The sequence below is a fragment of the Ascaphus truei genome, chromosome 7 (assembly GCF_040206685.1).
Source record: "Ascaphus truei isolate aAscTru1 chromosome 7, aAscTru1.hap1, whole genome shotgun sequence".
NCBI classification, from domain to species: Eukaryota; Metazoa; Chordata; class Amphibia; order Anura; family Ascaphidae; genus Ascaphus; species Ascaphus truei.
In genome coordinates, this window is record NC_134489.1 from 108,164,028 (window position 1) to 108,433,897 (window position 269,870).

The 269,870-nt window shown below is 46.5% G+C and overlaps 7 protein-coding genes and 1 long non-coding RNA gene across 39 annotated transcripts in view; 4 read left to right on the forward strand and 4 right to left on the reverse strand.

Moving 5' to 3' along the window:
- LOC142499858 (uncharacterized) overlaps nt 1–143 on the forward strand; it is a 40,001-nt gene extending 39,858 nt beyond the window's left edge. Inside the window, exon 4 of the long non-coding RNA XR_012802763.1 lies at nt 59–143. This is a non-coding gene — a long non-coding RNA (uncharacterized LOC142499858). The remainder of the gene's footprint in view (nt 1–58) is intronic.
- LOC142499853 (CLIP-associating protein 1-A) overlaps nt 1–9,870 on the reverse strand; it is a 209,151-nt gene extending 199,281 nt beyond the window's left edge. For 18 of the 30 annotated variants that reach the window (XM_075609814.1, XM_075609813.1, XM_075609811.1 and 15 more), the window contains exons 1-2: nt 9,701–9,870; nt 1,692–2,169 (exon numbers count right to left, since the gene is read on the reverse strand). In XM_075609814.1, the coding sequence (XP_075465929.1) occupies nt 1,692–1,886 (195 nt within the window). In that variant the 5' untranslated portion in view covers nt 1,887–2,169; nt 9,701–9,870. The remainder of the gene's footprint in view (nt 1–1,691; nt 2,170–9,700) is intronic. The other 12 variants (XM_075609834.1, XM_075609828.1, XM_075609821.1 and 9 more) reach the window with 1 other exon arrangement.
- Nucleotides 9,871–29,858: 19,988 nt separating this feature from the next.
- Nucleotides 29,859–34,986, reverse strand: NIFK (nucleolar protein interacting with the FHA domain of MKI67). Its single transcript, XM_075609869.1, has 6 exons — nt 34,821–34,986; nt 33,595–33,723; nt 32,974–33,082; nt 32,205–32,416; nt 30,807–30,869; nt 29,859–30,691 (listed from the first exon to the last, which is right to left on the reverse strand). The coding sequence occupies exons 1-6, from the start codon at nt 34,935–34,937 to the stop codon at nt 30,500–30,502; spliced, it is 822 nt and encodes a 273-aa protein (XP_075465984.1). The 5' UTR covers nt 34,938–34,986; the 3' UTR covers nt 29,859–30,499.
- A 7,608-nt stretch (nt 34,987–42,594) lies between these two features.
- TSN (translin) lies at nt 42,595–49,269 on the forward strand. Of its 2 annotated transcripts, XM_075609874.1 has the most exons (6): nt 42,598–42,809; nt 44,970–45,063; nt 45,827–45,923; nt 46,947–47,062; nt 47,564–47,643; nt 48,200–49,269. In XM_075609874.1, exons 1-6 carry the CDS (start codon nt 42,744–42,746, stop codon nt 48,431–48,433), a joined length of 687 nt encoding a protein of 228 aa, XP_075465989.1. In that variant the 5' UTR covers nt 42,598–42,743; the 3' UTR covers nt 48,434–49,269. The 2 variants fall into 2 exon arrangements, with proteins under 2 accessions (XP_075465990.1, XP_075465989.1); XM_075609875.1 differs by lacking the exon at nt 47,564–47,643 and having other exon boundaries at nt 42,595–42,809.
- Nucleotides 49,270–52,284: 3,015 nt separating this feature from the next.
- On the reverse strand, nt 52,285–111,472 carry LOC142499860 (uncharacterized). Of its 2 annotated transcripts, XM_075609871.1 has the most exons (9): nt 110,599–111,472; nt 70,811–70,907; nt 67,090–68,400; nt 66,618–66,705; nt 64,459–64,633; nt 58,633–58,837; nt 56,978–57,597; nt 56,179–56,324; nt 52,285–55,211 (listed from the first exon to the last, which is right to left on the reverse strand). In XM_075609871.1, the coding sequence occupies exons 3-9, from the start codon at nt 68,285–68,287 to the stop codon at nt 54,410–54,412; spliced, it is 3,234 nt and encodes a 1,077-aa protein (XP_075465986.1). In that variant the 5' UTR covers nt 68,288–68,400; nt 70,811–70,907; nt 110,599–111,472; the 3' UTR covers nt 52,285–54,409. The 2 variants fall into 2 exon arrangements, with proteins under 2 accessions (XP_075465986.1, XP_075465985.1); XM_075609870.1 differs by having other exon boundaries at nt 52,286–55,211; nt 66,618–68,400.
- Nucleotides 111,473–123,218: 11,746 nt separating this feature from the next.
- Nucleotides 123,219–159,943, reverse strand: IQCB1 (IQ motif containing B1). Its single transcript, XM_075609876.1, has 14 exons — nt 159,775–159,943; nt 150,297–150,416; nt 150,035–150,197; nt 148,502–148,631; nt 147,379–147,472; nt 147,200–147,299; nt 139,808–139,980; nt 139,339–139,448; nt 128,493–128,602; nt 127,682–127,824; nt 127,169–127,317; nt 126,094–126,225; nt 125,055–125,211; nt 123,219–124,197 (listed from the first exon to the last, which is right to left on the reverse strand). Exons 2-14 carry the CDS (start codon nt 150,403–150,405, stop codon nt 123,968–123,970), a joined length of 1,800 nt encoding a protein of 599 aa, XP_075465991.1. The 5' UTR covers nt 150,406–150,416; nt 159,775–159,943; the 3' UTR covers nt 123,219–123,967.
- Nucleotides 159,944–160,075: 132 nt separating this feature from the next.
- EAF2 (ELL associated factor 2) lies at nt 160,076–172,549 on the forward strand. The gene is made up of 6 exons (XM_075609877.1): nt 160,076–160,310; nt 164,688–164,782; nt 165,166–165,302; nt 167,698–167,864; nt 169,478–169,717; nt 170,536–172,549. The coding sequence occupies exons 1-6, from the start codon at nt 160,208–160,210 to the stop codon at nt 170,580–170,582; spliced, it is 789 nt and encodes a 262-aa protein (XP_075465992.1). The 5' UTR covers nt 160,076–160,207; the 3' UTR covers nt 170,583–172,549.
- An 86,888-nt stretch (nt 172,550–259,437) lies between these two features.
- SLC15A2 (solute carrier family 15 member 2) overlaps nt 259,438–269,870 on the forward strand; it is a 72,121-nt gene continuing 61,688 nt past the window's right edge. The window contains exon 1 of the mRNA XM_075609878.1: nt 259,438–259,700. Within this exon, the coding sequence (XP_075465993.1) occupies nt 259,679–259,700 (22 nt within the window). The 5' untranslated portion in view covers nt 259,438–259,678. The remainder of the gene's footprint in view (nt 259,701–269,870) is intronic.

Genomic DNA, 269,870 nt, shown 5'->3' on the forward strand with positions numbered 1-269,870 from the left:
AGCTGAAGTACATTAAAAAAAAAATAATCTTGGAGGACACTTGGTAAATCTTTTGCAGATTGTGGTCAAACTTTTCTGTGGGAACGATGCATCGTAACAGGACCAGCAAACATGGCAACGATACATCGTAACAGGACCAGCAAACATGGCAACGATACATCGTAACAGGACCAGCAAACATGGCAACGATACATCGTAACAGGACCAGCAAACATGGCAACGATACATCGTAACAGGACCAGCAAACATGGCAACGATACATCGTAACAGGACCAGCAAACATGGCAACGATACATCGTAACAGGACCAGCAAACATGGCAACGATACATCGTAACAGGACCAGCAAACATGGCAACGATACATCGTAACAGGACCAGCAAACATGGCAACGATACATCGTAACAGGACCAGCAAACATGGCAACGATACATCGTAACAGGACCAGCAAACATGGCAACGATACATCGTAACAGGACCAGCAAACATGGCAACGATACATCGTAACAGGACCAGCAAACATTGCAAGGAGGCCAGTATGTTCTGGCTTTAAAATGGCACAGAATATTTGGCGTGAAAATCATGCTTAGAGCAACGCAACTAGGGAGAGGCCATTTTTATTTAATCATTTTAGAATTGCAACCATATAAAACTGCATTATGCAAGACACACACACACACACACACACACACACACACGGCAGCGCCAGTATAACCAGCCTCGCACTGAAGAGACCCAAAAGGTGGAAACAGCTGTCTGTGAATGGGTTGTACTGGCTGTGCTGAAAAGCTTTGTAACGAAGCAGGCATAAGCTTATAGGGGTCCATGATTTGAAGTAAAACGTGACACACTCTGCTCATTTGCATGTAATTTCCCAGAATCCCTGGCTGCAGTGTTAGCATTGTATGCTAAAAGATAATTGTAAAAAGCCGAGTTGCAGACCTGTCTGACACATGTGAACCTGCTCAAGCTATATTTTTATTTACATTTCAATAACAAATCTCAGAATTTGATGTGGGTATTTTGTATCTGTCTTTCAGAATCAAGAATGCATTCTTCTCCAACTATAACAAATGAGTAATATAGAACATTTGTGTTTATTACACTTATTCTATGAACCCAACCCCACAAACAGAAACGACATGTGTAAAAATAAAGCAGCACTTCGTAGCTACACAATGTCTACTATTGGAAAACGTTGCGAAATGTAAAACCTAAAAACAATTATTGAAACACCTACCCTCCCCTCCCCCCCATAAAATTGGGGTTTATGAAATCCCCATTGTCAAATGATCCAGCAATAGAGAGATATCAAGACAGGAAGCTTAACAGTACACGTGGAAACTAAACAATCACATTTACTTTAAAAATAATCTTGAAAAGAAATCATGGTGATTTGAGAGATCCTGTATTTTAATTGACATTGATATCCAACCATGGCGTGTGTACTGTAGAACAGGGGCGGCCAACTCCAGTCAAAGGCCACAAACCGGTCAGGTTTTCAAGTTATCCCTGCTTCAGCGCAGGTGGCTCAGTCAATGACAGCCACCTGTGCCGACGCAGGGGTATCGTGAAAACCTGACCGGGAGTTGGTCGCCCCTGATGTGGAATGACCACAATTCGCCCTCCCATTATCTTCCGAACGTGAAATCATTTGACGTTTGGCTAGTAACGATAAGATGCTCGGTCATACCTTGTAATGGCTAGAATTCACCCAGGATGTGGCAATCCCATCAACCATCCTATCAAGCTGAGTCTGGTCCTGCTCAAGGTCTACAGACTTCTGCTTATCCGACAGGTAATCTATCATGTCTGGTCCCGCCTGAAGTCTCTTCCCAACATCCTTCTGTTGTATCACAGTTAACCAGTAATCCATTCCTTGCTCCATGGCTAGGGGGTGGACCAGCACCAACTAGGAGAGGAGCAAATCTAGAGGGCGATAGGTCACAAATTCCTTCGGTGAATTTATCCTTGTGGTCTTCTCTTGTTGGAGAAAAGCTGGAGAGGGCTTGGCCTTCAAAGATGCAATCTTGAGAATGACAGCAATTTACCATGTGTCTGATGAGCAGCTGGTGGGATATTAAAAGTCTAATTTAAATACACAGCAAATAGGCGGGAGGCCTTGTAATGTTAAGCCACTGGTCCAGGGGTACATCGTTCTGCAGAGCGCCCTAAAGGGAAAGAAACATCATTATTAAAGGGTTTAAACTTTTTCACTGCTTGTGTCCCTCTGGCAGCCACAGGGTTAAACCACCCCCATATTGGAAGAGCCAGAATCATAATCCACAACTGGTCATTCAGCATAAGAGGTTAACTTGCAAGCAAAGTTTAAAGGGGCAATCCCTGCTAAAACCAAAGTGACCTAGCTCCAGTGACAGGTTTCTGTGGTCTCACCTGGGTGCTTGATCACCTTTTTACCCAAATCTGACACCTACAAGTATTTGTATTTATTTTGTTAAAGTGACACGTGGGAGGGGTTTGATTTCCTCTGGCGCCTCCCTTTTGTGTGATCAGCAACTACAGCCAGTCCCCTCTCCCCTTATCTTTATCAGTTCTCTGATAAGGACAGGGATGGGATAAGGGGAAAGAAAACACTTGATTGATAAACACTTCCAAATTCAGAGGCCTCCTAAGAATTTCAACTGGCCGAGCACTGTATGCGAGACTGCACCCTTTAAGGAGCAATCCCCCCCTGACTGATCTCTCCCCCCTTTCCCCTCTTGTTTGTACAGGATTGCAACTGAGGCGTCCTGATGAACTGAAAACCACTATTATCAACACTCCTGGTTTCCGAGATACCAGAACTACTTTCCGTTTTTTAAAGGCAAATTAAATGGAGGTACAACAGAAAGCTGCAATGGATGACGTGGCAGCCATTTTGTTTCCCCTGGAGGGAGATTTCAACCAGGTAAGTATTTTGGGAGCTACATATACACGTATGTGTGTATGTGTGTATGTGTGTATGTGTGTGTGTGTGTGTGTGTGTGTGTGTGTGTGTGTGTGTGTGTTATAAATAAATAAGTTAATAAATTATTTATTAATTGTATACACACACACACACACACACTTCAGCGGCGCAAATTCATTATTTTCCTCATCTTCCCACCTGTCGGCCGGTTCCACGCACACTGCAAGCGGTCCTATTATAGAATGGCTGACTAACCTCAGCAAACAATACCTGCCACACGCGCTCACCGCGCAGCAAGCGCACGCATTATAGAACAGCCCTTAGGGAATGGCACAAACAAGCCGAGATCTTCCCAACCTGATATTGTGTTTCACGCGGAACACTACCAATCCAATAGAACAAATATTATTCATGAGAAGAGACATTTCCTTGTATTAAAAAGCACAATATATAGAAACAGAATGGTACGGCAGATGAGAACCACTCTGCCTATCGTCCGCTCTACTGTAAACCCTCAGACCCCATCTGATCCCCAGCTTTCTTTTATATTTAGGAGCGCCTTATGTATACCCCAAACATGTTTGAATTCCAATACTGTACTAGCCCCTGCCACCTAAAAAAGTTAACACATAACAGACTTTGTAGATAAATGGTACAAATGATATCTTATTAGAACAAATGTTAACCTGATGATGCCCTTTCACCCTATTGCAATCCAAAAACACATTCAAAGCTAAAAGGCTTATACATAGCCCAATTATTTCATGCAAATATTTCGTATTTTGCCTGCAAGTTTAACGTCTCTGCCATGATTACAACACGTGCAATGCTTACTGGGACTGACCAATATAAATGGCATTAAGAACATGTTCATCCACAGAAAGAATACATATAAATATATAAAATTAAGCAGGAAGAAATTCTCCCTGCCTATTTATTACTTGCAATTCATTTGTTTTAGTTCATAATACTATTTTGAAACGAAACAGGATATTTAGATAGATAAATACCTTCACCTAACTGACACTTGCAGTGAGCTACAAAAGCTACAAAAACCTGCCCAGAGTCCCCACATTTGAAATGCGGCATGAGCTTTGTTGCCAAAACTGAAAGGCATGTGAGGGGTACAGGTTATTTAAAGCAGGGGTGGCCAACAAGTCATATTTTCAGGATAGCCCTGCTTCAGCAGAGAAGGGTATCCTGAAAACCTGACCTGTTGGTGGCCCTTGAGGACTAGAGGTGGTCACTCCTGATTTAAAGGGTCTTGTTAACCTCTTCAGTACCAGTGGGGAGTGCAACGCATTGCAAAGCAGGGTGTTAGAGCCGCGCCTCAGGCAGTGCCAGTGTTGATAAACCACCCAATCTGCATGATGCACCAATGATTGCTGCGACTGTGGTAGGCCTCTCTCTGGTGCTGCACATTCAAGCCATATTACCAGCAGGACTCAGTCACAAAAAGCTGCTTATTGGTTTAATAAGAGATTAACCCAGGAAGTGGTTTCACAGGGTTAGGAAGCAGGATAAGATAAAGTCAATATTTCCAACATTGATCTTTTCTTCTGACTGGATTATTTTGTGAAAAAATACAACTGAATTGGACTAGAAAAGCCCAGCAAGCACTAAAATGAGGGATGTTTTACTGTCATTGTGAATTGTTTGCTTTCTTTCCTGTAATATGTTTATTAAATGATTAATAAGCTGAAAACTTGTTTTCAGGAAATGAATGAAAAAAAAAAACACAATATAAAGATGTTTGAAATATAACTGGAGGGTCTTTTTACCATTTGCATTGTACAGAACACTCCTGTTTCATACATTTAAAGAATGTGTTTCTGGTTTAAAAGAAAGGAAATCAAGAGGAGTACATCCTCTGAATGGCTGATCAGAAACCCAACTGGTGAAGCTTTCAGATACCGGGCCTGGAGGCTTTGTATCAGGGGGAGACTAGGTGAAGTCATCTTCTCACAGGGCGGATCCACACAGCTAAATTTGTTTATAAAAGAACAAAGGCAGTAAAAGCATTTCTCAATGAAATGCATGCAAACTGTTTCTGGACAAGGACTCGTAATTACATCATTTATTTACATGTGAATGATCAATTACTTTCACTGGGCCATGCAGATATTAATGATAAATAATCTGATGTAGCCATCAGTGAAGATGTCACGTGACACTCAACAAGATCACCAAACCACGCTTAACCATCCACAACAAATGTGCACACACTTAATAAAAGATTGAACGTTCTAATTATTGAGGAATAATTGGGAGATAGTGTGATTGCCACATCACTGCAACAAAAGGGTGATGTGAAGCCATGATACTTTTGATGTTATACAAATGGAAACATTTATGAACCCTTATGCTACTGGTGGAGCTGGAAATGCCATGGTAAGAAAAACTGAGCAGGTAGCGCTGACTAGATAAATAAACAAAAACACAATGTAAAACCTTAAATGGGGATATTGTCCACATGAAAGGGGCTGCCTGAAATACAACAACTGACCCCCTGGTCAGGATGATAGCAAAAAAACAGGAATGCGTATTTATAAGGCGCCTTGATGGTAAAAGGACATATATCTCAAACCAGTTGGATTGCCAGGGATAGGCAGTTGGGATAGGATTGCCAGGGATAGGCAGTTGGGATAGGATTGCAAGGGATAGGCAGTTGCCTATGGAAATGCCATGGTGCTACATCTTCTCCCTCATCTGAATTCCTGGTCTATTAGATTAGCCAAAGTGATGCCAATATCTAACCTCAGGCAGATTTTTAGAATCTTGTTTTGCAAACATCTTAAACTTCCATCCGCATAATGAATCTTTACTGGTGAATCATCTTTGCAGTATGTGGGCTTTACACTAACCTATGAAAACGTAGCCAGGAAAATGCAATGAAGCCACAGTAGTGTCCATGCCAGGGTATACAGCAGCACACTTACTGACAGGCAGAAGCACATCTCCCTATTCCAGGCGTTCCTTAAAGAATAGCAAAGCCATTTTCTCTTTCTACATAGTATAATACAGTTGTTTTAAGTAGAAATCAAAGAAAGCAATGTATAAAAAAATGGAAACATGAATATATTGGTCAATAAAGGCTTTCACAAAATACTAAATACGTGTAGTTCATCGCATTGCAAGCCCAGGTAACCCCGGAACTCTGCTTCCTTCCCCTGGGGTCACTGTGCAAAACAAAACATACTTCCTAAATAGGGAAAATATCTGTTCCTGCAGCGACATTTTATAAGTTACACGAGTGCCACTTTCAGCATTTTACTTCTGACATGGCTTAAAGCCCAAATTAAGTCACATACTGCTGAAGTAAACACCCAGCAAGTTTACCTGGCGTATGGGAAAAGTTCCAAGACGGAAAATACTGATCAACGTATTTAGTTCCTGTTAAAGGCTTCAACCTAAGCATTGAAAGCAGCTACGCTGAACGCCAACCTTTCCCAACGCTCAGTAAATGCATCCGCTTTCTGTCACTGATGTTGACACGGAGTACGGAGTCTTTACACACGGCTTTCACTGTTTATTACTAGCAAATAAACATCCCAACTTATTTTGATGAAGTATTTTCTAGGCGTACCAGAATAATAGGAAATGTAAAATGTCAGAAGAGCAACATGCAGCCTAAAGGAGACGATGGTAAGGTACTATGAAGTAACATGCTACATTATTACAGATCAATCAGCTTTACATGTAAACTTCTTCCATGGCACCCAAATTACTTTGGTGTTACAAAAAGTGAAGAAGTATTGTGTGTGGTGCACAACTACAAGGACAGGTCGGATGGCAATAAAAATAATGTTTAATCAAGCTGCATTAAAAAACGGGGAGGAGTACAACCCTCCTACGCGTTTCGTGCTGTTCGCACTTTATCAAGGACCTGCATGGTTACCTCTGTATATATGAATGGATATAAAGTGACACAGCATTTGAGCTCCTACAACACCCCATATATAGTGTTACAAAAAGGTTAAGCTCCTGCCTAGACTGCAGCCTCAGGATACACACTTTATTATCTTGTCAAACGTTTCTGGCAGGTGAGAATCGTCTGGAAGAGAGGAATTTATCAACAATCCAGCATTTCTGTGCAACATGACTTTTTTGGCTTGACAATGATAGAGAGTTTAACGTAATGTATAAGCATCATAATATATGGGTCAGAATCTGAGATCCTGTGTTATGTTATGGCTGGCATGGAAGGCTACATGAAGCAGCATGTGAGAAGTTCACTGTAACCTCCTCCCCATTTTTTCCCCCTTCTTCTTAGGCTAAGGCCTACAGCCTTCGCGGAGGCGAGCTAAGGCTGTGACATCACCCGCGTGAAGCGGGTGCATTTTCTGTCCATGGTAGATGCGCCGTGGGAGGCGTGCCTAGGAGCATCACGGAGCTGGTTCACCCTCATTGGGCGAACCACTCACGTGGCCTGCCCGTCACGCTGAGAAATCAGTTTCAAATGATTTCTTGAGCAACGCCTGTCCCCTCCTGCTGCCGCATCCACCCACGCGGTCTATGGGCGCGATCAATGCCTTTAGGCAATGTGATTGCGCTCCGCGCGGTCTGCAACACCATGGATTTATTTGTATATGTAACGCATGTAGTAATATATAACTACAGTAAAAAACGGCAAATCTGTCAAAAATTTGATTGTGTGCCTACCTACATGGCGTTCTCCAACTCTGTGCTGCAGCCAGTGACATGCTGCAGCCAGTGACATGCTGCAGCCGATATGTAACATTATATTACTAAGCATATCCCATTATTGCTACAGATTACAGAGTAGACAGTCTGCTGTTTGTAACACAGCAACAACTCTATTTGTGATACTTTGTTGTCAAAGGGCAGAGCTCAAAAAAGGTGTGCGAGAGCCTGTTTCAAAAGAGGAAGTTTATATGACTTTCTAAATAGTTCCTGTAGCAACCAAAGAATGATTACCACATTAAAAAAAATGCAGAACGAATTATCCAATACTACAGAACTGATTTATTTTAAAATCTATAGGGTTTTTCATGTTTTGCAGCTTTAAATCCCTTAGCTGCCATTTAGGAGGCTGAGCTAAGTTTGGTTTACAACACTTCTCTGAATATTATCTCCTTAAGAATTGTACAGTGAAGTATGGTACTAGAATGAAAAACACATTCAATAAAGGAAATGTATTAAGAAATGTTTTTTTAACCTGCACCAATGACACTAATCAGTCAGTTATGTTCCTACTGAGCTACAAATTTTTCAACGGCATAGTGTGAAAATGTCCACACCCAAAAATCTGAAACATGTATTAAGCCCTGGTACAATGACAATGCTCCTCTTTGTGACAAGAGGTGTAGCAATAAAGTGATCTGCACACACTGCACCGCAGATCTATACATTTCCATTCCTCATTCATGAGACAAAAATGCTTTCATGTTCTCATGACAATTTTGGATAGTTTATCACATTATAATGTTACAGCAGCTATCTTTGCTTACTGATGTGTTTATTGCAGAGTACATATGTTGTTCATTTTAAATTCTGCACTTGCACACTGAAGTTACTTTTCCCTAAATATCTTATGGACAGGGAGTTTAAAATGGCTGTTGCCATTCACACAAAATAAGCAAAAATGATTTTCATGATAACCTCTGCTGAAAGCTCAATCAAAAACAGGCCAGAACACCAATAGTGCAGTGTTAGAAAGGGAGGAATCACACGCTATCAGGGTATTTCACATCTATTGAAATGATAGCATAATAACCCATGACATCATGCTATTTAATCTATAATAACCTCTTGGCAGGCAACAGCAGGATTGCATTTAGTTTAACAAAATAGACCTTAATATTTCTCTCTACTAATCTGAAGACTCCAGTTTCCCCTTCATTGCTCAGCTGTAAGACTTCACATCTGCCCTGAGCTGCAGAACCACCCTGTCTCATTCGCAATGTGCCCCAAAGCAACTATAAATTTAAATACACAAATTATGTGCCACAATAATGTCACTGGTAAACGGTGTGACCTAACAAATAAGCACCATGCAGTTTGAGAGAGAAATCAGCGGTCTGTTTCAATTCTCTTACTAGTAAGGATGGATTTCCCCTTCTTAATGCAGAGCTATGACTTCAAATGAAAATGTAGCCAAACCCAGCAACAAAAATCACATTCAACTGCTTTGATCCACATACATTTTCCTAAAAAAAATATCTTCAAGGCATTAACATTTATGCATACATATTTATTTCTATATGTACACTGCACACGTTTATGAGAATATATATATATATATATATATATATATATATATATATATATATATATATACACACACACACACACACACACGTGTGTATTGTTTAAACAATACAAAACTCTGATAATATTAAAGGTGTAAGTCACTATGTGGGTGCAGTTGCATGTGGGCTTGCCAGGCATCCATGGGTTCAGCTAAACACACAGGTACAATATAAATCATACCCATGGAGAAATGAACCTGCAGGTCTGCCCGGCAGTGCAATTGATTTGGTATTGATTTGGTATTGGATAAACGTGTGTTCACAGCTTTAAAATATCTGTATTAATTAACCCTATCAATGGGTGGGCCTGTCATAATAAATAGCAGCCTCTGCTCTGGCTCACACAGGCGCAGACAGGGTCCCCTGTGCATGCACACCGGCCCCACACAGACCCGCCTCTATGCTGTTGTATAATGACAGTGCAGGCCCCCGTGGGGTGGGGAGGCCCCCGTGGGATGGCCCCGCGGGGTGGGGAGGACCCCGAGTCTGCACTGAAGGCTCAGGCCCGGCAGGATGCCTTACCTAGGAGAGGCCGCTGGGCCCGTGAGGAGGTAGGCCGCACCCCGGATTACCGCTGCCGGCTGCTCTCCTGCTCCTGCAGCAGCGGCCGCCGCATCGCCCTGTCCGGCTGTGTGTCCGGCGGTGTGTCCGTCTCCTCCTCCTGCAGCTGCTGAATGGAGCTGGCAATGCGCATGCGCCAAAATCTCACCATAGAGGGCACGAAGCCAGACAGGGCGGTCACCAGGGAAACCGGCGCCATCTTTTGCAGGCGGAAGCGCCTGGGGCGGCCATCTTTGATGAGGGCAAAATATCCATATTATACAAGGAAACAAAAGGATGCTGAGGGTGCTGTGAGGGCAGGGAAGGGACAGCACACATTCAGTGCTCCCTAATGTTCAGAACTGGTTCACGTTGATATTTATTACACAAATGTATCGTTTTTGTCATTACAAACACATTTTATTGTATTGTAAACCGTTAAACTGCTGCTAGAGAGAGAGAGAGAAAAATAAATATTGGGAAGGGAATGGGGCACGCACTAGGCTGCAGGAATGGGGCACGCACTAGGCTGCAGGAATGGGGCACAGCACTAGGCTGCAGGAATGGGGCACAGCACTAGGCTGCAGGAATGGGGCACAGCACTAGGCTGCAGGAATGGGGCACAGCACTAGGCAGCAGGAATGGGGCACAGCACTAGGCTGCAGGAATGGGGCACGCACTAGGCTGCAGGAATGGGGCACAGCACTAGGCAGCAGGAATGGGGCACAGCACTAGGCTGCAGGAATGGGGCACAGCACTAGGCTGCAGGAATGGGGCACGCACTAGGCTGCAGGAATGGGGCACGCACTAGGCTGCAGGAATGGGGCACGCACTAGGCTGCAGGAATGGGGCACGCACTAGGCTGCGGCCACGCTGCCGCTGAGCTCGCTCATGCTTGGAGAGCGGTGACGTCACCAGCTCTCCAAGCATGAGCGATGGATCGCTGTCCTGCAACATTTTTAGAGCGGGGGGCGTGGCTATTACGGGAGGGGTGTGGCTATTACGGAGGGGGCGTGTCATTGGCTGGTGTGTGTGTGTGTGTGTGTGTGTCACTCTTTGTGTGTCTCTCTTTGTGTGTCTCTCTTTGTGTTTCTCTCTTTGTGTGTCTCTCTGTGTCAGTCTCCATTCTCTCTACCCCCTCCCCTCCCCCCCTATTGCTCTCTCTGTCACACACCCCCGTTGCTCTCTCCCTCCCCCCTTCCCCCTCTCTCCCCCCCTTCCCTCCTCTTTCTCCCCTTCCCTCCTCTTTCTCCCCCTTCCCTCATCTCTCCCCCCACCCGCCTCTCTTCCCTCTCTCTCTCCCCACCCGCTCTCTTCCCCCCTTCCCTCCTCTCTCTCCCCACCCGCTCTCTTCCCCCCTTTCCTCCTCTCTCTCCCCCCTTCCCTCCTCTCTCTCCCCGCTTCCCTCCTCTCTCTCCCCCACCCTCCCTTCTCTCTCTCCCCCTTCTCTCCTTTCTCTCCTCCCTTCCCCCCTCCACCTAAGTGTTCCCCCCCTCTCTCCCTTCTCTCTCTCTCCCCCCATCTCTCTCACTCTCCCCCCCATCTCTCTCTCTCCCCCACTCTCTCTCCCCCCCCCCCCCCCACATCTCACTCTCACTCCCCATCTCACTCTCTCTCTCTCTCCCCCCCCATCTCTCACTCACTCCCCCCCCCCCATCTCACTCCCCCCCCCCCCCACCCTCTCTCTCTCCACCCCCCCCCCATCACACACTCACTCCCCCCCCCCCACTCTCTCACAACCCCCCCCCCCAACACACTCACACCCCCCCCCCACTCTCTCTCTCTCCCCCCCCATCTCTCCTCTCTCCTCCCCCCCATCTCTCTCTCTCTTCCCCCCCATTCTCTCTCTCCCCCCCCATCTCTCTCCCCCCCCATCTCTCTCTCACCCCCCATCTCTCTCTCTCCCCCCATCTCTCTCTCTCCCCCCCCATCTCCCCCCCATCTCTCTCCCCCCATCATGTCTCCTCTCTCCCATCTCTCTCTCTCCCCCCCATCTCTCTCACTCCCCCCCATCTCTCTCTCTCCCCCCATCTCTCTCTCTCTCCCCCCATCTCTCTCTCTCTCCCCCCCATCTCTCTCTCTCTCCCCCCCCATCTCTCTCTCTCCCCCCCCATCTCTCTCTCTCTCTCCCCCCCATCACTCCCCCCCCCATCTCTCCCCCCATCTCCTCTCTCCCCCCATCTCTCTCTCTCCCCATATCTCTCTCTCTCTCACCCATCTCTCTCTCTCTCTCTCCCCCATATCTCTCTCTCTCCACAAATCTCACTCTCCCCCCATACTCTCTCCCCCCATATCTCTCTCTCCCCCCATATCTCTCTCTCCCCCCATATCTCTCTCTCTCTCCCCCCATAACACTCTCTCCCCCATATCTCTCTCTCTCCCCCCATATCTCTCTCTCTCTCTCCCCCCATATCTCTCTCTCTCTCCCCCCATATCTCTCTCTCTCCCCCCATAACTCCTCTCTCTCTCCCCCCATATCTCTCTCCCCCCATATCTCTCTCTCTCTCTCCCCCCATATCTCTCTCTCTCTCTCCCCCCATATCTCTCTCTCTCCCCATATCTCTCTCTCTCTCTCTCTCTCTCTCCCCATATCTCTCTCTCTCTCCCCATATCTCTCTCTCTCTCTCCCCATATCTCTCTCTCTCTCTCTCTCCCCATATCTCTCTCTCTCTCTCTCTCCCCATATCTCTCTCTCTCTCTCTCCCCATATCTCTCTCTCTCTCTCTCCCCATATCTCTCTCTCCCATATCTCTCTCTCTCTCTCCCCCATATCTCTCTCTCTCTCTCCCCCCATATCTCTCTCTCTCTCCCCCCATATCTCTCTCTCTCTCTCCCCCCATATCTCTCTCTCTCCCCCCCATATCTCTCTCTCTCCCCCCATATCTCTCTCTCTCTCCCCCCATATCTCTCTCTCTCTCCCCCCATATCTCTCTCTCTCTCCCCCCATATCTCTCTCTCTCTCCCCCCATATCTCTCTCTCTCTCCCCCCATATCTCTCTCTCTCTCCCCCCATATCTCTCTCTCTCTCCCCCCATATCTCTCTCTCTCTCTCCCCCCATATCTCTCTCTCTCTCTCCCCCCATATCTCTCTCTCTCTCTCCCCCCATATCTCTCTCTCTCTCCCCCCATATCTCTCTCTCTCCCCCCATATCTCTCTCTCTCTCTCCCCCCATATCTCTCTCTCTCTCCCCCCATATCTCTCTCTCTCTCTCCCCCCATATCTCTCTCTCTCTCTCCCCCCATATCTCTCTCTCTCTCCCCCCATATCTCTCTCTCTCTCTCCCCCCATATCTCTCTCTCTCTCTCCCCCCATATCTCTCTCTCTCTCTCCCCCCATATCTCTCTCTCTCTCTCTCCCCCCATATCTCTCTCTCTCTCTCCCCCCATATCTCTCTCTCTCTCTCTCCCCCCATATCTCTCTCTCTCTCTCCCCCCATATCTCTCTCTCTCTCTCCCCCATATCTCTCTCTCTCTCTCCCCCATATCTCTCTCTCTCCCCCCATATCTCTCTCTCTCTCTCCCCATATCTCTCTCTCTCTCTCCCCCCATATCTCTCTCTCTCTCTCTCCCCCCATATCTCTCTCTCTCTCTCTCTCCCCATATCTCTCTCTCTCTCTCTCTCTCTCCCCATATCTCTCTCTCTCTCTCTCTCTCTCCCCATATCTCTCTCTCTCTCTCTCTCTCCCCATATCTCTCTCTCTCTCTCTCTCCCCATATCTCTCTCTCTCTCTCCCCCATCCACCCCTCCCCCCATCTCTCTTTCCATCTCTCCACGCTCCCCCCCTTCCACCTCTCTCCGCTAAATTCTCCGTGACAGCACATTAAAAACGCCCTCCCTTTCCCCATTGGTCAGTGCAGGGTCATGTGACCCTGCTCAGCGCACAAAAGTATACCTCCCTTGTCTCCCCAAGCACAACACTTGGGAACGCGCGTTAGTGAAGTGAAAAGATGTTATTAAATCGGCGCATAAAACTAATAGTGAATTATTTAAATAATTATTCAATTCATAGGTGCAACAATGTGCAAAATAGTGTGGGGAAAAAACATGTACAATACTACCTAAAATGCAGCTTCAACCCTCCATAGAATTGCTTCTCCAATCCTCAAAAGATATGTTGTCCAGTCGGTGGGGAGCGCAGATATGTGAATAAACGTGAAAAACACAAAATAGTGCAATATGCCTATTAAAGATTCATATTATTTCAGCTGTGTAACCTATAGACGGCGTACTCACAATCTATCTGTTCTATTAAGCATTTTCATATTCCCGAGGTGGTAATACAGCCAGTACTTCTCCGTGTATGGAAACCTTTCAAAATTTAAAAACGACAGACCCTATACACGGAGAAGTACTGGCTGTATTACCACCTCGGGAATATGAAAATGCTTAATAGAACAGATAGATTGTGAGTACGCCGTCTATAGGTTACACAGCTGAAATAATACGAATCTTTAATAGGCATATTGCACTATTTTGTGTTTTTCACGTTTATTCACATATCTGCGCTCCCCACCGACTGGACAACATATCTTTTGGGAGAGCGTGTGTGCTCGCGCATGAGCGCGCCCGCACCGCGTGAGCGTGGATGTGACGATCCACATTGATTAAGGTAAGCGCGCAAAGCACCAGCAGGGGGCTAAGCCTTAAATAGTTTACACCAGAGTAGTGGGAGGGAGCTGCTATCAGATTACCTAGAAGTAGTGGCGGATTTCCCGTTAGGACAGCGAAATTTTGGGACGGCAAAAATGTCCGCCCCCATGTCCGCTCTTAGACCTATCGGCCTGACGGGAAAGCCCTTACATGTGGCAGCAGCCTCCTTGCTGCCGCCCTCCTGCCGAATCGCAGCGTCACATGACATGATGTCGCGTTACCATGGCAATGCTACGCTGTGAAATGTCGCATTGGGCAGCAGCAAGGAGGCGTCCGCCAGACCGCCACATGTAAGTGCGCATTCACTGCGGATCATGAAATCCGCCGCTGCCTATAATACTGAACAAAAGTATCAAAGCGACGGGCACACCAAAAACATGCAAAACAGCGGCTTTTATTGGCCCAGCGAAAGTCTCCAGAGGGAAGCCGATAAATTGGGTCAATAAAATACATTATTGCACATTTTTGGTGTGCCTATCCCTTTGTTATTTTGATATATTTATCTATCAAATATTATACAATGTTTGTTAGCAGATTATTTTGATTATTTTGTGAGTGTAATAATGTGAGTTATTTATGCAGGAATGTTCATTGTATATAAACTCATCTCACATATGACTCCTGTGCTGTCCGTGGGGTTTTGCTTTACTGGCTCCCCTGACAAAAAAGGTTAAGATTAAAAATCCAGGATTTTTTGAAGTGAAACTTCTTTGCTGGCACCTACCAAATGTAAATCACCTTCATGGTGACGGAAGTGCAGCCGCGGAAGTGACGTCACTGCTGGCAGAAGAGGCCGTCCGTGTTGCCGAGCATGCACAGCAGCCGACAGCTGGGCACGCCTTTGCAGTTGGCGCCAGCTCCGGCCAGGTGCACCTGCGCAGTAGGCGCCGGCTCCGACTGGGTGCGCCTGCGCAGTAGGCGCCGGCTGCGGCTCAGCGCGCCTGAGCATAAGGCACCAGCACTAGGACACGGAGACCACACACACACTGATACACACTGACTTACTGACACAGACACACACACAGACACACACACAGACACACACACAGACACACACACAGACACACACAGACACACACAGACACACACACAGTGACACACACTGACACACACACACACACACAGACACACACACAGTGACACACACTGACACACACAGTGCAAATAGCTCGGCACACACATTTTTTTTTATATATACACATTTACATAGATATATTAATGAATATGGTTATATTACTATTGTGTGATACTTTCCACCAGTGCTGCGCAGCGGTGTGCGTCCCACTGACAGTGCAGGAGAGTAAAGAGGTCGGCACTCAAGTGATCTTGGTAAAAAAAAAAGTGTGTGTGTGCGCTGAGCGTCAGTCAGTGTGTGTGTGTGCATTGAGCGTCAGTCAGTGTATGTGTGTGCGTTGAGCGTCAGTCAGTGTGTGTGTGCGCTGAGCGTCAGTCAGTGTGTGTGTGCGCTGAGCGTCAGTCAGTGTGTGTGTGCGCTGAGCGTCAGTCAGTGTGTGTGCGCTGAGCGTCAGTCAGTGTGTGTGCGCTGAGCGTCAGTCAGTGTGTGTGTGCGCTGAGCGTCAGTCAGTGTGTGTGTGCGCTGAGCGTCAGTCAGTGTGTGTGCGCGCGCTGAGCGTCAGTCAGTGTGTGTGCGCTGAGCGTCAGTCAGTGTGTGTGTGCTGAGCAGTGTGAGCGTCAGTCAGTGTGTGTGCGCTGAGCGTCAGTCAGTGTGTGTGTGTGTGTGTGTGTGTGTGTGTGTGTGTGAGCGTCAGTCAGCGTGTGTGAGCGAGCGGTGTGAGCGTCAGTCAGTGTGTGTGTGTGTGTGTGAGCGGTGTGAGCGTCAGTCAATGTGTGTGTGTTAGTGTGTGTGAGCGGTGTGAGCATCAGTCAGTGTGTGTGTGTCTGTGTGTGGGTGTGAGCGTCAGTCAGTGTGTGTGTGTGTGTGTGTGTGTGTGTGAGCGATGTGAGCATCAGTCAGTGTGTGTGTGTGTGTTAGTGTGTGAGCGGTGTGAGCGTCAGTCAGTGTGTGTGTGAGCGGTGTGTGTGAGCGTCAGTGTGTGTGTGTGTCTGTGTGTGTGTGCGTCAGTCAGTGTGTGTATGTGTGTATGTGTGTTAGTGTGTGTGAGCGGTGTGAGCGTCAGTGTGTGTGTGAGCGTCAGTCAGTGTGTGTGTTAGTGTGTGTGTGTTAGTGTGTGTGAGCGTCAGTCAGTGTGTGTGTGTGTGTGTGTGTTGGTGTGTGTGTGAGCGTCAGTGTGTGTGTGTGTGTGTGTGTGTGTGTGTGTGTGTGTGTGTGTGAGCGGTGTGAGCGTCATTCAGTGTGTGTGTGTGTGTGTGTGTGTGTGTGTGTGGGTGTGAGTGTCAGTCAGTGTGTGTGTGTGTCTTAGTGTGTGTGTGTGTGTGAGCGGCAGTCAGTCTGTGTGAGCGATGTGAGCATCAGTCAGTGTGTGTGTGTGAGTGTCAGTCAGTGTGTGTGTGTGTGGTCTCCATGTCCTGCTGCTGATGCGTCGGTGCCTTCTGCGCAGGCGTGCCCATCCGGAGCCTATTGCGCTGGCAAGCCCATGTGACATCAACGGCTCCTGCGCATGCCCGCCGAACGCGGAAGGCCTCCACATACCTGCCGAGATGGCAAAACGGACGGCCTCTTCTGCCAGCAGTGACGTCACTTCCGTCACCATGAAGGTGATTTACTCCAAGGCAAATCTTCATTTGGTAGGTGCCAGCAAAGACGTTTCACTTCCATACATCTTGCTGATACTTGTTTTTTAACAAGACCACTCGTTTGCCGACCTCGTTACTCTTCTGGTTATATTACGGACATAGTTATAGATGACATTACATCGCCCAAGCCAAACAGTCTGATCGCACCATTGTGCTGGGTGAATTGGCTACATTTGGTGTCGGTAAATAAGATTCTCTTTTATAATATAAATTATATAAAACATGTGCATATATTGTGTATATATATATATATATTTATATATATTAGATTTAATGTGTGTTGTTAACAATGATGTCATACAGACCAAAGAGAGGGGTGGGGGCAGAGTTATGAATACCAGGCCAGGGCCCATCATTTAATTTTCCGGCTTTTGATGGTTTGATTGCTCATCCATCTGCAATAAATCTACTAACTATACACCACGCCTGCTGTCAAATCTTTTACAGCACAAAACATTGTCACGTTTAGTGCACTCCCTCCCGAAACACGTAGGGAGAAAAGGCTGAATCATCAGCTTCAAATCTATTGTTCTCCCAACATGGATAATAGAATGAATTTCATATGTGCTCACATCGAACTCCGGGATCACCCCTCCTAAAAGAGAATTAAGGTCGCCTGATGACTCTAAGGGTTTCACGTGAATTTCCTTTGCCAATAATTTGGGTAGAAATTATATTTTTGGGGTCAGTCTCACTGGTTGCCGACAGAAACCTTTCTATTGATGACCCTTCTGACATATTTGTAGTTTTTATTTATTTATAAAATATTTTACCAGGAAGTAATACATTTAATTACCTCTCGTTTTCAATGGTCCTGGGCACAGAGTTATGACAAATACATAGTTACATTAAGTGAGCAGGGTTATACATTATATACAAGACATTGCATGCAGTTAAAGATTATATATTATAAGCGTATGTAACAGTTACAGACCAGGTCAAAATGTGAGGCAGCTTTAGTTATGAAAGAACTTGGTGGCTGGTGGCGGCTGTGAGAGTCTCCGGTAGACTGTTCCAGTTTTGGGGTGCACGGTAGTGTTTTGCATTCGTCAGAAACCGGCACGAAAGCTTAAATCCCCGGCTCAGGTAACAAAAATAAATGAATAAATATGCTCATTTGAGTATGTATATTTCTATTTATATAGCGTTATACAGCGCCATCCATGTGCACAGCGCTTTGCCGCAGTAATACACGGGACAAAATAGGAATAAATGCTTCAGACATAAAACATTAGGAAAAGGAGTCCCTGCCCCGAAGAGCTTACAATCTAAATGGTAAGTGGGGAAAACGTACGGACAGTAGGAGGGCGTTCTGTTACGTGTCAGCAAGGGGTCAAGTTCAGTGCATATGAGATGTATAGTTTCAGTCAGCGGAGCTGCCCAAATGCTTACTTACAGAGGTGGGTTTTAAGAAAGGTCCTAAAGGTGGATAGAGAGGGTGCCATTCGGGTACTGAGGGGAAGGGCATTCCAGAGGTGCGGGGCAGTCAGTAAGAAGGGTTTTAGGCGGGAGAGGGCTTTAGATACAAAGGGGGTAGAAAGAAGACATCCTTGAGCAGAACGCAGGTTTGTAGTGAGAAATTAGGGCTGAGATGTAAGGAGGGGCAGAAGAGTATATTTGCCTTAAAAGAGCAGAGAATTTTCTAAGTAATACAGGATTTAATAGGAAGCCAGGAGAGGGATTTCAGGAGGGGAGGCGCCGAGACCGATTTAGGAAAGAGTAGAGTGATTCTGGCAGCAGTGTTTAGGATAGATTGTAGGGGAGACAGGTGAGAGGCAGGAAGGCCGGACAGCAGGAGGTTACAGTAGGTGAGATGGGAGAGAATGAGGGCCTGAGTCAGAGTTTTAGCAGTAGAGCGTATATTTGCAAGGTTGTGGAGGAAAAATCGTCAGGTTATAGCAATATTGTGAATGTGAGGGAGGAATCGCATGTGACACGGGCTAGGTCCCCGCTGCAGCGCGCTATTGCGTGCGCTGCAGGGTCAAGAGACGCCTCCAAATGGGGCCGAGTCCGCTTCCTGCCTTGGTTGCCGCCCGGCCAGATTTTTCTGAAGACAGGAAAACTGTGTTCAGGACTTGCGACGGAGCGTTGGCCACGCCCCCAGCGGCTCAGCCAATGAGGGCGAAGATGCTGGGTAACGTCATGGCCACACCCCCCTCGCCCCCCCCGGTCTTTCCCTCTGCACAGACCGGGGAACAGAGCTGCACACGCCGGCAGCCACCCGTGCAGCGCAGACACCGGGGCCTTAGCCTTAGGCCGTGCGTATAGTCCCCGCAACGGGCGATAGCGACATCACCCAAAAACAAATGCATTGCCACCGCCGCGTGCGCTTATAGTAAGCGCGACGGCGGCAATGTGACGGAGCGACATCACGTCGCGAATTTTGGAAGCTGGGAATATTTGATTTTTCAAGGGCTGTCGCCTCATGTGACAGCCCCTGAACCAATCAAATGCCAGTAAGCCCGCGCCGCCGCCGCAAAGCGAAATATAACTTTCGCTAGCGGCGACTGGTGATGTCACCTGTCCTATCGTGTCGCGGGCACTACACACACGGCCTTAGGCAGCGTGCTTGTGATTCTGGCTGTTTGAACGAGTTTCTTCCACATTCCTGATGTATGTATATCTTCATTTAGTGTACTCGCCGATTCACATAGAATACAGTACAGTAATTATAATACCTTTTGCATCAATTGTGTGACAAAGATGAGATATTAGGGGGTCTGGCATAACAACATAACAGCATTTAGGATGAAGCCATTTTGTGTGAATATTTCAATCCGCCATCTTGTCTTGTCTTTGTGAGTCTAATTTCTGTGTTTCATTTCTGTATAAACAAATGTGTGAAGCACAGGAATGGAATTTTTGCTCCTAGCTAAATTTATTGACTCTTCCTCATCCAATCAGCTTCAAATTGAAAGTGTAAACAGGCTAAAAGTTATGAGAACCCATGAGATAAGTTTAGATTCTTGCAGTAGAACCAATTCTCATAACATATTGCTAGGTAACAGAATAGGCACATCCCATTTAACCCCAGAATGGTTTCTAGCTGACAGGTAGTTATACAATATTGTTATGTATTACAAAATGACATCAACTTTAATATTGTTATGTATTACAAAATGAGGTAATGTTTAGTGACGTGCAAGCCCCCCCATAAAGGGGTGGAGCTTTAGGATTTAGGGTATAAATATATGGCATATCGTGTTATTATTGAGAGAGCTTTTGTTTTGAAGCTGTCTCCGTTGTGCACTTGACTTGAATAAATTCACGTGTTATTCTGTTTCAAAATAACCTCAGACTGTGTTTTTTTATTTACGCTTTCCACAGATGGCGCAATCCGAAGTAGGGACTCAATATCATCGGAATCGAGCACCCGGATGAAACACTCCTCCATCACTCAAACCTGAGCTCACATATGAATCAAGGTAAGGCTACCTGCATTTTTTAGACAAACAGCCTGATTAAATAGTTTTGAGTGGTGCGGGGAGCTGATTTTTGAACGGTGTCTTATCTGATGTGACGAGTAAGAATCCCTAGCAGTTTCACGTGAATTTATTATTCTCTGTTCCTGTATTCATTTTAAAGTGTAAGAGTTGTTAAGAGTTGTTAGGGGCTAAGGTAAGAGTCCCGTTAAAAGTTTTGGTGTTTTGGTGATGAAGGTGAGTGTTTTTGTGCTTAAAGGGATTGTTTTCAGACCGTCCTGGGTTGTGATAAATATTTTTGTTGTCTGAGCAGGATGGGTCCCTGATTGTACATTTGCTCTGTTTTGTCATTTACATACCAAGTGAGTTCATGGATATCTGGTTAGAAGGTCTTATCTGTATCCATGTTATAAAAGTATAAGGTTTATCAGGACTGGGTTGGACCCGCTGAAGTGATTCAAGTTTTTCTTTGGTATAGTTATAATGAGAAAATGTGATTGGGGAACAGTCTCGTGACAGGTCCTTATCTGCATATTTACACTATTCAGAACAATAACATGCCAAAAGAGTTGTACGTAATCAGCTTGCGCTGATTATTGTAACGCTAAATTGTACAGGTCAATTAACAGTTGATTGCTGTAGCCGAAGTATTGTACAGGTCAATTAAATTTGATTTCTGTAACCGAAGAAGTATTGTACAGGTCAATTAAATTTGATTTCTGTAACAGGGGAATAATGGGAAACCAAAAATTCTCAAAGGATTGTGTGTCTGCAGACGAAAATAATAAAGAATGAATACAGAGAACGAAAAGAGACAATATAAATATTTTGTTGGCCAGTGAATGGCACTGTTTGTACTATTATCAACTAATTGCGCAGATGTTTAAATGAAAGAGGGGTCTTTTTCTGTGGGATTGATAAGCTCAGGGAGCGCCGTCTCGTGTGTTTTTGAATCCCACAGGGAAACATACCTTATGTTAATATGGGTCAAAAGAATTATGTTGAGGGACAGAAGGGTCCCGCTGCATTCATTTTTACCATTGCCAGGACAGAAGTTAATATAATAACAAGTGAAAAAGAAAGTGAATAGGAAAGAAATAGCAAGTGAATTTGCCGATAGATAATTAAGGCATATGTGGTGTTGAGGAAGTAGAGGGTTATTTTTATGAAAGGTTTATATGCAAAAATTGGGATAAAATTAGAGACTGTGTGTATATTGTTTGGAAGGGACATAAAGTGTTTGGAAGGGACAGAAAAGTGTTATAAGTGTAAAAAGGTAGGACATGTTGCCAGTAATTGCAGAGCAGCCCTAAGAGAGAGAGTAGAAGAAAAAGAATGGAATTGAAAAGATTTGTTCGTACTGGCCACACGAATAGGTCTTTTGAACCAGAAAATATTCTTTTTCCTTCTGTTCTAATGGCAACTAGAAAGAGAATAAAAGCAGGTTATTTATATGAGAAGCTGATTCGCTGTGTAGGAGAGAAGTTTGTGTCTATGTTCTTTGGGTGTCTGTATTGTGTGTGTTCTGTATTGTGTGTAACCAGTAAAAACACATGGAATATTTTGTGTTTAAAAATATGGGTAAAAGCTCATAAGCATTGTTTGAAGTATATATTGTATTGTATGTTTTCATGTATAGAACGCCATTAATAGGCTCAGCGCTTCACAGGAGTGGTGCATGTCGTAATCATATAGTTATCAAATGGTAAAGGTAAGAGGTCATAGAATAAGTGATCCAGACATAAAAGTAAAAGTTGAGCAAAGAGAAGTCACTGCTCTGAGGAGTTTACAATCTACTTGGTAGGTAGGGAGAGCATACAGAAACAGTAGGACTTGATTAGAAGCCAGGAGAGGAATTTCAGGAGGGGAAACGCAGAATCAGAGTTTAAAGAGTAGAGTGATACTCGCAGCAGCGTTTGGGATAGATAGTAGGGAAGACAGGTGAAAGTCAGGAAGCTGGGATAGCAGGGGATTACAGTAATCAAGAGGGGAGATAATGAGGGTCTGAATCAGAGTTTTTAATAGTTGAGCAACAGAGGAACAGGTGTATCTTTGTGATATTGTGGAGGAAAAAGCGACAGTTATAGAAATGTTTTGAATGAAAGAGGAGAATATGAGAGAGGAGTTGGGAGTAACCCCTAAGCAGCGTGCTTGAGCTACTGGATGGAAGATTCAAGAGTAATGTGGAAGGAGATAATAGGGTCAGGTTTGGGAGGAAGTATGAGGAACTCTGTTTTTGCCATGTTAAATTTAAGGAGAAAGAGGGTCTTCCAGGATGAGATAACAGAGAGACATTCAGAAACGTAGGTTTGTATGGCAGGTGTAAGGTCAGGGATTGAAAAGTAAATGGTGGTGTTGTCAGCATAGAGGTGATATTTAAACCTAAGAGATGTTATTAGGTCACCTAGAGAGAGTGTGTACAGAGAAAAGAGAAGAGTGTGGTCCACAGAGGCAAATGCTTCAGAGAGGTGGAGTAATAGGAGCAGAGTGTGATGACCTCTGTCTTGGGCAGCATGTAGTTCATGAGTTATTTTAGTGAGAATTGTCTCCGTGGAGGGAGCAGTGCAGAAGTCAGATTGTAGAGGGTTAAGGAGAGAATGGGTGTGAGAAAATGGAGCAAGCAGGAGAATGCAAGACAAGTTCAGTAGTTAGAAAGAGAGGTAGGGTCAAGCTTGCTATTTTTGAGTCATGGTATAACTATTACATGTTTGAAGGAGAATGGAAATGTAGCAGATTAGAGGGAGAAGAGGAGATCAACAGTGATGGTGACACTCTTTTGAGACAGTGGAAAAAGAGTTAAGGAAAGCAGGTAGAGAGTTGGAAGCAAAGTAGGATAGGAGGAAGAAGAGGGAATGTTCTGGTGTATGGATTCAACCGCTTTCTTAAAAATAGTCAGCAAAAGTCCTGAGGTGAGATGAAGGAAGAATTTGTGTGGGGTAGACTTATGAGTGTTGATTAATGGAAAGAAATAGGTTTGTGTAGCTTGAGATAGGACAGAATTGCAACAAGATAGCATAAATTTGTAGTGAATTAAATCAGTGAAACTATGAAAGTTCATACAGAAGGCATTAAAGAGAACTGAGTGGAGGGAGATAGCATGAGCGTGTGGCGTTATTTGTGTGTTAAGAAGTTATATGAACCTCAGCTATATAAAAGCCCGTGGGTTAATTTTTGAAAGGTCATAAAAAATATAGTTCTTAGGGCTCTGGATAAAGCTCCATGTATTTAAACTTTAAGCAAAAGTTCCAATCCAATAATAATTATTTTTCAGGAGGAAGCTGTGGTGTATCGTTATCTTATCTTTTCAGGGTCAATTGGCGAAACGCCCAGAAACAAAATGGCTCTTTGCCCGGAAACAAGTCTTAGAGAAAATATTTTTTCTTTAGTCAGATGAATATGCAGAGTGTCTTTAAAATGATAAAACTGACCGTGTGCTCAGCACTGTGCAAAGAGATTATATAAAGCAAGACATTAGTGTGAAGTCTTATACAAAATCATTTGTCTATTAACTGAATATGTGATATATTTTATAACTTTTAACCATTTATTTTTCCATAGGTGTACAATTTTATTATAAGCAGTAGTTATTGTTAAAATATTTGTAGAATGTTTTGCCAAAGTGGTGCATTGGGAGTCACCTCTCATTTTTGGATATGTTCTAGGTATAGAGTTAAAGGACAGGTGATATATAGTGGCAAAATACAGTTACATAAGTGAGCAGGGTATATATTATATGCAAGGCATTTCACATTTTAGCAGAATAGTTACAATGCAGTGTTTGGGGTGGAGGCCTGACTGGAATTGGCATGGGGCATTTGTCTTAGTATAGTAATTGTTTAATTGGGAGTGAACACATTTTTGTCCATGACTTTGGATAGTAGTGTATTGCAATGTATGACTTATATATATAGCGTCAATAATGTTCTCAGCACTTCATAAAGAATACAGTAGAGGGAATTATGATAGAATAGTAAGTGCAGCAAAATCAGACAATAGGAAAGGAAATCCCTGCCCTTAAGAGCTTACAATCTAAGGTTTAAGGGAAATTTACAGAGATAGCAGGTGAGGGAATAAGTGCTGTAGATGGCAGTGCTTGGCCACAATGGGTGTGGTAGGAGTGACTGTGTGTGAAATAATAGCCATGAGTGCAGGCTATTGGGATGTTTAATTTGTGGGGCAAGTTTTAAGGTTAGTTAGTATTTTATGAAAAGGTTGATACCATTTGCATCGGAGGAGATGATAGTGAGGCATGAATAAGAGCAAGTGTGTATTGGGAGAAGAGATATTGGTCTGTAGTTTGAGACAGTGTTTTTGTCCCCACTTTTGAAGATTGGGACAGCTCTGGTAGTTTTCCAGGTCTTAGGGATATGGCCTGTAGACAGGATAGAGTTGATTATGGAAGCAATTGGTTTGACAATGACTGAGGCCCAAAACCTTAGGAACTTAGATTGTAGTACAGTAAAGTCCACATTAGCTGCTTAGTTTTAAATATGAGGAGCATTAATAGGAGATACCTCTGTCTATATGCGGATGTTAAGACAGTAGTAAACACATTGATACAAGAATTTGTTCTTAGGTATAAATTATCTCCCTATGAGACACTTATGGGATGACTTATGACTATCAGTAGTTCAAAGGAACAAATTAAGGACCATCTATTGGTAATAAAACAATTAATAAGTATTGTATGCCACTAATATATTTTTTGAGTCTCTCTAGGCATAAGGTATGATAAAAGTGCACCTACACGAGACGGAGTTAAAGGTCAAGTAGTTCCTAAACAAGCATGCTCTTCATCCCAGATGAAAGGGCCCGTACTAACCACCAATACAGTAATTAAAGTGGCAGAGTTCTTTCCCTGGACCCAAAGTACAGTAAAGCTCATTCCAGCTCCACTAAAGACCAAAGTTATCTAAAGCACAGCCGCATCAAGTTAACGTTTTGACGAGACAAACTTTGACCGTTAACCAACGAGGAAAATAAGATACCAGGCAGAGGCCTGGTCTTATCAGAACATTTCATTTTTTCAAAGACTCAAAACATTCTATTTTTTCAGAGACTCAATATTCCTGATTTCTATCAGAACATTTTATTTTTCAGAGACTCAATATTTTTTATTCTTTAGAGTGTGTTTAAGTTAGAAATTTAAGGTGTATGTACAATTGAGCCTTGATGGGAGGATTGGTTTCCTGGAAGCGTGGCTTGTGAAAGCTCTTGTATGTGTTTTGGCAGTACTCATCACTCTCTATGTATGTTTCATATGCAGCAAAACTTTGATCCAGAAGTGTGTTGCACCTCCAACGAGAGGAGGGGGTCACCCAGGGTGTGTGTCAGCCACAAGGAAAGGATCATAAGTCAGCCATGTTGACCATCGCAGACATTGTCTGTTCTGATATTCTGAGTGAATGATGTATACAATGCGTGCAGGGGTGAGGATCATGCATTTCGCTTCCACAGATACCAAACCCCTTCAATTCTCAGTAATAGCTGAAAGTATATGATGATAGAGATAGATGCAATTTCCTTTATCTAGCAACTGCATATCCAAAGAAAGGTTGCTTGCATAAAATAAGGTTTTTAGTATTATGTGTATAATTTCTGTATTTTTCCAATTTTTTAAGGGAACCTCTTTAAAGGGTGTATCACACACTAGGAACAAGAATCAATTTATGGGTCAAGTGTCTCCACCAACCAATGAAACCTGTGTAAAAATGTATGTTCAGTCAGATAACAATTTACAGGAAGGATGTGGCCTTAATTTTGCAGTTTTTAATTTCATCATTAAACCAAGAACAGGTTCAGATCAGGCTTATGGCCTTACAAAACAGAATGGCTTTAGATTACATTTTAGCATCAAAAGGAGGTGTATGTGCCCTAATTAAAGAACAATGTTGTATTTTCATCCAAGATCAGAGTGGCAAGGTACAACATGAGTTAGATAAGATAGGAGAAATTCAAGAAAGACTTAGGAAGGAAGGTGACACAGACTGGGACCCTTTGGGGCTGACTGGATTGGTAGGATCACTAGGAGCGAAATTTTTGAATGCAGTAATGTGTGTGATTGTGATACTCGCTGTCATCTATGTTTGTGTTACGTTTGTCAAAGGCATGATCCACAAATATGCAACCCCATCTGCAGACATAATGCCATTGTTTGCAGAACCAATCTACAGAGGTCCCTTGAAGAAAGAAGATGCCAAGTACAATGTTCTAACTCTGGAAAAGAATTTGGCTATAACGCCATACGAGACTATGACTACATTTGGCAGGCACCCTCGTGCACTGTCCTACACCCTCAAGCAGCATTATGAGCTGATGGAGCACCCTTGTGCCTCCCAACGTGTTTCTGGACTAACATCATACCAATAATTCTAAAAAAACAATGTTTTAAAGAATCAGAGGAGGGACTGACAAAGATGAGATATTAGGGGGTCTGGCATAACAACATAACAGCATTTAGGATGAAGCCATTTTGTGTGAATATTTCAATCCGCCATCTTGTCTTGTCTTTGTGAGTCTAATTTCTGTGTTTCATTTCTGTATAAACAAATGTGTGAAGCACAGGAATGGAATTTTTGCTCCTAGCTAAATTTATTGACTCTTCCTCATCCAATCAGCTTCAAATTGAAAGTGTAAACAGGCTAAAAGTTATGAGAACCCATGAGATAAGTTTAGATTCTTGCAGTAGAACCAATTCTCATAACATATTGCTAGGTAACAGAATAGGCACATCCCATTTAACCCCAGAATGGTTTCTAGCTGACAGGTAAGTTATACAATATTGTTATGTATTACAAAATGACATCAACTTTAATATTGTTATGTATTACAAAATGAGGTAATGTTTAGTGACGTGCAAGCCCCCCCATAAAGGGGTGGAGCTTTAGGATTTAGGGTATAAATATATGGCATATCGTGTTATTATTGAGAGAGCTTTTGTTTTGAAGCTGTCTCCGTTGTGCACTTGACTTGAATAAATTCACGTGTTATTCTGTTTCAAAATAACCTCAGACTGTGTTTTTTTATTTACGCTTTCCACAAGTGATACACTTTCTTGCATTTCTTTTAAGAATGTATCCTGTCCCTATGAAATGCAGCCAGATCCAAACAGGACAATATACAGATCTGTGGCTTACACATGTGATCTGATCATGCAATACTCAAAATAACTGCAGGACATGGGACACTGGCCATTTGTACTGAAAGGGTTAAGAATGAAACAGAAACAATGTTCTATATTATAAAACAAAGTACGGATTACAAAATTCAGTGTAGAACTGTCAGAGTATAACATCGTACAGAGACCAGACTTGTATTTCATTTACGTGTTAAAATGTAAAAATAATTTAGGATTTGAGCAAGGAAATAGGGAAAATGGGGAGAAATGTGAATAATCGTGTTTGATGCAAGATTATGGCTCAGAATCTGATGTTCCTTCTGTTAGATATTCTTCCCATGCTGCACTGCACCTCCCGCTCGTACCATGGACAAAACACATTTACATGTACTAGCAATGACTACGTTACCAGCTTCATATAACACACTTTGGGCAGAATAACACCACCGTTGCTCTCCGCAGACACGCCTGTTGCTTGTTTGCACTTGCTTTTCATTTTCGGATGCTATGGTACTTGCGACATCTGCTGGCACTTCTTAAGATTTTATTGTTCAATGTATGAAAGAGCGGCTTTATCCCAACAGGAAGTCATCATTTTGCTGGGTAAATTTATATAATCCTGCACATCTGAGACAAGAGAGGTAGAACACCTCAAAACACTAATTCTACAGGAAATAAGATTAATTCAGCGACTTCTTTGCCTAAGAAAATATATTGACGGTTTTTAGGCATCCGAATAGTTCTATTTTATCGCAGTGCGAGATTGCCAGTCTTTCCCTGAGCTTTCCATGCTGGGTGTACAGGACATCGTGTGTGTGACACAGGCGGCCACTCACCGTTTAGGGGGCCAAAACTGTGCATCTTGGATTGTCCGGCAGCAGCAGGAGGTTTCTAACAAATACACACGACAACCATTTGCAATATACAAAGTATGTTTGGTTCATAAACTATTCAATCTTCTCACGCATATACACTGCTGTGTGTACAGTATATACACATTATATAAACATGATGCAATTTGTTGCAGGCGTCTGAGGTATAAAAATGGGTTTAGTCAGTTACTACTAAGGACTGTAACAGGGTTGGAAACTCCAGTCCTCAAGGGGCACCAGCAGGTCAGGTTAAGGATATCCCTACTTCAGCACAGATATGTCACTTGGCTGAAGCAGAGATATCCTTAAAAGTTGTACTGTTGGTGCCCCTTGAGGACAGGAATTGCCCACCCCTAGACTAGAAGCAACTTTCCTTTGAAAAATGTAACCGTATTAGGAAGAAGCATTACATACAATCCATTCACGTCGCTTGTATGTTCAACATCACAAAGATCACGTCTTCCACCCACGTGACGTCAAAACGTTGGGAAGTTTCTACGCTACAAGCTTTTATCTCCAACCTTCTCACTGTATTACTATGTGGTGCCACAACCCCAGGGAAGCTGGGCTTCGGACCGGAGCAGGATCCTGGGTGACGTTTTATGAAAGCGGAGGTACGTGTCGTCGTAATTGTCAGGCCGAGATCCTGCAGCACAGAGCATGCGCTCACTTCATAAATCTTCCCCTTCAAGGCCTTAAACCCCAGCAATGACAGCACAGGCATTTGTTTGGGTTTCTATTTTTGGAGGGTATCAGATGCCAGTTTCTCTTTACGTAGATAAAACACTTAACCCTTAATCAGCCAGACAAGGCCCAGTAACACATTGCAGATGGACTGTCCAGTCTCAAACTTAAGACACATAACTCCTTCAGTGCCAAAGAGGCAGCCAAAGCAGAGGTGGGATAGTTGCTACAATACATTATTTTCTCAAATGAACTTAGGGGCTAAAAAAAGTGATGGTAAAAATATTTTATTTTTTTTGTAGGGCACAAGAAAGCTGAAACTTTTCTGCTAGAGGGGCCAGCAATATATTATCATGCACTGTACTGCCTGCTCCTGGCACAAAGGGATTCATATATGTGCTCACTGGCATACGACAAAGAAAGCACTCATGGTTAAAGATGACCGCTGCCACGGGCGTAGTCTGGGGGGTTAGATGCAGTCAGCACTCGAGGACTTTGCATTACTGGAATGAAGGGAATCAACATGTCAGTCCCTCACAAGGACCCTTTCTAATATTTATGAGAAGACGAAACGTCAATTCACTTGAATAAAGTATTGATAACATTAACTCGAGCGGCAACTGCATCTTCCTCGGATAGACCCAGCAAGGGATTTTACAGAGCAGCTCGGAGAACTCGCTGAATGTTTTCCTGATTTATTGAATCAATGGGCATGTTTCAGATAAAACATTAGATGATTTCACAACAAAACAATGGACAGAATAATGCAGAAATACATTGGGGGGGGCGGGGGGGGAAATGTGCATATATAATAAATGATACATATAGATATATTTGGACCCAGCAAATTACCTCCACGTTACCTGAACCTGTGGAAGTATTAACGTATCCCTTGCAGTTTTCCCCCAAACTTTGGGGGGCTCAGAGTGATAGGAGGGACCGACAGACATATGTGGCAAAGGGGAGGGGGGGGGGGGAAATCAGAGACAGAGAAAAAAAGGCAGTTCCCTCCATCAGTAACACAATATGCTCTGCTAAGTGAAATCTGTAATGGTTTAAATGAAATATTTTGAGTTGGAAACCCAAATCCTGAGCATCTTGCTTTGTGTAACAAACACAGAATGAGGGGGGGCCCAGTTAAAAAATATTGGGAGGCACAGTTTGTGAACAAACAGATCCTGCACACTCACTGCGGAGGAAGGCACGGTTACACCGGCAGAGAAAGGACGAAGCCACGGTTACACCGGCAGAGAAATTTTTACGGTCTTGTCCAGTTATATGTCCTCCAACATTAAACAAAAGTTCCCGTTCTTTACAGATTTAGTTTGTTTGTAATTTCCGCTTCTTTATCTTCATTCTCTTCTGAGCCTTGGGTGTTTTCTGTCTTTTTTTGGGAGGTGTGCAGATTTCAGGCAGTTTCAGCACAACTTCCTCATCATCATCGTCATCGTCGTCGAGCCGGGTCGATTTCCTTCTCTCCAGCACAGAAGGGGTGCACACTGGCGTTGGCACCTAAATGTAAGGAGACGGATCATTCACCCAAAATCTACTTAATTGGACATTGTGGGGGGAGGTTGGTCCCTCTACCTTACACGGCCATTTTAAATGCTGCCGTATTTAATCTCACCTGGCTGTTTATAGAGGTGTCGACTTCTGAAGTGGGCCCTTCTATCCCCTTTCGCTGTGCGGCCTTAAAAAAAGTAATTGACATATTAATGTAACATATTTCTAATCCTCTGAAGCTTTTTACTTTAGTTCCTAGCAAAAAAAAAAAAGGACGTTTTATTTTCCCCGGTGGGATAATACACAGATACTGATCTCTCCCTATAAAAGCAGCTGTGTGCGCCAGACACAGACATGGAATACAGAATAAAGGTCTTGGAACTGGTGCATGTATCTTGGATCTGATTTTGTATCAGGTAGGGAAATCTGCTGAGATATAGATACATATATACAGGAACAAATCCCTGAAGTGAGCCAATGTACCAGCACAACATGCAACTTTAGAAAAGGTGATTTATTGGTCCGTGATGCAGACAAAGCCCGACGTGTCGGTCTCTAGGGGGACCTTTCTCCCCGAGGAAGGAAACATTTGGCTTTTTGTCTGCATCATGGACAAATAAATCACCTTTTCTTCAGTTGCATGTTGTGCTGGTACATTGGATCAGTTCAGTGATTTGTACATGTGCGTGCATGTGCATGCATACATACACATTACCAACAGCCAAGGTGGCAAAGAGGCGACAGCACACAGGTATCCAACAACAACAATTGTATTGAAAATATAGCACATAGAACCAACGCTTAGATCCCCACAGGGGGATCTTCCTCAGGTGGCGTGCAGCGAACAGGTGACAGTAGGTGACTAAGGCCGAGTCCCCGCTAGTGCTGAGCGCGCGGCATTTGCCACGGTTACTTATATATATAGATACAAGTCCCTGCTCACGCGGTTCGCGCTCGATGCTTATGTAAACAAAAAAAAAACTGACTTTCTAGCGCTAAACTACCCGCAGTGCCCCCCTGCGCAAATGCCAGCACACCCGGCGCTCATGCTTGGAGCACTCTCCAAGCATGAGCGCTCCAAGCATGAGCGCGCTCAGCACCAGCGGGGACTCAGCCTAATATACCCACCCCCCTAGTGCCTCAAAACACACCCACCAATTAAAAATCAAGCAAACCGCGCGAAAATGCAGGCGAGTAGCCCAATTAATACAAAATAGCATCAGATGTGTATAAGTCCTGCAACTGGTCTCGGTCCGCTCACGTAACCGACAGCAGAGCGTCCTGAGTCATTATAGTAACTAAATAGCGCATGCGCACGAATGTTAGAGACAGTCCCTGCCCAGATGAGTTTACAATCTATGATTTTGGTGCTTGAGGCACAGGGAGATAAAGTGAAGTGCCCAAGGTCACACACAGCGCTGACACAGGGAATTAAACCAGGTTCCCCCTTATTCTTTATCAGTCAGTGTCATTACTCGCTGAGCCGCACCGGATATATTTAAGAAAAAAAGGCATAACTCACAAATCCCGGGAAGTCGTAGTCGATCCCCTTCTCCGCGAGCCGCCTGCGCAGTCTTCTCTCCTTCCCCAGCAGCCTGTCCGTCATCTTCACCTGCTGCTCAGGTGTCCGGAGCTTGTTGTAGCGTTTCACGGCAGGGAGCGCTGGCTTCTTAAACATGGACTCGCTGCCCTTAAAAAGCCTGGGGTGGACTTTATCCGCGGGGATGAATTCACCTGGACGGACATGAATCACAAAATGTGGGTGTAAGGAAGAGTAGAAGCCGCAATTTAAAAGCCCAGACCCAGACATGAAAATTCTCTTAGATAAAATATTTAAATGTTCAAAATGTCGTTAGAAATAAGCAATGAGTCTGGAAACAGATACATGCGGTATCTTTTAATTAACACATTTGAGGCCCTCTCAGAAAATCAGCAGGGCGCATTATACACACTTGCCGAGTATCAACCTCTGCACCCCATCTTTCTAAAAGCAGGCACATTCTGGCGCTGTCTGAAACGCCGTAATGGTTTCTCCCACAGCCTGTAATAACTAACAGGACAGTCCATCGTAGAAGGGGGTTTCCTGTTAATGATTGTAACACAGTGTTTATGTTTTATTATATCCCTGTGGTGGAAGCTTAGACCTGTAAGACGTGCGCGGTTATGTTTAACCGTCTCCTGCTGCAGCACATTAATCTGACTTCGCAGGTTATTCAGATAGCGGCGTTCGCTTTGTGGGTCTGCGTGGATATGCAGTAAAAGCTCAACAGTATTCACACGACAGCACTTACACTTTAACAGTCTTTCGCAGAAGAGGTAGTTGTTCATCGTATCTGCAACGATTTTAGCGACGTCATCGCATTCATATTCCACATACGCATATCCCTTACTGGCGCCGGTCTGTAAACACAACAATATATGGGGGAGGCATCAGAAACCCAGCATCGTAAATACTTTAAGACGTGATTTTATTCATCTCTAGCCTGAGGTTACGGAAGCCTTTAGACTACAATGATCTCTGGTGAGAACTTCATTTAAACCCCTCCGACACGCAATATTAACGCTCATCTCTCCTGCAAGGAGCATCATATTTATAAATATTTAAAAAAAAAAAAAAAAAAAAAAAAAGCTTTGGAAAGGGCAGGACAAAATAAAATACAAAAAAAGGCACAGTACAGACAGCAGCTTTAATTATGTCCCACGTCACGTCCCTGAACCCCCCCCCCCCGTGATCCCACCTCCCTCAGCCACACCACCCATGTTCCCAATGCCAGCCACACCGCCCACTGCCAAACACGATTTCCATGTCACTGAAGCAGATCGGGGGTCTCCTTAATGCAGCTCTTTTCTTATAACCCGATCAGGGTTTGGAGTACTTTCCGGTTACATTCCGACAAACGAGGAACATTTACCTTCTTACTCCGTGAAAGACGCAGCCTGCTGACCGTCCCAAACTGGTTGAAATATTCCTTGAGATGGGGCTCATACAGACCCCTGGGAATATGTCCGATATAAATCACACCCGGGGTCAGCGTCTCAGCCTGAGAGTAAAAGGACAACAGGTAACAACTTATGTGTAACAGCCATATATAACAATGTGATCCAAAGAAGCTGTATTTGCCACCCACACAACACAAGTAAAGTGTGTACAAAAATACATCTACACAGCACACACTATATATGTACACATACATACACAAACCATATAGACACAGATACACAAATCTCAATACTCATCTTGGAATATAATTTTTTTTTCTATCAAACTGTTAAATCTGAAATTATAGCTATATAGAACGGAGACAAGTAAATACACATAATCACAATCACATATACCTTTACATAATACTCACAGACACACACATAGACACAGACAGACACAGACACAGACAGACACAGACACAGACAGACACAGACACAGACAGACACAGACAGACACAGACAGACACAGACAGACACAGACAGAGACACAGAGACACATAGAAACAGACAGACACAGAGACAGACACAGACACACATAGAAACAGACAGACACAGACACAGACACAGACACACATAGAAACAGACAGACACAGACACAGACACACATAGAAACAGACAGATACAGACACAGACACAGACACACAGACACACACACACACAGACACACAGAAACAAACAGACACAGACACACACACAGACACACACACAGACACAGAGACAGAGACAGACACACACACAGACAGAGACAGAGACAGAGACAGAGACAGAGACAGACACAGAGACAGACACACAGACACAGACAGAGACAGACACACACACACACACACACACACACACACACACACACACACAGACACACACACAGACACACACACAGACACAGAGACAGACACACAGAGACAGACACACAGAGACACACAGAGACACACACACACACACACACACACACACACACACACACAGACACACACACACACACAGACACACTGAGACACACACACAGACACACACACACACACACACACACACTGAGACACACACACACACACACACAGACAGACACACACACACACACAGACACACACAGACACTCACTCACGCACGCACTCACTCACACACTCTGCCTATATATTTTTCACTTGTATCTCTCCGGTACCTTAGGCCTCCCCCGGAGTGTCTGCACCTTGCTCTGGAAATGTTTCTGCCGCTCCGGGTCCAGGGAGAGCAGCGGGGCGGGGGCCGCAGTGAGCTCCGAACTCTGCGCCATCCTCATCCCAACTGAGCAGCAACGTGTCCGGGAGAGCACGTGGGGGGGGGGCGCGGGGAGACACCGCCACCTGCCGGCCGGAGGGGAGAGTGTACACAGCACAGCGCTATCTGACGGCCGGAGGGCAAAGTACACACAACACAGCGCCACCTGCCTGCCGGAGGGCAAAGTACACACAACACAGCGCCAACTGCCGGCGGGAGGGCAAAGTACACACAACACAGCGCCAACTGCCGGCGGGAGGGCAAAGTACACACAAAACAGCGCCACCTTCCGGCCGGAGGGGAGAGTGTACATAGAACAGCGCCATCTGTTGGCTGGAGAGCAAAGTACATATACATGCTGGCGGGTAAACAATACACACAGCACAGCGCCACCTGCTGGCAGAGGAGAGAATACACAGCACAGCGTCACCAGCTGGCGGAGAGAATAAACACAGCACAGCGCCACCTGCTGGCAGAAGAGAGAATACACAGCACAGCGTCACCGGTTGGCAGAGAGAATACACACAGCACTGCGCCACCTGCTGGCAGAAGAAAGAATACACATGGCATAACGCCACCTGCTGGCAGATGAGAGAATATACACAGCGTCATCTGCTTGCAGATGAGAGAAACACACAGAACAGCGCCACCTGTTGGCGGAAGAGAGAATAAACACTGCACAGCACCACCTGCTGGCGTAGGAGAGAATACAGACGGCACCGCGCCACCTGCTGGCAGATGAGAGAATATACACAGCGTCATCTGCTGGCAGATGAGAGAAACACACAGAACAGCGCCACCTGTTGGCGGAAGAGAGAATAAACACTGCACAGCACCACCTGCTGGCGTAGGAGAGAATACAGATGGCACCGCGCCACCTGCTGGCAGATGAGAGAATATACACAGCGCCACCTGCTTGCAGATGAGAGAAACACACATTCCCAGCTCGCTCAAACTCCCACACCCACCACATGATGAATATATATTTATGTCAACCAGAGAGCTACTGAGCGTGGCAATTGTATACAACAAGAGACAGGGGGTGCCCAATGCTACATCCCATTGACAAAACATATATGATGAAAAGTATAAAGTAAAATACTTCAATAATAATAATATTAAATACTTGGTTATTTAGTTAACCCTTTGGCCAAAGCATCATAATCCTGCATACCAACGCCAAGGTATAACCAAATTAATGCAGGTCCTACACTACACTGTGAACCCTTCCTTTTTGTCAATGTTTTGTCAATGGGATGTAGCATTGGGCACCCCCTGTCTCTTGTTGTATACAATTGCCACGCTCAGTAGCTCTCTGGTTGACATAAATATATATTCATCATGTGGTGGGTGTGGGAGTTTGAGCGAGCTGGGACTGTGTGTTAATCAATGTCTGACTGGTAACAGTCATTTGGAGGCTGGTGGCACCTCCCCCCAGAGCTCACTCCTCCTCCTCACCTTTGTAACTTGGGAGGTCATTTGCTGCAGGAACAGGACCTATAATGGTTCTTCCCCTCTTGCAGGTAAAAGGAAGGGTTCACAGTGTAGTGTAGGACCTGCATTATTTTGGTTATACCTTGACGTTGGTACGCAGGCTTATGACGCCTTTGGCCAAAGGGTTAACTAAATAACCAAGTATTTAATATTATTATTATTATTATTGAAGTATTTTACTTTATACTTTTCATCATATATGTTTTGTCAATTGGATGTAGCATTGGGCACCCCCTGTCTCTTGTTGCAGATGAGAGAATACACACAGCACAGCGCCACCTGTTGGCGGAAGAGAGAATAAACACTGCACAGCACCACCTGCTGGCGTAGGAGAGAATACAGACGGCACCGCGCCACCTGCGGGTGAAGGAGAGAATACTTACAAACAGCACAGCGCCACCTTCTGGCAGATGAGAAAATACACACAGCACAGCGCCACCTGCTGGCAGAAGAGAGAATACACATGGCATAGCGCCACCTGCTGTCAGAGGAGAGAATACACACAGCACCACCTGCTGGTGAAGGAGAGAATACACACAGCACAGCACACCCTGCTGTCAGATGAGAGAATACACACAGCACAGCTCCATCTGCTGTCACATGAGAGAATACATATGGAACTGCACCACCTGCTGGCAGATGAGAGAATATACACAGCGCCACCTGCTGTCAGATGAGAGAATACACATGGCACAGCGCCACCTGCTGGCAGATGAGAGAATATACACAGCGTCATCTGCTGGCAGATTAAAGAATACACACAGCACAGCGCCACCTGGTGGCAGATGAGAGAATACACACAGAACAGCGCCATCTGTTGGCGGAAGAGGGAATAAATACTGCACAGCACCACCTGCTGGCGTAGGAGAGAATACAGACGGCACCGCGCCACCTGCGGGTGAAGGAGAGAATACTTACAAACAGCACAGCGCCACCTTCTGGCAGATGAGAGAATACACACGGCACAGCGCCACCTGCTGGCAGATGAGAGAATACACACGGCACAGCGCAACCGACTGACAGAGGAATACACACTGATATATTGTATATTATGTTACTAAAAAACAGCACAATAATAGAAGTAATAATATATGCTGCAGTTAACGTGCAATTTTACGGGAGCATAACCAAAACTGCACGCCCGCTGGTGCCTACATATTTATTAAAACTGCAAATCTTACGTGACAATAAGAATAAATACAGTGTAACATACACAGATCAAATTGCTCCTATATACAAAGCATCCAAATGGTAACAGTATTGCCAGCGTAGAAACAGGACAGACGATACTCCCAGCAACCGCAGCCAGTTTGAGATGTCAGGCGCAGAACTGGCAGTGAAAGTGGCGCTGGCTATGCCGGACTTTTGTCGGTGTCAGGACCTGTGAAGCCTCCTGAGTGTGTGGTGTAGACAAGAGGTAGCAGGCCGTGTAAATCTAAGCCCACTCCAACCTCATAAACATAGGGGAATCTGCCATCAATCATATACAGAAACAGTAACTTTTAATCACGTAGCGAGGCGCAATGGGCCCCGCGTTCCCTACCCCGGACACGGAGTGTGTATCTTCCACCGTGAGTACATTAAAAGGTCAAACTGTTAGCATGTTTCACATGGCGACTCCGCCTGATCCCGACGCCCATTACTATATAAATAAAGACATACAATACAATTACAATATATTCTTGCTGCTAATATATATTTAGGATATGAAACTGATGGTTTCAATGTTAACTGCATTACTGTATGCACCGTGTGATGACATCATGAATATGCTAATCCCTCATGACATCATGAATACATTCGTTTGGGCGTGCTGTGTGGCGGGTGGGATTTCACTGGTAGGGTCATTTTATTTAAGGACACTGTTTGTTCATGGTCTCTCTTCTTCCTTCACCTGTTGAAGGCGACTAACCCCGACACGTTGTGCTTATTTATTCTGTATTTAGTTTATTGACTGTTGCAGAGCCCCCTTGTTTCCTGATTGATAAAATAAACCACGGTTTCTTTCAACAGAAAGTGTAATGGAAAGTTTGTCATTGAATAAAGTAGTGGTAATTTGTATCCGTTCGAACCATCCCATTTCCACCACTGCTTTCCTGTGTCAGTTTGTCTTTTTGGAAGCATTGCAGTTTTAGATATAAGTGGTCTGACAGGACAAAGGGCATTGACATGGTTCCAAAATACTCATTATACACAATATAATTATACTCACATAATACTCCAAATACACGGTTACAAAACACAATACCCACATTCTCAGATTGCACCTGGTAATGGAAGGCTGACGAGTGCTAGTTGATTCACATCATGTGGTCGGTGAATCCTTTATTGTTACCAGAAAGCCAATTCACACCTCTGCAATGTCCCCTCTCACATTCACCCAGCAGGAGTCGGACCGCGAGCTTCTCAAACTGTACGACAGGAGAGGGAACATGGCGCATATCTCCCCCAAACTCACACTCCCCGGACACGCAGTACGTTCTGGAGTGTGTCCTTTTAGTTAACTCGTTCAGTCATGTCCCCTATATGACAGGTGCTGCCCCTATATGTCAGGGGACAAGTCCTGTCCCCTATATGAGCGGTGCTGCCCACAGTGTGCCCTCCCTTTCTTGGAGTGCCAGGATTCAAGTGCAGGTGTTATATCCTCTGTACAGAGGGGGGATAACTCCCCCTAAATCCGAGACAAGATATGCTTAGGCTCCTCACTATATATAGTATATTCTAAAGTGGATATGTTTTTTCATGCCTTTTTGGAAGAGGCTGTTTTCTCCCCATCACTCGGCCATGCGAGAAATCCGCCCCACAGAGAAGATCCCTGTAAGATATCGTGTCTTAGTAAAGATTTCAGGGCAGGTTCTGCGTCTCTGGATTATTTTTGTTACGGGTACAGATGTATTATTGACAACGTCTCTCCCGCTCCCTTCTTCTGTGCAGGTTTCCAGCCTAGAAAAGACGCGTTTGAAGCTGGAGACGCAGCGTGTGCTGCTCGTGAAGCTGGAGACGCAGCGTGTGCTGCTCGTGAAGCTGGAGACGCAGCGTGTGCTGCTCGTGAAGCTGGAGACGCAGCGTGTGCTGCTCGTGAAGCGTGTGCTGCTCGTGAAGCTGGAGACGCAGCGTGTGCTGCTCGTGAAGCTGGAGACGCAGCGTGTGCTGCTCGTGAAGCGTGTGCTGCTCGTGAAGCCGGAGACGCAGCGTGTGCTGCTCGTGAAGCCGGAGACGCAGCGTGTGCTGCTCGTGTGCTGCTCCTCACAGGCTGGACACAGAGATGTTATCCCTCCTACAGGGACCCTCACAGGTAGGACACAGAGATGATATCCCTCCTACAGGGACCCTCACAGGCAGGACACAGAGATGTTATCCCTCCTATAGGGACCCTGTGTCACAGGCTGGACACAGAGATGACATCCCTCCTGCAGGGACCCTCACAGGTAGGACACAGAGATGTTACCCATCCTAGGGACCCTGTGTCACAGGTAGGACACAGAGATGATATCCCTCCTACAGAGACCCTCACAGGCTGGACACAGAGATGTTATCCCTCCTATAGGGACCCTGTGTCACAGGTAGGACACAGAGATTATATCCCTCCTACAGGGACCCTCAAAGGCAGGACACAGAGATGTTACCCATCCTAGGGACCCTGTGTCACAGGTAGGACACAGAGATGATATCCCTCCTACAGAGACCCTCACAGGCTGGACACAGAGATGATATCCCTCCTGCAGGGACCCTGTGTCACAGGCATTGCACTGAGTTTGCAGCAGGGGAACCTGGTTCAATTCCCGGTGTCAGCTCCTTGCGACCTTGGACAAGTCACTTTATCTCCCGGTGCCTCAGGCACCAACAACATAGATTGTAAGCTCCACGGGGCAGGGACTGTGCCTGCAAAATGTCTCTATAAAGCGCTACGTATAACTAGCAGTGCTATACAAGAACATGCTATTGTTATCTGAGGTTGTGTATCACTCATCAAATGCCTGGGTAAAGAGACAAGTCTAAATCAGGGGCCCCTCGGACCGTACATGGCAGAGACTTCATAAGAGTGGGTACAGCGTGGCCACAAGCTCGGGCCCCAAAGGAATTAAGGGAGATTCTGGGAATTTTTACAAACCCTTCACCTGCGGATCTGAGTGAGTGAGGGGAACTAGGACTCTTTCAGGTAGCTGGACCATCATTATGTAACGGTTTTACGGACCCCACCCAATCTCACATTGGCCCCTGTGGTCTAATAGCCCCATTACATGTCTGTGTGATGTGTGGTGCACCTGCTGGCAACAGGACTCCTGAGTCTCCCGCTTGGTTGATTGGCCATTTCGATGCAATAAAGAATGCCATGGTGCACCACCTACATGTATCTAATGTACGTATGACTCATGTTGCACTACCCCAGGCTAGGCTCACTCTTTCAGTGTATGCTGTGTCCACCTTCCTCCAGTATGTGCTCTGCGGTAAGTGTCCTGGCTCCTGGCTAGAGTACTCTGGCGTCTCCCATGCAGTACTAGGGCGTCAACCTCTCTTGGCTACCTCTAGTGCAGGTCCTCTCCAGAATTCCTGACCCGAGTTATCCAGGCTATTCCTTCAGGCATCCCACAACTAGCTGCCTCGCGGTGACTAGAACAGCTATAGCCCTGTCTCCAGACCCACTTACTCCTCTCAGGATCCTAGGCTGTCCTAGACAAGTATATTACCATACTCTGACTACCCATAGGCTCCGTCCCATACACAGCACTGACTGGCAGCATACACTCTCCCTGTTTCCTAGTGTGCCCAGCAAAAGCCTGTCCTGTTGATACAGTATCTCAGCAGCGCCTCCAAAAATGTAACGGTTTTACGGACCCCCACCCAATCTCACATTGGCCCCTGTGGTCTAATAGCCCCATTACATGTCTGTGTGATGTGTGGTGCACCTGCTGGCAACAGGACTCCTGAGTCTCCCGCTTGGTTGGTATGGGGAATATCACCATGACAGGCGTCTGAGGTAGTGTGCTCGGAGTCCTACTCACATTCGGTTACAGCGCCTCCACCCCATCGGGATCTCTGCGGCTGCAGGGGAAGTATCTGATGGGGAACTCCTTCTTGGTGCATCCTTCTGTGGAATAACTTCACTCTCACACAGAAGGGATCTTTTGAACCAGGGCATCTTTAATGTCATCTCCATAGGCAGACTGCCCCTCATAGCGGTCGTGCTTAGCCGCTCATCTTGTTGAGGTACCCCCCTTCAGAAGGTTCCTCCTCTCTTAATAGAGTTGGTTCACCTCTCCCCTAAGGGAGATCACCATCTGTGCCAGGTCCCTGGACACAGTATGTAGTTAGCTTGCACTTGACTCTGACAGCCTTGAACTGCTGCAGACACTCTGGTAGACTAATCCAGAACTCCTTGTTAACACCACTAGAACTAGACCAACTAACTTTAGGCAGTACTGTGTCATATAGCCTCCAGAAACAGACCCACCTCTGTGTCACTAACAGTGGACACAAAGCATGTTGTCACTTCCTTTGTTACATATGACATCTCACCAGGGTTTGAGGGCAAACCTCCATGATTGTTGCTGGCAACCCTGCATACTTACCAGGCTTACTGCCAGCATGAGAAAGAGATGTACACCATTTTTACACATGGCTACAATTATATATACCAAGTACAGAACCGGTCTTTTATACAGCACTGTAGAAAGACTCAGAATGTCCATTTTTAGCCTATTTGTTCTGTGCTGTACCCGCTCTTGCACCTATTCCCACCTCTGTGTGAGTGCCAGGGAGTGCAGCCCTACATGCGTCTCATTGGTTGGAGCTCGAAACCGTCAGCGAATCACATCAGCACTGGTTTCACACATATATATCAGTACTAAGTACATCCAGATGTACACGCGTGTTATTGGCATGGTGACCCCTGCATGTAATAAACGGCGTATGTTGTGGGACCTGCATGGCTTTGCTCACTGCTGGTAAGCTCCTGTATCCCTCACTGACAGGGAGAATAATTTGGCCTATTATCATGTGCCCAAGAGTGACAGGCCCTGCACACGTGACTGTGCCACAGCGCTTGCAATCTAATGCTTGGTATGAGGAACAGGTGATATCGGCCAATGCCCCAAGTGACGTTTTGATGATGTCATCAATATGCTAATTCCTTAGTGACACACAGCACATGGAACTGCCTTCCAGCACAAAGTGATGACATCACCGGAAGTGACGCAAGTTCAGCATCCGGGTGTTCTCAGGCATATTCGCGGGCAGCTCCAGAGCGCAAGGACCCAGCGGGGGAGACAGGTTTTAAGGGACCCGGGTTCGACCAATCAGTCATTCCCGGAAGTGCTTGCGTTGAGAAGGCAGCATGTCTGTGACCGAGATGTTTGTGGCGCTGCAGGGCGGCCTGAGCGGGGACCAGGATAGCCGAGAGGTGAGGGGGACCGGGATATCCGGGAGGGGGGACCGGGATATCAGGGAGGGGGGACCGGGATATCAGGGAGGGGGGACCGGGATATCAGGGAGGGGGGACCGGGATATCAGGGAGGGGGGACCGGGATATCCGGGAGGGGGGACCGGGATATCCGGGAGGGGGGACCGGGATATCCGGGAGGGGAGACGGAGACCGGGAGGTGAGGGGGGGGGGGACCGGGATATCCGGGAGGGGAGATCGTGAGGGGAGACGGAGACCGGGAGGTGAGGGGGGGGGGCTGGGATATCCGGGAGGGGAGACGGAGACCGGGAGGTGAGGGGGGGGGGACTGGGATATCCGGGAGGGGAGACGGAGACCGGGAGGTGAGGGGGGACCGGGATATCCGGGAGGGGAGAAGGAGACCGGGAGGTGAGGGGGAACCGGGATATCCGGGAGGGGAGAAGGAGACCGTGAGGTGAGGGGGGACCGGGATATCCAGGAGGGGAGACGGAGACCGGGAGGTGAGACGGGGGACCGGGATATCCGGGAGGGGAGACGGAGACCGGGAGGTGAGACGGGGGACCGGGATATCCGGGAGGGGAGATGGAGACCGGGAGGTGAGGGGGGGGACTGGGATATCCGGGAGGGGAGACGGAGACCGGGAGGTGAGGGCGGACCGGGATATCCGGGAGGGGAGAAAGAGACCGGGAGGTGAGACGGGGGACCGGGATATCCGGGTGGGGAGACGGAGGCCGGGAGGTGAGACGGGGGGGGACCGGGATATCCGGGTGGGGAGACGGAGACCGGGAGGTGAGACGGGGGGGGACCGGGATATCCGGGTGGGGAGACGGAGACCGGGAGGTGAGACGGGGGGGGACCGGGATATCCGGGTGGGGAGACGGAGACCGGGAGGTGAGACGGGGGGGGGACCGGGATATCCGGGTGGGGAGACGGAGACCGGGAGGTGAGACGGGGGGGGACCGGGATATCCGGGTGGGGAGACTGAGACGGGGGGGGGGACCGGGATATCCGGGTGGGGAGACGGAGACCGGGAGGTGAGACGGGGGGGGGACCGGGATATCCGGGTGGGGAGACTGAGACGGGGGGGGGGACCGGGATATCCGGGTGGGGAGACGGAGACCGGGAGGTGAGACGGGGGGGGGACCGGGATATCCGGGTGGGGAGACGGAGACCGGGAGGTGAGACGGGGGGGGGGCCGGGATATCCGGGTGGGGAGACGGAGACCGGGAGGTGAGACGGGGGGGGGGGACCGGGATATCCGGGTGGGGAGACGGAGACCGGGAGGTGAGACGGGGGGGGGACCGGGATATCCGGGTGGGGAGACGGAGACCGGGAGGTGAGACGGGGGGGGGGACCGGGATATCCGGGTGGGGAGACGGAGACCGGGAGGTGAGACGGGGGGGGGACCGGGATATCCGGGTGGGGAGACGGAGACCGGGAGGTGAGACGGGGGGGGGACCGGGATATCCGGGTGGGGAGACGGAGACCGGGAGGTGAGACGGGGGACCGGGATATCCGGGTGGACCGGGAAGGTATGTGGTGGGACCGGGAGGTGAGGGGGGAACCGGGTCTGTACAGCATTGTATAGTGAGGTGAAGGGGACCGGGGTGGAGGGACCAGCGAGACCGAGGAGGGAAGGAGTGAGCCGGCCCTAATAAGCCAGGCCCATGCCGCTAGGATGACACAAGCGGCTGTCAGGAGTTGGTTAGCGGTGCTGCTGTCACCCCAATGGGCTGCGATGTCAGGCGCTTCCTGTGACTCCCTGGGGGGGCTGAGAACATACCTGCTGGTTAGAGGGCACTTGACACGACTACGTGCGTCTCCCTGTGCACATGATGAGCTTTGCATATAAATGATAGCACATGCTGTGAGGCCTCCTGAGCACGTGCCAATTGTTTTGGATGCTTTATTTCCTTATGTAGTAAAGTATCAACCTACTGGCTCTGTAACCGGGAGCAGCACCGGGAGCATAGTGCAGACCAGGGTGACTGGGACTCAGTGTCGCCTGTCACCGGTTTTTGGTTAATCCAACTCCTGACTGCTTGTATGGCGGTATAATAGTTATTGCATATCTGGTCCTGTTTGTGTGTGGGTTTTTGTTTTGTTTTCTCGCAATGGACCGTTCTAGGATTTATTTTTATATTCTCGTCCCGTTTTCAGGAAATCAGGAAAGTGGTTCAGACCTTGGAGCAAACTGCTCGAGAGATTCTCACCCTTCTGCAAGGCGTCCATCAAGGATCTGGGTTCAAAGACAGTGAGTATGCTTTAATGTTGCTTAAATTAGTTCTGCATATACAAAAGGCCATGTTAATATATTATTCTTAAGGAGTTGGAGAAGCCTTGTGCAGCACTCTGCTCCACTCGTAAACCCATTTTGTATATCATCAAATCTGTTACAATGATCAAGGAACATACTTGTCACAAGGTGTCATAGCACAAATTTCTTTGGATTGGACCCTACAAGGTTAATTATTCATTCCGATTTAACCAAACCGATTACATATTACCACTGAACATTTGAATTTAAAAGTGTGAAGCCTTGTACTTAACCTGGAAGACGAGACGCCACTCTCCTGCAGCTAAGAGACTCATTTTGTTAGGTATAAAGATGGGTGATTAAGATTCCCTATAGCCATGTTTAAATTGAAATCTGCCCAACATACACTTATTCAATAAGTTAGGGTGCAGAATTTAATGAGGTGAGTGTAGCGAATCTGGTATTATGGTATTAGAAACATTTTGTCCATTTCTATTAACCACTTTCTGCTTAAACTGAGCAAATCACTTTGTGCTTCAGCTTAAATACCTATATTTGCTATAGTACAATTTAATTTATCTGCAGACCAGAGCATTGGAAATGTGCTCCATGGATTACATTGGAGATGGATACATGTCTGTCTTTATGAAAATCCCATTTTATTTAAGCTTCTCTAAGCATTGGACACATCGGCACTTCTGTTGCGTACTATTGGCTGAGCTTTGTGCGCCTCTTGTTTTTTTTTTTTTTTTTTTCTTAGTACCTGAAAAATCTTTGAAAGCTCGTGAACACTTCAGCACTGTAACGTCCCAGCTTGCCTCTCTAAAGATCAAGTTCCCTGCTGATCAGTACTACAGGTATACAAGACCAGGAGTTTACGCTATGTCGGGCTTTAGAATTGGCCAATTTAATTTTCAGAATCCAGCAAGATTAATTTTTAAATGAAATACAAATTAGTGTACTACACAAGTCCTAATAATGATTGATGGGGTGGGGGTATTAGGTTTCTCTGTTCCCAATAATAGTAATACACAGTTCCAGTAGGGTACGTAATCCTTGTCTGACGCTTCGGAATTGCACTGATCCTCCCAGGATACCATATGAAAAATAGTGCAAAAGACACATTGTGCAAAGCATTTATACAAATTGTAGTCTTCAGTAATGCAATCGCATTATATAAAGTGTGGCCCAGACCCTCCCTGTAGTCCTGCAGCCAGCATTCCTCCCTCAGCTGGCGTCTGAGGTGCTGGCTCCCACCGGTGACTTCAATATCTGTGCAATGCTATTGTAGTCTACACTGCGTTGTGTTCTGGTGCCGGAGGTGTTTGATGGCTGTCGGGGGATACAGTACAACCCACTGCCCCCTTCCCATTCAGAAAGATAATGGGTAGGTGTATTTTCTGCTTCCTCGTTTCCCTGCTGACGCGAGAGGGTTGTACTGCGTCTGCTGTCAGACGACAGCCGCCTCCGCACAGATAGGCAATTGGTAGCCGCTGGTACTTCTGATGCCAGTGGATGGATGGATGCATGCTGGTTGGATGGCTGCAGTTGGCTCTAGGTCACACTTTGTTCATGCTAACTGCCCTTATAATTTTATTAAGTGTGAGTGCATTATGTTTTGCAAAATAAGTTGCCGGTTTATTTCTCAGAATACAAAACACAACGCAGGAAACTTCCACCCCCGTCAGTGAAATTACTGGGTTACTGGACCTCATTGCTTTCGCTGCCTCTTTAAGCTAGCTGCTTGTTGTAACAACGCAGGCGTTAAACCTAGTGCCGTTCGTATGAGCCGCCTTTCTGAATGTCTAGTTGTAGTGTAGTCGGAATATTTGTGTAATTATTGGTGTAATGCAGTCTGTCCGTGTCACGTCTGTCCGCAGGTTTCATGAGCACTGGCGGTTTGTGTTACAGCGTCTTGTGTTCCTGGCTGCGTTCCTTGTGTATCTGGAGAGTGAAACATTGGTAACTCGGGAAACTATCGCACAGATTTTGGGAAGTAAGTTCAGAATGTGACAGTTTTTTGTCCTCAGTTTGAGTAACATTTTGTTGCTGTGTTTGGGACCTTCTTACACTTCTGCATGGGAGCGTTTTGCAATGCATTAATTTGTTCTAACGCAGCGTTCTCATTTTATCTATTCTGCAATGTATTCAATGGTTTTGTGTTTTATGAAAAATTGGCTTATTCTTGTACTTTTGCAGCATTATTATTTATTACAAATTTTTCTCCCCGTGCTCACCCCTGCCTGCTCGGCGTCAAATGATGGGCGGGGTCATGTGACGTCACGTGGCCCCGAGGCATCATTTGATGCCGTGTTACCAGTACGACATGTCGCGGGACGGTAAGTGTGTTATAGAGGCCTCGTGTGGTCCCTGGCATTTAATTTAAATGCCTGGTGGGGGTGGGGGGATGGAGGGGAGAGCACGGGACCTCTATAACTGCTGCGCCCCCCTTTTTTGCGCACCGCTGGTCTAACTTCACCTCCCATTTTTATTTCAGTTGAAGTTGAGCGAGAGAAAGGGTTTCATCTGGATATTGAGGATTATCTGTCTGGTGTGTTGAGCCTCGCCAGTGAGTTGGTAAGTGATAGTCCGCTGCTTGCCTTCAGAGTGTTACATGCAGATTTGCATACAGGATATCTAGTGTGTACTCTCACTAAACACACCTTAGCACATGCCTTCTCCTATTGTCTCATCCAGTAAGGATTCTCTCCGCACATAAGGCAATATTATATTCAAGAAGATGTTGAGGAAGTAAAAATGTAACACTTTCTTGGCCTCAGAATACGAACCCCATGCCCACTGTTTGCACAGTTATGGCGCTGTTTCATTCATGTTGAGAAGCAGAGAAAACTATTTACTTTCCCCCTTAATGAGTGTGAGGCTTGGGGTGTATGATGGCGTTGATCAGAACTCCAGGAGCTTCCAGCTTTTAGGCTTCTGAAGCTGCAAACTCTTGCCACCTTATACAGGAATTGATATAAATCATGGAGCCCTTCAGCTGTCCTCCCTGAGATTATTCCTCTTACTGGTCACTCTATTTGCACGTTACTGTATTTGGAAAGCCTAATGATTGGTTAACCGGTAAACCTTGCTGAAATGGTAACTCGTGCCCCCTCTCCACCCCTCCCCACAGTCCAGGTTGGCTGTAAACAGTGTCACTGCTGGAGATTACTCCCGACCCCTGCGCATTTCCACCTTCATCAACGAGCTGGATTCCGGTTTCCGGTTGCTCAACCTGAAAAACGACTCTCTGCGAAAACGTTACGATGGCCTGAAGTACGACGTGAAGAAGATAGAGGAGGTGGTTTACGATTTGTCCATCAGAGGACTCAACAAGGATCCGTGTGCCACTAGTGTGGAGAAGTAATGGGCTTGTGTACCTGTGGCTTGGACGACCTCTGCTACCTGTCAGGGGTGTTGTGAGTAACGGTTTCTGGTGGCTATTCCAGTTCTGCCTGTAGGAGACGGAAATTAAAGAACTATACTTGTGGTTATTTTTTTTATTTAGTGGGTCCAGTTTAGTCTCTGTCCTGTTACAGGTTTTTCATTGTGAAAGCTAATCTGCTCAGATTTCATTTTCATTATAGGCAGCAGTAAAATGGGGGGGGGGGGGAAGCCCTAGTTTCAAAGTCATTGTGTCTGTTAAATGGTAACCCGTACCTTGGTCTTTGCTACAGTACGCATCCTCAATCATGGCTTAGATGCCATCACCCTGAAGCAATGGGAATCTTATTTCCATTAAAGCTGCATTTTGTAGACGGGCAGTTTTTACCCATAAAGCTAAAAAGAAAAATAAGTATTGGAGGTGTGCGCAGCTGATAAATCCCGTGTGTGGGCTACTGCCACCATGCTCCCCTGCAAAATATAAACTACAAGTCTGTCTTGCAATGTGCTGTATACGCCTAAAGCCGTGTCATTGTTGGCATTGATTCTGTTTGGTGCATGGGTGCTGCCCGACTCCGTCTGTATTGAAACTTGTACCATCTATTCCATTTTGCTTAAACAGAAATAACCCTGCTCCTGTCCCACGTGTGGAAGTTTAAATGTTACCCATCCCTTGTGCAGGATGGTACCATCATGCAGAGTGACCACAGCTGAGCGTTGATGTTCAAGCAGTGTTTTACTTTCCCGTTCTCTTAATGTCCATGTTTGTTTAACGTGTGTTGTCAAAACATTTCCAATTAAAGATTCTTTGCCGTATAACGGTTTGACAAGCTCTCCTTTTCTTTAACATAAGTCTGTTACTTTTATTTTGGGAAGACCTCAGTGTTGCTTTCTGAAGGGGTTTCCAAGATCCCTTTTCCTAGCACATGGAATAGGAATCTCAGAAGATGTATTCAGGGTGCGTTGCGTATATTGGTCTGAGTTAGATCAGCGCTGCGCAAACTTTTTCAGCTGCAACCCCCTTCCTGTGTGCGCCGCAGCCTTCGTGCCTCCCCTCCCCCGAAGGCACGGCTTCAAATGACTTTGCGGGTCACGTGACCCAACGTGTCATTTGACATGCGTTGCCATGGTGACGTGTCGCCGAAGACAGGGCTGCCAGTAGTGAGGTTACACAGGCCTCAGGCCTCACGCCTCCCCCGGCATTAAATGCCTGGGGTACGTGCGTGGGGCCTCTAACAGCCTGCGCACCCCCGCCGCCCCCCCTGTTTGCACACCGCTGAGTTAGATACGTCAATGTGTTACTTGTGCATTAAGCATTTCATTGTAACATCACTCCTTTTTTGAGATGTATGTTTTCAAACGCTTATCAGGCAGTGACACTTGTTGAGTAAATACTATGCTCTTACTCTTCCCAGTCAATTAACCTAATTCTACAAATGCCTCCCCTGGAAGAGGTAGTTGCGTCCGTAGCTCTTGCCACCAACTTGCTGCAAAGTTACTAACCATTGTAGGACGTCTGTTACCAGACAGTGTTTAAATGGGTGCTCTTTAATGACAGAGGCCCCTCTTCAAGATGCGGTAACGGTGTCTACACATATCCATTTTATATGAGCGGCGTGGGACTAATATATCCAGCATAAGACCATTTCACAGCATATTAATTGGTAGCCAATATCTACCGTAGGTGACTGATTCCAGGAGAACCTTCGTGGTAATGTCGGGCTTTAGAGAATAAACCGGATTTAAAATCCGTGTCTGATTTGTAACCTTGGGCATGTCTTCTCTGCTAGGGGGAATAGTTTATTGTCCATGTGAATATCTGAGCATCGCTTCATCCCGTCGGGGTGCAATGCTGGATAATTGGGATAAAAAGGAACTTTGTGCTACCAGTGAACCAGAAGCTGATGTATTTGATGTACTAAACTGCAATATAGAAGATGGGATGTCAAAGCATTAACCAGTAAACTATCCCTCAGCACCCAAATTAACTTTTTTTTTTTTTTCTTTTTCTCAATTTAAGAAATGTGCTCACTTGGTGCTTTTTTTTTTTTTTTTAATATGTCACAGATTTTGTTTCCCGAGTCTGAAACCAGCAGCAAGCATGATGAAGGCAGACACATACTCGCTACTTGGCAGCACTGTTGGGGATTCCCAGGCCTTTAAGACAAACCTTTTTTTGTGTTGTATACCCCGGCTGATGTCCGATACCCATTGCCAGTTTGACATGAGGTAGTTTTATAATCACAAAAAGGCTCAACTGACAGTGCAAGTTCTGGGTGTTGTAGTAACCGCTACACTGCCATATTGTCCCGTGATGTGCACTGCTGCTGGCACTGACATCGAAGTATCTGGTGACCTGGAGGAGGGGGGAGAGACTTCATTGCAAAAATAAAAAATTGGTTATAAAATATGTCATAATACTATTCAAACTGGGGGAAAATATTTTAAACAAGGGTGCATTAACGTAAAATATAATTACAGGGCTCAGTTTGTGCTTGAAACTTTTTCTTCTTGCTTGTAGCTTGTCACTGTGCGCCTCGTACAGCGCCGTGACCTTGTTTCTCCCTAAAATAATTCCACTGCTCATTTGTGAGCTGTTCTTTGATGCCGTACTTGCATATGAACAGCAGCATTCCCCAAACAGCAGTTACTGGCCTGGGTGCATTATATTGAATGATTATTAATCTAAAGTCCATTATAGTGGATACAATAGATTAGAGATTAAGCTGCAACGAGCAGGGCCCTGATTACCGCTCTGTACCTGATGGTGCAGATATTGCCAATGCTAGAGAATCATACATATTGGGGGGTGTTTTGGGAACAGAGAATGTAAAATCACTTTATTGTTAAAGGCGCGTTTCTGTTTAATGCATGTTGGGTCTGCCCAGCACGGTACTGGATACAGCGGCCCGTACTGGGTACACCGTGCTGGGTAATGGGTACAGCGGGCCGTAAACTGTCAAAAGTACTGGGGTTTTTTTTTTTTTAATTGGCATGGGAAATGCAGGGGAATATTCTGCGGCCCGCGCCTGTTCTGTGTTAATCGAACATATTGAACGTGGCTGCCAGAAACCGTTTCAATGCAAAGTGGTTCTTATGTCCTTCACAAAGTCTCGCCACTTTTCAGGTCGCTGCCATTTGTAAATGTTCTTTTATGCTGTAAATTTAAGGCCAGGGCAAACCTTTTGGGAATTCATAGCTCTCGGTTATGCATAAAGTAGGTCTCCTTTTTTGTGCACTTTCATGTTTTTGAGTTATTAACGCAATAGCTGATTTATTGCACAGCTTTGAAACACAATGTTTTTGTTCTTGATGTTTTGTTATTGTTACTTAGACAGGAGGAAAAATACCACAGGTGCCTCTTGTCTCAACAGGACAGGCTGATTTAGAGCATCACCACGCAGTGTATAATGGATAATCTGTGGCTACAAGGTGGACGGACAGGTTTATTTTAATCTCCTTTCCTCACTAGTAAAAACTGATCCAGGTGATCAGAGGATAAAATAGGACTCGGCTTAAAGCCATACAACCACCCTAATTACAATCATGTATTGGTCTCTGCATAGCTGTGTCCATCAGATAATGGGCCATATTTACTAAATGGTGCTTAGCCTTAAGGCACTTTATGGCCTATAAAGGAGAGCGCAATTGGCTACCTAAAGGCCTAGCAGTATTCAGTAAATATGGTGAAATATATTTTCAAATACTGGACTTTATCTTCTGACTCAAAGCCACAAAACCGCCCTTCTTATGACCCTCTCCCTCCCCCCCTCTCCCTCCTCCCCCCTGCCCCCCACCATAAAACGTATTTTCTGCAGAGGGGAGGAAAATTAATCAAGCGTGTGCCTGTAATGAATAAGATTACACTGCCCGCTAGTTTTGTAACATAGGCTGGACCTTTTAATTGACCAAAGCAGAGACCCACTTAATACAGCCGAGACGCACCTAACAATGCAGTTATTATGCCGTGGGCAAACCGGGAGCTTCCAGGTCATCGCTCTGGGGTCCTGGAGGTAACACACGTTCTAAACCTCTTGTCTGTTATCCAGCTCATGTCAAACCGGGAGACCTCGCTGCATATATCTCCGTACAATGTTGCCGAATATAAATTGTGGCGTTGGTAATCACTGGGTGAAGCAAAGTGCCCCCTTTGGGAGTTTGTCCCCAGTGCAATGCTGGGAATAAGCAGGAAACACGTGTAGAATTGTTTAGGGCTCTGAATTACTTCGTGTTTGGGATATTTGTCTCTACAGGACTGGGGTTTGTTTTTTTTATACTTGGGAAAAAGAAAGAAGTGCTGAAATACGAACCAAAGCGAAACACGTCATTTATACTCAAGTACAATAAAGGATTCTGGTTTAAAGAAGGAGATGCAGCCTAATTAGCCAATCACGTTTCTAATTGCTGTTTGAAGTTTCATTTTTATTTAATACATGAAAACACTATTTTGAATTCTTGATTTTTAATCACACCAGCACTAGAGGGGCTACATACATTTGCAATGTGTCGTTGACCTCTACAGCACTGAAGTGATTAATTTAGGAGTGTATGCCTCTTACCAATCAATTAAAGATTAGGCAAACTACACATGTTATACTTCTGTAGACAGCTCAATAAATAAGTCTTGTGTGCTTCAGGAGTTCATATTATAGTTAAAGCAGCATTTCATATTGGGGCTCAAATTATATATATATATATATATATATATATATATATATTTATATTTCACCTTCCCAGAAGATTAGTAGGTTGTTTGTCATAATGGTATTGAATGTTTTTTTAATTGACAAACTCCAAAAAATAATTAGGAGGAAATGTAGATGAAAACATTCCCATATGGAGCTTGTCCAGGTCTTCCACCTTGATTGCGTGAGATGATCACGCCTGCTGCCTTCTAGTAAACCGAAGAGACCTCTACAGCGTGACGTTGAGAAAATACCATTTTTACAATAATGTTTTGGCTCAAAATAGAACTCACTAAATATCTGGGAGGTTATATCCATACTCCTTACAGCTGTATACTACGGCATTATTTCCAGTGACCTTTGCAACATGACCACCTGTTACGGGTATTAAACCCTTGGAAAGCAGAGGGACCCTCCCCACGTCCCTGCTCGATGGCTTGCTGGCCCCACTAGCGGTTTAACCCAGATTTACAACGTGTTCCAGGATTAACAAATGATCGAGTCATTAATCGGTTTTCAAATGCAAAAAAAAAATCCAGCAGATCATTTATTTTTGTGTGAAATCCCGGCGCTGTTTTTCTGCGCCAGTTTTGCCCCAGGGAGTCTGTAGATAAATGACCCGTGTGTACGACTTTGCTTTCACCTGCGAATTGTTACATTTTGTGCTGTTTTTCCCCACGGCGGAATAGAACCGCTTCAATAAATAACATGTCTGGGGAGGAGTCTATTAAAGTGTCCTTGCTGCAAAACCAGCGCAAAAGTGGGGCCCAAAAAACCGCGCCAGATTTGACGGTGAAAACAGTCTTCTGAAATGAATAATCTCCTTGAAATCTGAAAGTAAACTTAAAGAAAAGATCTGTAAGGTCTTGAAAACTCTGTACCCTGGAGGGGCTTATTTATTAAAGTCTTCCAGCTGCAAAACTGGAACACAACAATTGCAAGGGTTTTGCACCACATTTACCCAAGGAAGATCTCCAATTTCTTTCAGTGGCTCTTGGATTTTTTTGCACTGCCTCGGCCCCAGTTTTTCAGCTGGAGACTTTAGTGAATTGACTCCTATGATTTCGTTTATGAACAACTCTCTGGTTGGTCCCAGAAAATGTATCAAAATCTACAACTAATCTACGAGACCAATACAGCCGGTGGGACTTATGAACTGCATTGAAATCCGTGAGATTTTGTGCTTTGATCGCTCTGGCGCCGTTTCCTTGCGTCACATGTGACGTGGTGTTGCAGTCGGGAGAGTTTCATACATACCCCTCCCCCTCTGAGGTTCAGGACCTGCTTTGTATTGTGCTTATCATGATGTTGGGGAGAGCATTGCGACGCTTCTTCCAGGAGCCCAGCTCCCGGGAGTACGTTTTGATCTGTCTGAACCAGTGGTGCGTCCGGGAGCTATCTCCATCCCTGAAAACAAACCCCTCCCGCCTGATCTCCAGGAGTTCAAAGGTGCCCTCACAGTCCGGGTCTGTGGACACAACACAGTGGCCGAGTTTTAGGGGCTCTCTGAGCATCCCAAACTTCCCATTGTTTTTGTCCTTAATGAGCACCAGTGCTGCATCCCTCACTCGTGAGCTTTCTGCAGAACTGCCCTCCAGGCTGGATTCGGACGCCCTTCTCACATTCACCATCAGCAGTGCCTGCACGTTCTGAAACCTCAGGGCCTTGCACCCCTTCTTGACCCACTGCCCATCCGTAGGCTGCGCCATCTGCAGAAGACCCTCCATGATAAAGCGCGTCTCCTCTCTGGCCCAGCCCAACTGCTTGATCGCCGTCTCTCTCATCTCGATGTTGGTGACTTCCCTGTTCTTCCTGCTCTCTCTGCGGAAGGTGCGTAGTGTCCATGGGTTCCCTTCCTGCTTGGTCTTCATGTTGATGTGCTCCAGGTGTGACTCAATGCGGCTCTTGGCTTCCCACAGGCTGCTGTGGTCCAGGTGGAACTCTGTGGTGCTTTTCAGAATCCGGCTCAGCAGGAGAGGGTATTTAGTGACCCTCTGCAGAGGGGCTATCAGGAAGGACCTGAGGTTCATGCGTCGCAGGGCTGTGTTATCATTCTGAGACACATCCAGAAATATCCTAATGTGGGGAATAAAAAGGGGAAGAGTAGCCCAATGTTACAGACGCGGCCACTAAAATGTCCCTTCATTTCCTCTCCCAGTGCCTCAGACACCAACATGAGGTAATAGGCTCTTCGGGGCAGAAATGTACAGCGCTGCATAAACTGGCAGCGCCGTGTAAGAAACAACTATTATATTACATCATTTAGTGTGGGAATTTTAGCAAAACAACTGAATTGATAATTGCAATATTCAGATACAAATGTTTCCAGGACATTTATTTGACTTGTTTTTGACTAAGCACCATATTTATTAAAAATATTAAAGTCAATGGAAACCGGAAAATGGTAACCCCTTCAGTGCCAGATCAAAGTAATGCACTGCAGATCCCTCTGGCGCTTCATGTGGAAAGCCCCCATATCTTAATATTAAATTTTTTATATTAACTGGCTCTGCCAGACCCCCCAGTGGCCAAATATGGCCTCCTGTGGTGACCTGTGACCTGTGGTAGCTGTGACATCATCTGAGTTTGAATTAAGGGAACCTGGTTCAATTCCCGGTGTCCCCTCCTTATGAACTTGGGCAGTCACTTTATCTCCCTGTGCCTCAGGCACATAAACATAGAGTGTAAGCTCCATGGGGCAGGGGCCATCTCTGTAACATTCCTATGTGCTGCGTACCGCGCGCTGTACTGTAATTGTGACGCGCTTTGTGTCCCATTGGGAGAAAAAGCGCTATATGAAATAAAGTTATCTCCTGATGGGAAACTACAATTATACAAACTACAATTATACTTTTGTTTTAGAAGGAAAGGGGATTCATTTTTACAAAGGCTAATTTCTGTTCTTATAGCATTAATATTTTCTTAAAATATAGTGTAATGAGCTATGCCCCAAAATATGTCCCCAATCTGGCACAGTACCACTGCTTTTCTTAATGTACTTCCACCATAGGTGGTAATGTCAGGCATTGCATTGTCTTCTCACCTCAGCAGTTCCTTCTCTTTCTCGAGAGCATTGAGCATTGTTACGGACGCTGACTGCTGGAGGCAATATGTCTGAAATGCAGGTAGCATGTTCACGAACTCCAGGAATATTTCCCCAATGCAAACGGTCATCAAGTCATCGTCACCCTGCGGACAACAGAACGCACATTAAAAACCCAGTCTGCATTACAGTAAACACGACAGAACATTTTGGGGGCAGTGGGAGGTTTCAGGTTTCAGAGGGTTAGTGCAGTAAATTCTGTTGGCAAGTCCGAAACATCCAAAAGTTCCTGAACCTCTGAAAAGGACCTTATGGAGAAGCAGTGGCTCAGTGAGTAAAGACGCCGACTGATAACAACGACACTAAGTGTGAATCAGGGGAGTCTGGTTCAATTCCCAGTGTCCTTGGGCAAGTCACTTTATCGTCCTGTGCCACAGGCACCAAAACATAGAGTGTAAGCTCCACGGGGCAGGGACTGTGTCTGAAAAAAATCCTATGTGCTGCGTACCGCGCGCTGTACTGTAATTGTGACGCGCCTTGAGTCCCATCGGGAGAAAGCGCTATATCAAATAAAGTTGTTGTTATTATTATATGTTTGGTAATCACTTATGAATAAGCAAATCTTTCAGAATTATGTATCAAAGTCTCCTGGCTGCAGAAAAACTTTATCAAGATAAAATAACATGTTATCAGGGCTTACAATGGGATTCTTGTCACTTCTGCACACCAGTGACATTTATATACAGCCCTATTATATTGTGTCAGCCCATTACAACGACTCCATCTCTGCCATCTTTACCTGATCCAATGATTGGTCAATTTCTTCTTGTAGGACCTCAAGAAACTTCTCACTTAGGTCAATGAGCTCCTGTATGTTACTGAACACGACCTGCAGCTGCTCCTGTGCCAGAAGCCCTGCAGTCTGCATGGGGAGGTAGAATTCCTCCTTGATGATTCTCAGGTCCTCCCCGTAGCTCGCCTCTGTGTTTACGAACTCCAGCACAGCCTCCTTGCGCTCTGTCCTGCGCGTGACGCATTTCACGCACAATGTCTCCCTCCTCTTTCCCCTGCTCTCCGTGTCCTGTGCCGAGTCTCTCTCCCCGCAGTCGAGGCAGGGCCGGTGGGCCTCCCATGCTTCTAAGGAGGCCGTGGCCTCGGATACTCTGGCCCGCCACTTCCTGGAGAGCGCGTCCCCTATTCCGCTGTCCGCCCTCTCTACCTCCCCGGGTTTCGCGGCTTCCGTCCCGCTGGCTTCGGATTCGTCTCTCTCGTCGTTCATGCCAACGACCCCGCTGTCTGTGCTCAGGCTGCTCATGTTGCTCCAGCGATGCCGGGACCTCTGAGAGTGCCCAGGGGTATAACCACCCTCCTTCCCAGACCTGCAAGAGGTGGTGGTGATGGCTTTCGTCAGCACTGGGCCTACAGGAGCAAAAGAGGTTGCTTACAATCAAGTCAGGTAAGTATATTTTACTTGCTGCATCACTTTGCAGCTGGAGGATTTCCTGTTGATTCCTTTAAACCCTTAATGAATCCATTTGTAGGGCTGAAGGAGCGGCTCAGTGAGTAAAGACACTGACTGGCACTGAGAGTGAAGCAGGGGAACCTGGGAGAAGGAGCGGCTCAGTGAGTAAAGACACTGACTGGCACTGAGTGTGAAGCCGGGGAACCTGGTTCAATTCCCAGTGTCGGCTCCTTGTGACCTTGACTTTATCTCTCACCATCACCAACCGCCCCCCCTCCCCCATAGATTGTAAGCTCCACAGGGCAGGGACTGTGTCTGCCAAATGTCTCTGTAAAGCGCTATGTAAAAATTAGCAGCGCAATACAAGAACATGCTATTATTATTATTATTATTAGTTGCAATTATTTGCAGCACATTGCTTTGCAAGGACATTACTGGCAGAGGCTGGGAGACTAAGCTACATCATGATACGTGTGGAGGTAAACACACCTCATCTCCCCCTCTGCGCCTTTACTGCGAACACATTAGTTGATATCGGGTGTTGTTTTAATGAAAAATGTGTATTTTCACAGTAGAACACAATCAGACATACCACACGTTGTCCATATAACTGCTTACCCCAGAAAATGTCATCACTTGTAATGTGCAGGTTTTACTTTGTATACTGTGTCTGAAATTAATGTTTTTCTCTTTACAAATCACTGTAATTCACGGGGTTGTCCAACATCCTTAACTTCAAATAATGAGGGGGTCATACTTTGCCTAGTACCAAACGGTCACGGAAGCTTCATTTTTAAATGTCCATAAAAAATGTTTTACAGCCATTTAAGTAAATAGGCTGCAGTGTATGTTACCGCATAGCACTGGTTAGCAAACATGGCCCACCAATTTTACCCAAGTCCGTTTTCTGACATAAATATTTGGACTTCCCTGTTGGGGTCTGCAGTGGGGTAAAGCCGCTCTATTACTGCGGAGGTAGAAATGAAACTCACCGTTTCCCTTGTCCTGACGCCTCCTCTGAGCGTGATGCCGGGCCGCTGCGGCTATCTTCAGCTCCAGCTGCTTCCTTTTTACCGCGTCGGTGGGCATGGGGTCACTGAAATGAGGGCGCAGGCGACACCCGCGCTGGGTCTTTCCTGTGTCCACAGCTTCGTGAGTCATGTCCGAGCTGGATCTCCGACATCCAGGACTGCAGGGCTGAGATACAATGAGACTATTAACCATCGTGCCCATGTAATAGAACAACATGTTGCAGGAGGGCAGGAGTGGCCAACGCCAGCCCTCAAGGGCCACCAACAGGTCTGTGTTTCAGGATATCCCTGCTTCAGCACAGGTGGCTCAATCTGATTGAGCTACCTGTGCTGAAGCAGGGATATCCTTAAAACCGGACCTGTTGGTGACCCTTGAGGGCTGGCGTTGGCCACTCCTGCAGTGAGGTCTGCTTAATTTTTAGCAACGCAGTGATACTTGGTTTGGGTTTCCTCGGCTTTCCACCCATTGCTTCGCGTCTTTGCAAGATCTCCCACTTTTCCAAGGATCTTACTGTTTTAAACTATTTGGCAACTGGCATATGTGAGATTACGCTCCTGTAGAAGTCCAATGATGCAACTGTTATAAGGGGGTGACAAACTGTTACTGGGGGGGGGGGGGGCAGAAACATGCTGCTGTGCATTGCATTGGGGGCCTCCATGATGGTGAAAAAGTGAAGGGTTTGAATTCTATAAAGGCAGCTAATATGTTTAAGTGTAACTGAACACGGCTGATGTGTGCAATAAGTGATCCTGTGTGCAATAAGTGATCCTGTGTGCAATAAGTGATCCTGTGTGCAATAAGTGATCCTGTGTGCAATAGGCGATCCTGTGTGCAATAAGTGATCCTGTGTGCAATAAGTGATCCTGTGTGCAATAAGTGATCCTGTGTGCAATAAGTGATCCTGTGTGCAATAGGCGATCCTGTGTGCAATAGGCGATCCTGTGTGCAATAAGCGATCCTGTGTGCAATAGGCGATCCTGTGTGCAATAAGTGATCCTGTGTGCAATAGGCGATCCTGTGTGCAATAAGTGATCCTGTGTGCAATAGGCGATCCTGTGTGCAATAAGTGATCCTGTGTGCAATAAGTGATCCTGTGTGCAATAAGTGATCCTGTGTGCAATAGGCGATCCTGTGTGCAATAAGTGATCCTGTGTGCAATAAGCGATCCTGTGTGCAATAGGCGATCCTGTGTGCAATAAGTGATCCTGTGTGCAATAAGCGATCCTGTGTGCAATAGGCGATCCTGTGTGCAATAAGTGATCCTGTGTGCAATAGGCGAACCTGTGTGCAATAGGCGATCCTGTGTGCAATAGGCGATCCTGTGTGCAATAGGCGATCCTGTGTGCAATAGGCGATCCTGTGTGCAATAGGCGATCCTGTGTGCAATAGGCGATCCTGTGTGCAATAGGCGATCCTGTGTGCAATAAGTGATCCTGTGTGCAATAAGTGATCCTGTGTGCAATAGGCGATCCTGTGTGCAATAAGTGATCCTGTGTGCAATAAGTGATCCTGTGTGCAATAAGTGATCCTGTGTGCAATAAGCGATCCTGTGTGCAATAGGCGATCCTGTGTGCAATAAGTGATCCTGTGTGCAATAGGCGATCCTGTGTGCAATAGGCGATCCTGTGTGCAATAAGTGATCCTGTGTGCAATAGGCGATCCTGTGTGCAATAGGCGATCCTGTGTGCAATAGGCGATCCTGTTTGCAATAGGCGATCCTGTGTGCAATAAGTGAATCCTGTGTGCAATAAGTGATCCTGTGTGCAATAGGTGATCCTGTGTGCAATAAGTGATCCTGTGTGCAATAAGTGATCCTGTGTGCAATAAGTGATCCTGTGTGCAATAAGTGATCCTGTGTGCAATAAGTGATCCTGTGTGCAATAGGCGATCCTGTGTGCAATAAGTGATCCTGTGTGCAATAAGTGATCCTGTGTGCAATAGGCGATCCTGTGTGCAATAGGTGATCCTGTGTGCAATAAGTGATCCTGTGTGCAATAAGCGATCCTGTGTGCAATAGGTGATCCTGTGTGCAATAGGCGATCCTGTTTGCAATAGGTGATCCTGTGTGCAATAAGTGATCCTGTGTGCAATAAGCGATCCTGTGTGCAATAGGTGATCCTGTGTGCAATAAGTGATCCTGTGTGCAATAAGTGATCCTGTGTGCAATAAGTGATCCTGTGTGCAATAAGTGATCCTGTGTGCAATAAGTGATCCTGTGTGCAATAGGCGATCCTGTGTGCAATAAGTGATCCTGTGTGCAATAGGCGATCCTGTGTGCAATAAGTGATCCTGTGTGCAATAAGCGATCCTGTGTGCAATAGGCGATCCTGTGTGCAAGCAGCTCTGGTGTGTGAAACGGTGATACTTTTGAAGTCTGCAGGGCTGGTGGAGTTATTATAAAACCGATTCACGGTTCTATAAGATTGACGGGAACTTAGCTGACCTACGTGAAGCCCTAAGAAGTGTGAGAATCATTTGTTCCTAAATGATGAAGGCGGTGGTTGCACATGTTCAAGCTCTGCTAACAGAACCTCAGATCCCTGAAAGGCCAGGTCAGTCTGCTCTTCATCTCTCCACTTACTGCGTGTAGAATAGTAATGAGCTGTGAAAGGTTTTACTAAAACAAAACTAAGCAGAAAGCGTTATTCAGAGAGAGCACTCCCGTCTCTGAGTGCAAATGAGAAGTTACGATGAGCCAGTTACAAGGTTCTAAGGAGGCGATGTAACAATGTAAAACAAAATGCAAAAAGATCTTTATTTTGATCTTTTGCTCTATTTCTTGCTTGTGTTTGTGTTAAATGTTACAGAGTTTCCATAGTGTGATGCAAATTGTTAACCTTTAATCTTTAAGCATCTTCAAGATCTGGTGATTTTTTTTTTTGTCTTGTTTCTTTTAGTGTTTAATGCAAACAATATAAAAACTCGTCCTTCTATTCACACTCCCTAAATCGTAAGCTGGCACACACGAGACAAATGGTGCAGCAAAGATCGTCATACATTGATGCAAGAAGGAAACGATGCAATTTGCATACATTTTACTCCAAATATCCAAAGGAGTCCTAGAGAAAATGGGGGATGATTTATCAATTCCTCTCGGCAGCAATGCCGGATTAAAATACAGCCCACATTGATTGCTTTTAATGGAACGGTTTACTTTAATAGGGAAAGGATACCTTTTTGCAGATGACACAAAGATCTGCAATAGGATTAGAGGATTGGTCAAGAGTTCGGCAACTACAATTTAATGGCAAAAAGTGCAAAATAATGCACTTAATCACAAAAATCCAAAGGCAGAATACACGATTAATGGCGCTATAATGTCACTAACTACAGCGGAAAGGGACCTGGGATTCATCACTTACAAGTAGGTGAGCAATGTATCAAAGCTATGCAGAAAATCAGCGGGGTGTTAGGGTGTATTATCAGCAGGGTGTTAGGGTGTATAGGGAGAGGTATTAGTAGCGGGATGTTAGGGTGTATAGGGAGAGGTATTATCAGCGGGGTGTTAGGGTGTATAGGGAGAGGTATTAGCAGTGGGATGTTAGGGTGTATAGGGAGAGGTATTAGCAGCAGGATGTTAGGGTGTATAGGGAGAGGTATTAGCAGCGGGATGTTAGGGTATATAGGGAGAGGTATTAGCAGCAGGATGTTAGGGTGTATAGGGAGAGGTATTAGCAGCGGGATGTTAGGGTATATAGGGAGAGGTATTAGCAGCGGAGTGTTAGGGTGTATAGGGAGAGGTATTAGCAGCGGGATGTTAGGGTGTATAGGGAGAGGTATTAGCAGCGGGATGTTAGGGTGTATAGGGAGAGGTATTAGCAGCAGGGTGTTAGGGTGTATAGGGAGGGGTATTAGCAGCGGGAGGTTAGGGTGTATAGGGAGAGGTATTAGCAGCAGGGTGTTAGGATGTATAAGGAGAGGTATTAGCAGCGGGATGTTAGGGTGTATAGGGAGAGGGAGAGGTATTAGCAGCGGGATGTTAGGGTGTATAGGGAGAAGTATTAGCAGCGGGATGTTAGGGTGTATAGGGAGAGGTATTAGCAGCGGGATGTTGGGGTGTATAGGGAGAGGTATTAGCAGCAGGGTGTTAGGGTGTATAGGGAAAGGTATTAGCAGCGGGGTGTTAGGGTGTATAGGGAGAGGTATTAGCAGCAGGGTGTTAGGGTGTATAGGGAGAGGTATTAGCAGCGGGGTGTTAGGGTGTATAGGGAGAGGTATTAGCAGCGGGGTGTTAGGGTGTACAGGGAGAGGTATTAGCAGCAGGGTGTTAGGGTATCTAGGGAGAGGTATTAGCAGCAGGGTGTACAGAGAGAGGTATTAGCAGCAGAAGGAGAGATGGGGGGTGGGGGGGGGGGGGGTTGATGTCACTCTATAGATCATTGGGAAGACCTCACCTAGAGTTCTGTACTCAATTCTGGAGACCATATCTTCAAAATGACATTTTATACATTGGAGATTGTGCAAAAAGTGCAACTAAGATGATGCCTGATCTACTTTAGGGGTGTGCAATCTTTTCCCCCTGTGTCCCCCCGCCTGTTCTCCTCCCCTGTTTGCGTGCACCCCCCCCCCCCCCCCCCCCCCACTCCTGCTCTGGCGTAAAATGACGCAGCGGGGTCATGTGTCGTCATGTTGCCATGGCACCGTGACGTTATTTGATGCCGGGCTATCATGATGACGCGTCTCTGGAAGCCAGGGTACGTTAGTTACAGAGGCCTCGTGCGGTCCCCCGGCATTTAATTTAAATGCCTTGGGGGAGAGCGCGAGACCTCTGTAACCATCGCACCCCAAGCAAATCTCGCGTGTCCCCCAGTTTGCGCCCCTCCTGATCTACAGGATAAGTTTTATTAGTAAAGAGTGAAGATCCTTAAAATGTACAGCTTGGAGGAGAGAAGGAAGAGGGGATATGAATTAAACTTTCATGCAAAAAAAAAATGTTTAAACAAAGTGCAGAAGGGAAGCATATTTCAGGGAAAGAGGAGTGTTAGAACAGGAGGTCGTTCTCTGGGGCGGGAGGGTGGGAGCCTCAGGGGGAATGTGAGGAAGGCTGGTAGATTTGTGGAATAGGCTCCCAGCTGACGTTGTAGGGGCTAATGCAGTAAGGGAATTCAGACATGCTTGGGATATCCTAAATAAACTGCTCATATTTTGTATTTATTCTTCAAGAACCAATTCTTTTTTTTTTTTTTAAGAAGTGAAAACTAAGGTTTTTAAACGCAAAATAAATTGAACAATTATCTTAAAACCGCATATAGAAAAGGTTGACATCATATTTATGCGATGTGCACAGAACGAGAGACCTATTGGTAAAGGTTATCTTTTTGTGTAACCCATTCACTGCCAAGGGGACCTGTTCAGGTTTAGAAATGAAATGTCAGTGGCCACTAGTACACCCTATGTTGGATCAGACTGCAACCACTAGCACAGGATTGGCAAACTCCAGTCCTCAAGGGCCACCAAACAGGTCAGGTTTTAAGGATATTACAGCTTCAGTACAGGTGGCTCAATCAGACTGAGCCAACTGTGCTGGAGCAGGGATATCCTTAAAACCTGGCCTGTTACTGACCCTTGAGGACTGGATTTAGCCACTCCATTATAACATGACATTAAATAACAAGAACAATACTAATAGTTAATATACCTAAACTATTATCCAATCGCTTCTAAAGTGTCCGAAACAGCATCGCTCTGAAAGACACAGCTCCCTCCAGTGGGAAATAGATTTTAGCCAGTGGTACCAATGCTATGCCCGTACCCGCCACGCTGATCGCCATCGTGCGTATACTTACACTTCCAGTGGGTTTGGTGTCAGTGAGGTCCTCGGTATTTGGCGTGGCCTGTCTGCTCTGTGTTGCCATGGAGACGGCAGGAGATTGATTGTTTTCCTCGGGGGATGTGGTATCGGTTTTCGGAAGGTCATATGATACCCTGGCTGGTGGCTCAGCGGCGGTTTCAGCACTACAGCTGGGAGGACAGCAACATAACCCAATTACAAGGCGGGGGTGAAAGGAGGGGCCTCCTGCTCACAGCAGCCACTGACCTGGCCCATAATATGGGCTAATTATCATTCATTTAGAGCACATACAACATGGACACTTCTGTATTTACAGAGGCAGTTCCACTTCGCTCACAAAAACATACGGCAAACAACTTTCTTAACCCCTTCCCTGCCTCTGGCAGTAAAGGTACGAAACAAACTAAAAATGTTACTTCTTTAGGATTTTTTTTAGTATTTTGTTTTACTTAATTAGGATTGTGGGTGTTTTGGGAATGGAACAATTTGGAGAACAACCTGACAGCAGTATTTGCGTTTTTAGTCAGGAGGAAGGAAAGAACACTGAGGAGACACATTACTGCCGTTCTCACATCAAGGGATTTAAATTAAAGACCATGTTCTATTTATTTAACTAATGGGAATTATTTTAAAAACAACACCCCCCCCCCCCCCCCCCACCCATTATCTCTGTACAGGTGTATTTATGCAGGACCTGAAGACCACATCATTCCTTTACAGGGGAACCCCCAATGTGAGACCTATTGTCCCCGTGCCATTTTCAGGCTTACAGGCGAAGATGCTTTTCTGACTTAAAATCTGATGAATGATTTTCTGACTGCAAAACTGGTGCAAAAAACAACACAGAATTTATGGCAAAATATCAAGATAGTCTTTGGTAAATCAGGTGCATGCTTGATGCAGAACGTTAAATAGAATGAGCATTAAGTGTATGAACATTGGGGACCTAGATCAGGGGTGCTCAACGCTAACCCTCAAGAGCCCCCCAACAGGTCAGGTTTTCAGGATATCCCTGCTTCAGCACAGTTGGCTCAATCAGTCCCTACTCAATCAGTGGCTCAGGTTCAGCACAGGTGGCTCAATCAGTGGCTCCGTCTTTGACGGAGCCACTGATTGAGCCACCTGTGCTGAAGCAGGGATATCGTTAAAACCTGACCTGTTGGGGGGGAGGGGGGGGTTTGAGGACTGGAGTTGAGCCCCCCTTATCTAGAATAGTGTGTGTTTTACTTGTGCTGTTATAGACAAGGTCACAGCCCAACAGCACCACAGACACAGAAACAATGAATTCTACTTTATTCTAGTTCTTTTATTCTACTTTCTTAAATCACTTTATTTTATTTTTTTTAAAGGACAGAAAATAACAAATGACAGACCGGATCCTTCATGTAAAACTAATAAATGACAGACCGGATCCTTCATGTAAAACTAATAAATGACAGACCGGATCCTTCATGTAAAACTAATAAATGACAGACCGGATCCTTCATGTAAAACTAATAAATGACAGACCGGATCCTTCATGTAAAACTAATAAATGACAGACCGGATCCTTCATGTAAAACTAATAAATGACAGACCGGATCCTTCATGTAAAACTAATAAATGACAGACCGGATCCTTCATGTAAAACTAATAAATGACAGACCGGATCCTTCATGTAAAACTAATAAATGACAGACCGGATCCTTCATGTAAAACTAATAAATGACAGACCGGATCCTTCATGTAAAACTAATAAATGACAGACCGGATCCTTCATGTAAAACTAATAAATGACAGACCGGATCCTTCATGTAAAACTAACAAATGACAGACCGGATCCTTCATGTAAAACTAATAAATGACAGACCGGATCCTTCATGTAAAACTAACAAATGACAGACCGGATCCTTCATGTAAAACTAATAAATGACAGACCGGATCCTTCATGTAAAACTAACAAATGACAGACCGGATCCTTCATGTAAAACTAATAAATGACAGACCGGATCCTTCATGTAAAACTAATAAATGACAGACCGGATCCTTCATGTAAAACTAATAAATGACAGACCGGATCCTTCATGTAAAACTAATAAATGACAGACCGGATCCTTCATGTAAAACTAATAAATGACAGACCGGATCCTTCATGTAAAACTAATAAATGATTACCTTTTCTTGATCAGATCCAAAGCTGAACCTATGAGCCCATCCTTCATTTTTTGCAGCTTGGCACCGTAGCCGGACAGATCAGTTGCTTCTAAAAGCAAAGATGGACAGCAAGAAGAATGGGCTTCAGAAGTCAGACACTGTTCAGCAATGTTGGGGAATCCACTAGACCTATTTGCAATAGACAAATTAGGCTCACACACCACATACTCTTCCTTCTCACGGTGGATGGTTACTGTCTGCAATGGGAACCTTGGAACAGGGCTGGAGCAAATGGGTGCTGGGAATGTAGAGCAGTATGAAGCTGAATGACTTCTGCTCTCTAATGAACCATGCTGCGCAATGAACGGCACTCTGCTACAAGTAACACTGTCACGCAAAGACAGCTTGCTTTGGGAAGGGCCGGGGTCCACCAAGTCACCTGCTCCATAGGATTCATCACTAGATCCTTGCACTAAGACACTTGTCTCATTACCTAGTGTGTGGTTCTGGATTTCCATGGTCATAGGCAGGTGAGTATTTGTATTCCATTCTGGTTCAGGTATCTTACTGGCCGTGGATTCCATATTGTCCAAGCAGACGTCGCTTTTTGACAAATAACCCTTTTCCCTGTTACGCATTCTCTTAAATTCTTCAAAAGTCGGTATGTACAATCTACCCTTACTGCATAGTTTCCTTCTGGTGTCTGCTGCCCATACTCGGCCAGAACAGTGTCTCTGCTCATTGAAGGACTCCGTAGTCTTTGATTTCACCATTCCCCTGGTTTCCTTCTCTGCGTGATGAACAGTTAGGTTGGGAGAACTATTTTGCCTTCTGAGCTGCAACCTTCTTATGGCCTCCCGTTTAATTTGCTCCGGGCTGGTCCTGTTGTATAAGATACTTGTACATTGTCTTGTCACTGGCATTATGCTCTTAGCAAGAGCCGGTGCAGAACTGCAGGGAACTCGACAGACACATTTGCAATGTTGGCATGTTTTGTTTTTTGCACTTTCCTTTGCCACGCAGTTGGGTAAGAATGTCGGTGGGCGCACAGGCCTGTTGGGTTCTACCACCTTGGAACTGTGAATTCGAAGCTTCTCCTTTAGTTCTCGCTTGGCATCCCCGTGAAGGAGCTTGTCATCCGCTGTAGGAAAGAGCCAATGGTGACCTTTGGCAATAGGAGGTACAGGCAGGTCTTTGTGCACAGCTATCCGCTCTCCAGCATGTCCACAGGTCTCTGCCATGCTATGGACCGGAGCTCTCGCTGCAGAACCTTCTGACATGTGTCTGGTGCTTCTGCAATGCAGAGTAAAGTCACTATCCACACTTCTATAATGAGTGTAAACAGCTGAATCGGACACCGCCGCCCAGTGTAGATTCTCCAGGCTACGATACAGCCTGTTCTCTGCAGTACTGATAGATGCCGTGTTACCCGCATGGTGACAATCGCTCCCCACAGCATGGGAATCTATGCTCTTTAATGGATGCATGCTGCCGAGTGCCATATCCTTTAAGCCATGTTTTGCGCACAGCTCATTATTCTGGGAGCTTGAAATGACTCTGGAATGTTCATGTGTTTCGTCAGCACTGATGTATGTCATAGCAGATGGACATGGGGCGTTGGAAACGGGATGTTGGGGGGGAAAAGAGATGCCTTGGGGGGCTGTATTGATAATGCTCAATGTCCATACCATGGATAGCAGCCCAGTCTGCTGATGGGTACTCACATTACACAGCTTCTAAAGTGCACTTTGTAAGTACACCATTTTAGGGCCGTGCTGAATTAATCCAATAGTGCAATAAATCCCTTTAAAAAAAGAAAACAGGAGTTAGTCAAGAACAGATGCAATCCCTCTTATTTCATCCAATAACAATGGGGTTCTCAACTCCAGTCCTCAAAACCCGCCAACATATCAGGTTTTAAGGTTATCCCTGCTTCAGCACAGGTGGCTCAACAAGTTCCTGCTTCGGCACAGGTGACTCAGTCAGTCACTGCTTCAGTACCTTTTAGTCTTCAGTCTTTGACTGAGCCACTGATTGAGCCACCTGTGCTGAAGCAGGGATATCCTGAAAACCTGACCTATTGGGGGGTTTTAAGGACTGGAGTTGAGAAACCCTGCAATAACACATTTCCTATAACAAATGTCGTTACATTTATTTCAATATATAAAGTGTGTGTGTGTGTGTGTGTGTGTGTGTGTGTGTGTGTGTATATATATATATATATATATATACACACACACATATATACACACACACACACACAGTATTGTACTGTCTATTAGGTATGAGCCCCTAACTAAAGCATGGTGTATTCACTACTATCTGTTGATCAGAGATACATGGGTTAATGCCTTCCGTTCACTGTAGTGCCAATATCATTTCCTTCTCTGCAACATATTGCTCTGCCTGCATTGCAGGTGTCTCAGGCAGACAGCATTACTCCTGGAAGAGTCAGAGAAGTCTGCAGCGTGAAACTTTGTAATGCCCACCACCGGTCTGTATCCAGCCGTAGAGCTGATCAACACCACCCTGTATGTTTTGTTGTTATGGTTTTTTAACATCATTGTTCAGGCAACACAACAAAAAGCAGCGGTCATTAAACCAGCATAATGATCATTAGTGGGAAAGACGCACGCAGCTTGTACCGAGCAGAGGTAATGGTCTGAAGTCTCACAAAAGGATTTGCTTGTTTTGTTCAAGCTCCTGTGAACGAAGACGTGGAAACTGATCTCACCAACACCGTTATATTAATAGGAAAAGCATAATTACCAAGCATCTGCCTTAAAAAGGAAAGTTTGTGCATGATTAGGATACGGTGTGCATTGGGGGTTATGTGTTAAGTGACAGTCGTGCAATTCTAGAGCAAAACGTTTGCTCAAAAATTTTTCATTAAAAAAATCCAATTAAGTGCAATAGGATTTTTTTATTTGATAGAATTTTATTGCCCCCGATTTGCCCCACTTTTGCCTTTATACAAATGCCCCATGTGCCATTGTTTTGGAAGCGTTAAAGAATATGATAGGCCATAAGCAAATGTAGTGATTGTACGTTGTTTTGATGTATTTATCCCAGAGGACGTTTCAATATCTTTATCCCATCATTAATATGGGCGTGTTTATATAAATAAATGTAAAGGGGGTTATTTAATAAACTCTCCTGTGTACAAAACTGGAGCACAAGAGTTGTACCACATTTATTCAAAGGAAAAACTACAAATCCTTGTGGGATTCCCGTTCTTTGATTTAATTTGGTGCTGTTTTTTGCACTGGTTTTGTCCCCGTTTTGCAGCTGAAATAAATAGACCTCAAGGTTTAACCCTTTGGGTGCTGGAGAGGCCACGAAACCAGAGTACCACGGCCACTCCGGCACTCGCGATTAGGGGACGGTCGCGTGATTACCCCATCACTGAAGATCGAACGGAAGGTGTGGCGTCCTCCTCCCGTTCTACTTCCTTGTAGATTGCGTTCTGCGCAACGCAATCTCCCCTAGAAAAACGAGCGGGTATTTTAGGATGTAGCTATTGCCCTATTATGGGGCCCTGGGGGGCCAGACCGCATGATGTAGTAGCTACGCCACAGGACCCCCAAAGTGTTAAAGTCCCAAAATGAATATCAGAAAGGGATTGTTGACCAAAGAAATCTAATGTTCCCAGCATACAAAACACATGTTTTGATTTGTGTTTTTTGCACATTAAATACTTTTTTGACATATTCTCTCATTTTTGACATTGTGTGCTGGGAACATTAGATTTATTTGGACTACTGTGTGGGAGGAAATGGGGTCCTCTCAGTTCCACGTTGCACCACTCCCATCTGCTTCAATATATGCTTTTTGTGTGCTGTCTATTTGAATTTTTTAATTTTTAATTTTTGTTTGGGAATGTTGACCAAGAGTTACAGGTCTACAGTCCTAGTTCAATATGCTGTAAAACCATCTCCCCCTTGCTCAGACAGATGCACAGATGTAGCCAACGTTACTATAACCAGTGACGTGCTCTCGCGGGTGAAATGCTGCGATAGCTCCGCCCCTTCTCGCACACGTGTCTGATGAACAACAATGGACGCGTCCCTCGTGGTGCGTTGTGTATGTCCAGCTGTCCATAACTATGGGAGTGCTGGGACCGAGTGAGGCTGCGTGCCAATTACTCTGACGTTAGCTGCCAACATTCAGCCAATTTATACTGACAAATGAAAAAATGCTTAAGAACAACTTACCCTGCAAACAGCTGATGTTGCAGCGATGTAATGTCCGAAGTTACATCGTCCCGGGAAATGGAATGCACAGCAGGTCCGGGAGATCGGCCTCCTTAACCTGAAACCAACCAATCGTTTTACATTACTTGCAGGAGCAGTGGGGAACTGGGCAGACTGCGGGTCTGTATAAGAGAAACATTTCTTATGGCTCATTCAGCTACCTGTGCTGAAGCAGGGATATCCTGAAAACCAAACCTGTTGGTGGCCTTTGTGGATTGGAGTTGCCACCCCATAACTAGCTAATCACTCAGACCCCCAATTTATGCTGTATCCCCCTTTTTTTGTGAACATTTCCTCATCATTCAAATGAATGGAACTTAACCTGACCTGTTGATGACCCTTGAGGACTGGAGTCGGCCACTCCTGTTCAAGAGTGTGGAGCTGGAATACTGCAGGGAGCATTTGACAGTAAGAAATGAGTACTGACAAGTATTTATAAAGAAAGTGTAAGTGAATTCACTGCACAGCTGCTGAGGTCAGAGATTAGTGGTAGAATTGACACAGGTTTGAGGTTGTAGGAAGGTAAAGGAACTCTCCCAGGTCATCCCAAGCCGCCTGTGAGCGATGACAAGCCGGCTCCCTATAACCTCTTCATTTCTAATGCGCTTTTACTTGAGCAGCAGCGCCCGGTGAATCATTTCCTGGTCACAGCTCACTCGTACTGTCGGCTCCAGTCTGCTCCAATTACAGCCCAGCAATGCATAGTGATACTGGGTGCCCATTGCTGTCCTCAGATAAACAGCAGCGGTAAATACACAGCCCCCCTACGTAACCTTACAGACATAGCGCAGAGGAGACATGGCGCAAAGGAATCTTGGCGCATTGGAAGCATTCCGCCTCCTCACCAGGCTGCGTTCTCCTGTGAAGCGGTTACATTATAATACGTGCTTTATATAAGTATTTTTATGGCAAGCATCTAGCAGAGGGGTTGCCAACAGGTCAGGTTTTCAGGATAACCCTGCTTCAGCACAGGTGGCTCAATCAGTGGCTCAGTCACAGACTGTGCTGAAGCAGGGATATCCTGAAAACCTGACCTGTTGGTGGCCCTTGAGGACCAGACTTGGCCGCCCCTGCTCTAGCAATATGGATTTTAAAAGATATTTTATTTTTATATGAATGAAGAATTCCGTCCCATGCAGCAGGTCCAACTTGTTAGAGAATAACCCGTGCAGACAGCTCCCGTGGAAGGATTGAATCCCTCTCACAGTAAATATTACTTCTGCATCCTGTTACAATGAGGAGGTTTTTCTTTTTCTCCAGGTCCCCTGAGTTCCATCACATGAGCGACTGACTAACTAATGCTGGCTGCATAATCACTATACCAACAATAAACAAAACAAAGACACAGCGCACCTCCACTTTTGAGGGGGGAACAATTATTAGGTACAGATTGTTACCCTCCGAAGCTTTTATTTGCCATGGAAATTCTATACCAAAAAAATGTATATTTGTCTGATTTGTTTCAAACGGTGCACATCAGCTCCATTTAACCTATTAAATATTCACTGTGCTTAGTTCACTATCGGCATAGCAGGGACTGGCCTATTAATTATATAAAAAGACCCCTATGGTAGCAAAGGGGTTAATCTATTCTGAAGAAGTTTGAACAATTAAATGAAACAGGTTAAACAGCAGCACATTACTCCCAATAATGGATTGTATCCATGTACAATGATGTCTGTTTGTTCTCTGAGCTGCCCGTGGGGAGCAATGATATGATAATCAGAGAATCATTAAACGTGGTTATTACAGCCACCACGGTCTGCTCCTACCAAGCAGAGCTCCGGTGTCCCTGCAAAGCTTCATGTTCACTCTCCACCTGTGGACTGGCTCAGCTGCTAAGTCACTCATTCAAAGCAACATCTCTTTCTAGCTGCCGCAACTGAAACAAAATACTTCAAAAATAAAGTCATATGGGGTATAACTGGGGACTCGCCATATGGGGTATAACTGGGGACTCGCCATATGGGGTATAACTGGGAACTCGTCATATGGGGTACAACTGGGAACTCGTCATATGGGGTATACCTGGGAACTCGCCATATGGGGTATAACTGGGGACTCGCCATATGGGGTATAACTGGGGACTCGCCATATGGGGTATAACTGGGAACTCGCCATATGGGGTATAACTGGGGACTCGCCATATGGGGTATAACTGGGAACTCGCCATATGGGGTATAACTGGGAACTCGTGATATGGGGTATAACAGGGGACTCGCCATATGGGGTATAACTGGGAACTCGCCATATGGGGTATAACTGGGGACTCGCCATATGGGGTATAACTGGGAACTCGCCATATGGGGTATAACTGGGAACTCGCCATATGGGGTATAACTGGGGACTCGCCATATGGGGTATAACTGGGAACTCGCCATATGGTGTATAACTGGGAACTCGTCATATGGGGTATAACTGGGAACTCGCCATATGGGGTATACCTGGGAACTCGCCATATGAGGTATAACTGGGAACTCGCCATATGGGGTATAACTGGGAACTCGTCATATGGTGTATAACTGGGAACTCGCCATATGGGGTATAACTGGGAACTCGTCATATGGGGTATAACTGGGGACTCGCCATATAGGGTATAACTGGGGACTCGCCATATGGGGTATAACTGGGGACTCGCCATATGAGGTATAACTAGGAACTCGCCATATGGGGTATACCTGGGAACTCGCCATATGGGGTATAACTGGGAACTCGCCATATGGGGTATACCTGGGAACTCGCCATATGGGGTATAACTGGGAACTCGCCATATGGGGTATAACTGGGAACTCGCCATATGGGGTATAACTGGGGACTCGCCATATGGGGTATACCTGGGAACTCGCCATATGGGGTATAACTGGGAACTCGCCATATAGGGTATACCTGGGAACTCGCCATATGGGGAAATGGGAAATATATATATCTTCAGCCCTTGCCTCCCCACTGCTGGATGAAGCTTCCCCAATAATCTTCCAGGTACTTCGGTTACAGCCTCTCTTCTCCACGCTGCTCCAGCGCATGTTCTGATTTCATCCTCCCATCTTGTCCATACCCCCACGCTTCTCCATAACCCGCGTAATTCTCCATACCGCCATACCCCCATACCCCTCCATACTCCCACACTTCTCCATACTTCTCCATACCCCCATACTTCTCCATACCACCACACTTCTCCATACCCCCGAACTTCTCTATACCCCCGTACTTCTCCATACTTCTCCATACCCCCGAACTTCTCCATACCCCCGAACTTCTCCATACCCCCGAACTTCTCCATACCCCCGAACTTCTCCATACCCCCGAACTTCTCCATACCCCCGAACTTCTCCATACCCCCGAACTTCTCTATACCCCCATACCTCTCCATACTTCTCCATACCCCCGTACTTCTCCATACTTCTCCATACCCCCGTACTTCTCCATACCCCATACTTCTCCATACCCCCATACTTCTCCATACTTTGCCATACCCCCGTACTTCTCCATACCCCCATACTTCTCCATACTTTGCCATACCCCCATACAGTACTTCTCCATACTTCTCCATACCCCCGTACTTCTCCATACTTCTCCATACCCCCGTACTTCTCCATACTTCTCCATACCCCTGTACTTCTCCGTACTTCTCCATACCCCCATACGTCTCCATACCCCCATACTTCTCCATACCCCCATACGTCTCCATACCCCCATACTTCTCCATACCTCTGTACTTCTCCATACCCCCCCACTTCTCCATAGCCCAATATCCCTCCATACCCCCACACTTCTCCATACCCCCATACTTCGCCATACCCCCACACTTCTCCATACCTCCACACTTCTCCATACCCACATACCCCCACACTTCTCCATACCTCCATACCCCCACACTTCTCCATAGCCCAATATCCCTCCATACCCCCACACTTCTCCATACCCCCATACTTCGCCATACCCCCACACTTCTCCATACCTCCATACCCCCACTCTTCTCCATACCCACATACCCCCACACTTCTCCATACCCACATACCCCCACACTTCTCCATACCTCCATACCCCCACACTTCTCCATACCCCCACACTTCTCCATACCCCCATACCCCCACACTTCTCCATACCCCCATACCCCCACACTTCTCCATACCCCCATACCCCCACACTTCTCCATACCCCCATACCCCCACACCTTCATACTTATCCATACTTCTTGGAGTTGTCTGACGCTTCTGCATTGTCTTTACAGTTAGGGTCCACGTCTCACATCCATATGTGAGCACAGACAGGATACACTGGCCTATATACATGGATATATACGAGGCCTGGCTAAACTCTCCCACCTGTACCGTGAGATGGTTAAAACCCTTACACAAGCTGATGAATTTGGCAGATTTAGGGCTTTTGCATCTAGCAAAACATGTCTAAAACGTCACCCAAAAAGGCAACGGTGAATATCTTAGTTACGCCGCGATTCACCATACACCTGTGCGGCCCCGCAGAGATCGCAGGGCGATACTCCATCACTACTTACTGATTCTTCCCTGCAGGTCTCTATTTAATACGCTGCAATGCTGTCTGGGGGAGATTTAAGTCCCATTAGTTTGGATAGAACTGAATTCTTCTCTAGCGTGGGGAAGACGGCAACACAGCAATACTCTATATTCACCAAGCACCTTCCCTTTCCACATTCACCGCCCAGCATCCACCTCTTACAGGAAGCGTCTTATTAAACCTTCTGCCCCTTTACCACAAACTCCAGATGCACTGACCTCCCTGCACTGCACTGACCTCCCTGCACTGCACGTACCTGCACTGCACTGACCTCCCTGCACTGCACGTACCTGCACTTCCCTGCACTGACCTCCCTACACTGCGCTTACCTGCACTGCACTGACCTCCCTGCACTGCACGTACCTGCACTTCCCTGCACTGCACTGACCTCCCTGCACTGCACTTCCCTGCACTGACCTCCCTACACTGCGCTTACCTGCACTGCACTGACCTCCCTGCACTGCACGTACCTGCACTTCCCTGCACTGCACTGACCTCCCTGCACTGCACTTCCCTGCACTGACCTCCCTACACTGCGCTTACCTGCACTGCACTGACCTCCCTGCACTGCACGTACCTGCACTTCCCTGCACTGCACTGACCTCCCTGCAGTGCACTTCCCTGCACTGCACTGACCTCCCTGCACTGCACTTCCCTGCACTGCACTGACCTCCCTGCACTGCACGTACCTGCACTTCCCTGCACTGACCTCCCTACACTGCACTTACCTGCACTGCACTGACCTCCCTGCACTGCACGTACCTGCACTTCCCTGCACTGCACTGACTTCCCTGCACGTACCTCCCTGCACTGCACGTACCTGCACTTCCCTGCACTGACCTCCCTGCAGTGCACTTCCCTGCACTGCACTGACCTCCCTGCACTGACCTCCCTGCACTGCACTTCCCTGCACTGACCTCCCTGCAGTGCACTTCCCTGCACTGACCTCCCTGCACTGCACTTCCCTGCACTGACCTCCCTGCACTGCACTTACCTGCACTGACCTCCCTGCACTGCTCTTCCCTGCACTGACCTCCCTGCACTGCACTTCCCTGCACTGACCTCCCTGCACTGCACTTCCCTGCACTGACCTCCCTGCACTGCACTTACCTGCACTGACCTCCCTGCACTGCACTTCTAATAATGCAGTTTTACTCCTCCTGGGTCTGTAAGCCTCCCAACATAACACTTAGAGTGTAAGCTCTTCGGGGCAGGGTCTCCTGTTGCCTTATGTTATTTACTTATTGCACTTATCCGTACTGTTTGTAATTTAGTTACCTTGTATTGCAATGTTGTACAGCGCTGCGTACATTGTTGCTGCTATATAAATACGGGGCCAAAAGAACACCAACTATCGCACAAATTTCATGAGAAATGCAAACCCTCCAATATTGGGCAAATGAAAATAGGTACACTTTCGTTATTCTGCCATTGTTGGATCAGGGCGCTTACAAGCAAGCAGATCCTATGAAGACTCCGTAAGACACGCGATTTATCGTATGCAAAGATCATTGTACCCACAGAACCCGTGTATTTCTGGGTTTATTTATATACACAAATATATACAACAGAAGTCGTGATAATCTACCCATAAAAGCGCTGATCACTTATCAAATCAGCCTTCCGTCTCCAAGCTGCTGAAGGTTTCTGAGCTTCGACCAATGGGAGACACGCAACGTGGCTCTATCCGGCTCTCACACAGGCGGAAAAAGGTACCGTAGTCACCGCTGGTTTTACCCAGAACCATGTGGAAGAGGCACCCTCGCTACCTAGTATTCTGTCACCCATGGGTGTTATCCACAGCAGGGTGAATTCCAGTTATACGTACGGGAGAATATTAGAAAGTACTCACGCGAACTTGTTAAATCGATATTTTTATGTCGTGTGAATTTGTCGACGTTTCGTTCCTAATCTCGCTCCAGGATTTGGACCAAAACGTCGACCAATTCACAATAAATTAAAATACTGCACAATAAATTAAAATAGAGAGGGATAGCTGAGGGGGAGGGAGAGAGGGAGGGAGAGCTGAGGGGGAGAGAGGGGTAGGGGGGGAGAGAGGGATAGCAGAGAGAGGGGGAGAGAGAGCTGAGGGGGAGAGAGAGAGAGAGATAGCTGAGGGGGGAGGGAGAGAGGGGAGAGAGAGAGAGAGAGAGCTGAGGGGGAGAGGGAGGGAGCTGAAGAGGGGGAGGGGGAGAGATGATTATAGAGAGGATGGGGGAAGGAGAAAAAAAATTACAGTCCGTATTAATATTAATGGGGCCCTGAAAAATGTTTTGCCCGGGGCCTGTCCATGTCTAGCTACGCCACTGCTTCTTATGCTCTGCTGTTCCCCCTGGCAACGAAGGGGTTAAAATCCGCAAATCCACAAAAAAAATATTTTTTTATTTTATTTTTCATTTGGTAAACATGAGGGTTTCTGCTTTCAGACATGCATTAGTTTTCATGCTTGCGATTTTCAGTAACAAATGTGGCATCGCTACTTATGATGATTCATATTGTTCTCCTTATTTATATCAAATATTTGCAAGAATATATATAGCAAATGGAAATAGGCACTGTGTGCTCATTTGCATGTCATTCCCCAGAATCCCTTGCTGCAGTGGAAGCGCTGTGTGCTGGGTGATAATGGTGAAAGGCGGGGTTGCAGACCTGTCTACGACATGCAAGTGAGCACACAGTAATATTTCCATTTGCTATATGCTTTACTGTGGAGGGTTTTTGTCACTTTTTTACCCACCATAACCTAAATAATGTGTCAAGAATATATATATACATTAATATATATACACAAACCTGCGAAAATGAAAATATCCCTTATTCCCATAGTGCAAGCCCAGTGATACATCACGGCCAGGGTCCAACACACAGCCTATTCTGCAGGGAGCTGTGATGGTCACTGCCCAATATTCTGTTGGTCAGGAGCATCAGAGACAAGTGCGGGCATTTCATTAGCCAAACATTAGTGCCGGCGGATGAGCAGATGTGTGAAAGCTTGCCAGCCACATACATCGCCCAGTCGCTCTGTGACGGAGTGGCACACACCGATCCACTTCACCCTGCAGGTGCCCGGGCAACCGCCACACGCAGGCATTTTCAAATGAGTTCATCAGCTGGTGGTGATGGCAAAAGGCCGCGTCTCCATAATTTAGGGCTTGGTGCTGCATTGTAACTGTAAGCCAGGGTTGCCAGCCAGAGCTGCCTGTGAGTTATGGCTGGGTGTGTGTCATTTAATGGAGATCACTGAAGGAGAGGGATATGGAAAGGTTACTGAAGGCTGCTCATTTCCCCTTACACATGAGGGTTTTATAATAAGGACGACCTTTTAGGCAGTGAACTGTAGCAGCTAAATGAGAGAGTCCTTTCCTACTGCCGCTCTCTGCGAGGGTCCCTTGATTTATAGTTGTCAGTTTGGCTTCTTATTTCCTTTGATCAGTGGAAGATACAGCACTTCCTATCAAAGCTGAAACATGGACACAGCGTTTCATCTCCATAAATCCGCTGTCATGAAACTGATGCTAAGGAAGACATTGTGAACACACACCAATGTGTCACGTTGTGTCCTGCGCCTCCTGCACTAGCTTGTGACATGGAGAGGTTAATAGGAGGCGTTAGCTGATGCTGCACACATTATAATACACTGTGTCACATCCATCATACTGTAGGACACGTGTTTCTGTTCCCATGATGTAGAGCGGTATAAACTCCTCTTACTACAGGTCTGCATCAAATACACAACACGGAGTATCACATTTCTGACAACCATGCAAGCAAAAAAAAGTCGGTTTTTTGCTGTGCCTATAAATGCACTAATTTTCCTTTTTTTTTTTTTTACGTTTCAAATATAGTTTATTTAATCCCCTTGCAGATAAATGGGCATGAAATGCATTGCCCCATCGTTTGTTGCTATACCTTCAATACCACAGAAATAAAACTACTGCTATATAATTGAAACGTGCAGCCTGGCGACACTGTCTCTCAATGGCATTTCTTGGTAATGTTCTTTTTCAAAAGAAGCCTTTTTAGGCTGTGCGTTGTGATTCGCACCTTTTTTTTTTTGCTTATGTAGCCGGGACCCCCTCCCTTCTCGCCCTTGTTGTTGTTGGGGGCGGGTACGTTGCAGTGGGGAGCGCTCCGATACGGAGGCTCCGCGTCGTGCAGGACGCCATGTTGTGGTTGGCAACAGTGCAGACTTAACCTAGCCAGAGGTTGCGCAGGCGCAGGCAGGAGTACGCAAAGCCCGTGAAGGAGGAGAGTTCCGATTGGAGGGAGGTAGCGAGACACGTGTCCCATCAACCCCCGCGGGTCCCCGTGATAGGGCTGAGCCAATGGGCTGCGAGGGTAAGGAGGAAAAGGAGGTGGTTGCGCGCACGTTGCTCAGAGCTGGCTGGAGAGGAGACGAGACGGAGCATCGGTGTGGGGAGGCCAACCGCCCCCCACGTAGGCCGCATGCCCCAGGCCCAGTTAGGCCCTGAGTCCCAGTAGAGACAAGCGGAGCTAGGGACTTGCCATAGTGAGGTTCCGGTTCCCTTTATTACCGCACTACTATCACCAGGGCAGTTGTAAGTGGCGGGAGGTCTGGGCTCAGACCCCGCTAGCAAACCGCAGCGTGTCCGGGTGGGATCGCCCTGGACACCCACGGCTGACGACATCTGTACCTCGCTGACCCTTTGCGAAGATTGTAGCAGCACCGGGTACTGGAGTGCCCGGCAGGTAATTCTCCAAGTGCACCAACGGTACCATCGTTCATTCGGGACAGCGTGGCTGCGCAGTCACACTCATATATATATATATATATAGATATCTGACTCACTTGAGGGTGGGGAGGACTATTCCCAAGGGAACAGGACACGGGGTGGGATCACCCGGTGGAGGGAGACGGGAGGGTCGGCGTTCACCGTGACGCTGATTAGAGTGTCTCCTCTAGAGAGGGACACCTGTGGATATATATGTGTGAGAATATTGCAAGTAAAGTTGATTGGTTTACGATACACTGGTGTGTGTGTGTTTAAGGTTTATAAGTCCTGCGAAGACCCACTTCCCCTCTGGTGGAAGCTGTCGCAGGTGGAGGCGCTGCACCAAGTTATAAGTAGTGTGTGTACCCCAGGCTCTCCGTGGCAGAGGCTCAGACCCTGTGAGCCTACAGGTAATACAGCATATGATAGTGCCCTGCGTTCAGTAGGAAGCAGGGCTACACTTAGTACTGAGATCTCTGCTTCTAGTCTTTAGGGGATTTTTGGCACACGTTAGAAAAATAATGTGTACACCACTTTCAAACTGATTCTAGTTAGGAGACTTTGATAAGTAACTCTCATTATTTGTTACTTTGAAGAATTTCCGTGTCTGACCTCCATTGACCCGTCTGTAATTGCCTCAAACCATAAAAACCACCAAAGGGTTTTAAGTAAAAAGAGGGAAAAGGAACAACCCTAAAAAAGATGAATGAAAACAGTTCAGATGTGAAGGAAGTGTAATAGGAGAAGGGGTGTGTGTGAGCTTTAAAATGCAGATAAACACATCACAGTGTAGAAAATCTCCTTTCTCTAGCCTAGGTAAATGATCTATTCCTTTCATTATATTTCAGTTTGACATCAAGAAAGACAAAGGGGTCCAGCCCCATTACTCATCCTGAGAAGAAATATTCTGTAATGTTCTATTCTCATAGGACAAAGCATTAAATCACTGTAATTGCTAATTTCCTCAATCTCTGATCTATCAATCACAACACTTCCCTTTGCGGGATCATCTTTAATATAATAATAAAAAATATTGTAGCACTGACATTCATAGGGACACGTGCCAGTCATATTGAATATTCATGTGGGGAATCCTGATCACATGTGAAGATTAATTTGTGTCCCAAATGTGTTGCATCTGGAGCGTTTTGTCTCTTGGGGAAGGGGGGCTAATTACTTAGAGGGAGTTTTAGCGTTCATACATTTAGCCATGGCATGTTTTGCAGTAGAAAGTCACTGTGCTTGTATCAAATGTACAAATAGTCTGGTAAATGCAGACGTAACTGTATTTTGTGACACAATGATAATGACTGTAGTGAGAGCACAAAGCATAGTGTGCAATAGGCTGTGTTGTCTGTCAGTAAATGACACAGAATATCTATAGAGTGCGGGTTTGTGTGTATGTGTGTGTGTGCGTGCGTGTGTGTGTGATTGCGGGTTTGTGTGTATGTGTGTGTGTGCGTGTGTGATTGCAGGTTTGTGTGTATGTGTGTGTGCGTGCGTGTGTGATTGGGGGTTTGTGTGTATGTGTGTGTGCGTGCGTGTGTGTGTGTAATTGCGGGTTTGTGTGTATGTGTGTGCGTGCGTGTGTGATTGTGGATTTGTGTGTTCTTTTCTTTACCATCCTCAACATTTTATAAACTCTGTGTGAACATTTCTTTATAGCTCACTCGTTTAGTATTAATACCACAAATAGTAAGGGATTAGTAATAGTGTACACGGGGGGACAGCCAGGTCTCCTGTCCCCGGCCCGGTGAGTAAAGGGGCCCGGGCCCCTGCCAGCAAACCTAGCAGACGGAACCTCCTGGAAGGTGCTGCAGAGGGGGCCTGCTGGAGGTTGTCTTTGGAGGTGCCTGTCTGAGGCAGCATGCTGTAGGCCGGTAGAGGAGAGGCTCCCCTGACAGACACCCCTTCCCTCTCTCTTTTTCCTCCCCTCTTTCCCCCTCCCTCTCCCCCTCTTGTTCCTCCCCTTAATCCTCTCTCTCTCCCTCCCCGCTATCCCTCTCTCCCTCCCCGCTATCCCTCTCTGATCCGCAAGTCCTGTTTTAAAAGAATTACCCTCCCGGCTTGTACTATTGATCTCTCTTGGTATGTTTTTATATCAAAAGGTGTTTTTTTTCCCCCTCTTAACTGTGTGTTGCTAATTGACCAACTGGAACAAGCTGATTTATTGGGGCGGGGGGAGGGTCATGTGACTGCTTTAGATGTATAAAACAAATATCCTCCCTGCATTGGCAGGGTAGAATTGGCATCTTAAGAGTGATGCATTTAAAGTGACAATATATAGTTAGACTATAGTTTGACTAGAGGTGACAGGGGACTGCATCTTTCTGCAAACTCTTTTACTCAAGGCAACAAACGGTAAGCTTATATGACCACACTTTGATCCCATGCTTGTTAGCCTGCATATTTTAACCCCCCCACCCCTTTACAATTTATTTCACTGCAGCCTCTCCCAAAGCTGACTGCACAGAATACCTCCCACACCCACTCAGCCCACTGAAACCCTGAAGTGACTCTAGCATTGCAATGCAGCAAAACATTTGACAAGGGAAAGGCAGTTTAGTCTGCACACACTCACTTTGCTCACAACAGCTCCATGCAGCACTGCCTACCTCTGGTATCTTAACTTTTTTCTTTCTCCTGGCCTCATGCAGATGTTACTCCCTCTATACACTACAAACTCCTCCATCCTGGCCCACACCCAACATCACCATACACCCTGGACTACTCAAAAGCCTTGCACTATCTACTGAATGTTGGTGGAGAACTCTAAAAACCAGCACACCAACCACTTCTCACTCTAATGGCAAACACCACAAATTTACAACTTGCAAACAACTACCCAAATTTCTACTCATACCATTACTCTCTTTAGCAGGTGATATTGAACCTAACCCAGGTCCTCCCATTTCAACTCTCTCATGCCCCTGAGAATTCCACCTTTAAATTCCAAAAAGGGCTATCTGTCGCCCATATAAATATCCGGAGCCTGCTGCCCAAACTGGACGAACTAAGGGCATGGTGCCTTATGCATAAACCCAAAGCCATCATTCTTACAGAAACATGGCTAACCCCTAAAACCCCTGATGCAAATATCGCCATTCAGGGATACTCCATTTTTAGGAGAGATAGGTCAAAGAGAGGAGGAGGGGTGTTATTTTATATTGCAGACACCTTACAATGTACACTGTTACATTGCCCCCCAAGCCCATCCTCTTTTGAAATTCTAGTTGGCAAAACTGCCTCTGCTTTTCTAAGCCCATCTTGCTCGCTGGCATCTACCGCCCCCCTAAAGCCCCTCTACAATCCCTGACTGATATCACCCAGTTTCTTAGCTCCATTTCCTCTCTGAATGAGAAGAGTGAGCTGCTAGTTCTTGGGGATTTCAACTTCAACTGGCTTGACCCTAAAAACCACAAAATCCAGATACAACTCATGTCACTTAACCTATCACAACTCATTTCCCAACCCACATGGACAAACCTGAAATCGCATAACCATTCCTTGCTAGACTGGATTCTTTCCTCAAACCCCAGCAGAATCCAATCCTCTGGCATCCTTCCTGATATTTTCAGTGACCATGCAATAGTATACTGTGTAAGGAAAATTAAACCGCCCCATTCAAGCCCTAAAGTTCTCCTCACTAGAACATTTAAAAACTTTAACCCACAACAGTTTCTGGATGACCTTACCAACTGCCCATGGCACAGAATCGATTTAATTCCCGACCCTGATTCTGCGCTCGACTATTTCCAATCCGAGTTCTTAAAACTCTGCGATACCCATGCTCCACTATGCAAAATAAGGGTGCGGGAGGCCCACCTTCCATGGGTTACAACTGACCTTATTGCACTCTACCAGCTGAGGGATACCTTGTGGAAAAGCTACAAAGTAACTGGCACTACCAAGGATCTCAATCACTACAGATGCCTGCGGAACATGTGCACAAGGCAAACAAGGCATGCAAAAGCACAATATTACTCTGACAATCTCCTCCAGAATACATCAAACCCAGCTAACTTCTGGAAGGTTATCAACAGTATATTCCAGCCTCCTAACCATCAACAACCAAGTAATATCACTAAGGGGGATATTACTCTGACAAACCCCACTGACATTGCAAATGCATTCAATGATTACTTTGTGGGGTGTGCCACTAACTTATTAGCGAAACGCAGCCCAAACCACAAACCTGAATCTCATCCTGGGAGTACCCACATAGCTCCACCCCCTCCCAACACTTCCCACAATTTTCAATTTGGCCCAGAATCTGAAGAGGAGATTACACAAGCGCTCCTCAAACTAAAACTAAGCAGCCAATGTGGAACTGACTTACTACAATCTAAGTTCCTACGACTTGGTGCCCCAGCTATTGCCAAACCAATTGCAGCCATAGTCAACTCTATCCTGTCTGCAGGCCATATCCCTAAGACCTGGAAAACTGCCAGTGTTGTCCCAATCTTCAAAAGTGGGGACAAAAACACTGTCTCAAACTACAGGCCAATCTCAGTTCTCCCAATTCTATCCAAAGTCATGGAAAAATGTGTCCACTCCCAATTAAGTGATTACTATACCAAGACAAATTTCCCTAGCCAATTCCAATCTGGCTTTCGTCCCAAACACTCCACCGTAACTACCCTGCTAAAAGTTTGCAATGAAATCCAGTGTGGAATGGAACGGGGACAACTAAGTGGTGCAGTATTCCTAGATTTTGCAAAGGCTTTTGATACAGTTGATCAGGCTATCCTGCTTAACAAACTCCAAAGCTCTGGAATAGGGAAGCATACTTTAAATTGGTTTCAGTCCTACCTATCAGGAAGATCCCAACATGTGTCCATCTCAGGCTCTAACTCCAACCCCCTGGATATCACCTATGGTATCCCGCAAGGCTCTGTTCTGGGGCCCCTACTCTACTCAGTGTTCATTAATGATCTTCCCACAGCTTGTAAGGAAGCCTCAATACACATTTATGCAGATGACACAATCCTATATGCACACAGCCATAGCCTCTCTGACCTTCAACACATACTTCAGTCTGACTTTTTGAGACTCGAAAACTGGATTTCCCAAAACAAACTGTTTTTAAACACTGACAAGACTGTAACAATGGTATTTGGGACCAAGACTAAATTTTTAAAGCTTCCAGCGACTGAGCTCCTGATTAGAACCAACGCTAACACCACCCTAACCCCTGTCACTAGTTTTAAATACCTGGGCTTATGGTTTGACTCCCACTTAACATTCGGAATGCACATTGATACCCTAACAACCAAGACCTATGCCAAACTAGGGGTACTTTACAGGAAAACATCCTCCCCAAGTCTCCTGGTCAGAAAGCGTATCGCACAGCAGATGCTAATGCCAATTATTGACTATGGAGACATAGTATATGGCTCGGCACCTCAAACCCACCTTAGCAAACTTGACACCCTCTACAATTCAATTTGTCATTTTGTTCTCCAATGCAACTACAACACACATCACTTTGAAATGCTCAAAGAACTAGATTGGCCATCACTTGAGTCTAGGCGCAAAGTTCACCTTTCCTGTCTTGCCTTTAAATTCTTTATGGGCAAGCTACCCAGCTATCTGAACAAGCTCCTCACCCCTACCACATGCAGCACTTATCACCTGAGATCAGACTCCAAAAGACTGTTCATGGTCCCAAGGCTCAACAAAGTATCCGGCCGTTCCTCCTTCTCTTACCGTGCACCCCAAAACAGGAACAACCTACCAGAGACTCTCACATCCACCACCAGTTTAAGTTCTTTCAAATCTAAGGCTGTCTCACACTTTAATCTGGTCTGTAACTGTTTCATACGCCCATAATATATATTTTCTTTAACTGTGCATGCAATGTCTTGTATATAATGTATACCCTGTTCATTTATGTAACTGTATTTGTAACCATGTATTATTTGTCTTAACTCTGTTCCCAGGACATACTTGAAAACGAGAGGTAACTCTCAATGTATTACTTCCTGGTAAAATATTTTATAAATAAATGATATATTTTAACAGTAACAATACATTTCGGTTAATACATGCTCTAAACGGTTATATCCGGTGAAAACGTATCTGTCGGCCTTAATGAGAGGCTGCATGTGCCAAACAATCAGGAACAGAAGTAAGAAGCAAGTCGAAAAAAAGGGGAAAGTGCCAAAGAATCCACTCAACTATTTCAATATACATGGTATTGGGGGGCTACATTTTGGGCTCTAAGGCCCTTCTCCAAGCCCATTCCCACAACTTGAAAAATATGTAATGCAGTACAGGAAGTCCTCGCTATCCAACAAATAGCATATCCAACGCTTTACAATGCAACCCTATGGGCCGTTTTCCGACGCCTGAATGCGTTATCCGACACCTGAATGCGTTATCCAACGCTCACCGCCACTGATTAACATGGGACTCACTTTACTACGGTTTCACTACCCAACGCTGCTTCCAGAACGGGTTCCGTTGGATAACTGAGGACTGCCTGTACTTCTCTCTGTTCATTCATCTGGCCCATACTAGTAAGGAAACCCTAATACTATGTTTCTCTGTGTGCACACTATAAATATATCAGGCTGACCATTTTTCCTGTTAAAAACCGGGACAATTTTCGCGCGTGCGCCGACCGAGTATGAGCGAGCGGCCAGAGCCGACCACGCATACGCGAATGACCCACACTGATCGCGCATGCGCGGCTGACAGGAGCCAATTGCGCATGCGCTGGATTGGCTCTTGACGGACGCGCATGCACAATCGGCTCTTATCAGCCGCGCATGCGCGATCGGCATGAAAAACCGGGACATTTTGGGACTTTTGAAAAGTTGTCGGGACACAAGCCTAAAAACTGGGGTGTCTGGTAACCTTAATATATATGTTATGGGTCAATAAACACCCTCTATTTTGCATTCACGTAGTCTGGTGCAGATAGACTATTCTGGTCTTTTCTTCAAGTTGGATATTCTTTTCTATCTAGCACAGACCCCCTCAGTAGGATACGTAATACTGAGTGTGCAGCCAGCTCCTAAATGCAATATATATATATATATATATATATATATATATATATATATATATATATATATACAGTGTTCGACAAACCTATACATTTGCACGCCCCGGGCGAGTGGATTTAACATCGTGGCGAGCACCTATTGGTCCAAGCAGCACACGTGTGGTACTAGGTGGCGAGTAGATTTTTTGGTGATTTGTCGACCACTGTGTATATATATATATATATATATATATACATACACACACACACATATATATATATATATAGTTTTCAAGGATTGTGATAGATTTAGCTGCGACTTGTGCAAATCCATGTGGCCGATCGGAGTGGCATGTTTTGCTATTCTGTAAGCACTTCTCACATGTCCAGACCGTGAGGAAAAGGCTTTTATAGAAGCGGTTTCATTCCGGCTGTGCCAATCCGGGCGGAATCACCATGAAGGCTGAAACTCCCATTTTTGGATAACTAGCTGAAATCTAGCAGCTCCGTTAGGTGCAAAATGCAGCAAGGCTTCTAATAACTTACATTTTATTTCTCGTTCTCTTCCAGGCGAGATTAGTATTGTGAGTTCCATCCAGAGCCTGAAATATGGGTTTTGGTGAGAGAGAGAGAACCCATAAATCAGACAGGGATGGAGCACCACCGCTTCAAACGCAAGTACATTCCGGGCGTTGTGGCTGTTAAACCGCCCGGATTGTCACTTTTTATAGACGCTGTTTAAATGATGCGGTTTGCAATACAGAATACTGATTTTTTGGCTAGTTTGAATCCGCTGTTTATGACCAGGGACAAACTCACAGCTACTAGAATATCCACTAAAGAGCTGGAAAGGGGAAGAGGGACACAGCCGTATGAGAAGAGAGAAAGAGTTGGTGTTCTGAGCATCTATGATAAGGAACGTCCTATTACTTAAAGCCTTTAGATAAAGGTTGTAAAAACATTTGAAAAATTAGCTATACAGTCAGATTTTTATTTATTTTTAAATAGTGATAAATCAGATGCATATTTAATAGGGTTGCCAAGTGTCCAGTATTGATTCGGACTGTCCTGTATTTGGACACTATCCAGTAAGAAATGAGAGGTAAAACTAGACATGTGTGTGTATACCGGTATTACTTCTCTGGGCGTGTATGTGTCCCGTATTACCTCTCAGGGCGGGGGGGGGGCAAAGGGCAGGGAGGCAAAGGGCAGGGAGGGGCGGGGAGGGCAAAGGGCAGGGAGGGGCGGGGGGGCAAAGGGCATTGGGAGGGGCGGGGGGGGAAAAGGGAAGGGCGGGGCAAAGGGAAGGGAGGGGCGGGGCAAAGGGCAGGGAGGGGCAGGGGGGGCAAAGGGCAGGGAGGGGCAGGGGGGCAAAGGGCAGGGAGGGGCGGGGGGGGGCAAAGGGCAGGGAGGGGCGGGGGGGGGCAAAGGGCAGGGAGGGGCGGGGGGGCAAAGGGCAGGGAGGGGCGGGGGGGCTCAAAGGGCAGGGAGGGGCGGGGGGGCTCAAAGGGCAGGGAGGGGCGGGGGGGCTCAAAGGGCAGGGAGGGGCGGGGGGGCTCAAAGGGCAGGGAGGGGCGGGGGGGGGGGCAAAGGGCAGGGAGGGGTGGGGGGGGCAAAGGGCAGGGAGGGGTGGGGGGGGGCAAAGGGCAGGGGGGGGCAAGGGGCAGTGGGAGGGAGGGCAGGGGGGGCAAAGGGCATTGGGAGGGAGGGCAGGGGGGCAAAGGGCATTGGGAGGGAGGGCAGGGGGGGCAAAGGGCATTGGGAGGGAGGGCAAAGGGCATTGGGAGGGAGGGCAGGGGGGGCAAAGGGCATTGGGAGGGAGGGCAGGGGGGGCAAACGGCATTGGGAGGGAGGGCAGGGGGGGCAAAGGGCATTGGGAGGGAGGGCAGGGGGGGCAAAGGGCATTGGGAGGGAGGGCCAGGGGGGCAAAGGGGGTGGTGGGAAGGGGGGGGAGAAGGTGGGAAGGTGGGAAGGGAGGTGGGAGGTGGTGGGAGGTTCTAAGGGGGGAGTGAAGGGAAGGTGAAGGGGGAGGTGGGGGTGGGGGTGAAGGTGGGGGTGGAGGGGGCGGTGAAGGTGGGGGTGGGGGTGGAGGGGGGGTGAAGGTGGGGGGGCGGAGGGGAGGTGAAGGTGGGGGTGGAGGGGAGGTGAAGGTGGGGGTGGAGGGGAGGTGAAGCGGGGGTGGAGGGGAGGTGAAGCGGGGGTGGAGGGGAGGTGAAAGGGGGGTGGAGGGGAGGTGAAGCGGGGGTGGAGGGAAGGTGAAGGGGGAGGTGGGGGTGAAGGTGGGGGTGGAGGGGGCGGTGAAGGTGGGGGTGGGGTGAAGGTGGGGGGGCGGAGGGGAGGTGAAGGTGGGGGTGGAGGGGAGGTGAAGGTGGGGGTGGAGGGGAGGTGAAGCGGGGGTGGAGGGGAGGTGAAGCGGGGGTGGAGGGGAGGTGAAAGGGGGGTGGAGGGGAGGTGAAGCGGGGGTGGAGGGGAGGTGAAGCGGGGGTGGAGGGGTGGTGGGAAGGGGGGGAGGTGGTGGGAAGGTGGGAGGTGGTGGGAGGTTGTAAGGGGGGAGTGAAGGGAAGGTGAAGGGGGGTGAAGGTGGGGGTGAAGGTGGGGGTGGAGGGGGCGGTGAAGGTGGGGGTGGAGGGGAGGTGAAGCGGGGGTGGAGGGGAGGTGAAGGGGGGGTGGAGGGGAGGTGAAGGGGGGGTGGAGGGGAGGTGAAGGGGGGGTGGAGGGGAGGTGAAGGGGGGTTGGAGGGGAGGTGAAGCGGGGTGGAGGGGGGGTTGGAGGGGAGGTGAAGGGGGGGTGGAGGGGAGGTGAAGGGGGGTGGAGGGGAGGGTGGAGGGGAGGTGATGGGAGGGTGGAGGGGAGGTGATGGGGGGGTGGAGGGGAGGTGAAGGGGGGGGTGGAGGGGGGGTGGAGGGGAGGTGAAGGGGGGGTGGAGGGGAGGTGAAGGGGGTGGGGTGGAGGGGGGGAGGGGAGATGAAGGGGGGGGGGGTGGAGGGGAGGTGAAGGGGAGGAGGGGAGGTTAAGGGGGGGTGGGGTGGAGGGGGGGAGGGGAGGTGAAGGGGGGGGTGGAGGGGAGGTTAAGGGGGGGGGGTGGAGGGGAGGTTAAGGGGGGGGTGGAGGGGAGGTTAAGGGGGGGTGGTGGAGGGGAGGTGAAGTGGAGGGGGGGGAGGGGAGGTGAAGGAGGGGTGGAGGGGAGGTGAGGGGGGGGTGGAGGGGAGGTGAGGGGGGGGTGGAGGGGAGGTTAAGGGGGGGTGGAGGGGAGGTTAAGGGGGGGGGTGGAGGGGAGGTTAAGGGGGGGGGGTGGAGGGGAGGTGAAGTGGGGGGGGAGGTGGAGGGGGGGAGGGGAGGTGGAGGGGGGGAGGGGAGGTGGAGGGGGGAGGGGAGGTGGAGGGGGGAGGTGGAGGGGGGAGGTGGAGGGGGGGGAGGTGAGGTGGAGGGGGGGGAGGGGAGGTGGAGGGGGGGGAGGGGAGGTGGAGGGGGGGAGGGGAGGTGGAGGGGGTGGAGGGGGGGATTGGGGAGGTGGAGGGGAGGTGGAAGGGAGGGGAAGTGTAGTGAGGGGAGGGTAAACGGGGGTGAGGGGTGGGTGAGGGGAGGTGAAGGCCGCTCACTCACCCGTCCGGCAGCTCCCACGTGGATCTGAGGCGGGAGGCAGCGTGTTGTGGCCGCTCCCCCGCTGTGTCCCGGGCGCGCGCTCGCTCACTCCGCTCCCCCGCTGTGTCCCGGGCGCGCGCTCGCTCACTCCGCTCCCCCGCTGACTGTAGCGGCGCCGGGGGGGGGGTGGAGGGGAGGTGAAGGCCGCTCACTCACCCGTCAGGCAGCTCCCTCACCCGTCCGGCAGCTCCCTCACCCGTCAGGCAGCTCCCTCACCCGTCCGGCAGCTCCCTCACCCGTCCGGCAGCTCCCACGTGGAGGGGGGGGGGGGTGAAAGCGCGGGAGACACGGGGAGAGGCGGAGCCTCCGGGACCGGCGGGTAAGAGAGCGGGAGATGTGCTGCTAGCACTGTGAGCCCCGCTAATGTATGTAACTCCCCCCCGTGTGTGTGTGTGTGTGTGTGTGTGTGTGTGTGTGTGTGTGTGTGTGTGTGTGTGTGTGTGTGTGTGTGTGTGTGTGTGTGGCCAATGAGAGGTGTGCGGGGGCGGGCGGCCTGGCCCAAGGTCCAATGAGATTGCCGCTAGGGACACGGGGAGGGGCACAGGGAGAGACACATACAGACCCGGACACATAGAACACTTTCAGAAATATATAGTAGAAGTAGATATATATATATATACTTTAGGCTACGCTGCCATTTTTTGTATAGTATAAATGTGCAGGTATAGCGAATTCTTCCCTTGAAAGGGATAGCGATCAGATTAAACTAGAGACACATGGTGACGAAGTAACTTCAGAGGGTGAAGAGGAACTGGATCTTCAATGGTGGCATCCCACTTCAGAGGCCGGTGCATTAACCCTATGGTTACTCCTGCGTCACTGTATTGAATGCCATTGCCCACCATAATGACAAAAATCCCCCTGTCTCACTTAATCCGTCACTTACCTTACCCCTCCACCCCTTTGTTCGTAATATCATGCATAGGGAGTTTACCGCCAGTATGGAGATTCTGTATACGCTGAGCAGCACAGTAAGGGAGAAATTCAATACGCCCCAAAGCGAAGTCGCATTGAATTGACTTGGAATTTCCAGCCCACTGCGGTTTGATCGGTCACTTCGGAGTATATAGAATTAACCCGTGTGTCGCTTTTAGTGTTGCTAAAGCCTTTGACCAATTCCATGGCTCATTTTGTACAGAAAATCCTGAATTACAGAAGTACAGAGCTGGCAATCCATTGAAAGACATCTGGTTTGCCCTTCCTGACTCCTTAACTTGAATGTGGGTTATTTAAAAATAAGCCTCTGTGTCTCTAGCGGCAAATCTACAAATACAGGGTTACTTATATGGACATGTTGCCAAGCAAATAAATAGCACAGGTCTTCTCCTGACTTAGTGACCTACCAAATATACACCGGTTTCCCTATAAGACATTACATGAGGAACTCATAGGATATTGATAACTGATGTGGCAGGAACAAAGTGTAAGATTAATTACTGAATATTCTGTCAGTGGTAGCCAGGATGTGGCAGATACGTTAATTAAAGCTTGACATGTACATTAATATTTCACTCTGCTGGAGTCCAACTTTCCATTTTGGAAACATGTATCCAAATTCCAATTAACAGGAGGAACAGACCCAATGAACGGTCCACATCCATAACCCTCAGTCCTCTCCGAAATGTCAGCACAAACAAAATGCCAAAGAGAGACCTGTTTTAAGTGAATACCAATGCCCAATTTCTTTGGAATTCAAGCTTAAATTAAGCATATACTAAAATGGGAAAAATACCTATTGTGTGGGAAAGGTTATGTGGGATGAGTCAGCTAGTTATGCGTATCTCTTACGTTGTGCAGGGAACACATGCAGACTCATACAAAGACCGGAAAACAAAGAGGTTGAATAAAGGTAAGACTTTAAAATCAGCAAGGCACGGTTTCATCCTGGGAGATGGTGTCAAAAGCATATGGTTTGCAGAACAGACATTAAAATACAGGGAGCTCTAATACAATCATAGCATCAAGCAGACAGGTGCGCATTCGAAAGCGGATTCCCTGCACCAAAGAGCTTACGATCTAAGCTGAGACACGTACAGACACAGTGGGAGGCGGTATAAATTCAGTGGTTGGCCATGAGGGCTGATAAGTGCAAACTCGGCTCAGCAGAGTAATTATGAGTCCTGGATATTGAAATGCCTCATTAAGATTTGTTGGGTGTATGTATGTATGTATGTATGTATGTATGTATGTATGTATGTATGTGTGTGTGTATGTATGTATGTCTTTATATAGTGCCATTAATGTACATAGCGATTCACAGCAGTAATACACGTGACAATCATATAGATAACAAATATAAATAACACATAGTGGGAAGAAGTGCTTCAGACATAACAGTAACATGTTGGAAAAGGAGTCCCTGCTCCGAAGAGCTTACAATCTAATTGGTTGGTAGGAAGGACATACAGAGACAGAAGGAGGGCGTTCTGGTAAGTGTGTCTGCAGGGGGCCAAGGTCTATGCATATGGTGTAAAACTATCACTCATAGAGCTACTCATATGCTTCCTTACGCAGGTGTGTTTTGAGTTGGGTCTTAAAGGTGGATAGAGAGGGTGCTAGTCGGGTATTGAGGGGAAGGGCATTGCAGAGGTGTGGGGCAGTCAGTGAGAAGGGTTTAAGGCAGGATGTTTACCTGTTCTTTCATGTGGGACGTGATGGGATGGTATATATTAGTGCTAAGGCAGTGCCGGAGGTATATATTAGTGCTAAGGCAGTGCCGGAGGTATATATTAGTGCTGAGGCAGTGCCGGAGGTATATATTAGTGCTAAGGCAGTGCCGGAGGTATATATTAGTGCTGAGGCAGTGCCGGAGGTATATATTAGTGCTAAGGCAGTGCCGGAGGTATATATTAGTGCTGAGGCAGTGCCGGAGGTATATATTAGTGCTAAGGCAGTGCCGGAGGTATATATTAGTGCTGAGGCAGTGCCGGAGGTATATATTAGTGCTAAGGCAGTGCCGGAGGTATATATTAGTGCTGAGGCAGTGTCGGAGGTATATATTAGTGCTGAGGCAGTGTCGGAGGTATATATTAGTGCTGAGGCAGTGCCGGAGGTATATATTAGTGCTAAGGCAGTGCCGGAGGTATATATTAGTGCTGAGGCAGTGCCGGAGGTATATATTAGTGCTGAGGCAGTGCCGGAGGTATATATTAGTGCTAAGGCAGTGCCGGAGGTATATATTAGTGCTAAGGCAGTGCCGGAGGTATATATTAGTGCTGAGGCAGTGCCGGAGGTATATATTAGTGCTGAGGCAGTGCCGGAGGTATATATTAGTGCTAAGGGATGTGCCGGAGGTATATATTAGTGCTGAGGCAGTGCCGGAGGTATATATTAGTGCTGAGGCAGTGCCGGAGGTATATATTAGTGCTGAGGCAGTGCCGGAGGTATATATTAGTGCTGAGGCAGTGCCGGAGGTATATATTAGTGCTGAGGCAGTGCCGGAGGTATATATTAGTGCTGAGGCAGTGCCGGAGGTATATATTAGTGCTGAGGCAGTGCCGGAGGTATATATTAGTGCTGAGGCAGTGCCGGAGGTATATATTAGTGCTGAGGCAGTGCCGGAGGTATATATTAGTGCTGAGGCAGTGCCGGAGGTATATATTAGTGCTGAGGCAGTGCCGGAGGTATATATTAGTGCTGAGGCAGTGCCGGAGGTATATATTAGTGCTGAGGCAGTGCCGGAGGTATATATTAGTGCTGAGGCAGTGCCGGAGGTATATATTAGTGCTGAGGCAGTGCCAGAGGTATATATTAGTGCTAAGGCAGTGCCGGAGGTATATATTAGTGCTAAGGCAGTGCCGGAGGTATATATTAGTGCTAAGGCAGTGCCGGAGGTATATATTAGTGCTGAGGCAGTGCCGGAGGTATATATTAGTGCTGAGGCAGTGCCGGAGGTATATATTAGTGCTGAGGCAGTGCCGGAGGTATATATTAGTGCTAAGGCAGTGCCGGAGGTATATATTAGTGCTAAGGCAGTGCCGGAGGTATATATTAGTGCTAAGGCAGTGCCGGAGGTATATATTAGTGCTGAGGCAGTGCCGGAGGTATATATTAGTGCTGAGGCAGTGCCGGAGGTATATATTAGTGCTGAGGCAGTGCCGGAGGTATATATTAGTGCTGAGGCAGTGCCGGAGGTATATATTAGTGCTGAGGCAGTGCCGGAGGTATATATTAGTGCTGAGGCAGTGCCGGAGGTATATATTAGTGCTGAGGCAGTGCCGGAGGTATATATTAGTGCTGAGGCAGTGCCGGAGGTATATATTAGTGCTAAGGGATGTGCCGGAGGTATATATTAGTGCTGAGGCAGTGCCGGAGGTATATATTAGTGCTGAGGCAGTGCCGGAGGTATATATTAGTGCTGAGGCAGTGCCGGAGGTATATATTAGTGCTGAGGCAGTGCCGGAGGTATATATTAGTGCTAAGGCAGTGCCGGAGGTATATATTAGTGCTGAGGCAGTGCCGGAGGTATATATTAGTGCTAAGGGATGTGGAGGAAAACAGATTGCACCTTTTTATACTTCACCAGTTTACAAATGATCTTAATACTGTAAAGCAATGATTCCTAACCTGTAATAAGCTGGTGAAACACAGACATAACCGTGCTGGGCGCTCTGAATGCTACGTTAGTATGGGAGGGAGCTCAATGTTCACGTTAACTTTACAGGTTAATTGCAATGATTTACTAAAACTAAAGGAGTGTATACATGTAGGTACAATAATACATAGGTATAAACACTAAGAACACAGGTTAAAGACACCTAATAACATTCTGTATGTCACAAGCACTTTATCCCAGATTTACTAGCAGTGCTAAGATATACAGTAGCACGCCCTAACTCTTCTTCCTTTACATGGGAGTTAAGGCGTTCTAAAGCTTAGCACCGTCTAGAGCCTTTTGAATGGCTCGTTAATAGTTTGTGGCATAGAAGTACAAGAAAAGCTGGTCACAGCTGTCGTACAGCAATAAGCCTGTTCTACAACAAATATGTTTGATACACGAATATAAAGGTAACATGGTAAACAGAAGTAATAAAGCTTGAAAGTGTATTCAAAGCTTGAAAGAATGAAGTGTATTCAATGCTACATACACAAAAACATTATATATTACATACCATGTATTCTTACATATGCAGAACTGGAAACAGCATCCGCAAGGTCCCTGCTGCAGGCAACACGCTCTCCAAGTACTGTACATTCAACATTGGGTTTATATGCAATATTGTAGCCGTACATGAGTAGGTGGGGTAGCATGAAAGCTGAGCGAGCGGATGAAGTATTTTAGGTGAGTAACATGACCTACATGTAAGTATTTGCTCCACACTGTGTTGCTGCCCCATTTAGCAACAAAAGTGTTAAACGCCATCTCCTCCTGATATCAATGAGCCAGCAAAGCAAAACCTTGGAGGACAGTCAAGGAAAAAGAAATCAATAACACATCTTATTGATTTCACCTCATTCACACAGCAGGGGCAGACATTAGGCGTCACAGCCTCCTCCTCTTCTCCACAGTCTTATTTACACAATGTAACCCAGATTAGTTTTAAATAGCATACAGTGACATTTGGGTACTGTATCCATCCAATCAGAAAGCAGGTTGCTCTTTCCGGAAACAGATAAATACCTAGAAATAATGAGTTCACTGGCTGTGGTCATCTAATTGCTCTAGTTAACTGGCACTGTGCCGCAGAAAGCTGAAGGGTGAGAAAGAATGATGTTTTTCAGTATTTAAATAACTCTCTGGATATCAGCTGTTAAAGTATAATCATCTTAAGAGTTGACTCCATAAAAGTCTCCCATCGCTCAACTGTCGCAAATGCGTTAGGATGGAGTAAATAGCTGGAACATTTTGCATTCATGTTGTATTTATAAAGAATCTATCAGTTCAAAATAGTTTGGAGAATAATGCTGTAGGGGCATTCATGCTGCCCCCCTCTGACCATCTAGGTTACACAGTTACTTCCAAATAAAAGAGAGAGGTGCTGTGCAGAGATATTATAATGGCCTAAATATAAGGGAAGAAAGCTGGGGCAGGGGGAATAAACCGATGTGCACAACAACCCACAGAATTACTGTCCTCAAGCACAGATGGCTCACACAGTCCCTGCTTCAGCACAGGTCACAATCAATTGAGCCACCTGTGCTGAAGCTGGGATATCCTTAAAACCTGACTTGTTGGGGGTCTTGAGGACATGAGTTGAGCCCCTCCTGCTGTAAGCGGCTGAAATCAACCTAATAAACTCTCCTGGGTGCTAAACTAGAGCAAGAAATATCCGAGACAAATACTCTTTGCTTTAAATTGCCATTTTTTGCACTACTTTTATCAGAATTATTTTTCTTTATTTGGTGATTTGAACGTGCTCTTCTTTGACCTCCAGAGCCTCAGCCTTCTTATTTCTAGCTTCTATATATAGTTCAGACACAGACAACGGGTATAAATCTCAGGGATACTTCTACAAAGCGGCTTATTACAAATCATATAACACGTGGGATCCCTTTCTGTTGGAAAGGACATCCATGTCTCAGGCACACATTCCCCAGCATCAGCCTGCAGCAGAATGGGAACGCATGCGGGTTGTATACTGTATTAAGAGCAAAATGACTCATTCGTGGATGTCAGTGTATGGAGCTCTGAGCTGCCACACGAGCTCACTTCATGTTATCCTGCTAAGTAATTACACACTGACTCACTGCATCACAATACACTAAAGACCTAAACATCTACACAAAATATATCAATTCTGTAGTATTGGTCTGTGGTTTCTTTTTTCAACTCCTAATGCCATTTTTAACGATTTGTGTAATGTACTGATCATCCTTTGGTTGCTACAGCAACCATTTAGAAAGTCAAATCCACTTCCTCTTTTGAAACATACTCTCATGCACACCTTTTTGTGCTTTACCCTTTGGCACCAAAGTATCACAAACAGATCTGTTGCTGTGTTCTAAGCAGTAGACTGTCTATTACTCTGTAAGCTGTAACAATAGTGTTACACTTAGCAAATATAATGTTACATATCAGCTGCAGCATTTCACAGACAGCTGCACAAAGTTAGAAGGCGGCCATTTCGTTAGGGCCACAACCAGGACTTGTACAGATTTATAACAGGAGCATCAAGCGATTGCTAGTTTAGGTTACAATGTAGGTTATACATTGTCACACACTTTACATATAAAAAAAAAGAAAGAAGGGGAGGTGTAGTATTGCTGCTTTAACATTACAGGACTTGGATATGTCCATATAAATGCACTAATGCATCAATAATCCCACACTCGGGTTTAAGAGCACTTTGTTATTAATGTAACTTTCACAGGCGGGTTTATGTTCAGGGAAATGATGTCTCCGTTCTGTTCTTCACTGTAGCATGTTCCTACTGGAGATTGCCCACAGCCAGGGCACCAGGGCGGCTGCTGAATTTGCCTTATCTTTATGGTTTATACTTCATTTAATTGAGCGCTCTGCTTACTTATATAACAGAGAATACCGGAGACGCCTTCCGCACCCCGCCGCCACCCGGAGATTGACAACGGCAACCCGTAGCCCGGAGCTAAGTGCCCGAAACCCGGAGTCTCCGGGTCAAACCCTGATTACATGTTGTTCATGGATTAGACAAGGAGTGACCAACTCCAGTCCTCAGGGCCACCAACAGGTCAGGTTTTCAGGATATCCCAGATTCAGCACAAGTGGCTCAATCAATGGCTCAGTCAACGACTGCACCGCCGGTGCTGAAGCAGGGATATCCTGAAAACCTGCCCTGTTGGTGGCCCGTGAGGACTAGAGTTGGCCGCCCTTGGGTTAGACATACGCAGTCTTAGCAAGCTGAAAACCCAAACCCACTGAATGATATATGTGTTAGTGTCAATTAGAGTGCTAGAGTGAGTGACCTAATGTGTGCGCCAATAGACAGAGAATCCCCAATACGACGTCAATTTAAATCATTAGGTCCTGGAACATACATGAATGAGGAGTTTATTAAGTGATGTCTTCCCCCAGAAGGAGATAACCTTGATAACCTCTGGTGCTGCCACAAACTGGGAAGTGGACATCTCATTTCTCTGGCACTTTATTTTTTAGAATACTTTTTTCACACAATAATTATTAGGGCACTTGTGGTTTTCAACCAGTTTTACCTGCACATACAGTGCTTCTTCATTGTACCCATTTAGGCACCGTATAGATCCCAAGCTGCTGCCTATAGTATGGTTTTGATTCCGCTTCTCTCTATGCAGTGTCAGAGATACAGGGGCCAGTGTGGAATAGGTAGGGTGGGACCTGCTGAGGGGGTCATATCCTGACATGGCTGCAGGATTGAAATGTTTTGGCCAAAGGATTTAACTAAATGACCCCATACTGACGAGAGGAACAAACAGAGAAAAAACAGACCGTAATTATGTAAACCTGACCTGTTGGTGGCCCTTGAGGACTGGAGTTGGCCACTCCTGGTATAAAATGACTGTAAAACCAGAGCTAGAAATTACATCAAAATTAATTAAGGAAAAACTTTCACTTGAAATCGATGAGATTTGTTTCTTAAATAAATGGTGCAGTATTTAGCACTAGTTTTGCCCCAGAAGACTTTGATAAATGACCCTTTTGGATGACAGGTAAAAGCACTAACCGTCTTGTCGATTAAAAAAAAAAAAACTTGTCACGTTTTCTGAAGAGTATTTTACCGAAAAACAAATGAATTCAGAACTGTAAAAGTGCATCTGCAGCACATGACTACGTGAATGGTTCCCCGACCTCAGCAGGTCCAGGGGGCTTGTAATTCACTGCTTAACGAGAACGCCACACTACACTTTCCATATGCAGAAAGATTATAGTCCGGTTTTTAAAATCCTCTTTCAAAGCAGGCCTGAAATTCACAGAACGAGGCCTTCTGCCCATTGACCCGTAACCGTAATAGTTCAGTCAGGGTAGTGAGATGAAAGTCACAAAGTAACAGACATAAGTCTGATTTATTCAGACAGAAGGAAATTTCAGCCAAGAGAGAGAGAGAGAGCGATAGAGCAAGGCCTTAAATATGAGATAAGAGAAGCAGAGAGGGAGACATGAATGATAGGAATCGCAGAAGCACCACTATGACAGCAGAAATTGTAAGGAACAGGAGCCAAGCTTGTGCTGTAACTGCTGTGATTTCACCCGTTATTTTCATGTTTAGCATAACACCAGCATAAGAGTGAGGGCTTGTGTGATCAGGAACCTCCTTACCTATTGTACCATTGTGATAACTTGTATCACATTATTACATCTCCCTCTCACCCATCGGAAGTTTGCATCTATGGCCCATATTCACCAACAGGTGCTAAGCTTTAGGCTACGTCCCTGCTAGCGCTGATCGGGCTGAGCGGGAGGAGACTTACATATATATATATATATGTAAGTCCCCGCTCACGCGGTGCGCTCGGCGCTCGTGCACACACGCTCAGCCGCGATCGGCGCTTAGCAAAACATTTATACTTACCGCGCGCTCAGCTGGCCCGCAATGCCCCCCTCAATGCCCCCCGCGCCCGCGTACAACAGGACACCCGGCGCTCATGCTTGGAGCGCTCTCGAAGCATGAGCGCGCTCAGCGCCAGCGGGGACTTAGTCTTAGCATGTCTAAACTCCTGTTTATTTGAAGTGTTAGCACTTAGTGCATATGAGCTGAAGTATGTTGGCTCAATATAAGTAAACAATATTAGTAATAAGCCTCACATTTATACTGTCAGCAGCCTCCGGCTCACAGCTCCTGCTCAAATGCTGGAGATATTATTAGTATACCGTGCCTAACAAACACGCAACACGTCAGCCTGCATGCATGTAATACGCTGCTAATGGCAATGTTTCTGGGACTCAGCGGTGAGCTGAATACAATAGATTAGGGGGGGGTTAACTCCACTCCTCAAGGGCCACCAACAGGTCAGGTTTTCAGGATATCTCTGCCTCAACACAAGTGGCTCAATCAGTGGCTCAGTCGAAGAACCACCTGTGCTGAAGCAGGGATATCCTGAAAATTTGACCAAGTGGTGGCCCTTGAGGACTGGTGTTAGCAACCCCTGGAATCGATGTGACACCCTCTGCTACACGACATGTGAATATCAGCACTTCCTCTCATCAGCCGACAGCCTGTGCATTGTGAATACATTTCTCAATGAGTCTGTTTCTGACAGGCGTCTCTTCTCTGGTCTGTAATTTGCACAGACTCCTTCATACAACCAGCAGAGAACCTGCTATTAAATGTAAGGGGAGGCGCGCATGCAAAATATATATACGCCATGCCGTTAACCGCTTCACTGCCAGAGAGGCCTGTGATGCATTACAGCAGGGGTCTCAGGCTCAGTCAAAGACTCACTCATAGACTGAGCCACTGATTGATCCACCTGTGCTGAAGCAGGGATGTCCATAAAAGCTGGCCTGTTGGTGACGCTTGAGGACTGAGTTTGAGACCCCCTGCCTTATTCCTGCGACAGCGATGGGGATTGTAGAGCAGACATGAGAAAATGACAAGAAGCAGGGAAAGTGCGGTGATGGGAACAGAGCAGGGAGCTGACGTCAGCAGCCGCCTGACTCCAAATATTAACATTACAGCGGGGCTGTTTTGGTCTTGTTAATTAAATGGACAGCCGAAGCACATCGGAGGATGGTTAAATTATGCATTCTTTGTCTCCTCTCATCTGTCTCATTGACAACTAATCGTTTACAGGCTTAGTATCAAAATGTAAGCGTTTTTGCCTACTAATTGTAGTGTAGATAATTTTGCACAGAGGAGAGGATTGGGAATAGGGTTATATGTGGCATTAGGAGAAGTTAGGGAGGAATTATAGTGAGTAGGTATATAGAGCAGCTCCATGATACTGACTGTGTATGTATGTATACTGTATATCTATACACACACACATACAAATATATATATAAAAAAGATGTTATATTTTCTATTATAACTTGTCAAAACATTGACTGTCGTTATCCAATTTGTTATCTCTATGGGACGATAATTATATGGGCTATTTATTAAAATCCCCCAAAGAAAAAATAGTCTGAAACTGGTGCAAAGCAGAATGAAAGAAACAACTCCCATTAACAGCAATAGTGAAATACGACTGATGCAAAGATAATCATTTCTCTCCTGGACTTAGTATCACTGTATAAAGATACGGTGCTCCCCTTCTGTGAGGATCAGTCCATGAGTTGGGTTACCTGACACGCATTGTGTCTACAGTTAAGTCAGAGCTGATATAAACTTCTCTAGCAAGCAGATTGTATGAAATGTAGGAAAATCTTTATTACATTTCCCATGCAGAAAATGATGCAGAGCTCACAACTCCGCAGCCTGTACACTAAGTGCTGAAAACAGCTTCTTTTAGTTCAAAATTGCTTCATATCAAAATCAATTTTAATTGCGCTTGTGCGTGGCTTTGTACTAACCTCAAATTGCCCTATTTGCGCTCCCAAAACATATTTTTTCTTATGTTTTGACACACAGAAATGGCCGGCGCTTGGAGTACACATGTAAACGGTAAGTACGAAAATGAAAATGTTTCTCTGCGCCAAAAAAAGAGAAAGTGCGTCAAAATCGTCCAACAAATTGAACATGGCGTACACCCTAAAAAGACTTAATAGCGTCGGCGCAGATTGAAGTATAAACCCACAAATGTGTTTGCCGCAGCAGGGATGTTTATACAGGTGAACAAAATGTATTAATTTCACAGTAGGCCTGTGGCTATTATCAATAATATTACACTAATAATTGGTTTTTACTAACACTAGTTATAACTAAAAATAAAATAAACATAATTCTATTTTAATGGAACTGTATCAATCAGGTATGGGTATCAACATGAGGGATACATAAAAAATAATTTCAAACAAGAATCGATGTGTTATTCATGTGAAGTCTTCCTACATACGACACATTTGTAAGGTTTGTATTCCTTTTTAGCTCTAAGATTTTACGACCCCTCTGAGTATTTACCTCTGTGTTAGCCTCAGACATCCCCCTGCAGTATTTCTTCTCTTTTATTTATAATTCTGATGCTGTTTTCCTGCTCCATCTTTGCCAGGTTTTATACCTGGGACACAGGTAAATAATCCTAACACCTTTTTGTTGGGTACGTTGGAGTAGTGCTAAGCTTTGAGTGCGCCATTACTCAGTGAAGTTAAAAGATGCGCATTCATTTCTCAGTGAGCTGCTTCATCTCAGCTGCAGAAAAGCCAGTGGGGCCGTCCTGATTGTTGGATGTTACCCAAAGTCTGGCCTCTTATTAATGTCAGGAGATACCTTCAAGCTATTTACCATGCCCGTTCATCCATCTCCTAGTTAATATCCCAATGCACATATCATCTCAGGAGGCGAGCAGTGGGCATCCGAGGGCACAAGTAGCCATGTGATTTCTTTTTTGAACGTTTGCCCTGTAGCCAAGAGTGGCAGAAAGCAATAAATCATTTCCAGTGCAATACAACGGGACTTCGACCAAAGCATGAGCAGATGTTCTCATGATATTAACAAATTAATTCTCTCTTACATTGTTCTTGCTCCATCTCCATTATCAACATCCAGCAGGCCTGCCCAAGCTTCTCACATCACACAGGAAATCACAGACACTTCAAACATACAATACTCTGTTTTATTCAATTGTTTCCAGCTCTCACTAGATTGGTGTGTGTGTTTGTGATACTGCCGCTTGTAATGGAGAGTTCTTCATACTATTATAGAGTACAGGGCTTTGCCAAGTTCACTGGTTTCATTGCACACATAAAGAAGATGCCTGTGAAGTGTCCAAGGCTCTGTACACTATAATTTCACCTAAGAAGAACTCTCTGTTTGGTCCAGGAAATGGTATCACAACCTAGGAGAATCTACACTTCTCCAGGATCAATACTGGATCAATTCAGCCATCACAGCTTTGAACTACAATTATGACTAGAAATGATAAATTAAGCCCCCAATAACACAGGCCTCATTCATATTGACCCGGTAAGAAAAGGGCTCTATACCAATTCAGCTTCCAGGTGCTCCTGAGCCAGGCTCTCTATTCGTTATCCTCGTTCTTTATTCCATCTTCTCACAAGTGTACTTATTTTGCGGGTTCGTGGAGAGAGCCCCAGGCACCCACACCCTCTTTAGTAAGAAGCATCCCTGTGAGTAGCACCAACCTGTTCATATTTCTCTGGACATAAAGGATATTTAGCAAAGCCTTCCAACTGTAACATAAAATCCAAACACATACACAAAAAAATACACATACACAAAAAAATACACATACACAAAAAAATACACATACACAAAAAAATTAAATCAAAACATTTTTGTTTCATCTGCATTTTCTCTTTTTTTAAGCTAATTTTTAGCTGGGAGATGAGGAGCAATAATTACTAAGCTGCTTCTGTCACCTTTCAGCGCTGGGAAAGACCTTACAAAACATTGGGGCACATGCATCAACCCCCGGTACTGGTTATCGCCCAGTCAAGTCACTGGGAGTTAATGCCGGGACTGGTACGATAACACATACTAGCACATGATTTATGTCTTCAATTAGCTTTAATGGGATGTATGGCCTATTCCAGTGTCAGAAGGCTGCTTAGTAAATATGGCCCATTGAGCTTGCTCTCTTTGTCCGGGTGTCACATGGGTTTACTACCAGCTCTCCCATATAACTCACCCATCACACCGGATATGCTTCTAACAGCTCATCAAGTACAACTCAAGGGAGCAGTGCACCTGTGCAAATGCTTAGCACTGTGCTACGATGTTACAAAATAACATGACATGGGAGACTGCGAGAGTGCTCCCCTCCCCCAAATACCCGGGACCCCACATAATAACATTACTTGTACAAGTCAATTCTATAAAAAAACTCTCATAATCTCTTAAGGATGAAAAATATTATAAAGTGAAGTTAGAGTCAATCATGTAAAACCTTCTTTATTCTGTAGGATAATAATAGTCCTACATGTATACTATTCAATGATAAATACCATGAGCATACAATGCAGGCTATCGTCTCCCGGCAATTTATCATCACTCGTTCCTATCAGAGGAAAGAATGCTGCAGTCACCCGGGCCAAAGGATTAACATCTTCTTAGAGAATGTACAATGGCGGCCATATTTATAGAGGTCCCAAATATATTTCAAATCAATAATTCTCTAAAATAAGAAAGCCGAGGAGGTGAGTAATAGAAGGGGGGGGGGGGGAGGGGGACGACGACAGACACAATAAAAACAGCATGTACAACAACAAAGGGCTGACACGGCTCCATTAACCCCTTAATGCTGGAGAAGGCTGAAGCTGCCCCTAGCAAGTGAAGGGTCAGCAGTAGTAAAAAACACGAATTGCAAGCAGTTTCTGCTGGACAGGTGGACTGCTTTGCATTACGATTCCCCGAGAACTATTACAGGGGCAGTTTTTGCAGTGGGGAGCCCTGATTATGGTGTATAAAACAGTGCCAGTTCTATTGATGGCAATGCCTGCTACACTATCAGGGAAAGGATAGAAGGATCCGTGCTTTTAATATCAACACATCAGGCCTAAGTGATGGGAAAAAACGCTGTGAATATCCGGCAAGGGGGAAATATCCAATCCAGGCTCATTACACCAATATATATCACTAAAAAGGTCAGTCTCACCTGCTGTAGGATCACGGTTAATACACATGTAGATACAATAGCTAAAAAATATTTTCACGCAATTCCAGAGAAAGATAGACCCTTATTCAACATGCTGTGAAGCCGTCTTCCCTGTACTGGAGAATATGTTAGTCCCATTAAGCCCTTCAGTACCGGATGGGCCACCCACCCTTGCCACGACCCTACTTGTGTGAAGGCACTGACGGGGTTAATTTGAATGGAGCTGATCTCTTCTCCAGCACAGGGAAGAGGCCTCACTGCCTGCTAGATAGTTTTTTTTTTTTAAATAAGGATACAGTATAACATCCTTTGCCCAAAGTGACGTGGGGGAAGGAGGGAAAGAAATGTGGGCTTTTTACTGGGGGGAAAGATAAGAATCTCTTTAATCGGATGGATTTTATTTGACGGTGGTGGGGCTACAAATGTAATCACGTGACTGAGAAAAGATTCCCGAGGTGTTCAGTTTGGCTTGGAGAAGAACAGATGTGTCCCCAAACATGGATCGTCAGTTCTGCGTATTACTGTAATTGCCCAAGCAAGAGACGCATGACATTGTATTTTAATGTTTGCCGATAGAATGTCATTCACATGAAAAAAGGAAAAATAAAAACGCTTTGACTAAAAACAAATTGTCATACTTTTACAGATTATTATAGTCACGAAGCAGCCAGCTCGCCTCCTGGCCATCGCGCGTCAGAGAACAGAACTAAAACCGCGCTTCAAGTTTAAGAAAGCATGACTCCAGTTGGCAGACACTTTGCACGGTGCGATTCCACCAGATTCCCAGTAAGAAAACCAGCGCGGAGTCCGGAGCGGATCTCTCTGGGGGCGTGTTTGTAGAAATAAAGGCCTGTACTCACTAAGCATCTCTCTTCTATACAACACCATCGCCATCAGGTACCTGAAGACACCCCGCAGCTCATACAATTGCATGGGCCTTAAGCTGTGTTTCCATCGCTGAGGTCAGAGGAGAACAACATCTGTGTAGTTAATAGGGTTGCCAGGTTGTTTCTCAAAAAATACTGGACACAATGGTGGAAGGTGCGCTGCGCTCGCACACACACACACACCTCTCTGCTCCATGCTGTTTCCTCCTCTCCTTGACCCCACCCTCAGGTTCCTCTCACCTCCTCCTGATTGGCTGCTGCTGGGTAATGCAGCCAATCAGGATGGAGGAAGCTGCCAAGCCCCCTAGCAACAACCCTGCTCCCTCCCTGGTATGGAAAATCCCACAGCCCCCCAAGCCGGTCAGGTCACTGTGTCCAGAGAAGTGATACTGGTCTACACACACATGTCCAGTATTACCTCTAATTTTTTACTGGACAGAGTGTCCAAATACAGGCCAGTCCGGTTCAATACTGGACACCTGGCAACCCTAGACGTTACCTGTTCTGAGGATTTAAGAATGATCCGTTCTTCTGTATGTTAAAATGTATGTATTTCAGAAATAGAAGGTTAGAGATACCTGTAAAGTGCATTTACTGTTATTTCTCTGTTCTAGCAGGACAACAGAGTGCTGTATAGGTGTGGCTGCAATGTATTACTACCCCCTGGCTGTGAAGCTGTAGCTATTGGGTCTGAGGGAGTTAAAAGGTGTTCGCTGAGCTTTAAGTTGCCTGGAAGGGGAGCTACAAAGTACAATATAAGATAACTGATTGGTACATGTACTGGCCTTTGATGTGGGAGAAACTGGTTCATGAGTACACCAACTCATTGTGACTCTGGCCACGTCACTCACTACATGGCATAGTTTGTACGATCTTTGGCTTTGTTGTGTTTGTAAAGTCTATGCTGCAGAAAAGAAACCGCATCATGTTTGCCACATGCACGGCGCTGCCTCCAGCCAGCTCCGAACGGCCGCCGGGGTGCTGCAGAACCCGCATTCTAAACAGTGTAACATTAGGCATTGTTTCCATGTAACCTGAAGACTAGTGCAGACAGGGACAGGCAGTATCAATATCTTGCACACAATGCCTGCAGCAACGTAAAGGTGCAGCCCTGCTTACAACCTGCTAACATCCCTTCTCTCTCACGTGGGATGGGAGCACGTCTATCTGATTATCTCATCAATGGCTCGGGGGAAAATAATATAAACTATAACCACATTCTTCAAATTCCCCACTATAAATGGCAACTATCAATAATCAATAATCAGTAAATTTGTTACACCTGTTTTCCCTATTTTTAATAAAGTCTTACTTATTAAACCAGGGGTGGACAACTCCAGTCGTCAAGGGCCATCAACAGGTCAGGGTTTCAGGATATCCCTGCTTCAGCATCGGTGGGTCAATCAGTGGCTCAGTGAACGACTAAGCCACTGACTGAGCCACCTGTGCTGAAGCAGGGATAACTTGAAAGCCTGACCTGTTGGTGGCCCTTGAAGACTGGAGTTGGCCGCCCCTGCATTAAACCCATCACTGTCATGGGCTCACAGTATATTTTTAACCCCTTGTCTGCCAGGAAAGTTCTGCACAGAGTGGCAATGCCCATATATCCAGACGTTAATCTTTCTCTGAAATGAATGTGGCGCATTATATAATAACAGTAAGTATGGCTGTTCGGCTCTAGCCTTACACAGTTTCTGTCTCTTCAGAAAGCATGAGCAGTTTTTTTATAGTACCGCATAAAGATACTTTATATCACTGCATAGTGTGGCAGGCTGGTTTTGGGAGGAAATCTCCTGTTAATATGTAAGGTTATTTATCAGTCCCCTGGCTGCAAAACTGGAAACGTGATGAAAACACAGCACCGGATTAAACAAAGAAACGCCCCATTGAAATCACCACAGTAATAATAATAAATATAATGAGCAATATATCAGCAGGTGAAGGTGAATCTGTCTCAATGTGCTGATGTAATTCTTAGAATCATCACTGTGACCTCACAGATGAAATATCTCAAGTTCAGTGATACATCATATAATAAGTTCCATTCATTTTCAACAGTTAAACCCTCTGGAGCACGCATGCGGATCAGTACTGTGGTAAGTCATTCTAAACAAGCACCATTCAAATACAGTGTGCCTTTCACCTTAGGCCGAGTCCATAGAAGGACAGGCCGTGCTGAGCCGTGCGGACGCTCCGTGCTGAGCCCCTGCATCCTCAATGAGGATGCCTTGAGAGGGGGCTCACGCGAGCGTCCGCAGGCGTGCTGAGGCGCTGGAGTTTTCAGCCGAGCGCCAAGCTGTTTTTCAGCGCGCTGTCGGCTGAAAACATCCAATCAGCGCGGAGCTGGGTCAACATCACGGCGCCGTGACATCGACATCAGTGCGTCGCGGGCGATTGGCCCAGCGACGTCACTGCCCCGCCTACCTCAGTCTCCCCCCGCCTCCGATCGCGCCCGCTGGCTCGCCTGCATGGGCATGAAATCACGCAGATTTCAGCAGGCGAGCCTCAGCGTCAGCGCGGCTCGGAACTCCTCACCCCTCTATGGCCCGGGCCTTAGAAACCAACCAGGTGTGTTTCAAGGTGCACACCAGTGTTTTTCAAAAGGGCTTCCTAGGAGCACTTGGGTTTCTCTGGCATCCCTAAAGGGTTACTTACATGGGTTCTCTGAAATTGTCAAGTCATTTAAAAATTGTACCAAATACAGAAGAATTTACAATACACCTGATCTCAAACACATTATTAGAAAGAGTTGGGGTTCCTTACAATCCATCTGATCTCAGACGCGCTATTAGAAAGGGTTGGGGTTCCTTACAATGCATCTGATCTCAGACGCGCTATTAGAGAGGGTTGGGGTTCCTTACAATGCATCTGATCTCAGACGCGCTATTAGAGAGGGTTGGGGTTCCTTACAATGCATCTGATCTTGGACGCGCTATTAGAGAGGGTTGGGGTTCCTTACAATGCATCTGATCTCAGACACGCTATTAGAGAGGGTTGGGGTTCCTTACAATGCATCTGATCTCAGGCGCGCAATTAGAGAGGGTTGGGGTTCCTTACAATGCATCTGATCTCAGACGTGCTATTAGAGAGGGTTGGGGTTCCTTACAATGCATCTGATCTCAGACGCGCTATTAGAGAGAGTTGGGGTTCCTTACAATGCATCTGATCTCAGACGCGCTATTAGAGAGGGTTGGGGTTCCTTACAATACATCTGATCTCAGACGCGCTATTAGAGAGGGTTGGGGTTCCTTACAATACATCTGATCTCAGACGCGCTATTAGAGAGGGTTGGGGTTCCTTACAATACATCTGATCTCAGACGCGCTATTAGAGAGGGTTGGGGTTCCTTACAATGCATCTGATCTCAGACGCGCTATTAGAGAGGGTTGGGGTTCCTTACAATGCATCTGATCTCAGACGCGCTATTAGAGAGGATCGGGGTTCTGCAGAATTACACAATATAATTATAGAGTTCCTTAACCAAAAGAATGTTGGAAACCACTCATGCACACATATGTAACATGTACCTAAAGTCATATTAAAGTAAATCAATTGAGCACGTAACACGGTATTTATTTCTTTAGCATTTGTACGGCTGATTCATATTACAAGATATGCTCCGAGGTCAGAGTGCGCTGGTAATTGGGGGTGATGACGACCACCACATGTTATATGCAAACTCCGAGTAACACGACTTTGTTAGTTACAAGGACATAGTTCCACTATTCATTTTTAAAGAAAATTGGGATACAGTTTAAAGCAGAATTATAATTTAAGATTAATATATTCATATGTCTATGGTTCTTTTCTCAAATCTGTTAGCCATGTATTTTATATCCTAATAATATGTAATTTATAGAAATATGTATAAATGGTCAGGGCTCTAACATGACACAGTATCAATATTAATATTGACACACTACATTGATAAAGGCAGCTTACGCTTGTTATTGATGGCAGGGTGTTTTATTAACCCTTTTGCACCCAGTGAATGACCAGCCTCTGGCAGTGAAGAGGTCAATCAGTCCCATGCGTGATACTCGTGTCATCTGCAATAATTCAGTGTCAGCCCTCCTGTCACTGTCACTTCATCCGTCATGTCGTGACAATAAAGGTCAGCTGTGTGCTTCTCTGCTCCCATTGTTATTCAGCATCCAAACACCTCAGGCCCTTTGTGACGGATGTTACAATGTTGCTATCAGTGGCGCAGACAGGCAGGAGTTGGGTTACCCAGGTTCAGGGTGGTAACCCAACTCTTGAGGCTTGATAGAAATGAGGGCATTACAAGGAGATTGGACATAAAGATGCAGATGTGGGTGTGAGGTAGAAGATCACACCCCTTTCTTAGCTCCTTACCATTGTCACAGGAAGGTCCCCTTATTCCGCAGTGCTCTCTGCCACCCTGTGCACTGGATCTGACACGAGCCCGGGCACGAGGGCATTCTGTATATCCATATATCCGCTGAGGGATCCTGGCAGCATTGTTCTCCAGGTGATGGGTAGTACCTGCTGTGTGTGTAATATATATGTGTGTGTGTGTGTGTGCACGTGTGTGGTCCTTCAGATAATGTGTACTGTATGTGAAGGAGGCTGGATCTGCTGTGTAATGTGCTTTGGTGCAGCAGTGTAATGTCTGTGGATGGATAGATAGATAGATAGATAGATAGATAGATAGATAGATAGATAGATAGATAGATAGATAGATGAGACTGGGTTGCACCTGCTCAGTGAGTTTCTTCTGCTTCTGATTCAGTGTTTTGTATATAAAAAGAACAATAGATAGAAAGATAAATGATGGATGGGTTGATGCTGTATTTTACCTTGTGTCCCTCGTGTGTGTGTGTGTGTGTGTGTGTGTGTGTGTGTGTGTGTGTGTGTGTGTGTGTTGTGCTCTGGGTATGTGTGTGTGTAGTGTGTATTGTGCTCTGTGTGTGTGTGTGTACTGTGCTCTGGGTGTGTGTGTGCAGTGTGTACTGTGCTCTGGGTGTGTGTGTGCAGTGTGTACTGTGCTCTGGGTGTGTGTGTGTGTGTGTTTGTGTGTATTGTGCTCTGGGTATGTGTGTGTGTGCAGTGTCTGTATTATCTTGCTGTGTTTAGCTGTGGGTGTTATAGTGTGCAGTATACCTGTATATAAGATGTATGTGTCAGGCTGCCCTGTTCGCTCCCTCTTTGTGTGTAGTCTCTGCAGCACCTTCCTTTGCATAGAGAATAAGCTCAGCTCCTCTGCCCCCTCCTCTCTCCTCCTCCTCCTCCTCCTCCACTCCCCTCCTCTATCCTCTCTCCTCCTCCTGCACTCCCCTTCTCTCTCTCCACCAGCTCTGTCCATCCTCTCCCCTCCCCTCCCACCCCTCTTCCATCTTCCTCAGGGTCTTGCACAAGCTGGCAGGCCTTTTGGTTTAACTCGTTGCCATGGTAACATGGGCAGGCAAACCAGAGGGGTGTTCTGGGTCTGGCGACACTGTCACATGACCCAGCTGTCCCGTGAGGGGACTGGGGACCGTACACTGGATACTGATGCAGCCAAAGAGAGAGGACCACAGGGCATTTGCTATCCGTGGCTGCTGCGGGCACGTGGCAACTTAGTGCTGAGGGCTGTGGGACCCTTTTGCATTATAAATAAATCCAGGGCCTGCACCTCTAGCAGCACAAGGGTTACAGGGTCATTGTTCTTATGCACTACTGACCATATATACAGCGTTGTATGCAGAATTTTGCAGGCGCAGTATGTCCCCCGAAGAGCTTACAATCTCATTTTAGTGCCACAGACACAGGGAGATAAAGGGACGCACAAGATTACAGGGGGAGCTGGCACTAGGTCGGTACAGGGTTTACTCACTTCAAAGGCTGTATTCTTATCACCCATTTTCTTATATACTATATACTCTGTCCATTACAAATAAAATGGAAGTCAATGTAAAAAAGAATAACATGTAGTTTGTATCCAGCAATGTCCATCTGTCCATGAGATGTCTGTGAAGTGACTGCATTACCCTGTTCTTTTAATGTAACCATGTATTGTTATAACTCTGTGCCCAGGACATACCTGAGAACGAGAGGTAACTCTCAGTGTATTACTTCCTGGTAACGCGTTTTTATAAATAAATAAATAAAAATAAAATAAATGCTTCTTACATGCAAGGGAATCATTATCATTATACTTTATTTGTAAAGCATCAACATACTCCGTGGCGCAGTACAATGGGGGTACACAGTGACATCAGAGTTACATGATATACAAATAAGGACAGACCAGAAGGGAATGAGTACAGACAGCACATTTTGTTTTGCGAATTTGGATCTGTCTCCAATCCGGCAGTTCCTTTGATCCGTGGATCACTCTACAAAATGCGGACGAATGTTTTTTTTGTTTCAATTTTTTTATTGTTTTTACCAGGGTACACAACATATAATAAACTTTGCTGTACAAATATTGGGGGAACATTGATGTTTATGTGGGATACAATAGACGTCAACATTCCGTGATCTTTGTTCTAACAGATGTGTATCTTACTGTACTTATTGTTATTTGCTCATATGTTCCCACTATTGGGGTTCTGATGGGGAAGCCACCGCTTCCTCGTGTACCTTTTTTAGTAAGAGGATAGAGGAGAGAAAAGAGAAGAAGAAGAAGAAGAAGAGTGGGGGGACAGGGGGGAGAGAGGGAGGAGGGAAGGGGATGTAGGAATCGGCCCAGCTTTCTGAGTATTCTAGTTCTTCCTTTACAAGTCTGTTACCCATTCGGCCAAATTTCCCATGTTTTATGTATCTTGTCCATTTTTTGGGACAGTGTTGCCGTAAGGAGTTCCATTGTCTTTATTTCTCGTAGCCTTCGAAGTACGGTCTGTTTAGCGGGGGCATTCACCTTTTTCCACGCAGCCGCCACAGAGCAGCGCGCCGCCGTGAGTACGTGCCCCACCATCCTGCTTTCTGCCGTATCTAAATCGTCTATTGGTTTAGCCAGCATCATGTCCGGTGTGTCCACCTCAATCTCTACCCCCAGGTATTCTCGGATCAATGTTTTGATCATGACCCAGAACACCTGAATCTTTGGACAATTCCACCAGATATGAGCCATGTCTCCTCTTTGCCCGCATCCCCTCCAACACAAATCCGGGGTTCCGGGGAAGATTTGGCTCAACCTATTTGGGGTTAGGTACCAATGGAATATAATTTTATATATGTTTTCTTTGATGGTAGTACAGATCGATGTTTTGGAAGCTGCCTCCCAGATATCCTCCCAGTCTTCCTTATCAATCTCTATATTTAGATCTTCTGCCCATTTGGACATATAACTATGTTGGGAACAGCCCGCTGATCGCGCCAGGCCCAGATATATCTCCGAAATCAATCCTTTGGAATAGTACCCTTTCCTACACAGTCGTTCAAAATTTGTTAATGGTTGGAAAGCCATTTCTTTGGAGACTGTTTGCAGGTAGTGGCGGACGAATGTTTGAGGGAGCAGGAGACCTTTCTAATCTTATTAGCAGTCACCAGTTATATACTGTACATATCCCCCCAAGCGTCCCTCCAAATAAATTAGGGAAACATGCCTCTGATGAAAGCACTCCTGAGGTATATGCTATTGGCTATGCAAAGTATATTTGGGTGACAGTTTAATGTTCCTTGTGGAGCACACCTAAGATACCTGTGAGATGGTTTAGCTCACACTGCTAGAGCTGTGGCCTAGAAGAGCCATGGTCGTGGGTTCTAGTCCTGTTGGGTCTGACATGATTCCAGTCGTTAGGTTGGTGCCTTAGGTTTATTATCAACTCTATATAATGGGTATGGAAATCCTTTTAGGAAGTCATGACTCATTTAAATATACTTAGCATATCGCTCAGGTGGGCTCCTTTTTCAGCAGAGGCATGTCTCCCTAATTTATTTGGAGGGACACTTGAGGAGATATAGATACAACTAGTGACAGCTAATAGTTAGAAAGGCTGGGCGGGCGAGCGAGCGAGCGATTGATTGATCAGCTAGTGGATTCTAAAAAAAATATTACTCCAGATTGCAGTCAACGGCAAATTTTAATGAATCCGCCTGGATCATCAAGCACAAAATCTGTGTGCGGAACAAATTTCGGGAGGATTTGGGAAACGGAATTGTGACAGCTTCGCCCATCTCTAGTAATGAGGGCCCTGATCCTGAGAGCTTACACTCTAGAGGGAATAAGGGGCAATGTTGAAACAAGAGGTAAAGTTGCTGCCCAATGTGGGAGGGAGTATGTCTCAGGATGGGGTACGGTCCAGCCGCACTGCTGATCCCATTAAGCTTTGGGGGTGTTAGATAGCGTGGCGTTTGGTCCAGTCGCACAGCTGCTGCCAATAAGGTTGGGAATGCAATTCTGTATTAATCTGAAGCAATCAAAATTTGCATTGTATTGAACCAATATACATCTGTGTATTACTGATCATTGAATAGATATGTTAACGCTGCAGTTCAGGCTCCTGTTTTTTTTTCACTTCAATAATTTCAGTTGTGCAATCTCTACTTACCTAAAGAACTGCATAGCTGCCGGTCAATTCGTTCTCCGTCTATTGATCGGCAAAGTTTGGCGACATCTTTAAATATGGGGAATGTAAATAGTTGCTATAGGAACAAGCATGCTTGTTAAAATAGAATACAAGAAAATTGGTCTTTCAAAGTTGTTTTTTTTTAAACAGAAAATGCTGAAAGTATTTTTTCTTACTACAGAACTGATTTATTAAAAAAAACACACATGCAGGATATTGGCCTGGCCACAATTAAGACAAGCATGAAACGTAGGTTCTTCTTTGCTGAAAAGCAATTCTAATCAAAATATAAAGGGCTCTATGCAAACCTGGGGCATTTTATCCTGCACCTATTTATCAAAGTACTTTGCTCTGACTTTGTGATTTTGGGAGAGTCAGTAGGAGAAGTCGGGGGGGAGTTACATGGGACACAGGTTATAATGAGATGTATCACATTCTGCGTCTCTGTCCCAGCATGCACCTTGGGGAGAATCAGTAGGAGGAGTTGGGGGGAGTTACATGGGACACAGGTTATAATGAGATGTATCACATTCTGCGTCTGTCCCAGCATGCACCTTGGGGAGAGTCAGTAGGAGGAGTTGGGGGAGAGTTACATGGGGCACAGATTATAATGAGATGTATCACAGTCTGTGTCTCTGTCCCAGCATGCACCTTGGGGAGAGTCAGTAGGAGGAGTTGGGGGGGGGGGGGAGTTACATGGTGCACAGATTATAATGAGATGTATCACATTCTGCGTCTCTGTCCCAGCATGCACCTTGGGGAGTCAGTAGGAGGAGTTGGGGGGAGTTACATGGGACACAGGTTATAATGAGATGTATCACATTCTGCGTCTGTCCCAGCATGCACCTTGGGGAGAGTCAGTAGGAGGAGTTGGGGGAGAGTTACATGGGGCACAGATTATAATGAGATGTATCACAGTCTGTGTCTCTGTCCCAGCATGCACCTTGGGGAGAGTCAGTAGGAGGAGTTGGGGGGGGGGGGGAGTTACATGGGACACAGGTTATAATGAGATGTATCACATTCTGCGTCTCTGCCCCAGCTTGCACCTTGGGGAGAGTCAGTAGGAGGAGTTGGGGTGAGTTACATGGTGAACAGATTATAATGAGATGTATCACATTCTGTGTCGCTGTCCCAGCATGCACCTTGGGGAGAGTCAGTAGGGGGAGTTGGGGGGAGTTACATGGTGCACAGATTATAATGAGATGTATCACATTCTGCGTCTCTGTCCCAGCATCCACCTTGGGGAGAGTCAGTAGAAGGAGTTGGGGGGAGTTACATGGTGCACAGATTATAATGAGATGTATCACATTCTGCGTCTGCCCCAGCATGCACCTTGGGGAGAGTCAGTAGGAGGAGCTGGGGATGAGTTACATGGTGCACAGATTATAATGAGATGTATCACATTCTGCGTCTGCCCCAGCTTGCACCTTGGGGAGAGTCAGTAGGAGGAGTTGGGGGGAGTTACATGGTGCACAGATTATAATGAGATGTATCACATTCTGCGTCTGTCCCAGCATGCACCTTGGGGAGAGTCAGTAGGAGGAGTTGGGGGGGAGTTACATGGTGCACAGATTATAATGAGATGTATCACATTCTGCGTCTCTGTTCCAGTTTGCACCTTGGGGAGAGTCAGTAGGAGGAGTTGGGGGGGGGGTGGAGTTACATGGTGCACAGATTATAATGAGATGTATCACATTCTGCGTCTCTATCCCAGCATGCACCTTGGGGAGAGTCAGTAGGAGGAGTTGGGGGGGAGTTACATGGGACACAGATTATAATGCGATGTATCACATTCTGTGTCTCTGCCCTAGCATGCACCTTGGGGAGAGTCAGTAGGAGGAGCTGGGGATGAGTTACATGGTGCACAGATTATAATGAGATGTATCACATTCTGCGTCTCTGCCCCAGCTTGCACCTTGGGGAGAGTCAGTAGGAGGAGTTGGGGGGAGTTACATGGTGCACAGATTATAATGAGATGTATCACATTCTGCGTCTGCCCCAGCTTGCACCTTGGGGAGAGTCAGTAGGAGGAGTTGGGGGGAGTTACATGGTGCACAGATTATAATGAGATGTATCACATTCTGCGTCTGTCCCAGCATGCACCTTGGGGAGAGTCAGTAGGAGGAGTTGGGGGGGAGTTACATGGTGCACAGATTATAATGAGATGTATCACATTCTGCGTCTCTGTCCCAGTTTGCACCTTGGGGAGAGTCAGTAGGAGGAGTTGGGGGGGAGTTACATGGAACACAGATTATAATGCGATGTATCACATTCTGCGTCTCTGCCCCAGCTTGCACCTTGGGGAGAGTCAGTAGGAGGAGTTGGGGGGAGTTACATGGTGCCCAGATTATAATGAGATGTATCACATTCTGCGTCTGTCCCAGCATGCACCTTGGGGAGAGTCAGTAGGAGGAGTTGGGGGGGAGTTACATGGGGCACAGATTATAATGAGATGTATCACATTCTGCGCCTGCCCCAGCTTGCACCTTGGGGAGAGTCAGTAGGAGGAGTTGGGGGGAGTTACATGGTGCACAGATTATAATGAGATGTATCACATTCTGCGTCTGTCCCAGCATGCACCTTGGGGAGAGTCAGTAGGAGGAGTTGGGGGGGAGTTACATGGTGCACAGATTATAATGAGATGTATCACATTCTGCGTCTCTGTCCCAGTTTGCACCTTGGGGAGAGTCAGTAGGAGGAGTTGGGGGGGAGTTACATGGGACACAGATTATAATGCGATGTATCACATTCTGCGTCTCTGCCCCAGCTTGCACCTTGGGGAGAGTCAGTAGGAGGAGTTGGGGGGAGTTACATGGTGCCCAGATTATAATGAGATGTATCACATTCTGCGTCTCTGTCCCAGTTTGCACCTTGGGGAGAGTCAGTAGGAGGAGTTGGGGGGGGTGGAGTTACATGTTGCACAGATTATAATGAGATGTATCACATTCTGCGTCTCTGTCCCAGCATGCACCTTGGGGAGAGTCAGTAGGGGGAGTTGGGGGGAGTTACATGGTGCACAGATTATAATGCGATGTATCACATTCTGCGTCTCTGTCCCAGCATGCACCTTGGGGAGAGTCAGTAGGGGGAGTTGGGGGGAGTTACATGGTGCACAGATTATAATGAGATGTATCACATTCTGCGTCTCTGCCCCAGCATGCACCTTGGGGAGAGTCAGTAGGAGGAGCTGGGGATGAGTTACATGGTGCACAGATTATAATGAGATGTATCACATTCTGCGTCTGTCCCAGCTTGCACCTTGGGGAGAGTCAGTAGGAGGAGTTGGGGGGAGTTACATGGTGCACAGATTATAATGAGATGTATCACATTCTGCATCTCTGCCCCAGCATGCACCTTGAGGAGAGTCAGTAGGAGGAGCTGGGGATGAGTTACATGGTGCCTATTCTGGACCCAGGCTCATATGTAGCATGTTAGTAAATCCATGTAGCTTAACTCTTCCCCTTTTAAAGCACACAAAGTCCTTCAATTTTCTTCAACTTTATTGAGGGAATTAACAGAAGTATAAAAGTTAATGTATGTGGATAGTGCTAGCAGATTTCTCTTGTGGGGAGAATAACTAAGGAGAAGAAGGTGTCCTGCTATGGGAAGTGCTTCTCTGAGGGGAAGGTAAAAAGGATTCCCTTTCTGAGGAAGCAGTGGAAGAAGTGTCTACTCACTTTGGCTGCTTGTTGAAAGAGGGAGCACACTTTCCTGTCAGACAGGAACACACTAAGAGGCATAACAATATGCAGATAAAGCAGGGGGAGGGGGCTAAACCAAACTCAACTGTGAGTATTGGTGGGTTGCCAGGGCAACTGACTAGAGGCTGTGTAAAAGGGGATAACTTGTAACAACTATGTTGCAATGTACACAGCTTTGGCTGCTTCAGAGCAGGGAAATACGTGTAACTTTAGCTGGGGAGGGCTGGCAGCCTGAGAGCAGGAAAAATACAGAGAAATAAACACTCCTGTTCCAGAACAGTGCCTGGCTTTTTCCCCGTTACATACTCCAGATATCAAGTGGTGTTAGGTCTGATATTCTGCATTAGATTTAAGAAACGAATCTGTACGATACAAGCTGGAGCAGCGCATCAGCACCCACTTTCCTCTGCGTCGATGCATAAATTCCAGAGTTCTTTTGAAATGTATGATCTTTGGAAGACAAATATACATATACACATAACCCCAAAAACTCCAAGGAGGGAATCACCAAGCTCTGATAAAGGGTACTGAAGTTTCAGCCGTTGTTCGCTGTCAATCAAGCCCCAATACCACTTATCAGATCTTCGTAAATTCTGGCGAAAGAACCCAATTAATACAATATGCCTAATAGGGTGCAGAGATCCATGTTATAAGCCTTCCATCTGCACCCTGATAATATAAATCCTCCCGCAGCTTTTACATTTGGAGAAATATTTGTGTGAAATAATATTTGCAGATGCGGTGTATTTATAAAAAGCTCTGTACACATGATTATCGCTATGAAGAACTTTGTCAGCCCAAAGGAAACCACACTGCTCGCTCTTTCTTTCGTTCTTTTGTTTTAAATATTACCCCCCGGGACCCTCCCAGTGCCGGAGATTTCACACGCTTTTTTCCCCACTGGACATTAAAGGGCTGCTGGTGTCAGGCTCACTCTGGCAGCCAATGGGAATCTGCAACATCATGAAGAGATGACATTGCGCTGACACATCTGTAGTCTTTTGTTGTAAAAAACAGACATAAAAGCTGCTCATATCTTGGGGATTGCTGCTTTAACTTGGGCTTCACCCTTTCGCTCTCTAACCTCTTCTTTTGGCCTTCACCAATAGACTGCAGCCAGCGCCCACAAGGATGGCCAGTATCTACACCTGCTTTTCACACACAAAATGTTCTCTTTCTTATTTCTTCATTTCCAGCTTTCCTCCCACTGACCATCACCTCATCTCCCTTTCTCTCTCTCTCAGCTTTCCTGTTCTTCACCTCCATCTCCCCCTCGTTTCTGCAGAGACCTGCATTCCATTCATCTACCGCCTCTTGACTCCACTTTGCTCTCCTCCCTCTCTTCTGTCTGCTCCCCTACAGACTCTCACAACCTGGTCACAAAGTACAACTCTGCCCTATCCTCCTTTCTTGCCCTACATGCCCCTTTTTCTCTTTGCCGTTCTCATCCTTCTAACCCCTGTCTATGGCTAAACTGCCATACAATACCTATGGGATTACAATGGCCTTACGGGGTTGCTGGTGCGGACCCAAATATAGTAATGCCTTTCCCTATTACGTGGGGCGGGGGGGCGAGTCAGATGATACTATGCCCTGCCCAGTGTTGCCTGGAGACAGGGACGACACAGGATATATATATAAATATAGGAAGGAGAAGGCTCTAGAGAGTAGGTTCCTGGAGGACTGACAGTGGAGGAGCATCAGTGTATACAGTTTAGAAGTATATTACTGATTATAGGGGAACGAACAGTCAACGTTTGTTATGTTTAGTTAGGGACAATGCCCCTTCAGATAGGGTCCAGCGATATGGTCAAGGTGAACTCAGTGTTTCACAGAAGAAGACGATGCACTCTACAGAGGTCCCCGTGATTGCAAACAAACCAGCTCTACAGGCAGGTCCACAAGGGCCTCAGATATAGTCCTTCAGTTCAGAGTCAGAAGTGGGATGTAGATCCATTATTCAAATTGAGTCGGCCTGGGCCTGAGAAGGGGCCTCTGCTTGTAGAGCGTAACGGACGTTTTGCAGAACGGGAACAGGACAATTAGTCAGAAACCAGCCAAGTGTCCACACCTTTCCAGTGTGTTGAGAGGGCACCCGGGGACACAACAGTCAAGAGTACCAGCATCCTAAATAGAACTGTAACAATGTGTACTGTTTATGGATGAAAAGAGCCCATGTAAAAGAGGGTAAATAAAGAGTGTTGTTTGTACTACAAAATTTCTGTTTCAACTCTGCCCTCTCCCAGGCTAAACAAACCTACTTTTCATCACTAATCAACACTCACAAGTCTAACCCATGCCACCTCAACTCTGTCGTTGTCTCTCTACTCAGACCACCGTTTGTTATCTGTTTTTCTTCCTCCATTTCACTTCAGGACTTTGCTGACTATTTCATTGGATTCATGGATTCCTTTCAAAACATTCCCTGTGTATCCTCATATTCTGCACCTCCTGTTCCTAACTCTCCTCCTGCCTTCCTTGACTCTTTGTCCGCTGTCACAGACAAGGATGTGGCACTGCTGATCTCCTCTTCTCCCTCTACCACTTGCCCTCTTAACCCCATTCCCTCCCATCTCCTCAAACCTATCACTCCTATTCTAATCCCTACGCTCACATATACTGTATTTACAACTCCTCCCTCTACTCTGGTACCTTTCCCGTCTCCTTTAAGCATGCAACAGTTAGTTTCCTCAAACCAGCAAGCTTGACCCTACCTGTCTCTCTAATTATCGCCCTGTCTCCCTCCTGCCTTTTGCCTCTAAACTCCTTGAACGCCTTGTATTTTCTCACTTGCTCCATTTTCTCACCTCTTATTCTGTCCTAGATCCTCTACAATCTGGCTTCTGCACTGCTCACTCAACTGAAACAGTCCTCACCAAAATAACTAATGACCAAGGCCATTATACCCTGCTTATATTACTTGACCTTTGATACTGTGGACCACCCTTTTCTCCTTCACATTCTCCATACTCTTGGTATCCGTAACAGAGCTCTATCCCAGATGTCCTCTGACCTCTCCCACCGTACTTTCAGTGTCTTGTTTGCTAACACTTCCTCCTTCTCTGTCGAACTCTCTGTGGGCGTACCCTAGGGGTTTGTCCTGGGACCTCTTCTCTTTACACACCCTCTTCTAGGTGCCCTTATCATATCTCTTGGGTTCACCTCTATGCTGACACATACATTTATCTTTCAAACCCTGACCTTACACCTGCTGTGCAGAGCAAAGTCTCTGAATGTATCTCTGCTATATCATTCTGGATGGCCCTCCACCAACTCAAAGTTAACATCGATGACGGAGCTCCTCATACTTCCAGGTCAGGCCTGGCCCTACTGCCCCCTTCTCCATTACTGTTGGCAGAACTATCATACACCCAGTATCACAAGCACGCTGCCCAGGGATCACATGTGACTACTCCCTCACATTCTCCTCTCGCATTCACAATGTAGCTAACACCTGAGTTTTTCCCTTCGTAACATTGCAAAGACTCGCCCTTTCCTCTGTCGCTCTACTGCTAAAATTAATGCACGCTCTTATTCTCTCCTGCCTTTTGTAACCGCTATTGTAACCTTCTACAGTTCGGCCTTCCTGCCTCTGTGTCTCCCCTACAATCTATCCTAAACACTGCTACTAGAATCACTTTACCCTCTCTTAAATCTGTCTCGGCGCCTCCCCTGCTGAAATCCCTCTCCTGGCTTCCTATTAAATCCTGTATTACTTGGAAAATGAACCTCCTCTCTCTTATGGCTTTATAGTCTTCTGCCCCTCCTTACATCTCAGCCGTGATTTCTCACTATACCCTGCCCAACTTTTGCGTTCTGCTCAAGAATGTCTTCTGTCTACCCCCTTTGTATCTAAAGCCCTCTCCCACGTAACACCTCTCTCACTGACTGCCCCGCACCTCTGGAATGCCCTTCCCCTCAATATCTGACTAGCACCCTCTCTATCCACCTTTAAGATCAATCTTATAGCATACGGGTAGCTGTGTTGGCGTATACTAAACATCTCATATGCACAGACGCACTTACCAGTACACCCTCCAACTGTCTCTGAAGCGCTTATTCTCATTATGTGTTATATAATTATGTCACAAGGATTACTGCTGTGAAGCGTTATGTACAGGGATGGCGCTATATAAAGATAGGTACTAAAACAGCCTGTGTGTCGGTCTGAGCCTGTGTCTCAGGGCCATAGCTCCAACACCACGACAGCTGAAACTTTCCAGGCATACAAAGGGTACCCTAGGGGTGTGCACCTGGGGTTATTTTTTATTTTTCTTTAAACGTGTTCACTCTATGAGTCATTAACATTTCTCTGACAAGCAAGTCAGTCAGTGGGTGTTGTACATGGTAGGCAATGACATCATAGCACGTGACATCATAATGCGCATAGCCTGGTGGCAGATATGGAGAGTCGAATAGGTATAAAGTTTAGACAGAAATCAGACGAAGAAAGAGGAAGTCAGGTGACATGTGAGGAGAAAGCAAGAAAGCTGGGGAACTCATAAGGTATTAAAGGAAAGTGATGGGAGAGAGATGAGGGAGAGAGGGAGCGAGAGCTAGGGGGAGGGAAGGGGAAGGAGAGAAGGTGGGGAAAGAAAAAAGTCACAGAGGTAATACGTGTTGATACTGAAGGTTTTCATTTAAAAAAAACTCCAACCTGTCATTTTGACAGGCTTTTATGCTAAAAAAAATGTTGATTACTGCAACATGTGTGAAGTCGGATTCTTTAGCTAGTACATAATAAGAAAGGCAAGAATCACAGTAGAGAGCATCATAAAAACCTTGTTTTATTCTTGTAACAAAATATTACTTTAACACATTATCCCTGCTTGCAACATATATAAAGTACATCACTGTAATTAAAGTTCCCCTTGGGAACCATCTCTAATTACATTTACATGTAAACACATACTTACATGTTTCTAAATTCACACAATAGAATACAACATGGTATCAAGATGCCTAATACACACAGATCCCTGGAATGCCGCTGACATTGGAAATGTGGGGAATCGATTCACACCGAGATAAATCAGCGCTTCCCGTCCTGTTTAAAGTACCATGTGTAAGACTAACACACCCCACAGCTCTGCTCATCAATAGATTTCTACATAACTAAAACATACTGTATGTAAAACGTGTATTTCAACCACACTCGTCTTCCATGTAAAACCCGCAGTCCTCACTCGCATGCTGGGGGTGAAATAAAAACCCTGACAAGAGGGAGAGAAAGTGATTCCTGGGGTGGGGGCGTTGAAGAGTTGCAGGGAGTACTATTCAGATTCTTGGGGGGCCACAGTTTGAGAACCAGTGAAATAAATTAAACTTATTGATAAATACAACACTGAAGGAAATTAATGAAGGAGGTTAGATTGGAAAATAAAAAACAAGTATATAGACCAGGGGTGGGCAACTCCAGTCCTCAAGGGCCACCAACAGGTCAGGTTTTCAGGATATCCCTCCTGGTATAGAGGTTTTGGGGGCCGGTAAGTGCTCGCTCTACACCGCAAGTCATGATTTGCTTCCAGCAATGTATAAGATCCCATGGTCCACATCAGGGATGCCAGATAGGAGAACATCATCTTCATCGATGAATTCGTCACCAAGCTTCTTCCACCAGGGCCAGCGGGTGGCTTTCAGCATCGTGCCGTGACACTGTTTGGCTTTAGCTGCCACAGGAACCGATCTGCTTGTAAACATGTCGAGATCCTTTCCTGAGACCTCTGCTAAACCTGGCGCCCCTGAGAGAGAAATAAGACTTTACATTCTGCTCCTTCTCAGGGAGAAACAGTCAGGAAGCAAACAGCAAAGTCAGGCGGAGCTTTTGTAATATTGCAGGAGTCATTGTTACCACCTTGGGTGTTAATGGGAGCAGCAATGTATTGCAAGGCTTCTGGGGCAGCAAAAGGCTTACATCCTAATCCTTGCCAAAATCACACGTCCCGTAGGAAGGAAAGGTCTGTACTCTGAAGGAGCTAATTAGAAGCTGCAAACCTCACCCACATTTGTGAAGAGGCAGTGCAGTGTAAAACAGTGGGGCCGTGCGGAATAGAAGGAGATCACGTGATTATGGAGGGTGAGGTGACAACGCTCATGTGGATCATTTCATACCTGGCTTTTTTTATCGTTGTATTTTGACAGTATTCCCAGGTTCCTGTTATTTTTATACTGCACCGTGTTGTACACTCAGGGCTTGTACAATAAATACATTGTAACAAAAAGTAGCTACTCCCGTGTTCAACTGCGGTGCTGGAGCGGCCCACAATGCAATGCACACAGGCCATATTTACTAAGCAGTGCTATGCCATGAGACATGTTCCGATGCTAGAAGATCTCTTCCGGCCCATTCACTTTAATAGGCTGAAAGGTGTCTCTCGGTGCCAGGAGATGTGTCGTGGAATTGCAGCGCATAATAAACTTTGGTCCAGAGTGTTTTGCAGGCCTCTTGTGTACTGAAAGGGTTACACAATATGTGCACAAGAAACACAAAAGAAGATTTAGCGCTTTCACCCTGACACTTAAACACGGGTCTTGGGAAAGAGCTATTGGAAATCCAGATTTGAATCTGTATACAGATGACATGTTAATTAGATCATACCCATCAGCATATTAATATCGGTGTTAATCTGGGCCAGCAGTGCCTCCCGGCGCTGTTCCGCTCTCTGCTTCACTTTTCTCTTCAGCATATACTGCCCCAGCTTTTCTTGGGCTTGTAAATGTAGCTCCTTGCTCCGTTCTCCTGACATCTGCTCAGCCTACGGGGAAACCAGTAACCTTGCTTTGTGGCTGTTCATAATCACATGAGCATACATTCAATTCGGACATTGTTTTTACACCCACACACTGTTCGATTTCTAAAGCTATATTACGATCATATTACACTGGAACAAATATCATCAGATAAAGTAGGAATGGTGAATATTTTCTATATAGCTTTATTGCAATTTGAATGTGCCATGTGGAGGCACAGCTGCACCATGTACACTCATTAGTTTCTATAAACTTAATTAGTGCAATTAATCTTACATATTAACCATACAAATGAATTTAGGAAATGTAAAAATGAGCTCGTGAGAATAGCGCCATTCAATACTTTTAATTTTACCAATCATTTAGCTAGTTCCAGCCTATTAGAGATGCAGGGGACACACCACCCTCAATGCAGAGACGGTTATTTATTCTGGTTAAAGCACCAATACTGGCTTCATTTTTTTTATTGCATTTTTTATTACAGGACTGAAGCAGGGGGTCTTCAGAACGGAACTGTGTTAATTTCAGCTCCAGGGACCTCCTGCTTCCAGAGATACCGACACCCCCTACGGTCTGTATCTCTGCAGTCCGAAACTGTGTGCCTAACATAATGGTGGCGTTTAAATGTCTCGCATCACGTGGGCCAATAAGAGGCTGTGACATCATCCGGTGTGGCTTCCTATTGGCCCACGTGACCGGGACATTTTACCTGAAAAGCGATACCGGCGCCCCCTATGGACGTAAGGATCTCTGGAAATAGGGTCCCCCCAGAGCTGAAATTGACACAGTTCAGCTTCAAAGACCCCCTGCTTCAATCCTGTAATAAAAAATAAATACAAAATAACAAAAAAGAAACGCTCGTATTGCTGCTGTAATAGCAAACTCACTGGGTTTCGCTGAATGTGACTGTCCACTCTCTGCTGCAGCTGCAGCCGTTGTTCATCGGTCAGGTCTTGTTTTTTTTCCCACGGAGATAAAGCGTCTCGGATTCTTCTGCGTTTCTTTAAAAACCGCAGAGCCTACGTTAGTAAAGACAGTAAACAGGTAATTTCAGGAAACTGGCATACATTTAACCCATTGTATAATCCACCCTAATTAGTTCACTAGGAAGAACCACACCTTTAATGTCTGTTGAGCAAAGGGATGTCTAGATTTGTGATCTGGGCGAGATTTATACTTGTAGATGAGGGGGGCTCAAGTCCAGCCTCCCCCCTTACACCTCCCCCCCCCCCCAGACTGAGCTTCTGATAGAGCCACCTGTGCTGAAGCTGGTATATCCTGAAAACCTGACCTGTTGGGGGAGCTTGAGCCCCCGTGGTCTACAGCATAAGACTGATCAGGAAAGAGACAAGGACATTAATGTGTGCAGCTTGAAGCAGTGTTTCTCAGCCCTTATTTCCTCAGGGCTCCCCCTATTATTACCATTAAGGGGTGCCACGTTATTTGATCAATTGTCACATTTATTTAAGTACCAATAAAATGGAAAATAAGTATTGAATTACAATATAATGCCACACTTCTAATTCATGTTATTGTGATGACGGTTTGTAAATACATTAGCAAACGTCATTGTAAAATTCAGGTTTTCGGTTATGTTAAATGTGACATTGCATTTGCTCAGTGGTTCCCAAAAAGAGCTTGCTGGGGTTCTGTGTGTTGTTTAAATGTGACATTGCACCCTGGCTGAGGAACACTGGCTTAGAGCAGAGGCGCTCAACTATAGTCCTCTACCTCCATCAACAGGTCAGGTTTTCAGGATAGCCCAGTTCAGCACAGGTGGCTCAGAGGCTCAGTCGAAGAAGGGACTGATTTAGCCACCGCTGCTGAAGCAGGGATATCCTTAAAACCTGACCTGTTGGTGGCCCTTGAGGACTAGAGTTGGCCACCCTTGGCATAGTAGTACTGTCAAAATGTGGGCAAAGCAAAGTGTTTTTCATGCATGTTTTGCATTGGAAGACGTACTGCTCTCTGAATGGTGACAGCGGCCTTGTACTGTCTCAGAAGGATTTTCCGCTGATGAAATTTCCTCCTCGCCTTGTGTCCCCGCCACTGCTTCTGAATTACTAGCACAGACTTCTCTTGTGTTTCCTGAATATGTTTGTCCATTTGCCCTACAGAAAACAAAGTCTATTTTGAAGTTTTCCCATACACACCTTTCCAGGAAGCCACCCTGCAAAGCACCAGGACATACACATAATGTATGTCATTCAATGCATATATTTTAGCATCCCATCTGAGTTTCATGTACTTCTCTAAATGGCCTCACCTCCTCACCTTTGACTTGTTCTGTAAACATGTATGACCTCCAGCAAGATTGCAATGGGGGTAGTGACATAAAGAGGTGATGCAGAGACTTTATAGAAGTGAAAAGACAAAACGTATACTAGCTCCCTGCCCTCGCAGCAACGGTATGACCACAACAAGCAGTCTTAATACAGTACTGTTACTATGAGACGTGTAACAGGTGGGATATACCTGCGTGGACGAGCTCCAGTAGAGTGAGCTGCTTTTCACGGAACAGCCTCATTGCTCTCAGTCTTTGCAGCTGCAGTTGATGCCGTAGGTTTTCTTCCTCTTTCTGTCTCGTTAGGTGGATCATTTCATGTTCCCGTTTAGCCCTAAAAGGAAAAAAAAAGCAGAGATCTCCTATACCTCTGATGTTTACTTTGCGATACCGTTAAGTCTTTAAAACTCTTAGTAACATGTTCTCTCCATTATAGAAGGATCAAAGCGTGGCCCGAGTTGATCCATTAAATCACAAAAGCATGCTTCATTTATTTAACCCCTTCAGGGCATTTTCACACATTTCCCAAAGTTTAGTCCATGGGACAATAAGAAATTCCATATCTTCAGTGTAGGCGGCTGCTGAATGGAGGTTATCGTGACGAGGTTGGCGGCTTGAATCATGTTTTGGTCAAAAGATGCAACCACATGTCTCCTTTGTTACACAGACTTAGGTTCTAAATGTAAACGTCACTAGTATATTTTAGCCCAATTGGTAGGAGCGCAGAAATAGATTTTTTGTTTTCTAGTCGATCCATCAGTCTGATTGAAATATGACCTCACTACATTATAAAACACAAGAACAATTATCATTTTCTAATATTTAATTATATTTATATCTACGGTCTCAAAGGGGCAGGAACCCCTTCTCCTTTCTCCCTGGTGCTCACATTATCGCACAATCTGTATTTACGCTAATTCTATGTACATGTTTTGTGCTATAAAACATTATTATAAAAATACATTTCCATGTAATTGTCTCTTAGTAATGAAATGCTTCTACCTAAAACTTCTCTGTAAAGAAGTCACGGCCCCTGGAAGCTTCTTCACTCTCTTTCTCATAAGAAATCCCCTCCACACGGCCTGAATTAGACATGCTGCGTTGTGTAGTCTCTGGAATGGAGAATGCCATATTTGTTACTTGTGCAAAGTTATCTTCATAGAAAAAAGGGCAATGTGCAGTAATGCAGTGAGGCACGCTCCGGAACTGAAAGCTTCCTAATTATAGAGTATGTTTTCAGTAATGTACTGAAAAGGGGGTTTCCCAGGCAGTGGCGGCCGTCAGTATTCTTGGTAGCACTAATAAACCTATCCCTTTTTTACTTTTTCCGTTCTAAAACTACCAATTCATTTTTGTAAAGAAAAGGAACATCTATCTGTATGTATGTATGTATCTATATCTATATTTTTGAAACCGTTGTATGTCCCTGTGTCTAGAGGCAATCTGATTGGTCTGTCACTCAGCCTGTGGCCAATCAAATTGCTCCGTGGCCGCCCCTCTAATTGGCTTGCTTCTGTGGCCTCGACCGGCCCTCCTCCTCCTCGCACCGCCGCCCGGCCACTCTCTTCTTCTCCCTCTCCCTCCTGTTCTGTCTCCTGCTGAGTCCCCCTGTCCCCGGGTATCACCCCCCCCCACTGCCCCCTGTGTCGGTCCCCCCTCCCTTTCCCCAGTGCCCCCCTGTCACCTGCGTGTTCCGAGCCGTCCAGCGGCCTGGCGGTGCGCGACGCGCGGCTGCTCCCGCTCCTTGGGCGGCTCACTGTCCTCCCGACGCCGGCTCGCGCATGCTCCGGGGCGCCAAGCGCCCGGCGGACAGCGCTGCATGCTCTGCCCCCCACGCCCGGGACCGCAGCTACTCCCGCTTCTCGGGCGGCTCACCGTCCTCCCGACGCCGGCTCGCGCACGCTCCGGCTCGCACGGCGGCCTGCGCCGCCCCCCACGCCCGGGACCGACCTGGAGGAGCACCCGGATTGGAGAGAAGCGCCTTCTGGACCGGTGGGAGCTCGGAGAATGGATGGAGGGGACTGGTGTCCCCTGGTGGGGGGGCGAGGCTGCGGCATCCTCACTGCAGTTGTTTTTGGTGCCCGAGGACATGTGTCTCACAGTGTGTGTGGGTGCGTGTCTCACAGTGTGTGTATGTGTGTCACTGTGGGTGTGTGTGTCTGTCACTGTGTGTCACAGTATGTGTGTGTGTGTGCGTGTCTCACAGTGTGTGTATGTGTGTCACTGTGTGTGTGTGTGTGTCTGTCACTGTGTGTCACAGTATGTGTGTGTGTGTGTCAGTATGTGTGTGTGTGTGCGTGTCACAGTATGTGTGTGTGTGTGCGTGTCACTGTGTGTGTGTGTGTCACTGTGTGTGTGTGTGTGTGTGTGTGTGTGTCACTGTGTGCGTGTCACAGTATGTGTGTGTGTCACAGTATGTGTGTGTGTGTCACAGTATGTGTGTCACAGTATGTGTGTGTGTGTCACAGTATGTGTGTCACAGTATGTGTGTGTGTGTGTGACAGTATGTGTGTGTGTGACAGTATGTGTGTGTGTGACAGTATGTGTGTGTGTGTGTGTGTGACAGTATGTGTGTGTGTGACAGTATGTGTGTGTCACTGTGTGTGTGTGTGTGTGTCTGTCACTGTGTGTGTGTGTCACAGTATGTGTGTATGTGTGTGTGTGTGTGTGTGTGTGTGTGTGCGCCACAGTATGTGTGTGCGCCACAGTATGTGTGTGTGTGTGTGTCACAGTATGTGTGTGTGTCACAGTATGTGTGTGTGTCACAGTCTCACTGTGTGTGTATGTGTCTCACTGTGTGTGTGTGTGTGTGTGTGTGCGTGCGTCTCATTGTGTGTGCGCGTGTATGTGTGTCACTGTGTGTGTGTGTATGTCTGTCACTGTGTGTGTGTCTGTCACTGTGTGTGTGTGTCTGTCACTGTGTGTGTGTGTGTGTGTGTGTCAGTATGTGTGTGTGTCACAGTATGTGTGTGTCACAGTATGTGTGTGTGTGTGTCACAGTATGTGTGCCACAGTATGTGTGTGTGTGTGTCACAGTATGTGTGTGTGTGTCACAGTATGTGTGTGTCACAGTATGTGTGTGTGTCACAGTCTGTGTGTGTATGTGTCTCACTGTGTGTGTGTGCGTGTGTCTCATTGTGTGTGCGTGTGTCTCATTGTGTGTGTGCGTGTGTCTCACTGTGTGTGTGTGCGTCTCACTGTGTGCGTGTCTCACTGTGTGTGTGCGTGTGTGTCTCGCTGTGTGTGTGAGTGTGTGTCTCACTGTGTGTGTGCGTGTGTGTCTCGCTGTGTGTGTGCTTGTGTGTGTCTCACTGTGTGCTGCGCATGGGGGGGAACAGAGCTGCTCGGGGGGGGGGGGGGGTAAGGGGGAAAGGTGACCGGACCGACGCAGGGGGGGGGCACGGCCGGAGCTGTGTAGGGGGGACACACACGCCCAGCGCTGCGCAGGGGGGGGAGGAATGGCCGGCGCTGCACAGGGGGGGGGGGAGGACTGGAGCTGCGCAGGGAGGGGGGGAGGCGGAGAGGGACGTGGAGACCCGGTATTGCCCGTGAGTTAAATTTCCTGCTCAATATTTATTCATTTTAATACCACGTTGAGTAGTGTTTACATGCAGTGATAAGAAAACGCTTGTTTCTGTTATTTTTCATTTTGTCACTTTTAATGCATTGCAGGGGTCACATTTTAGAATCCCCCTCTTTGTGATCTCAATACAATATGTTTTTTTTTTAACTCAATTTTTTTATTGGGTACAATCATGTCAAACAGTACATACAAGGGTGTCATGATCCCATGACAGTGGTGCTTTCAACAATCTGACAGGGACCCAATAACTTTTTCCATTTTCTTGGGAGTGGTGATTGGATGGGAGGGGGAGGGGAGGAGGGGGAGGGGGGAAGACACACATGGGAGGGGGGGGAAGGGGGGGGAACCTAGGAGAGAGAGGGGGGGGGGGGTGGGTGGCGCGCTCCTACCTCCGCGACTGCCTATGGGTATATTTATTTTGTTAGCCACGGGTCCCAGGTGTTTAGAAATTGGGGTATTTTCTTTTGGAGCAGGGCGGTCAGTTTCTCCATTGACATAACTTCGTTAATTCTGCTAGTGACAGTGGTTCTAGAGGGGGCTTTAGTCTGCTTCCAAGCGGCAGCGATGGAACACCTGGCTGCCGTCAGTATGGCCGTTATAAGTCTGGACATCGGTGGATGGAGATCATCAACAGGTTTGTTCAGCACCAGGGTCACCGGGTCTAAGGGTAGGGTTAGTCCCGTGACCTCTCGTATGAGCCTCTGGATCATGGCCCAAAATTTCTGAATCTCCGGACATGACCACCAAATGTGGGCCATGTCCCCCTTTTGACCACATCCCCTCCAGCACAGATCAACTGCGCCTGGGTAGATCTGGCTCAGCCTAGCGGGGGTCAGGTACCATTGGAATAGAATTTTGTATATATTTTCTTTTGTTGTTGTGCAAATTGAGGTTTTAGAGGCTTGCTCCCAGATCTCCTCCCAGTCCTCCGGATCTATTGAGAGGCCCAATTCCTCGGACCATCGTTGCATATATCTATGGTTGGGTGGGCCAGACTGGGGTACTAATCCTTTATATATTTGAGAGATCAGGCCTTTTTGATAGGTTGTTTTGGCGCAGAGGGTTTCAAATCTGGTTAATTTAGGAAATTTGGAAGTTGGTGAGAGGGATAGGAGAAAGTGTCTCACTTGCAGATATTTAAATAGGTGGAGGCCCTGTATCTCGTATTTATCCCTAATCACCTGATAAGTAGCGATCTCATCTTTCCGCAGCAGATCGGCCACCATCCTAATGTTGTGACCCTGAAATTGGTCAAATTGACTTGGAGAACACCCTGGAGGGAATTTGGGGTTTCCAAAGATGGGGGTGAGCTGTGAGGGGGATGCTACCAGACCGTACTTCCCTCTACATTTAAGCCATACCTCCCACGTGCATCTCATTGCTCCCAGGGCAAACCTTGGTGGTTTATCCCCTCTGCTGCCAGTGGGCCACATTGCCATTTGGAAGGAGAGGGGGTAGGCGTAGTGAGACTCTATCTCTAACCAAGAAGCTAGGGCCGGGTCGCAATTCCAAACTACAGCCTGCTTCAGCTGTGCTGCGATGTAGTATTTTGCAATGTCGGGGACCCCCACACCTCCTCTTTCTCTAGACGAGAGCATCACTGACCGAGGGACTCTGGGCTTTTTGTCATTCCAAATAAATTGGAGAATTAGAGACTGCATGTTTTTAAGCGCTGTTTGTGGGACCGGGATTGGAAGGGTTTGGAAGTTATATAACAGTCTTGGGAGAACGTTCATTTTTACTGCCGTGATTCTCCCAAACCACGATATTTGGTGTTTTTTCCAGATCTCTAGGTCTTTTTTGATCTGGTTAAATAGAGGTGGGTAGTTATATTGGTATAGGGAGCTGTAGGAATTGGAGATTTTAACACCTAAGTATTTAATGTGGGTGGAGCTCCATCGATATTTATAGTTGGCTTGTATAAGGGTCCAGTCCTGGGGGGGGAGGGATAAATTTAGGGCCTCAGACTTGTCCATGTTTACTTTGTAGTCAGATACTTGGCCAAATTGAGTTAGGTGTCGTTGAAGGTTGGGGAGGGAGGTATGGGGGTTCGCGAGGGTCAAGATCACATCGTCTGCAAACAGCGAAATTTTGTGTTCTCTATCTCCAATTTGGATACCTTTTATGTTGGGTTCGTCCCTGATCTTGGCTGCTAGGGGCTCTATAGTTAAGGCGAATAATAGAGGGGAGAGTGGGCAGCCCTGTCTAGTCCCATTTCTGATCTTTATTGGGTCCGAGAACCCACCTGCCAATTTGACATATGCTGTTGGGTTATGGTAAAGAGCTCTCACTCCTTCCAGGAAAGGTCCTGAGAATCCAAACCTCAGCATGGTCTGGTCTAGGAAGGACCACTTGATCCTGTCGAACGCTTTTTCAGCGTCGAGGCTTAGAATCATTGCTCTGGTCCCAGTGAGATGCACGTGGTCTATTATATCCACTATTTTACGTGTGTTGTCGGAGGCCTGTCTTCCGGACACAAAACCTACTTGATCTACATGTATGAGTCTAGGGAGAATTGGGTTTAGCCTGTTTGCCAGGATCTTACTGTAGATTTTGAGATCGGTATTCAGCAGGGATATAGGCCTATAAACAATATGTTTTTTTAGGTAATTTTTTTCCCCTGCCACTCCCAGAAGACCATCGTCGAAACACGTTGGAGTGGGAGTTTGGTTGGGGGACCCCTCTCTTCTCACCAGTTACCAGGGACAGCGTTTCTACATCTATTGGCTTATTTTAATGGTTATATATCAGGACTTTGTTCTATCATTGACTCTGCACCATATCTGGATTTACCAATTTGTGTGGGTGTCACAACTCTTATATTGCCACAGTGTCTATTTTGTGCTTATCTAGTCATTTCTGTTACTATTAGCTTTCATCATTTAGCTTCTAGTATTTCCAGTATATTTATACTGTGTTTCCTGTGTGCTTGTAGCAGTTTGTATCGTGTGTCTTCATGTTTTGTCCCCTACTGCAGTTCTTATGTAGTTGTTTGGCTGTCAGTTTAAGGGGTGGTCATTATATTACTGTACCTACATGCTGCTACCATATATTTTTTGCACACTATTTCAGTCACTTTGTAACTATCAGCTATCACTTTTAACTGTTAGTATTTAGCACATTTATACTGTGGCTATTGTGTGTTACAGCTGTCCACACTCACACTTGTGCATGTTTTGCCCCCTATTTTAGCACTTTTTGCAGACTACACACTGCTACTTAATAGGGAGGCCGCTCCGTCTCAGTAAGGTCATAGCTATTTATTGTGGTATGCCTCAGTGTTGACTACATGGTACTTTTGGGTATTTCAGAAGCTTGTTTGGGGTCCCCCTCTATTTTATCTTTTCTCCCTTGTTTTTATACAATTAATAAATTTGTTATACTTTCTGGTACACCCCTGTGCTACAGGTCGGCAACCCTGCCTTTCACCATTATCACCTAGCATACATCACCTAGCTTCCACTGCGGCAAGGGATTCTGGGAAATGACATGCAAATGAGCACACTGTGTCACCTTTTGCCTGAAATCCATTTTTGCATGGAACCCTTATAAGCTAATGCTCGCTGTTCATACAGCTTTTAAGCACAGTATGGGATTAGATGCAAAGCCAATAAAACCACTCACAGACATGTTTCAACCTTAATGGGTCTCATTAGTGTGAGGCTGGTTGTACTGGCTGCAATTTTCAAGGCTGGGTAGGTTTACCATACTTTAAGTTATGTTTTTTTGTCGCCTTTTTCACCCACCATAACTTATATACAGTATGGTATATATATATATATATATATATATACAGTGCTTGACAAATCACCCAAAAATCTACTCGCCGAACCAAAAAATCTACTCGCCACCTAGTCCCGCCCCCAACCCCGCCCCCAACCCCGCCTCTAGTCCCGCCCCCAGCCACGCATTTTAAAAAAAGCCATAAATTGAATAAATTCCTAGTAAGAACATTCGTTTTTGATATTAGTTTATTTATTGTATTACATTATACTACAATTAGTCCTTGGTGTGTGTGTGTGTGTGTGTGTGTGTGTGTGTGTGTGTGTGTGTGTGTGTGTGTGTGTGTGTGTGTGTGTGTGTGTGTGTGTGTGTGTGTGTGTGTGTGTGTGTGTATAAATGTCAAATCTAGAAAAAAAAAGCCAGATGTGGATGACTAGTTTCCTGCACCCCTTAACTAGTGTCTGGATGCCCCCGCTTCACAATATTTAAAGCAGCAATCCCGTCTGGGATCTTACCTGATCCGCAGACCCTCAAAGTCCAGGTACCCTCATTCCCGCAATGTTATACATTGGAGGGGAGGTGTTCGTTACCTGTCTTCTGGGTTAGGGGGGGTTCGATGTCTTCCGTGTGAAGCTTGAGTCAGATCTGGAAGTAAGCAGTATAGGTTATTTCAGTGTAGTATAGGGCAGTTAAGATATCCAGATCCATAGTGTGAGAGTGTGTGGGGGAGAGAGCGAGAGTGTGTGGGGGAGAGAGAGAGAGTGTGGGAGAGAGTGAAAGTGAGAGAGAGAGAGAGTGGGAGAGAGAGAGAGTGGGAGAGAGAGAGAGTGGGAGAGAGAGAGAGTGGGAGAGAGAGAGAGTGGGAGAGAGAGTGGGAGAGAGTGGGAGAGAGAGGGAGTGGGAGAGAGAGGGAGTGGGAGAGAGAGAGAGAGAGAGTGGGAGAGAGAGAGAGTGGGAGAGAGAGAGAGTGGGAGAGAGAGGGAGTGGGAGAGAGTGGGAGAGAGAGAGAGTGGGAGAGAGAGAGAGTGGGAGAGAGAGAGAGTGGGAGAGAGAGTGACAGAGAGAGAGAGTGACAGAGAGAGAGAGAGAGAGTGACAGAGAGAGAGAGAGTGACAGAGAGAGAGAGAGTGACAGAGAGAGAGAGTGACAGAGAGAGAGAGTGACAGAGAGAGAGAGTGGGAGAGACAGAGAGAGAGAGTGGGAGAGACAGAGAGAGAGAGTGGGAGAGACAGAGAGTGGGAGAGACAGAGAGAGAGAGTGGGAGAGACAGAGAGAGAGAGTGGGAGAGACAGAGAGAGAGAGAGTGGGAGAGAGACAGAGAGAGAGACAGAGAGAGACAGATAAAGAGACGTCAAGGCGCCGTGACGTTGACGCTGCTCCGCGCTGATTGGATGTTTTCAGCCGACAGTGCTCTGAAAAACAGCTTGGCTGTCGGCTGAAAACTCCAGCGCCTCAGCACGCCTGCGGACGCTCGCGTGAGCCCCCTCTAAAGGCATCCTCATTGAGTATGCAGGGGCTCAGCGCGGAGCGTCCGCAAGGCTCAGCGCGGCCTGTCCTTCTATGGACTCGGCCAGAGAGACAGATAGAGAGAGACAGATAGAGAGAGACAGATAGAGAGAGACAGACAGAGAGAGACAGACAGAGAGAGACAGACAGAGAGAGACAGACAGAGAGAGACACACAGAGAGAGACACACAGAGAGAGACACACAGAGAGAGACAGACAGAGAGAGACACACACAGAAAAAGAGAGAGACACACACAGAGAGAGAGAGACACACACAGAAAAAGAGAGACACACACAGAAAAAGAGAGACACACACAGAAAAAGAGAGACACACACAGAAAAAGAGAGACACACAGAAAAAGAGAGACACACACAGAAAAAGAGAGACACACACAGAAAAAGAGAGACACACACAGAAAAAGAGAGACACACACAGAAAAAGAGAGACACACACAGAAAAAGAGAGACACACAGAAAAAGAGAGACACAGAACACACACAGAGAGAATGAGAGACAAAGACAGAGAGAGGGCGAGGGCGACAGGGAGAAGGCGAGGGCGACATAGGGAGAGGGTGACACTCACAGACACACACTCACTCTCACAGACACGCAGAGACACACTCACGCAGACACTCACGCAGAGACACACTCACGCAGAAGACTCAGACACACACTCAGAGACACTCACTCACACACACACACACACACAGACACACACACACAGACACACACACACAGACACACACACACAGACACACACACACAGACACACACACACAGACACACACACACAGACACACACACACAGATAGGCACACAGACAGGCACACACACAGACACACAGACAGACAGACACACAGGCACACTGACAGACACACAGGCACACTCACAGACACACAGACACACAGACACACTCACAGACACACAGGCACACTCACAGACACACAGGCACACTCACAGACACACAGGCACACTCACAGACACACAGGCACACAGGCACACTCACAGACACACAGGCACACTCACAGACACACAGGCACACTCACAGACACACAGGCACACTCACAGACACACAGGCACACTGACAGACACACAGGCACACTGACAGACACACAGGCACACTCACAGACACATAGGCACACTGACAGACACACAGGCACACTCACAGACACACAGGCACACTCACAGACACACAGGCACACTCACAGACACACAGACACACAGGCACACTCACAGACACACAGGCACACAGGCACACTCACAGACACACAGGCACACTGACAGACACACACACACACACACAGGCACACTGACAGGCACACTCACAGACACACAGGCACACTCACAGACACACAGGCACACTCACAGACACACAGGCACACTCACAGACACACAGGCACACTCACAGACACACAGGCACACTCACAGACACACAGGCACACAGGCACACTCACAGGCACACTGACAGACACACAGGCACACGACAGACACACAGGCACACTCACAGACACACTCACAGACACACAGGCACACTGACAGACACACACACACACACAGGCACACTGACAGGCACACTCACAGACACACAGGCACACTCACAGACACACAGGCACACTGACAGACACACAGGCACACAGGCACACTCACAGACACTCAGTCTGTCACTCACACACTCACCGGGTCACACGTGGCAGCAGTGGGGTCTCCGCACGGCAGTGGGCCCTCTCCAAGACATGGGACACACAGCGCAGCGTGGGCCTCAGCAGCAGCAGGTCCCAGCAGCAGCAGCAGCAGCAGCAGCAGCAGGTCCCAGCAGCAGCAGCAGCAGCAGGTCCCAGCAGGAGCAGCAGCAGGTCCCAGCAGCAGCAGCAGCAGCAGGTCCCAGCAGGAGCAGGAGCAGGTCCCAGCAGCAGCAGCAGCAGGTCCCAGCAGGAGCAGGAGCAGGTCCCAGCAGGACCCCTCCGTCCCACGTGGGGAGCGGAGGGTGCGGGGGGGCTGGATCGCGCGCTTGTTTTGGGCTTCCCCCTCCGTCCCACGTGGGGAGCGGAGGGGGGAGGGTGTGGGGGCTGGATCGCACGCGGCGCTTGTTTTGGGGTTCCCCCTCCGTCCCACGTGGGGAGCGGAGGGGGGAGGGTGTGGGGGCTGGATCGCACGCGGCGCTTGTTTTGGGGTTCCCCCTCCGTCCCACGTGGGGAGCGGAGGGGGGGGGGCTGGGTTGCGCGCGGGGCTTGGTTTGGGCTCCCCCTCCGTCCCACGTGGGGAGCGGAGGGGGGGGGGGGCTGGGTTGCGCGCGGGGCTTGGTTTGGGCTTCCCCCTCCGTCCCACGTGGGGGGGGGGGAGGGATGCGGGGGATTCTGGGTTGCTGGGGGGAACAGGCAGCGCAAATGGCAGGACACTCTGCTTGCCCTGTGCACGCGCGCCGGGACCACAGGATTTGCCGCCATTTTTTTAAACTTTTTTTTTAACCCAATCAGGGAGGGGGATTATTTATTTATTTATTTAAAAAAAAAAAAAAATTGGCACGAGCAGGGGAATTCATTGAGCTGCAGCACGGGTCGCCAGCTGCCTAAATCCACTCGCAACGGGCGACAGGTTAACATTATTTGTCGAGCACTGTATATATATATATACACATACATACGAATGGCAATCTGCAGGAGCTGTTCATGAAAAAAACAAGACAACTAACCCCGCGATCCCGATTGTACAGGTACTGTAGCTGGCTTTGTGTTGTATAAACTCCTTAAATACCGATTACCCTGCAAGCGGAGGGTTATGGGAGCTGCAAAGTCGCCCTCAGGAGAGAGAGGAAAGGACTGAGGGAAGGGTTCCATGAGGAGTTTTATTTGGCTACATTTTTAATTTAAACTTAAAATGAAACATGATTAGGAACGGGTATATGCATTCTTGATGTATAAAAAATGATGTATAAAATGGTTGTTCCCCCCCCCCCCTTTTTTCACTTATGTTTCCCTTCCCCCTTCCCATTTTATTGCTGAAAATCTTAATAAAATATAAGTAATAAATACTGATTACCTGCATTTCCGTTTGTTGGTAGGAACTAGAGCACAACAGGTCAAGAAGTCGACCTAGTTCCCGTCCAAACCCTTTCCCAGTCCACTGTTTGCTTAGCAGAGCCCTTAGCCCTGCACAGAAACACAGAAACCACGCTATGAAAACCTGGCATCCTGGGATTCCAATAATTACGTTGTCTGATCGCGCCAAAACATGCCACGCCATCATTTCTATGTGCTTACCGCCACTTGGAGACTACAGTAGCTGCACTTTTTCAGAGATACACTAGCAATGCAGCAAATACACAGCAGGAAGGTACAGAAATATTTTTACAACATGAATCCAACTTTATTAATTTTTTATGGGGCAAGATCCCAAACATAAACAGCTGCTTTTACCAAATGTGCTGCAGAAAATGGCCTAAAACACACACACACACAAAAAGAAAATATCCGTATTTTGTTTGCAAACTCCCTTTTCCTTGGCATACCTTTATATCGAGCCCCTAGTAACTGCACGATGTCTGGGTTGGATTCTGCCATTAGGAGTACTGATCTGGTAGCAGCATTCCCAGTGACTGGATTGGTTGAAGCTGAAAGCTTGTATACAAGTTCGTCCAATATAGCGTGCAGGGCTTTCTCTTCTACCTGACACAGCACCGTGCTGGCAAGAACAGAGAGTGGGAAAAAGGTTTAGCAGTCATGCTTTGGAGTCTAAGTGTTTCCCATAATAATATGTCTATTGTCTTATTCCCGGGAGCTCGCTCAGAAGAGCAGGCCCTCCTACTTTTTTTTGTTAGCCTTATTTTTATTACAGGTTGGTGTCCTCTTGACCAAAACACCACTATTTTCAGCTCCAAAGACCCGATAATCTCCGGTGAAGTTACTGGGTTTAAATCTCCCTCAGGGGAAACAAAATGGCTGCCAAATCTTGGGCCAATAGGAAGCTGCAACATCATTATTTTTGTGGCTTCCTATTGGACGGCCATTTAAATCCCCTTTAAAAACCAGGAAACAAATTTGCTCCCTTCTTATCCCCGTATGTTCAGCAAGTATTCAACTCTTACATGTCAGGATCTAATATTCACCCAAACATGCTCCAAGCTAATATCTCATTGATTCACAAAGAGGGTAAAGATCCAACCAGTTGCATAAATTATCGCCCAATATCTTTCATTAATGTAGACCTAAAAATATTTGCCAAAATCCTGACAACCAGACTAAATGAATAGCTCCCTCGGCTGGTCTTCCCAGATCAGGTTTGTTTTGTCCCGGGGAGACAGGCCGCTGACAATAAAAGACGGGCAATCAACCTTATAAATCCCAACACCCCGCCATGCTCTTAGCGCTAGACGCAGAGAAGGCTTTTGATCGACTGGAACTTTATGTTATCAACCCTCCGGGAGTTTGGGTTTCACGGAGAGTTCCTCAGAGCTATCGAAGCTTAATAAAGGGAGGAACACGTCAGGGATGCCCGCTGTCGTCCGTGTGCTCTTCGCCCTGTCCCTGGAACTGTTAGCTGCTCACATAAAAAACAACCCCGAGCAGTCTGACCCAGAACTTCCAGTGTCTGCTGCTATACAGCCTTGTACTGCTCCTGCTGACTCAAGGGGGTAGGGGGGCTGGGAGAAATGTGAGGGGGGTTGGGAGAGATGTGAGGGGAGCTGGGAGAGATGTGAGTGGGGCTGGGAGAGATGTGAAGGGGGCTGGGAGAGATGTGAGGGGGGCTGGGAGAGATGTGAGGGGATCTGGGAGAGATGTGAGGGGATCTGGGAGAGATGTGAGGGGATCTGGGAGAGATGCGAAGGGGGCTGGGAGAGATGTGAGGGGGGCTGGGAGAGATGTGAGGGGCTGGGAGACATGTGAGATGTGAGGGGGTCTAGGAGAGATGTATGGGGGTCTGGGAGAGATGTCTAGGGGTCTGGGAGAGATGTGAGGGGGGTTGGGAGAGATGTGAGGGGAGCTGGGAGAGATGTGAGTGGGGCTGGGAGAGATGTGAAAGGGGCTGGGAGAGATGTGAAGGGGGCTGGGAGAGATGTGAGGGGGGCTGGGAGAGATGTGAGGGGATCTGGGAGAGATGTGAGGGGATCTGGGAGAGATGTGAGGGGATCTGGGAGAGATGTGAAGGGGGCTGGGAGAGATGTGAGGGGGGCTGGGAGAGATGTGAGGGGGGCTGGGAGACATGTGAGATGTGAGGGGGTCTGGGAGAGATGTATGGGGGTCTGGGAGAGATGTGTGGGGGTCTGGGAGAGATGTGAGGGGATCTGGGAGAGATGTGAGGGGGGCTGGGTGAGATGTGAGGGGGCTAGGAGAGATGTGAGGGGGGCTGGGAGAGATGTGAGGGGGGCTGGGTGAGATGTGAGGGGGGCTAGGAGAGATGTGAGGGGGGCTAGGAGAGATGTGAGGGGGGCTAGGAGAGATGTGAGGGGGGCTGGGAGAGATGTGAGTGGGGCTGGGAGAGATGTGAGGGGAGCTGGGAGAGATGTGAGGGGAGCTGGGAGAGATGTGAGGGGGGCTGGGAGAGATGTGAGGGGGTCTGGGAGAGATGTGAGGGGGGCTGGGAGAGATGTGAGGGGGGCTAGGAGAGATGTGAGGGGGGCTGTGAGAGATGTGAGGGGGGCTGGGAGAGATGTGAGGGGAGCTGGGAGAGATGTGAGGGCGGCTGGGAGAGATGTGAGGGGGGCTGGGAGAGATGTGAGGGCGGCTGGGAGAGATGTGAGGGCGGCTGGGAGAGATGTGAGGGGGGCTGGGAGAGATGTGAGGGCGGCTGGGAGTGATGTGTGAGGGGGGCTGGGAGAGATGTGAGGGGTCTGGGAGAGATGTGAGGGGAGCTGGGAGAGATGTGAGGGGGTCTGGGAGAGATGTGTGGGGCTGGGAGAGATGTGAGGGGTCTGGGAGAGATGTGAGGGGGTCTGGGAGAGATATGAGAGGGCTGGGTGAGCTGTGAGGGGGTCTGGGAGAGATGAGAGGGGGCTGGGAGAGATGTGAGGGGTCTGGGAGAGATGAGAGGGCGGCTGAGAGAGATGTGAGGGCGGCTGGGAGAGATGTGAGGGGGTCTGGGAGAGATGTGAGGGGGGCTGGGAGAGATATGAGAGGGCTGGGTGAGCTGTGAGGGGGGCTGGGAGAGATGTGAGGGGGGCTGGGAGAGATGTGAGGGGAGCTGGGAGAGATGTGAGGGGGTCTGGGAGAGATGTGTGGGGCTGGGAGAGATGTGAGGGGTCTGGGAGAGATGTGAGGGGGTCTGGGAGAGATATGAGAGGGCTGGGTGAGCTGTGAGGGGGTCTGGGAGAGATGAGAGGGGGCTGGGAGAGATGTGAGGGGTCTGGGAGAGATGAGAGGGCGGCTGGGAGAGATGTGAGGGCGGCTGGGAGAGATGTGAGGGGGTCTGGGAGAGATGTGAGGGGGGCTGGGAGAGATATGAGAGGGCTGGGTGAGCTGTGAGGGGGGCTGAGAGAGATGTGAGGGGGGCTGGGAGAGATGTGAGGGGGGCTGGGAGAGATGTGAGGGGTCTGGGAGAGATGTGAGGGGGGCTGGGAGAGATGTGAGTGGGGCTGGGAGAGATGTGAGGGGAGCTGGGAGAGATGTGAGGGGAGCTGGGAGAGATGTGAGGGGGGCTGGGAGAGATGTGAGGGGGTCTGGGAGAGATGTGAGGGGGGCTGGGAGAGATGTGAGGGGGGCTAGGAGAGATGTGAGGGGGGCTGGGAGAGATGTGAGTGGGGCTGGGAGAGATGTGAGGGGAGCTGGGAGAGATGTGAGGGCGGCTGTGAGAGATGTGAGGGGGGCTGTGAGAGATGTGAGGGCGGCTGGGAGAGATGAGGGCGGCTGGGAGAGATGTGAGGGGGGCTGGGAGAGATGTGAGGGGGGCTGGGAGAGATGTGAGGGGGGCTAGGAGAGATGTGAGGGGGGCTGGGAGAGATGTGAGTGGGGCTGGGAGAGATGTGAGGGGAGCTGGGAGAGATGTGAGGGCGGCTGGGAGAGATGTGAGGGGGGCTGTGAGAGATGTGAGGGCGGCTGGGAGAGATGTGAGGGCGGCTGGGAGAGATGTGAGGGGGGCTGGGAGAGATGTGAGGGCGGCTGGGAGTGATGTGTGAGGGGGGCTGGGAGAGATGTGAGGGGTCTGGGAGAGATGTGAGGGGAGCTGGGAGAGATGTGAGGGGGTCTGGGAGAGATGTGTGGGGCTGGGAGAGATGTGAGGGGGGCTAGGAGAGATGTGAGGGGGGCTGGGAGAAATATGAGAGGGCTGGGAGAGATGTGAGGGGGTCTGGGAGAGATGTGAGGGGATCTGGGAGAGATATGAGAGGGCTGGGTGAGCTGTGAGGGGGTCTGGGAGAGATGAGAGGGGTCTGGGAGAGATGTGAGGGGTCTGGGAGAGATGAGAGGGCGGCTGGGAGAGATGTGAGGGCGGCTGGGAGAGATGTGAGGGGGTCTGGGAGAGATGTGAGGGGGGCTGGGAGAGATATGAGAGGGCTGGGTGAGCTGTGAGGGGGGCTGGGAGAGATGTGAGGGGGCTGGGAGAGATGTGAGGGGGGCTGGGAGAGATGTGAGGGCGGCTGGGAGAGATGTGAGGGCGGCTGGGAGAGATGTGAGGGGGGCTGGGAGAGATGTGAGGGGGTCTGGGAGAGATGTGAGGGGGGCTGGGAGAGATGTGAGGGGGGCTAGGAGAGATGTGAGGGGGGCTGGGAGAGATGTGAGTGGGGCTGGGAGAGATGTGAGGGGAGCTGGGAGAGATGTGAGGGCGGCTGGGAGAGATGTGAGGGGGGCTGTGAGAGATGTGAGGGCGGCTGGGAGAGATGTGAGGGCGGCTGGGAGAGATGTGAGGGGGGCTGGGAGAGATGTGAGGGCGGCTGGGAGTGATGTGTGAGGGGGGCTGGGAGAGATGTGAGGGGTCTGTGAGAGATGTGAGGGGAGCTGGGAGAGATGTGAGGGGGTCTGGGAGAGATGTGTGGGGCTGGGAGAGATGTGAGGGGGGCTAAGAGAGATGTGAGGGGGGCTGGGAGAGATATGAGAGGGCTGGGAGAGATGTGAGGGGGTCTGGGAGAGATGTGAGGGGATCTGGGAGAGATATGAGAGGGCTGGGTGAGCTGTGAGGGGGTCTGGGAGAGATGTGAGGGGTCTGGGAGAGATGTGAGGGGTCTGGGAGAGATGAGAGGGCGGCTGGGAGAGATGTGAGGGCGGCTGGGAGAGATGTGAGGGGGTCTGGGAGAGATGTGAGGGGGTCTGGGAGAGATATGAGAGGGCTGGGTGAGCTGTGAGGGGGGCTGGGAGAGATGTGAGGGGGCTGGGAGAGATGTGAGGGGGGCTGGGAGAGATGTGAGGGGTCTGGGAGAGATGTGAGGGGTCTGGGAGAGCTGTGAGGGGGGCTGGGAGAGATGTGAGGGGGGCTGGGAGAGATGTGAGGGGGGCTGGGAGAGATGTGAGGGGGTCTGGGAGAGATGTGAGGGGGGCTGGGAGAGATATGAGAGGGCTGGGTGAGCTGTGAGGGGGGCTGGGAGAGATGTGAGGGGGGCTGGGAGAGATGTGAGGGGGGCTGGGAGAGATGTGAGGGGGCTGGGAGAGATGTGAGGGGCTGGGAGAGATGTGAGGGGGCTGGGAGAGATGTGACGGGGTCTGGGAGAGATGTGAGGGGGGCTGGGAGAGATGTGAGGGGAGCTGGGAGAGATGTGAGGGGGCTGGGAGAGATGTGAGGGGGGCTGGGAGAGATGTGAGGGCGGCTGGGAGAGATGTGAGGGGGGCTGGGAGAGATGTGAGGGGGGCTGGGAGAGATGTGAGGGGGCTGGGTGAGATGTGAGGGGGGGCTTGGAGAGATGTGAGGGGGTCTGGGAGAGATGTGAGGGGAGCTGGGAGAGATGTGAGGGGGTCTGGGAGAGATGTGTGGGGCTGGGAGAGATGTGAGGGGGGCTAGGAGAGATGTGAGGGGGGCTGGGAGAGATATGAGAGGGCTGGGAGAGATGTGAGGGGGTCTGGGAGAGATGTGAGGGGATCTGGGAGAGATATGAGAGGGCTGGGTGAGCTGTGAGGGGGTCTGGGAGAGATGAGAGGGGTCTGGGAGAGATGTGAGGGGTCTGGGAGAGATGAGAGGGCGGCTGGGAGAGATGTGAGGGCGGCTGGGAGAGATGTGAGGGGGTCTGGGAGAGATGTGAGGGGGGCTGGGAGAGATATGAGAGGGCTGGGTGAGCTGTGAGGGGGGCTGGGAGAGATGTGAGGGGGCTGGGAGAGATGTGAGGGGGGCTGGGAGAGATGTGAGGGGTCTGGGAGAGATGTGAGGGGTCTGGGAGAGCTGTGAGGGGGGCTGGGAGAGATGTGAGGGGGGCTGGGAGAGATGTGAGGGGGGCTGGGAGAGATGTGAGGGGGTCTGGGAGAGATGTGAGGGGGGCTGGGAGAGATATGAGAGGGCTGGGTGAGCTGTGAGGGGGGCTGGGAGAGATGTGAGGGGGGCTGGGAGAGATGTGAGGGGGGCTGGGAGAGATGTGAGGGGGCTGGGAGAGATGTGAGGGGCTGGGAGAGATGTGAGGGGGCTGGGAGAGATGTGACGGGGTCTGGGAGAGATGTGAGGGGGGCTGGGAGAGATGTGAGGGGAGCTGGGAGAGATGTGAGGGGGTCTGGGAGAGATGTGAGGGGTCTGGGAGAGATGTGGGGGGCTGGGAGAGATGTGAGGGGGGCTGGGAGAGATGTGAGGGCGGCTGGGAGAGATGTGAGGGGGGCTGGGAGAGATGTGAGGGGGGCTGGGAGAGATGTGAGGGGGCTGGGTGAGATGTGAGGGGGGGCTTGGAGAGATGTGAGGGGGTCTGGGAGAGATGTGAGGGGGTCTGGGAGAGATGTGAGGGGGGCTGGGAGAGATGTGAGGGGGGCTGGGAGAGATGTGAGGGGCTGGGAGAGATGTGAGGGGGGCTGGGAGAGATGTGAGAGGGTCTGGGAGAAATGTGAGGGGATCTGGGAGAGATGTGAGGGGGCTGGGAGAGATGTGAGGGGGGCTGGGAGAGATGTGAGGGGGGCTGGGAGAGATGTGAGGGGGGCTGGGAGAGATGTGAGGGGGGCTGGGAGAGATGTGAGGGGGTTGGGAGAGGTGTGAGGGGGCTGGGAGAGATGTGAGGGGGGCTGGGAGAGATGTGAGGGGCTGGGAGAGATGTGAGGGGGGCTGGGAGAGATGTGAGGGGGGCTGGGAGAGATGTGAGGGGGTTGGGAGAGATGTGAGGGGGCTGGGAGAGATGTGAGGGGGGCTGGGAGAGATGTGAGGGGCTGGGAGAGATGTGAGGGGGGCTGGGAGAGATGTGAGAGGGACTGGGAGAGATGTGAGGGGGCTGGGAGAGATGTGAGGGGGCTGAGAGAGATGTGAGGGGGGCTGGGAGAGATGTTAGATGTGAGGGGGGGCTTGGAGCCACGGATTGTGCCACCTGTGCTGAAGCAGGGATATCCTTGAAACCTGACCTGGTGGTGGCCCTTGAGGACTGGAGTAGGCCACTCCTGCTCTATAACTAATCCCACTGCCCACTCCTACACACACGCTGCTCACTTGTCATACAACCCCTCCAATGGGAAGGAACGACAATACTACTGTGCAGAATTGTGTCGTAATATTGTATGTTGAATGAAGGAGCTGTGATAGGATGTGAGGATATAGAGATACTAAGCATTACTTTATAATGTTGAATATTTACTATTGGGGTGGATACAAAAAATATGTGAGTGAACATACTACTGTAAGAGAATCAACACCATCACCGCAACTGGAGGGTCATTTCCTTATTTTCAATTATAAGCCTTAAACAAAAATCTCAATTAGACTCGGTATTAGTTAAATATATAGAATGTTATTTTTACATTGATAAAACCAGTGGTATATGGACATTTCTTGCTATAGGAATGAGCAGAGTATGTCAATGTACCTGTTAACTCTTATGTTGCTCTGTAACATGGACATTACAACAGTTCCTGTTTCGACATCATCGGTCATCAGTAACTGCAGAAAATGCTCTTGCTGCAAAACTGATATGATAAAAATCAGATTCATAATTAACATGCTAACACCATTACACATTTCTGCGAAAAGGTTGATATCATTTACCACTTTCAGTCAGCTGTATATGCCCACTGAACAGCCAGCAGATGGAATCTGTCACCATTCGGAAACTGCGGAACAATTCCCCTTTTTCCTCATCCTAAGTAAAGAAAACAAAATAAGCTTTGTAGCAAACTTCTGCTTCCTCGTGGCTCCCAGCGCCATCTCTCCATTCTGGCAGCTGCTGTGACTTCTACCCACTGAATGTTGGTACTCTTAGTGATGGTAAATAGTAATGGTTGTATTGTTGATGACACGCGGATTACAAGATTTCTCAGGTTTGTTGTATCCTACCAGATGATCTTGATTTCCGGTGTTATCTTCAAAAAAGGGGTTGGAGGGATTGCACCAAAAAACAGGATTTTTTGCCTCCCGGGAATTAAGAAATGTTACCAGAAACAATTATAAAACGGTTCTCACAACTGCAGTCACGCAACAGACATTGTTCTAATTGAACTTGTGAAGTTGTATTTGCAAAACATAGAACAATGTTTTGGGGAATAGCCCCTTAATCATGTGCAGTTTATTGAGGATGGTACATAGAGATACACATTTATACTCTACTATGTCCTATGAATGCATAAGGCTGCGCTTATAGTGCCTGGCGACGCGACGTCGCTACAAAACAAATTCATTTACTCCGTCGCAAGCGCTTACAGTAAGCGCGATGGCGACGGAGCAACCAAAAAATGTTAAGCCGAGTAAATTTGATTTTTTAGAGACAGTCGCCACATGTGAAGGTCTTTAAACCAATCAAATCAGAAAGCGCTGCCCCGCCCCCTTTGTGACGTCACTGGCCTTGTCACCAACGACGTCGCTGAAAACGAAATTATAACTTTCGCTAGTGGCGACGGGTGACGTCATCGGTCGCGTCACCGTCGCCAGCACTATAAGCGTGGCCTAAGAGTGACCTGCCGAAGACCACAGGATATGAAGGTGTTTTAGGCAGGAAGTGACCCACTTTGATTCAGGACCAACGCCTTAACTATTACATAATTACATCATTGTTTTAGTAGGCTTAAGAAAAAAAAAGACATACATCTATTGAGTTCAACCTCAGCTATTCAAACTCCCTTTTCTCCCCTTACTTTTTAAACTAGTAACACACGACTGTTAATATATACTGTACCTTGATTGAGCGAATAAAACGAGCCTGTAAACGTCTGCCCAAAACCAGCAGGTTAAGGACAGCGGAAGGCAGCAATTTGGTGTAAAACTCCTTGGAATCCTCTTTTGGGTCCAGTCCCACACAGCAGTTACTAGAAAGATAGACATGCAATGTAGCCATGACCCAGCCAATGTCCAACACACGGCAGCCTCAAATAAGGAAGTATACAACTGCCTATCATAAAGTATTACCTGTTAGGGCAGAGGCGGCCAACTCCAGTCCTCAAGGGCCACCAACAGGTCAGGTTTTCAGGACACTTGTTTGACACTTGATTGAGCAACCTGTGCTGAAGCAGGGCTATCCTTAAAATCTGACCTGTTGGAGGCCCTTGAGGACTGGAGTTGGCCACCCATGTGTTAAAGCTGCAGTTCAGGCTTTAAAAAAAAAAAAAAAATTATAGTTTTTTTTTTACTTCAATAGTTTCATGTGGGCAATCTCTACTTACCTAAAGAACTGCATAGCTGCTGGTCAATTCGTTCTACGTCTATTGATCGGCAAAGTTTGGCGACAATACAAATACATTCCCTTTAAATATGGGGAATGTATTTCCTCTGTTTCTGTCACTCAGTGGAAGCTCATGAATATTCATGAGCACTCCTGCACTGACATATGCAAGAGTGAGGGCAGGGCTCACAAAGGGGTGTGCCAGGGCTTGTGACAGGACATTAAGGGGCAGTGCCTTAGTAAATGGTTGTTAAAATAGAATACAAGAAAATTGGTCTTTCAAAGTTGTTTTTTTTAAAACAGAAAATGCTAAAAGTATTTTTTCTTAATACAGAACTGATTTATTAAAAAAAACACACATGCAGGATATTGGCTGAACTGCAGCTTTAAGGGGTTAACATGCACATTATGGAAAAGATGAGAGTATATGAGTAGGAATACAGGACGGGGGGCTTATTTTCAGAGGGAACGAAGGGAGACATCATGCTGTAACACTCCGGGGAAATGAAAGTTTGCACTTCATGAAAGTGTAGTACGTGCATGAAAAAGCCTCCCGGAGGAATGAAGGGTGAGGGGCAAATACAGAAACTAAGAAATGCCCGGGGACCGCTACATTGTATTAAAAACACATATCACACAATGACTAACACTTTACTAGTTTGGGGAAATATGGAAACCAGGTTGGCCAAATGGCTTTTATCTGAAGACTGTTATGAAAGAGATATATTTATTTAGAAGGCCTCCGAGAAACCGAAAGACTAATCAAAAAGATAGGAGCTGAATAATTGAAGGGAGTGACTAGATCAGGGGCAGCCAACTCTAGTCCTCAAGGGCCACCAACAGGTCAGGTTTCAAGGATATCCCTGCTTCAGCACAGGTGGCTCTGTTAAAGACTGAGTCACTGATTGAGCCACCTGTGCTGAAGACGGGATATCCTGAAAACCTGACCTGTTGGTGGCCTTCGCGGAGGACAGTTGGCCTCCCCTGGACTAGGTTGTATTGCTTTAGAAAGAGCATAAACTGTGGGAGAATGACGAAATATAAAATTACCCAAGTAAATCAGCCAGTTTTGCAGCTGTTGCCCAGCCACCCCTAACACGGCTGTAGTCCTGTTTCAGAACCAGAACACAGTACTGAACGAGATTGTAATTATACAGGTCATCTTTCAGTTTCTTCAATTCTCTGCTCCCAGCAGACGCCGTTTTTAAAATATCTGGAGAAAATGGAAAGAAGTGTTAAGCAAAAAACTGAAATCTTTGCAAATGTGAAAGCAGAACAATGAGTGATCGCTAATCAGCATTACTCTGCATACCTTTCACCCTCAGCAACAGAACAGGCACATCGTCAGTGCTGCTTTCCGTAATTTCTGATGCCAATTCCAATATTCTTGAATCCACATTCTCAGTCGTTATTCCACCCATGTTTTTTTCGTCTAAAACAAGAATACAAAATAAGATTTATCTGTGATGTGTTTATGTCACTGACTAAATAACAACATTAACCATATTATGGAATGTGTGGATATTATATCACTCCGTGTTATTATATAGCTTTGCGGGTTATTATATCCCTCCTTATTATACTGCTCTGCGTGTTATTATATATATTTGCGTGTTACTATATATCACTTTGTGTTATTATACCGCCCTGCCTGTTATTATACAGCTTTGCACGTTATTATATCTCTCAGTGTTATAATAACGCGCAGAGCGGTATAATATCTCTCAGTGTTATTATACCGCTCTGCGTGTTATTATATCTCGGTGTTATTATACCGCTCTGCGCAATATTATATCTCAGTGTTAAGATATCACTCCATGTTATTATACTGCTCTGTGTGTTATTATATCTCGGTGTTATTATACCACTCTGTGTGGGGAGGGGGAGGGTCATGTGACTGTTTTTTGTGTATAATACGAACACCTTCGCTGCATTGGGCAGGAACTGCATTAGGCAGTGAGGCATTTAAAGTGAGGTTTTTAAGTGATAAAAACAGTTAGACTACAGTTTGACTAGAGGTGACTGGGGACTGGATCTACTGCACACTCTTTTACTCAAGACAACAAACGGTAAGCTATTCAGTTCACACTATGATCCCATGCTTGTTAGCCTGCATAGTTTAACCCCCCGCCCCTTTACAACTTCTTTCACTGCAGTCTCTCCCAAAACTGACTGCACAAAACACTGAAACCCTGGATTGACCCTAGCATTGCAATGCAGCAAAACACTTGACAAGGTACAGGCCCACCCCTGCTGTTTAGTCTGCACACACTCACTCTGCTCACAACAGCTCCTTGCAGCACTGCCTACCTCTGGCATCATGAACCTGCTATGTATTTTAACTTTTTTCTTTCTCCTGGCCTCATGGAGATGTTACTCCCTCTATACACTACAAACTCCTCCATCCTGGCCCACACCCAACATCACCATACACCCTGGACTACTCAAAAGCCTTGCACTATCTACTGAATGTTGGTGGAGAACTCTAAAAACCAGCACACCAACCACCTCTCACTCTAATGGAAAACACCACAAATTTACAACTTGCAAACAACTACCCAAATTTCTACTCATACTATTACTCTCTCTAGCAGGTGATGTTGAAACTAACCCAGGTCCTCCCATTTCAGCTCTGTCCCATGCCCCTGAGAATTCCACCTTTAAATTCCAAAAAGGCCTATCTGTCGCCCATATAAACATCCGGAGCCTGCTGCCCAAACTGGATGAACTAAGGGCATGGTGCCTTATGCATAACCCAAAGCCATCGTTCTTACAGAAACATGGCTATCCTCTAAAACCCCTGATGCAAATATCGCCATTCAGGGATACTCCATTTTTAGGAGAGATAGGTCAAAGAGAGGAGGAGGGGTATTATTTTATATTGCAGACACCTTACAATTTACACTGTTACATTGCCCACCAAGTCCACCCTCTTTTGAAACTCTAGTTGGCAAAATCTGCCTCCCCTTTTCTAAGCCCATCTTGCTTGCTGGCATCTACCGCCCCCCTAAAGCCCCTCTACAATCCTTGACTGATACCACCCAATTTCTTGCCTCCATTTCCTCTCTGAATGAGAAGAGTGAGCTGCTAGTTCTAGGGGATTTCAACTTCAATTGGCTCGACCCTAAAAACCACAAAATCCAGATACAACTCAAGTCACTTAACCTATCGCAAATCATTTCCCAACCCACACGAATAAACCTGAAGTCGCATAACCATTCCTTGCTAGACTGGATTCTCTCCTCAAACCCCAGCAGAATCCAATCCTCTGGCATCCTTCCTGATATTTTCAGTGACCATGCAATAGTATACTGTGTAAGGAAAATTAAACCGCCCCATTCAAGCCCTAAAGTTCTCCTCACTAGAACATTTAAAAACTTTAAACCACAACAGTTTCTGGATGACCTTACCAACTGCCCATGGCACAGAATCGATTTAATTCCCGACCCTGATTCTGCGCTCGACTATTTCCAATCCGAGTTCTTAAAACTCTGCGATATCCATGCTCCACTACGCAAAATAAGGGTACGGGGGGCCCACCTTCCATGGGTTACACCTGACCTTATAGCACTCTACCAGTTCAGGGATGCCTTGTGGAAAAGCTACAAAGTAACTGGCACTACCAAGGATCTCAATCCCTACAGATGCCTGCGGAACGTGTGCACAAGGCAAACAAGGTATGCAAAAGCACAATATTACTCTGACAATCTCCACCAAAATACATCAAACCCAGCTAACTTCTGGAAAGTTATCAACAATATATTCCAGGCTCCTAACCATCAACAACCAAGTAATATCACTAAGGGGGATATTACTCTGACAAACCCCACTGACATTGCAAATGCATTCAATGATTACTTTGTGGGGTGTGCCACTAACTTATTAGCGAAACGCAGCACAAACCCCAAACCTGAATCTCATCCTGGGAGTACCCCTATAGTCCCACCCCCTCCCAACACTGGCCCCAATTTTCAATTTAGCCCAGTATCTGAAGAGGAGATTACACAAGCGCTCCTCAAACTAAAACTAAGCAGCCAATGTGGACCCGACTTACTACAATCTAGCCCCAGCCATTGCCAAACCAATTGCGTCCATAGTCAACTCTATCCTGTCTGCAGGCCATATCCCTAAGACCTGGAAAACTGCCAGAGTTGTCCCAATCTTCAAAAGTGGGGACAAAAACTCTGTCTCAAACTACAGGCCAATCTCACTTTTCCCAATTCTATCCAAAGTTATGGAAAAATGTGTCCACTCCCAATTAAGCGATTTCTACACCAAGACAAATTTCCCTAGCCAATTCCAGTCTGGGTTTCGTCCCAAACACTCCACCGTAACTACCCTGCTAAAAGTTTGCAATGAAATCTAGTGTGGAATGGAACGGGGACAACTCACTGGTGCAGTATTCCTAGATTTTGCAAAGGCTTTTGACACAGTTGATCATGTTATCCTGCTTAACAAACTCCAGAGCTCTGGAATAGGGAAACATGCTTTAAACTGGTTTCAGTCCTACCTATCAGGAAGATCCCAACATGTGTCCATCTCAGGCTCTAACTCCAACCCCCTGGATATCACCTGTGGTGTCCCGCAAGGCTCTGTTCTGGGGCCCCTACTTTTCTCTGTGTTCATTAAAGATCTTCCCACAGCTTGCCAGGAAGCCTCAATACACATGTATGCAGATGACACAATCCTGTATGCACACAGCCATAGCCTCTCTGACCTTCAACACATACTTCAGTCTGACTTTTTGAGACTCGAAAACTGGATTTCCCAAAACAAACTGTTTTTAAACACTGACAAGACTGTAACAATGGTATTTGGGACCAAGACTAAATTTGTAAAGCTTCCAGTGACTGAGCTCCTGATTAGAACCAACGCTAACACCACCCTAACACCTGTCACTAGTTTTAAATACCTGTGCTTATGGTTTGACTCCCACTTAACATTCGGGATGCACATTGATACCCTGACAACCAAGACCTATGCCAAACTAGGGGTACTTTACAGGAATAAATCCTCCCTAAGTCTCCTGGTCAGAAAGCGTATTGCACAGCAGATGCTAATGCCAATTATTGACTATGGAGACATAGTATATGGCTCGGCTCCTCAAACCCACCTTAGCAAACTTGACACCCTCTACAATTCAATTTGTCGTTTTGTTCTCCAATGCAACTACAACACACATCACTGCGAAATGCTCAAAGAACTAGATTGGTCATCACTAGAGTCTAGGCGCAAAGTTCACCTTTCCTGTCTCCCCCTCAAATACTTTCTGGGCAAGCTACCCAGCTACCTGAACAAGCTCCTCACCCCTACCACATGCAGTACCTATCACCTGAGATCAGACTCCAAAAGACTATTCATGGTCCCAAGACTCAACAAAGTATCCGGACGTTCCTCCTTCTCCTTCCGTGCACCCCAAAACTGGAACAACCTACCAGAGACTCTCATATCCACCACCAGCTTAAGTTCTTTCAAATCTAAGGCTGTCTCACATTTTAACCTGGTCTGTAACTGTTTCATACGCTCATAATATATATTTTCTTTAACTGTGCATGCAATGTCTTGTATATAATGTACTAGCTGAGAGACCCGGCGTTGCCCGGGATGTAATGTTCCCGCTCCTCTCTGTCTCCTCTCTCCTTCCCCCTCTCTCTGTTTGTCCCCCATTCACATCAATCCAGTCCCCCCCCCCTCCCTCCTTTACAGCTCTTTTTGTCCCCCTTTACAGCTTCATGCAGTGTGAGTGCGTCAGTCATTGTGTATGCGTCAGTCAGTCAGTGTGTGTGTGTGCGCGCGCGTCAGTGAGTCTGACGCAGAAACACAAACACACACACACACAGACTGAGTGACGCACACACACACACAGTCAGTGTGTGCGTGCGTGTGTGCCTCAGTCAGTGTGTGTGTGCGTGTGCGCGTCAGTGAGTGTGTGTGTGTGTGTGTGTGTGTGCGTGCGTCAGTCAGTGTGTGTGTGTGTGTGTGTGTGTGCGTGCGTCAGTCAGGGTATATGTGAGTGCGTCAGTCAAAGTGTGTGTGCGTGCGTCAGTCAGGGTGTGTGTGCGTGCGTCAGTCAGGGTGTGTGTGCGTGCGTCAGTCAGGGTGTGTGTGCGTGCGTCAGTCAGGGTGTGTGTGCGTGCGTCAGTCAGGGTGTGTGTGCGTGCGTCAGTCAGGGTGTGTGTGCGTGCGTCAGTCAGGGTGTGTGTGCGTGCGTCAGTCAGGGTGTGTGTGCGTGCGTCAGTCAGGGTGTGTGTGCGTGCGTCAGTCAGGGTGTGTGCGTGCGTCAGTCAGGGTGTGTGTGCGTGCGTCAGTCAGCGTGTGTGTGCGTGCGTCAGTCAGGGGGTGTGTGCGTGCGTCAGTCAGGGGGTGTGTGCGTGCGTCAGTCAGGGTGTGTGTGCGTGCGTCAGTCAGGGTGTGTGTGCGTCAGTCAGGGGGTGTGTGCGTGCGTCAGTCATGGGGTGTGTGCGTGCGTCAGTCATGGGGTGTGTGCGTGCGCGTGGCAGGCAGTCGGTGTGTGTGTGTGTGCGTCAGTCAGTATGTGTGTCTCAGGTGTGTGCGTTAGTCAGGGTGTGTGTATGCGCGTCAGTGTGTGTGCGCGGGCGCCATTCAGTGTGTGTCAGGCAGTCAGTGTGTGTGTGCCTCAGTCAGTGTGTGCGTGTGCGTCAGTCAGTGTTTGCGTGCGTCAGTGAGTCAGTGAGTCTGTGTGTGTGTCAGTGTGTGTGTCAGTGTGTGTGTGTGCCAGTCAGTGTGTGTGTGTGCGTGTCAGTCAGTGTGTGTGTGTACGTGTCAGTCAGTGTGTGTGTGTGTGTGTGCGTCAGTCAGGGTGTGTGTGCGTGCGTCAGTCAGGGGGTGTGTGCGTGCGTCAGTCAGGGGGTGTGTGGTTGCGTCAGTCATGGGGTGTGTGGTTGCGTCAGTCATGGGGTGTGTGCGTGCGCGTGGCAGCCAGCCGGTGAGTGTGTGTGTGTGTGTGCACGTCAGTCACTGTGTGTGTGTGCATCAGTAAGGGGTCGTGTGTTTGTGCGTGGCAGTCAGTCAGTGCTTGTGTGTGCGCCAGTGAGTGTGTGTGTGTGTGTCAGTCAGGGTGTGTGTGCGTGCGCCATTCAGTGTGTGTGTGTGTGTACCTCCTTGCGCCAGTCGGTGCTCCCGGCTGCGGGGGGGGGGGGGGGGTTGTGTGTGTGGGGGGGGGTTGTGTGTGTGTGTGTGGGGGGTTTGTGTGGGGTTGTGTGTGTGGGGGGGGTTGTGTGTGTGTGGGTGGGTTGTGTGGGGGGGTGGGTTGTGTGTGTGTGGGGGGGTTGTGTGTGTGGGGGGGGTTGTGTGTGTGGGGGGGGGTGTGTGTGTGGGGGGGGGTTGTGTGTGTGTGTGGGGTTGTGTGTGTGGGGGGGGGTTGTGTGTGTGGGGGGGGTTGTGTGGAGGGGTTGTGGGGGGGGGAGGTTACCTCCTTGTGCCACCCGGTGCTCCCAGCCGCGGGGCGGGGGGAGATTAGGTTACCTCCTTGCGCCACCCGGTGCTCCCGGCCGCTGGGGGGGGGGGGTTGTGGGGGGGAGGGGGGGTTGTGGGGGGGGGGAGGGGGGGTTGTGAGGGGGAGGGGGGGTTGTGGGGGGGGGGGAGGTTACATCCTTGCGCCACCCGGTGCTCCCAGCTCGGCCACGGTGGGGTGTGAGGGGGGTTACCTCCTTGCGCCACCCGGTGCTCCCGGCCGCGGGGGGGGGGGGGGGTTGTGTGTGGTGGGGGGGGGGGGAGGTTACCTCCTTGCGCCCCTGGTGCTCCCGGCTCGGCCGCGGGGGGGGGGTTAACTGCTTGCTGGCGCCCCCGGCGGTAAGACGGGGCCGCTATGAGAAGAGCTGAGTGGGCAGGCGGCGGCGTGTGAGAGGCGGCGGGAGTTTTGCTGGCGGCGGGAGTTTTGCTGGCGGCGTGTGAGAGGTGAGGTGGAGGAGGCTTGGCGCCGGGGAGGCTGAGGTTTGCTGTAAGGGGGGGCGGGGGGTTTGCGGTGAGGGGGGGTTTGCGGTGAGGGGGGGCGGGGGGTTTGCGGTGAGGGGGGGCGGGGGGTTTGTGGTGAGGGGGGGCGGAGGGTTTGCAGTGAGGGGGGCACACACAAACACACACACACACACACACACGACGGGAGTGAGAGGTGGTGGAGAGTGGGACTGGCGCAGATCCGAGGAGAGTGAGTGAGTGTGTGTGTCTCTCCTTTGGCCCGTCACTCCGCCTCAGGCCAATGAGAGGTGTGCAGGGGCGGGCGGGCCAAGGGAACAATCTCATTGGCCTGGCCCAAGGTCCAATGGGATTGCCGCTAGGGACACAGGGAGGGACACAGGGAGACACATACAGACATAGAAACATATGACTGTTTGAGAAATATATAGTAGATACCCTGTTCACTTATGTAACTGTATTTGTAACCATGTATTATTTTGTTTTACTCTGTGCCCAGGACATACTTGAAAACGAGAGGTAACTCTCAATGTATTACTTCCTGGTAAAATATTTTATAAATAAATAAAATTATACTGCTCTGTGGGTTATTATACTGCTCTGTGGGTTATTATACAGCTTTGCATGTTATTATACCTCTCTGTGTGTTATTATACTGCTCTGTGTTATTATACTGCTCTGCGTGTTATTATACAGCTTTGCATGTTATTATACCTCTCTGCATGTTATTATATCGCTCTGTGTTATTATACCGCTCTGTGTTATTAAATATATTTGCGTGTTACTATATATCACTTTGTGTTATTATACCGCCCTGCTTGTTATTATACAGCTTTGCACGTTATTATATCTCTCCACGTTATTATACCGCTCTACTCGCGTTATATCTCTCAGTGTTATTATACCGCTCTGCATGTTATTATATCTCTGTGTTAGGATATCACTCCACGTTATTATACCGCTCTGTGCGTTATTATTTCTCTCAGTGTTATTATACCGCTCTGCGTGTTATTATATCTCTCAGTGTTATTATAACGCTCTGCGTGTTATTATATCTCTGTGTTATTATACCGCTCTGCGCGTTATATCTCTCAGTGTTATTATACCGCTCTGCGTGTTATTATATCTCAGTGTTATTATACCGCTCTGCGCGATATTATATCTCAGTGTTATTATACCGCTCTGCGCGATATTATATCTCAGTGTTATTATACCGCTCTGCGCGATATTATATCTCAGTCTTATTATACGGCTCTGCGCGATATTATATCTCAGTGTTATTATACCGCTCTGCGTGTTATTATATCTCAGTGTTATTATACCGCTCTGTGCGTTATTATATCTCTCAGTGTTATTATACCGCTCTGCGCGATATTATATCTCAGTGTTAGGATATCACTCCATGTTATTATACCGCTCTGTGTTATTATATCTCTGTGTTATTATACCGCTCTGCACATTATTATATCTGTGTTAGTATATCACTCCACGTTATTATACCGCTCTGTGCGTTATTATATCTCTCAGTGTTATTATACCGCTCTGCGCGATATTATATCTCAGTGTTATTATACCGCTCTGTGCGTTATTATATCTCTCAGTGTTATTATACCGCTCTGCGCGATATTATATCTCAGTGTTATTATACCGCTCTGCGCGATATATCTGTGTTAGGATATCACTCCACGTTATTATACCGCTCTGTGTGTTATTATATCTCTCAGTGTTATTATACCGCTCTGCGCGATATTATATCTCAGTGTTATTATACCGCTCTGTGCGTTATTATATCTCTCAGTGTTATTATACCGCTCTGTGTTATTATACCGCTCTGCGCGATATTATATCTCAGTGTTAGGATATCACTCCATGTTATTATACCGCTCTGCATGTTATTATATCTCAGTGTTATTATACCGGTCTGTGCGTTATTATATCTCTCAGTGTTATTATACCGCTCTGTCTTATTATACCGCTCTGCGCGATATTATATCTCAGTGTTAGGATATCACTCCATGTTATTATACCGCTCTGCGTGTTATTATATCGCTCTGTGTTATTATACTGCTCTGTGTTATTATACTGCTCTGTGTGTTATTATATCTCTCAGTGTTATTATACCGCTCTGCGCGATATTATATCTCAGTGTTAGGATATCACTCCATGTTATTATACCGCTCTGCGTGTTATTATATCGCTCTGTGTTATTATACTGCTCTGTGTTATTATACTGCTCTGTGTTATTATACCCCTCTGTGCGTTATTATATCTCTCAGTGTTATTATACCGCTCTGCGCGATATTATATCTCAGTGTTAGGATATCACTCCATGTTATTATACAGCTCTGCGTGTTATTATATCGCTCTGTTTTATTATACTGCTCTGTGTTATTATACTGCTCTGTGTTATTATACTGCTCTGTGTGTTATTATATCTCGGTGTTATTATACTGCTCTGCGTGTTATTATACTGCTCTGTGTTATTATATCGCTCTGTTATTATATCTCTGTGTTATTATAGTAATCTGCGTGTTATTATACCGCTCTGCGTGTCATTATATCTGTATTATTATACTACTCTGCACGTTATTATACCGCTCTGCGCATTATTATACCGCTCTGCGTATTATTATACCGTTCTGCGCGTTATTATACCGCTCTGCGTGTTATTATACCGTTCTGCGCGTTATTATACCGCTCTGCTTGTTATTATATCTGGGTTATTATTGCGCTCTGGTGTGCGTATATTGCACCACAATGTGTTCCTAGCTCATTCTGGCAGCACAGCTATTAATGCTCCGCCTTCCCTCTCCCTGTATACATCGCTATGGGCGGTATATGAGGGGACACTCACTCACCCCGACACTCCGATCCCGCGCACGAGACTGCGGCGGGCAGCGCTACTAACGGCTAATTGCCTAGCAACCGACAACAACTCCAGCCAGGCCTTGTTCTCCTGACTGGGCCGCGGCGCGCGCCGAGAATTACTCTAGCGACGTCAGCAACCCCAGCTTCTACGTCACAAACATGGCGGAGGGGGCGGGGTATATTTGCATAGAACCGTCTTCTTCCCAGCAACCGGCTGTGGGGGCAGGGGCAGTGAGGGACGTCATCACACCTTTAGCCAATCAGAGATTTAAGTGCGCGGACTAACCAATGAGCGGGCGCCCCGGGTAGTCTCGCTGGCCTCCCATTGGCTGGCCGAGCCTCGCGTCACTGGTTGGCTGGGGGTGAGGGCCGCGGACAGATGGTGGGAGGCCGGCTCCGCTCTGCTTGCCTCGGGCCGGCAGGATGAACGGTGCGGCCTGTTCCCTGTTTGACACGAAGGAGCGGGTCCTGAAGCTCGGGGAGAGCTTCGAGAAGCAGCCGAAGAGCGGGTTCCACACTATCCGATGTGAGGGGGGGAGCACCGCACCTACACCGGGGACAGTATGGGAGGGGAGCACCGCACCTACACCGGGGACAGTATGGGAGGGGAGCACCGCACCTACACCGGGGACAGTATGGGAGGGGAGCACCGCACCTACACCGGGGACAGTATGGGAGGGGAGAGCACTGCACCTACACCGGGGACAGTATGGGAGGGGAGCACCGCACCTACACCGGGGACAGTATGGGAGGGGAGCACCGCACCTACACCGGGGACAGTATGGGAGGGGAGCACCGCACCTACACTGGGGACAGTATGGGAGGGGAGAGCACCGCACCTACACTGGGGACAGTATGGGAGGGGACAGTATGGGAAGGGAGCATCTACACTAGGGACAGTATGGTGAGGGAGCACAGCACCTACACTGGGGACAGTATGGGAGGGTAGCACCGCACTTACATTTATTTATAAAATGTTTTATTGAACGTTACCACTAGTTTCAAGTATGTCCTGGGCACAGAGTTATGACAAATAATACATGTTTACAAATACAGTTACATAAATGAGCAGGGTATATATTATATACAATACGTTGCATGCACAGTTAAAGATTATATATATATTATAGGCTTATGTAACAGTTACAGACCAGATTAAAATGTGAGACCGCTTTAGTTTTGAAATAACTTAAACTGGTGGTGGATGTGAGAGTCTCTGGTAGGTTGTTCCAGTTTTGGGGTGCACGGTAAGAGGAGGAGGAGCGGCCGGATACTTTGCTGAACCTTGGGACTATGAACAGTCTTTCTGAGTTTGATCTCAGATAAGTGGGGGGAGTATCACACCTACACTGGGAACAGTATGGGGGGCGAGTACTGCACCTTCACTGGGAACAGTATGGGGGGGGCACTGCACATATACCACGGGCAGTATGGGTTGGGGGGGGAAGACTGCTGCACCTATATTGGCAGTATGAGGGGGGTGCACTGCGACAATACTGGGGGAAGTATGGGGAGAGCACCACACCTACACTGGGGACAGTATGGGGGGGAGCACCGCACCTACACCAGGGACAGTATGGGGGGGGGGAGTACCGCACCTACACTGGGGACAGTATGGGGGGGGGGGGAGTACTGCACCTTCACCGGGGACAGTACTGCACCTACACCGGGGACAGCATGGGGGGGGAAGCACCGCACCTACACTTGGGATTGTATGGGGAGGGGAGCACTGCACCTACACCGGGGACAGTATGGGGGGGAGTACCGCACCTACACCGGGAACAGTATTGGGGGCGAGTACTGCACCTACACTGGGAACATTTTGGGGGGCGAGTACTGCACCTACACTGGGAACAGTAAGGGGGGCGAGTACTGCACCTACACTGGGAACAGTATGGGGGGCGAGTACTGCACCTACATTGGGGACAGTATGGGGGCGAGTACTGCACCTACATTGGGGACAGTATGGGGGGCGAGTACTGCACCTACATTGGGGAAAGTATGGGCGGGGAGCACCGCACGTACATTGGGGGGAGTACTGCACCTACACTGGGAACAGTATGGGGGACGAGAACTGCACCTACACTGGGGACAGTATGGGGGGGGGGCACTGCACATATACCACGGGCAGTATGGGTTGGGGGGGGGGGAAGACTGCTGCACCTATATTGGTGGCAGTATGAGGGGGGTGCACTGCGACGATACTGGGTGAAGTATGGGGAGAGCACCACACCTACACTGGGGACAGTATGGGGGGGAGCACCGCACCTACACCGGGGACAGTATAGGGGTGGGGGGAGTACCGCACCTACACTGGGGACAGCATGGGTGGGGGGAGTACTGCACCTACACCGGGGACAGTATGGGGGGGGGGTACTGCACCTACACCGGGGACAGTATGGGGGGGGAAGCACCGCACCTACACTTGGGATAGTATGGGGAGGGGGGCACTGCACCTACACCGGGGACAGTATGGGGGGGGAGTACCGCACCTACACCGGGGACAGTATGGGGGGGAGTACCGCACCTACACCGGGGACAGTATGGGGGGGGGGAGTACCGCACCTACACCGGGGACAGTATGGGGGGGGGAGTACCGCACCTACACCGGGGACAGTATGGGGGGGGGAGTACCGCACCTACACCGGGGACAGTATGGGAGGGGAGCACCGCACCTACACCGGGGGCAGTATGGGAGGGGAGCACCGCACCTACACTGGGGACAGTATGGGAGGGGAGAGCACCGCACCTACACTGGGGATAGTACTGCATATACACTGGGGACAGGATTGGGGGGAGCACCGCATATACACTGGGGACAGTATGGGGGGGAGCACCGCATCTACGTTGGGGACAGTATGGGGGGAGCACCGCATCTACATTCGGGACAGTATGGGAGAGGAGCAATGCATCTTCACTGGGCACAGTATGGGGGGAGAGTACTGCACCTACACTGGTGACAGTATGGGGGGCAGCACCGCACCTACACTGGGGACAGTATGGGAGGAGCACTGCACATATACCAGGGGTAGTATGGGTAGGGGGAAAGAGTGCTGGACCTATATTGGTGGCAGTATAAGGGGATGCACTGCGACTATAATGGGGGAAGTATGGGGAGAGAACCACACCGACACTGGGGACAGTATGGGGGGGGGGGGGAGTACCGCAACGACACCGGGGACTGTATTGGTGGGGGTGGGAGTACCGCACCTACGCTGGGGACAGTATGATGGGGGGGAGAGTACTGCACATACACTGGGGACAGTATAGGGGGGGGGGGGAAATCAATAATAATTATGCTTTGTTACTTTGTGCAATGTAATACTTGATTTACCTGTAACTGAAAGGCGCTTGCACATATTTTGGCGTGTATGTAGAGGGAAATATAAAAGTACAGAGGAAATCTTGTGGTTACTGTATGTAAATATAAGATGACTGGCTCTTTCAGAGCCTTTACTGCCTGTATCAATGGCTGGATCTTGTTTAGCCCACATGTTAACCTCGGCAGTTCTTGTACTGCTCTCATTCTAGCGGCTACTCCCCCTGTATGGTGACTGGTCTGTGTGTGTTTAGTAGGATGACTGTAATAGGAATAGAAAGTGGCAGATGTCGGAGTGCAGCAAGTAATTACTAAGAAGTAACTTGAGCTATTAGCGTTGGGAAAGCTCGGGGTGTTTATCCGCACATGTTGCTAACCTGTTTTCTCCCCCTCCGTCCTTTTTCTCATAATGATTGTGTACTCTGGGTACCTGAGCTCTGCAGAAGTAACACTATATCATGGAAACAGCTGTGTTTTACTTTTCAACAGGGCTAATTTTGAAAAGGTATACATGGCCAGTAGTCCCGAAAATAACTTCATTCTAACACACTTTAACGGTGCCAAATATAGGCGCAAACTTCACAAGCGCCGTACCTTATTGCTTGTGGAAGCGTGCTGCAGAATAAATTCTGCTTGCAGATAAACCGGATCTGCTCTCATTATATCAATGTCAAACATTTGTGCAGAACAAACACATCTCATATGTACATACTGTACACTACTTTCTCTATTTAATTTGTTTAGTAAACTTTAATGAATAATATGATTAACAATTTGGAGCATTGCCTGACGTTTGTAGGCTTATTTTCTATCGGTTAATTTACAGACATTTTGCACCCTGGGTACAAGGTCAATATAGGCATGTTAGTGCGAGTTTTCATACAGTATGTAGCAGCAATCCTTATGAACACCACGTGTGAGCAGAATACGTCCAGAATTACCCCACTAATATTTTGATTAAACATCAGAATTGGGAGTTGACACTTGGAATAGGAAGATTAGAAGCATGGGCTGTCCCGTAACCCAGACACTTTTATTGAAATTGTTGTGTGCGATGCCCTAAACTAATTGTTTCTGCGAGTTAAGATCATGTCGTCTACAAAAAAAGTCTCTGTAATTGTACATAATTGGACAAGGGAACCCGCAGTTTCATTTCTAGCATATGAAGCCGTAATCTTCACCATTTGGTTTTGCGATTCTGGCTGTGGACACCCAAATGTGGGAAACGCATCCCTGGTAGGAACCTCCATTCTCACAGAACCTGTGTGAAGACGTGTGTCGTCACAACGTGCCATTCTGCTTAAATAGGTAGTCTGTCGGTAGAAATGCAATACGTTTACGGGAATCTCAGCCGTGTGATACACTCCACGGCAATCTTAAATCTGTTTGCTGCAGCATTGTTAGTAACTTGTGACGTCAAATGAATTACATTACAGGAGCTTCTGAGTCCCCTGAACACGATGGCACAAGTACCGGAAGAAAATTGTCACTCTTCTGGATAATTTCCCTGTGATAATTATGAGTCTGTTGTACTGTAATGGAAATGAGCACGGGGCTTTAAAAACGTGAATTTATTTTTTTTAGATGACTTCAAACCAGCCTCCATTGATACATCTTGCGAAGGAGAACTTGAAGTTGGGAAAGGAGAAACAGTGATGATCACACTGCCAAATCTAGAGGTGAGTCCATCACCTTTACTGCCACGTGGAAGGCATTATTTGAATGTTATCTGTAGCGTTTCACACGCACTGTCGCACACCTTGTTACAAGGACAATTCACCTTCATTATAACAAAGTAATTTTATATGTACACAAATAGATTTATAGTTTTTATAACTGCACTTTCAAGAAATTTGTGCTGCATCTCCCTTTTTTTCCCCCAATTAAACACAATTTTTAAAAGATTACATTAGATTTGTTGCATAGTTTCAGTTTCTGTTGTGTTGCTTTGTTTGTTTTGGTGGAGGAGGTTTTTGTTTTACTAGGTTTCAATATAGCGTAAAACATTCTGAGTCACAAAGTTGCTTTCACTGAATTCCAGTTAATTTACCCTTTATTTTAGGGATCAACTGCACCGGTCACTGTTTTTAAAGGCTCCAAGAGACCATATTTAAAGGAATGCATCCTGATAGTGAACCACGATACTGGGGAATGCCGACTGGAGAAGCTGAGTAGCAACATCTCTGTGAAAAAGACAAGGTACGTGGATTTATTTTTGAAGTGAAACTTCTTTGCTGGCACCCAGTAAATTCTAATAGGACAAAATCTCCTTCATTGGAAACGAAAATGTGTAATGGAAGTGACGTCAGTGTATGGTGTTGGTCACGCATGCGCAGAAGCGGCTGTCACCGTATCCATAATATACGTAATACAACATAAAATAAACATCTAGTGTGTACATAATCATTAAAAGCATCCATAGTGATAAAGATTACTCATTATAGCTGAATAATACTGTCTTTACATGCCCTACTCGCCAATAGGCGTGATACATACTGTACTATCTAGATACCTTCCTTAAAGCAACAGTATCCATATATAACTCTATTCCTACTTTGACACCCCAATCATATAGTCTAGATGAAACGTAATCATATTTTTTTTATTACGTTGTGTTATATGGAATGGGGTCCCAACAAAGAGGACAGATTAAAAGGGGGTGATGGGAAGGATTTGGATACAAACTATAGGAGGGGGAGGCAAAAGTAATTACATTTGAATATACTTAATTGGTAAATCATTTAGTAAGATCAAACAAGATTCTTAATACAAATCCGTAATCCAGACCTCACCTGACCCGTATCTTATACAGGGCTTACCCCGTATATAATGCATGTACAAAATGTCCTCGGGGAAAGCCGTTATCCAGGGGGACCATATCTTCTCACACATGGTCGTGGAATTGTTTAATAGAAAGTATGTGGTGAAGGCAGCACTACCGTTCCTGGACTGTATGGACTACTTAAATGTAATTAGTGCACAGGAACAAGTGGAGAGACCCCAAATCTCTCCTAAACAAATTATGCACCACTCCTGGTGTTCCCAGCACTCCAAAAGAAAACCAGAAGACTTATGGTGTATCAATAAAGGTTGTGTATTGCAAGACACAACATCATAACGCAACTATATGTCAAGGCAAACGGGGATATGAAATATATGAAATGGCTGCAGGTACAGCCTGGAGGGGAGTTGGGGAGGGGAGCGTGAAATCACAGAAAAATGGAAAAAGGGTAGGGAAACCCCTTGCGGGGAAGGGGTTGCGGGGGGGGGGGGGGGGGGCAACGTTTCGGGGTGGTTAACCCCTTCTACTGGTCTGTTCCTGTAGCCTCCGAGAGGGGACTACGGTACTTCCCTGCACCCTCTGGGAACACCAGGAGTGTTGTGGAATTGTTTAATGTGGCAGTGAGTTTTTCCATTTCTAAAAAAATCTCCCCTTCTCCGTGAAAATTTGAGTCGTGGCATATTCGTGGGCTTCCACCGAAGCGCTTTAGTGCATTGTGCTGCCGTGAGGATGTGTGCGATTCATGTATTAGTTTGGAGGGATGTCTGGGATTGGTTTACTCAGGTCCTTTGTCAGGATTTCAGTCTAGGGCCAGGTCTCCAGTGGCTGCTGAGGTGCGCGCTACAGCGTACGCGCCGCACACAAGGTACAGCCCGCTATGGGCAGGCCCCAGTCGGCGTGTGTGCGTGCACAAGCCGCGATGCGTGACCGCCTTGCCCAAAAGACAAGATTTTTGTCTTTTGGCGCGGCGGCCGAGCATTGGCCACGTCGCGGCGGTTCAGCCAATGAGGGCGAACCAGCCGCGTGACGTCATGGCAGCGCCCCTGCCACGCCAGGCACGCGTGCAGGAGCTGACACTGGGGCCGTAGCGTGTTTGTATCTGTTCTTTCATTTTCACCCAGCAAGGAGTAACTTGTGGACATGTCCTCAATATGTGATACAGCGTGGCCCTGTGTCCACAGGCTTTCCGGCAGAGTCCGCTGGCCCCTTTATATATAAATGTTCTACAGCACCCCAACGGGGCGAGTCTGTCCAAATACAAAGCCAGGCTCAACCATCACCTTTTATACTTCATTCTAAGATTACACATGGAGAATGCCGATTTCAAAGGTTCCATCTCATAACTCTGTCAATTCCATTCATCAGGGACAGATCTTAAACCCAAAACCATATGGGATTAATATGTATTATCAGCAACAGGGATAAAATCCAGACAATTGGGCCACACCCAAGGACCAAGTGGGCATAAGAGGGCATAAACATTGCTACCAACAACTGCACCTGTCAGAGGATATAGAGCTATATCATAGTTTATAACAAATCGCCTCCCTACTTTTAAGTTGGGAACTCCATGGGACTACCCCAAACAGATCTTCTGTTTTTAGATGCAAATCGGCCTTGAAACAATGGCATGACCTGATCTAGAACCTCTCTACACGTGGCTGCCTTATTCCTATTCAATATGTGGGGGGGGGGGGGGGGGAAATGAGTTGGCATTGCTGGGATCATGCATGTGCCCTGCTCATTTTTTTTATTGGCAGCAGGTGAGGGTTTGGTGACCTTGGTTGTGAGTTTGCACTTCTCTCCTTGCAGAGCGGAGGGGAGCAGCAGGGTTCAGTCCCGCATAGAGCAGCAACAGCAGCAGATGCGCAATGCAAGCAAGACTCCGACAAGTGGCAAAAACTCTCCCCCTACGGAAAAAATGTCTCCCCCTACGGAAAAAATGTCCCCAACTTCCCCCCTGGATGATATTGAGAGGGGTACAGTGTTTCCACATTACATAGTTCATTTGGGTACCTTCCGAATAGAAATTACACAGAAATGGAGATTAAAAAAAGGTGGAGTCTGATGAATGCTAACGGGATAATCTCGTGAAATATTTATCACGGACTCCGAAAGTCAGAGACTTTTTCCTTATTGAAGTCTATGTAAAGAAAGGGGTGCAGAGCTGGATGCTTAATGTGCAGCCAATATACCACATTGCTATTACTATGGCTTGTACTAATTAGAAAACAAAAAGAATCGCGCGCAAATACTCGTTTATATGAACCAACTGTAGAAAGTGATGAATAGTAAAAAATACAGTCCTTAGAAATAGGGCGGCGCCTCCAGGGTGAGGCTTTCCAAGTCTGAGACGATATTGAATAAAAACGGTGTATAATACCGTATGTAACGCTGTTTAAATAATTTATATTATCATAGACCAGGTGATGAGTATCTCACTCGCGTGTTGCGTGAGGAAAACCGGCAGTGGGGTTGTTAAAGTGACCAACTTGTAGATGGATCTTGTCACCCTCAGCAGTCATTTGAAATGAGGGGGAGGGGGGTGGGAGGAAAGATCCCAAACATAAAACGAGAAAAGCAAAAAAATAATGCAAAGTTGCTTTATAAAGTTAAAAGGCAATACACTCAAGCAGAGATGCAGAATAAGCATGGAGGCCCCCAGGGTCCGATGCAGCGCCTGCTCCCAGCTGTAACATCACCCCCCCACTCCTATGAATACACCGGCTGTCGCTTCCGGGTGTGATGTCATCGATCAGGGATGTATTCCCCACAGCACAGGGATGCTCCAAACGCTAGTCATGTGACTCAAATCTTGTACTGATTATACATTGACACAGGATGTGGCACCGTGATAGCCCGGTGACAGAGTAGCAGTAAGTGAGCATTGGTACCGAAATGCAGGGGTTCTACACTCCAATCCTCAACCCCCCACCCCAAACAACTCAGGATATCCCTGCTTCAGCACAGGTGGTGAAGTCTTTGACTGAGCCACTGATTGAGCCACCTGTGGTGAAGCAGGCGTATCCTGAAAACCTGACCTGTTGGGGTGTCTTGAGAACTGGAGTTAAGAACCCCTAGGTTAAAGGGTGCAAGCCTTTTGGTCTGCTATGGCTCCATCATGCACATTTTCACCCTTTTTTTGTTGTGAAAACTTGCACTTTTTTGTGTTTTTTGTTTTTCTCGTTTAATGCATCACTTCTGCGTTACTTTGTTCTGTCTGTATATATGCAAAGTGCTTTACAATTGTACTTCAGAGGAGTTTCTGCAGCGGCCTTTGGGGGAAGTCTTGTACATTTTTGCGATATTGTCTTCCTGGAACCGTTTGACCAGAAAAAAAATCTAAGGTTTCTGAACTGGGAAAACCAATATTACTGATATTTATTTGCTGAACAGAGCAGTCGGGCAGTTTTTTTGTTGTCAAGTGACTGATATTTAAAAAAGATGTTGGTGAATTTTGTGTGTTGCACCACAGTGGTAGGGTTTCCCTGAGTGGCCTGACTGCAGTTTAGCGATGCGATGCGCTTTGTTTCCACACGTTGTCCTATTCCATCATTTCATTCTCCCATGTGTTGTGTTTTCATTGCCTCAGAGCTGATGGCAGAAGCCAGAGTAATTGACCAAATGAACAGCTCAGGGAGTTCTTCTGAGTCGAAAAACTCTTCCTCATCCAGCAGCGATGATAGTTCCAGTGATTCAGAAGACGAGGGTAACAAATCTTCCCAATCTGCATCAATGCCGGCGTTATCCCAGCTGCATCCGTCTGCTGCCAGCATGGAGAGCGTGCACAGCAAGCCTCAGGATAATGGGGGGCAGATGCTGAGTACACTAAGTAAGTGCATCAAACTCTGGGCTCAATCCCCTCCTAATTGGGGTATAACGTGTGTGTGTGTGTGTGTGTGTGTGTGTGTGTGTGTGTGTGTGTGTGTGTGCGCAGATGCCCCTGGAAATAGTAAATACACTTGCTAACCTCGCCCAAAATACTCGCGTCTTTATCAGCTCGCATTCAGAGGCAGTAAAGAAGAGCGCCTTTTTGTTATCAATGTAATGCAGTTTCGGGGTAAAACTAAGATAAGTTGGTTACTTTCTGTTCCTCAGTTTATTTGCCTCCCTGTTTCTCCTAAACTCTAGTGTGCTCGTATTATACGTATACTCTCATTCACGTAAGCGTGTATACCAGCTGGTGAGAGCGCTTTCATGTTAATGAAGCGATTGGGATAGTTATAGCTGGGTTTCTTGCCTTTCTGTGGGGTTTATTATTAAGGAGAATACCATTTTGTACTACTGTGCCATTTTTAAGGGATCACAGAAAATCATATAAGTGACATTCTTAACATTTATAATTTGTAATCGCCTTACTGGCCCTAAAGAACCCTACATATTATGGAAGATGACATGTACTTTACTGGTCCAACAGAAGGTCCGTGTGTGTCCGTCCTGATATCACCTGTGCAATACCTCATAAATCAGCATGGTTCATCGCACAGGATTGAATTTCTTTGTTCATTATCTTCGATCGTAGGAAGTAGATTTGTCATTTTTGAGCCTCAATCTAATTTTTGCGTAATCTTCTCTTATTTGCCTTCAATAAACGTGGTGTTTACTCACTAATGACCTAATCGTGACACCGCCTCCCTTTCTCTCCTTCAGGAAATGATTTGCAGTTGAGCGAGTCTGGAAGCGACAGCGATGATTAAACAAGTTCATGGCCTCTTCACAGAGATGTTGAATCTATTTGTATTTGATGGTCCAGCATCTGTTTTGCACTAAAACTGACCGTTCTTACTGACTGAAGTGAATGTTTGCAGATTTTGATAAAAGAAAATATTTCCTTCTATTCATGCTACATAGCGATGTTGCAGCCATCTTGAATCTGCCAGTGTCCTTGATTTTATATCAAGAATGACCAGGTTTATGCTGACTTTGTACAGTAAGCCAGGGGGGCTCAACCCCAGTCCTCAAGACCCCTCAACAGGTCAGGGTTTCAGGATATCCCTGCTTCAGCACAGGTGGCTGTCTTTGACTGAGCCACCTGCGCTGAAGCAGGGATATCCTGAAAACCTGACCTAGCGAGGAGTCTTGAGGACTGGCGTTGAGCCCCCTGCAGTAAGACATTAATTTCCAGCCGCCTGGTTCTGCTTGACATGTACGAAGTCACTTCACATGCTGTGTGTTTGTTTTTTTTGTTTGTTTGTTTTGTTTTTTTGTGGGGGGGGGGGGGGGGGAGTATTCTCCAGATTATGGAAAAGTTTTATTGTAAACCCGCAGATTATTATTACCAGAGTTAAGTGTAATGAGAGGAACAAATCATTTTAAAGAAGTTAGAAGAATATTTCACACTTCATTAATTTATTTGAAGAAAGTATTAACTTGTAATACTGCTGTGCTTACAACAGTTAAACACAAACGGAAGGCGCCAAATCACTGAACTTCTTCAGTTTTATTTAATTATGCATATTAACCCCCTACTCTGCCAAACAATGCAGGCTTCCTGACCGCCGTTACTGCTGGGTTGCTGAATTGGAACCATGCTTGTGTTACATTTCCACTCTGCCTGATAGCCCCTGAAAGGAAAAGCCAAATGCAGGATTCTACGGGTTCAGACTGTTGCTTGAACAAAAATACCCAGAAATATATGGAGACTCCAAAATATTTCAACTGCCTTGTCCCAATCACTGAAGTCCCTACCCCAAAAACCAACCGCGACTGCTCTGAGGGTGCAGACAGTGCTGAATATTGGTATTTAGTACTGTTGGATAGCATACAGTCTGAGCAGACAATGCACAAACGGAATCCCTTGGGCGTAGTGGGTTTTGCAGTTCTATAGGCGGTTACAGGAACCTACGCGACTACATGACCTCCGTTAGTCAATGCAATGTATGTTATTTTGAAGCGGCAATCTAAGCACGCGCGTTTTATTTTCTTTATTTTTCCATGGGCTATTTTCTTTCTTATTTTACATAGGCTTGAATCAGGGGGTCTCTGGAGCTGAATCCCCCCCCCCCCTAATTTTCAGCTCCGGACACCCCCTGCTTCAGGAGATTCTCGCCTTGCAGGTATCATGTAATGGCGGCGCTGTGCCGTCATCAGGCTCCCATCTGCCTGCAGGGCCCGGGAGCTTTAAACCTCAGGTAGCTCAGCCGGAGCGACTACCAGCACCCCATAAGCAGGTAAGTATCTCCGGAAGCAGGGGGTCCCCAGAGCTGAAATTAATGGGGTTCAGCTCCGGAGACCCCCCTGCTTCAATCACCTGGGTGGAAAAAGGAAAGATTTGCTCTTGGATTGCTCCTTTAAGCCCCTTGGGGGCTGAGATTTCGTATGAAGGTGTTCATGCAAAGGTTTGTTTATCCCGTGATAGCCAGAGGGGAGATCAGGGGCAAACTGCGTAATCCTTCTTCCCCCATTGAACTTTGCAAGAGTTGCCTTCAATCTCTGATTGCAAAGAACGGCATTCTGTTAACTGTGCACTTACCACCTCCTGTTGTTTCTTCATTAGGACCAGGTGATCTTCCAGGGGTCAGACTCTTTCCATTTTGTGTCCTTGTCATTCGCTCCTTTATGTTCTTTATCTAGAACTAGCCACAAAGCAGGCGTTTCAATCAGATTCACATTGGAAGATGTGAACAAATGAATAAACGAATAAAGCAGATATTTAACATTTTCATTTGAATTGTTCTTGAGTTTATGTTCAGCGGTGAGCATCAGCATCCCCGATTAATGTTCACTTTGGAAATATACGTCTAAAAATGAAAATAAGTAAATTGGTGAGACGGTGAGTAACTGCAGATGAGAGCGTTGTAGTGAATGCGTGAGAGTGTTTTAGATCTGCTTGCGGGACATTAAATGCCCCTTGGAGTTTGGTTTACATTCTCTAATTATGTTGCACTTAATTTGTTTTGAGGTTTTTTTTTCTCCCATTGTGGAAATACTGAAATACACGGGAGAGAGGAACACGTTTAATAGTTTTCAATTCATCACAAACGTCAGGACCTTCTATTAAATGATCAATACATTTAGAGAGCTCAATGTAATGCTTACAGCGGAGAATCCGTTAGCTGCTCCTTTTGGGATTGCCTTGGCTCTTCTCCGCTTGGTTCCCAGATAATTAGAGCAGCTGGAGGATTACTGTCAAACGCACATTAAAGGTAAACGTATACTGCCCAAGCTGCAGTTTTCTTACTGTCACTGGCCATTGTATAAACCGAATAAGAGGACTTGAAGCTATGACCGGTTTTATGTTTAATCACATAAATCCAGTTTCAGCTTAAAGTCGCAGCCTGACCCCTGATGCTCCCCCTCCTGCGGCCCAGTTATGAGTTGTGGGAGGGGGAAACTTCTCACGCCTTCAAGAAAAGTCACCTGGGGTCTGCTGTTAACAGAGCATTCCCCCCTACTCTGATTTTTGTTTCCAGGGTGTGTACGTGGGAGGCCACGTGAGCCAAACCCCACTATGCTCAGTTCTGGGGACCTCCGGTGAGGTTACTGGGTTTTATTCTCCCTCAGGGAAAACAAAATATCAGGCAAATAGGAAGTTGCAACCATTGGTTGTGGATGCCCATGTAAATCTTTAAAAACCAGAAAGTGTTACCGGTAACATCACCAATAATATCTTTGTAACCCCAGGGTCCTTGGTGCAGAAAATAACGTGGTCCAGCTCTGGAGGATCCCCTGGTTCCAACCTTGCAAAAGTAATGGGTTAGTTTGGGTGGTTTGCTCCTTTTAAAGTAGCTACTGTATGCCAGAAAGTGCTTACGGTTGTAATTTCTTGGCCTAATAATGTTACAATGCACAAGTCACATTCTCTGACAGCCTTTGGTCTCTGTAAATATGAAAATCCATGTCTAGTCTAAATCTACCCCAATCTTCAAAAGTGGGGACAAATCACTGTCTCAAACCAAAGGCCAATCTCTCTTCTCCCAATATTATCCAAAGGCATGGAAAAATGTGTCCACTCCCAATTAAGTGATTACTATACCAAGACAAATTTCCCTAGCCAATTCCAATCTGGCTTTCGCCCCAAACACTCCACGCTAACTACCCTGCTAAAAGTTTGCAATGAAATCCAGTGTGGAATGGAACGGGGACAACTCACTGGTGCAACTTTCCTAGATTTTGCAAAGGCTTTTGATACTGTTGATCATGCTATCCTGCTCAACAAACTCCAGAGCTCTGGAATAGGGAAGCATGCTTTAAACTGGTTTCAGTCCTACCTATCAGGAAGATCCCAACATGTGTCCATCTCAGGCTCTAACTCCAACCCCCTGGATATCACCTGTGTTGTCCCGCAAGGCTCTGTTCTGGGGCCCCTATTCTTCTCAGTGTTCATTAATGATTTTCCTACAGCTTGTAAGAGAGCAGGAGCTTCAATACACATGTATGCAGATGACACAATATTATATGCACACAGCACTAGCGTCTCTGACCTTGAACACATACTTCAATGTGACTTTTTGAACATTGAAAATTGGATTTCCCAAAACAAACTGTTTTTAAACACTGACAAGACTGTAACAATGGTAATTGGGACCAAGGCTTAAATTTTAAAGCTTCTATCACTGAGCTCCAGATCAGAACCAACGCTAATACCACCCTGGCTCCTGTTACTGGTTTTAAATACCTGGGCATATGGTTTGACTCCCATTTAACATTTGGGATGTACATTGATACCCTGCCATCCAAATCTTACGCTAAACTAGGGGTACTTTATAGGAACAAATCCTCCCTGAGTCTCCTGGTCAGAAAGCGTATCGCACAGCAGATGCTAATGCCAATTATTGACTATGGGTATGTGTGACGGGAGCTTTGCGACAGGCTATTAATAATACACACCAATATATATAACTGGGTTGAACTGGGACGAGACTTAGATATGATAAAATATAATTTATTCTTTGATAAAGGTGAACACACAAAATATACAAATAACAGGCAAAATATAGACACTTACTTAAAGATTAGGACAAGAAAGCCATCAGGATACAGAATGGGCCATTTCTTCCATAATTCTGTTGCAGATGAAGACATCACCGCAATACATGAAGACCATGAAGACCATACATGAAGACAATAGCCATAGGCTGAGCCTGGTTCTTATACCATTATTTCCCATTGAACACAACCTAAACCCAGCCCCTCTCATAAATCAGCGGTGAAGTTGACAGTTTTCCCCAGAGTAAAACTCCTCCCACCCAAGGACGTTTACAAACTGCTTTTCCTATCTAAATAACTTCATAACTTCAGTTCAGTGATACCTACCGGCACGCGAGACATATTAATACAATCCGGAACGCATGACGCTCCCAACGAGACTAAATATTACCGTGTAATACTAAAATTAAGAGAGATATTAATATATGGCTCTTAGTATCTGTTAGATATCAAGTGTTTAGAATCATTAGTTGGGGCTCGGTCCTACGAATACACATATGTAATTTTTAGCACGTTCAGCTAAGGACATCTCATAATATTCTTATATTTAATAAGGTCACCCATTCTGATATCCCCTTGGTAACCGCACCCCCTGGCCCCCATCAAAAAATCCTTTGAAGCAGGGACCCCTGGGTGGTGGACATTTGTCACCTGGTGCTAAATGTCCCACCCAATGTCCCAGCCTGGGTCTAGCTGTCTCTAGCAATATTCCCTTGGTCTGCAAATTAGGTATTAACATACTGTGCACTAAAAACCCCTTCTGCTTTTCACACCCAACTTCAATCAAGCCTTTTGAAGTCCAGATTTTCTGAAAAGACACCCCACACCTGTATTTTCTTAAACTGTAGCTTATTAACCCCTTAAGCCCCAGTGGGTGTGGTGCAGACACTGGCCCAGAAACAATACATTTTTTTACAGGGGATTAAGCATGTTTGGATATTGAAGCGAGGTAAAAACACATTAGTGGACCTCAGTCCAGTTAACCCCTTGCTTCCCAGGTGAGGGTAGAGGGTGGCCAATTGGGGTGTAACCCCTTTAATCCCGGGCCAAATCCTCCCCATCGTCACAGTATGGGTATAATATACGGCTCGGCACCTCAAACCCACTTTAGCAAACACCCTCTACAATTCAATTTGCCATTTTGTCCTCCAATGCAACTCCAACACACATCACTGTGAAATGCTCAAAGAACTAGATTGGCCATCACTTGAGTCTAGGCGCAAAGTTCACCTTTCCTGTCTCACCTTCAAATACTTTCTGGGCAACCTACCCGCCTATCTGAACAAGCTCCTCACCCCTACCACATACAGCACCTATCACCTGAGATCTGACTCCAAAAGTCTGTTCATGGTCCCAAGGTTCAGCAATGTATCCGGCCGCTCCTCCTTCTCTTACCGTGCACCCCAAAACTGGAACAATCTACTGGAGACTCTCACATCCACCACCAGTCTAAGTTATTTCAAAACTAAAGCTCTCACATTTTAATCTGGTCTGTAACTGTTACAGTACATGGCCAATAATATATATTATCTCTCACTGCGCATGCTATGTCTTCTATATAATGTATAACCCTATAACCCTGCTCACTTAATGTAACCATGTATTATTTTTCATCTTATCTCTATGCCCAGGACATACTTGAAAATGAGAGAAGGCGCGGCTCAGTGAGTAAAGACACTGACTGGCACTGAGAGTGAAGCAGGGGAACCTGGGAGAAGGAGCGGCTCAGTGAGTAAAGACACTGACTGGCACTGAGTGTGAAGCAGGGGAACCTGGGAGAAGGAGCGGCTCAGTGAGTACAGACACTGACTGGCACTGAGTGTGATGCAGGGGAACCTGGGAGAAGGAGCGGCTCAGTGAGTAAAGACACTGACTGGCACTGAGAGTGAAGCAGGGGAACCTGGGAGAAGGAGCAGCTCAGTGAGTAAAGACACTGACTGGCACTGAGTGTGAAGCAGGGGAACCTGGGAGAAGGAGCGGCTCAGTGAGTACAGACACTAACTGGCACTGAGTGTGACGCAGGGGAACCTGGGAGAAGGATCGGCTCAGTGAGACACTGACTGGCACTGAGTGTGAAGCAGGGGAACCTGGGAGAAGGAGCGGCTCAGTGAGACACTGACTGGCACTGAGTGTGAAGCAGGGGAACCTGGGAGAAGGAGCGGCTCAGTGAGTAACGACACTGACTGGCACTGAGTGTGAAGCAGGGGAACCTGGGAGAGGGAGCGGCTCAGTGAGACACTGACTGGCACTGAGTGTGAAGCAGGGGAACCTGGGAGAAAGAGCAGCTCAGTGAGTAAAGACACTGACTGGCACTGAGTGTGAAGCAGGGGAACCTGGGAGAAGGAGCGGCTCAGTGAGTAAAGACACTGACTGGCACTGAGTGTGAAGCAGGGGAACCTGGGAGAAGGAGCGGCTCAGTGAGACACTGACTGACACTGAGAGTGAAGCAGGGGAACCTGGGAGGAGCGACTCAGTGAGTACAGACACTGACTGGCACTGAGTGTGAAGCAGGGGAACCTGGGAGAAAGAGCAGCTCAGTGAGTAAAGACACTGACTGGCACTGAGTGTGAAGCAGGGGAACCTGGGAGAAAGAGCAGCTCAGTGAGTAAAGACACTGACTGGCACTGAGTGTGAAGCAGGGGAACCTGGGAGAAGGAGCGGCTCAGTGAGACACTGACTGGCACTGAGTGTGAAGCAGGGGAACCTGGTAGGAGCGGCTCAGTGAGTAAAGACACTGACTGGCACTGAGTGTGAAGCAGGGGAACCTGGGAGAAGGAGCGGCTCAGGGAGTAAAGACACTGACTGGCACTGAGTGTGATGCAGGGGAACCTGGGAGGAGCGGCTCAGTGAGTAAAGACACTGACTGGCACTGAGTGTGAATCAGGGGAACCTGGGAGAAGGAGCGGCTCAGTGAGACACTGACTGGCACTGAGTGTGAAGCAGGGGAACCTGGTAGGAGCGGCTCAGTGAGTAAAGACACTGACTGGCACTGAGTGTGAAGCAGGGGAACCTGGGAGAAGGAGCGGCTCAGGGAGTAAAGACACTGACTGGCACTGAGTGTGAAGCAGGGGAGCCTGGGAGAAGGAGCGGCTCAGTGAGTAAAGACACTGACTGGCACTGAGTGTGAAGCAGGGGAACCTGGGAGAAGGAGCGGCTCAGTGAGTAAAGACAATGACTGGCACTGAGTGTGAAGCAGGGGAACCTGGGAGAAGGAGCGGCTCAGTGAGTAAAGACACTGACTGGCACTGAGTGTGAAGCAGGGGATTCTGGGAGAAGGAGCGGCTCAGTGAGTAAAGACACTGACTGGCACTGAGTGTGAAGCAGGGGAACCTGGGAGAAGGAGCGGCTCAGTGAGTAAAGACACTGACTGGCACTGAGTGTGAAGCAGGGAACCTGGGAGAAGGAGCGGCTCAGTGAGTAAAGACACTGCCTGGCACTGAGTGTGAAGCAGGGGAACCTGGGAGAAGGAGCGGCTCAGTGAGTAAAGACACTGACTGGCACTGAGTGTGAAGCAGGGGAACCTGGGAGAAGGAGCGGCTCAGTGAGTAACGACACTGACTGGCACTGAGTGTGAAGCAGGGGAACCTGGGAGAAGGAGCGGCTCAGTGAGACACTGACTGGCACTGAGTGTGAAGCAGGGGAACCTGGGAGAAGGAGCGGCTCAGTGAGTAAAGACACTGACTGGCACTGAGTGTGAAGCAGGGATCGGCTCCTTGTGACCCTGGGCAAGTCACTTTATCTCCCTGTGCCTCAGGCACCAACAACATAGATTGTAAGCTCCATGGGGCAGGGACCTGTGTCCTAAAAATGTCTCTGTAAAGCGCCACGGGAAAAACTAGCAGCGCTATACAAGAACAAACAATTATTATAATGAGAGGTAATTACTTCTCAATGTATTACTTCCTGGTAAAACGTTTTATTAATAAATGTCTGTGAGCTTTTACAATGTCCTCTAATCCAGCGGTGCACCAAGTGGGGGGGGTGCTCCCCAGGGGGGGCACTAGATTGTCTGGGGGGGCGTGCGTGGGTGTTACAGAGGCCCCGCACTTCCCCGCAGGCATTTAAAATAAATGCCGGGGACCGCGTGAGGCCTCTGTAACTGCTTTACTTACCTTGGTTCCAACGACGCGTCTCCATGGCAACCGGCGTCAAATGACGTCGCGGGTTCGTGTGACGTCACGTTGCCATATCAACGTGATGTCACCCCGCAACGTCATTTGCGGGGGGGAGGAGGGGGAGGGGCGCGAGCCAGGAAGGAGAAAGGGGGAGATGAAGATAAATTTGCGCACCCCTGCTCTAATCCTGGAGATCGTGCATCACTCAAACAATGTTTATCAACTATTATAGGCTAAAGCTGTAATATTCCGGGCGTTACTGAAATCCCTGCTCACTGATTGGTTAGAATTCCGGGCATTATTCATTCAATAATGGCCGGAATTTTTGGTAACTTGTCATTTCACCTTTCAGAGATGCAGGGGGAGCGCGCTGAGAATTTGAAATAAAAGAACTGTTAATGTTACAACTGTTACCTGTAAATACCTCTCCTGGTCCAAGCTCTGGCAGCAGCTCCGCTCCTCGCCCAGCATGGCAGCATATGCAGTCTCTCCCTCTCTCCCTCTGCCTCTCCCCTTCTCCCTCTCCTGTCAGAAGCTGGAGGGTCCTAACTCGTAACTTTGTTACTTGCAACAAAGTAATATTTCTCACCACTTCTATAGCTTGTGCTAAGGTCATTTGTATTTGATTTTTATTTAGTTGTAGCTAATATCACTGTCCCCCCCCCACTTCTTTCCCCATCTCTCATTCACCCACTTCTCCCCCATATGTCCCCACTTCTCCCCCTTGGCTCCTATTCTCCCCTCACCTCTCTCTCCCCCCCCCTTCACCCCTCTTCCCTCTCCTCACCACTCTCTCTGCTCCCCTCACCTCTCTCTTCTCCCCCCTCACCTCTCTTCTCCCTCCTCTCCCCCCTCACCTCTCTCTTCCCCCCTCACCTCTCTCTTCCCCCTCACCTCTCTCCCCCGCCTTCTCACCTCTCTGTGCTCCCCCTCCACACCTCTCCCCCCTCACCTTTCTCTCTCTTCTCCTCCCCCCCCTACCCTCACCGATCTCCCCTCTCATTTGCTACTTTACTTATTTTTCCTACACAGGTGCATCACCGTAGTTCCGATTTGATATATCTATACAAAAGTGTCTATTATTTTATGAAAAAAGTCTACATTTAGCCTATAATAGTAATAATCCCCTCAGAACAGGGCATTACTGGCCAATAATGCCCTGGCTGGGTTACCTCGGCTTCGCCTCGGGCCTTCAACTCTTCCAGCCAGGGCATTATTGGCCAGTAATGCCCTGTTCTGAGGGGATTAATACTTAATAAATGTTTAACCCTCTCGGTACCAGAGGCTCCGGCTACGAAGGGGTTTATAAGTAATGTCTCCAAAACACAAAGTCAGACACTATAAAAACTAAAAAAAAAGAAATACTTTGCACTTTGGCTTAATAGAATTCAAATATGCATCTAATAATGGTATTGCTAATGCATTGTTTGCTATATGCGTATATAGTATCCTTGTGTACTGTCTGACAATGTACAAATTACAAGCAGATATCGCTAGAGAGCTAAAGTAGAACAAATCCGTATAAAAATGCTTCATAAAACTATCAGGAAAAGAAGCAGTACCAGCTCGTGTTCATCAGATTTATATCAACGTACATGTTATGGATATAAGGCTGTACTATAGAAGATGAACACGGTGACTGCTGAGTGGGGCATTTCATATTGAGTACAAGACTCCACCTAGAACACGAATCAAACGGTCACTATGTGGGGTCTGGTACTAGGTGGGCTCTGGTACTAGGTGGGCTCTGGTACTAGGTGGGCTCAGGTACTAGGCGGGCTCTGGTACTAGGCGGGCTCTGGTACTAGGCGGGCTCTGGTACTAGGCGGGCTCTGGTACTAGGCGGGGTCTGGTACTAGGCAGGGTCTGGTACTAGGCGGGGTCTGGTACTAGGCGGGCTCTGGTACTAGGCGGGCTCTGGTACTAGGCGGGCTCTGGTACTAGGCGAGCTCTGGTACTAGGCGGGCTCTGGTACTAGGCGAGCTCTGGTACTAGGCGGGCTCTGGTACTAGGTGAGCTAATTCTCACCCCTGAATTAGCATGTCTGTATGCAAAACATATTACGGTAACCGTTAGTCCGGTTAAGAAGTCCTTTGTTCTGCCTCCTCTCCTGCACTTATGGAGGAGTGTTTTTATTGAATCCGTGTTTTCTGTGTAATGTGTAAATATAGTGATTCTTAGGCCGAGTCCATAGAAGGACAGGCCGCGCTGAGCCGTGCGGACGCTCTGCGCTGAGCCCCTGCATCCTCAATGAGGATGCCTTGAGAGGGAGCTCACGCGAGCGTCCGCAGGCGTGCTGAGGCGCTGGAGTTTTCAGCGCGCTGTCGGCTGAAAACATCCAATCAGCGCGGAGCTGCATTAACGTCACGGCGCCGTGACGTCGACGCGTCGCGGGCGATTGGCACAGCGATGTCACTGCCCCACCTCCCTCAGTCTCCCCCGCCTCCGATCGCGCCCGCTGGCTCGCCTGCATGGGCATGAAATCGTGCAGATTTCAGCAGGCGAGCGTCAGCGTCAGCGCGGCTCAGCTCGGCTCAACCCTCTATGGCCCCAGCCTAAGGGATGATACTGAATACAGTTTTGTATTTGTTCTCTCGGGCGATAGCTCAGTGAATAGGATTTAGTAACGTTTTACAGCGATTAAAGCTGAGTCAGTGTCATGTTATTTGCATTAGTGAACGCTGTGCTCATTTTAACGTGCATTAACTTAGAAATAGGCTTACACTAATTAGTGAATCTGGGCCTAACTGAGGCATCACAACCAATCCTGTTGCAGCTAAGTGGTTAACCCTAGCTGTCCTGCTGCTGACAGAGACCTGCAGGCTGCAACCTGTTACATTGTGGCACTTCTTGGCAAACCACAGGACAACACTGCCACCTTGTGGACAAAGTAATACTTGCTAGATTTCTGCTCTTTTCTGTGTATATAATAATAACTTTATTTCATATAGCGATTTTCTCCCAATGGGACTCAAAACGCGTCACAATTGCAGTATTGTATGTCTTTATTTATATAGCGCCATTAATGTACATAGCGCTTCACAGTAGTAATACATGTGGTAATCAAATAAATAACAGATAATATAAATAACAGATCATGGGAATAAGTGCTTTAGACATAAAAGTAACATAAAGGAAGAGGAGTCCCTACCCCGAGGAGCTTACAGTCTAACGGGTAGGTAGGGAGAATGTACAGAGACAGTAGGAGGGAATTCTAGTAAGTGCGTCTGCAGGGGCCCAAGCTTTATGTATCATGTGTTCAGAATATTCACAGTGCTATTCATATGCTTCTTTAAGCAAGTGTGTCTTAAGGTGGGTCTTAAAGGTGGATAGAGAGGGTGCTAGTCGGGTATTGAGGGGAAGGGCATTCTAGAGGTGTGGGGCAGTCAGTGAAAAAGGTTTAAGGCGGGAGGGCTTTAGATACAAAGGGGGTAGAAAGAAGACATCCTTGAGAAGAACGCAAGAGTCGGGATGGTGCATAGCGAGAAATTAGGGCTGAGATGTAAGGAGGGGCAGAGGAGTGTAAAGCTTTAAAAGTGAGGAGAAGAATGGAGTGTGAGATGCGGGATTTGATCGGAAGCCAGGAGAGGGATTTCAGGAGGGGAGATGCTGAGACAGATCTAGAAAAGAGTAGAGTGATTCAGTATAGTGCACGATACACAGTACACAGGGATTTTACAGACACAGTCTTGCTTGCATATTGCTTTATTGCATTGCACAGTTTAACTGCTTCCAGAATAGTGTTTTAGAAATTTAGATTGAAGACTATAATTTAATTCGATAATTAAATCGTATTACATCAGGGCTGTCCCTTATTTCATTGTATTGTCCCGGAAAGGTTTGTCGGGACGCATAATTGTCCCCTATTTTAGTTCCTTGACGCATGGGGGGGATGGGGGTGGGGAGGGGAGAGCTGGAATTACTGTCCCGCGGTGGACCCCCACCCTGGAGTCGGGCCCAACTTCCGCATCCACGCGCGGGACTGGCGCAGCGCCGGAGGCCCCCCCAAGGTAAAGGTGTGTGTGCACCCTGGTGAGGGGGGGGGATATTGTGTGTGTGTTTTGGGGTGAGCAATCCCGTATAATAAAAACGTAAATGTTGCAGCCCTAGTATTACATACCCTCCAGCTATGAAGCAGTTGTATGACACACGTGATGACCCGTGTAATTACACAGAACGTTTCTGTGTGGGGTTCGCTGCACGGGATTTCCATAGGGATTCCTTGCAAGCGCCTGGCTCCTGCAGGAGTAGAGGGACAGCAGTGGGAGATGTCGGGGTGTTGGTGTTGCACACTGAGCACATACAGTTAGTATTTGGTGCGCGCTGCAGGAATCCTCACGCTGTATAAGCAGTAAGTGCCGCCTGAGACGGCTTCATGGGTAATTCTACTAAAACAAACGTCCGCTGCGCGAGTCTCCAGCATTTCCTGGGCCTCTCAAAACGCCATGCAGCCTGTACTGGGCGGGGGATACTTCTCTTGTGCAAGTCGCCTTTCAGGCCTAAATTTAACAAGTTATGGGAGTCGGCGTAAAGATGTGCGAATGTCTTCAAATGGGGTTTGCACTTTTTTTTGCGGTTTTCTCTTAAATTTCGCATTTTTGCAAAAAGTCCTATAGATCAAAAAGGGCATTATATAATTATATAAGGGGCCATGTGGACTGCTCAGTGAATTTTAATTTGTGGCAACAAATTGTGGCAAACTTTGCCAATTTTCTCATTTTTTTGCAAAAACACCATAGGCAAACATGGCCAGCATAAGAAACTTCAGTTAACGTTTTGCAAATCTCATTAGGGGACATATATTGAATAGTGCAGCTAATATTATACATAATACTGTATATAAGGCTTAGCATGACTTTGCACTGGTCAGTTATTGAAATTAAGGCAATAATTAAAATGTATTAAATAATTAGAAATGTCTCTGTAGGTATATAATTACTAAATGAAACATAAGAAAAGGGAAACATTAGGATATCTGATTAATACGGGGTGCATCCCGCTTTGCTGTAAGAACGCTCCAATGTAGCAGTGTTTCCATTATTTTCCCATTACAGGAGCCTGTCTGCCTGCTCTGTGTATTACATCTTCATCCTTTTAGAGAGAGCAGTTCCATTAGCCCTCCTCTGATCTGGCTCTTTTCTGCTAATTTAACCTGGCACTAACGTGTGTGCGCATGACGTTGCGCGTGCACGAAGCACGCGTGCGTTGTGTTTACAGGCAAAGCTGTGCCGTGCGTGCCTAGGAGGCGTGGCCATGACGTCACACGGGTAGCCCTCCCTGTGATTGGCTCACAGTGTCACGTGGCACCGCAGCCGCTCAAAAATATAAATCTCTTTGTATTTCCACCGAGCTGCCGCGCCAACGCTGTCTGCTGAGCGCGTCGGCAGTGGATGCACTGGCATAGGCTGACAGGTATCTTTCATTGCCGCACACGCACTTACCATAATACATGCCTAAGAAAGGGCAGACATAATCAGAGGTGTTACAAACGGGTTTGCAAATAATATTTTCCCAGGTTTTTTTGTAACTTAAATTTTTATTGAGTTTTAACATATTAAACATTAATATTAAAAGATGGAAGACATCTGTCGGGGAGTCAGCGGATACACGTTTTACATAACAAAATAGCCAAAAAGGGGTAAAAAATATATATAAAAAAGGCCCCCTTTTACAGGGAACATCCCTTCCCCAGCAGTAGAGGAAAGTGATTAAGTGTTAACGCGTTCCGCGATCGCCTTAGTGTTTCATGTATTGGAAGCGAGAAAATACCGGGCCTTGTTCACTAAACGACTCGCTGTAGCACCACCCAATTCAGTATTTACCGTGCGGGAAATGTAACCTTTGCTGTTTTTATTATCAGGATTTATAGACTTTGTTTAATCCCCTTGAAGTGAAACTTTTAGGTATTTTTGTGTCCTGTGAAAATGATATTTTCCTAATTTTTCCAGATCCTGTGAAATTCACGTGTAACCCTCCCTGCCGGCTCTTTAGGAGTTTCCGTTGCGTGTCCCTGTACATAGCTGTGCTCAGTCTGTCTTACCGTGTCGGGGTGTTGGATCTGTGCAGGCTGCGCGTTGGTAATGCAGTGATGGGCACTGGTAATGCAGTGATGGGCATTGGTAATGCAGTGATGGGCGTTGGTAATGCAGTGATGGGCGTTGGTAATGCAGTGATGGGCGTTGGTAATGCAGTGATGGGCGTTGGTAATGCAGTGATGAGCGTTGGTAATGCAGTGATGGGCGTTGGTAATGCAGTGATGGGCGTTGGTAATGCAGTGATGGGCGTTGGTAATGCAGTGATGGTCACTGGTAATGCAGTGATGGTCACTGGTAATGCAGTGATGGGCGTTGGTAATGCAGTGATGGGCGTTGGTAATGCAGTGATGGGCGTTGGTAATGCAGTGATGAGCGTTGGTAATGCAGTGATGGGCGTTGGTAATGCAGTGATGGGCGTTGGTAATGCAGTGATGGGCGTTGGTAATGCAGTGATGGGCGTTGGTAATGCAGTGATTGGCGTTACTAATGCAGTGATGGGCGTTGGTAATGCAGTGATGGGCGTTGGTAATGCAGTGATGGGCGTTGGTAATGCAGTGATGGGCGTTGGTAATGCAGTGATGGGCGTTGGTAATGCAGTGATGGGCGTTGGTAATGCAGTGATGGGCGTTGGTAATGCAGTGATGGGCGTTGGTAATGCAGTGATGAGCGTTGGTAATGCAGTGATGGGCGTTGGTAATGCAGTGATGGGCGTTGGTAATGCAGTGATGGGCGTTGGTAATGCAGTGATGGGCGTTGGTAATGCAGTGATGGGCGTTACTAATGCAGTGATGGGCGTTGGTAATGCAGTGATGGGCGTTGGTAATGCAGTGATGGGCGTTGGTAATGCAGTGATGGGCGTTGGTAATGCAGTGATGGGCGTTGGTAATGCAGTGATGGGCGTTGGTAATGCAGTGATGGGCGTTGGTAATGCAGTGATGGGCGTTGGTAATGCAGTGATGGGCGTTGGTAATGCAGTGATGGGCGTTACTAATGCACTGATGGGCGTTGGTAATGCACTGATGGGCGTTGGTAATGCACTGATGGGCGTTGGTAATGCACTGATGGGCGTTGGTAATGCACTGATGGGCGTTGGTAATGCAGTGATGGGCGTTGGTAATGCAGTGATGGGCGTTGGTAATGCAGTGATGGGCTTTGGTAATGCAGTGATGGGCGTTGGTAATGCAGTGATGGGCGTTGGTAATGCAGTGATGGGCGTTGGTAATGCAGCGATGGGCGTTGGTAATGCAGCGATGGGCGTTGGTAATGCAGCGATGGGCGTTGGTAATGCAGCGATGGGCGTTGGTAATGCAGCGATGGGCGTTGGTAATGCAGCGATGGGCGTTGGTAATGCAGCGATGGGCGTTGGTAATGCAGCGATGGGCGTTGGTAATGCAGCGATGGGCGTTGGTAATGCAGCGATGGGCGTTGGTAATGCAGCGATGGGCGTTGGTAATGCAGCGATGGGCGTTGGTAATGCAGCGATGGGCGTTGGTAATGCAGCGATGGGCGTTGGTAATGCAGCGATGGGCGTTGGTAATGCAGCGATGGGCGTTGGTAATGCAGCGATGGGCGTTGGTAATGCAGCGATGGGCGTTGGTAATGCAGCGATGGGCGTTGGTAATGCAGCGATGGGCGTTGGTAATGCAGCGATGGGCGTTGGTAATGCAGCGATGGGCGTTGGTAATGCAGCGATGGGCGTTGGTAATGCAGCGATGGGCGTTGGTAATGCAGCGATGGGCGTTGGTAATGCAGCGATGGGCGTTGGTAATGCAGCGATGGGCGTTGGTAATGCAGCGATGGGCGTTGGTAATGCAGCGATGGGCGTTGGTAATGCAGCGATGGGCGTTGGTAATGCAGCGATGGGCGTTGGTAATGCAGCGATGGGCGTTGGTAATGCAGCGATGGGCGTTGGTAATGCAGCGATGGGCGTTGGTAATGCAGCGATGGGCGTTGGTAATGCAGCGATGGGCGTTGGTAATGCAGCGATGGGCGTTGGTAATGCAGCGATGGGCGTTGGTAATGCAGCGATGGGCGTTGGTAATGCAGCGATGGGCGTTGGTAATGCAGTGATGGGCGTTGGTAATGCAGTGATGGGCGTTGGTAATGCAGTGATGGGCGTTACTAATGCAGTGATGGGCGTTGGTAATGCAGTGATGGGCGTTGGTAATGCAGTGATGGGCGTTGGTAATGCAGTGATGGGCGTTGGTAATGCAGTGATGGGCGTTGGTAATGCAGTGATGGGCGTTGGTAATGCAGTGATGGGCGTTGGTAATGCAGTGATGGGCGTTGGTAATGCAGTGATGGGCGTTGGTAATGCAGTGATGAGCGTTGGTAATGCAGTGATGGGCGTTGGTAATGCAGTGATGGGCGTTGGTAATGCAGTGATGGGCGTTGGTAATGCAGTGATGGGCGTTGGTAATGCAGTGATGGGCGTTGGTAATGCAGTGATGGGCGTTGGTAATGCAGTGATGGGCGTTGGTAATGCAGTGATGGGCGTTGGTAATGCACTGATGGGCGTTGGTAATGCAGTGATGGGCGTTGGTAATGCAGTGATGGGCGTTGGTAATGCACTGATGGGCGTTGGTAATGCACTGATGGGCGTTGGTAATGCACTGATGGGCGTTGGTAATGCACTGATGGGCGTTGGTAATGCACTGATGGGCGTTGGTAATGCACTGATGGGCGTTGGTAATGCACTGATGGGCGTTGGTAATGCAGTGATGGGCGTTGGTAATGCAGCGATGGGCGTTGGTAATGCAGCGATGGGCGTTGGTAATGCAGCGATGGGCGTTGGTAATGCAGCGATGGGCGTTGGTAATGCAGCGATGGGCGTTGGTAATGCAGCGATGGGCGTTGGTAATGCAGCGATGGGCGTTGGTAATGCAGCGATGGGCGTTGGTAATGCAGCGATGGGCGTTGGTAATGCAGCGATGGGCGTTGGTAATGCAGCGATGGGCGTTGGTAATGCAGCGATGGGCGTTGGTAATGCAGCGATGGGCGTTGGTAATGCAGCGATGGGCGTTGGTAATGCAGCGATGGGCGTTGGTAATGCAGCGATGGGCGTTGGTAATGCAGCGATGGGCGTTGGTAATGCAGCGATGGGCGTTGGTAATGCAGCGATGGGCGTTGGTAATGCAGCGATGGGCGTTGGTAATGCAGCGATGGGCGTTGGTAATGCAGCGATGGGCGTTGGTAATGCAGCGATGGGCGTTGGTAATGCAGCGATGGGCGTTGGTAATGCAGCGATGGGCGTTGGTAATGCAGCGATGGGCGTTGGTAATGCAGCGATGGGCGTTGGTAATGCAGCGATGGGCGTTGGTAATGCAGCGATGGGCGTTGGTAATGCAGCGATGGGCGTTGGTAATGCAGCGATGGGCGTTGGTAATGCAGCGATGGGCGTTGGTAATGCAGCGATGGGCGTTGGTAATGCAGCGATGGGCGTTGGTAATGCAGCGATGGGCGTTGGTAATGCAGCGATGGGCGTTGGTAATGCAGCGATGGGCGTTGGTAATGCAGCGATGGGCGTTGGTAATGCAGCGATGGGCGTTGGTAATGCAGCGATGGGCGTTGGTAATGCAGCGATGGGCGTTGGTAATGCAGCGATGGGCGTTGGTAATGCAGCGATGGGCGTTGGTAATGCAGCGATGGGCGTTGGTAATGCACTGATGGGCGTTGGTAATGCACTGATGGGCGTTGGTAATGCACTGATGGGCGTTGGTAATGCACTGATGGGCGTTGGTAATGCACTGATGGGCGTTGGTAATGCAGTGATGGGCGTTGGTAATGCAGTGATGGGCGTTGGTAATGCAGTGATGGGCGTTGGTAATGCAGTGATGGGCGTTGGTAATGCAGTGATGGGCGTTGGTAATGCAGTGATGGGCGTTGGTAATGCAGTGATGGGCGTTGGTAATGCAGTGATGGGCGTTGGTAATGCAGTGATGGGCGTTGGTAATGCAGTGATGGGCGTTACTAATGCAGTGATGAGCGTTGGTAATGCAGTGATGGGCGTTGGTAATGCAGTGATGGGCGTTGGTAATGCAGTGATGGGCGTTGGTAATGCAGTGATGGGCGTTGGTAATGCAGTGATGGGCGTTGGTAATGCAGTGATGGGCGTTGGTAATGCAGTGATGGGCGTTGGTAATGCAGTGATGGGCGTTGGTAATGCAGTGATGAGCGTTGGTAATGCAGTGATGGGCGTTGGTAATGCAGTGATGGGCGTTGGTAATGCAGTGATGGGCGTTGGTAATGCAGTGATGGGCGTTGGTAATGCAGTGATGGGCGTTGGTAATGCAGTGATGGGCGTTGGTAATGCAGTGATGGGCGTTGGTAATGCAGTGATGGGCGTTGGTAATGCAGTGATGGGCGTTGGTAATGCAGTGATGGGCGTTGGTAATGCAGTGATGGGCGTTGGTAATGCAGTGATGGGCGTTGGTAATGCAGTGATGGGCGTTGGTAATGCAGTGATGGGCGTTGGTAATGCAGTGATGGGCGTTGGTAATGCACTGATGGGCGTTGGTAATGCACTGATGGGCGTTGGTAATGCACTGATGGGCGTTGGTAATGCAGCGATGGGCGTTGGTAATGCAGCGATGGGCGTTGGTAATGCAGCGATGGGCGTTGGTAATGCAGCGATGGGCGTTGGTAATGCAGCGATGGGCGTTGGTAATGCAGCGATGGGCGTTGGTAATGCAGCGATGGGCGTTGGTAATGCAGCGATGGGCGTTGGTAATGCAGCGATGGGCGTTGGTAATGCAGCGATGGGCGTTGGTAATGCAGCGATGGGCGTTGGTAATGCAGCGATGGGCGTTGGTAATGCAGCGATGGGCGTTGGTAATGCAGCGATGGGCGTTGGTAATGCAGCGATGGGCGTTGGTAATGCAGCGATGGGCGTTGGTAATGCAGTGATGGGCGTTGCTAATGCAGTGATGGGCACCAAGAACTTTATTCATAGAAACAGCAGCTTTATTAATCCCCATCGATAAATGATCAGTCTCAACATACACTTCATGTTATGTGTAGTCTCAGGTATACTCACAGGTTGAACTGTCTGTATGCTCTTCCCTAGCTGCCCCAATCTCGGCCCGCTGAGGAGGTACTAAGGCTTGGCTCATAAATGGTTACCTAAAGGATCCCTCTCCTTAATCGAGTTTGTGGAGCTTCTTCTCCTGTGGCCCCTGCTGGGCTGTGTACTAGATCCTCTCGGGCTCTCATCAGTATCCCAGTCTTGGGTGCTGATCGCCACCCTGTGACCTTCTGGGTTAGAGTTAGTGAAGGACCCTCTTGCTGGGCTGATCCTGCTCTGCTTCAAGGTCATGGCTCAGGGACCCCCAGTCTAGGCTTGCTCCATGTGAAACAAGAGAGTAGTATGGAGCCATTCCTATGGACCCTACCTGTGTAGGACACTGTCTCTAACTCCAAAACAAGAGAGAGGGATCCCTACACTGTAATAGACCCATCTATACAAGTAACCTATTCACAGTGAGGCTCCTCCACTATAACTCCTCCAGGAACCTGAGTTCCAGCACAGTCTCCCTCACTATATATATCCTACTGTTATGTCCCTGTTACCAGGCAGGGACTTAGGCTCTGCCAAGTCACCCTGTGTTGTGATGGAAGGAAAACGTAATCCCACAGTGGGGAGAGGGGGGTGGTTACACATGCTTTCCGGATCAATAGTGTTCTCACGCGTTCTCACTCCTTGAGAAAGGGCTGCATAGCCTGAAACGCGTGGGAGAATTGTGATGTTCTGTCCTTAGTGTTTTTTTTGTTTTTAATATATAACTAATAAACTTTTTTTTATTTTTCCTACAACTTGGTGAGTTGAATGGTGCTTTTTCATCGGACTTTGCTGTTCTACCAATTTTTTTCACTCATTCTGCCTGGCTGATTGGCGTGGCGCTGATCCGTAGCGCAGGTTACGTTCTTGGACAAGCGCCAAGCATCACGGGAGAACGCCGGATGAAGACGGGCACCTCCGCGTGTATCGAATGATCGGAGCTACTATCTGAGCTTACCCGGACGGGCTAAAGCCTGTGACTACTGGCCGCAGCACTCGGGATCTCTATTGCCCCAGCTACAGGATAACAGGTACTCACCTTAGTACCACTGGATACAGTACTGGTACAGCAAAGACGGGCCGAGAACTCCATGTGGATCTGGACAAAAGAGGTAATATACATTGACTGCCTCATGTTCCCCACCTGTTCTCATATAGTGCCTGTCGTTCCCCTTCCAGTTTTCCTCTCTCGATCACTACTGTGATACCAATTGCTGATTAGTTTCTCTACCTGCTATACGCTGCGGATACAAGTCCAACATTAACTTTTTATGACAACTATATATGGACATTATCTGTTTGGGACCCCTTGCTTTGTCCTGCGAGTTCCAACCATCGCTATTTTTGGAGCTAAGAGTAGTTTTTTTGCTATTCAATCATTAGTTCACAGATGCTTCAGCAATACTTTTATCTAACACTATTTCTCCATTACCGGGACGTCCGTGTGCTCCCTTTATCCCTAGATATCGTCGCAGTGGACCCCAGCCCTATAATCTGCATCCCCTCACAGGGTTACAAATGGGAGCGCGGAGGGACCGGGGACAGCCAGGGAGCAGGTAAGAGGCGCACGCACGGCCGCACACGCCGCCAGCTGCACTGGGGACCTGGCCTTACTGCTGTGAAGCGCTATGTAGATGAATAGCGCTGCGCGGCTATACAAATTAAGATGTACATACCGTATATTTGGGCACAATGTATTGGTAATCATATTCCAATTTCTATATTTACTTTATACTTTGAGGATATCAAAGTCCAATAAATCAGAACCGTTTGATCACTTCTAGGGACGGCCTCTTTAATTCCTTGATTGCTGGTGTATAACAAAGAAAGGGTTAAGTAATTATTTTACACTTTATTTAATAAGCTTTCATTTTAATTGCTACATGGGAGAGTAAATCTCCAAATCTGCATAAAAACCCCCTTATGTATCGTTTGCATACAGCTAAGTATCCGTGCAATTAACATCGGGCCAGCACACACACAAGGTGCAAGGAATTACAGAGCACAAACGATGGAAAAGTCATTAATCATTTGCATTTAACGAAAACAAGCACAAACGTTTGCCAGTTCCACCTGGTTCCACTATCAGCGACTCTTCCTGGCTGAGAGAAACCATAGGACCTCGGCAGAAAACGCGAATCGGTGTCGCTAACAAACGTTGTGTCCATGTGTTCTGGAGAAGAAAACAAATCCACGGAAAGTAAAACGCACCCAATTCTGTACCCCGAAATCTGGGATCGGACGTGTCCGGAACCAGAGACGTTCTGTTTTTCCGAGGTGCGTATTAAATTCGCGATACAAAAGATGGGACCCCACCTCCTCATGCCCTTTATTGGGAACGGGGAGCTTTGTGTATTACCGGTACTGAAAATCACCGGGGTGGTTACATGGAGAAGTCTGCGGATCTTTTTGCATGAAGGCAAAAACCAGACTAAATCCGGTGATCAATCCTCTGGACACGCGCAAGACAGATGATGGGAATTTGTTGAGTGCTTTTTTGGATACTGGCCATTTCCTGGTTAGTGACTTAACATTTCAATGGATGACATTAAAATATTGGGATCACCTTTCTATAACCCCGTAAGCACGGAAGGGGGCAGTGATGCACTAGATTAACCCCTTGTCTGCCAGAGGGGTGGGCAATGCATTGCTGTGCATTCTTCATTTGGCACCCAAGGGGTTAGCTTATTTATTGTAGTACACAGATGAGACACATGGAATATGCAAACACGAAATGTGCAGCAGATACATTTCACCCCATTATATATCAACTCCATTCCTTTTGTGAAGTTCTAGAACAGTGTTTTTCAACCCATCCCTTAAGGTTTTCCTTGCAGTTTTCAGATCATTTGGAAATTGTATTAAATGCAGAAGAATTTACAATGCATCTGATCGCAGACGCACTATTAGAGAGGTAGGGATGAATCTCCGGGAAGCGCAGGGATATGTGAAAACAAAAATGTATATAGATAGTGCAATATTGCTGTGACAAATTAAATAAATTGGCTGATCTAATGCAGATGTACTCACAAGTGTGAGAAGGTTAAAGGCACGTAAAGGTATCTTTCCCAGAGTATGGATGTCACACTGTATTCAGGAAATCAATCTCAGCCCCATATAGAATCCAAGAGACCTTAGAAAAGAAGACTGGACATAGCGCAGACTGTATACCAAGAATTTATAAAAGGTAAGTGAAAGGTATTACACTCACATGATTTCAAAAGTTTAAAAGCATTTCGATCACACGCAGTGGATCTCAGCAGCCGGATAGATGGTGTATCTGGTTCCCCTCCCTCCGTGGCGTGCGTGTCACTGGTTTGCGTTCCAACTGCACAGGAAGTGATGTCATCGGCTTCCAGGGGTTCCGACCAGTAGTACAGACGTCACTCTACGCGTTTCATCTCATTGATTTCATCAGGAGCTATTAGAGAGGGTTGGGGTTCCTTACGATGCATCTGATCTCAGACGCGCTATTAGAGAGGGTTGGGGTTCCTCAGAATGTCACAATATAATTATAGGGTTCCTCAACCAAAAAAAGAAGAAAAAAAAACAGTTGTCTAGAAGCACAAAAGGGGTTAACTGAAATGTACACATTACAACAATACTGAGTCTCCCTGCCTGCGATGCGCTGCAGGTCCATGTGGCAGTTAAGGGGTTGCAGGTGTTGGACCTGCTAAAATGAACAATGCAATGTTCCATTGCATTGTGGGACATTGGATCCTTAGACGCCGGTTCCATACGAAAGATTTTATCCCTGATTGCATCAATTGCTAAACTTTACCGATTTCGCCTAACACGACTGCATCCAGGTCGCGGTGTCGCAGACTGCAGCGGTTTCCTGTATATCGCTGTGAAAGGCTGCACTCAACCGATTTACCGTGAGTGAGAGGCACGGCGTGTCGGCGACTCCAGCAGCGCCTTCCTTCCCGCGTGGAGCCGTTGAAACGCTCCCCCTGTGTATGTGCGGTGCTGCAGGATGTAAAGATTGAATGCACTGCTGTGCGTCCCTGCGCGTTTCTCTTTGCTTCCATTTTTTCTTTTCTATAGTAGGTATTGAGCCGGCTGAGATCAGCTGCGGGACATTGTACTTGTCAGAGAAACCAGATTTGAGAGCGAGAGCAAATCCCTGAGGAAGGTCCCGATCAGCGGACCAAAACGTTGGATATATGTGCAAGTTTCTTTAATACAGTTTATAGCTGCTTATACCTTCTGAGTGCTGTTGTCTCCTTACCTTTGCTGGTAATGTATGCTTTATATATATATATATATATATATATATATATATATATATATATATATATATATATATATATATATATATTGTACATACATACACACATACACACACTTAGTAAAGGTGGGTAAAAAAAGTGACAAAAACCCTCCACAGTAAAGCATATAGCAAATGGAAATATTCCTGTATGCTCTTTTGCATATCGTAGACAGGTCTGCAACCCTGCCTTTCACCATTATCACCCAGCACACAGCACTTCCACTGCAGTAATATTTCCATTTGCTATGTTCTTTGCTGTGGAGGGTTTTTGTCACATTTTTTTACCCATCATAACATAATTAAGTGTGGTGAAACCTATCCCTGCTTCATTTTGCAAAGCCAGTGTAACCAACCCCACACTGAGGAGATCCATTAAGGTCGAAACAGCTGTCTGTGGGTGGGTTTACTGGCTGTGCATCTTAACCCAGGCTGTGCTCAAAGCTGTGACCATGCAGCAAGCTTAAGCCTATAGGGAACCATGTTAAATGGTTTTGAAGCAAAAGGTGGCACTGTGTGCTTATTTGCATGTCATTTCCCAGAATCCCTTGCTGCAGTGGAAGTGGGTGATAATTGTGAAAGACAGGGATGCAGACCTGTCTAAGATATGCAAATGAGCACACAGTAATATTTCCATTTGATATATATATTATATATATATATATCCCCTTATTGGATACATTTTTAAAAGACATTTTATGAACCCTTTTACATACATTTCTATGATTTATTTGTCATTAATTTGTGACTGTATTCACCTTTTATCATTTATTGTTACCATATAGATATTTGCGATTTAAGCTTGAATATTACCTGTAGTAGTTTTCATACCATATTAGTTATAACCTGTGTGTTTGTACATAGCTCACTTGAGCACCTATATTCCATTTGTTGTGTATTTTACACAAATAGTATTACACTATTGTATTACTTATACTCACCCAGCGCACAGAGCGACCCCATCACACAATGGAAGAATACAACCTGTAACAAATGTGCCGCCATACTCTGTACTGCTTTATTCTGCAAACGGTTTTATTTCAGGGGAGTCTCAGTATTTTTAACCCATGCTCAATCTAACGCAAGAATAAGTGACTTTTGATGCCTGTTAAATTCCTCTCCCCCATGACCTTGCTGCGTTTCCGCCCCGCAGGCTGCAGGGGGCGCTGTCTTACCTCCCTTATTCCAAAGTCACTGCAGATGACGTTCTTATCAAGCGATGTTCATTACCGATCTGAGCTCAATTAATTGTCCATAGACGGAGTTCATCTTTGTAAAATCCTTCCTCATTTCCATGGGAATAATTAAGATGGGGAATATCTCCATTCTTCCAGGCTCACGTTAACCAGAGACAGATGGTCACTTACATGGAAATGTACGATATTATGATTTTTTTTTATATATATACGCGCAGTGGTAGACGACATCAAAAATAAATTGAACTCTAGGGTGTACTGCAATTTTATTTCACAAGCTAATAATTTATTGCACACTTTCAAACTAAGATCTGATTAGATTTTCGCCCTGTGATGTTCCGGCGTCTTCATTTGTATTCCTTTATAATATGCCCTGTCCTTATCTCTGCGCGCGTCAATGTTACGGAGGATTTCAGATTACGCGAGGAACTGCCTGCTTAGAAACATGTCCGTGGTTTTGGAATAATTGTTTTGTTGAACACAGTTTGATAGCAGAAAGTCTGTCACCCCTCCCGGTTCTGTTGGACACTTATAGTCTGGGCCAGTCACGTTATATTCCCTTCATACCAGACACCTCCCACCGCGCTGATCCACTAATACGGCTCACAGCCCGCCGCCCACTCCTCACATAACTAAACAGGCCTGCGGACAGGGGCAGGTTTCCCGCGATGGACTGTAGCTTACAGCGGCAATTTTTGTGCATGTGTGTCGAGAGTGCAGCATCACCATGACAACGTGACATCACATGCCGCCATGACATCATGACACCGCTATGCTACGGCGGAGGGTCGCCCCTGACCCTATGGGCGTCAAAAAGGTAAATCCGCCACGTCCTGCGGCTAACACCCCCGCTACCCTTCCGGCTAAAACAATCGAGCCTGCGTCCCCCATGCCCTCTCCACTAATCAGGCCAACGGATCTCAGCTGCTCAACCAATCATGTCTGCAGACTCCTCCCCTCTTACGCACAGTGACCCGGTAACTCGGGGCGCAGTAAAGTCCGTTATTTCCCCTGAAGTCAAAACCTATCCGCAAAGCTAATTATATGCAAATCAATCTCATTAGCACGGGAGTAACGCCGCGTGAAGTTAGCCCTGCCTTGCGGTTGCTGCAAATAACATGGCGCTATGCCAGCCTCACCCAATGGTGGCGTTGCGCCCATGCAGACCCCTCCGCTCTTCTCCCAAACCCGTAGTGCAGGGTCTGGCTGTGAGTAACGCCAAATTTAGCTGTGACTTAACTATCGCCTCGTCAAATCCCTGCGTTAAAGTTAACGGAGCGCCGTGGACATGCGCCGGCAGTTTCCTGCCACCATTGTTTCGGGGCACTGGGCACCCAAAAATAAAAATATGATGGGAGAGATGCCAGAACTGCAGGGGGCCCCTCAAGAGTGACCGGGGGGGGGGGGAGGGGGGGCGCTGCCGTCTGGCACAAGAGCAGCAAATATGGAACACCGACTACTCTGTGCTCTGGGAAAACTGCTCGTGATTGGTTGATGGGAGCGGTTATAATTAACCTGTTTGCCTCAAATTTGTACAGATAAATGATATTTATCCATACAGTCAAATAAACACCCATCTGAGCAAATATATTCCTGCATAACTCTAATTTATACATACAGTGGATCTTCTGCATATTTAATGTTAAAATGAATGAATCACATAAATATATTTATATACATATTCTTCTTCTTTGGTCATTTACTAGGAATACCTCTCCCCCCCCCCGCCCCCCTTATCTGCTTGGTGACATAAAAAAACATATATATGTATATGTATGTATATGTATGTATATGTATGTATATGTATGTATATATATATATATATATATATATATATATATATATATATATATATATATACATACATACATATATATAGTGTATATATATATAGTGTATATATAAAATACATTATAGCCAATATCTGTAAGCATTGTTATGTTATAAGGGTAAATGTGATGGGAAGAGCACCCTGACATTGCTGGAATTAATGGCCCGAGCAATGTATCTCAAGTTAATGCGATTCATTGTAATACTGAATGGATTTAAAATCAAAGCAGGTATAGTGTCTGAAAGTCCTGAATATGCACATTTGTCATTAGATTAAAATGGGACGGCATCCACACTAACCAGGAAAGATTGCATCCCTAGTAGGACCCTCCTGTCCACACGTACACGTCCTGCGCTTCTTCACATCCAAATGACCCTCGGAATCACAAAACAAGAATAGATCAAAGGTTCGGCTCTCCTGGACAGGGGCGGAAATCACATATTCCATGAAGATGTTTGATTACAATATATTTAATGATATTACAAACAGTATCGGTGATTAAGGTGCCATTGTTCTTCTGTGTTTTAATTCACAAAATAGATATATTTTGAAAGCTGAAAGCCCTCCTCCCGTCACCAACAAAAATATATCTTGTAACCTTACCTGGACCAGGTGGTCCCTTGGAGCACGTCCATGGCTCCCCAACCTCCAGGATCCCTCTGGTTCCCCAGATATTTTCAGTTTTTTGTGCTGGTTCTTACACAAAAAAATAAATACGGCTGCAGGATCACGAATAGAAAGTTTTATTGTCACTCACAAAGCTGTCACTCCTAACGCCGTCTCTCCCAACGCCGTCTCTCCCAACGTCGTCTCTCCCAACGCCGTGTCTCTCCCAACGCCGTCTCTCCCAACGCCGTCTCTCCCAACGTCGTCTCTCCCAACGTCGTCTCTCCCAACGTCGTCTCTCCCAACGTCGTCTCTCCCAACGCCGTCTCTCCCAACGTCGTCTCTCCCAACGTCGTCTCTCCCAACGCCGTCTCTCCCAACGCCGTCTCTCCCCCAACGCCGTCTCTCCCCCAACGCCGTCTCTCTCCCAACGCCGTCTCTCTCCCAACGCCGGCTCTCCCCCAACGCCGGCTCTCCCCCAACGCCGGCTCTCCCCCAACGCCGGCTCTCCCCCAACGCCGGCTCTCCCCCAACGCTTTCTCTCCCAATGCTGTCTCTCCCCCAACGCCATCTCTCCCCCAACGCCGTGTCTCTCCCAACGCCGTGTCTCTCCCAACGCCGTGTCTCTCCCAACGCAGTGACTCTCCCAATGCTGTCTCTCCCCCAACGCCGTGTCTCCCCCAACACCGTGTCTCCCCCAACGCCGTGTCTCCCCCAACGCCGTGTCTCTCCCAACGCCGTGTCTCCCCCAACGCCGTGTCACCCCCAACGCCGTCTCTCCCCCAACGCCGTCTCTCCCCCAACGCCATCTCTCCCCCAACGCCGTCTCTCCCCCAACGCCGTCTCTCCCCCAACGCCGTCTCTCCCCCAACGCCGTCTCTCCCCCAACGCCGTGTCTCCCTCAACGCCGTGTCTCCCCCAATACCGTGTCTCCCCCAATGCCGTCTCTCCCCCAATGCCGTTTCTCCCCCAACGCCGTATCTCCCCCAACGCCGTCTCTCCCCCAACGCCGTCTCTCCCCCAACGCCGTCTCTCCCCCAACGCCGTGTCTCCCTCAACGCCGTGTCTCCCCCAATACCATGTCTCCCCCAATGCCGTCTCTCCCCCAATGCCGTGTCTCCCCCAAAGCCGTGTCTCCCAGCGCCGTCTCCCCCAATACATATAAAAAGACCTCCACTCCCGCCCAATCCATATACAAATCCCCCCCCCCCCCCCAATCCATATAAAAATCCCCCCCCCGCCATTCATATAAAAACAGCAGACTTACCTTGGGGATGATAAAGCTGGGTCCGGCGCTGCAAGTTGGGGCTGGCCAGGCCCGGCTCTCCATCAGCTGCAAGTCTCCTTATGCCGTGATTCCTTATGCTGCGATTATACCAGAAATTGGCGGCGGCTGAAAAACAAATTGCCAAAATCCTATGAAGGTTTAAACGCAGCGCGGCGTCTCCTGAGGAGATTTTCACAATTGTATCACCGCACCACTATATCCCCGTGTATCACCGCACCACTATATCCCCGTGTATCACCGCACCACTATATCCCCGTGTATCACCGCACCACTATATCCCCGTGTATCACCGCACCACTATATCCCCGTGTATCACCGCACCACTATATCCCCGTGTATCACCGCACCACTATATCCCCGTGTATCACTGCACCACTATATCCCCGTGTATCACCGCACCACTATATCCCCGTGTATCACCGCACCACTATATCCTCGTGTATCACCGCACCACTATATCCTCGTGTATCACCGCATCACTATATCCCCGTGTATCACCGCATCACTATATCCCCGTGTATCACCGCACCACTATATCCCCGTGTATCACCGCACCACTATATCCCCGTGTATCACCGCACCACTATATCCTCATGTATCACCGCACCACTATATCCTCGTGTATCACCGCATCACTATATCCCCGTGTATCACCGCATCACTATATCCCCGTGTATCACCGCACCACTATATCCCCGTGTATCACCGCACCACTATATCCCCATATATCACCGCACCACTATATCCCCGTGTATCACTGCATCCCTATATCCCCGTGTGTCCCCACACCACTATATCCCCGTGTATCACCGCATCCCTATATCCCCGTGTATCCCCACACCACTATATCCCCGTGTATCACCGCACCACTATATCCCCGTATATCACCGCACCACTATATCCCCGTGTATCACCGCACCACTATATCCCCGTGTATCACCACACCACTATATATCCCCGTGTATCATCGCACCACTATATCCCCGTATATCACCGCACCACTATAAAACCCCAGTGTATCACCGCACCACTATATCCCCGTGTATCACCGCACCACTATATCCCCGTGTATCACCGCACCACTATATCCCCGTGTATCACCGCACCACTATATCACCGTGTATCACCGCACCACTATATCCCCGTGTATCACCGCACCACTATATCCTCGTGTATCACCGCACCACTATATCCTCGTGTATCACCGCATCACTATATCCCCGTGTATCACCGCATCACTATATCCCCGTGTATCACCGCACCACTATATCCCCGTGTATCACCGCACCACTATATCCCCGTGTATCACCGCACCACTATATCCCCATATATCACCGCACCACTATATCCCCGTGTATCACCGCACCACTATATCCCCGTATATCACCGCATCCCTATATCCCCGTGTATCCCCACACCACTATATCCCCGTGTATCACCGCACCACTATATCCCCGTGTATCACCGCACCACTATATCCCCGTGTATCACCGCACCACTATATCCCCATATATCACCGCACCACTATATCCCCGTCTATCACTGCATCCCTATATCCCCGTGTATCCCCACACCACTATATCCCCGTGTATCACCGCACCACTATATCCCCGTATATCACCGCACCACTATATCCCCGAGTATCACCGCACCACTATATCCCCGTGTATCACCGCACCACTATATCCCCGTGTATCACCGCACCACTATATCCCCGTGTATCACCGCACCACTATATCCCCGTGTATCACCGCACCACTATATCCCCGTGTATCATCGCACCACTATATCCCTGTGTATCACCGCACCACTATATCCCCGTGTATCACCGCACCACTATATCCCCGTATATCACCGCACCACTATATCCCCGTGTATTACCGCACCACTATATCCCCGTGTATCACCGCACCACTATATCCCCATATATCACCGCACCACTATATCCCCGTGTATCACCGCACCACTATATCCCCGTATATCACCGCATCCCTATATCCCCACACCACTATATCCCCGTGTATTACCGCACCACTATATCCCCGTATATCACCGCACCACTATATCCCCGTGTATCACCGCACCACTATATCCCCGTGTATCACCGCACTACTATATCCCCGTGTATCATCGCACCACTATATCCCCGTATATCACCGCACCACTATAAAAACCCCGTGTATCACCGCACCACTATATCCCCGTGTATCACCGCATCACTATATCCCCGTGTATCACCGCAGCACTATATCCCCATGTATCACCGGAACACTATATCCCCGTGTATCACTGCACCCCTATATCCCCATGTATCACCGCACCACTATATCCCTGTGTATCACCGCACCACTATATCCCCGTGTATCACCGCATCACTATATCCCCGTGTATCACCGCATCACTATATCCCCGTGTATCACCGCACCACTATATCCCCGTGTATCACCGCACCACTATATCCCCGTGTATCACCGCACCACTATATCCCCGTGTATCACTGCACCCCTATATCCCCATGTATCACCGCACCACTATATCCCCGTGTATCACCGCACCACTATATCCCCGTGTATCACCGCACCACTATATCCCCGTGTATCACCGCACCACTATATCCCCGTATATCACCGCACCACTATATCCCCGTGTATCACCGCACCAGTAAGGGGTTACCCGCATTTTCAAGAACATTCCAAATGGCAGAAACCTGCTTGGTACGAACGCTGAATATTTCTATTACTGCGCTGTCCCCCAAAACACTTCTAATCCGCTATCAGCCTGTAGGAAATCAAAGACCCCTACAAGAGGAACACACCGGGGTATGAATAGGGGACAATGTGTGTTTCTATCCCTAACAGCGAGATTTAGTTAATGACCCCCCCTTGGGCGTCCGGCGTCTCCGCTCGGCAGTCAGCCGGGCAGATTGAACCCATCTATCATTGATACTGTTTGACGTGTATTAATATTCCCAAAACTTGGCTGCAGCTCGCAAGATTCTGATAATTAACGAGTCTCCGCTGGATCTCCCGCACTCTGCGTGATTTATATCCCGGTCCGGGTTATTTATGGGGAGACCTGTATTCCATTTTATTCCAGACAGGCTCAGAGGAAGTCAGCAAACTGCAGACACAAAGAGGGTGGTGTATCAAACACACACACACACACACACACACACACACACACACACACACACACACACACACACACACACACACACACACACACACACACACACACACACACACACACACACACACACACACAGTGGTGTATCAACACACACACACACACACAAAGAAGGTGGAGTATCAAACACACACACAGAGGGTTGTGTATCAAACACACACACACACACACACACACACACACACACACACACACACACAAAGGGTGTTGTATCAAACACACACACACATAAAGAAGGTGGCGTATCAAACACACACACACACACACACACAAACACAAAGAGGGTGGTGTGTCAAACACAAGAACCCTCCCAACCCATACACACGCACACACACGAACACACATAAACACACACACACAATTTCCTGCCTTTAAAGACGGCGTATTCAGCCACGTACACTAAACAACAATATCAAACATAGGGCTCTATGCACAAAGCGCCGAAAAGTTTTTTTATCGCCACAAAATGCCTTTGGTATTCAGTAAGCGCCGATAATTTGGCCAAATCGGCATTTTTTGTCCCCGATAAAAAATTATCAGCAGGCGGCTGGCGATAAGCCACTTTTCGGTACCTTTCGGCACCTTTTTAAATCGGCTGTATTCTAGTAGCTCCGATCCTGTTTTCGGTGCTTATCGGAGCTGATCGGCAGTCTCGAAAAGCCATTTTTTCTGCAAATCGTCCCGCCATCTCAAACTTGGCGGGTCGGTGGGGAGAAGCATCGGCAAGGGCGACACTTAGAAAAAATCAGGTCTTTTTCCTGTCTGTGATTGATGCCGGGGGTCTCCGGAGCTGATACCAGCACCGGAGCCCCCCGGCATGCATCCGAGGCAGGAAAAATGCACTTCATTACAGCCCACTTCATTACCTTAGCGGCTAACCGCTAAGGCAATGAAGGGGTTAACCCACCGTGCCAGCTTTATTGTGGGTAGCGGGGGTGGGTGAAGGGGGTATTTGGCCCTTGTTGTTTGTTTAGGGCTTGCGGGGGGGTTGCGGGTGCACTTAACCCCTTCACGACCGTAGCAGTTAATACCGCTACGGTCATGAAGGGGTTAAGGCCTCCCGCTACCCACCCGCAAGCCCTAAACAACCACCGTTGGGGCTAATACCCCCTTCACACACACCCGCTACCCACAATAAAAAAAAAATCACACACAACAGCCCCACACTAAATAAATAAATAAATAAATCTAAATAAATAAATATAATAAATATATATATATATACCCATCAAGGTTGAAACATGTCTGTGAGTGGGTTTAATGGCTTGCATCTTATCCCAGCCTCTGTCTAAAAGCTGTGTTTAAAACAGCATGCATTGGCTTGAGGATTGGCTTGTGTAATACGAGCTTGAGACAAAAGGTGGCACTGAGTGCTCATTTGCATGTCATTTCCCAGAATCCCTTGCTGCAGTGGAAGCGCTGTATGCTGGGCGATGATGGGGAAAGACAGGGTTGCAGACCTGTCTATGACATGCAAATGAGCATACAGTAATATTTACAGTTGCTTTATATAAATATATATATATATATATATATATATATATATATATATATATATATATATATTACCCCAACAGCCCCTATACCCCCCTAACATACACATATATGCACATCAATGATACTATAGGCCGGTGGGGGCCCTCGGGTGTTACCCGCAGGCCTGCAGTACCAATTATGTGCCCCCCCCCCAAATTAATGTAAAAACACATACATACTTATAAATAAATAACCCACCCCCCCCCTAACACATACAGTATAGTAATGGGCACAATTACTATTATCCACAAATGGATAATAGTGAATGTGCCCATTTTAAATACATAAACACCAATCAATACATTAAATACATATAGCACTCACCCATGTCCGGCTGCCACGATGAAGGCCATCCTCATCTTCATCCTGTTCATGCCCCCTCCGCTGCTGCAAAACAGACACAAGAATGAAAACATCCAATGTAATGTCCCCTAACCCCTTAATCACCATAGCGGTTATTAACCGCTACAGTAATTAAGGGGTTAACCCACCCTCACCGACCACTCGGGAGGCCTACATACCCTCCCACACTAACCCCCCACCCTGTGAGGCCTAACCACCCTCACCCACTACCCACAAGGGAGGACTACCCACATACCCTTGGGGCCAATACCCCCTCCCCCCACCCCCAGTACCCACAATAAAAACACTGCCCCACAATAAGCATCATTCTATTTATTAAATACATTACCCACCCCTGTGCCCCCCCATAAATACATGATTTATTCTTTTACATACAGGGTTCATACCCCAGCCCCACGCGAGTCCCCGGCGGGCTGGGCGGGTCACCTGACAGACCTACATGGTACCAGCAACATGTTTCACACAGGTTCTGGAGGCCTGTTGGTGGGTCCCGCCAAGCGCCATGGCCCCCAGGTGGTCTCCTTGGGTCACCGTGGGCCACAATTGGGTCCCCACGGTAGGCCCGCGGATGTCTGGGAGCCCCGGGTCAGACCCACAGGTGTCCGCAGGGCCTCGGGTGGTTCTCATGGGGGTCTGGGGAACTCACGAGTGCTCACTACGGGTCCGCGGTGCCCCCACGGATGTGGGACCATCGGTTCATCCCCGCACCTACGGGTCCGCGGTGCCCCCACGGATGTTACAAAAACATAGTTGCATTAAGTGATCAGGGTTATACATTATATACAATACATTGCATGCAGAGTTTGAGATCATATATATTATAGGCATATGTAACAGTTACAGACCAGATAAAAACGTGAGACCGCTTTAGATTTGAAAGAACTTAAACTGGTGGTGGATGTGAGAGTCTCCGGTAGGTTGTTCCAGTTTTGGGGTGCACGGTAAGAGAAGGAGGAACGGCCGGATACTTTTTGGAACCTTGGGACCATGAACAGTCTTTTGGCGTCTGATCTCAGGTGATAAGTGCTGCATGTGGAAGGGGTGAGGAGCTTGTTCAGATAGGCAGGTAGCTTGCCCATAAAGTATTTGAAGGCAAGACAGGAAAGGTGAACTTTGCGCCTAGACTGAAGTGATGGCCAGTCTAGTTCTTTGAGCACTTCCCTGGATCGCGCTGCCGCTTGGTGGCTTCTGGTATAATCGAGCCCGTTGTCCTGTGGGAAAGCTGCCTCTTTGTTCTGCGGTCCCTGCGATTAGCTTTATTAGGAAGGGGATTATCACCGTCACTGAGATTGCTTGTGTAACGGGTATTCCCTGTGAATACAGACGCTACTACCTGCTGTGTAACCTGTGTGGCTCCCAGGAGCCTAAGCCTCCGCTTGGGGAGTCTGGGGTACATACATATAATACGATCTCGTGGTGCAATGCCTCCACCTGGGAGGGATCCCAACGGAGTGGGAGGAGGCCCTCACAGGAAACAATCACGGTAAGCAAACGGTTGTAAAACAGAACTGGCTTTACTGCATATATGAGAATAACGTTCACTAAACACATTAACGGTTAGCACTGCATAAGGATATTGCATAATCCCCACACCCACCACAGTGTACCCCCACACGTGTCCACAGAATAACCCCCCTTTGTCCCGTGGTCAGCGCTGCCACTATGTGAGAGTACTCGTGTGTGCACGTGCGTAACGTTACCTGCCCAGTGCGATGGCACCTGGGCGTTAAAGACTCTTCGCAAAGGATCAGATGACTTTAGGACGATGTCCGATTCCTCCGGTGAGAAGATCTGTGAGGGCGGTCCACCCTTGGTACGGTTCCGCTCTCTGTGCTGAGCAGGCTTGATCCCAAGCCTCTGGAAGGAAGCGCAGCGTCCGCTGTGTCCCTAACTGACTCTGGATAGTAAGGGGCAGGGTCTCTAACCTAGGGCCTGTCCCTACAACACACAAAACTACTGGTGGCTCAGGGCTGTCTGGGGCCTAGGGGGCTGCTGGCCTTGTGCAGGGAGTCACTGACTCCTGCACCCTACCTCCTTCCCCTAGCTGCTCCTGACGCCGACTAACGTGCTCCTAAACCCCGCGAAATGTATCTATCCCTGAGCAGGGAGATACTGTAGCCCTATTGGCTCCCTGGGGTCAGGTGGGGCTGCAGAGGCTAATGGGACATGTAGTCCCCTCCAAGAGCCCTCTTCTGATTGGTCCCTGTTGCCGCGCTATTCACTGCGCATGCGCGACCTGTCTGTGGGCCTCGGGCGCTTGGCTCTCACTGCGCATGCGCAATGACACTGACAATGGCGGCGCCTCGCCGCCCTGCTTTGGGAGCGCCAGGAGCCCTAACAACGCGATCACGGCCCTGGCAACCGGCCGCACGCGTCCCCGGCAACCCCCCGAGCAGGATCCTGACTGCCCCCACTCTTGTGTTCGGCCGACGGGACCGCCATTGGGCTCACCGGCACCCGCGATCGCCAGCAAAGTGAGGGGGACTTGACAGGCAGGGGGGACCTGGCTACATCTATATGGCTTTTATCATAGGGAGTTGTTAAAGATGGCTGCCCCCATGTGATTTTCATCACTAGCTAAACACACGCAGTTTAGCATCATGTATTTGTTTCTTCTACATTGTTAACCCAGGATTGGGTAACACATTGGTTTATGTTGTGCTTTGAATAATTAGTTATCATCAATTATTAAATGGAAGACATTTATTTGCATTAATGGGATATTAATGTATTTGTGACAAAAGATGCTATTTTCTCCTGGCGTAAATGAAATTCCCCGCGGCATGGTGTATGACTGGAACATCCAAAAGGATTATTAGTGTTTATTTATAAAGCGCCATCATATTCCGCTGCCCCGTACACCGGGGGAACATTATAAAATAAATGAAATTACAGAAATTACATAAGCAGAACAAACAGATACAGAAGGTAATGAGATCCCTGCCCCGGAGAGCTTACACTCTACAGCAGCGGTAGCCAACTCCAGTCCTCAAGGGCCACCAACAGGTCAGGTGTTCAGGATATCCCTGCTTCAGCACAGGTGGGTCAATCAGTCCATGCTTCAGCACAGGTGGCTCAGTCTCTGCTTCAGCACAGGTGACTCAGTCAGTGCTGAAGCAGGGATATCCTGAAAACCTGACCTGTTGGTGGCCCTTGAAGACGGGATTTGGCCGCCCATGCTTTGTCATTCTCTGTGCTAGCGGAAAATTAGCCGGCTTGCGCGGGACGCCTGGATAACCCCATCTGTCTCTAGTGCCCGAATTCCATTCCCAGTATGGCACAGCCGTTTGCAGTGTGGGAGCGACCTCTGCAGCATGCCAAGGGTTAAGTACATCTGTGCCATTATTACCTCCCGTCTGACCAGCACTCTCCTGGTCCCAGGGGTGTATAAGCCCGGGTAGGATTTTCTTGGGCTCACAAGAGCTGACACTGCAGAAGAGCCTGGCATTTGCTCAGCACATTTGCTGAAGCTAAGTGGAATTACAGCTATTATAATACATTTTACATACAAATTGGGAAGAAACTTTCCTTTTAGTGCTGTCCCCTCTCTGACTTTCCTGCTTCTGTGACTTTCCTCCGAGCTGCATTTAATATTGTGTTGGAAAGGTCAGGCCCATGCAGAAAATTCAATCAGCAGCAGAATGGATTGATAGGGGCTCAATTAATTTGGCTTAGTTGCTGAAGGTTGGAAAGCAGAATCAGTGCAATAAAAGTCAGCATTGAATGCCACGCAGCTATTAAGTGACTCAGAAAAGAGTCGCTGTTTTTATTTTTCTGACTGCTGAAATTACAGCATTTTCTCTCTCTCAGACAAACGATTTAATCAGTGTCAATTGCCTTAAAAAAACCAACAAAAAAAAACAATCCTACTTAAAGCAGCAATCCCCCCCTAAATGAAATATTTATCTTTAACACCGTGGGGGTCCTGCAGAGCTCAGTCCGGATGATGTAAGTTCCAGGGATCCCCCCCAGGGACAACACCCCCCACCCCCAGGGATCCTCCCTCCCCCCCCGGGGATCCTGCCTTACCCCCCAGGGGGGTCCCCCTCCCCCCCAAGATCCCCCCCAGTTGTCCAATAAACAAAATCAAAAAAGTTGTTTCTTGGCAAAAAAAACCCTACAGATAAGACTGTCGGGGTCACCAATAGAAATATAACCCCGTGTGGAATGGTGGAATTTGGGAATAAAAGACACTTTAGTTATTTTTTATAGAAAGTCTCCTCTGGCGGCAGTTTTATCGGAGACCAGGTATTTTTTGTCGTTGCTTTTAGTGGATTTTTCTGGCTGTTTCTCTCCCCAGTTTGACCCCCGATAACCTGATAACGTGTCAATGTGCTTCTGCTTCTATTAGCCAGAGCTCATCAGCAGCCAGGAAGTCCGCGGTCCCACCGTCCCGGTTCCATACGTCCCGGTTCCATACGTCCATGTTCCATTCGTCCCGGTTCCATACGTCCCGGTTCCATACGTTCATGTTCCATACATCCCGGTTCCATACGTCCCGGTTCCATACGCGGCGAGATACACAGTGTCGCAGCATAAATAGCGGTCTGAGTGATTAGCTAGGTCATGGGGCGGCCAACTCCAGTCCTCAAGGGCCACCAACAGGTCAGGTTTTTAGGGATATCCCTGCTTCAGCGCAGGTGTCTCAATCAGTGGCTTAGTCAACGACTGTGCTGAAGCTGGAATATCCTTAAAATCTGACCTGTTGGTGGCCCTTGAGGACTGGAGTTGGCCGCCCCTGAGCTAGGTGATTCTTTAAAATAAAAAGGGCCTCTGTACGTGTGACAGGCGCAGCGATTAAGCAGATCTGTGTATTACACAGGTACACGACGTGCTAATAGAGAATATGTCAGCTGCTGTCACACAAGCACCGAGAGATGGCAGTAACAGCCTGGGAGTCACATAGCACAAACTGTATCACCGTGCTCCCTACAGATACTGTATCACCGTGCTCCCTATAGATACTGTATCACCGTGCTCCCTTCAGATACTGTATCACCGTGCTCCCTATAGATACTGTATCACCGTGCTCCCTACAGATACTGTATCACCGTGCTCCCTACAGATACTGTATCACCGTGCTCCCTATAGATACTGTATCACCGTGCTCCCTACAGATACTGTATCACCGTGCTCCCTACAGATACTGTATCACCGTGCTCCCTATAGATACTGTATCACCGTGCTCCCTACAGATACTGTATCACCGTGCTCCCTACAGATACTGTATCACCGTGCTCCCTACAGATACTGTATCACCGTGCTCCCTACAGATACTGTATCACCGTGCTCCCTACAGATACTGTATCACCGTGCTCCCTACAGATATCTTGTAACTGCCTCTAATCAATGTTACAAACAATGGTTTCATTGTATACAGAAGTGATTAGGTGGAAAGGGTTCTTGTCATGTAATGTGTAGGTATTTACAGTATGCTTGTTCTGGCTTTGCAATTTCCAAGCTACAAATTGCAAAGCCAGTATAACCCGCCTCACACTGATGACACCCAAAAGATTGAAAAGCTGTCTGTGGGTGGGTTACTGGCTCTGCATCTTAACCCTGGCTGTGTTGAAAAGCTGTGCAATGCAGCAAGCATTAGCTTATAGGGGTCCATGTCAAAATGGATTTGAACCAAAGGGTGACACAGATTGCTCATCTGCATGTCATTTCCCAGAATCCCTTGCTGCAGTGGAAGCACTGTATGCTAGGCGATAATGGTAAAAGGCGGGGTTGCAGACCTGTCTAAGACATGTGAATGTGCTCATAATTGATATTTTCATTTGCTATATGCTACACGGTGGGGTTGTTTTTGTCACTTTTTTCACCCACCATAACTTATCTAATGTGTGATATATAGAGATGAGATATATATATATATATATATATATATATATATATATATATATATATATATATATATATAGTGTTCGACAAACCTATACATTTGCTCGCCCCGGGCGAGTGGATTTAACATCGTGGCGAGCTCCTATTTTTTGGTACTAGGTGGCGAGTAGATTTTTTTGTGTGGCGAGTAGATTTTTTGGTGATTTGTCGACCAATATATATATATATATATATATATAGAAGGAAAAAAGCTGCGCCTTACAGGAACATATAAACTATGTATGTCTATGTAAAAATATATCTATTGTATAACCTAATGATCTAAGCAATAATGTGTAGGTATACAGACCTATAACCATAAGATAAGCCCATTACAAACATAAAACATGTACACATGGAAAAAAAGCAATTGAAAGGATAAACCAGTCCTCAGATAGTTCCGATGATGAATATGGGTGCTGGTATGTAGGGTCTCCGGCAGCTCTCAATGTGGATCTACCACGTCCACAGGATATCTAAAAAGGGAAAGAGAGGAGAGAGCGCACGCCTATAGCGTATAAAAGTATATTTAATGAAGGGGAAGGGGGAGGGAGGGGTAAAAAACGCACTTACAAGAAGTACAATAAAATCAAGCATATGTGATAATAATCACCACCATCCGGTCTGACTGCAAGCTCTTGGGACAGTCCCAGGCTCCGTTGGTGAAGGAGCAGCGTCTCAGCAGATTCCAGGACTGATGTAGGTCATCCGGTCAAAATGCAGACTTTGGGGGCATTCCCAGGCTCCGTTGGCAAATGAGCAGCGTACCAGCAGTGTCCCAGGGCTGGTGTGCTGTAAATAGTCCCAGACAAAAGTTCTGTATGGATAGTGCCTGCAGCACTAGCGCTAGGATCAATCCGCTCCTGCGCTGGATGTAGACTTGAATGTCAGTGCGTCTGACGTCACGACGCTCCCTGACGCGTTTCGTCAGTCTCGGCTAACTTTTTCAAAGGGATAACGTGAGGGGGGGAGGTCCGGTTTTATATACACACTCCAATAAAGGTAATTGTTGAAAAAACGCCCCTACTCAGCTGCAATCATTATCCGTGCTACCAACACTATAGAATACATAATTACATTTAATGCAGATATTTACCCTGAAAGAATTTGGAGGAGATGATAAATTTAACATATACATACAATGTCTATCATATTGCTAAATATACATTTACAATTAACACACAGTTAAACATATATTTGATATAAAATAGTTATCAGTAACCAATTATAAAACAACAATATAAAACAGCATCGTTCTCTAGGGTTCAAACCAAAATTGAAAATACTAGTCTTGTATGTGGATCAAACCCCATCAATATTAACTATGGGATACATTGCAATAACTCAGCATTGTGAAATGATAATACATATCTAGATCCCACCTGTAGATAGAGGGATGATCACACATAAGCCAGTTTGGAGTATAATACTTAGATATTGATGATAGAAAAAGAGATCATATGACATTATGAACTTGTTAATATATGTGCAACCAAAATATAACAAGTATTAAATATTGCACCCTGATGAGTGCCTAAATCAAATATCAATTCTTATGATCCCATATGGTTGGACCAAGGACAAAATTAATTTAAATATAAATATAATAAAAATAAGGATGAAAAATTAAAAAATGAAATATAAAAATATAAAAATAAAAATAAATTTTTATGAATTTAAATGTTCATACAAATGAAAGCCTAAACTCAAAAGGAGACTATGTAACTGGAGTCTATATGCCACAAACAAAGCTGGGGCCCGGAAGGTAAATCTATAAATATGTGCTACAGTGTGATATAGTGAACCAAGTGTTGTGTATGTGAATATGTTATGTGTACTATAAACTATATACTATATACCTATTTGTATTTATTCTATGTGGTGACTACCAGGCCCTAGTTGGCCATGTTTAAGTGAATATCTAATGAATAAATTAATTATATATATTTAAGAGTACTATTATGGTGTTGTGCTATGTATATAAGGGTAGATTCCTCATACCATCTATTAGACCCAGTGTCCCTATTATAAAGTATCTATTTTATAAATCAACAATGGTGTGTATTGAATGGATATCCATAATTTAGACGGAGGGGAGGAGGGTGGGAACTGGGAAGGGAAGGTACAATATAGGGGGGGAGGGGGGAGGGAAAGGGGGGGGGGGGGAAAGGGGGAGGGGAAAAGGGGGAGGGAAAGGAATGGGATGGGAATGGGGGGATCTCTGGAGGAGATCCAAACAAGGGATGAAGTAGAGAAGCAGAGGAGGAGAACAGGAAGAGGCATCCGAGGATAGACTAAACTAAAGTACTAACGTCTAAACATTCGTTTAGTCCCCCAGGACTGAGAGTGCCCAATTGGTGAATCCAATAGGATTCCCGCCTGCAGAGCGTCTTGAACCGGTCGCCTCCCAGAACACAGGAAGAAATGGTCTCTATTCCCATAATTTGCATGGTCTTGGGATTCTGTTGATGGAATAATTTAAAGTGTCGAGAGACACTGTGATTATTCAGACCCTTAATGACATTTCTCCTATGTTCTAGGAAGCGAGTTCCCAGAGTCCTGGTGGTTCGTCCAACATATTTCAGACTACAACCGCACTGTATAAGATACACAACATAAGTGCTAAGACAGGTGATAGAGCTACTGATGTCATACGTGGTACCCCTTGTTGGAGAACAAACTTGAGTTTGATTCAAAAGATGCCTGCACGTAATGCATCGACTGCGGCCACAGGGATGGTTACCCAATGGTCCCTTCTGTTTAACAGTATCACAAATAGAGGAAGATTTAAGCCTAGTGGGAGCTAGTATGCTTTTTATACTCCTTGCTTTCCTATATGTAACAGTAGCTCTATCCGGCAGGATAGGTCCTAGATGAGGATCACACTTTAGAATGGACCAATGATCATTTAAAATCCTATTGATAAATTTGGATGACTGGTTGTAGGTGGTAATAAATCTTACAGTCGACCTCTCTATCTCTGAATGTATTATTGGGGTGTCATAACCTGAACGTTTTCCTCTCTGTTGTTTATTCTGTTTGTCTTTAGATTTTTCAAGTAAAGTCGATCTAGCAATGGAACTTACCTTGCTGAGAGAGTCGGACACCACGACGGGATCATATCCCTTGGAAAGAAATTTCTTCCCAAGTGTGACTGACTGGTTTTCAAAGTCAACATCCCTTGTGCAGTTCCTACGAATTCTGTGGAACTGCCCCAAGGGAATATTGTTGAGCCAGTGTTTATGATGGTTGCTGGACGCATGGACGTATATATAATTAATTTATTCATTAGATATTCACTTAAACATGGCCAACTAGGGCCTGGTAGTCACCACATAGAATAAATACAAATAGGTATATAGTATATAGTTTATAGTACACATAACATATTCACATACACAACACTTGGTTCACTATATCACACTGTAGCACATATTTATAGATTTACCTTCCGGGCCCCAGCTTTGTTTGTGGCATATAGATTCCAGTTACATAGTCTCCTTTTGAGTTTAGGCTTTCATTTGTATGAACATTTAAATTCATAAAAATTTATTTTTATTTTTATATTTTTATATTTCATTTTTTAATTTTTCATCCTTATTTTTATTATATTTATATTTAAATTCATTTTGTCCTTGGTCCAACCATATGGGATCATAAGAATTGATATTTGATTTAGGCACTCATCAGGGTGCAATATTTAATACTTGTTATATTTTGGTTGCACATATATTAACAAGTTCATAATGTCATATGATCTCTTTTTCTATCATCAATATCTAAGTATTATACTCCAAACTGGCTTATGTGTGATCATCCCTCTATCTACAGGTGGGATCTAGATATGTATTATCATTTCACAATGCTGAGTTATTGCAATGTATCCCATAGTTAATATTGATGGGGTTTGATCCACATACAAGACTAGTATTTTCAATTTTGGTTTGAACCCTAGAGAACGATGCTGTTTTATATTGTTGTTTTATAATTGGTTACTGATAACTATTTTATATCAAATATATGTTTAACTGTGTGTTAATTGTAAATGTATATTTAGCAATATGATAGACATTGTATGTATATGTTAAATTTATCATCTCCTCCAAATTCTTTCAGGGTAAATATCTGCATTAAATGTAATTATGTATTCTATAGTGTTGGTAGCACGGATAATGATTGCAGCTGAGTAGGGGCGTTTTTTCAACAATTACCTTTATTGGAGTGTGTATATAAAACCGGACCTCCCCCCCTCACGTTATCCCTTTGAAAAAGTTAGCCGAGACTGACGAAACGCGTCAGGGAGCGTCGTGACGTCAGACGCACTGACATTCAAGTCTACATCCAGCGCAGGAGCGGATTGATCCTAGCGCTAGTGCTGCAGGCACTATCCATACAGAACTTTTGTCTGGGACTATTTACAGCACACCAGCCCTGGGACACTGCTGGTACGCTGCTCATTTGCCAACGGAGCCTGGGAATGCCCCCAAAGTCTGCATTTTGACCGGATGACCTACATCAGTCCTGGAATCTGCTGAGACGCTGCTCCTTCACCAACGGAGCCTGGGACTGCCCCAAGAGCTTGCAGTCAGACCGGATGGTGGTGATTATTATCACATATGCTTGATTTTATTGTACTTCTTGTAAGTGCGTTTTTTACCCCTCCCTCCCCCTTCCCCTTCATTAAATATACTTTTATACGCTATGGGCGTGCGCTCTCTCCTCTCTTTCCCTTTATATATATATATATATATATATATATATATATATATATATAGAGGATATATATATAAGAGATGATATATAGAGCCATGTCTGTGTCCGCCTGTCTGTTGTGTTCTGTATCTTTTACGACTATCTTGCTACCCGTCATGTTATACATCGATGGAAATCTCTTGTAAGTACTTTCCAGGAACATTAGGTTTACCATAACACTTAACCAACGACTAAATCCTATCACTGAATGGTAATCCAGGGCTGCTCCTTAATGTCTGGGTATTTTGTTTCTCGCCGTTAGTGCTCATGATAATATGCAAAAGAGGTGTTCCCCCTAATATCGCATGTCCACTAAATGCCGCTCAGGGATTTAGGGCGTTCCTAATGGTGGCGTTAGCTCCATCCTGACCCTAAAATATGGGGAGAGAGAGCATAGAGTGTTGCTTCCAGGGTTAGTAATAACGTGTGCGCCATTTCTTGTTTAAATGTTTGATGTTAGATACTAAAGTGGGTTACATATTGCTAAGGAGTGAAGTGTTCTGTCCCATATATGCAGATTATCCGAATGTGAGCTGACTGCAGACAGGATTATCTCTGATAGCCGCACCTGGTCCGTGACAAGACGGAATATAAACGGAGTATTTCAGGAGCAGGAAAACGTTCTCTTCTCTGACAGTCATCGTGTAAGTGAGTCGTTGTCCTGTTTTGATCCGAAATTTGCCAGTCTGCCTCAGTGCACCCCGAAAATCAATTAGCCAAACATTTGAACAAATGGAGTATAATATTTGAGTATAATATTTGAGTATAATATGGAGTATAATATGGAGTATAATATTTGAGTATAATATTTGAGTATAATATGGAGTATAATATGGAGTATAATATGGAGTATAATATGGAGTATAATATGGAGTATAATATTTGAGTATAATATTTGAGTATAATATGGAGTATAATATTTGAGTATAATATGGAGTATAATATTTGAGTATAATATGTTGTATAATATTTGAGTATAATATGTTGTATAATATTTGAGTATAATATTTGAGTATAATATGGAGCATAATATTTGCCCGGTGAGTGCAAGTCAGATTGTCATTGTAAGAATTGCTTACAGTTGTGGTTCCCCTGCAGTGTTATTTTGTACAGTAAGGGGACCGGTTTCATCTCTCTGCTTTTCCCCAGCTCACTGATTTTTAACCTGTGTTTAATGAAAGGAAAATGAGCAGAAGTTAGCAGGACTGCTAAAGCCCTTCCACCTCGTGCCACCCTACCCATCAAAGGGGCAAAGTGAAGCAATTCTGGGGGCAAAATAACAGCATGTTTCTATCAAAGAAAAAAGTCCCATTAAGACCAATATGATGTATTTTCTTTGATAGATCTTGTGCAGTTTATTTGCCCCAGTATTGCTCCACTTTTGTCTTTGTTGCAGACCCCAAAAGAGCACAATTTATGGCTGTGTAACACCTTAAGTGTCACATTTAAAGTGTCTGTAGAGTTAATTTTGGAGTTATCATCTTTGGATGTTTTCTTTCTATATCTGTAATCATGGAGGCATTCCGAATATCTGGACTAACATTCTGATTCATTTCTTCAAACAGGTATGTTTCTGTGAGCTGAATTCTAGCAATTGCAACAGAACTTAACATCTAAGTAACTAGTTGGTATGTTTCTGATGAACATACCCTCGAAACATGAGGTCCCACCACGACAATACCTTCCCCACATTTGCGTTACACACAGACACATCAGATTCAGACTGATTGTCCTGGGCAAAGTCTGTGGAAGCCTTAAGCTCTGCAAGGTCTCTGGGTGTCCGTCCCAGTATGTCTACCACGGCCTGTTACAGCCAGTACTTTGTACTTATTAGGGTCCGCAGAGGCCTTACGCCCTCGGCCCTTGGCGCGATTGTTGTGCCGCTGTAAAGACAGGTCAGTTGGGGCCTTACTCACCGGAGCGGGTATAGCCATGTCCTCCTCTGCCCCGGCGGTCGCCTTCGCTATGCCGGTATCTGGTTGCACCGGAAGGGTGTTGATATTTGCGGTGCGGAAAGAAGTACCGGCCGGTACCTCTCCAATGGATCCCTCCGCTGGGGATCGCTATTAGTATTGTTGTAGCTCCTCAAACGGAGGTACTGGCACCCTGACTATCAAGAGCCCCCCCTCGGAAACTACCCACACATACTGTGAACACCATCCGTTTGGACGTGATGCTATAGTCTCCTTCCTGAGGCTTCTGGGCCTCCAGGATCCTAACAGCCCCTCCAGGTCCCTACACATCAGTCTTTAGGATGGCATGAACTAGAACAGGTTAGGGAGCAGGACAGGCTGCAGTTCCCCTGGCGGAGAAGTTGGTCCCTTGCTGGGCAAGAATCCCCTGGACACTACACCTGCCCCTCCCCCCTTCTGTGTACATAACTGGAGCAACCTCATTTCTCTTACTTGTTTGCTGTAAAAGCCTGTCCTGATAGGAGATCTCAGCATCGCCTCAAAATGTAACAGGTGTTCCCCCACCCTCTGGGAGATTTCACTGTTACCTGGTGTTGTTGTGCTGCTCACCTGCTAGGCTTACAGGATACTGAGGGTCTGCCAGTGGTAGTGGGGATGAACAGGACAGGCTTTAGGATTCTTCTCAGTTCTTACTCGGTGCAGCGCCTCCATTCCCCGCAGGCCCCAGTGGAACATGGTGCAGTCTCTGCAGGAAAACCCTCTTGTACTCCTCCCGATAAACTGCACTCTCAGGCAGGAGTATATAACAGGAACAGCTCTTTATTCTTCAACAACTTAGCATACAACAGGTACACTTCTTCAAAGGGTCCCTGGACTCAACTCAAGGAGCTTGAGGCCCAGAGGTCTATCCTTAGCTTCCTTATTCCCTGGTGGAATAAGGGGTAGTGTCCCACTCTCCTGGTGGAGGGGAAGGAAGGTGGCCAGAGCCCTGGCTCCACACTTCCTACTCTGCACAGAACCCCCTAGAATTTGGATCTGAAGACCCATTTGTACCCAGAGGGAGGGTCTTAGGTCTGAGCCCCTGATATGGCAGAACACAGGCTCCAGGCCCACCCACCTCTGTCACTCAAGGGAGCTGCTTACTGCAGTGGAACCCAAATTAACCCTAACACTGCCTGCACTGGTACCAGGGCTTATGTGTTAGGCAGGGCAGATTAGTAGCCAAGAGGATACATGGATACATATCTAATGTATAACCCGGCTCACTTAATGTAACTATGTATTTGTAACCATGTATTTGTCATTATAACTCTATGCCCAGGACATACTTGAAAACGAGCGGTAACTCTCAATGTATTACGTCCTGGTAACACATTGTATAAATAAATATAAACCCAATTCTGATTAAGGCATTTATAGTTTGTATAAATTCCTCACAATCCCATCAGCTGATAAAATCTTCAGTAACTACGTCCAGCGTTCATTCTGCATGATACAATGTATCCAGTTCTACGTTTATCTCACATCTCAGGCTCTGTTTATGGTTCTTTAGTATTATATGGGCATATTATCTGTGTAATAAAGACAACGAGGACAACTGATAAGATAAGGAAATTCTAGCATGTAATAAAACAAGGGACACAATGCTTTGAATGCAAAGACACTAACAACATTAAGTATTGATGTAACCCCATTGCTGGAATGGCTCGGAATGGCTCGGAATGGCTCGCTGATGGCAAACCCCTTACATGCAACATGACGGGCATAGACTATTTTATATGCAAAGCCTGCTGCCTATTTACACAAGTCTCTTTAACCTTCAAAGTGTCCTTATCAACCACTTGGAATGTCATAGCACAAATGTTCGTCTTCTAGGGCAGGAGCGCTCAACGCCAGTCCGCGAGCCCCCCCCCCCCCCCCCCCAACAGGTCAGGTTTTAAGGATATCCCAGCTTCAGCAGTCGAGGACTGAGCCAATGATTGAGCCCCCTGTGCTGAAGCAGGGACTGATTGAGCCACCTGTGCCGAAGCTGGGATATCTGGGATGACATGTTGGGGGGATCTTGAGGACTGAAGTTGAGCGTCACTGCTCTCGGGCATGATTGGGCAAACTGCTTCAACAAATCGGCATGATCCAAACGTGTGGAAGGCTTCTCCCCCTCTCGTTCCGTCGGCTGGTCATGTGATCACTGCCAACGTTTTTAATTGGGTACTTCCCAAACTTCCAAGCGCACCACTTTGTACGTTTTTTGAAGGACCTTCACCGGTTAGTGGAGCCGAGGAAAGTCTTATTTCCATTACATTGTCCCACAGAAAGCTATTCCCTTTTCTGATTTTATTAGTTTATAGAATGATCCGGTCCCAAATCACTGTGTGAAAGTTACGATTATTTCTTTATTAAGAATTGTACAAACATCGACCAAGCTTTAAAGCAATGGATATTGGTCAATTTGCAAAGTCCAAGACACACACACTTCTCGCGGTCCCGTTACACAAATATATGCGAGACATGACAACTTGAAAACTACAAATCGACACATTTTTTGCAATATGATCGGGCTCGATTTTCAGTTGTGTCTCTGGCGCCGGCGATTACAAAGACAATCTTGTGTATATCACAACCTACAAAGAACCTACACAGGTCAAAGTGTCAGCATTTAATGGTACGTTAAAACAGGCTAAATAGTCACTATGGCCTTAAGCAATTTACAAACTTCGCACTTAGTGGCAAGTTCATCACTGTTATCTCATTCCTTTATCTGAGGAGGAAGAGGAGGAGGAGGAGGAGGAAGGGAGGGGGCAGCAGCAGAGACGTGTAGCAGGTGTAGGAGAAGTTTTTTGCTGGAAGGCTGAGCTATGTGTCGCTGAGCCACGTATATTAGGGTGTAACGATAATGGGATCTGCAGAATGTATCAAGGCAAAAGTGTACGAAAGGAAAAAAATCCTACTGATTTCAGCTGAAAAGCTGTGTAATGCGGCAGACATAAGCTCAGAGGGGGACCATGTTTAAATGGAGAGGAAGCAAAAAGGTGGCACTGTGTGCTCATTTGCATGTCATTACCCAGAATCCCCGGCGGTAGTGGAAGCACTGTGGGCTAAGAGATAATGGGGAAAGGCAGACCTGTCTGAGATGTGGGAATGTTATCACAAGTGGGAGTTTTATTTGCTGAACACTTATTTCCTTTGAAACATACGGAGCCGTTGTTTTGCAGCGGAATTGTTCCACTTTTGCCTTGATACATAAACCTCATAGTTGCAGTTAGTTTTTGCTTGTTTTATAGGTTGGATCGGCTTCATTGTGAAATCCTCCAGCATTTCTCTGTTTTGGTAATTATTGATTTCACAGTGTTTGTGCGAGGAAACCACTGTGATGTTTACTAAATTGCGTTCTAGTTGTGTATTATTTCTGTCCTCTGTAAGGTTCAAGCCTCTAACAAGCAAAACATGAAATGTACAAGTGGTATTTGTTATGAATATTTCGCTTTTTGTAGCTATTGTCTGTTGGCCTCGATTGGCAGAGCTATTAAACATACAGGTCTAGTGATAAATAATAGTGGCGGTTATATATGCAGAGAGGCTCCCAAACAAAAGAGAAAAACAGGAAGATGTAAATAATACAAAATCTCACGGTTTTACGTCAAGTTCAGACTGCACCACTCAAAAGAAAAATATAGAGAGAATAGAACTAGGGGCTCAAGGACAAAAGGAACCCCCAGTTACTAAATAACACAGCAAATAACCAAAGGTGTGCTCAGCACTGAATATTGGAATAGAGTAACAATGGGACTAGATTAAGATCCAAAAATGAAATAAAAAATGTCAGAATAAAAAGTTAATTTCAATTACACATGTAAATAAAATATCACTGTGGATAATACAAAATACACTATATCTATTATAAAGAATATAATACTAATAATTGATATCTGCTAATACCAGTTATAAATAAAAATACAAATAGTTCCAGTTTAATATAAATGGTAGGAATTACTTATTTAACAGGTTGAATGATGCGTCAAAAAAGCATTTCAAACAACGAATTATGCACCATGAAGTCGTCATACATACCGCACACATTTATTTAAGGTTTGTATTATTTTTTGATACAATATATTCGTTTATAGGTGGAAGCCGGACAAAGACCGACATTAAATAATGGAACAATCTAATTGCTTCCTTAAAGGACCAATCCCCCTAACGTACCTCCATTTATTTTACAGGATTGGGACCGATGAGTCCTTCAGAGCTGAACGGCACTATTTTCAGCCGCGGGGACCTTCTGGTTCCTGAGATACGTGCTGGTAAAGTTACCGCTACTACTTCCTGGTTTTTAAAGGGGCTTTATATGGCCGACCAATAGGAAGCCGGAACCGATGATGTTGCATCTTCCTATTGGCCCAGAGATTTGGCAGCCATGTGGTATACTGAGGGGAATATCTCAGGGAACAGGCGGGGCTCAGGGCTGATAATAGCGGCGTTTGGCTCAGGGAGACGCCCGGTTACAAAAAATGGGAGGTAAAAAAAACCCGATTAATTACAAATCGCATTTTGTAGGGGCCTGTGAATGGGGAAGTGTCAATCAAGTATTTTCTGTAGCCTTATCCCACCCTGTTCTTAGCCAGGGAAGATAGGGGGCTTTACCTGTGAAAACTCGTGTTGAATACACAGTGACCTCAGACAAAAGGGAGCAGCCAGGTGCGAGTTTTAAAAACGGATTTTAAAATACCTATCGGTGCATGAAAGGAATCAGTCACAGAGATCTGTCCCTTTAAACAGGTCGCTGGCATTAGTACACTTTGATCCTAGGAGAGATTGCCCCTTTAACCCATGTTATTATAGAGAGAGAGGACAGAATTAATGCCAAGCAAAACATACACTGCAGCAGTGAGGAAATATACATTGCTATGCAGGGCAAATAAACATGTAAGCAAAGCAAAAATACATCACATTTCCAAGAAAAGGGCGATAACACTGCAATAACTTTGGTCCTCTGCAGACGCACTTACCAGAACGCCCTCCCACTGTCTCAGTACGTTCTTCCTACCTACCGATCAGATTGTAAGCTCATCGGAGCAGGGACTCCTTTTCCTAAATGTTACTTTTATGTCTGAAGCACTTCTTCCCATTATGTGTTATTTGTATTATTTGTTATTTATATGATTGGCACGTGTATTACTGCTGTGAAGCGCTATGTACATTAATGGCGCTATATAAATAAAGACATCCATACATACAATTAAAAGACAAGTCTACACTAGCAACTCTCGTGAGCAGTGTCAGTCACATTACCTGAGCACACTGTGACTGCACAGTCCAAGGGCAGGGAATGCAGGATTATGTATTGGCTTTTATGTACGAAATAGATTTACAAGAATAAATTCTTACTGCATACTTCTATGATAACAAGTTGCTGTGTAGGCAAAATATAAGTGAATTATTTAACTCTGTTCACCTTTAGAGAAGACAGTTTCTTTTTATGCCCTTGTCTGTTTTACATAAGAAAGTATTTCCTATATGCTGTACTTTGTAAACCACTGTTTTTTTGGTATTAACCAATCAGAATGCATCCTCCCGCTTGGCTCCATTAACCCCGTGTATTAGTGGGACATTCACTAATAATACTGTTAGCGACGATGCCCTTTTCTTTCCCAGCGTGCCCCGGCCTTAGGGAAACCCGATTACCCCCCAGAAAGTGACAGAGGTAACGCGAGACGTTTGCGCTGCTTTATAGAGCAGCAGATAATACCAATTTAACACATATAAAGTTACCCTCCTACAGGGTTTATTGCATTACTGTATAGACTAATCCAGCAATTAACTGCTATTATTCAGACATATATGCCAGGTGTGACCCAATGTCCTAATCTGTACTATTCATTCAAACAACCTCAGCGCCAAACACGCAGATAATGGGATTAGGATCGAGCGGGTCTGGTTCGGTCATTTCCTGTCCTTGCTTAGAAGCTGGGAAGCCGGCTTTAGTATTATTCATTTGAATGGAGCGGATCTCTTCTCCGGCGCTGGGAGGCCGCCCGGGGGTAGCTGGGTTAGGGCCCGCTATACAACAAACAATGCCCCACCTATAAATCCCCCCCACCTCGTGCTGTAATTCCCGTGTTCAGCGGCACATGAGGGTATGACAGCACGCAAGGACGCAGGGGGGTGAAACGCAGGGGGGTGACACGCAGGGGGGTGGCACGCAGTGGGGTGACGCGGGGGGTGGCGCACCGTGCAGGGACTCCCTCACCCACCTTCTCACGCGGATGCAAGAAGAGCCGCAAAAGACCATGCTTTCAACTCCCAATTGAGCCCCCTTTCCTAAATCACCCCACTTCCCCCAGTACCTCCATATTACTCCCCACTACATCCATATTACCTCCCCACTACCTCCATATTTCCCCCCCCACTACCTCCATATTACCCCCCACTGTCACGATAGCTTATGACAGGCTGTAATTTACACCAAATAACTGGGTTTGAACTGGACGAGGCTTAGATATAATAAAGTATATTTATTCCTTTGGATAGGTGAACACACAATATAGTACAGTAACAGACAAGATATAGCACTTACTTTGGGGGATGGGGAATGAGAAGTATGTTCATAGCATTTCTCCAGCAATCAAGATGGTATAGAAGACAATGGATATAGGGTGGACAACAGTTTATAAACCTTTTGTAACCCTATCCTTAACATTAAGTACAGGTGATTGGTTTGCAATTATCTGCAGCCACTCGCTAACGTGGGAACACATTTTGATACATGCCCCCCTGCTAGTTGGCACATGCGCAGTAGAACTCTGGGGTCTCATTTCTGCAGCCCCACATTTGCATCAGGAATGCCTGCCAGTCTACCAGTTGGGATTTCTGGCAGGATACTCTTTGTTGTAAGGTGTTAAATGGGACACTTACAGACTATTCTGGTTTGAGTCGTCTCCGCCCTCAGGTAAACAGTGAGGGTGACAAAATCCTTTGAACAATACTTAAGTCCTAGACATTGGGTCACCTCTCGGACCATATGCTGCCCTGGTATGCAAAGGAATTTCTTCTGGGGTCTGTCCCTACTTTGGGACACAGTATTAAAGATAAAACACAAACATATTAAAATATCCGGTTCCGTTGGGTCCAAACTTCCCAGTTCTCAATGCCGGAACTGGGACACCCTATGGTCCAATTTGCGACTTGTTACGACCTTCGGAACCGGAGTTACACAAATACACTTTAAACCGTTTCTCATTTTAATACAAAAAACTCCGCTGTAAATTAAATCACAGTATTTCACTAAATCCCCATTGAAAACAATGGGCTTCGCCCCCATAGACTTTCAATGGCAAACCGCCGCCATTGGCGGCTATGGGAATCTGCTGCCATAGACTTTCAACGGGGCAACGCCACCGTTGAAGTCAATGGGGTTTTTCCGCCATAGCCGGTCAATGGAAATTGGCCGCCATTGAAGTCTATGGGAAAAGTCCCAAACTTTCAAGGGGGTCCATACTCCGTCGCGTTGGTCCAAGAGGGTCAAAGATGGTTCTGCAGCGATGCCGGAGCAGTGACTACAGGTACCCCAAACCCTGGCCCTCTGGACCCTCAGGAACCGGAGATATGGATTCATAAATTTCAGCTTTTCCCACTTAGTCGTTTTCTTGAGCTGTTTCTGCCGCCGCCATTGGAACCTATGGCGCGACCCGCTCTTCTCGGTTCGACCCTTCTCGGGGGTCCGGGATTCGGGGACCCGGTTGTGGTCGAGTGGGGGGAGGCCTAGGAACTAGGGGCAAAAAGAATTTTATTTCTAGGTGCTCTAGAACTGTAGATTCCCACGCCACTTAACGTTGAACTTGACTAAAGTGATTTAACTCTTGTAAAGGACATTGTATCCGCTTTGCGGTTTGGACGGCAGCCAACTCATTCCTGGAAAGTGCCGTCGAGGAATCTCCATTGAAGTTAATGGGCCCATTGACTTACAATGGGAAGCCGCCGCTCCTCCTCTCGGACGCCACCTGCTGGTCTTCACAGGAAACAGGACCAAAACAGCAAGATTCGCCATTAGAATGCATTGAGCTCTAATGGCGGCCTATGGGACCCTGCAAAATGGTGCCTGAAAAGGCGGGAAAATTACACAAAGGGCTATAATCACTAAAGAACTATTAACCCTTGTACTCCCAGATGGATCCTAGTGTGTGTGTGTGATGCAGACACTGATATAACAATAAAACATGGGAACAGGGGAATATACATTTTCATGTTATAACAAGGGTTAAATCACATTTCTGGACCTCAGCCCAGTTAACCCCTTGTCTCCCTGGTGAGGTCAGGGGATGGCCAAATGGGGTGCAACCCCTTTAATACCGGGCCACCCCCTTTCTCCCTCTACACCCACTACCTCCATATTACCCCCACTACCTCTATTTTGCACACTGCCTCTCCCATATCACCCCCACTTCCTCCTCCACGACCTCCATTGTCTCCCTCACTACCTCCATATCACCCCCACACTACTTCCATGTCACACACTACCACCCCCCCCCCCATGTTATCCCTGATGGCTCTCACTACTGCCTCCCTCATGTCATCCACTGCTCACTAACTGTCCTCCACTACTGCCTCCCCCATGTCACCCGATGTCACTCACTACCCGCCACACTGCTTTTCCCCTACTGCCTCCCCCATGTCACCCCCTACTGCCTCCCCCATGTCACTCACTACCCGCCACACTGCTTCTCCCCTACTGCCTCCCCATGTCACACCCTACTGCCTCCCCCATGTCACCCCCTACTGCCTCCCCATGTCACTCCCTACTGCCTCCCCATGTCACCCCCTACTGCCTCCCCATGTTACCCCCTACTGCCTCCCCATGTCACCCCCTACTGCCTCCCCATGTCAACCCCTACTGCTTCCCCATGTAACCCCCTACTGCCTCCCCATGTCACCCCCTACTGCCTCCCCATGTCACCCCCTACTGCCTCCCCATGTCACCCCCTACTGCCTCCCCATGTCACCCCCTACTGCCTCCCCATGTCACCCCCTACTGCCTCCCCATGTAACCCCCTACTGCCTCCCCCATGTCACCCCCTACTGCCTCCCCCATGTCACCCCCTACTGCCTCCCCCATGTCACCCGATGTCACTCACTACCCGCCACACTGCTTCTCCCCTACTGCCTCCCCCATGTCACCCCCTACTGCCTCCCCATGTCACCTCCTACTGCCTCCCCATGTCACCCCCTACTGCCTCCCCATGTCACCCCTACTGCCTCCCCATGTAACCCCTACTGCCTCCCCCATGTCACCCCCTACTGCCTCCCCCATGTCACCCCCTACTGCCTCCCCCATGTCACCCGATGTCACTCACTACCCGCCACACTGCTTCTCCCCTACTGCCTCCCCCATGTCACCCCCTACTGCCTCCCCCATGTAACCCCCTACTGCCTCCCCCATGTAACCCCCTACTGCCTCCCCCATGTCACCCCCTACTGCCTCCCCATGTCACCCCCTACTGCCTCCCCCGTCACCCCCTACTGCCTCCCCATGTCACCCCCTACTGCCTCCCCATGTCACCCCCTACTGCCTCCCCATGTCACCCCCTACTGCCTCCCCCATGTCACCCTCTACTGCCTCTCCCATGTAACCCCTACTGCCCCCCCATGTAACCCCCTACTGCCTCCCCATGTCACCCCCTACTGCCTCCCCCATGTCACCCCCTACTGCCTTCCCATGTCACCCCCTACTGCCTCCCCATGTAACCCCCTACTGCCTCCCCCATGTAACCCCCTGCCTCCCCATGTCACCCCCTCCCCCATGTCACCCCTACTACCTCCCCCATGTCACCCCCTACTGCCTCCCCCATGTAACTCCCTACTGCCTCCCCCATGTCACCCCCTACTGCCTCCCCCTGTCACCCCCTACTGCCTCCCCATGTCACCCCCTACTGCCTCCCCATGTCACCCCCTACTGCCTCCCCCATGTCACCCCCTACTGCCTCCCCCATGTCACCCCCTACTGCCTCCCCCATGTAACCCCTACTGCCTCCCCATGTAACCCCCTACTGCCTCCTCCATGTCACCCCTACTGCCTCCCCCATGTCACCCCCTACTGCTTCCCCATGTCACCCCCTACTGCCTCCCCATGTCACCCCCTACTGCCTCCCCATGTCACCCCCTATTGCCTCCCCATGTAACCCCTACTGCCTCCCCCATGTAACCCCCTACTGCCTCCCCATGTCACCCCCTACTGCCTCCCCCATGTCACCCCCTACTGCCTCCCCCATGTCACCCCCTACTGCCTCCCCATTTAAGCCCCTACTGCCTCCCCATGTCACCCCCTACTGCCTCCCCATGTAACCCCCTACTGCCTCTCCCATGTAACCCCCTACTGCCTCCCCCATGTCACCCCCTACTGCCTCCCCCATGAGGCTCTTATTTGTTGAACACAACATTCTAAATGAACGGTCAAAAACCTGAACACAGAGGGGCTTTGTGCTAAAGTTGTATTTCATTTAATTTTGCATGTCAACTAACGTGCTAAAAAGTAATACAAACCTTAAAAAATATGCCGTATGGATATAGATTTCACACGTACGATGTATAATGTATATATAATGTATCATGTACAATGTATACTGTGTATATAGTGCATAATGTACCATGTATAATGTATATATAATGTATATCGTACAATGTATACTGTATATATAGTGCATAATGTACCATGTATAATGTATATATAATGTATATCGTACAATGTATACTGTATATATAGTGCATAATGTACCATGTATAATGAATATATAATGTATAAGGCATAATCTGTTAGAAATAATTTCTGAAGCATCTCATGTTGAATAACAGATTGATACAAATATGTGTATTTTGATTTATAAGCAGTGTTAGTAATATAATGTATTAGTGTAATATTATTTATAATATCTTATTATTTATAATAGCCATACTGTGAAAATAATAAATACATGAAACATCTGTGCTGCATTAATACGTTTTGCGTTGATACAGTACAGAGGCCTCAGAATATTCTCATCTTCATACGAACTGAGCCAACTGCTGCAATTTGTCTTTAAATCTAAATAAACTGTTATAATTCATTGAAAGTTGACAAATATTTTCTGTTTTCCTCGCTGCATCTCAATTGTTCAATTGGAATGGATTTAGACAGCTGAGTGATGAGGAAATAATACAAGAGCAAGAATAAACCTATGGGTAATTTAACAGGAGAGTAAGAATGATTAAATACATTCCAAGTACGCAAAGAAAACAGACATATTACAAGATTAAACTTTGCAATGAAGAAGAGTGCTATTTGTAATGTGTCTGCTGAAGATCGGCCGAGCAATAAAAGGATTTGTTGGAAGCAGAAACTATTACAAACAAACCAGGAAATCTAACAATTTATGGGGAGAAAAAAGATATTAATATATTTTGATGGACGTGTTTATCCAGAATAAGTAAGAAAAAGGCCAACGCAGAAATAAAAGGGATCACCAGAAATAATTAGCTGAACACAACTCACATTTAAAAGGGTTGTTTGACTTTGTCAACAAAAACATGTATTTTTAATCTTATTAATGTCTGATAGGAATTAATTGTTATAACACATTTTACGAAAGTAAGGAGCTGTCGGTAACGAGCGGCATTACCGCGACACCAAGGCTCCCCCCTCCCCCTTACCTTGCGTTATGTGAGGGGGAGTGGTTCGGCTGGGGGGGTAGAGACACAGGCGCGAGCCCTAAGGGGCAGGCATCATTCCGGGCCCCACACTCTCGCTGCTCCGGTTACAGATTGTCCCTGCAGGCCCCGTGGCGCGTTCCGGAGCAAGTCCGGCGTCGGGGTCTTCCCCTAACCCTCCCCCCACCCCCAGGAGGGGGATGCTGGGAGGGGGCCCATTATTGGCCCCATAGGCAGGGTTGAGCTGGGGCCTATTAGGTTACTCCGGGGGTCAGTTCCCCACAATCATTTAATACGGTGCTCCTGACCAGCCGTGCACTACCCAATAAAGTGCAGGGGATTGCGCATGTGGTTAAGTGAGGACACAGACCTCTTCCCTCTGAGGCCGCCCAGACCTCTTCCCTCTGAGGCCGCCCAGACCTCTTCTGTCTGAGGCCGCCCAGACCTCTTCCCTCTGAGGCCGCCCAGACCTCTTCTCTCTGAGGCCGCCCAGACCTCTTCCCTCTGAGGCCGCCCAGACCTCTTCTCTCTGAGACCGCCCAGACCTCTTCTCTCTGAGGCCGCCCAGACCTCTTCTCTCTGAGGCCGCCCAGACCTCTTCCCTCTGAGGCCGCCCAGACTCTTCCCTCTGAGGCCGCCCAGACCTCTTCCCTCTGAGGCCGCCCAGACCTCCTCCCTCTGAGGCCGCCCAGACCTCTTCCCTCTGAGGCCGCCCAGACCTCTTCCCTCTGAGGCCGCCCCAGACCTCTTCCCTCTGAGGCCGCCCAGACCTCTTCCCTCTGAGGCCGCCCAGACCTCTTCCCTCTGAGACCGCCCAGACCTCTTCCCTCTGAGGCCGCCCAGACCTCTTCCCTCTGAGGCCGCCCAGACCTCTTCTCTCTGAGGCCGCCCAGACCTCTTCCCTCTGAGGCCGCCCAGACCTCTTCCCTCTGAGACCGCCCAGACCTCTTCCCTCTGAGACCGCCCAGACCTCTTCTCTCTGAGGCCACCCCAGACCTCTTCTCTCTGAGGCCGCCCCAGACCTCTTCCCTCTGAGGCCGCCCAGACCTCTTCCCTCTGAGACCGCCCAGACCTCTTCTCTCTGAGGCCGCCCAGACCTCTTCTCTCTGAGGCCGCCCAGACCTCTTCCCTCTGAGGCCGCCCAGACCTCTTCCCTCTGAGGCCGCCCAGACCTCTTCCCTCTGAGGCCGCCCAGACCTCTTCCCTCTGAGGCCGCCCCAGACCTCTTCTCTCTGAGGCCGCCCCAGACCTCTTCCCTCTGAGGCCGCCCAGACCTCTTCCCTCTGAGACCGCCCAGACCTCTTCTCTCTGAGGCCGCCCAGACCTCTTCTCTCTGAGGCCGCCCAGACCTCTTCCCTCTGAGGCCGCCCAGAACTCTTCTCTCTGAGGCCGCCCAGACCTCTTCCCTCTGAGGCCGCCCAGACCTCTTCTCTCTGAGGCCGCCCCAGACCTCTTCTCTCTGAGGCCGCCCAGACCTCTTCCCTCTGAGGCCGCCCAGACCTCTTCCCTCTGAGGCCGCCCAGACCTCTTCCCTCTGAGGCCGCCCAGACCTCTTCCCTCTGAGGCCGCCCAGACCTCTTCTCTCTGAGGCCGCCCAGACCTCTTCCCTCTGAGGCCGCCCAGACCTCTTCCCTCTGAGGCCGCCCAGACCTCTTCCCTCTGAGGCCGCCCAGACCTCTTCCCTCTGAGGCCGCCCAGACCTCTTCTCTCTGAGGCCGCCCAGACCTCTTCCCTCTGAGGCCGCCCAGACCTCTTCCCTCTGAGACCGCCCAGACCTCTTCCCTCTGAGGCCGCCCAGAACTCTTCTCTCTGAGGCCGCCCAGACCTCTTCCCTCTGAGACCGCCCAGACCTCTTCTCTCTGAGGCCGCCCAGACCTCTTCCCTCTGAGGCCGCCCAGACCTCTTCCCTCTGAGGCCGCCCAGACCTCTTCCCTCTGAGGCCGCCCAGACCTCTTCCCTCTGAGGCCGCCCAGACCTCTTCCCTCTGAGGCCGCCCAGACCTCTTCTCTCTGAGGCCGCCCAGACATCTTCTCTCTGAGGCCGCCCAGACCTCTTCCCTCTGAGGCCGCCCAGACCTCTTCTCTCTGAGGCCGCCCAGACATCTTCTCTCTGAGGCCGCCCAGACCTCTTCTCTCTGAGGCCGCCCAGACATCTTCTCTCTGAGGCCGCCCAGACCTCTTCCCTCTGAGACCGCCCAGACCTCTTCCCTCTGAGGCCGCCCAGACCTCTTCCCTCTGAGGCCGCCCAGACCTCTTCCCTCTGAGGCCGCCCAGACCTCTTCCCTCTGAGGCCGCCCAGACCTCTTCCCTCTGAGGCCGCCCAGACCTCTTCCCTCTGAGACCGCCCAGACCTCTTCTCTCTGAGGCCGCCCAGACCTCTTCTCTCTGAGGCCGCCCAGACCTCTTCCCTCTGAGGCCGCCCAGACCTCTTCTCTCTGAGGCCGCCCAGACCTCTTCTCTCTGAGGCCGCCCAGACCTCTTCTCTCTGAGGCCACCCAGACCTCTTCCCTCTGAGACCGCCCAGACCTCTTATCTCTGAGGCCGCCCAGACCTCTTCCCTCTGAGGCCGCCCAGACCTCTTCTCTCTGAGGCCGCCCAGACCTCTTCCCTCTGAGGCCGCCCAGACCTCTTCCCTCTGAGGCCGCCCAGACCTCTTCCCTCTGAGGCCGCCCAGACCTCTTCCCTCTGAGGCCGCCCAGACCTCTTCTCTCTGAGGCCGCCCAACCCTCTTCCCTCTGAGGCCGCCCAGACCTCTTCTCTCTGAGGCCGCCCATTGCGCATTTGACCGCACAGTACATTTTTGAAAAGACAAATTATTTTGTCTTCTCGCCACGGCGGCCGCGTCCCACGAGCGGTTCAGCCAATGAGGGCGAACCAGCCTAGTGACGCCTCCCAATCGCTGGATGCTCAGTTCACCCATCACGAGAGGCGAGGGGCGCGCACGGCGCCATGCGCTCCTCGGCATGCGCCCACTATAATCTCAGCCTTATGGGCTGTAGTGGCTTGTGCAAGGTGAATGATATGAACTCCCATCTCCTGTAGCCAGAGCGAGGAATGTATGACCAGGATTTCCGTGTCTATGGAACGGTGTCCAGGGCATTAGATGTCAGCATGCCCAGTGTAAAGTGTACATAATACCGCGCTCCTCCATATAGAAGTTTGCTGCCGGTAAAAAGATCGGCTTTAACATATAGAAAAACAAAAAGAACGATTCCTGCGCTCCTACCAATTAGGCTAAAATAAAATAATACTCATGAAAAATGGTATTTTGTTAAACCCTTTGGCCAAATATTCAAGTCCTGGAACATTTGGTTAGCAGGGATCATAACATGGTGTCATTTGAAATAAATTATCAAAAAAAAACAGATTAATTGGGTTCAACAAAGACCTTAAACTTTAGAAAGGCAGATTTTAATAAACTGAGGACTAATCTACAAGTAATACACTGGGATGATGCTTTTGCAGGGAAAATGTAGAAGATAAATGGGCGGTCTGTAAAACATTGTTAGAAAAGCACACTTATCAGTGGGTTATTGGGTAATAAGTATGTAGCCAGGTCACCTGATGGTTACTATTCTGACCGTGGGCTGGCAGTAAACCCTGGTACTATCAGGTTGCCAGTAGTTGGTATGGGGTTATCCCCCTCCCTTTAGGGTACTGCATTTGAGTGACAGCAGGGGGTGGTACATCCTGTTGTAGCTGGGACAGCGGGGTGCCCGCCTCCTGGCTGTACTTAAGGGCAGGACCGCCCTAAAGTTAGATGTTGTTCCTTCCCCTCTGAGGAAGGCAGGTTACATAACTGGGAGCCTGAGATTGGGGCCTTCCCATGTGCTCTTCCCTCCAGGGGAGAGTGAGTGTAGACCATACCTCTGCCTCTGCTAGGGAGGTGGGGAACAGCTAGGACGGCTGCGGGTGCCCTTGGCCTGTAGTGGCGGTCCAGGGATCATCATTCAGTGAGAGCTGAGAGTACTGCATCGGGCAGAAGCCTGCCGTGTAACTGTGCTGTACAGAGTGAATAAACCGTTCCTGTTTGCAATATACCTCCTGCCCGGTGAGTGACCTTACTGGGGGGAGAGGTAATAAGTTCTACCGTGGGAGATCACCTTCAGTTCCTGGAGCCTACGGCAGATGGAGGCGCTGCACTGCTAAAGAGATATTGTGGGGTATGAACCCCAGAAGCCTGTTCCCGTGTCCCCACTACCATCGGCGGACGACTCAGCCCTCCACCGTAGTAATGGACAAATCTCACACCGGGTGGGGGAAACACAGTTACAAGTATAAAAGAAATAAGTCAAAACCAATGTGGCTAAATAAACAGGTAGGGGAGGAAATGGACAAGAAGAGGAAGGCGTTTAGATTCTTTAAGTCAGAAGGGACGGAGACATCGTATCAGAATTATAAGGAATGTAACAAAAATCGCAAAAGGGCAAACAAATTAGCAAAAATGGATAATGAGAAAAGGATTGCAATAGCCAGTAAGATCAACCCTAAAAAGTTCTTTAAGTACCTTAATAACAAAGAAAACAGAAAATAATATATAGGACCCTTTCAGTGTGAGATGGGCAGGCAGATTATTGGAGATACGGAAAAAACAGAGATATTAAACAAATTCTTTGCCTCTGTGTTTACCAGGGAAGAATCAAGTTCAATAGTAGTGCCGCAGGAGGAAGCCACAACCTCCATATTAATGAACAATTGGTTAACTGAGGAAGAAGTTCATAGGCGGCTTGATAAAATTAAAGTAAATAAGGCACCTGGCCCCGATGGCATACATCCAAGAGTTCTCAAGGAGTTAAGCTCTGTAATAGCCAAATCATTACATTTAATATTCAAGGACTCCATTTCCACAGGCTCAGTACCACAAGATTGGCGTAAAGCAGATGGGGTGCCTATATTTAAAAAGGGAGCTAGATCACACCCGGGGAATTACAGACCTGTAAGCCTGACTTCAATAGCGGGGAAACTACTTGAAGGTTTAATACAGTAATACAGTAATATTCAGGAATACCAAATGGGAAACAAAATTATTAGTAATAGTCAGCATGGATTTATGAAGGATAGATCTTGCCAAACTAACCTTATTTGTTTCTTTGAGGAGGTAAGTAGGAATTTAGACCAGGGTAAAGCAGTTGATGTGGTCTACTTAGATTTTGCAAAGGCTTTTGACACGGTTCCACACAAGAGGTTGGTGTACAAAATAAAGCAAATTGGACTCAGCAAAAATATATGCACCTATATTGAATACTGGTTAAAGGACAGACAACAGAGGGTTGTCATAAATTGAACTTTTTCAGGTTGGGCAAAAGTCGTGAGTGGAGTACCTCAGGGATCGGTACTGGGACCCCTGCTTTTTAATTTGTTTGTTAATGACCTTGAGGTTGGGATCGAGAGCAAAGTCTCCATCTTTGCTGATGATACTAAATTGTGTAAGGTAATAGAATCAGAGCAGGATGTAATTTCTCTTCAGAAGGACTTGGAGAGACTGGAAACGTGGGCAGGTAAATGGCAGATGAGGTTTAATACAGATAAATGTAAGGTTATGCATTTGGGAAACAAGAATAAACAGACACTTTATAAATTAAATGGGGATAAACTAGGGGAATCCTTGATGGAGAAGGATTTAGGAGTGCTGGTAGACAGCAGGCTTAGCAATAGTGCCCAAAGTCATGCAGTAGCTGCAAAGGCAAACAACATCTTATCTTGCATCAAACGGGCAATGGATGGAAGGGGAGTAAACATAATTATGCCCCTTTATAAAGCATTAGTAAGCCCACACCTTGAATATGGAGTACAATTTTGGAAACCACTCCTTAGAAAATACATTATGGAACTAAAGAGTGTAGAGAAGAGCCACCAAATTAATAAAGGGGATGGACAATCTAATTTATGAGCAGAGGCTAGCTAAATTAGATTTATTTACATTAGAAAAGAGGCGTCTAAGAGGGGATATGATAACTCTATGCAAATATATTCGGGGACAGTACAAGCAGCTTTCAAAAGAACTATTCATCCCACGGGCAGTACAAAGGACTCGGGGCCATCCCTTAAGGTTGGAGGAAAGGAGATTTCACCAGCAACATAGGAAAGGGTTCTTTACAGTAAGGGCAGTTACAATGTGGAATTTATTACCCATGGAGACTGTGATGGCAGATACAATAGATTTGTTCAAAAAAAGGTTGGACATCTTTTTTTAGAAAGGAAAGTTATACAGGGATATACCAAATCCAGTAAGTGAACATGAGAAGAATGTTGATCCAGGGATTAATCTGATTCTTGGAGTCGGGAAGGAATTTATTTTTCCCCTTATGAGATATCATTGGATGATATGTCACTGGGGTATTTTGTTTGCCTTCCTCTGGATCAATATACTGTAAATATAGATATAGGATAAAGTATCTGTTGTCTAAATTTAGCATAGGTTGAACTTAATAGACGCATGTCTTTTTTCAACCTCATCATCTAGTATGTAAATATATATATATATATACAGCATAGTTACCAGTCCAAGAACCAGTAAAGGAGACAGCATATAGCAGGGAGTAATCCAAAGTCATTGTATTGAAAACAAACAGTTACACGAAAGCCAACGTTTCGGTCCCACTGAGGAAGGTCTCCCTGTGGGACCGAAACGTTTGCTTTCGTGTAACTGTTTGTTTTCAATACAACGACTGGATTACTCCCTGCTGTATGCTGTCTCCTTTACTGGTTCTTGGACTGGTAACTATGCTGTGTATTCTTCTATGGGACTAGCATCTGCCTTATGCTCTACATCAGTGTGCTGACTGTCTTCGTGGTACTATATATATATATATATATGCTGTCTCCTTTACTGGTTCTTGGACTGGTAACTATGCTGTATATATATATATATATATATATATATAAACAAAAAGACACCATGCACATATTAAAATTGATAAAGTCCCCTGCGCACTAAAATCCAGTCTGCGGGGGTCGTAGATGGAATCACAGCACGGACCTAGTGCCCCGGGTCCCCAGACCTCAGACGCACCACTGGGAGACAGGAGGGCATGCGCGTCACAGCGTGTGACGCGATTACGCAATTACGTGATGGCTCTTATTTATACCCACAAACGGTACTAAATCAATGAATCACTCAATCAGAGCCCAATAAAATACATACATGTGATAAATAATAAAAATCAACAACATTTAAATAAATTCATCACAGGTGAGCACAATTCTCTTCGAATTCATATGTGCTAAAGTGCGTGGATTTCATATGTGAGCGAGCGGAGCGGTCATCTAGGACACATGCTAGTGGTCATCCAGGACACATGCTGCAAGGAGGTGATCTAGACATCAGGATTATATTTCCATCCCGCTGATTTGAGGGAGGGTCTGCGTGATTGGCACTTTCCTTTGCGTACTTTGGACAACCTTCTGGTGTTTCCCTCCGTTCCATTGCTGCACGTGACGGTCCTCCCTCCGTTCCATTGCTGCACGTGACAATCCTCCCTCCGTTCCATTGCTGCACGTGACAGTCCTCCCTCCGTTCCATTGCTGCACGTGACGGTCCTCCCTCCGTTCCATTGCTGCACGTGACGATCCTCCTACCATAAGAATATTGCATTGTTTGTTTGCCGTGTTTGCTATTGCTACTTGTTGTTTCTTTTCTCATCTTACTATCCACTCCATCAATTTTATATGCATCTTTTATCTACTGTAGTGGCAATAGATTTGATTCTATGTAGCGTGAATTCTCCAATTATTTGGAGAGTAGGAATGAGAGTCAATCATCTTGAGAACATGTTCTTAGATGGAGAAATGGTATCTCATGAAGATGTTGATTTATCTACATGCTGTTTTCGTTTGTCAAAACTAATGGAAAAAGAAATACGAGTTTGGTGGGATAAAACCACTCTTGAGAAATACATTAAATGTCAGAGAATCCCTACGGGATTCAGAATTTCTAAAACCCCAACATCTGGTTTAGATGATAAGACGTTCGTAGATGAGTGGACTAGTATTTTAGACCACTGCTCCAAAGTTTAACGAAATTGCTAATCCTTGAAAGGAAAAAAGAACTAATTAGGGTAGACAAAGAGATTGGTCTTTTGAAAAATGATATACTTAAGATTTCAGATCTCAAGGAGTTGGCACACAAGATTATTGAGCCGAATAGGAATTTGAAGAAATATGAAAATCAAATAATGAATGTTAAAAAATAAGACATTTCAGAGAGACAAATTAGATTATATGTTAAATCGAAATAGAGAATGGCAGGCTAAAAGGACATATTCAAATGTAAGGCGAAGGGAATTATTACAACATACTGATTTCGAATAGGATTGAAATAGATCTAATGAAGTTTATGATTCCCCCAGAGAGGTTCAAGCCACACAGGGATTGAAACCGGTATCTAAGTACCCCCCTCCCCGTGGCTCTAAACCAAAATCCTAATATCCCTAATAGATAATTAAATCATAAATATAATTGTAATAATGATGTGAGAGGGAACCAACAAGAGACAGGAATTACCCTTACATAATATATTTCAGGCCATAGAATCTAGGCAATTAGAACCATTCTTTGAAAATTGGGCTAGAGCAAGGGATACTCCTTTTCAGGAGAACTTTGTTCTGACTCAAAGGAAACCCATGTGGAAGGTGGAACATCCTCCGTCGCTTTATCAAGAGGGTCCAATGAGAAGAAAAAGGAATTGTCAAGAACCGGAGTATGAGAGAGAAAGCCCTCCCCCGAAAGATATACCCATTTAAAATCTAATGGGATATTGAATCTGTCGGATTTTAACCTTACATCTCACCACATGAATGTATTGAAAAAGGTTTATCTTTTTGTCCTTCCACTTCCCCTAAGGACTTTGATCAATATGTAGATCTTCAAACGTTTGTAAGGAACGGATGTCGGTCAAGTTAGTCATTCAGGATACGCTCTATGTGAAGATCCTTTCAATAGTACAGTTGAATTAGCAGTGATCTCAGATTTTGTGGATCTATTGGGTGAAAGCGATATGGTAGACAGCCTTTTGAAATATCATAGGGTCAACAAGCAGAGTCAAAGCGATGTATCTCAGTTAAACCCCCAAACATCCATTATTCCAACGAAGTTTGATGATTCGGGGAAATATACATCGACTCAATCTAGTAAAATTCAGGGATTGGACAATGATGTACCCCTGTTTATTACTCAATTTAATGGTGCCCATCGTCAAATTAGGAACATCTCACCATTGCAATATTTTGAATTTGGATCATATCCTTGGTACCATTCTGTCCTCACAACCTAAGATTATCTTTAGGAAAGCTAGGCATTTTAAGAGTATCTTGGCACCCTGATTACGTCAGAGAAGTACATCTGTATTTCTTCAAACATCTAGGCCTAATGGCTAATGTTCAGGATGTAAAGGGTGGGAATCCATGAGACCTGCCAAGCAGTTTAAATCCCACATTACCAATTAAATCTATCATGAATTTTTCACTAATTAATTTGATTTGTATCCTGAATAATTTCCATTATTATTATTAGACCACACACTTTATTACATATGAATTGAAGAGAATTGTGCTCTCCTTTGATGAATTTATTTAAATGTTATTTAAATGTTGTTGATTTTTTATTGTTTATCAGATGTATGTAATTTATTGGGCTCTGATTGACTGATTCATTGATTTAGTACCGCTTGTGGGTATAAATAAGAGCGTCCATTCTTGTGACGCTACCCCCTGATGAAGCACGTTATTTGTATGAAACACATTGAGGTAGCATCATAGCTACCATAGCAGCCAAAGGCTGTGCGCCCCTGGGGCGACGCAGATGTAGACTGAAGGGGTTCAGATTGAATGCAGCTGTGATTGCAGAGTCATTTTGTCCTCCAGGGCATTAGCATTCCAGAGGGCGGGGGTGACAATGCACAGCAGCAAGCATACGCAGAGATTAACCCTTAGCACGCTGGTTATGTGCAGAGGGGAGCAGCTCTTGGGGAACCACATCAGGCGTCCACCTTTGGGGCGCTGCAGGTGTAGACTTACTGACTGTGAGAGAAAATAGCAACTTTTTTTTATTACATATTTAATAGTTGAAAATATATATATAAATGTGAGGGGGGGGGGTAATTACAAAAAAGGAAGGAGGGTAAGGGGTAGGGAGATGGGGGATAATATTTTCTGTTACACAATCACTCGGCCGTTTGTGATGGAGATCACAAGAACACACAGATTACAGATTAGGTTACTTTGGTTCCCAGGTATCCGGTGTACTTGTACAGACTCGGCAGTTTCTCCATGGAATTATATATATCATTTATTTTGTTCTTGACTCCCTTGATTATTTGAGGGGTTATCTGTTTCTCGCTATCGTAGATTTAGCTGCCGATACAATATGTGTAATCAATATGTCCAGGATTCCATCTAGGTCTTCGGTGGGCATGTGTATCAGCACCGGCTCTGTGTTCCCGGGCGGGTCAGGCCTGTGGTTTGGGTTATTAACCTTCTGACCACCAGATGTGTTCAAATGTGCCGCAGTTATCCAGCGTGGGGGGGTAGGTCGTTGGGAAGGAGTGGAGGAGAGCTGGGGTGTGATAACATCGGTGGAGGACTTTGATATTAATTTCCCGGACTGCTGAGCACCTGGAGGACTTAGCAATTACTTTTTATTCCCGCAAAGTGTGAAAGCAGAAATATTATCGGTAGTACAGCGCAGTATTAAAGAAATGAAAAACTGATCATATGTACGAATACTTTCTCTGTCACAGGGGTTAACCAAATATGATTAAATAAGCAGTTGCACAATTGACTTTAACTCCAGGAAAATATTTACCATAATTAGAAGAATTTTTTTTTCCAGCCCTAAAGTGGCACTTAGAGCACTTATCATAATTGAGTATTGTGTTTGGAAATCTTTACACAATGAATCAAGATTCGTCGTACCTTCATCCCATGTAGCATTAGGCAGGAGGAAATAATTCTGTGAATCTTCCCTGTGCTGGTGGACCCGCAAAGCTTGGCTTTGTAAAAGATGATAATGTATCAAACCCGACTGCCTAAAAACTGTATCAAGCTGTTTTTATGATGGAGACTGTGTGGTTTCCTGGCTATTCACTAAACTGTTTTTCGACAGGGGTTCCCTGTACCTCCCTCAATTGTTCCCTGCAATTTTCAGATCATTTCAAAGTTGTACCAAATACAGAAGAATGTACAATGCATCTGATCTCAGACGCGCTATTAGAGAGGGTTGGGGTTCCTTACAATGCATCTGATCTCAGACGCGCTATTAGAGAGGGTTGGTGTTCCTTACAATGCTTCTGATCTCAGACACGCTATTAGAGAGGGTTGGGGTTCCTTACAATGCATCTGATCTCAGACGCGCTATTAGAGAGGGTTGTGGTTCCTTACAATGCATCTGATCTCAGACACGCTATTAGAGAGGGTCGGGGCTCCTTACAATGCATCTGATCTCAGACGCGCTATTAGAGAGGGTTGGGGTTCCTTACAATGCATCTGATCTCAGACGCGCTATTAGAGAGGGTCGGGGCTCCTTACAATGCATCAGATCTCAGACGCGCTATTAGAGAGGGTTGGGATTCCTTACAATGCATCTGATCTCAGACGCACTATTAGAGAGGGTTGGGGTTCCTTACAATGCTTCTGATCTCAGACGCGCTATTAGAGAGGGTTAGGGTTCCTTACAATGCATCTGATCTCAGACACGCTATTAGAGAGGGTTGGGGTTCCTTACACTGTATCTAATCTCAGACGCGCTATTAGAGAGGGTTGGTGTTCCTTACAATGCATCTGATCTCAGACGCGCTATTAGAGAGGGTTGGGGTTCCTTACAATGCATCTGATCTCAGACGCGCTATTAGAGAGGGTTGGGGTTCCTTACACTGTATCTAATCTCAGACGCGCTATTAGAGAGGGTTGGGGTTCCTTACAATGCTTCTGATCTCAGACACGCTATTAGAGAGGGTTGGGGTTCCACACAATGTATCTGATCTCAGACGCGCTATTAGAGAGGGTTGGGGTTCCTTACAATGCATCTGATCTCAGACGTGCTATTAGAGAGGGTTGGGGTTCCTTACAATGCTTCTGATCGCAGACGCGCTATTAGAGAGGGTTGGGGTTTCACAGAATTTCCCAATATAATTGTAACCCCTCTTATTTCTGGGCCTCAGACTGACTCCTAGTGCTGAGATGGGGGCTGGGGTACGTTATTCGGTATGGTATACCACACATACATCATACAGCGAAGGTTTTCCCCCATTGTTTAGCACAGGAGCAGCTGACTTGCGGGCCGTGGGATAAAGGAAAGGAGCCATACAAAATCCTTATAATTAAAACAAACATGACAGGGGAAACTTATGAATATTAACATAAATGTTGAAAATTAACACCATTTTTATAACTTCTTTAACAATGAAAAAAATAAATCAAATAAATGTAAGTTCTTCCCGTGTTTGTTTTGTGAGCAGACGTTTTCGTGCAGTACAGATCGGCACTGACGCGATGGGCGCTAGTCTGCTTCCGTTATCAACCTCGAAAATCAATCCTCGTATTGAGAGAACCTGAAATGCAGGCTCAGAAATCACATCAAGACATTTCTCATTCAGATTCTTTTCTTTTTAATTAGGATTTCATTTTTTTTTCTTCTCTTCTCAATAAAAAAAATGTTTGTTATAAAATGTTTTTGTTATCCATCTTTTCGTTTCGGGTAATTTCATTCAGGTTTAACTATTCATTTAAACCGGATGTAGGGGCAGTGGCTCGCCAAAAAGCGTGTGCCCATTTATATGCACTCCTGAAATAAATGTTGGTCACCCCCTGGTTTAGCAGGTAGACAATTTCCTGCAATCTGGCTCAGAGTAACACTAATATAATAAACTGTATCTCTCATGTGCCTATGTCAGTCCTGGGCTAATACTCTTGGATTTATTACTACACTGCAAGCATCAAATGAAAACCCCAATAAAGGCCAAAGGGTAATAATGTAGATTTATTGTATTTATTGCAAGCAGACTGAAAAAAAACCTTATCTCCAAGAAACACAATTGTTTCAACTATTTCTCAGTCCATATCGCTATATAGATATACATTGTAAAAAAAATATTAGAATCAAATAATTGGTTTTAGTATTCCAGGGGATACTAGTGTGTAAGACTGATATACGGCATGTACCTCAATATCACATAATGGGAATGATTTCTCCACGTATGAATATGCAGCACTGGCATACAGGGGTTATAACCCCTTCCTATAGATTAACATATAGATCAGTGCAGGAGCTTGGAAATTGAACCCAATGAGCCTGCAATAATTGCATAGTTATTGGCCTCTATCATGGTATCTTATCTGTCTCAGTCATGTAGATACACTTCTCCCTTTATCTAAAGTATTTTGCCTGCATGTATCTAATGGTTGCAAGGCAAGTAACCTTGTGTCCCACCATTCCACCTTAATGTCTTTAAGGCTCCGATGTTATCCCCCTGAAGAGGTCACAGTTGTGTCGCTGTTTTGTACTATAAGAAAGGCGTTTAATATGTTTTCCTGAGAATTTCACTTTTTTCTGACAGGGCAATTAACACCCCTTACTTAAAGGCTCAAAATCAGTTCAACTGTTAACTGAGACTATCTACATGCATAATAAGTGTGAATGTACCTACCCAGAGAACACGTTCAGATACTAGCTAACATTACAAGTGGAAGGATGGTTATCACAATGTGGCGCTCAAAAATAATTAGTGCGCTTTAAATGGTGAATATAATATACCGTATATCTGTGCAATATTCAGTGCTCGTGAAAAAGTATTAAATCATTGATACTGATAATACAAACGAAATAGTTGAATGCAGCTGTGACCCAGTGGTGGATTTCTTTCTCAATCCCGTGAAGTATCAGAAGTCCAAAGTCGTAGGGAAGCGCAAACATATGTGGAAACAGAAAACAGATGTCCAATAGTCCAGTATGGTCTAATAAAAAAAAAATGTGTAGGTTATCTCTTTAATTCTTATGAGTTGGGTACTCACAAGTAAAGGTCTAAATACACGTAATGGTATCTTTAGTTGGTTGATCTTAGACCGCAATCTAGATGAGGTTAGGACCGGAATATGTATATCCACTTTCACCCTTTAGGAATGAGAAAGAGGACGGACATAGCGCAGACTATAAAACTGTATGGTGGTAAGTATAGGATGGTGGTAAGTATAGGATGGTGGTAAGTATAGGATGGTGGTAAGTATAGGATGGTGGTAAGTATAGGATGGTGGTAAGTATAGGATGGTGGTAAGTATAGGATGGTATACACTCACATGGTTAAAATAAGGTACAGGCCATTTGATCTCCGCGATCGACACCGGCTGCTGGAACTTGGAGCAGTGTGTATCCTCCTCGGTATGGTCTTCCCGCGACACGCACGCCTCGCGGCTCCGTCTGCAGGGCTCCGGATGTTTGGCGCCTGCGGAGGCAAGGGGTTTCCAGTGGACAGCGTGAAGCGTCACTCTACGCGTTTCACCACAGCTGGTTTTATCAGCCGGTGTCGATCAAATGGCCTGTACCATATTTTAACCATGTGAGTGCATCCCATCCTATACTTACCACCATCCTATACTTACCACCATCCTATACTTACCACCATCCTATACTTACCACCATCCTATACTTACCACCATCCTATACTTACCACCATCAAGTTTTATAGTCTGCACTATGTCCATCCCCTTTCTCCTTCCTAAAGGGTGAAAGTGGATATACATATTCCGGTCCTAACCTCATCTAGATTGCGGTCTAATATCAACCAACTAAAGATGTCTGCCTCAGTGTCTGCCCCGGTGTCCGTCTCGGTGTCTGCCCCCTCTCCTATCGGCTGGAAAACTTCACACCCTATTTGATTTTTGGCTTTCTGTTATATTTAGGGTAACCTTATGCCGATCCCAGGCGTGTGAGCATCCAATCCCTGTATCTAAAACAGAAAATAGACTTTGGCTGCTATCACCCCAATATACCATGTGTGATTGTCTACAGCAGAAGTGCACAACATGGGGGAGGGGCACATTGTTACACGTACACACACATTTATACACGCACATTCATACACGCATACACATTAATACACGCATACACATTCATACACGCATACACATTCATACACGCACACACATTCATACACGCACACACATTTATACACGCATACACATTCATACACGCACACACATTCATACACGCACACACATTCATACACGCACACACATTTATACACGCACAAACATTTATACACGCACGCACATTCATACACGCACACACATTTATACACGCACGCACATTTATACACGCACACACATTTATACACGCACACACATTTATACACGCACATACATTTATACACGCACACACATTTATACACGCACATTTATACACGCACACACATTTATACACGCACACACATACATTTATACACGCACGCACATTTATACACGCACGCACATTTATACACGCACACACATTTATACACGCACATACATTTATACACGCACATTTATACACGCACACACATTTATACACGCACACACATTTATACACGCACACACATTTATACACGCACACACATTCATACATACACATTTATACACGCACACACATTGATACATGCACATTGATACACGCACACACATTTATACATGCACATTGATACACACACACACATTTATACACGCACATTGATACACACACACACATTTATACACGCACATTGATACACGCACACACATTTATACATGCACATTGATACACACACACACATTTATACACGCACATTGATACACGCACACACACATTTATACATGCATATTGATACACGCACACACATTTATACATGCACATTCATACACGCACACACATTTATACATGCACATTGATACACGCACTCACATTTATACACGCACACATTTATACACGCACACACACATTGATACACGCACTCACATTTATACACGCACACATTTATACACGCACACACACATTTATACATGCACATTGATACACACACTCACATTTATACACGCACATTGATACACGCACACACACATTTATACATGCACATTGATACACGCACTCACATTTATACATGCACATTGATACACGCACACACACATTTATACATCCACATTGATACACGCACACACATTTATACATGCACATTGATACACGCACACACACATTTATACATCCACATTGATACACGCACACACATTTATACACGCACATTGATACACGCACACATTTATACATGCACACACATTGATACAAGCACACACATTGATACACGCACATTGATACACGCACACACACATTTATACATGCACATTGATACACGCACTCACATTTATACATGCACATTGATACATGCACACACACATTTATACATCCACATTGATACACGCACACACATTTATACACGCACGCACATTTATACATGCACATTGATACACGTACACACATTTATACATACACATTGATACACACACATTTATACACGCACACACATACATTTATACATGCACACACACATTTATACATGCACACACACATTTATACATGCACACACATTTATACACGCACACACATACATTTATACACGCACACACATTTATACACGCACACACACATTTATACATACACATTTATACACGCACACACATTTATACATGCACATTGATACATGCACACACATTTATACACGCACATTGATACACGCACACACACTGATACACGCACACACAATTATACATGCACATTGATACACGCACACACATTTATACACGCACACACATACATTTATACACGCACACACATTTATACACGCACACACACATTTATACATACACATTTATACACGCACACACATTTATACATGCACATTGATACACGCACACACACATTTATACATGCACATTGATACATGCACACACATTTATACACGCACATTGATACACGCACACACATTGATACACGCACACACATTTATACACGCACATTGATACACACACATTTATACACGCACACACATACATTTATACATGCACACACACATTTATACATGCACACACACATTTATACATGCACACACATTTATACACGCACACACATACATTTATACACGCACACACACATTTATACATACACATTTATACACGCACACACATTTATACATGCACATTGATACATGCACACACATTTATACACGCACATTGATACACGCACACACATTGATACACGCACACACAATTATACATGCACATTGATACACGCACACACATTTATACACGCACACACATACATTTATACACGCACACACATTTATACACGCACACACACATTTATACATGCACATTGATACACGCACACACACATTTATACATGCACATTGATACATGCACACACATTTATACACGCACATTGATACACGCACATTGATACACGCACACACAATTATACATGCACATTGATACATGCACACACATTTATACACGCACGCACATTTATACATGCACATTGATACACGTACACACATTTATACATACACATTGATACACACACATTTATACACACACACACACACATTTATACATGCACACACACATTTATACATGCACACATACATTTATACACACACACACACACACACACATTTATACATGCACACACATTTATACACGCACACATACATTTATACACGCACACACATACATTTATACACGCACACACATACATTTATACACGCACACACATACATTTATACACGCACACACATACATTTATACACGCACACACATACATTTATACACGCACACACATACATTTATACACGCACGCACATTTATACATACACACACATTTATACACGCACACACATTTATACACGCACACACATTTATACACGCACACACATTTATACACGCACACACATTTATACACGCACACACATTTATACACGCACACACATTTATACATACACATTGATACACACACATTTATACATACACATTGATACACACACATTTATACATACACATTGATACACACACATTTATACACGCACATTTATACATGCACACACACATTTATACATGCACACATTGATACACACACATTTATACATACACATTGATACACACACATTTATACATGCACACACACATTTATACATGTACACACACATTTATACACGCACATTTATACACGCACACACACATTTATACATACACATTGATACATACACATTTATACATGCACACACATACATTTATACATGCACACACACATTTATACACGCACGCACATTTATACATACACATTGATACACACACATTTATACATGTACACACACATTTATACACGCACATTTATACACGCACGCACATTTATACATACACATTGATACATACACATTTATACACGCACACACATACATTTATACATGCACACACACATTTATACATGTACACACACACATTTATACATGCACACACATTTATACACGCACACACATACATTTATACACGCACACACACATTTATACATGCACACACACATTTATACATGCACACACATTTATACACGCACACACATACATTTATACATGTACACACACATTTATACACGCACATTTATACACGCACACACATACATTTATACACGCACACACATTTATACACGCACACACATACATTTGTACACGCACACACATTTATACACGCACACACACATTTATACATACACATTTATACACGCACGCACATGTATACATACACATTGATACACACACACATTTATACACGCACACACATTTATACATACACATTGATACACACACATTTATACATGCACACACATTTATACACGCACACACATACATTTATACATGCACACACACATTTATACATGCACACACACATTTATACACGCACACACACATTTATACACGCACACACACATTTATACACGCACACACACATTTATACATGTACACACACATTTATACACGCACACACACATTTATACATGTACACACACATTTATACATGCACATTGATACACGCACACACATTTATACACGCACACATTTATACATGCACAGTGATACACGCACACATTTATACACGCACACATTTATACATGCACATTTATACACGCACACACATTTATACATACACATTGATACACGCACACACATTTATACATACACATTGATACACGCACACACATTTATACATGCACACACATTTATACACGCACATTTATACACGCACACACACATTTATACACGCACATTTATACACGCACACACACACACATTTATACATGCACACACATACATTTATACATGCACACACATACATTTATACATGCACACACACATTTATACACGCACACACACATTTATACTTGTACACACACATACACACATTTATACATGTACACACACATTTATACATGCACATTGATACACGCACACACATTTATACACGCACACATTTATACATGCACATTGATACACGCACACACATTTATACATGCACAGTGATACACGCACACATTTATACACGCACACATTTATACATGCACATTGAAACACGCACACACATTTATACATGCACACACACATTTATACACGCACACACACATTTATACACGCACACACACATTTATACATGTACACACATTTATACACGCACATTGATACACACACAAACATTTATACACGCACGCACATTTATACATGCACATTGATACACACACACATTTATACACGCACACATACATTTATACATGCACATTTATACACGCACACACATTTATACACACACACACACATTTATACATGCACACACACATTTATACATGCACACACACATTTATACACGCACACACACATTTATACATGCACATTGATACACGCACACACATTTATACACGCACACACATTTATACACGCACATTTATACACGCACACACATTTATACACGCACACACATACATTTATACATGTACACACACATTTATACATGTACACACACATTTATACATGTACACACACATTTATACATGTACACACACATTTATACACGCACACACATTTATACACGCACATTTATAAACGCACACACATTTATACACGCACATTTATAAACGCACACACATTTATACATGCACACACATACATTTATACACGCACACACACATTTATACATGTACACACACATTTATACATGTACACACACATTTATACATGCACATTGATACACACACACACATTTATACATGCACATTGATACACGCACACACATTGATACACGCACACACATTTATACACGCACGCACATTTATACACGCACACACACATTTATACATGTACACACACATTTATACATGTACACACACATTTATACATGCACATTGATACACACACACACATTTATACATGCACATTGATACACGCACACACATTGATACACGCACACACATTTATACATGCACACACACATTTATACACGCACACACACATTTATACACGCACACACACATTTATACACGCACACACACATTTATACATGTACACACACATTTATACATGCACATTGATACACGCACACACATTTATACACGCACGCACATTTATACATGCACATTGATACACACACACACATTTATACACGCACATTGATACACACACACACATTTATACATGCACATTTATACACGCACACACATTTATACACGCACACACATTTATACACGCACATTGATACACACACACACATTTATACACGCACATTGATACACACACACACATTTATACACGCACACACATTTATACATGCACATTGATACACACACACACATTTATACACGCACATTGATACACACACACACATTTATACACGCACACATACATTTATACACGCACATTTATACACGCACACACATTTATACACGCACACATACATTTATACATGCACATTTACACACGCACACACATTTATACACACACACACACATTTATACATGCACACACACATTTATACATGCACACACACATTTATACATGCACACACACATTTATACACGCACACACACATTTATACACGCACACACACATTTATACATGCACATTGATACACGCACACACATTTATACATGCACAGTGATACACGCACACATTTATACATGCACATTGATACACGCACACATTTATACATGCACATTGATACACGCACACACATTTATACACGCACACACATTTATACACGCACATTTATACACGCACACACATTTATACACGCACACACATACATTTATACACGCACACACACATTTATACATGTACACACATTTATACATGTACACACACATTTATACACGCACACACATTTATACACGCACATTTATAAACGCACACACATTTATACATGCACACACATACATTTATACACGCACACACACATTTATACATGTACACACACATTTATACATGTACACACACATTTATACATGCACATTGATACACGCACACACATTTATACACGCACACATTTATACATGCACAGTGATACACGCACACATTTATACATGCACATTGATACACACACACACATTTATACACGCACATTGATACACGCACACACATTGATACACGCACACACATTTATACATGCACATTGATACACGCACACACATTGATACACGCACACACATTTATACATGCACATTGATACACGCACACACATTTATACATGCACATTGATACACACACACACATTGATACACGCACACATTTATACATGCACATTGAAACACACACACACACTTTTATACATGCACATTGATACACACACACATTGATACACGCACACATTTATACATGCACATTGAAACACACACACACATTTATACATGCACATTGATACACACACACATTGATACACACACACACACATTTATACATGCACATTGATACACACACACACACACACACATTGATACACGCACACATTGATACACGCACACACATTTATACATGCACATTGATACACACACACATTGATACACGCACACACATTTATACATGCACACACATTTATACATGCACATTGTTACACACACACACACACACACATTTATACACGCACATTGATACATGCACACACATTGATACAAGCACACACATTTATACATGCACATTGATACACGCACACACATTTATACATGCACATTGATACACACACACATTGATACACGCACACACATTTATACATGCACATTGATACACACACACATTGATACACGCACACATTTATACATGCACATTGATACACACACACATTGATACACGCACACACATTTATACATGCACATTGATACACACACACATTGATACACGCACACATTTATACATGCACATTGATACACGCACACACATTTATACATGCACATTGATACACACACACACATTGATACACGCACACATTTATACATGGACATTGATACACACACACATTGATACACGCACACATTTATACATGCACATTGATACACACACACATTGATACACGCACACATTGATACACGCACACACATTTATACATGCACATTGATACACACACACATTGATACACGCACACATTTATACATGCACATTGATACACGCACACACATTTATACATGCACATTGATACACAGACACATTGATACACGCACACACATTTATACATGCACATTGATACACACACATTGATACACGCACACATTTATACATGCACATTGAAACACACACACACATTTATACATGCACATTGATACACACACACATTGATACACGCACATTTAAACACACACACACATTTATACATGCACATTGATACATGCACATTGATACACACACACACACACACACACATTGATACACGCACACACATTGATACACGCACACACATTTATACATGCACATTGATACACACACAAATTGATACACGCACACACATTTATACATGCACACACATTTATACATGCACATTGTTACACACACACACACATTTATACACGCACATTGATACACGCACACACATTGATACACGCACACACATTTATACACGCACACACATTTATACATGCACATTGATACACGCACACACATTTATACATGCACATTGATACACACACACATTGATACACGAACACATTTATACATGCACATTGATACACGTACACACATTTATACATGCACATTGATACACACACACATTGATACACGCACACACATTTATACATGCACATTGATACACACACACATTGATACACGCACACATTTATACATGCACATTGATACACGTACACACATTTATACATGCACATTGATACACACACACATTGATACACGCACACTTTTATACATGCACATTGAAACACGCACACACATTTATACATGCACATTGATACACACACACATTGATACACGCACACACATTTATACATGCACATTGATACACACACACATTGATACACGCACACATTTATACATGCACATTGATACACGTACACACATTTATACATGCACATTGATACACACACACATTGATACACGCACACTTTTATACATGCACATTGATACACACACACATTTATACATGCACATTGATACACGCACACATTGATACACGCACACACATTTATACATGCACATTGATACACACACACATTGATACACGCACACACATTGATACACGCACACATTTATACATGCACATTGAAACACACACACACATTTATACATGCACATTGATACACACATATTGATACACGCACACATTTATACATGCACATTGAAACACACACACACATTTATACATGCACATTGAAACACACACACATTTATACATGCACATTGACACACACACACACACACACATTGATACACGCACACACATTGATACACGCACACACATTTATACATGCACATTGATACACGCACACACATTTATACATGCACATTGATACACACACACATTTATACACGCACACATTTATACATGCACATTGAAACACGCACACACATTTATACATGCACATTGATACACACACACACATTTATACATGCACATTGATACACGCACACACATTTATACATGCACATTGATACACACACACATTGATACACGCACACATTTATACATGCACATTGATACACGCACACACATTTATACATGCACATTGATACACGCACACATTTATACATGCACATTGAAACACACACACACATTTATACATGCACATTGATACACACACACATTTATACATGCACATTGAAACACACACACACACATTTATACATGCACATTGATACACACACACATTGATACACGCACACACATTTATACATGCACATTGATACACACACACACACACACACACATTTATACATGCACATTGATACACACACATTGATACACGCACACACATTTATACATGCACATTGTTACACACACACACACACACACACACACACATTTATACACGCACATTGATACACGCACACACATTTATACATGCACATTGATACACACACACATTGATACACGCACACATTTATACATGCACATTGAAACACGCACACACATTTATACATGCACATTGATACACACACACATTGATACACGCACACACATTTATACATGCACATTGATACACGCACACATTTATACATGCACATTGATACACGCACACACATTTATACATGCACATTGATACACACACACACATTGATACACGCACACACATTTATACATGCACATTGATACACACACACATTGATACACACACACATTGATACACGCACACATTTATACATGCACATTGATACACGCACAAACATTTATACGTGCACATTGATACACGCACATTGAAACACGCACACACATTTATACATGCACATTGATACACACACACATTGATACACGCACACACATTTATACATGCACATTGATACACACACACATTGATACACGCACACACATTTATACATGCACATTGATACACACACATTGATACACGCACACACATTTATACATGCACATTGATACACGCACATTGATACACGCACAAACATTTATACATGCACATTGATACACGCACATTGATACACGCACACACATTTATACATGCACATTGATACACGCACAATAATGTGTTCATACGTATTCTTTATGATTGCTGTACGCTGTTTTTGTCCCTCTTTTACTCACTATAACCCACGTGTGCACCTGGTTTGTAACCATGACCAGCTGCCCAATGCAAGACTAGCGCCCAAAGGGTGAGACCGCTCTCTGCGAGTAGGACTTCTTGTCCAAGATCCAGTGTAGTATCTGTTGTTATCCGCGGCACGGATGAAGCAGATAGTGGCATGCTCCTGGTCCTCTTGCCTTGCACAGAACCGCAATCATGGAGGTTTTTAATGTCCCTGGCACTCCAGGCTGGAGAACCGGGTGTAAGGTCCCAGTAATGCACCTTTTATTTATTTATTTATGTATGTATACAATGTGTTACCAGGAAGTGATACAGTGAGAGTTACCGCTCGTTTTCATGTATGCCCTGGGCACAGAGTTAAGATGCCAGATACATGGTTACATTACGTGAGCAGAGTTATACATTATATACAAGACATTGCATGCACAGTAAGAGATAATAATATATTATATGCAACAGTTACAGACCAGATTAAAATGTGAGGCTGTGAGAGTCTCCGGCAGATTGTTTCAGTTGTGGTGTGCACGGTAAGGAGGAGCAGATTGTTTCAGTTGTGGGGTGCACGGTAAGGAGCAGATTGTTTCAGTTGTGGGGTGCACGGTAAGGAGGAGCAGATTGTTTCCGTTGTGGGGTGCACGGTAAGGAGGAGCGGATTGTTTCAGTTGTGGGGTGCACGGTAAGGAGCAGATTGTTTCAGTTGTGGGGTGCACAGTAAGGAGGAGCAAATTGTTTCAGTTGTGGGGTGCACGGTAAGGAGGAGCAGATTGTTTCCGTTGTGGGGTGCACGGTAAGGAGGAGCAGATTGTTTTCGTTGTGGTGTGCACGGTAAGGAGGAGCAGATTGTTTTCGTTGTGGTGTGCACGGTAAGGAGGAGCGCCGGATACTTTGTACGGTGTAGTTGCACATGGATGTGGGGACCTTGGAGCACAGACCGGATTCGGGGCACAGAGCACATTTGCAGCCCGGACTTTTGATGATTTCTTTTATATGGCACAGCCTTATCACCGCCGGCTTTAACACCAGCTTGGAAGGATGGCGCCGTGTTTTTGCACCTCACTCGGGCGGTTTTACTATCCCCCTCTTGCACTAGTGCAGTGTGTGACAGAATGCACACTGCCATTCTTTCCATAGGGGGAGAGGGTTGCCTCTTACAGACCAAGTTGGGTGATGGAGTACTCCCAGGTACAAGTCTGCACTCAGAGCACGGAGGACGATGCCGCCGGACATTGTTCAAGCTAGGACTTTTGCTGGCCTTTTGGCCGAAGAGTCCTTGAAAATTTGCACCTGAGCACAGAGGTCTCAATAATAGTGACACTGTGCACTTTTTCACGGAGGAGCACATACACATTGTGCACCAGCGGGAAAAAGAGTAAAAGCTGTCTCTGTGTAATTCAGCAGGCATAAGATTTATAGGAGTCCATGTTAAAATGGATAAGAAGCAAAAAGTGACACAATGTGAGTGCTCATTTGCATGTCATTACCCAGAATCCCTTGCTGCAGGAAAAGCGCGGGATGCTGTTCGCTTATCGTGTAAGGCAGGGTTGTCAGCCCGTCCCCGACGTGTGAATGTGCGGATACAGTAAGTGTTCTTTATCATTGCTGGGTTCCCGGTTACTGCAGGTGGAAAGGACATGTCACACCTCTGGTGACCATGGAGGCTAAGGGCCTCTCAAAACCAGTCCCAGTTTTCTGCTGCAGTTGTAAGAGACATGAAAGCGGTGGCTCCACACAAGTCGATACACCTTCTTATAACGTGGCACCTCTGTCACTGTCGCGGCATAAATGCACATTCAGGTAGAAAAAAGCCATTGGCATTAACGTGGGCTCAGGACTGTGCTTTATGGCTGCTATAACAATAAGTACGGGTCTTAAACATTAACCGCCCTATATAATGTAACTACAGACAGATGTCAGGAAACATAACATTAAGGTTGACATTTAGTGACAATTTACATCCCTTTGGAGCACCTGATTGTACAGATACCGCTCTAAGGGACTGGAAAGGACTCTTTATGTGGCCCGATAATGTAACACAATGATCCTCTGTCTAAGATAAGGATTGGCAATCAATACCCTGACACATTGTAACTAACGCTCTGTTACATGTGCACTTCCACTCAGGTGTCCAGCATGCTTATCTTCTGTACAAAGTGCCCCCACCTCCTGAAGTCTCCCGTAGGGATTACCTCCTTACGCTGAACATTACCTGCTCTGTTTTTCTTAGCAATGCTTCAGAACGTAGTCTTGGTCAGTGCAATGGTCAGTGCAATGGTCAGTGCAATGGGGGAATCGCTGCAGTATTTTATAATCCCTAACTCCGGGGTGGGAAACTCCTGTTCTCAAGGGCCACCAACAGATCAGGTTTTAAGGATATCCCTGCTTCAGCACAGGTGGCTCAATCAGTGACCCGATCTTTGACTGAACCACCTGTGCTGAAGCAGGGATATCCTGAATACCTGAGCTGTTGGTGGCCCTCGAGGACCGAGTTGCCCGCCCCTGCACTAGCAACAGAAGCCCCTGAATTCTTTTAAGAGGACTTTGCTTACCCAAAGTGGGAAGAAAACACTTAGAAATGGTCAGTGAGTACAGACACTGACTGGCACTGAGTGTGAAGCAGGGGAACCTGGGAGAAGGAGCGGCACAGTGAGTAAAGACACTGACTGGCACTGAGTGTGAAGCAGGGGAACCTGGGAGAAGGAGCGGCTCAGTGAGTAAAGACACTGACTGGCACTGAGTGTGAAGCAGGGGTACCTGGGAGAAGGAGCGGCTCAGTGAGTAAAGACACTGACTGGCACTGAGTGTGACGCAGGGGAACCTGGGAGAAGGAGCGGCTCAGTGAGTAAAGACACTGACTGGCACTGAGTGTGAAGCAGGGGAACCTGGGAGAAGGAGCGGCTCAGCGAGTAAAGACACTGACTGGCACTGAGTGTGAAGCAGGGGAGCCTGGGAGAAGGAGCGGCTCAGTGAGTAAAGACACTGACTGGCACTGAGTGTGAAGCAGGGGAGCCTGGGAGAAGTTGCGGCTCAGTGAGTAACGACACTGACTGGCACTGAGTGTGAAGCAGGGGAACCTGGGAGAAGGAGCGACTCAGTGAGTAACGACACTGACTGGCACTGAGTGTGAAGCAGGGGAACCTGGGAGAAGGAGCGGCTCAGTGAGACACTGACTGACACTGAGTGTGAAGCAGGGGAACCTGGGAGAAGGAGCGGCTCAGTGAGTAAAGACACTGACTGGCACTGAGTGTGACGCAGGGGAACCTGGGAGAAGGAGCGGCACAGTGAGTAACGACACTGACTGGCACTGAGTGTGAAGCAGGGGAACCTGGGAGAAGGAGCGGCTCAGTGAGTAACGACACTGACTGGCACTGAGTGTGAAGCAGGGGAACCTGGGAGAAGGAGCGGCTCAGTGAGTAAAGACACTGACTGGCACTGAGTGTGACGCAGGGGAACCTGGGAGAAGGAGCGGCTCAGTGAGACACTGACTGACACTGAGTGTGAAGCAGGGGATCCTGGGAGAAGGAGCGGCTCAGTGAGTAAAGACACTGACTGGCACTGAGTGTGAAGCAGGGGAACCTGGGAGAAGGAGCGGCTCAGCGAGTAAAGACACTGACTGGCACTGAGTGTGAAGCAGGGGAGCCTGGGAGAAGGAGCGGCTCAGTGAGTAAAGACACTGACTGGCACTGAGTGTGAAGCAGGGGGACCTGGGAGAAGGAGCGGCTCAGTGAGACACTGACTGGCACTGAGTGTGAAGCAGGGGAACCTGGGAGAAGGAGCGGCTCAGTGAGTAAAGACACTGACTGGCACTGAGTGTGACGCAGGGGAACCTGGGAGAAGGAGCGGCTCAGTGAGACACTGACTGACACTGAGTGTGAAGCAGGGGATCCTGGGAGAAGGAGCGGCTCAGTGAGTAAAGACACTGACTGGCACTGAGTGTGAAGCAGGGGAACCTGGGAGAAGGAGCGGCTCAGCGAGTAAAGACATTGACTGGCACTGAGTGTGAAGCAGGGGAGCCTGGGAGAAGGAGCGGCTCAGTGAGTAAAGACACTGACTGGCACTGAGTGTGAAGCAGGGGAGCCTGGGAGAAGTTGCGGCTCAGTGAGTAACGACACTGACTGGCACTGAGTGTGAAGCAGGGGAACCTGGGAGAAGGAGCGACTCAGTGAGTAACGACACTGACTGGCACTGAGTGTGAAGCAGGGGAAGCTGGGAGAAGGAGCGGCTCAGTGAGACACTGACTGACACTGAGTGTGAAGCAGGGGAACCTGGGAGAAGGAGCGGCTCAGTGAGTAAAGACACTGACTGGCACTGAGTGTGACGCAGGGGAACCTGGGAGAAGGAGCGGCTCAGTGAGTAACGACACTGACTGGCACTGAGTGTGAAGCAGGGGAACCTGGGAGAAGGAGCGGCTCAGTGAGTAACGACACTGACTGGCACTGAGTGTGAAGCAGGGGAACCTGGGAGAAGGAGCGGCTCAGTGAGTAACGACACTGACTGGCACTGAGTGTGAAGCAGGGGAACCTGGGAGAAGGAGCGGCTCAGTGAGACACTGACTGGCACTGAGTGTGAAGCAGGGGAACCTGGTTCAATTCCCAGTGTCGGCTCCTTGTCACAGTCACTTTATCTCCCTGTGCCTCAGGCACCAACAACATAGATTGTAACCTCCATGGGGCAGGGACCTGTGTCTGCAAAATGTCTCTGTAAAGCGCTACGTAAAACTAGCAGCGCTATACAAGAACATGCTATTATTATTATTATATTAAAGATTTAGTCCCGCCTCGGAGCAAAACGTAAGCTCCCGGGCACTGAATATTACAAACGCTTATATCTCCCGAATCGGGATTTAAAAAGAAAAACAGCATTTGAAATGGCAGAAATAGATTTATTAAAGTGATTGGCACAGACGCTGCTTTAAAGTTTTCTTGCTAGCCAGTTAATCCAGAAGCTATTTAAAGCAGCAATAAATATTACATTCCCCCTTTGTATATGTAAAGCGTGTGATAATGTATCATTCTACATTCTTACCTACGCTGGCAATCGTTTGGTGCTCCTGTTATAAAGCTATAAAAATCCTGATTGTGTGCCTAACATAATGGTCGTTTCAGTCAGTGTAACTCAGCAGCAACAATGTATCCTGATATTCCTAAGGTAACATTATCTATTGTTACAGTTTGCAGCTCAAACTGGTGGGAATATTGGCAACAAATGATCACAAACAGGAAAGTGTTACAAAGATCTTGCACTGCCGGGGAGGATGGATAAACCTGCTATAGAAATCAAAGGATGCTTTAAAACTCATTGAAAACGGCATTAAGAGTTAAATAATAATAATAATAATAATAAAAAATACGGAAAGTATTATCTAATACTACAGAACTGATTTATTAAAAACCATATACGATTTCATTTGTTTTGCTGCTTTCATCTTTAAAGAAACAATCCGTGCAAAATCTTACGTGTGTGATTTCTTAAAATAAATCAGCTCAACTCGTCCAAATTTACACGGGTAAATGGCTGAAACCTTTTATTTTGGCAATGCCCTTTAATCCTCCATCATGTGATAACCTGGTATTAATCTCCTCATATGTATTGTAAACAAAAAAGTATTCAACAAACACCCAACACCCACCCCAAGAATTTCCATCAGATGCAGCCAGACATCTTATGACACAATCACTGAGAGGTTGAGTGCGCTTGTCCAAAGGTTAACCATTCAAAACTTTCTATCCCATCTTAAATGACTGAACAAGTACACATTACTGGCAGTGTAAGAAAGGTGGGAACTTCCATGGGAATCATTAACAAGGCTTTAGGAAAAAAAGATGCCCATTGGGGAGGATCTGCAGTTTGCCTGAAGCTGGACAGAGGCTCAGAGCAGAGAACTTACAGCTGGTAACATGGAACCAGAGAAGCCCAGAGGTAAGTGACTGCCCCTCCTTATCTGTGTGTTCTCCCCCCGCCCCCAGACATTCCCTGCACTGGGGCTTTCTTGCTGCTGTGCTAACATTGGAGATATCAGCTTTTACACGGTGGCTAAAGTTGCAGAGAGGGTTTCAGGTTTGGCTCCTAAAAAAACTGGGATAATTACCTCGCCCAGGTAGAATTTAGCACAGGTTGAACTCAATGGACATACTGTATGTCGGTATTTTTTCAAAGAGAAAAATTGTTGCCTAATTATTTAATGTCTTTCATTTAAATTCCAGAGTCCAAAGGTTCACTTTATTTATTTATTCTTTTACATGCTCCGATCTCTGTATCGTGTAAAGAGTACGTTCCTACTGCCTGTGAGATTTCTGCGTTATGTCTGCGTGATCATGTCTGCGTTATATGTCTGCGTTATATGTCTGCGTTATAAGTCTGCGTTATATGTCTGCGTTATATGTCTGCGTGATCATGTCTGTGTTATATGTCTGCATAGCACTGTGCACATGTAATAGCAAAATACAGAGGATGGACTGTACATCACAGAGAAAGAACAGCAGAGGAGAGTAAAATTATGGGAGGAAAGGTTGTAACACTACATGCATACTAACATACAGTACTAACATAATAACATACCAACATACATTACTAACATACTAACATTCTAACATACAGTACTAACATTCTAACATACAGTACTAACATTCTAACATACAGTACTAACATTCTAACATACAGTACTAACATACAGTACTAACATTTTAACATACAGTTCTAACATACTGTCACGGTAGCTTGTGACAGGCTGTAATTTACACCAAAACTATATATAAATATATATATATACCTGGGTTTGAACTGGGACGAGACTTAGATATGATAAATATAATTTATTCCTTGATAAAGGTGAACACAGCAGATTATACAATAACAGCAAAATATAGACACTTACTTAAAGATTATGGCAAGAAAGCCACCAGGATTACAGACTGGCCACTTCTCCCATATTTCAGTTGACATCACAGCAAAACAGGCAGGACACATGCATGGCATTTCTTCTCAGCAATCAAGATGGTATAGCACAACAGGCCTGATGACATGCAGGCATGAAGATCATTTGCATGAAGAACCATGAAGAACTTTGCATGAACAACATGGATAAAAAGGGTGGCTCTGACTTATATATCATTTTAACCCTTGCATCCCAGCTTACGGCGCCGTGCCGTCTTGTAAAATCCCCTTTGAAGCTTTTGAAGCTGACTTTGGGCTTCCAGGGTCCAGTGTGAAAGTTTTCACTTACTCTGGTTAATTCCTTTTGTCCGTTGGGCCAAGCATAAGCAATTAGCAACTTAGCCTTTGATGACCAGGCTTGTAAATTCTAGCCTTTCCTGCTCATCACAACAGGGGTTCCTCAGAACTCAACCAAAATTTCATATTTACTGCAAATCATTGCCTAACTTCCGTTCCGTAATACACACAGTCAGGTGAGATATATTAATACAGTCCGTCACACCTGACGCTCGCAGAGAGACCAAACATTACAGTGTAATATGAAAATTAATAGAGATATTAATATCTGGCATTTAGCAGCAGTTACATATACAGTGTTTAGACTCCCAAAGATATGCTAAGTCCCACGAATACAAATATGTAATTCTTATCCTTTTCAGCCAAGGACATCTCATAATATTCTTATATTTAATAAGGTTACTCCTTTTGATTCCCTTCTTGGGTAGCTCCACCCCTGCCCCCATCAACAAAACCTTTTGAAGTAGGCTTGTAGCTTCTCGCATAACCAACTAGGGCAGTACCTGTTGGCTGCTTCCTGGGCCTTGCATAGCAATTAGGTAATCACTCTCTTGATCACTTATGTATCACACCTAAGCGCAGACCTCTCTGTTGATATACACTTCCAGTGAGGAAGCTTGCATATCAAACGTGAATTGACCCAGTTGGTCCTGGTACGCATTACAAAGGCAGGCAGAGGTTATTAGCATTTGGCCTGTACATTGTAAGACTGCCCCAGAGAGGCACAAATATCAAAATTATATGTCCCCCTTCTGACAAAGTTATATGTTTCATATGTGGGTACTTGGGGGGTTTCCCCGGAGGCTGCACCCCCAGACTCAGGGGCTGGCTGCAAACAGGTATTAACATACTGTACACTAAAAAACCCTTCTGCTTTTCACATTCAACTTCAATTAAGCCCTTTGAAGTCCAGGTTTCCTGAAAAGACACAATACAGTGGAATTTCCTTAAACTGTAGCTTATTAACCCCTTATGATCCAGTGGGTGGGTTATGCAGACACTGACCCAGCAACAATACATTTTACACAGGGGAATAAGCATTTTCATGTTATAACAAGGGTTAAATCACATTTCTGGACCTCAGCCCAGTTAACCCCTTGTCTCCCTGGCGAGGTTAGAGGGGGGCCCTTGGGGAGTAAACCCTCACTATCGTCACACATACTAACATACATTACTAACATACTAACATACAGTACTAACATTCTAACATACAGTACTAACATACTAACATACAGTACTAACATTCTAACATACAGTACTAACATACTAACATACAGTACTAACATTCTAACATACAGTACTAACATACTAGCATACAGTACTAACATACTAACATGCAGTACTAACATTCTAACATACAGTACTAACATACAGTACTAACATTCTAACATACAGTACTAACATACAGTACTAACATACAGTACTAACATACTAACATACAGTACTAACATTCTAACATACAGTACTAACATACTAACATACAGTACTAACATACTAACATACAGTACTAACATACAGCACTAACATACTAACATACAGTACTAACATACTAACATACAGTACTAACATACTGACATACAGTACTAACATACAGCACTAACATACTAACATCCAGCACTAACATACTAACATACAGTACTAACATACCAACATACTAACATACAGTACTAACATACTAACATACTAACATACAGTACTAACATACTAACATACAGTACTAACATACAGTACTAACATACTAACATACAGTACTAACATACTAACATACAGTACTAACATTCTAACATACAGTACTAACATACAGTACTAACATACAGTACTAACATTCTAACATACAGTACTAACATTCTAACATACAGTACTAACATTCTAACATACAGTACTAACATTCTAACATACAGTACTAACATTCTAATATACAGTACTAACATACTAACATACAGTACTAACATACTAACATACAGTACTAACATACTAACATACAGTACTAACATACTAACATACAGTACTAACATACTAACATACAGTACTAACATACTAACATACTAACATACAGTACTAACATACAGTACTAACATATTAACATACAGTACTAACATACAGTACTAACATACTAACATACAGTACTAACATTCTAACATACAGTACTAACATTCTAACATACAGTACTAACATACTAACATACAGTACTAACATACTAATATACTAACATACAGTACTAACATTCTAACATACAGTACTAACATACTAACATACAGTACTAACATACTAACATACAGTATTAACATTCTAATACAGTACTAACATTCTAACATACAGTACTAACATTCTAACATACAGTACTAACATAGTAACATACTAAAATACAGTACTAATATAGTAACATACTAAAATACAGTACTAACATATTAACATACAGTACTAACATACTAATATACAGTACTAATATAGTAACATACTAAAATACAGTAATAACATACAGTACTAATATAGTAACATACTAACATACAGTATGAATATACTAACATGCTAACATACAGAACTAATATAGTAACATACTAACACACAGTATGAATATACTAACATGCTAACATACAGTACTAACACACCGTACTAACATACTAACAAGCAGCCAGTTACAATTCTCTCACTTTTTTCTTTTTTTAATCTTGAATCATACAGTATTAACATACTAACATACAGTACTAATATAGTAACATACTAACATACAGTATTAACATACTAACATACAGTACTAATATAGTAACATACTAATATACAGTATTAACATAAAGTACTAATATAGTAACATACTAACATACAGTATTAACATACTAACATACAGTACTAATATAGTAACATACTAATATACAGTATTAACATACTAACATACAATACTAATATAGTAACATACTAATATACAGTACTAACATACTAACATTCAGTACTAATATAGTAACATACTAATATACAGTACTAACATACTAACATACAGTACTAACATACTAACATGCAGTACTAATATAGTAAGATACTAATATACAGTACTAAACAGAGTACTAATATAGTAACATACTCATATACAGTACTAACATACAGTACTAATATAGTAACACTAGCTGAGAGACCCGGCGTTGCCCGGGATGTAATTTTGGGGGGGCGTACGACAGGGTTAGGCTTCCTCCCCCCTTGACAGCTAGGTGGGTGACTGAGTTGACTGAGTGTGTGGGTGACTGGGTGGGTGGGTGACACTTGACTGAGTGGGTGGGTGGGTGACTTTGGGTCGGTGGGTGACTTTGGGTCGGTTTGACTTTGGGTCGGTGGGTGGGTGACTTTGGGTCGGTGGGTGGGTGACTTGGGGTCGGTTTGACTTTGGGTCGGTGGGTGGGTGACTTTGGGTCGGTGGGTGTGTGACTTTGGGTCGGTGGGTGGGTGACTTTGGGTCGGTTTGACTTTGGGTCGGTGGGTGGGTGACTTTGGGTCGGTGGGTGACTTTGGGTCGGTGGTTGGGTGGGTGAGTTGGGTCGGTGGGTGGGTGACTGACTGGGTGAGTGGGAGACTGACTGGGTGGGTGAGTGGGAGACTGACTGGGTGGGTGAGTGGGTGACTGACTGGGTGAGTGGGTGACTGACTGGGTGGGTGAGTGGGTGACTGACTGGGTGGGTGAGTGGGTGACTGACTGGGTGGGTGAGTGGGTGACTGACTGGGTGACTGACTGGGTGGGTGAGTGGGTGACTGACTGAGTGGGTGACTGACTGGGTGAGTGGGTGACTGACTGGGTGGGTGAGTGGGTGACTGACTGGGTGGGTGAGTGGGTGACTGACTGGGTGGGTGACTGACTGGGTGGGTGGGTGACTGGGTGGGTGAGTGGGTGACTGGGTGGGTGAGTGGGTGACTGACTGACTGAATGGGTGGGTGACTGGGTGACTGACTGAATGGGTGACTGGGTGACTGAATGGGTGGGTGACTGACTGAGTGGGTGGCTGACTGAGTGGGTGACTGACTGAGTGGGTGGGTGACTGAGTGGGTGGGTGACTGAGTGAGTGGGTGACTGAGTGGGTGGGTGACTGAGTGAGTGGGTGGGAGGGTGACTGAGTGGGTGGGTGGGTGACTGAGTGAAAGTGACTGGGTGAAAGTGACTAGGTGGGTGTGTTGGTGGGTGACTGAGTGGGTGACTGACTGAGTGGGTGGGTGACTGAGTGGGTGGGTGACTGAGTGAGTGGGTGACTGAGTGGGTGGGTGACTGAGTGAGTGGGTGGGTGACTGAGTGGGTGGGTGGGTGACTGAGTGAAAGTGGGTGACTGGGTGAAAGTGACTGGGTGAAAGTGACTGGGTGGGTGACTGGGTGGGTGTGTGGGTGACTGAGTGAAAGTGGGTGACTGGGTGAAAGTGACTGGGTGAAAGTGACTGGGTGGGTGACTGAGTGGGTGACTGAGTGAGTGGGTGGGTGACTAAGTGAGTGGGTGGGTGACTGAGTGAGTGGGTGACTAAGTGAGTTTTTGGGTGACTAAGTGAGTGGGTGGGTGGGTTACTGAGTGGGTGGGTGACTGAGTGAGTGACTGAGTGGGTGACTGAGTGAGTGGGTGGGTGACTGGGTGGGTGGGTGAAAGTGACTGGGTGGGTGGGTGAGTGTGTGGGTGACTGGGTGACAGTGCGTGGGTGGGAGACGGTGGGTGACTTACCTTGACCCCGTGGCATCCGGCTGGGGCAGGAGGTGAGTTCGGGAAGCTGGGGGGGGGGGGGGGCAAGAGTGGCAGGAGTCCCGCACCGCGCTTCCCCTCTCCGGTAGCGGCGCACGTGAGGGGGAGTCCCGCGCCGCGCTTCCCCTCTCCGGTAGCGGCGCACGTGAGGGGGAGAGCAGGAGGCCCGGGCCGCGCCGCGAGGGGGGAGGAGCCTGGAGTTTGCTGCTGAGCAGGAGGGCCGCGCTTCCTCCGCGGCGCACGGTGAGGGTGCGGCTGGGGATGTTGCGGAGCGTGGGGATTTGGGTGAGGTGGGGAGGGGGGAGAGAGTGAGGGGCACCGGGAGAGGGCGGGGGGGGGGTGGAAGGTGAGCTGCGGTCCAACTGACGGGGGAGAGTGTGTGTCCCCTGTGTGTGTGTTTCCCTGTGTGTGTCCCTGTGTGTGTGTGTCCCTGTGTGTGTGTCCCTGTGTGTGTGTGTCCCTGTGTGTGTCCCTGTGTGTGTGTCCGTGTGTGTGTGTGTGTCCCTGTGTTTGTGTGTGTGTGTTTGTGTCCCTGTGTGTGTGTCCCTGTGTGTGTGTCCTTTGGCCCGTCACTCCGCCTCAGGCCAATGAGAGGTGTGCGGGGGCGGACCAAGGGACCAATGAGATTTCCCCTAGGGACACCGGACATCCAGGCAGGCAGGCAGGCAGGCAGGCAGGCAGGCAGGCAGGCAGGCAGGCATACAGTGCTTTCACTAATATAGTATAAGATACTAATATATAGTACTAACATACAGTACTAATATAGTAACATACTAATATACAGTACTAACATACAGTACTAATATAGTAACATACTAATATACAGTACTAACATACAGTACTAATATAGTAACATACTAATATACAGTACTAACATACAGTACTAATATAGTAACATACTAATATACAGTACTAACATACAGTACTAATATAGTAACATACTAATATACAGTATTAACATACTAACATACAGTACTAATATAGTAACATACTAATATACAGTACTAACATACAGTACTAATATAGTGACATACTAATATACAGTACTAATATAGTAACATACTAATATACAGTACTAACATACAGTACTAATATAGTAACATACTAATATACAGTATTAACATACTAACATACAGTACTCATATAGTAACATACTAATATACAGTACTAACATACAGTACTAATACAGTAACATACTAATATACAGTACGAACACACAGTACTAACATACAGTACTAATATAGTAACATACTAATATACAGTATTAACATACAGTACTAATATAGTAACATACTAATATACAGTACTAACATACAGTACTAATACAGTAACATACTAACATACAGTACTAACACACAGTACTAATATAGTAACATACTAACACACAGTACTAACATACAGTACTAATATAGTAACATACTAATATACAGTACTAACATACAGTACTAATATAGTAACATACTAACACACAGTACTAACATACAGCACGAATATAGTAACATGCTAATATACAGTACTAATACAGTAACATACTAATATACAGTACTTACATACAGTACTAATATAGTAACATACTAACATACAGTCAGTCACAATTCTGTCACTTTTTTCTTTTTGTAACCTTGAATCTCCCAGAGATATTTGATGTAATAGTGGTCAGTGTAATGGTGGTCAGTGTAATGGTGGTCAGTGTAAGGGTGGTCAGTGTAAGGGTGGTCAGTGTAATGGTGGTCAGTGTAATGGTGGTCAGTGTAAGGGTGGTCAGTGTAATGGTGGTCAGTGTAATGGGGTCAGTGTAAGGGTGGTCAGTGTAAGGGTGGTCAGTGTAATGGTGGTCAGTGTAAGGGTGGTCAGTGTAAGGGTGGTCAGTGGGTTTCTATGGCTGCTGTTACAGTAGCCGGCCTTAAAGAAATAGTTTTTCTGTATATCGTCTGATTTCTCTAACGGCTAGCGGCGCTCTGATTTTCTGATTTAATCCAAGCACGGCACTTTTTTCCCCTTCTTTGTGGAGCCGTTGACACCACTTGTCACTAGTTTATCCCTTAATCTCCCGGCCCCTTCCAGTCCGAACAGACCTGTGGGTCTGTGTATGATTTTATTGCTGATAAAAGGGGAAACAATGACACAGAGATGGATGCAAATAGGTGTCATTCACTTCTATGAAACAAACAGTACCTCTCATAGTGCGCTGATACACTCATGCAACAGGAGAATAGCTGAGCTAAAAGAGCACAGCATATAAAAACAAAGAGAGGCCTATATATATATATATATAAAATGGAAATATTCCTGTATATTCATTTGCATGTCTTAGACAGGTCTGCAACCCCGCCTTTCACCATTATCACCCAGCACACAGCACTTCCACTGCAGCAAGGGATTCTGGGGAATGACATGCAAATGAGCACACAGTGCCACCTTTTGCTTCAAATTCATTTTTAACATGGTTCCATATATATCTATCTATATATTTTCAAAAATCTTGTGTGTGAGTGTCTGGAGACCATTTGATTGGTCCGTCTGTCCGCCCGCCCTCCCACGGCTGTCATTGGCCGGTGTGTCTGCCCCCCCCCACAGCTCTCATTGGCCCCCCAGAGCACGCTCTCTCCTTCTCTCACCTCCCACAGCGCTCTCACCTGCCACAGGCCGCTCCCTTCCCCGGCGCTCTCACCTCCCACAGGCCGCTCCCTTCCCCGGCGCTCTCACCCTTCCCCGGCGCTCTCACCCTTCCCCCCGGCTCCCCATCCCTGAGAGCGCTCCTCCGGCTCTCTCCGCCTCTCCCGTGAAAGGCATGTTAAACGGCGGGGCACAGCACCTCCCTGCCCTTTGCCCCCCCTTTCCTGCCTTTGCCCCCCTCCCTCCCTGCCCTTTGCCCTCCCTGCCCTTTGCCCCCCCTCCCTCCCCTTTGCCCCCCCTGCCCTTTGCCCCCCCTGCCCTTTGCCCTCCCTGCCCTTTGCCCCCCGCCCCTCCCTGCCCTTTGCCCCCCACCCCTCCCTGCCCTTTGCCCCCCCTCCCTGCCCTTTGCCCCCCCGCCCCTCCATGCCCTTTGCCCCCCGCCCCTCCGTGCCCTTTGCCGCCCCGCCCTTTGCCGCCCCGCCCTGCCCTTTGCCCCCCCTTCGCTGCCCTTTGCCGCTCCCTGCCCTTTGCCCCTCCTTCCCTGCCCTTTGCCCGCCCTTCCCTTTGCCCCCCCTTCCCTGCCCTTTGCCCCCCCTTCCCTTCGCCCCCCTCTTCCCTGCCCTTTGCCCCCCTCTTCCCTGCCCATTCGCCCCTCTTCCCTACCCTTTGCCCTTCCACGCCCCTTGCCCCCCCCGCCCTTCCACGCCCTTTGCCCCCCGCCCTTCCACTCTATGCCCCCTGCCCTTCCACGCCGGTATATCAGCTAGTATATATATATATATATATATTATATATATATAAATATATATTAATATTTCCATTTGCTATATGCTTTACTGTGGAGGGTTTTTTTCACTATTTTTTACCCACCATAACCTTAATAATGTGTGTGTGTGTGTGTGTGTGTGTGTATGTGTGTGTGTGTTTGTGTGTGTGTGTGTGTGTGTGTGTGTGTGTGTGTGTGTGTGTGTGTGTGTGTGTGTGTGTGTGTGTGTGTGTGTGTGTGTGTGTGTGTGTGTGTGTGTGTGTGTGTGTGTGTGTGTGTGTGTGTGTGTGTGTGTGTGTGTGTGTGTGTGTGTTTCATAGACAGCAAAGTAGCAAAGTAACAGGCTACCCGATCACTAGGGAGAGTTGTATTGTATGTCTTTATTTATATTGCGCCATTAATGTACATAGCGCTTCACAGTAGTAATACACGTGGTAATCAAATAAATAACAGATAATATAAATAACAGGTCATGGGAATAAGTGCTTCAGACATAAAAGTAACATTAAGGAAGAGGAGTCCCTGCCCCGAGGAGCTTACAGTCTAATTGGTAGGTAGGAAGAACGTACAGAGACAGTAGGAGGGAGTTCTGGTAAGTGCGTCTGCAGGGGACCAAGCTTTATGTATCATGTGTTCAGAATGTTCACAGTGCTATTCATATGCTTGTTTAAGCAAGTTTGTCTTAAGGTGGGTCTTAAAGGTGGATAGTGAGGGTGCTAGTCAGGTACTGAGGGGAAGGGCATTCCAGAGGTGTGGGGCAGTCAGTGAAAAAGAGAG

Excerpts from the sequence above, each read along its gene's own strand:
- IQCB1 (XM_075609876.1), bottom strand. The coding sequence starts at position 150,405 with ATGGGTGGAATAACGACTGAGAATGTGGATTCAAGAATATTGGAATTG. Across the intron at positions 150,198-150,296 it reads TCTGTTGCTGAGGGTGAAAG|ATATTTTAAAAACGGCGTCT; the intron begins GTATGCAGAGTA and ends CATTTTCTCCAG. Across the intron at positions 148,632-150,034 it reads AAACTGGCTGATTTACTTGG|TAACTGCTGTGTGGGACTGG; the intron begins GTAATTTTATAT and ends CTATCTTTCTAG.
- EAF2 (XM_075609877.1), top strand. The coding sequence starts at position 160,208 with ATGAACGGTGCGGCCTGTTCCCTGTTTGACACGAAGGAGCGGGTCCTG. Across the intron at positions 160,311-164,687 it reads CGGGTTCCACACTATCCGAT|ATGACTTCAAACCAGCCTCC; the intron begins GTGAGGGGGGGA and ends TATTTTTTTTAG. Across the intron at positions 165,303-167,697 it reads ATCTCTGTGAAAAAGACAAG|AGCGGAGGGGAGCAGCAGGG; the intron begins GTACGTGGATTT and ends CTCTCCTTGCAG.
- TSN (XM_075609874.1), top strand. The coding sequence starts at position 42,744 with ATGTCTGTGACCGAGATGTTTGTGGCGCTGCAGGGCGGCCTGAGCGGG. Across the intron at positions 45,064-45,826 it reads AGGATCTGGGTTCAAAGACA|TACCTGAAAAATCTTTGAAA; the intron begins GTGAGTATGCTT and ends TTTTTTTCTTAG. Across the intron at positions 47,644-48,199 it reads TGAGCCTCGCCAGTGAGTTG|TCCAGGTTGGCTGTAAACAG; the intron begins GTAAGTGATAGT and ends CCCTCCCCACAG.
- LOC142499860 (XM_075609870.1), bottom strand. The coding sequence starts at position 68,287 with ATGGTATGGACATTGAGCATTATCAATACAGCCCCCCAAGGCATCTCT. Across the intron at positions 57,598-58,632 it reads GCGTCAGGACAAGGGAAACG|GCCCAGTGCTGACGAAAGCC; the intron begins GTGAGTTTCATT and ends TTGCTCCTGTAG. Across the intron at positions 56,325-56,977 it reads TTGACCAATCATTGGATCAG|GGTGACGATGACTTGATGAC; the intron begins GTAAAGATGGCA and ends TGTTGTCCGCAG.
- NIFK (XM_075609869.1), bottom strand. The coding sequence starts at position 34,937 with ATGAGGATGGCGCAGAGTTCGGAGCTCACTGCGGCCCCCGCCCCGCTG. Across the intron at positions 33,083-33,594 it reads GTCTTTCACGGAGTAAGAAG|ACCGGCGCCAGTAAGGGATA; the intron begins GTAAATGTTCCT and ends TTGTGTTTACAG. Across the intron at positions 30,692-30,806 it reads ACACCTCTATAAACAGCCAG|GTGCCAACGCCAGTGTGCAC; the intron begins GTGAGATTAAAT and ends CCTTACATTTAG.